This window comes from Anabrus simplex, chromosome 1 (assembly GCF_040414725.1).
Source record: "Anabrus simplex isolate iqAnaSimp1 chromosome 1, ASM4041472v1, whole genome shotgun sequence".
Lineage (NCBI taxonomy): Eukaryota > Metazoa > Arthropoda > Insecta > Orthoptera > Tettigoniidae > Anabrus > Anabrus simplex.
The window spans coordinates 1,721,564,246-1,721,852,603 of NC_090265.1; positions in this window are offsets into that span (position 1 = coordinate 1,721,564,246).

Below are 288,358 nucleotides of genomic sequence, written 5' to 3' on the forward strand. Positions count from 1 at the left end.
CAGGACACTGCCCTTGAGGCGGTAGAGGTGGGATCCCTCGCTGAGTCCGAGGGAAAAGCCGTGCCTGGAGGGTAACCAGATGATGATGGATGTACACATCATACGCTAATAATAATAATTACTAAACGTTTTCATTTCTCCCCCGAGGCGGGCCTCTTAGACGGTGACGCCGTCTCTCAGGCCAGGAGATTTGTAACGGCGAATGAGATGTGCGGATAAGGTGAGGGGGTGGGCGGCCGTGGCCTATACTACGAACTGCCCCGGCATTCGCCTTAGTGCAGGAGAATGGAAAATCACGGAAAACCAGTCTCAGGACAGCCGACAGATGGGGACAGGCGTGTAGTCCGGCACTGTGCCCCAGGCCCGTCTCCCGAATGCAGAGGCGTAGAGCCACGGTAGAGCCGTGGCCAACTTTCCTATGCTCGGTTGGCCGGTCAGAGTACAGAGCTGTTGGACCACGGACACGCCGTTGCCTCTTAAGGGACGAAACCAACTCAGCATCTACGGACGCGTCACTTTTAGAAAAGAAAATAGATTGTATGAATTGTAAGCGCACTGCGTTAGCTTTAGATAGTGATGTGCTTGAGCCCGGCTCGAGCTGCTCGAACAGATATCAGAGTTCGAGCAAGTTCGAGCTTTGCTCGAGCTTTTGTACGCGCCGCACTCTAGCGCCTTGCTGTTACTAAAGCCCAGCAAACTTGAGAAGGATATGCAAGAGTATTATGCTGGACAATACTGGTTCGTCCTCTTTACTGTTACTGCCGTGTCTTTTGTCATCATCATCATCATCATCTGTTTACCCTCCAGGTTCGGCTTTTCCCTCGGACTGAGCGAGGGATCCCACCTCTACCGCCTCAAGGGCAGTGTCCTGGAGCTTCAGACTCTTGGTCGGGGGATACAACTGGGGAGAATGACCAGTACCTCGCCCAGGCGGCCTCACCTGCTATGCTGAACAGGGGCCTTGTGGAGGGATGGGAAGATTGGAAGGGATAGACAAGGAAGAGGGAAGGAAGCGGCCGTGGCCTTAAGTTAGGTACCATCCCGGCATTCGCCTGGAGGAGAAGTGGGAAACCACGGAAAACCACTTCCAGGATGGCTGAGGTGGGAATCGAACCCACCTCTACTCAGTTGACCTCCCGAGGCTGAGTGGACCCCGTTCCAGCCCTCGTACCACTTTTCAAATTTCGTGGCAGAGCCGGGAATCGAACCCGGGCCTCCGGGGGTGGCAGGTAATCACGCTAACCACTACACCACAGAGGCGGACCGTGTCTTTTGTACATAATATAATTTCAACCCATACCATTATATTGGAGACAATAAAAATTTGTGTTTGTGCAATGATTCGTTACAAATGCCTCCATCCGAATAAACCAACTGTCTACTAAAATGTGTTGTTTGGGCCGTATACAGTAAATACAGAAAAAGGAAACCATTACACGTGTCATAATATTTACATATTTGAATGGTTATAAAACTAAAAATGTATGATATTTTATCTTCAGTTGTTGACACATTTTTCGCTCGGCTGAATGGCTGAATGGCTCAATGGTTAACGTGTTGGCCTTTGGTCACAGGGGTCCCGGGGTCGATTCCCGGCAGGGTCAGGATTTTTAACACCATAAGATGTTACCTTGTTGTATTTGTCCCAGATGGGCTCGAAAACTGCTGGACCGATTGACCTGGATTGTGGTAAAGGATAAAGCTTGAAATCTCGAGTCCCTTTTGATTTTCATATATATTTCACGCAATCAGACAGTAACATTGTTGCATAATAATATACATGCGTTGGTGTTCGCGAATGATGAGATGTCAATCCTTTCTTACTCACATTCTTCTATACGAGCAAAAAAAGTAATTCTACCCCCAAGGAGTGGATTCAAACCCCCCAACATTGAGGGCAGAAGGAGAACCTCGCCTGCCGCGTTGCACAGCAGTCTTAGCCGCCCAAAGCATGACATTGTACGAATAATATTATCGTTTTCATAACTTTGCACGGCCTAGAAAGCCAAGAATAACAGACGAGAAGATCTGTCGTGCTGACCACACGACACCTCGTAATCTGCAGAACTTCGGGCTGAGCAGCGGTCTCTTGGTAAGCCATGGCCCTTCGAGGCTGTTGCGCCATGGGGTTTGGTTTGGTTTTTTATTCATAATGTTGCGTCAAACGTATAGTTGTTACAAGGCACACAAGTACTGCCTTGGGAGGAAATACTTATGTTAATACGTGGGGAATATTACGGATATATGCTTTGTCCTTTTCATTGCATATTATCATAATCTAAGCCTTCCAATTTGATGGGCAATCTTTATTCCCCATAAGATATACGTCAATGACTGAATGTAGTAATATGTGAAAGTACGCACCTTCGTTATCAGTAGTGATGGGCAAACGATACCCGTGTTCGAGTGGGATCGAGCCGACCCGATATGCGCCGAGTTTCGAGCCTGTTCGAAGAAAGCTCGAGCAGTCACGTGATCGAAGGCGGAGTCTGGCTCGGGCTACAGCTAGTGATGGGCAAACGATACCCGTGTTCGAGTGGGATCGAGCCTACCCGATACGCGCCGAGGTTCGAGCCTGTTCGAAGCAGCTCGAGCACTCACGTGACCGAAGGCGGAGTCAGGCTCGAACCTCGGCGCGTATCGCGTCGGCTCTATCCCACTCGAACACGGGTATCGTTTGCCCATCACTAGCTGAAATACGTCAGCGTCTTGGCGGTAGATTTAATGGCATGCGAAAGAACTCCTGCGGGAGTAACTACCGGCACCTTGGCGTCTCCGAAAACCGTAAAAGTTGTTAGTGGGATGTAAAGCCAAAGAAATTATTTTTTCTTGGCCCTAATGTTTTTCCAGCCCGATATTCCCAGCGCTTTAAAGCGGAGATGTAAGGGTTGTTTATTTCCTGTTTGGAGCCATGACCATAGAAGTAAAGAACTCCATTGTTCGTTATTTACGACCTTTACGACCCACTAACTACTTTTTCTGTTTGCGGCATCGTTTTCTTTAATTGCCCTTCGTCTTAATCTGTTTACCCTCCAGGGTCGGTTTTTCCCTCGGACTCAGTGTGGGATCCCACCTCCACCGCCTCAAGGGCAGTGTCCTGGAGCTTCGGACTCTGGGTCGAGGGATACAACTGGGGAGGATGACCAGTACCTTGCGCAGGTGGCCTCTCCGGCTATGCTGAACAGGCGCCCTGCGGGAGGGGAAGATTGAAAGGGATAGACAAGGAAGAGGGAAGGAAGCGGCCGTGCCCGTACGTTAGGTACCATCCAGGCAATGACCTGGAGGAGAAGTGGGAAACCACGGAAAACCACTTCGAGGATGACTGAGGTGGGAATCGAACCGACCCCTACTCAGTTGACCTCCAGAGGCTCAGTGGACCCCGTTCCAGCCCTCGTACCACTTTCTAAATTTCATGGCAGAGCCGGGAATCGAACCCGGGCCTCCGGGGAGTGGCAGCTAATCACACTAACCACTACACCACAGAGGCGGACTAATTGCCAATCAATGAATAAATTGATGGCATCACAACGTAATGCTTACGCACTTAAAATCGGTATAAACTGTATACCTCAACAGTAAAGTAACTTTCCAGGCGGACATTCTGAGCCTTTCACAAGTCTAATGCAAGCGGCCGTCCACTGTGCTATTCATGAAAAACAAAACGGAGCCTTTTAATAATATTTTACCTGCATATGTCGACGTCGTTTTATGTGGAGGTGTCTCCCCCTTATTTGCAATGGTGTCATTCGACGAAGGACGAAGATTATGAATTTTTAAGTGTCTTATCATCGTCGATGTATTTTCACTATCGTTTTTTAATATTTTATCACATCGTATGCATTTTACTCGTTTGTCTGTAAGCTCTTCGAAGTAGTCCCAAGTCCATGACCTTTCTCTGCCAGCCATTGTCTGCTCTGTCTGAAGTAATAACAAATTCGTCTATTATAATAATATATTACTAATTATTAATGAGAAAGTAATAACTCGTAGCAAACGAAAAACATGTTAACTATCGGTACTTGAAAGTAATGATTAACAACATTAAGCCTGCAAAACACGACAAAGTTATACAGACTGATGTGAAAGAACATGTAATCACCTTTTATAAGGTTTTATTAAACTTAAGACTACCAACTGGTGCATGAACAAATTCAGTGGCAACAGTAACATCTGACTAGAAAGTGTCAGAGAAAATATACAAATAAGGCAACTTTAAAGCTGGATTAAGACATGTCAAAGAGATCACACAAATAAATTATATCATTCACCCCCACCTATATAATAGTCCTTAAGGTGGGCGGGAGAGCGACGGATTCTTGGGCTCCGTCTCGGTAGCTGGTCAGGAGTGGGAGACGCGGTTGGACCCCTTTCTTCTAACCTTAATGATTCAGGAGATTCCGTCTCGCATGGAGCTAGATCTGAGGATCCGGGTGAGGAGACAGGGTTCTGGTAATGTTCTGGGCTTCCATGGGAACGTTGTCCATCTATTACTCCTCCGGCATCTTCTTCTCCCCTTTCTTCAGAAATGCCTATTGAAGTAGGCAATGGTGCCAGGTCTTTAGTCGAAACAGTAGTTTCCCTTCCATCTTGGTGTTGTATATGAGCATACTCGGGATTTGCTTCAAGAAGAGTAACTTCTTCCACGAGTGGTCCGTACTTAGATTGCCTGACATGCTTCCTTAGGAGTATTGGACCTGGAGTCAGAAGCCACGAGGGGATTGAGTGTCCATAACTGGATTTTCTCTGGTGCTTAAACATCCGCTCGTGGGGAGTTTCATTGGTAGTAGTACACAGCAGTGATCTGACGGCATGGAGGGCATCATGTACAACTTCTTCCCACTGTTGGATATGCATTCCCCTTGATTTCAAAGCTAGTTCTATAGTTTTCCACACAACTCCAACATATTTTTCTGCTTGGCCATTACCTCTCGGATTGTATGGAGTCGTTCTGCTTGTCGCCACACCAACAGCCGTGAAGAATGTCTTCAATTCCTGGGACATGAATGGTGAGCCTCGATCGGAATGAACATATGAAGGCAATCCAAATATGGAGAAAAGTTGCTTAAGTTTAGAAATGACCGTGGACGAGGTGACATCTGGGCAAGGAAAGGCGAAGGGGAATCTGGAATATTCATCAACTAATATGAGGAGAATACGGTTTCTAGATTTGGATGGTAGAGGTCCCTTAAAGTCCATGTTGATGCGCTCAAAGGGACGGGTAGCTTTGACGAGATTACCTTCATGCCTGATGAATGTAGGTTTCAATTCAGCACAAATTTTAAAAGCTGATATGACCTTCTTTACATCTTCTAGCGAATAAGGCAAATTCTTCGACTTAATAAAGTGATTAAGCCGTGTTATACCAGGGTGACATAAATCTTCATGGAGGATTTTCAGTTTAGGTCCGCAACACTCAATAGCCAAACAAACTCTGGAGAAGGCATCTGCAGCTTCGTTATGTTGTCCTGGTCTGTAAACTATTTCATAATCAAAACACGAGAGTTCAAGTCTCCAGCGCAATATCTTCTCATTCTTCACCTTACCAAGATGTCTAGTATCAAACATAAAGGCTACTGACTTCTGGTCAGTGATGAGTCGAAAATGTCTTCCTAGCAGGAAATGTCTCCATTTTTCACGGATTCAATGATAGCCTGCGCTTCTTTCTCCACGGATGAATGTCGTTGTTCAGATCGGTTTAGTGTGCGAGAGAAGAACGCAGTGGGGCGTCCATTTTGTGTTAGTGTTGCTCCAATGGTGTGTTCTGAAGCATCAGTCTCTACAGTGAACATAGCTTTATCATCTATAGCTGATACTAGTGCATTTTTCACATCATCTTTCAGCGCTTTGAATGCTTCAATAGCTTTGCCATTTAATGGAAAACTACCACTTGAAAGGTTATGTATTTTCTGGGAGAATCTTGGGATGAAGTTGGCGAAATGAGCGAACATGCCCATCGCTCTTCGAAGAGAAGCAGTGTCAGTTGGTAATGGGAGCTCTTGTAAAGGTGTCAATCGGTCGGGATCTGGGCGAATTTCATGATTCGAGATGATATAACCCAGTAGCTTTATTGTTTTGACCGAATAAACGCTCTTCTTCTCGTTGATCGTGAATTCATATTTTTGCACGGCTTTCAGAAACTTCTTCAAATTGAAGTCGTGTTCTTCCTTGGTCTTGCCACCCACAATGATATCGTCTAGGTAAGCAGTAACCCCATTAAGTCTTTCATTTTTGATAATCGTATCTATTGTTCTTTGGAAACAAGGTACCCCATTTGTGGGGCCAAATGGAATCCGTTTGTACTGCCAAAGTTTACCGCATGCCTCGAATGCTGTGTAAGGGCGATCCTCCTCACAGATGGGGATCTGGTGATAGGCGTTTTTCAAATCAACTGAACTGAACACTTCATAATTTGCTACCTTGTTGACTATATCCTCGATACGTGGGAGTGGGTAAGCATCTAGCTCGGTATACTGATTTATTGTTCGTGAATAGTCAACTACCATACGGCGTTTGTGCTTTTCTGATTGGGTAACAAGAACCTGAGCACGCCATGGAGAAAAGCTTTCTTCTATAACATCCTCATTCAAAAGTCGCTGAACTTCTTGTTCAATGAATTTGGTATCAGTTGCTGTTTGGCGTCGGGACTTTATGGCGATTGGCTTGCAACCTGGAGGTATATTTCGGAAAAGTCGAACAGGTTCGACCTTCGCGACTGTTAATCCGCAGATACTCAGAGGTTCTCTGTGACCCCCAAACTTAATCTATACAGATGAATGACGGCCAAGTATATCATGTCCTAAAATGACGTCAGAGCAAAGGTCTGCCAAAATGTTAAGTTCAACATCTTTGTAAATGTGGTCTCAATTTTTATATCTACAGAACAGGCTCCTTTCACTAGAGAGCTAAGCGACGTTGAAGCCATAGTAACAGTGAGGCTGCTAGCAGAAATAGGTACTTTGAGCTTTTGGACCAGCTTCTCGGAAATAAAACTTGTTGAACTGCCCGTATCAACTAGAGCGTTGGTCTTCATTCCATTCAAACGGATGGGTATTATAGCTTTAGATAAACAACCCAGTGGAGAAATAGAAGCTAAAAGTATGGTATGGCAATGGCAAGATTTGTTGGAGCTTGAAGATTTTGAGCTCTTACACACCTTTGCGTAGTGGCCGATTTTTGAGCAGGCACGGCAAATGGCCTCCCTTGCTGGACAAGATTTTCTATTGTGATAATTAAGTCCACAGAAGTAGCATTTCTTTGTTGTTGCGGCGACAACCTCACCTGATATTTCACTATCCGCCGAGCTACATTCATGTCTGTCGCCGATTGAGTGAGATGAACTAGAGAAACGATGCTCCTGGACAGTATTGACTAAAGCAGGTCCTTGGTACTGAATAGATTGTTCCAATGCCGACTCTAAAGCCTTTGCTTTCATCGAAGCCTCCTCGAGAGTAAGATTAGGATTCTCCAATAACCTCTGACGAATGCTTGAGTCGAGAAGGCCGGCAATGAAAGCATCGCGAATACAATCGTCTCCGTTCACTTCTGCCGTCACAGCTTTAAAATTACAATCCTTGCTCAGAAGCTTTAAAGACTGTATATATATCGATACAGTTTCGCCAGATAGCTGCTTCCTAGTTGCCAATTTGTGTCGGGCAAATATCTCGTTCACGGGCTTGGAAAAAATACTAACCAGGATACTAATGGCGTCATTATAAGTTTTGGCTTCATTGATATATTCGTAAACGGTAGGTGAAACATGGTTGATCAATATGCGTAATTTGTCAGCGTCACTTACTTGATACGCCAAAATGAAGTTCTTGAACGTGCTGTACCAATGTTTCCATTGCTGTTGAGCGTTACTGGATTCTGGGTCAATGCTTAAACGTTCCGGACGAAGTAATTTTTCATTTATCTTGCTTTCTTCTTAAGTTTAATAAATTGATGTGAAAGAACATGTAATCACCTTTTATAAGGTTTTATTAAACTTAAGACTACCAACTGGTGCATAAACAAATTCAGTGGCAACAGTAACATCTGACTAGAAAGTGACAGAGAAAATATACAAATAAGGCAACTTTAAAGCTGGATTAAGACATGTCAAAGAGATCACACAAATAAATTATATCACAGACACGCATTTCTGAAGAGCGGACAAAATGTAAAATGCAAAGGTACGTATTAAGGAAATAAATAGCTCCCCATAAAATTGCTTTTACCAATCTGTTGTTCGCACTGCCAGAAAGACTTAAACAAATGCTCCAAATGCTCTTTCTGTTCACTGAGAACGTTGTGTTCACCCCCCCCCCCCCCACACACACACACAAATATTCTGAGTGTACCTAGTAGTAATCTAATACGACGAATGATCCGTCCGCGCTCCGCTCAGTCGATGTGTGGTGTAGCCTGACAGTTCGAACAGGTTCGATACGGCATCGGACCTACGTAGCGTATCGGGCCGATTCGAGCCTGCTCGAACTTTCGTATCATTCGCCCATCACTACTGAAAATGCTTAACATTCAACTGTGAAAATTCTCCGGTCCAGGAGCCGTGTCCCTGCACAGCATGAGTGCACTCCACAATTCCCCCTCCATGAAAGGCATGCTATAGGACTGCGAAGTTCTAGAGGTGAAGGGGAGATGAAGTTATCAGCCAAAGAAAGAGTGGTGGTGGTGATTATTGTTTTAAGAGGAAATAAAACTAGGCAACCATCCTCTATATAACACTAATCAGAGGGGAAAAATGGAAGGGATCCGACCTTCAAAAAAATGAATATATCGGCCAAAGAAAGACAAGGGCCACAAAGGGCGTGAAAACGAAAGAGTCCCTTGGCCTCAAGTGCTCTAATACCGTGGGTGTCGGAAAAGAACAAGTGTTGACCAAGGGAGGTCGGATATGATGGATGAAAGTGAGGAGCCTGGCACAAGTAGGTAGAAACAATGCCAGGACTCAGCTAAGTGCCCCGTGGTTACCACCCTACGCTCCCAAGTTCAGAGCTCCTGGGGCCCCTTTTAGTGGCATCTTTCGACAGCCAGGGGATACCGTGAGTGTTATTCTACCACCCCCTCCCACTAGGGGGTTACTACCTAAAGACACTGGATAGCCCTTAAAAGATACCAAACTATGACATAAAAATGTGGGAATGTCACACAAAAGAAAATTAATAGTCAAAAACTGCTCTGAAGACTCTGTTTTAATAATATTTATCTACAAAAAAATTGGGTGTTGGATATGCCAGATCATTTACACGATTAGAAAAATAGAATAAATTGACTTAATTTTTCTTCCAAAAAAATACAGTATTAACTGAATTCATACTGCACTGTAGAGGAGAGGAAACTATTCCGAGAAGAATGGCCATGTCCTGTCCTCCGCACAGAGTCACTGACTGCTCAGAATTACCAACCTCTGCACAGAGAATGTTAACACTGTTTTGTCTTTTAATTTTTGACAACTTGCTACTTGTTATCTGTAAGCCTCATTTGTTGTTGAGTCATCAGTCCGTAGACTGGTTTGATGCAGCCCTCCATGCCACCCTATCCTGTGCTAACCTTTTCATTTCTACGTAACTATTGCATCCTACATCTGCTCTAATCTGTTTGTCATATTCATACCTTGGTCTACCCCTACCGTTCTTGCCACCTACACTTCCTTCAAAAACCAACTGAACAAGTCCTGGGTGTCTTAAGATGTGTCCTATCATTCTATCTCTTCTTCCCGTCAAATGTAGCCAAATCGATCTTCTCTCACCAATTCGATTGAGTATCTCTTCATTCGTGATTCGATCTATCCATCTCACCTTCAGCATTCTTCTGTAACACCACATTTCAAAAGCTTCTATTCTCTTTCTTTCTGAGCTAGTTATCGTCCATGTTTCACTTCCATACAATGCCACGCTCCACACAAAAGTCTTCAAAAACATCTTTCTAATTCCGATATCAATGTTTGAATTGAGCAAATTTCTTTTCTTAAGAAAGCTCTTCCTTGCTTGTGCTAGTCTGCATTTTATGTCCTCCTTACTTCTGCCATCGTTAGTTATTTTACTACCCAAGTAACAATATTCATCTACTTCCTTTAAGACTTCGTTTCCTAATCTAATATTTCCTACATCACCTGCCTTCGTTCGACTGCACTCCATTACTTTTGTTTTGGACTTATTTATTTTCATCTTGTACTCCTTACCTAAGACTTCATCCATACCATTCAGCAACTTCTCGAGATCTTCTGCTGTCTCAGATAAAATAACAATATCATCGGCAAATCTCAAGGTTTTGATTTCCTCTCCTTGGACTGTGATTCCCTTTCCAAATTTCTCTTTGATTTCCTTTACTGCCTGTTCTATGTAAACATTGAAAAGGAGAGGGGACAAACTGCAGCCTTGCCTCACTCCTTTCTGGATTGCTGCTTCTTTTTCAAAGCCCTCGATTCTTATCACTGCAGACTGATTTTTGTACAGGTTGTAGATAATTCTTCGTTCTCGGTATCTGATCCCTATCATCTTCAGAATCATAAATAGCCTGGTCCAATCAACATTATCGAATGCTTTTTCTAGATCTACGAATGCCATGTACGTGGGCTTGTCCTTCATGATTCGTTCCTCTAAGATCAGACGTAAAGTCAGGATTGCTTCACGTGTTCCTACATTTCTTCTGAAGCCAAATTGATCTTCCCCCAACTCAGCTTCAACTTGTTTTTCCATTCTTCTGTAAATAATACGTGTTAAAATTTTGCAGGCATGAGATACTAAACTAATAGTGCGGTAGTTTTCACACCTGTCAGCACCGGCTTTCTTGGGAATAGGTATAACAACATTCTGCCGAAAATCGGATGGGACTTCTCCTGTCTCATACATCTTGCACACTAAATGAAATAACCTTACCATGCTGGTTTCTCCTAAGGCAGTCAGTAATTCAGAGGGAATATCATCAATTCCAGGTGCCTTGTTCCTATTTAGGTCACTCACAGCTCTGTCAAACTCTGACCTCAAAATTGGGTCTCCCATTTCATCAGCATCAACAGCCTCTTCATGTTCCAGAACGAAATTATCTACATCGTTACCTTGATACAACTGTTGGATATGCTCCTGCCATCTTTCTGCTTTGTCTTCTTTCCCTAGAAGTGGATTTCCATCTGAGCTCTTAATATTCATGCACCTAGATTTCCTTTCTCCAAAGGTTTCCTTGATTTTCCTGTATGCAGCATCTACCTTTCCCAGGACCATACAGCCTTCGACATCCTTGCACTTCTCCTTCAGCCATTCTTCCTTAGCTACCTTGCACTTTCTATCCACTTCATTCTTTAATCGCCTGTATTCTTTTCTGCCCTCTTCATTTCTAGCATTCTTGTATTTTCGTCGTTCATCAATCAGGTCTAGTATCTCCTGAGTTATCCACTGATTTTCTTAGTTGATCTTTTCTTCCTTCCTAACATTTCTTCAGCAGCCCTACTGACTTCATTTTTCATGACTCTCCACTCTTCCTCTACTGTGTTTCCTTCGGCCTTTTCATTTCGTCTTTGTGCAACATGTTCCTTGAAACAATCCATCACACTCTTTTCTTTCAACTTGTCTAGATCCCATCTTTTTGCATTCTTTCCTTTCTTCAATTTCTTCAACTTCAGATGGCATTTCATGACCAACAAGTTGTGGTCAGAGTCCACGTCTGCTCCTGGGAAAGTTTTGCAATCCAACACCTGGTTTCTGAATCTCTGCCTAATCATAATGAAGTCTATTTGATACCTTCCAGTGTCTCCAGGTCTCGTCCACGTATACAGCCGTCGTTTGTGGTGTTTGAACCAAGTATTGGCGAGGACTAAATTATGGTCAGTGCAGAATTCAACCAGCCGACTTCCTCTTTCGTTCCTTTGTCCCAATCCAAATTCTCCTACTGTGCTACCTTCTCTTCCTTGGCCTACCACTGCGTTCCAGTCTCCCATCACAATTAGATTCTCGTCACCTTTGACATATTGTATTAAATCTTCTATCTCCTCATATATTCTTTCAATTTCTTCATTTAACCTCATTTAACCACAAAATATTTTGAAGTCGAAAATGCAAATAAAATCGGTTGGATGACTAACAGTAGTGGTAAAATATGACCAGTACAGGAGTGTTTAGCTTGACATGTCATACTAATTATCCTCTTTCTGTCATGTTTCAGGTTTGTGCTGATTGGACGCAGTGCGTATAAGAAGGACTACAACAGGACAGTGCGGTTGGTCCAGCAGAGCAGCTTCCTACAAGATTGATCTCCTAGAGCAGGGATGGCGAACCTATGCCACGCGTGTCATTAGGTGACACGCGAACACGATTTCGGTGGCACACCTCATGCACATATTAAAATGTTTATGTACATTTGGTACTATAGACTATACATATCTCGTGCATTGTACAGTCATAGTGTTTCAGGTTTAAAAATAAATACCGAAAATCTAAATTCTAGTTCCATTTGGACGTGTATTATGGCAACACTGCAACACTGATAGGTCCGGAAGTCAAGTGGTATAAATGTCAGATGCGACCGACGAGCCATTCGTTCACCCTCATTAGTGAATTAGTGAAGTTTGGCTTGTGTGTTGTTGCCAGCATCTCGTAATTATTCTCTGTGAGTAATTGTTTATTGTTTTGAATTTTGTAAGAAAAATAGTTGCCAATAAATTATCCCAATTTCGAGATTTGGAGACAAGACCGTGCTTTATTTCAAAACCTCATATTCCACAAATTAATCTCTTTTTTTGAGTTGTTAAATATTCACAGTTTAGGAATGGAGTTGACTGAATTTTAAGAAAGCATATATGGGTGAAAAATTTCGTACAACTTGATGAAGCATAAGTGAAAATTGAGTGTGCTGTAGATGGTGAATACTCTCTCCAGAAGCCGGAGAACTTAATACTTGAACAGTGGAACAACCTCGCACAAAAGTTTTCGGCCATGAAAAAATTTGCTACAGCGCTACTTACTTTGTTTGGGTCATCATACACCTACAAGCAACTACTTTGTACAATGAACGTTGTGAAGACAAGTTATAAACCTAACATAAATGGCATAGCTACTAAGTATTTTTGCGGTATTAGCAAAATACGGCCACGACACATGCAATCACATGTATGATTTTTTTTGAGAGCGAGTACATGAGAGTCTTGGGACGAAAACTATGCCCCTCTACGCATCTGTTTCCGCGACAGAGCCGATGCGTAGGAAAATCTCCATCACGTGCACTGGCGGGGGAAAAAAGATCTGTCGTGTAGAAGAAAATGTTTCTCCACGTCAGAAAGAAACTCCCTCTTCGCTATTATGTTAAAAATTCTAATAAGCGGATCGGAGTAAAATTTAGAAAGAGGAAGAAAAGAAGAAGTATTTTAAATATATTTATGTAATAACATATTATGAAACATAATTTGGAATTAGGGATGGAATTCGGTGGTGCCGGTGGTGAGTGGGGGTGGCGGTTGTAGCCATTAAAAACGAAAATAACAAGTGGCACAGTAGACAGTTGAGAATAATAATCCAGACCTAAAATGGCACACTAGTTCGGAAAGGTTCGCCATCCCTGTCCTAGAGTATCCTCTCCACGAGTGAGTCCAGCGGCAAAGAGCGTTTACCAGCGTTATGTAGACTGCGGGACATAAGGAGGCTCAGAACCAAGTGCAAGTGACCTCATCAAGTACCAGAAGTTTGTCAGCAACATCTTCTCCAAGTCCTCTGATTGGGACTCGTCTCTGTAATCGTCATGATGACCTACAGGACGTGTCATGATCTTTGTCTCCCTCTTGTTTACATAATACTGTACGAAGGTTATGCAGAAAGTAATAAGCAACATTATTTAAACATCAGAATTCATAACTAAGAACATAATCACATTCTGTGTTAATAATAACAACAACAATTGTATGGCCTCAGCTACTCTATGCCGGCATGTTAATTTGACACCATTTATGCTGTCTGTGTGTCAGTTTGAGTTCCATTTTACTCTATTGAATGGCTGTAGTGGTGGTGGTGGTGGTGATGATGGTGGTGGTGATTACTGTTTTGAGGGGAAGTACAACTAGGCAACCATCCTCTATAACACACTAATAAGAGAGAAAAAAATGGAACGGATCTGACACTTCGAAAAATGAAGATATCAGCCAAGGAAATACAAGGGCATGAAAATGAAAGACTCCCTAGGCCTCGAGTGCTCTAATACCGTTGGGTTCGGAAAAGAACAAGAGTTGACCAAGGAAGGTCAGATACGATAGATGAAAGTGAGGAGCCTGGAACATGTAAGTGGAAGAAATGTCAGGACACAGCTAAGGGCCCTGTGTTCTTCAACCCACGTTCCAAAGATCAGAGCCCCTGAGGGCCCTTTCAGTTGCCTCTTACGGCAGACAAGGGATACTGTTTGTGTTATTCTACCACTCTCACCCACATGGGACTGGATGGCTGAATTTTAATTAATTTTGTTGTCATGTTTACACTATGAGTGTTTGGCTGTTGTTATGGTGATCTTTGAAAAAAAAAAGAAATAAACAAGTATGGCGGACACTGTAATGTGTGAAATTGTGTTTTCGTAATATAGTGTTTATTTTATAGCTGTTGTGAGTGTTTATTATGTGATCAACTGGTTATACCTATACCGGGTAGGCATGGGTCCCTAACAAATTGTGGCGACCCTGCCAGGATACGTATTAATTTACACAACTTGTAGATTGTGTTGAAATGGAGAAGTTAACGAAAGCTCGGAGGCCGGTTAGAGCGACTTTTACGAAAACGTACAATTTGCTCTTGCAAAATTTAAGTCAAGAAATACAAGACGGCATTCATGAAGACACGTTGCAATCCTTGATAAATAAATTGGAAAGGTTAGGAAAGGAACTGGCACCGTTGGACGAAAAAGTGTTAGATTTGTTGCTAGAAAGAGAAGGAGACGACGAGTATGACCGTGAGTACGAATCTATAGACAGTTTTAGAGACAAATTAGATGATGCAAGACAAAAATATGCCCTGTGGTTACAAGCTAATAATGTCAATGTGTTGGAAGTAGTGTCAGGTAGATCAACTGTATCAGCTGAGAGTAAAAACAAAAGGCAATTGAAATTACCAAAGATAGAACTCGTGAAATTCGATGGGGAGGTTAGGAATTGGTTGGAATTTTGGGGACAATTTCGGCGCATCCATGAGGACTCTGAAATTGAGGATGAAGATAAATTTCAATACCTAATCCAGTCCACGAAGGTTGATAGCCGAGCTAGAGATTTAGTTACCAGTTTCCCCCCCACTGCTGAAAATTACTCTAAGGCTGTAGAATCCCTTAAGGGTAGGTTTGGAAGAGAAGATTTATTGACAGAATTCTATGTCAGGGAGCTCATAAGTCTTGTAGTAAAAAATGTTTCTCAGACAAGGGAGAAGCCTATGCTTGCTAGCTTATACGACAAGTTAGAAGCACAGCTGAGAGCTTTAGAATCAATAGGCGTTACTCGAGATAAGTACGGCTCGATGCTCTTTCCGTTAGTAGAATCTTGCTTGCCTGAGGAGGTATTACGTGTCTGGATGAGGAGTTCATCAACGACTAAAACGGATCAGGATAATGGACATGCTGATAAACTGACCGCGTTACTTGGTTTTCTGAAGGGTGAAGTAGAGAGTGAAGAGAGAATTACATTCGCTCAAGCTGGTTTTGGACTATCTAATAAATCGAGGAGTGCTAAGATTAAAGAACGGGAGCGGGGGGAGCAAGGTTTAGCTACTGCTAGTGTACTTTTCGCTGGAAAAGGAAACAGTCTGGAGTGTGTCTTCTGTAATAAATCACATGTCAGCAAAGGGTGTCATCTGGCTCAAGAATTGAACTTAAGGGATAAACATAAAAGGTTGTCAGAGAATAAAGCTTGTTTTTCATGTCTAAAGGTGGGACATAGGGCTGCTAATTGCATTACGAAACTAAAATGTCTCGTGTGCAGTGATAAACATGAGGCTATTATGTGTCCCAAATTAGATGTAAATAAAGGGGGTTATAAGGGTGATGAGAAGAACCAAGAATGGGGTTCAAAGTTGTCAGGTGGCCCAACTGTAACCCTTAACACCCAAACCAGTGGTTTCGGAAGTACTGTTACAAACTCTTGCAGTTAGGTTAAATCATCAAGGGAAAGAAAGAACTGTACGGGCATTGCTGGATACAGGCTCGCAGAGATCCTATCTATTGGAGAAAACTGCCGTGGAAATGGGGTATATTCCATCAAAGACTGAAAAAATTGAACACAAGCTTTTTGGGGGTGCTTCAATCGGTGCAAATGATCATAACCTGTATGAGATAGCTATTGTCAACCTACGTCATTCAATTTCTCAAGACATTAAGGTGCTGGGACAAAAGGTAATTTGTGGTACAATCCCACGTTTAAAAGGGGGTCCTTGGATGGATGAGATCAGAGAAAAGAAAATTTGGCTCTCTGATTATGGTCCAGAGCCATCGGAGATTGAGTTACTCATTGGTGCAGACATCGTGGGAAGTTTATTGACCGGGGAAACAATCAAGTTGAGGTCTGGTTTGGTTGCTGTTAGGACCACATTTGGTTGGACAGTGATGGGACAGCTCTGGAAGACAACTGAGAACTCTAACACAGTGTCTATGGTGAACTCTCTGTTTGTGAGAACGGCTTCTTTGGGTGAACTATGGAACTTGGAAAGCATAGGAATTTGTGATCCGACCGAGACGTTGTCGAAGAAGGAGATTGAAATGGCAACATTGAAACATTTCCAAGAAAATGTTAAGATAGATGAGGAAGGACGATATGAAGTCGCGCTTCCATGGAAAGAGGATCAGCAGCTATTGTCAGACAACAAGGATGTTGCATTAAAAAGACTGGTTTCTGCAACACACCGTTTAATCAAGGAAGAAAATTTTGAGAAGTACCAGCAGGTGCTCCATGACTGGCAAGATGAAGGGATAATTGAAGAAGTTGGCCAAGAAAGCTCTCAGGATGCTGGGTACTTTTTACCGCACCGAGGAGTTTTTAAGGAAGGATCGACTACCGCAGTGAGGTCGGTGTTTGATGCTTCATGTAAATCGAAAGGAGGACTTTCACTCAACGACTGTCTGGAGAAGGGACCTAATCTATTAGAAGTAATTCCATCTATTTTGAACCGGTTCCGTTTAAACAGGATTGGCGTGATCTCAGACAGAAAGAAGGCCTTTCTTCAAATCGCAGTCGCTGAAAGGGATCGAAACTTTTTGAAATTCCTGTGGTGGGAGAATTTTTCTGAGGGAACTCTTAAAATATACCGCCACAAACGGGTTGTTTTTGGAGTTAACTGCAGTCCGTTTCTACTTGGAGCGGTATTGGATCTTCATTTAAAGAACAATTCGTGCTTCCGTGAAACCGCAGATAAACTGAGAACATCTCTGTATGTGGACAACTGCGTCACTTCCGTGAACACAGAAGAAGAACTTAAACAATTTGTGGATGAGTCGAGGGAGCTACTGTTGCAAGGAAAATTTGACCTAAGAGGGTGGGAGTACACCAGGTTGACTCTGGAGGATGAAGTACCTAAAGTGACACCTGTTTTGGGTTTGTTGTGGGACCCCGTAGCTGATGTTTTGTCATGTAAAATGGTGAAGTTGAATGACTCTGATGTTCTCACAAGGAGGACAGTTTTGTCAATGACTCAAAGTATTTTTGACCCAATTGGTTTTACGTGTCCGGTTTCCATTGTATCTAAGGTTTTACTACAGGAAAGTTGGAGAGAGAAAGTAAGTTGGGATAGTCCGTTAAGTGAAGACACCCAAATCAAATTCAATAAGTGGTTGAAGGAGTTGTCCTCTGTTGCTGAAATTAAAGTGCCTAGAAGATTTTCTAGTTGTGAGGACAAATCGTCATGGAGTATGCATGTATTTTGTGATGCCAGTCAAGTGGCTTATGCAGCCGTTATTTTTTTAAGATCTTTCAATGGAAAAGAGTTTGAAGTGCGACTGGTCGCAGCAAAATCAAGGGTAGCCCCCTTAAAGAAAATAACGATACCGAGACTGGAGTTATTAGCCTGCACTATAGGCTCACGTCTCGCTTTTTCTGTGAAAGAAAGTCTGAATCTGACGGATATCCCAGAGTACTATTGGAGTGACTCTTCTTCTGTGCTATGTTGGATAAGAAGAGAGGAAGCTTGGGGAGTGTTCGTCACTAACAGAGTGAAAGAAATTAGATTATTATCTAATCCTAAGTGTTGGTTTCATCTACCAGGCACAGACAACCCAGCAGACCTACCTTCGAGAGGTTGCTCTACTTCGCAGCTGATTTCTTCTCGTTGGTGGGAGGGACCCGCTTGGTTAAAGTTGGAAGAGAACAGTTGGCCATCGCGCGTTGTAGAAATTAATGAAGAGGAGGTCAATGCAGAAAGAAAAAAGGGCCTTGTTACGACTACTATGCTTGTCTCCCAAGGAAAGCAGTGGTATTTAAGATTCTTTTCTCAGTATTCAAGAATCGTCAGAATGGTGGCCTGGATGCTGCGGTTCATCAACAATGCGAGAAAGGGCATACACCAGAATGTTGCTTCTGAATTGGATTATTTGGAAATTTCAATGGCGGAGAGACGACTGTTGAAAATTGTTCAAGAAGAGAACTTTACTGAAAGGGACAACCAACAAACATTGTGCCTTTTCAAAGACCAGCTGGGCCTCGTCAGGGTTAAGACAAGAATCACCAACAGGAAGGATGAATACGATTTCCGTACACCTGTTTTATTGCCATCAAATCACCCTCTGACTGAGGTGATAATCAGAGAACACCATTTGAGAGCTTCTCATGCTGGTGTTCAGATTCTACTCGCCATACTGCGGGAGCACTACTGGATACCAAAGGGAAGAAGAACAATTCGCAAAGTCATGAGGAAATGTATACAATGTAGAAGATTCGAAATGAAAAAATCAGTTCCTGAAACGCCAGCCCTTCCAGAAGATCGTGTGAGAGATGCAGGTGTATTTGAAGTGGTAGGAGTCGATCTTGCTGGACCACTATTTCTAAAATCCAAAGACAAGGCTTGGATTGTGATATTTACATGTGCAGTTGTTAGAGCAGTCCATTTTGAACTAGTAATGACTTTGTCGACTGCAGGGTTTTTACTAGCCCTTAGGCGCTTCATAGCCCGACGAGGCAGGCCTCGTGTGATTTATAGTGACAATGGGACAAACTTTGCTGGGGCTAACAAATTGTTCGGCAACATTGATTGAAAAAAAAATAGGTGCGGAAACATCGGTTACTAGAATAGAGTGGAAGTTTAGTCCTCCTTCAGCTCCATGGTGGGGTGGATTCTGGGGGCGCATTGTGCAAATGGTCAAGAAACTATTAAGGCGTGTTTTAGGCAAGGCTATCTTGACATATGAGGAACTGTTGACTGTTATTGCTGATTGTGAATCCGTAATTAACTCCAGACCCCTCACCTACATTTCAGAAAGTCGTGATGAATTGGTACCTCTAACTCCGTCAATGTTTCTTCAGGACATTCCCATGGTTGGTACTCCAGATTTAGACAAACTAGATCAGGTCAGTCTCTCAAGAAGATTTCAGTACCTTCAACAGCTGAGGAATGAACTGAGGAGAAGATTCCGACTGGAATATCTGGGTAGCCTTCTGTGCTGTCCATCGGGCAAGGAGCCTGATCGGCATTGGAAGGTAGGAGATGTGGTCATCATTGGTAGTGATGACAAGAGAAGAATTGACTGGCCCCTGGGGAGAGTGACAGCTATATTTCCAGGTAAAGACAAAGTGATCAGGGTAGTTCGGGTGAAGACATCCACAGGAGAACTCATCCGTCCTACGAGGCACCTTTATCCATTGGAGGTTGAAGGTGGGAGTGAGGAGATGGCCTTACCCAGTGATACGGTTCCTGAGACATTAAGTCTCGGCAGCCGCAACTTCACCAGGAGTGGAAGAAGAGTTAAAATACCTTCTCGCCTCTGTCTGTAAACATTGTGTTTTGATTGGTATCAAAAGGTGGGAGTATGTCATGTTTACACTATGAGTGTTTGGATGTTGTTATGGTGATCTTCGGAAAAAAAAAAAAAAAAAAAAAAGAAAGAAACAAGTATGGCGGACACTGTAATGTGTGAAATTGTGTTTTCGTAATATAGTGTTTATTTTATAGCTGTTGTGAGTGTTTATTATGTGATCAACTGGTTATACCTATACCGGGTAGGCATAGGTCCCTAACATTTGTCGTATGAGCACCAAACGTGTCACCAGAGTCCATCATATGACAAGGAGGGTGTGACTCCATCTGCCGGGTTTGAATATGCGAGCTTATGATCCACATGGTATGTGCTGGTGGTGGTGATTATTGTTTCAAGAGGAAGTACAACTAGGCAACCATCCTGTATTATCACAGGAGGAAAAATAGAAAAGGTCCAACACTTCGAAATATAAATGCACAGACAAAGCAGTCACAATCCCCAATTCAAGTATTGTGCTGATATTGGCTTTGATTGCATAAGCACAGGCAGTTATAGGAAATGATGTGGTTTTGTTTCAGCAATGTATTGTCATTGAATTCCTGGGTGTTGAAATATAGTTGAATGTGTGTGCATAGGTAAAAGCAGTGATAGGAGATGATAACCCTCTATTGTAAATCGTTGCCGTTAGGCAACAAATTTTTCACCTGTATAAACGGATAAATATTGTAGATAGAGGTAGTTTTACGGCACACTTTCAACTGTACAGTCAACATCCACGCGTACCAACCACCGTTTATTTTACGTGGGCCCTCCTCATCACATTACCACAGGCTTCAGGAGTACCTCCTCTGGCTCAACCTCAAAGACATTACCGATCTACAGTCGTGCAAGCTGTACTTGCGTCTTGCAGTACGTACCCACGGCCAGTAGGTAGTAATGTTCGGTCTTTGAATGTTAAAGGCTTAGCCTAAAAACGTGAAAAATCGTATATATATTCCGCTATGGCAATCCACATCACATACGAGTGTTAAGCTATTAGCCCCAGTTAAGAATTGCTGGTACATCTAAAACACTGAACGTATGTTGAGCATTAAAGCTTGAAATTTTCTTCACCAAACGGAAACGAAAAATACTGTACCTAATTCATGCAGTAGAGGGTTAAGAGGAGGTACAACTGGGACACCATGCTCTCTTAGCAGAAATAAGAAAGAAAATTTGAAGGGGTGTTACACTTCGAAAGAAGTAGGTATTGACCACAGAAAGACACGGGCCATGAAGGGCATGAAAATGAAAGACTCCCTAGGCCTGAGATGATCTAATACCTTCAGTCAGATAAGAGCAAGTGTTGAGCAAGGGAGGTCAGATAGGATAGATGAAACTGAGGAGCCTGGCAAAAGTAAAAAAAAAATGGAAACAACACCAAGTCTATGTAGCTGCCAACCCACGCTCCCAAATTGCAAGCTCCTTGGGCCCGTTTTAAGTTGCCTCTTACGACAAGCGAAGGAATCAGCGGATGTTATTCTAGCGCATCGTCCAACAGCGCGATGCCTCATAGACAAGGAATTCCTGGTATCCTTTTCTACGTATTTATTAACGGAAGGTTTGATTCTTGTGCATCAGTCATTTCATCATCATCATCATCATCTGTTTACCCTCCAGGTTCGGTTTTTCCCTCGGACTTAGCAAGGGATCCCACCTCTACCGCCTCAAGGGCAGTGTCCTGGAGCTTCAGACTCTTGGTCGGGGGATACAACTGGGAAGTATGACCAGTACCTCGCCCAGGCGGCCTCACCTGCTATGCTGAACAGGGGCCTTGTGGAGGGATGGGAAGATTGGAAGGGATAGACAAGGAAGAGGGAAGGAAGCGGCCGTGGCCTTAAGTTAGGTACCATCCCGGCATTCGCCTGGAGGAGAAGTGGGAAACCACGGAAAACCACTTCCAGGATGGCTGAGGTGGGAATCGAACCCACCTCTACTCAGTTGACCTCCCGAGGCTGAGTGGACCCCGTTCCAGCCCTCGTACCACTTTTCAAATTTCGTGGCAGAGCCAGGAATCGAACCCGGGCCTCCGGGGGTGGCAACTAATCACACTAACCACTACACCACAGAGGCGGACATCAGTCATTTCAAATGTACATATACTTTCATGTTTTTATGTCCTCTTGTATGCATTTTGTAAATATGTATATAATGTATATTATTGTTAATAGTAGTAATAGTAGCATTCTTATTAGCTGTATTTATTACTTCGTCTTTACTTGGAGACTTATTGACACTGTTGATAAGTAAACAAATCAAATCGCATCAAATAAAATCCATACAGTAACAAAACTTGTGTTTTAATCTCATGCGTATGCCAAATGGCCTTTAAGATTTGGTCATCAAGGTGACGTTCCTGTTCATTTTTATATCAAAATAACATTGTTCCTAATTCACCTCTCTTTCACTGTATCTGATGAAGAGAAAAAGGAATGAACAGCCATGTTTGTTGAGAATGAGGTGCTTGTGAATATTTCAAGAGAAAATAAAACTAGGCAACCCTCCCTATATAACACTATTCAGAGAGAGAAAAAGGGAATGGATCCAGCATTTTGAAAAATGAAAGTATTGGTCAAACAAAGACAAAGGCCATGAAGGACACGGAAATGAAAGACTCCCTAGGCCTTAAGTGCTTGAATCCCATCGGGTCTGAAAAGAACAAGTGAGGAGCGTGGCACAAGTAAATGAAAGCAATGCCAGGACTCAGCTAAAGGTCCTGTGGTTGCCAACCCACGATCCAAAGTACAGAGCCCCTGAGGCACCTTTTAGTCACCTCTTGCGACAAGCAGGGTATACCAGATGTTCGGTGGCAGACCGATGAGAGCGAAAACCACACTGGTAGTTAGACAAGAGACCATCCTTTTCCATAGCCCACCCAAGCACCGGTTAACCATCCTTTCAAATGGCCATTAGTAAGGCACATTGGCCTATAACTATCCAGAAGTTATGGATTTTTCCCTGGCTTGGAAATTGGTATCACAACTCCGTCACGCCATTGAAATGGAAACAATCTCCCACTCCATATTCTGTTGAATAAGTTGAAGATATCCTTGAGACATCAGTCACTCAAACGCTTAAGCATTTGATTGTAGATTTTGTCCTGTCCAGGAGACATATCTTTGCATAACGCGAGTGCACTCCACAATTCCCACTCTGTGAAAGGCTCGTTATAGGAATGCGAAACAATAGAGGCGAAGGAGAGATGGTGTGCCTCTGCCTCCCGCTTAATTTGTAGAAATGCAGAGTTGTATCTTCCAGAGCTGGACATATCTGTGAAATGTGACGTGATGTGGTCTGCAATGACTGAAGGAATCCCAACTATATCTCCGTTAATGGAGATTCCGGGGACTGGGGGCGATTTATAAACTCTGACAATACGGCAGCATTTTGTCCACACTTGTGATCACATAGTATGTGCCGTCATGGAAGACGCATGCATTTCCCACGTAGGTTTCTTACGTTCTCGAATTTAAAAAAATAAAAAACGGGCCTTCGCGCGCAGTCGCTTAAATGTAATATGATTGGGCATCGTAGGATTCCGACGATAATGCTTAAAATCCCATCAGCGATCACGTGTAGCTGTTGCAATTTCATCCGTAAACCCTGGGACTTGTTTCCGGCGAGGTTTACTGGATGAGGAAGGAATTGTTTCCTGTTCAGCAGCTAGAATTCCAGTAGTAATGGGAGATATGTGGTCGTCAACAAACTCCAGCATATCAAGGTCGGCCATCACTGCACGTTTGGAAAATTCTGGCCAATTTGCCTGCCGAAGTAACCAGCGCTTGGGTACTTCGGACCGTTTTTTATTTAAGAGAGTAAGAATTATCGGGGAAATGGTCACTATCACAAAGTTCATCGTGTACTTGCCACCGTAAAAGGGGAACTAGCGCATGGCTGCACACAGATCCAGGTGTGAGAAGGTGCCATATGGGCTGCTGAAATGAGTCGGTTCCCCTCTGTTAAGCACACAAATATCGAAGTGGTTGATCAATTGCTCGAGCATCCTCCCCCCCCCCCCCACAAGGAAGACGGAGAACCCCAGAGTGTGTTACGAGAGGTCACGTCTCCCAGCAAGAGAAAAGGAGGAGGTAACTGAGCTATCAAATTTTGTAGTGCATGCATTTGAAGATCGTTGTACGGTAGAATGTACACGTTGCACACCGTTGTCATTACTGACAACGGAGTGCGAACTGCATCTAGCTGAGTACGGAGTTGTAATTCATCGTTGAAGATGTCGGAACGAACTAGGGTAGAAACGCCCCCCAGTCACCGCGCCATCTACATCTACTCTGTCTTTAGAGTCATGTCATGTCCATGTCTCAAACGATTCCTGTAGACAGACTATAGAGGACGTAGAGACGGATATCAATTGACGTATCTCAGCTAGGCGACAGGTATTGCAGTTTCGCTGCAAAACTGGATAGGCAGCACTTCGAATTTAGAGCAATTTCTTGCCCTTTGTTCGGTCCACTACCTGCCAGGTTCCGCCGTCCTTCTCGGTGTCTTTTATGTCGTCATCACCTTCCAAGACAATGAGTGGCTCAGTCTCCATGGTCTCCTCAGAAGAGGCAGATGTGGTGACTGGCACTCTGCGGACGGGGATCTCACTGATCAGGAAGAGTGGACCTTCTTCCTGGGAGGACAAGTTTCCCCCGAAAGTGATCAAGTAAGAGGGCATCTGTCTTTCCGTTTCTGTCTTTTTTTGGGGGAGAACCGGCAAATGGCTTACCAGTCTTCTTCCGCGATCCTGTGACCACCGATTGAGTTGGAGGAGGATTCTTCTCCAACATCTTAGGGGAGTTGTGGGGCTTCCACTTCTCCTCTTTTTTGTTCTGGGCATTGGAAGGAGGGCTGAAGTTTCCAGCCCTATTTGGAGAAGTCTTTCCTGCGTCTGGATTAGAAATCTTATCCAGAGTTTTTATTTCCTAGATCTTCTTCTCCTGCTTGAATGTGGGACACTCCTTGGAGATAGGAGCATGCAGACCTGGGCAGTTGACACACACAGGTGGTGGTGTGCAGTCAACCCCAGCATGCTCGCACTTCCCACACATTTTGCAGGTCGTTGAACCTTGGCATCTCAATGAGGTGTGGCTAAACTTTCGGCAATTATAGCACCTCATTGGTGGTGGAATATACGGACGAACAGTCAGTGGGTACATAGCTCCTTTTATTCTATCAGGTAAGGTCTCGGCGTCAAAGGTAAGGGTGAAAGCGCCCGTATCGAGCAACTTGTCACCCACATGCCTCTTCAACTTCTTTACATCGGTTACACCCCGACGCGCTAGGTAACTGATCATGGTATCATCGGAAGACTTAACTATAAATTCCTTGAAGAAGTTCAGGGTTTGGTACTTCTCAGTTTTGACTTCTGCCTTTCCAAATAATTTGGCTTTAAGTAGCCTTCTTGATCTTTTATGTCTTCATCACCACCCACGACAATGAGTGGCTCAGTCTCCATGGTTTCCTCAGAAGAGGAAGATGCGGTGACTGGGCACTCCACGGACGGTGATCTCGCTGATCGGGAAGAGTGGGCCTTCTTCCTGGGAGAATAAGGTTCCCCAGAAAGTGATCGGCCGATGCTGTCTTGATTAATACGGATCCATTGCGAAACTTGCGCATCCCATCGAATTCGCCACCAGCTATTTCTTATCGAATTACTAGTCATGAATGGACATTCGTATAAAAAGCTTTTACCATCGACCCTGGAAGCAACCATGAACCGAGGTAGACGTTCGTCACTTAGGTAGTGACCAGCTCCATGGCTCAGTAGTAAGCGTGCTGGCCTTTGGTCACAGGGATCCCGGGTTCGAGTCCCAGCAGGTTAGGGAACTTTAACCATCATTGGTTAACTTCACTGGCATGGGGGCTGGGTGTATATATCGTCTTCATCATCATTTTCATCCTCACCACGACGTGCAGTTCGCCTACGAGCGTCAACTCAGAAGACCTGCACCTGGCGAGCCAAACATGTCCTCGGACACTCCGGCACTAAAAGCCATATGCCATTTCATTTACTTAGATGTCTAGAAGTACTGGAGTATATCACTTTTTTTTTGTTCTCTTTAGGAACGCCATTTATCGAAGAGTTCCGTTTTTGGTCCCACAAGTACTCAGGAAAGTGAGATAATTGACCGCCTACCACGTGGTGCAGATAACTTGTGCACATGCAGGTCTTTTAGTATGCTTTCCCCTTTATGTTCCTTTCAGCACGGACAATGACAAGGTGGTCTCAGTTGCTTGCTCTCAGACCACGGTAGATATGAAGGGAAGAAGAGCTGGGTTACCTGATCAAAAACTTTTTATGTGGGTTTCAGATCCTCTGTACCGGGCGAGTTGGCCGTGCGCGTAGAGGCGCGCGGCTGTGAGCTTGCATCCGGGAGATAGTAGGTTCGAATCCCACTATCGGCAGCCCTGAAGATGGTTTTAAGTGGTTTCCCATTTTCACACCAGGCAAATGCTGGGTTGTACCTTAATTAAGGCCACCGCCGCTTCCTTCCAACTCCTAGGCCTTTCCTTTCCCATCGTCGCCATAAGACCTATCTGTGTCGGTGCGACGTAAAGCCCCTAGCAGATCGTCTGTGAAGGAGTGTTTGTCGGTATTTCTACAGATATCAGTTTCATCATCTTTCCAATCAAAGTTTTAAATACCTATGTATATTATTTTAATTTTCTGTTCTAGTCCCCCCTTTGCTTCTAGTTACTCTTTTTTTTCTCTAATTCCATCATACTTCATTCTAGAGAACTCATATTTTGTACTTACATAGTATACTTAGAGGTGTTTGATATCGTAACAAAGCTAAACTTTTACCTCTAGCACAATTTCTCCTCTCCTCTCCTGTGCATTCCTATGGACGTTTGCTGCTTTTTTTCTGTCACTGTCTTGGGAGTGCCTTCTAGAATACTTCATCCTTGATACCTGCTCACGTTCCCAGCCTTGGCACAAAGCACTTATGCATTTTATTTAGCTGTGCAAGAGTTCAATTGACAGCAATTGTGCAATCCTAAACTAATTGTTGCTATTATCCAGTATTCGGGAGATAGTGGATTCGAATCTCACTTTTGGCAGCCATGAAGATGGTTTTCCGTGGTTTCCTATTTTCAAACCAGGCAAATGTTGGGGCTGTACCTTAATTAAGGCCACGGCTGCTTCCTTCCACTCCTAGCCCTTTCCTATCCCATCGTCGCCATAAGACCGTACGATGTGAAACAACTTGTAAAAAAAATAAAAATAATAAGTGATGGTGTTATTGTCGGTCTCCTTTCACCCATATATTTTCACCTTTTAAATTCTCTGAGTTAATTATCATCTTACTTGATACTAGAAGTGACACTGCCTCTAATTTAATTGGTCCATTCCTTCTTATTACCCACACTTTATACATTATCAATGTGTAGTACTATGCAGATTACACATTTCCATCCTTTGTCACCTCTAACATTTACATATTCATTCACATCATGTTAGAAATTCTTCTCCTTGCTTCCTTGTTGTCCATATTCCCCTGCCAGTCTTCATCCAATTTCTTCATTTTTTTTTTTTTACTATTCTCACTTTTATGCTTTTGTACAGATCATTATGTTCCCTTTTTTTCATAAGCGGTTCTTTTTTTTTTTTTTTTCATAAGCGGGATGAAGATGAACCACTAGCTGGGTCAGCGAGGAAAGGTGGTTATATATTTTAAGCATTTCAAGCAGTCAGGATACTAGAGAGAATTCAGTGCAACTAAATACCATTATTCATAATCAGACAAGTGATGAACTTGTAAGGTGGTGATTGAATTTGTCAGAGGAAGTACAATCTTGTAATCATCATCCCTGAACAAATTAAGTGGAAAATTAACTTCAAAATGAAATAAAACTATGTATTCAATGAAGATATTTCAAAACGAAGTACCGTACAAAAAAGTATTGAAATAAATTAAAAGATCACTAATGAATCGAAAGGGAACATGGGTTTCTGGAGTAACGGAACACTTGAAATTTACATAACCTTGATTAACCCACTGTCACAAATAAAGCGGCTGACGAGATCAGAAGAAATCGCGTTATCGGATAATATGCATTCGAGTGTTTCCTGCAGCCCAAGCCTCCATCTTAGGCTAGAGAGATCGGCGCAATCTGTGAGGCTGTGGGCCACGGTGAAATCATTACCACAAGAACACACTTGAAGGGTCTTCCCTTTTAGGTAGATAAGAATGCCTAGATCGTCCATGACCTATCCTCAGCGTACACAGTACTATGGCCTCTCTCCATGAAGGTCGGAAAGAGGAGTGCCACATGGTGGTGGTGATTATTGTTTTAAAAGGAAGTACAACTAGGCAACCATCCTCTATATAACACTAATAAGAGAGAGAAAATGGAAGGGGTCCTACATTTCGAAAAATGAAGGTATCGGCCAAAGGAAGACAAGGGCCACGAAGGGCATGAAAATGAAAGACTCTCTAGGCCTCCATACGTAACACCGTCGGGTTCTGAAAAGAACAAGAGTTGACCAAGGGAGGTCAGAGAGTATAGATGAAAGTGAGAATCCTGATGATGACGCATTAAGCGTCGAAACCGGTACTAATAAATAATATGTTGTGAACACCCTGTACAACACATTTTGTAGTGGAAAAGGTTGAAACTTCCTTTAATTCTAATTGTTAATCCTTTCCACTTCCTCAAGCATAATTTCACCAACATCATTTTCCTCCTCCCCATTAGCTTGGCTGTTCACAACACCACCAGGATGATTTCCTTTTACATTGAGAAGATGTTCAAAATATTCCCTCCACCTCTCCACTTATTCCCTGGGATCTATTATGAGTTCACCTGAATTACTCAAAACACTGTTCATTTCCTCTTTCCTTCCCTTCCTAAGATTCTTTATTACTGTCCAGAAAGGTTTCCCTGTTGCTTGACCTAGCCTTTCCAGGTTGTTACCAAAATCTTCCCATGACTTCTTTTTGGATTCAACAACTATTTATTTCGCTCTGTTTCTTTCATCTACGTTCAAATCCCTGTCTGCCTCGGCCCTTGTTTGGAGCCATTTCTGATAAGCCTTCTTTTTACGTTTACAAGCTGCATTCACTTCATCATTCCACCATGATGTTCACCTTTTCCCATCTTTACACACAGTTGTTCCTAGGCATTCCCTTGCTGTTTCTACTACAGCATCCCCGTATGCCACCCATTCACTTTCTGTATCCTGAACCTGCTTACTCTCTACTGTTTGAAACTTCTCACTAATCATATCTATGTACTACTGTCTAATTTCCCAATCTTGGAGATTTTCAATCCTTATTCGTTTGCAGACAGATTTCACTTTCTCTATCGTAGGCCTAGAGATACATAGTTCACTACAGATCAGATAGTGGTCTGTATCATCGGAAAATCCCCGAAAACCTGTACATTCCTGACAGATTTCTTGAATTTGAAGTCGGTTAAGATATAGTCTATTATGGATCTGGTACCCCTAGCCTCCCATGTGTAGCGGTGAGTAGCCTTTTGCTTGAAGAATGTATTCGTAAATGCTAATCCCAAAATAGCACAGAAGTCCAGCAAACGTTTCCCATTCCCACTAGCTTCCATATCTTCCCCACATTTACCAATCACCCTTTCGTATCCTTCAGTTCTATTCCCAACTCTCGCATTGAAATCGCCCATTAGCACTATTCTATCCTTGCTGTTAACCCTGACCACGATGTCACTCAATGCTTTATAAAACTTGTCAACTTCATCCTCATCTGCACCCTCACATGGTGAATACACGGACACAATTCTAGTCCTAATTCCTCCAACTGACAAATCTACCTACATCATTCGCTCATTTACGTGCCTAACAGAGACGATGTTGCGTGCAATGGTATTCCTGATAAAGAGCCCTACCACAGACTCTGCCCTTCCCTTTCTAACACTCGTCAAGTACACATTATAATCTCCTATCTCTTCCTCCTTATCTCCCCTTACCCGAATATCACTTACTCCTAGCACATCCAGATGCATCCTCTTTGCTGACTCAGCCAGTTCTACTTTCTTCCATAAGCCCCATTAATACTGATAGCTCCCATCGAATTCCATTTCGTTCGCCAAGTTGTTTCCAAGGAGTTCCTCGCCTGTCAAATGGGAGTGGGACTCCGTTACTCCCATAGGTCCGAGGCTTGCTTAAAATGTTCTGAGCTCGCTAAATTCATGAAGCAGGTGCTTGCACATGGTCCAAGTGAGAATCTCTCCTCTAGCGGGTTAGGGACCAACGGTGAATTGTATAGTCCTAGCCGCCTGAGCACAAGGAGGGCCATGACTCAGAGTATGTCCGAGATGCCCACTCCCATTCCATAGCAACTGGTATCCCGACTCTCAGGACCACTTACTAGGCCACTCAGCCGTTGCCCATGGTTCACGAACTAGGACGTGACTACAGTAACCCACAAACATGAACCAGGGGTTAGCCGTAAGTTAATTTTCCGCAATCCCAACGTGGCTTGGAATCCACGCAAAAATGATTCAGGTGCCAGCGTCACTTAACCTGGTTAGATGGTCATGAATCTGCTGTACCAGTAGGTGTTGCGAGAAACATGTTTCAATAGACTGCAGAGAACTTAACGACTCGGTACACATACGAAGGTGGTTTCTTTCGTCGCCCAGTGCAAACTGCAGAGTTTCTACGAATACATAAAGCTCCGCAGTATATACGCTCCATACACTAGGAAGGGAGATATTCGTGCTCAAAATCATCGGTGACGAAAGAGCAACCGATATTTTCTCCGATTTTATAACCATCTGCGAAGGTATGGCTCGCGGCCGGATACTGGTGAACGAAGTCCCGGGAATACCTCCGATGAACGGATGAGTCCGTGTTCACCTTGGGTCCATGGAGTAGATCTAGACGTATATCCGGTCACAGAACTAACCACGGAGGTACTTCGCTAGAAGTCTGTTCAAGACAACCACCGATATCCGTATTTAAATCACGACACAAGTTATCAGTTCGAAACCCGGCCAGCCGTGTGGCATTAGGCCGGTCTTGGCACTTCTGGCGGTATTGGGTACTAAAGATGCATTGATAACTTGGACGTTGGGGCATTTCGCGAATTTTGGCTGAAGAGGAGTAACTTCTGCCTCCTTATTCGTAAAGATGGAACTCCCACATCAGCGAGTAGCATCGGAATGGGCTAGTACGGAAAGCTCCCGTTATCAGCCTAACTCCATTATGGTGAGCACTGTTTAAAAGGCTCAGCGTAGTATCGATGCTCAGACATAAGCCGCACTACCATAGTCCATTCGGAATGCACCGTTGCTGTGTAGAAACGTAGCAGCACCGCACGGTCATCCCCCACGAAGTACCGCTGAGAAACTCAAGTACGTATATTAAGTCTCTCGAGTGCTCTAATACAGTCGGATCAGAAAAGAACAAGAGTTGACCAAGAGAGGTCGGATAGGATAGATGAAAATGGATGCAATGCCAGGAATCAGCTAAGGGCCTCGTGGTTGCCTACCCACGCGCCCAAGTTCAAAGCCCCTGGGGCAACTTTTAGTCGCCTCTTACGACAGGCAGGGGATAGAGTAGGTGTCACACTGCCGCCCCCACCCACAGGGGGAAAGAGTGTGTAGACCGTTCGTAACCTATCCTCAGTCTACACAATGCTATGGCCTCTCTACGCAACGGCTCAAAAGAGGACCGCCAGACGCTGGGTTCAGCTTGTTGGAGTTCGGATAGCTAGCCACTCCGATTTCCAGGACGCCAAGATGGTTCGACGTAGCTGAGAACAAATATCTCTAGCTGGTACATTTATAGATCTTCGAAGTGAAAGTACCGCTACTTGTGGAGCTTCACCCACAAGTTCATTTCCGCAATCCCAACATGGCTTTGTGGCGGTGGTGATTATTGTTTTAAGAGGAAGTATACAACTAGGCAACTATCCTCTACATAACACTATCAGAGAGAAATATGGAAGGGATCCGACGCTTCGAAAAATGAAAGTATTGGCCAAAGAAGGACAAGGGCTACGAAAGGCGTGAAAATGAAAGACTCCCTATGCCTCGAGTGCTCTAATACTGTCGGGGTTAGAAGGAAACAAGAGTTGACAAAGGGATGTCGAATACGATAGATAAAAGCGAGGAGCCAGGCACAAGTAAGTGGAAGCAATATCAGCACTTAGTTAAGGGCCCCGTGGTCGTCATCCTACGCTCCTAAGTTGAAAGCCTTGAGGCTCCTTTTATTGCCTCTTACGACAGGCAGGGGATACGGTGAGTGTTATTCTACCGCCCACACTCACAGTGGGATAAAAATGAAAGACTCCCTAGGCCTCGAGTGCTCTAATACCCTCGCGGTCGGAAAAGAACAGGAGTTAACCGAGGGAGGTCGGAAGGGATAGATGAAAGTGAGGAGCCTGGTCAAAGTAAGTGGAAGCAATGCCAGGACTCAGCTAAGGGCCCCGTAGTTGCCAACCCACGCTCAGAAGTTCAGAGCACTTGGGGCACTTTTTAGTCGCCTCTTAATACAGGCAGGGGATACCGTAGATGTTATTCTACAGCTCCTACCCTCTGTGGGATTTTGTCCTGTCCAAGACGCGTGTCTCTGCATAGCGAGAATGCACTCCGCAACTCCCACTGCGCGAAAGGCACGTTATAGGTATCTGAAGCACTGGAGGCGAAGGAGGAACGTTTGCTTTAATAGTTGTTCCTCATGTCAATCAATCAATCAATCAATCAATCAATCAATCAATCAATCAATCAATCAATCAATCAATCAATCAATCAATCAATCAATCAATCAATCAATCAATCAATCAATCAATCAATCAATCAATCAATCAATCAATCAATCAATCACTACTGATCTGCATTTAGGGTAGTCGCCCAGATGGCAGATTGCCTATCTGTTGTTTTCCTAGCCTTTTCTTAAATGATTGCAAAGAATTTGGAAATTTATTGAACATCTCTCTTGGTAAGTTATTCCAATCCCTTACTCCCCTTCCTATAAACGAATATTTGCCCCAATTTGTCCTCTTGAATTCCAACTTCATATTGTGATCTTTCCTGCTTTTAAAGACACCATCCAAACTTATTCGTCTACTGATGTCCTCGCACTCCATCTCTCCACTGACAGCTCGGAACATACCACTCAGTCGAGCAGCTCGTCTCCTTTCTCCCAAGTCTTCCCAGCCCAAGCTTTGCAACATTTTTGTAACGCTACTCTTTTGTCGGAAATCGCCCAGAACAAATCGAGCTGCTTTTCTTTGGATTTTTTCCAGTTCCTGAATCAAGTAATCCTGGTAAGGGTCCCATACACTGGAACCATACTCTAGTTGGGGTCTCACTAGAAACAAATATGCTCTCTCCTCAGTGGCGTATGTTGCTATCAAGACGTGGGCTACCACTAGACTTAGGCTACCCCTTTTCGATAGGTGGTTTAAGAAACATCAAGCCTTAAGCATTTTGTGCTGCAGCCAACAGCCAACGGAGTTGCTCGCTGTGTTGCCAAACGTGCTTCACAATCTACTGCCCTGGCCTCTGCCACCGTCAATACTCAACACCTGATTAATCGAGTTGGTAGCCTAAGGTTTAGCAAATTGAAGTCCAGCTTTGAGGCTAAATGGATAGAATGCTTGTCTTTGGTCCGACGGCCCCGTTTCAATTTTCAGAATCAACCCCTCATAGTGTTAATTCCTCTGACTTGGGAACTGGGTATTTATGACGTCTTCGCCATTCATTTTATCCTTATTAGGTTACCACCAAGCCTAGGTAGATGCCATGTACCATTATTATTATTATTATTATTATTATTATTATTATTATTATTATTATTATTATTATTATTATTGTTATTAACATCATCATCATAATCGTTAAATAACAATGTTGAATTTTACAGCGGTCGTACCCATCGTTCAATGGTTAATTATCTTCCTCGGAAGATGAATGGTGGTGTCCGACCCATGATCACGGGTTCGATTCCAACCAACAAAAGAGAACACTAAACCTGAAAGATTGCGTTTCATTTTAGTAGATCTACCAATAAAAAAGAAAACTATATTACTCATATAACAGCAGCCCTGCAGTGTCTTCCTACAAGGATGTAGAAGTAAACGGGAGTGAAATGCCAGCACTCCGTGAGGTGAGGAAGTATATACGATGAGTAACGCATGATGATAGCAGTGGCGATCTGACGGACCGAAGCCTAGCACAGCTATCCTCCGCAGGTCCCCGCGCCTGTAGGCAGACAGCAACAAGCCGCGTGAGGCGAGTCGATGGGAAGGGACGAGAGTCTGGGCTGCAATATCAGTCTCCGAAGCCTTGTTCTCAGAAATACGTGCGACGTGTTTTCTCATTGCTTTCAAGTTTTGCAAATGGAACAATGTGCCAGATACTTACAATATAATGTGCTTTAGATTTCCATCATTCGCATTTGAGGTTTGGGCTTCACTGATAGCCTTGGTAGCCCTCAGTATACGCCACTGTCTCTCCTTTACATCCTTAGTACAACCCCTAAATACTCTCATAACCATGTCTAAGATCTGTACCCTTTATTTACAATCATATTTATGTGATTACCCCAACGAAGATCTTTCCTTATATTAATATCTAGGTATTTACAGTTATCTCCAAAGGGAACTTTCACCCCATCACCGCAGTAATTAAAACTGAAAGGACTTTTCCTATTTATGAAACTCACAACCTGACTTTTATCCCCGTTTATCATCATACCATTGCCTACTGTCCATCTCACAACATTATCGAGGTCATTTCGCAGTTGCTCACAATCTTGTAACTTATTGGTGAGTAGAAATTAAGAGTCTAATCTCCCAGAGCTGGACGTATCTGCAAATGTGACGCGATGTGGTCGGCAATGACTGAAGGAATCGTAACCATATCTCAATTAATAGACATTCCTTGGCTGCGGGGGCAGTTCTGTACTCCGACAATACGGCGGAGTATTGTCCACAAATATGATGAAGTATGTGCGGTCATGAAAGACACCTACTTTTCCCACGTACCTTTCTTACTTTTTCGAATCAAATAACGAGCCTTCGCGCAGTCGCTTAAATGTAATATGATTGCCATCGTAGGATACCGACGATAATGCTTAAGAGCTCATTTGCGATCACGTATGGCTGCTGCAATTTCGTTGGTACCACGGGACCTGTTTCTGGCGAGGGATACCGAACAAGGAAGGAGTTGATTCCTCCGCAACTGCCAATATTCCAGTAGTAATGGAAGAAACGTGGTCGTCAACAAAGTCCAGCATAACGCCGGCCATCACGGCGCGTTTCGGAAATGGTGGCAAATTTGCTCGCCGAAGTAAATAGCGCTTGTGTACTTCGGACTGTCTTTGATTCAAGAGAGATAGAATTATCGGGAAGTGGTCACTATCAAAGAGGTACTTGCACCATAGCAGGGGAACTAGCTCACGGCTGCACACGGCGACATCCAGGTGTGAGAATGTGCCATGTGCGATGCTGAAATATGTCGGTTCCCCTGTGTTAAGCACGAAAAGTTCGAAGTGGTTGATCAATCGCTTGATAATCCTCCCCCTAGAACAGGAATACGCAGAACCCCAGTGTGTGTTAAAAGCATTCACGTCTCGCAGGGTATGAGGAAAGGAGGTGGTGGTGGTTATTGTTTTAAGAGGAAGTACAACTAAGCAACCATCCTCTACATAACACCAATCAGAGAGAAAAATTGGAAGGGATCCAACACTTCGAAAAATGATGATATCGGCCAAAGGAAGACAAGGGCCACGAAGGGCGTAAAAATGAAATACTCCCTAGCCCTCGCAAACTTAATCGCGTCAGATTCGGAAAAGAACAAGAGTTGACCAAGAAAGGTCGGATAGGATATATGAAAGTGAGGAGCCTGGCACAAGTATGTGGAAGCAATGCCAGGACTAAGGAAAGGGCCCCATGATCACCACCCACGCTCCAAAGTTCAGAACCCTTGATGCCCCTTCTAGTCGCCTCTTACGACAGGCAGGGTATACCGTGGGTGTTATTCTACCGCCTCCACCCACAGGGGGAGACCAAGGAAGGTAGGATAGCATAGATGAAAGTGAGAAGCCTGGCACAAGTAAGTGGAAGCAATGTCAGGACTCAGCTAAGTGTCCCGTGGTCGCCAACCCACGCTCCCAAGTTGAGAGCCCCTAGGGCCCCTTTTAGTCGCTTCGTACGCCAAGTTGGGATTACCGTAGGTGTTATTCTACCGCCCCCACACACAATGGGATGGAGTCCGCAGAGCCGGATATCAACTGACGTAACTCAGCTAGGCGACAGTGATTGCAGATTCATTGCAATAGTGCCAGTGTGTGGATAGGTAGCTTAACGCAATTAGGACAATTGCTTGCCCTTATTGCCAAGTACTACCGTGCATATTCCTCCGTCCTTGTCGGTGTGGGTGTCATCACCATCCACGTAAAATGAAATGGCGTATGGCTTTTAGTACCGGGAGTGTCCGAGGACATGTTCGGCTCGCCAGATGCAGGACTTTCGATTTGACACCCGTAGGCGACCTGCGCGTCGTGATGAGGATGAAATAATGATGAAGACACACATACACCCAGCCCCCGTGCCAGCGAAATTAACCAATTATGGAAAATTCCTGACCCTGCCGGGAATCGAACCCGGGACCCCTGTGACCAAAGGCCGGCACGCTAACCATTAGCCATACCTTCCACGTTAATAAGTGCTTCAGTCGCATTGTCTGCGACTGAACACCTTGCACACGGTGATCTCATTGATCGGGAACGGTGGACCTTCTTCCTGGGAGTACTACGCTCCCCAGAATGTGAACGAGCAAGGCTACGACGACACACACATCCTTATCCATCGTTTTCTCAACTTCAGGAGGAGCTTTGGTAGATGATTTGTCAGGCTTTATCGAGGATGAGGTGATTCACGATTGAGTTGGAGAAGGCTTCTTCTCCGACTTCTTAGGGGAACGCTCGGCCTTTCTTCCCAGCCGAACGTTCCTGGGATGGGGCCTTCACAGACTATATCGGCAATAATGCCCTTTATGTTCTAGGGCTTGGGGACAAGTTTTTGGGATCTCCAATTTCCATGACTAATATTCTTGTTGGTAGCTACTATGACTCCGATCCTTGTGCTGTACTGCTAACTGGTACAAAATTCTGTGGTGAGTGGTAGTGTTGGTGGTGATTATTGTTTTAAGAGAGAAGTGCAACTAGGCAGCCATCCTCTATGTAATACTAATCAGAGGGAAGAAACAGAAGCGATCCGACACTTCAATAAATAAAGCTATCTGCCGAAGAAAGACAAGGGCCACGAAGGGCGGAAAAATAAAATACTTCCTACGCCTCGAGTGCTCTAATACCGTCGGGGTCAGAAAACAACAAGGGTTGACTAAGGGAGGTCTGATAGGATTGATGAAGGTGAGGATCCTGGCACAAGGAAGTAGAAGCAATGTCAGGACTCAGATTAAGGCCCCGTGGTCGTCAATCCACGCTCCAAGGTTCAGAGCCCCTGAGGCCCCTTTTAGTCGCCTCTTACGATAGGTAGGGAATACCGTGGGTGTCATTCTACCGCCCCACCTACAGGGAGAGTAAACAAGACAGCTGAACTTGATTGTAATGAGTGCAAGGGATATCAACGAAAATTCTTAGCCTTGCTAGACGCCTATTATGATGTGAGGAAGGAACGTGAGGAATTGTTGAGGCAAGCTACGGAAACCCCAGATGATGTACCTGAAGGAATTAACATCGCTGTACAGGTGTTAAAATTCAGATGTAAAGAAAAATACAAAAAAGATTTTTCGTATTTTTCTTTAGTGGGTGGGTAGGCAAATGAATCGTACTGTTTATGACTTGGTAAGTGATATTTAACGCAATTGTAATATTGCGCAACATGACGCCAAGTATATGGGCACGAAGCTGTATAGAACGCGCGAGCTTGGAGGTGGTTCCCTAGGAAGGGTGTGACCATATATGAGTGAAATAGGAGATGTTAGGAGAAGGAAATAGATATAAGAATTTTGTTTTGGGAAGCACCATGCCATCTTAACAGCATTTAAAGCGGGAAGAGACAGGTTTACCACGTCACGGGAATCGAGTGATATCTCATCTCCTTGAGAGTTTTCCGGGAAAATAAAACGATGAAAATAATCCCCAGAATTTTGTAAACATGATGGTATGTCTAACCCTATTAATACATGACAAAGTCGAGAATTCCGCATTAATGCGACCACTGTGGGAAGCAGTCGAGTAGCAGCATACCAAACTCAAGTACCTTTACCGGAAGTTTCCCCGGCGTGGCTTCACATTTTGCTCCCTATAAGAGCTGGAAGATTTGGAAGGAGGCATCTCATTCGACTGCAAGATTGCTGCCGGTGCGTGTCGCGTGTATCTTTGTCTGAATTGATTATTGTGCCATAAACCTTCGTCTGAACAAAGGCTATGATTACTTTTGAGCGTTCGCCCTAACTTCATTCAGAGCTGTTGAAATGTGAATTACAGTTTTATCGCGAGATCAGATTTGATTTTGTCATAGTGCGGTTATAGACTTACAATTGATCGACCATAAACTTTGCCATTTGCATAGACTTCTTCACAGAAGTGGCATGAGTCGGCTCATAGTACGATGTTGATCGGTAGTAGGATTTAGCCTACGAACTGAAATTATCTCTGTGTTTCAGAAGGACGCACATGTTTAGTTGAGTTAAAAGATCAGTTTAGCTCGACAAAAATAGGCTACGAACTCATGTACAGTAATGTAAGCCTGCACACATCATTGTGCGTGTTTTTAACGACAACAGAAATTATGCCTGTAACTTTAGTACGCTTCTAACCTGTCTGGTATCCGCAAGAGACGGCGTTTGTATGACGGTAGTGCTGTGCGGTTGAATAACTGAATATTTAATTCCAGTAATTCGGGAACCGTGTTTCAAGACTGTGTGGACGTGAACTTCAAGCGGAGCCTCAAGATGATGTCTGTGCTGGACCTACTTGGAGACACCAGTGTGAGAGGATCAGCTCTGGACAACGTCTTCATCATTCTTGGCTAAATGGCATAGCCGAGTCTTGATGGAGAGAGAAGAGGGTCGCCAAAAATGAGCTAAGTGAACCAAATTTGTTAGCATGTGGTAGGATTAGTGACAGTTACGCAGCAAGTTAGCAATTAGTTATGTATATACTAGTTAGTTAAGCCCTTTGGTAATTAGGGAAGATTAAGATATTGATGTATGTGCTCATCAGTCCATTTGTTAAGATGATTTTGAAGTCGTTGACGTTCTTAAAATATATAACTTATCATGTAGGAATTTGTACCGTGTGTCATACTATTTTATGGGTGATATGGGAGCTAGCAGTAACTTAAAGTTGTTTTCTTTTTTTTGGTGTCAGTTCCTTGTGTAATGTGACATGGATTTTTGCTGTAAATAGAATCATCTAAAGAAAGATGGTCGTTCTCAGTTATCGAGAAGAATAGAAAGATTAAAGTAGCGTAGTATCTGCATGCTGCACGCGCATGATTTATCTGAATGTTTTCACTTTGATTAAAGTCTGTTGAGGAGATTAGTACCTCGTTGTAAGTGATGTTGCCAAAATTTCTGATCGAGTTTCACACTGCCAAAAAAAAAGACTCGAACCTGGGTCTTGAGGGCATATGGCTGCGCCATATGTGTGTGGAGCGCTGTGTTTTTATGAGAAAATAGTACGTGATAGTACCGTGGATTAAATGAATTAGACCCAAGAAGCGGTCTGGTAACTGAGCCTGATATTTAGAAAGAGAATTGGTTCCTTGCTTGTTATATGAAGTTGTGTAAAGACTCAAATGTTCGTCGAGATAAGGCGGAAGTAAAAGCCCTTGTTTGGTTTCGAGTGCAGAAAGGCGGCTGAGACTAGCTCAGTGTCGTGGTTTGTTTACGATTTTTGGTGAGTCTGGGAGTCCCTCACCCTCCCGTCGGCTAAGTCATTGATATATTGTCCTCAATTCACCCCAGGGGGTGAACGGCCATTTTTAAAAGCCGCATGCAGTATTCCGTTCCTTTTCCTTCCAGATGAGATTTATCTATATGACTGAGATTTTTCTTTCCTATTGCTTGTCTGTGTTTGCGTGTACAGAACGGGTGATATATTTGTGTATTATTTTTGATCGTTAGATTGTCTGGTATCCGTGAAGATTACCCAGGGAACGTGAGTTAACACTCATCCAATTTTTGTGGAATCGTGCCACAAGTAACTTCTGTGGGGTTTTTTGGTTGGGATTTAACTGTGTTTATTTTTTATGATTATGTGGTAAATATGTTCCGGATTTTAGTGATAAATTTATTTCTGCGGAACGTCGCTAATCCTAACATGACATTTCCAATCAATCAATACCGATCTGCATTTAGGGCAGTCGCCCAGGTGGCAGATTCCCTATCAGTTGTTTTCCTAGTCTTTTCTTGAATGATTTCAATGATTGGAAATTTATTGAACATCTCCCTTGGTAAGTTATTCCAATCCCTAACTCCCCTTCCTATAAATGAATATTTGCCCCAATTTGTCCTCTTGTATTCCAACGTTATCTTCATATTGTGATCTTTCCTACTTTTAAAGACGTCACTCAAACCTATTCGTCTACTAATGTCATTCCACGCCATTTCTCCGCTCTCCTGTTTTCGGTTTAAGAGTGTTGTACACTGAAGGACCAGTTCACTAGTTCATCCGTCAGCACATCGCCATCGTCACTCAAATTTCTAATGTACGCCGTCTTTGGCACTTTTTCTCGCACCATGAGTGCATCCGATTGTAAATTACATTGTATTTTATAGTGATTGAAGAATTGACAATGCTTTCGTCAATTAAATAGTTCGAATTTGACTACGTTCCTCATTTATAAGAATAACATACTAGTATACCTGTCCTATCAACACTCTCGTCGCAAGGACCCGATACGAGTTCTCTCCCGCTGCTGGTTCGGTGTCATTTTCTTCCTGCCGACAGGTAAGCAGGTAAGTTATGAACCCAGCATTTTTCTGTGATTTATCCATTTACTCATGCCCTAAAGGATATAATACGTAATACCGTCGGGGTCTGAAATGAACAACGAGTTGACCAAGGGAGGTCTGATAGGATAGATGAAAGTGAGGAACCTGGTAGAAGTACAAGCAATGCCAGGACTCAGCTGAGGTGGTCGAGGTGGTGGTGATTATTGTTCTAAGAGGAAGTACAACTAGGCAACAGTCCTCTATGTAACACTAATCAGAGAGAAAAATGGAAGAGATCCAACACTTCGAAAAATGAAGGTATCGGCCAAAGAAAGAAAGAAAGGGCCAGAAGGGCGTGAAAATGAAAGACTTCCTAGGCCTCCATACGTAATACTGTCGGGGTCAGTAAAGAACAAGAGTTGACCAAGGCAGATCGGATAGGATAGATGAAAGTGAGGAGCCTGGCACAAGTAAGTGGAAGCAATGCTAGGACTCAGCTAAGAACCCCGTGGCCACCAACTCGGAGTTCAGAGCCCCTGGGGACCCTTTTAATCGCCTCTTACGACAGGCAGGGGTACCGTGGGTGTTATTCTGCCACCCCCACCCACAGGGGGAGTTCTCACCTTAGGGCCCCGTGGTCGCCAACCCACCCTCCAAAGTTCAGAGCCACTGAGGCGCCTTTTAGTCGCCTCTTACGACAGGCAGGGGATACCGTGGATGTTATTCTACCGCCCCTACCCACAGGGGGTTGGAAGATTGGAGCATGCACACCTATGCAGTTAATGCACACAGATGGTGGTTTGCAATGGACACCGGCATGCTCGCATTTCGCACTTATTTTGCTGGCCGTGAGACTTGACATCGCAATGAAGTGTGGCCAAACGTTTCTTTTGGCAGTGCTGGAGTGTACGGATGAACAGGCAGACGATATATTGCGACCTTTATCCTTTCGGGTAGGAACTGGGTTTCATATATCAAGATGAAAGCGCCCGTATCGAGTAGCTTATCGCCGACACGCTTCTTTAACCTCTTCATGTCGGTTACGCCCCGACGTGCTAAGAATCTGATCATAGTATCTTCGGAAGCCTTAATCAAATCTCTGTGGAAAATAACTCCTTACCGGGCGAGTTGGCTGTGCGGTTAAGAGCGCGCAGCTATGAGCTCGCATCCGGGAGATAGGGGGTTCGAACCCCACTGTCGGCAGCCCTGAAGATGGTTTTCCAATGGTTTCCCATTTTCACACCTGGCAAATGCTGGGGCTGTACCTTTATTAAGGCCACGGCCGCTTCCTTCCCATTCCCAGGCCTTTCCTCTCCCATCGTCGCCATAAGACCTATCTGTATCAGTGCGACGTAAAGCAAAATAGCAACAAAAAAAACTCCTTTTCAGGAGTTCAGAGACTGGTGCTTCTCGTGGACATTTCAACGTTCCCAAAAATTTTGGCTTTAAGTAGTCCCCTTGACGCTCTTTATAAGGACGGATCCATCGCGGAACTTTCGCTTCTCGTCGACTTCACCACCAGCAATTTCTTCGACTGAGTTATTGATAAAGAGTCCGGCTCCATGGCTAAATGGTTAGCGTGCTGCGCTTTGGCCTCAGGGGTCCCGATTCCCGGCAGGGTTAATTTTACTGGCACGGGGGATGGGTGTCTGTGTCCTCTTCATCATAATTTCATCTTCATCACGACGCGCAGGTCACCTACGGGAGCCAAATCAAAAGACCTGCATCTGGCGAGCCGAACTTGTCCACGGACACTCCCGGCACTAAAAGCCATACGCCATTTCACTGATAAAGAACGGGCATTCATCTAAAAAGCTCTTTCCGTCGATCCTGGAAACAAGCAGGAATCGAGGTAAATGCTCATCATATCACTTACCGTACATAGTCAATTGGTACTGGAGTATACCCGAGGCCAACTAGATAGACAGGCCATAAGGCTCTCTATCCAGCTTGGGCGTTACGTCACACAGGTGGCCCGGCCGCTTCACGTCACGCCAGTCAGTGACTTGTAGGCTGAGCTGAACCTCGCAGCAGTAAGGCTGTGGTGTGGATTTATTTATACGAGTGTGAACATGGTGCATTATGCCCACGTCGTGTTGTGTACGTGGTTGTAGATGAAATTATAGTTTAAAACAACTGAATTTCTCAGTGTCTAAATTTCCTACTGACCTGCTTCAGAAACAAAAATGCCCTTAGCCATCCATAGAACCGAATTTGTCCTGCAGCAAACTCAGTAGTGTGCATAAAGCATTTTGACGAACGTTTCATAATTAGAGATGGTTCTGTTTAAAGGCCTGATGGATCTATTTTACTGTAAACGCGACCATTTAAAACTCACAAACGAAGCTATTCTTACTATGATTGAAAATGTGCCAGCCTGTCTGCCAAAAAAATCTTCCAAGACCGATGAAAAGTCCTATTCAAAGACAAGAAGAAATTGAAAAACGGGAGGAAGAAAGAAAGCTGAGGAAGAAGATTATAAGATCAAAGACTTCGACGACATTTACGGTAATTTCACTGTTACATGTAAATTAGATAGATATTGACGAAGTTTTGTCAATTCTGACACAGTCTCTATATTTTCAAAATCTATATGACAGGAAATTATTCCGAAATGTTGTACTTCTTTAACATTAAACGGGGTTCTTGATTTTAAAGCCATAAAGCATTATATTTTGATCAATGATGGCCCTGATTAGGTGGCGGGGACAAAATGTTAAAATGGTCAAATAAAGTATCTGGATCCTTCTGTTTAGTGCTGCTTGTAACTCTAAAGCAGGGCCATCCAAACAGCGCTCCCCGAGCGCTAGCGCTCTGGCCGCGCTCCAAGCCAGTGCTCCGTGCGCTTTGAGGGAAGGTAGTTTCAGTAGTGGTGGGAGGAGCTTGGCTAGCTGAGCGAGCGGTCTGCCCGCCAGGCCAAAGAGAGCAGCCGATTTTTTGGTGTGCCACTGAGATTTTATGTGTTTAAAAAACACAATTTGTAACGGCACTACAGTGCCAACCACAGGGATGATTACGGTGATTTGACAGACGCCAGTCGCCGATCGAAGTTGGAAGGAGCACTGTTCTGTATTATTGGTTTAATTTTTAAATGCTTGTTTACAAACGGTGTGACTTCCCCTCTCGGAGAACAATCATCGAACGAGAAATGCAACCATTCAAGCTAAGGGCGCCAATCTTTAAGTTGAGGACTTAAAGATAAAAATTTATAATCAAGCTTGGACGGACTCTTATCACAGGGGTGGGGTGATAGTACACTAATCATTAAGCAGGAGAATTAGAAATCAAAAGGCTAATTAAGGCAGATTGATTAAAGTGAACTAGAAAAATACTATTTATTATATTTAATATAAATGACGACGGTTTAACGAAGACTGAATTTAAAATAGAAAATGAATTTAATAAAAAATTGAATAACTCTACTTCGCGAAAACTTGCAATATCTTTAACTCGCTTGCTCACCATGTTGTCTTGTTCTGCTGGTCCTTGGAAAGCTTCCTTCCTTGTAGCGGGAACATCACCGGTCGTCTTTGAGATCTCTTCATCTGCAGCTAAGTACCATTCCTGCCTTGCAAATTGCACCCACCACTAATTGGAAGATGACTTCAAAACTAACACTCCCTATTATGCTTTATCCCATATATTGGAGATAAGCCCTAAGTCATAGTTAGAAGAACCACCTTGGGTTATATGGAGAGGATACTCAATTAAGAATCCTTCCAACTTTACTGAAAATGTGCTCTGAAGTTTCATTTCTATCTGGTTTAATACTACCTATTGACTTAGACTGGTTCAAACCGGTCTCGTAGCCGAGCTGTACGTACTTCCTGATGAGAGTGGCTATACACCCCTCATTCAGAATTTCTAAGTATCGAGACGAAGAATCAAGTAGAAGATCAAGTAGAATAATGTAGAATAATATCGATCAGAATCACGTAGAAGTCTCGTAGAAGCTCAATAAGAATCACGTAGAAGAATGTATAAGAATATCGCTCCGAATGACGCCAAGAGCTACAACACGCCCTTTTATAACCTTCTCTCGCGCTAATTACAGGTCGCTACACGTGGTCCAATCAGATGACACGTCTCTCCCCACTCTAGATATTAGAGTTGACGGGTCTTAACCATGATATTAACTGTTCTTCTATTAGTCCTTTCACTCAGTATCCATGGCAACATGACGCTCCTTTGAAAATATAGGCGTTGATCAGTTTGAATAATTCTGGTCGAAATACGGTAGCTTACGTTAGAACGCTTGAACACGTGCTCGCTTTTCCCAGAACTTGATGTCTAAATTTGTCCTTCCTTCTTCCTCGGTGATGTGGCAAGATAGAGGAAATCTACTGCAAGTTAATTTTAAACTAATGTCGCAAGAATCTAAGTGAATATTAGGATATTCAGCCCTCGTTTACAAGTCGTAGTTACAAAGTAATGAAATGATAGTGAGCAAATGATTAAACATTAATTATAATACAATTATATACCAAAATAAATATCATGACGTTAAATTCCTGAATTAATTACACATAATAAAATTAACATAATTACACTGTAACGTCTGGAACGTTACAACGGGAATGAATATATGATTGAATTATCTTAAGAACACAAAAGTTGTGACTTACCGTATTTTTGTCTGAAAGGAGATTGAGGAGAGTGAGGTTGGTGGACCCACTTTACGAACAAGCTACAAATGTTCGTCGCAAACTGCTAAAGCTGGGAAACCCTTCGCGGAAGGGAATGTAATCAAGGAGTGTCTAATGGACGCGGCGGCATGTATTTGTCCTATGGAGCTATTTGAGAAATTTCACAAAATATCTCTTTCTCCTCACACTGTGGCTCGCAGAATAGACAATATGGCCGTTGATATGGAACAACAATTAATGGAGAAGGCGGCAAATTTTGTATCCTTTTCCATCGCCCTCGATGAATCAACCGACATTGCGGACACAGCTCATCTCGTTATTTTCATTCGAGGGTGGATGACGATATTCGGCTCACCGAGGATTTCCTAGACTTGGTAGCTCTCAAAGACACCACTACCGGTTTCGATATTTTCAAAGCAGTGGGGGGTGTTTTTGAGTCAATGGGATTAAAATGGGAGCGGTTCACGAGTGTAACGACGGACTGAGCATCTGCATTACGTAGTCTACGAACGGGGTCCCTCAGCTGTGTAAAATTAAAGATGACTGAGAGCGGTACTACCCTAATGGCGGCGATCCAGTGCTTGATACACCAGGAGGCAATCTGTGAAAAAGTCGCCAAGCTTAAAGACGTAATCCGAAGAGTTGTGCGAGTGGTAAATTTTCTTCGATCCTATGGACTCACGCACCGTCAATTCGAAGAGTACCGGGCGAGTTGGCCGTGCAGTTAGGGGCGCGCAACTGTGAGCTGGCATTCGGGAGATAGTGGGTTCGAACCCCACTGTTGGCAGCCCTGAAGATGGTTTTCTGTGGTTTCCCATTTTCACACCGGGCAAATGCTGTGGCTGAACCTTAATTAGTACTTTAATTAAGGCCACGGCCGCTTCCTTCCCATTCCTGGGCCTTTCTTGTCTCACCGTCGCCATAAGACCTACCTGTGTCTGTGCGATGTAAAGCAAATAGCAAAAAAAAAAAAAAAAAAAAAAAAAAATCAAAAAATCAAAGAGTTCTTGGATGACTTCGAAGTGGAGTATCCGGATATCTCGTGCCATGCAGAAGTAAGACGGCTGAACAAGACGAAGGTGCTTCATCGAGTTTTTTGCTTGCGGAATGCAATAGATACCTTTTATGACACAAAAGGGCGGTCCGAAATTATTTTGCGTAATCCTAAGTGGGTGGTGGACTGGGTCTTTTTAAGTGACTTTACTGCCCATCTTGAACACTTCGCTTACCGAGCTCGATAGCTGCAATATCTTAAGTGCGACCAGTATCCAGTATTCGGGAGATAGTAGGTTCGAACCCCTCTGTTGGCAGCCCTGAAGATGGTTTTCCGTGGTTTCCTATTTTCACACCTTAATTAAGGCCACGGCCGCTTTCCTTCCCAGTCCTAGCCCTTTCCTGCCTGATCGTCGCCATGAGACATATCTGTGTCGGTGCGACGTAAAGCCAATAGCAGAAAGAAAAAACTTCGCTTCAGGGCGAAAAGCACAATATCAGCGATTTGGTGGAAGAAATTCAAGCGTTCAAAAGAAAATTGATTTTGTGGGAAAACCAGTTGCGTGCAAGGAACACAGGACATTTTCCATTGATTGAAGCAGTGAAATAAGGTATCGACTTTGATGAGTACTTGCAGTCAATTCACCAATTACAAGAAGAGTTTGAAAAGAGATTTTCAGAATTATCAGAACCCCAAGCTGTGTTAGATGTAATTGTTCGAACATTATCTCTTAGTGCAAACAGTGCTCCACAGCTATTTCAATTTGAGTAGCTTGAACTGCAGTGCAATGTTCGTCTTAAAGACCGCTTTCTAATGTCACCAAGTTTGGAAGAATTTTATAGTGGCTTTCCGCAAGAAGGATACCCCCTTTTATATAAACATGCATGTAAAGTTCAGTCAATGTTCGGCTCAACGCACATTTGTGAGCGTTTCTTTTCGGTTCTTAAGCTTACCAAAAGTAAACATCGAACAACGATGAGCGATAGGAACTCGCGTAATTGTTTAAGAATATTGGTATAATATTGGTAAAATTTTGTTGAATTTTCCTCTCAGATATGTTCAAATTTCAGTTTTGAATAAATCGCATTACTGCATTCTTTACTTAACACTTGATTTCGTTTCTTGCATATTCCATACATCGGAGTACCTTTCGATTTGTATATGCGGTATATTGGTTATGGCAAAACAGCCTTATCAATATGATGTCAACAAACCCACAAAAGCCGACGGACGCACGACTATACGTACGTATCTAGTCAGCGCGGTCCGAACATAGTCCGTCTCAGGTCTCCTCGCTGCCACACTGTAGTGGTGGTAGGGGAAGGAGCGCTAGTCTGACTGCCCAGTGCTCCCCGAGCGCGGGTGCGCTCTCGGAGCGCAATAGCTGGATGGCCCTGCTGTAAAGTGACTGTCCACGTCAAAATATAAACTGTGAAAAACTAATAGATGAAATTGATAGTGATATTAATGACTGTATCATTACCGATACATTAGAATTTTGCAAGGAACAGTTAAACTTAGCCTTTGCAAAGAAAGTGTCTTAATCCTGTATCCTAATAACATGGGTCCATTCAATATTTTTCGCATTCCCTGCAGCATATAACAACATAAGACTATTGACGTTCCTTACAATGCTTCACCCTATGTATTTACAGTCATTTGCTGCAAAACTAGGCATGGGATATCGGGTATAGACGATTCACATTGGAATTACTTGAGAAAGAAACTAAAACTGTTAAATTATCATGAAAGATTCTGTAACTTCTTGTTGAAGTTTGAATCGATGTTTCTACAAGGCGATTCTCAGAGAAACATTCTAATTTAGCTTGTGAACATGTTCCGGAAAATGAAAACGTCGTATTTCAAACATGCAGTGATCGCGGAAATAGTTTTAAAAATTTAGTTGACAAATGTATATAACTCTTTTGTAATATATTGCGTAATAAGTAGAGGAAATTTATCATAGGCAAACGCATGGCTAAGAGGAAGAAATACTCACGTCGGAACACCCATAAATCGCCAAAGAAAAGAAAAAAAATGATCAATTGAAACCTTAGGAACTGTTAGGTAAGTTTTAAGCTGAAGTCTATTTTTAAGAAATGTTTCAACCTCTTATTGTGAACTGTTATTTTGTATTTGCCTAGTAACATTAAAACTATGTTTAACTTATTATGGGTTTTAATCTTTTACATGAAACCAATGAAACAGATGTCAGCTTAATTTTACGTAAAGAAATTACTACTGAGATAATATTATTACATAAACTGCCCTGCCACTTTTCCCCCAGCATAAAACTCGTGTTGTACACAAGCCTGAATAAATCCACAAATGAAGACGTGTTCAATTACATCGATAAGGTACATTAAATGAACAATAGCATGGTGACAGTGACAGCCGTACACTGCCATGCTGAGCGTGGTGGTGGTGGTGGTGGTGGTGGTGGGTGGTGATTATTGTTTTAAGAGGAAGTACAACTAGGCAACCATCCTCTGCTCTATACAATATTATTCAGAGAGAGGAAAATGGAAGCGATCTGCCACTTCGAAAAATGAAGGTATCGGCCAAAGAATGTGGTGGTGGTGATTATTGTTTTAAGAGGAAGTACAACTAGGCAACCAGGTAGTGGTGGTGGTGGTGGTGGTGGTGGTGGTGGTGGTGGTGGTGGTGATTACTGTTTTAAGAGGAAGTACAACTAGGCAACCATCCTCTATATAACACTAATCAGAGAGAAAAATGGAGGGGGTCCGACACTTCGAAAAATGAATTCTTTTCCATCGTTAATTTCTTCCAGATAGATTAATGATATGAATAAATAAACCACATCACCGTATGGTCTAATTTTTTATAGCCATAATTCCCAAGTTTCAAGAAGATCCGTTAAAATGTACGAAAGATATTAGCAATTACAGTTCCCAAGGGATACTGAATAAATAGGCAAGCATTTCGCTTGTCAAATCAGTCTACCTTGTGCCACAGTCGAGGACGATCGGTCAGCTGTTGGTCTTGCTGTCGCCGTGATGTTAAACGCCGGTTCGACTCTCCGATGGAAGTCCAAGTTCGTGTACTATTGAACTCTGATTCTACAAACGCATCTACAAGACTTAGAAATATTACAGTATCGTTTACGTGTGGTAATAGAAGTTGTGTATGAGTTGAGACGTGAACAGTTAAGGTGTTTAACTATTTACAGGAACAGTGTGATTCGCACGAGTACGATACTACGTTACCAAGTACTCAAACATAATTTGATGTTTAAATTACAAGAGATGATAGAATTTGAATGACAGTGTTTAAACTTCACAAAGTGATTTAACATTGAATGCTAAAAGTGAGAAAACCTTGTCGTTCGTGAAACTTCAAAACTGTACATCATTTCGTATTTAACTCTAACAAGTGATAAACCTGTGCTAATAGTGAGACGTAATTCAGTATTTCAAACTGTACAGGTGATTGGATTTTGTGACAGTGTTACTCCATCAAGGTGTTAGAACATTTTGACAAACTATGCGTTTACGTCACAAGTAGTTGAATTTAACAGTGTTAGTGAACTTAGGATTTATTTTCCTAGTGACCATATTCACGATAGAACATAGCCTTAGAACTGTGGTTAAATAAACTGGTACAGTTAACATTTCTTGTGTTGAACCCAGGACGGTTCTTGAAAGGACAGTGTTTTCTTTATTTAATCATGAACGAGACTAAATTCATCCCAGAACAAATTCTTTGGTTTCATTTATTTCTAGAATTTATTTTCGAACTTGAACTGTGTAAAGTTTGGAGGTGAAATATTTTATTTTACGTCACTATTCAGCCGAAGTTCTCCTATTTAACTTTGATAAAGTGACTTATTTACTTTCCGTGGCTGATACTTCACAGATATAATTTTGAGTTCAATTCAAGCCCTCAGCAATAACTGTGTTCATTAGTTGAATCCCACCATGAAGTCAATTGAGCGCAGACCACTACTAACTATTATCTCATTTGTGCAGACCAGTTACTTAGGATCTATTTCATGCCCAGTGCCACGTTACAACCAAGACTACGGTTACTCCTAGACCATCCAGACCTCTGAGATATTCGAGACCTTCCAGATATTCAAGATCGGCCCGGAAAATGGTGGCGCCATTGTAACCTGGGCCGAGTCGTACGTTCAGCTAGCCATCAAAACAAACTTTTACGGTTACAATATATAGATGATCAGGAGAGAGGAAAGCCAGCAACCCTATCTTACTCGTGTGTTTATTGTTTTCCACTCTGAAATTTTATCGTTGGCCTTTACGGAAATCAGGTTAGGCCTATGTTTGTAAAGGTTACTTACGTTCTGCCCCATCTGTTGTGGGGTGTGGTTTAAGTAAGGTATTGCGGTTTACTTTCACAAAAGCTCTTTTGAAGTCCACAAAGGCAATATGTGTTTCTACATTAAATTCCCTGTGTTTTTCTAGAAGGTTTTTCATTGTGAAATAGCCATCGCAGCAAGATCTTCCCTTTCTGAAGCCCAATTGTTCCTCTCCCAGAATGTTCTCATAGTGTTTGTACAGTTTATTTTTAAGGATTTTGGCGTATATTTTATAACCAGAATTAAATAAGCATATGCCTCTGTAGTTTTCACAATCATTTTTGTCACCTTTCTTGAAAATGGGTATAACTATTGCTAAATAAACAATTAAATAAAACCTATAATTACGACAATCGATGAGTTCATTATTAGCTAGGAAACATTAAAAGTAATAAAAGGATCCAACAATAATAATTGTGATTTTGGGTCATTCTAAGTAAATAGTACGACTGCAAAGCTGACAAATTAATGAAACTAATTACGTGCAACATACCGGTAACATACTCATATAATTGAAGAAATAGATCAACAGTCATGCTTTAATATTATTTGAATAACATATTCCCCAGAAAAAATGTCTAAATGTTCTGAAGGAGGCCATAGTCCCCACTTGAGCAATTTTTAAAGATGAAAAAGTCAACAGTTTTTTAAATAATTTCTGATTTAGCAAAATTTTTGGTAAGCAAAATTCCACCGTGCAACTACAAAGCATCAGCGATTTATCAGTCGTAGTGCGTGTAGTACGCTGAAGAGTACTCATTCCACGTCAAACCAAAATACCTGCACCTGGCGAGCCGAACATGTCCTCGGACACTCCTGGCACTAAAAGCCATACGCCATTTCATTACAGGTTCAAGGGATGTACGTTCGGCCGACCTCTGGGGAAGTAAGCAATCTGCGCTACAAGCGACATGGCTGTGTTAAGCGTAACGACATCCTCAATCATGAACGGTTCCGCTGCCTCTCGTAATGGTTAGTCCACACCAAAGTTAATAAACAATGTTAACGAAAACATTTCTCAATATGTTAATAAACTTTTGTTAACAAACTTCTTTAACATTGTGTCCACACCAAGTAAACCTTTGTTAACAAACTTCTTTAACATTGTGTCCAAACCAATATCTGTTTGCGAGGTTACAATGAATAGGATCAGGAGGAAATACAGATGGAACTTCCATTATTTTAATGAGTGCAATTAGAGAAAAGCGCAGACGCAAAGTGTGGCAAAGAAAAATATTGGTAAAGCATTTAGAATTAAGTTTGGAGAGGACAGTCATGTCAGAACTTTTAATTACTGGGCGAGTTGGCCGTGCAGTTAGGGGCGCGCAGCTGTGAGCTCGCATCCGGGAGATAGTGGATTCGAACCCCACTGTCAGCAGCCCAGAAGATGGTTTTCCGTGGTTTCCCATTTTCACACCAGACAAATGCTGGGGCTGTACCTTAATTAAGGCCACGGCCGCTTTCTTTCCATTCCTAAGCCTTTCCTGTCCCATCGTCGCCATAAGACCTATCTGTGGCGGTGCAACGTAAAGCAAATAGCAAAAAAGGAAAAAGAAAAAACTTTTAATTCCTGATGCAGCAGGCTTCCAAAACTTTCTGAGAATGTCCCCATATGACGTTCAGTTCTTGTTGACAGTAATTGGGCCTGAAATTGCAAGAAATGATACCAATTATCGGAATGCCATCTCTGTTATGTTATGTTAGGTTAGGTTAGGTTAGGTATTCGTTTAAGATTCCTAGCAACTGCTGACTCCTAGACTTCACTTATGTATTTGTATGGAGTATCCAGAGTCGGCCTTGGGTGTATACGAGTTCCTTGCGATTTGATTTTGAGAATTCAGCGCTACGAATTTAGGTGTTGTAATTCTGTCTTTGCGCATGTGCGAACCGAAATGTTAACGAAAACACGAAATGTTAATGAAAAGTTTCATTCACAAAAGTTAAAGAAATTTTGTTTATCAACATGCTCGAAAAGTTAATGAACACGCTATTTTGTTTATTAACAGACAGAAATGTTCATGGACATTGTTCATTAACAATGTTTATTAACAAAGTTAACGAAAACATCTTGGTGTGGACCCACCATAACAAATAGCCAACAGCCATTCCAGCCCTCAGTCCGGTATTACTGGCTGAGAATTGAACCCCTGGTCACAGGGTACCCTACCCCTACACTGTAAGAAATTCCACTGTCATTAGGTCTTTCATCCTTAGGGAGTAATTTTATCACTGATGATGTTTTAGCTGAACTAATTTTTGTAAAAAGGAAGCCATTAAACATCAGGACATTATGCGGTTCGGTTCACTGTGCGGTCCGCTCTCAAGCTATATAAGTACGCTAGAACAATGTTAGATTGATGAGATTGTTGACAGCTTGCTGTTGTAAGTACAAACTTGCTATGTCTAAACTAAGTCCTCGGAATGCATTTTGAGATCCATTACAGAAATAAAAAAGTGAGGGGCACATAAAAAGGCGGGTGAGAGAGCGTACTGCGTAGAGTGAGATAGATGTCACTAAACTGCTTTAATTAACTCTCCGTCTCAGGCTATTCAATTAGCCATGAGTGAATGTGAGGTAAACAAGCTTGTAGTTTACAAATTTTCTCTCCGTCTCTGTTTAACACGAAACAACAAATAATCCAAGAGTGAACTCAAGAAAAACCGCACGCGGCACGAACTGCATTCATGGAAGAGAAAGGCTCAACCGGCGATCGCGTTAAGCGGCGCAGCTAGTGCTCACCCGCCTTCTTACAGGCTGCTCACTAACTCTCGCCGTAAGTCGCCTCTAACGTATTAAATTCTGACTTAACCTAAATGACTTTATAACAAACATCTTTCTGAAATCATGTCGTGTGTCTGTATCGACTTTCAACCACATCATTACTTCTAGCAAATGTCCATTAGAAAACTGAGACACGTAATGATCATTCGAAATATGTCGTCACTTTTATAAAATAAAATAGATTGTATGAACTGTAAGCTCAGTGCGTTAACTTTAGTGCACATGGATCGGTCATTGTGGAAGAAACTGCAACTATGTGGTTCAGTCTGCATGTCCTATGAAAAACCGCAAGAGCCCCAACAGCAGGGATTTTAATAAAGGAAGGTAACAATATCAATAACCAAGGTTACCGTAGATATTTAAAGTACATAGAAGGTACTGAAGTTGCAATTTAATGAGACTATTTCATAACACTGAATGTATATAGAACTGTACTATAGGATACAGAGTCACGGTAGCTGTCCACGTTAAACAGTGAGATGACATCCGTATGAAGGCTGCTTTCCCACCGCAGGCGGAGCGAAGCGGCTCCCAATCGGGCGAGACCGAGCCTAGCGAGTGAGCAGTGGCGGCTACTCTTTAAGGGCACGGGGACACATGCCCACCCCCTATCATCTTTTAAGATATGAGCCTTCTTGCTTTTTCAGGTAGAATTAAAATCAGGAAATAATCGAGATTAAGGTATTTACGTCATCTAGACCATCATACATACGACCATTACATGTATCATATGCTCTATTCTGCTAATGCCAGTGCTACTGTAAATGCTGCAGCCGGGTACAACCCCTCTGTGACTGAAGGAGCAATGTATAAGGAAACCTTCCCGCTACTTTGCCGCTGGACATGTAGACGAGGAAGAACACTGCAAACCTTAAGCTACAGGAACCTCGGTAACAAACTCGATGTGTCCGGAGCTCACTGCTGGCACTGTGGGGCGACGGCGGATGGGTGTTTTCTAACGGTACCGTACTAACTTTTCACCCCGGAGTGCTGGTCAAAGTCTGAAAACTTGCTGTTGTAGTCAATGTGTTAGTAATTGCGAAAGCAAGTGCGAGTGCGGTCTGTATTATTTATTGAATCCAAAATTTAATCGTTATATTTAGTAGTTTCTTGGTAAGGATGAAAACAGCCCGAATGATGTTGGTCTCTTTAACTCAATGTTTATTATTTTCCATACAATATACTTAGTGTATTCAGTTGACTGTTTACTCTACATCGTACTCTGTTCTATGCATTGTCGTTCACTTTTCTGTGTATTCATAACACTGTTGTAAAGTTAAATGATCCAGAAGATGACGATTATAATAATAATGGTAATGTCAGGCTGAGTACCTACTTAAGACAGTAGAACGCTGGTCTTCTGAGTTCAAGATGGCAGGTTCGAACCTATCTCAGTCCGGTAATACTCGAATTACGTATTTACTTTTTTATTTTAGTTTAGTTCTGCTCTCGCCTGTGTGACCCCCTCAATTCATTCCTCACGAACCGCTGTTGCGATTGAGTATTCACACATCGGTCGGTCAAAACAATTCATGTCCAAGAACTGGTGCATCGGCATGTCTCAACCTCTAGCCGCTGCTTAGTGTGAATGGAAAGGACTGTGAGATCACGGGCTGTAGGATTACGGTCCGGTCATGTCACTGCTAAGTTTAAATAGTCCACGGCGGGAAACTGGTAGAAAAAGGAGACGTTCATGACTTGTAGTACGGTGAATTACATACGTTATACAAGAATATTCGGAATAATCGTTTCTTGGGTACCAAGACAACATACTTGAGGCTATACATAGCCAGCAACACGTATGACGACTTGCAGCTCAAGATTCTGCAATCGAACCTCGCTCACAGAAGGGGAATCGGCCGCCCGAAATGCCCTCAAAACAAACAAATTTGTTAATTTCGCTCGACTTTGTCAGGCTCTTGTCGGTCCGAACTCGCTCGGCTTTCACTTTGAATAGCCCTGCACTGGTTGGTTCAGTGGCGGAATCGGTTCGGCTCGGACACGCTACGCTCCGCCTGCAATGGGAAAGCCGCCTAATGCTCAAAGTAGCTTTACTCATGAGACTGGGTATCTATCGCGGCTGAAGTGTCCTTGTTTTGTTACAAGCTTTTACTTTACCTTAGTGGATACCATGATTGTTGTACTACATAGATACAGATCAGGTAGGTTATTGCGGAACAAGTTACCTCCATTGCCTGCCGCGTTTCGTCAATGAAAGCTCAACACTTTTAGGTTTCGAGCAAATGAGTTAGTCATTTAAGACACGAGATAAGTTGAGAAAACTTCCGGGTGTCTCTCAGTTTCATTTTTAAAAAAATACAAAACACACTTTATACCTCTTCCTCAGGGGCGTATTTTCCTTGCATGCAAGGCATTCATTGCATGCGCTACGATAGCGCGAAGAGCTGTCTGAAGTACGATTTTAGGTTGTTTCAAGTCAAGTGTTATTAATTTCATCTCTCAGAAGTTTAAAAGTTCCGCACAACTGCACTAGTTCCGTTGCTTGACTACGTGTGGCACTGCTGTAGTCTCGCCATCTAATCCACTGTAGAAAGAAAGAGAGAGCAAATGGAGAAGTTACGGACGTAACGCATTCAATCTTAAAATTGCATTCGGTGGTAGACGTAGTTCTGCAACCCTCCGCATGCTGTCACTGCACTTGAATCTTTGTCACCATCCACGTGCTACCCTCTGCCAACTGTTAACAGTTTTGAATAAAGGCGGAGTGTTCAAGGTAAAGTCGAGCGGGAAACACGGATTACCCCCTGGCGAGACGAGATCTCTTCGGGACGGATCCCATACGGCTGCTCCATTTTCCAGGACTAAACTTACCGACAATAGCCAGCCCAAAGCTGTGTAGAGGTTTTTTGGATTTAGATGCTGTTGCTATTAATTCATTAAAAGGTAGAAGGTTCTTTTAGTCTGCTTGACTTGGTGAAAATAGAGGTGCGTAACAGACACCAAAAACGCTCTTAAAAGTGTTAGGAAGACCTGTTATACATGATTATGCATTCCTTGAAAATGCCTTGCCTAAGACAGGAACCTCAGCTGCATATTCTTCTCATTTTAATTAGGTAGTTATTCATCCATTTAATGCTTCAATATTCCTCCATGTAGAGCTAGTTCACAAAATTTTATGTAGTGACTTCGTGGTAGTTGGAAACACTAAATCTAGCAGCTGCCCAAGTTCAGTAAAGACTACCCAACATACAATTAAACTGAGCAAATAGGTCTATTCAATTTACAATATTATTGCCTTTCTTGCATAAAAAATAAGAAAACACAATTGTTAATATTTTTACTCTTTGTTAATGTGGAGAAAAAAATATTCCATTCGAGTGAACACAGAATCTAACAGAAACGCTAGGGCATGTAAGCTGGAATAAAAACGTTTATAACGCAGGATGTCATTTCATCAAATAAAAAGGGCATTTTTCATATTTCTTAAATCACGCCAAATAAAAATAAAGTATATTTGAAAATATATGCAAGTACCAGGCTATATCACCGTTGCGCCTGAAAATATCACTGACAAAATTGTCGAAGAAGTACTGACACGCGGCAGACACATCATTAAGAACGATAATTCTTTGATAGAAATTCACACAATACTGAACCTTAGATAAATGAAATTTACAAGCCAGAGTTCTAGCCTGAAATATTTCACACGATTTTTTTAAATTTTTTTTAATGGTCACCACACATTAATTGTAAGAAATTTTCATTTTCTTCTGGTGATTTTCCTAAAGAGCAATTCAGTCAATTGATGGAAGTCTATGGAAAATATTTTGATATAGTACGATTTAAATCCCAATTGAGGACAATGTTCACTTCTGAACACTTCAAAGATAAGACTGCGGCTTAAATCTGGCCCTATTGACCACTGGTTTCCATAGTGGTCTTCCTGAGCTTTATAAATTGTGCACATTGATTACAACTATTCCCGATACATCATATGTAGATCGCTTTTTCTCTGTCCTAAAGCGAATAAAATCCTTCGTCTACAATTCTCAAAATCAGAGTCATCTCTCTGCATTAAGAATGATGTCTATAGCGAAGGATAACCTTGTTGAGTTGGAAGCACGTGAGGAGTTCTACAGTGACGTCAACAAGGAATTCTGAAAAAAGAATCTACATGTAACTACATGTAATTAAGGCGAGTAGTATTAGAATTTACTAAATACATTGTGCCACTGCATGGTTACTAGTTGCATGCCTCCGTGGGGAATCTAGGATACGCCGCTGCTCTTCCTTTAGTACACTATGAATTAGAAAACAATTCAATGTTCTAATTAAGAGTGTTACCATGTTTCTGTGGTCTAAAGGGAAAGTGGTGGGCAAACGCACACCAAGGAAATTTAAATTTGGAATACGGCTTCTCACAATATCAAAGTTCAATAACAATCGGTAATTTCCAGTATGCAATTGGTAATTTCCAGTACCGGTATGCAGACTACGTCGGCGATTTTTAAGATGAAAATGAAAATCCACAGCCTGTTTTCAGTCATTTGACCGAGTCAGGAATGGAATGAATGAAGCCCCCTTCTTGCGACGAGGATGGGAATTGTGCCAAGTGCCGAAGATTGTCGCACTCCTCTGGGGCAATGATTAATGAAATAAAATGATATTGGAGAGTGTTGCTGGAATGCAAGATGACAGGGAAAACTGGAATATCTGGAGAAAAACCTGTCCCGCCTCCAGCACAAATCTCAGATGGAGTGACCGGGATTTGAACCATGGAACCTAGTGGTGAGGGGCCGGCATGCTGCCGCCTGAGCCACGGAGGCTCTCATTTTAAGATGTTACTGTTTATTTTAATATTAAACACTTTACTCACAACGCTTGAAAAGAGAACACGAATTTAACTCACTATGAAACGGATCGTTGGCAACTATCAGCTCAGATTTAATGAACGGTCTGTCACAATGTCGTGCCTTCTTAAATAACTTATTAAAATGTGCTTGAAAACTTAAAGAGTATTACAAAGTCAATTTGAGTGATCAGGTTGTTCATTTTAAAGAATATATTGCTTGAAAACCAGATTCAAGAACTGTTTCCTAATTTAGAGAGTGCATTACAAAATGTTTGTTAACTGGTGCAACCAATTGTTCTGTAGAGCATTCTATCTCACTCCTCAAAAGAATCAAGAATTGTCCTGACATACCACTGTAACTTGGCTACAGTATGAAGATGTGATCGACGAACTTTCAACAGACAAAGCCTAACTTGCACATAATTATTTATTTATTATTCGCTAATCAACCCCGTAGGGACCAAAGAAACCTTCATTGTTCACAGTACAAAAAATTAGGGGAATATGTTTTTGAATGTATGCCATGCTCCTCAAAACAATACCTCACACCCAGGTATATTACCAACTGAACTTTTATTCTTTACCATTGAAGTATACAAAAGAAATCGTTGGGTTCACATTCATTTTCAGAACACAAACAGAAATGTCCAAATAGGGGCAAAAACAAAGTGTTAACAGTCCTCCAGGGTGGAAGTTTATCATAGTTGGAGAGCTTCAGTATGATTTATGTCCTCCATGAGCATTTATCATAGCTTGGCACCTATGTGGCATGCTCCGTATAAGTCAATGGAGGTCATGTTGCGGTATTAGGTCCCATTCTTCAATTTTCAGATAATTAGCCCAGGACAAAAACCTGTGATTACTTTTCAGAAAGGTAATCCAAAACCAGAACATTAATAATAATCTTAAAGCAAGGAAAGCTATTTTAAATTATATTGCTATCTATTGCTATTGTAGCTAAATATGATAATGACCACAACTGGAGACCTTGTCCTCATGTCCACTACAGTGTTTCATTAACTAATGCATCTTCTTCCTTGTTTCAGAAGGAGAAAGCGATTAATATGTAAGTACCACATCAAACTATTTCCAGTAAATTTAATGAATGACATAAACTATTGAGGGTTCTAGAAGTACATTTCACAGGATATTTTACTTATTTGTGCTGTACAGTACCATTGTTCCAGCGGCGATAATAAAATAGTTGCTTATATATTTTATTGTGAATATGTTACATCAAACTCTATCGATCCAAAAGACTAGTAACCAGGCAGGCATGTTTGGTCTATGTTGCCCCACATTTATGTCATCAGCGTAAGCCTGCCATATCTCTAGCCTCTGTGTCATTCATTAAGAGAGAGCTAAAATATAATCCAGAGGGTTTCTTAAGTAACCCGTTATCGACTGACATTGAAAAGTCCCTCTTAGACGTTTAACACTTTTAACACTGTAGCCTGCCTTGTGGCCATAATCATTAAGGTGCCCAGTCTATATGGTCTGTCACCATGGTTAGCCCATCCAAGTCCCATTGGATGAAAATATGTCCTTCATTAGATTGCTTGCCAAAGAATCTGTAAAATATTTCCTTCATTAGATTGCTACCAAAAGCCTGGATTCTGTAAAATATGTCGTAAGATATGTCCTTCATTAGATTGCCCGCAAAAGCCTGGATTCTGTAAAATATTTCCTTCATTAGATTACCTGCCAAAAGTTTGGAATCTGTAAAATATTTCCTTCATTAGATTGCCTACTAAAATCCTGGATTCTGTAAAATATTTCCTTCATTAAATTACCTACCAAAAGCCTGGAATCTGTAAAATATTTCCTTCATTAGATTGCCTGCCAAAAGCCTGGAATCTGTAAAATATTTCCTTCCTTAGATTGCCTGCCAAAAGCCTGGATTCTGTAAATCATCCACATTCACAATTTAAAATACCAAACTAACTCCAAACCTAACCAAACGTTGCACATTCTAGGAGCCTTGAATCAAGCTGGTTTATCATATTAATCAGTCTTAACACCAACATTTTCAAATGCTGTCACGGATCAAGTGATAGCAGCGGAGCTGAGTGGATCAGACGGTTGAGGTGTTGGCCTTCTGACCCCAACTTGGCAGCTTTGATCCTGGCTCAATCCAGTGGTATTTGAAGGTGCTCAAATATGTCAGCCTCGTGTTGGTAGATTTAGTGGCATGAGTGGTGGTGATTATTATTTTAAGAGGAAGTACAACTAGGCAACCATCCTCTATATAACGCTAATCAGAGAGAAAAACCAAAAGGGATTCCGCACTTCGAAAAATGAAGGTAGAGACCAAAGTAAGACAAGGGCCATGAGGGGCGTGAAAATAAAAGACTCCGGTGGTGGTGGTGATTATTGTTTTAAGAGGAAGTACAACTAGGCAACCATCCTCTATATAACACTAATCAGAGGGAAAAAATGGAAGGGGTCCGACACTTCGAAAAATGAAAATATCGGCCAAAGGAAGACAAGGGCCACGAAGGGCATGAAAATGAAAGACTCCCTAGCCCTCGCAAACCTAATAGCGTCGGGGTTGGAAAAGAACAAGAGTTGACCAAGGGAGGTCGGATAGGATAGATGAAAGTGAGGAGCCTGGCACAAGTAAGTGGAAGCAATGCCAGGACTAAAAGACTCCCTAGGGCTCGCGTGCTCTAATACCGTTGGGGTCAGAAAAGAACAAGTGTTGATCAAGGGAGGTTGGATAGGATAGAGGAAAGTAAGGAGCCTGGCACAAGTAAGTGAAATTAATGCCAGGACTCAGCTGAGTTCCCCATGGTCGCCAATCCAAGAGCCCCTGGAGCCCCTTTCATAACTGGCTTGATGAGTTACAACTCTCAAAACTTATGCCACTGATTAACAGAAAAACAGTTATCATCAGTGTCATGTGGGACTCTTGTAGTAAAAAGGGTAGGTGTTATTCTACCACCCCATCCACAGGGGGATTAGTGGCATGACAGAAAACTCTTGTTGTATAAAATTCTGGTACCTCAGAATCTATGAAAACCATCAAAAGTGAGACGAAAAACAGTAACATTTTTATTATTTAAAAAGTGATAGCTGCAATAAAGTAAGGTTTAGGTCCTCAACCAGTCAAAGTTCTAGTGGCATGTATTGTGAAGACATGCTCATTTGTGGCTCTGCAGCAGATATACACATATTAGAAATTTGCCGCTGACGGCAATAGAGAAAAATCTGCTTCGGAACTGAAGAAAAGATTTATGATTTTGTTGTAGATGCATTTGCAGAAAAATATTGCCAAAGAGAAGTTATATAAACATATTTAGAAATTTTGTAAGTGATATATTGTTTTTATAAACTTTCATCATAATGCATAATTTCATAACTGGCTTGATGAGTTACAACTCTCAAAACTTACGCCACTGATTAAGTTATGACTTATTCAGAAAAACAGGTATCATCAGTGTCACGTGGGACTCTTGTAAAAAAAGGGTAGAACCTAAAATTTACTGCGAGTGTAGGCCTAATTGGATAATTTTACCATCTACGTTGGAAGTGATAAGTCTCTAGGGTAGCTTGGAGTATCTCATTAATTCCTTTCTACCTTTATAAATCTCTACTGACACCTTCAATTATCAATTTTAATGCAGATTGCATCAAACTGGGGTGTTATGTTAAAAATTAATCTGGATATCCAGGAACATGATTTTTGCAGGTCATCACTTCAGACTGAGCTCTTCTGCTTCCAAACTAGAATTCCAAACCCTCCATGGGAAGTTTTATTCATGGGTTATGTGTTTCTGGTAGCAAATTTAGAAACTCTAGTGTGCCTGAAAGTACCTTATTAAACAGTGCTTATCTCTTTGTAAAACATACTGTCTTGGAGTCTTTAATACTTGAATTGTGCAATAAGCATCCTCTTCTCTGTTCCAGGGAAGTGGAAAGAAGAATGTTGAAGCGGGTGAGTACTCAGTAAAAGAAATGGTTGTTCATAGTAGTGAAGTAAAATAGGAAGATATCTGAACCTATTTCATACCTGCCATTTTGATCAGCTCCTTTAGCGTTGCTGTGTCTTTGTCCTCTATCCAAGAACATTACGAATCTCAGCCTGATAATATGCAGCAGCTGCATACACCAGGCTGAAAACTCATCCCCACCATCCCCTATTCAGCCTACAGCCAGCCAGATGATGGTTTACTTCAAAGAAGAGCTTCCTTCCAATAACCAAAATCCAGAATGGGATACAGGAAGGAAACAGTCTCGTAGGATGAAGGTGCTACCTGGATCATCCCTTACTGAAAGCCAAGGAAGATTTGGCCTGGTCAAAAGCGCTTTTATCCAGTACGAAGAACTTTGATAGGACCAAGATTGGGTGCAAGGAGAACATTGGGAAACCTTCCTCCACAGATGATTTGATCCAAGCAAATGACAAGGCATCTGTTACCTTTCTTCATGTTATCTGTTCAAAAACGTTTGATGTAGCTTTCAGACCCTCTCAATGGTATTTATCTGAATTTCTACCATTAGCAGTTTCATCATCTTTCCAATCGAGTTTTAAAATGTGTCGAAATTATTTATAATATTTTCTATTCTAGTTACCGTTCAACTTCTAGTTACTCTTGTTTTTTCTAATTTCACCATACTTCACTGTAGAGAACTTGTAATTTCTTCCTACACATCGTACTTAGAGGGTTTTGCTTTCTTGACAAAGCTAAACTTTTAATTCTAGCACAATTTATCTTCTCTTCTGTCCATTCCCCTAGACCTATGATGCAGCTTGAATTAATATTCAGCCACTCACACATCCAGTACTTCATGTCGATTCCCAAACATATGTCACTGTGCTGACTACCATTTCTTGCCTCTTTTTTCACTGCCTTGGTAGTAACAATCTTCTAGATTACTTCATCCTTTGCATCTGATGACGTATCCAAAGTTAACACACAGCACTTATGCATTTTCTTTAGCTGTGCAGGAGTCCAGGAATTGTAAAATCCTAAACTAAATAACAGTGTCTTTACCCATTTCTCCAATACCTTTTTGTTATTTAAATTCTCTGAGCTAATCAGCATGTGACTTGCTATTAGAAGTGACACTGCCTCTAATTTAATTGGTCCATTCCTTCTTATTACCCACACTTCATACATTATCAAATGTGTAGTACTCTGCAGATTACTCATTTCCATTCTTTGTCACCTCTAACATTTACATATTCATCCTCATCATGTTAGAAATTCTTCTCCTTGCTTCCTTGTTGTCCATATCCCCTTGCTACCCTTCGCCCAGTTCCTTCAATTTTGACTATTCACAGTTATGTCATTTTTTACAGAACATTATGTTCTCTTCCTTTTCAGAAAAGAGAGGATGATGATGATGAGGCTGGGCCATCTTGGAAAGGTGGGTGTTTATTTTAGAGCAGTAAGGATACTACAGAAAATTCCACTAATCAAATACCATTCTATCACACTCAAACAGGAGATGAACTTGTAAAATCTTACACATTTTCAGATTTTAGCTATTTAACACTACTGATGACAGTGGTTATGCAAGTTAGTCCTGTATTTAGTCAGATATATGCTAACATATTTCAGAAATTAATGGGGCTATGAACATGATTTCTGTACTAGAACTTAGTATAATTCTCAGCAGTCTTTACAGAATGTTACACTGAGTAGAATAATCACTTCATCATTGAATTACAAAATCTCTGCAGTAGTAATCATTTTCTCTGTAAAACATAGAATGTATCATTCAGATCCAACCGAGTTCAAGAGAATACAGGTTTTCAATTAGCAAAGCCTGGGTCACATTTTGCAAGTGTTTTGAATGGTCTCTTTAACACATGAGCACCTTTAAGAGATTAGTAAAATTTCTGCTGCACTTGAACAAATATGGTGTGATAACCTACTAATTTCAGAGAAGAGCTGCTATGTACTTGGTACTGAGTGGCTTCAGTTCTTTTAGTTTCCAGGATCTTCAACACCGCAGCTGATATTTCTGTTAGTAAGTGTGATAACTGGTGTAGATTGCTTTTCACAGAGGAGATTTTAAACCAGGTGGTAAGAATGAAATCTCATCTAGACAGAGAGAAAACATTTACTCACAAATGTATGGCTAGACTTTCATCCAGTTTCCACAAGACACATTTTGATTCATATTTAATTTATATAGACATCATCAGAGGTTTGGATATTTGTTATCAAGATGATCACATCAAGTAAATCCTCTCGTCAGTTCTGTTCTACCTAAAGTGATGCTCGCATGTTCTATTGACGGGCAATACAACTCTTTTGTAGTGAAGTCCATTAATTTCAGTTCACTTCACTCACCACTTGTTATTTGGTGATTGAGTCAATTCCGTCAACTGGTTTAACTGGTATCAGCGTGTCTTTCAGAATCTAGATATTTACTATGAACTTACACAGTGTTTTATAGATTTTGTTGTTTATAGAACTTGTTTGTTTGTCCAGCCCTTGTCCCGTTTCCCTACGGGGTCGGGTATGAGGTGAGATGAATTTGTCGTGGCGGTTTTTTATGACCGGATGCCCTTCCTGACGTCAACCTCATCAGAGGAGTTAATGAGAGATGAAATGAATGACGTGATATATGATAGTAGGGAGAGGGTGAAACCCGGTGCCGGCACATAGCCTACTCCTGTCGAATAGCACCGAGGGGTCTGCTCAAGGCTTAACGTCCCCATCCGACGGACGAATCACCATCAACAGCGTCATATGCCCTCACTCCATATGAGCACTGCGGAGAGGTTTGGAATTTAATCCAGGCTTTTGGCACGCAATCTAGTGATTAGAAATTGTATACCACCACCTCCCCTACCCTGCCGGCCAACATTCTGATGGTGAAAATTTTTCGACCAACGGGACTCGAACCGGCTAACCTCCGTGTTAGACCGTTTTAGACTTCAGCGCCTTAACGATCATGGCCACCAGGCGGGCGTTGTTTATAGAACTTAATTCCTTTAAAATATTCTTTAAATCACATCACATCAAGGCTTAAAAGAAAAAAGCGATTATAAATTACAAAAATGGTAAAATGAAGTCTCAAAAAATTCGGCCTTCTTATTTTCCTTAAACATCCATAAAGGAAGCTTTCTATTATCATTTCTCTGCTATATCAGTATTTTATAAAGAACGCATAATATGTGAAAGAACCATTTCATTTCCCCTTTGAATATTTTAGTCGATGCACCTTGTCCAGAATTTGGACTTTGGTTTATTTCTCATAACGCACTTATCATTCTTGTTGTTCAATTTGGCAACAATTATGTGAAGTGTATCTCCCTAATTCTGGCACCTCAGTGTTTCCGTAAACCTTAGAAGTAGTTAGTGGTATGTAACATTACCGGTATTATAAATAGCATTAATCAGGAGCACAAAGAGACTTGCTAAATTCCACCGAAGAAAAATTGTAACAGGGAGATTGGTGACAGGGAGCTAAGTTGCATGTTCATCATAGACTTCTGGCAGTTGAAAAGAAAGCCTGAAAACCTATCTTCCTAACAAAGTAACATCTCTTGTGAGAACATAGGCATCAGTATTGCACAAGAGTTGAATGAATATGTAATCCGAGCAAAAAATAGGCAACAACTCCAGCATATTTGCAACAGACTGTATAACACCCCATGAAGAAAATGGTTTGGGTGTATATCACGCATGAAGGACCAGCTAGGGGGTTGATGATACCTGACCAGTATATCCAAATGCTGGAAATGAGAGTTGCTGGTGACAGAATTTTTCAGCAAACCATTGTTCAGGAAAGTTATGAAATTCTTCTGTGAGAACAATATTCCTTAAAACAGAAAGTACTTGTTAGCTATTAGCAAACTGGGCGAGTTGGCCATGCGGTTAGAGTTGCACGGCTGTGAACTTGCATCCAGGAGATAGTGGGTTCGAATCCCACTGTCGGCAGCCCTGATGATGGTTTTCCATGGTTTCCCATACTCACACCAGGCAAATGCTGGGGCTGTACCTTAACACCACAGCTGCTTCCTTCCAACTCCTAGGCCTTTCCTACCCCCATCATCGCCATAAGACCTATCTGTGTCGGTGCAACATAAAGCCACTAGCAAAAAAAAAAGCTATTAGCAAAGATTGAAGATATGTATTAGGTGAATAAGTGCAAAAAGTAAAAATGTGTAGGCCTATGTTCTGATTAATTTGCACAGACTGTAATTCAGTAAAATCTTTTGCATTACCAGTATCTCACTTTCATGCTGGTCAAGATAACTAACAACCAGATTGAAGGTCAAATGATGAAGTAACTGTAGAATGTTTAATTTTAATTTTGTTTGTTGCAGCGGACTTTATAGAAAGGTGGCTTCAACAGACACTACAACGGTACGTACCACAGCAATAGAAGGAACTTGTTTATCTAAGGATCTAGAGCTAAGAGAGGCTATTGTACTTTGAAATACACTTTTTATTTTTTTATTTAATTTTGGTTGGTAATTTCCTTAACTCCATAAATGCTGACATCAGTGTCTGTTTTATACCTTCCTGTTTTCATTTTTCTGATTTACAGACTTATTAAGAGTTTATAGAGTGTACAATGTTCCGTTGTGAAACATGATCAAATATCTTGGAAAACAGGAAAGTAAATGGGAAATAGCTGTAATTAAATATTTGAACAGATTTTAATTTAGACAAACATTAATTACATTCCTAGGAGTATGTATGAGAACAAGCTGCCCTATAATTTCCTCCACTCCATAGACATCAAACGTTTGTCGTGGATGATTGACAAGCTGTGTACTAACTGATTATAAGAGGACTTCAGAGACAATATCAACAGCAGAACACATTCTCCTTTGGAGAGATTGACAAGTTTAATAAAATTCCTCTAAAACTGTAGGGAGTTTACCCTGATTGGCCACCCGAAGTGAACAGCAGCACTAATCAACACAAGCATTGCACCATACAGAATTCTAGGCTTAAAATCAATTTGAGGAAAAAAACACATTGGAGATTGTGACTGCTGCAATAATTGTGAAAAGTCTGATTAGACTGCCTTATTCCTTTTGGAGCTACAGTAGTAACTTTCATGGTATTTGGAATGCGGTTCATGCAGAATAGGTCAAAAGCAACCATAAACTCCTGGTCAAGTGGTAATTCATTTTTGAGTTTTTCATTTACTTGGTTTCAGAAAATAACATACATTTCTGCTTTCTAATCTTGGGTTATGACAGAATGCTTAAGAGTTGGCATATGTCTTGAAGGAGTACCTAATTTCAGTTGTAAACTTCTCTGATAATAATTTGGCTCAGGGCTACTTCAGTCATTTGGATCAGCCAGGTCCCTTTGGATCTCCAACTTAGCAAGAAATGCATCACAGAACTTACTCTGTGGTGATGTTTTGTATTCCAAAGTACAACAGGATGTAAGTTTCAACCAGAGGGAGGTTGTAATAAATCTCGAAGTCAGCCTATGCATTAATTCAAATGGGGATAGAAAACTCACAGCAGGTGGTTACATTCCTCCTCCTACACATCCTGTGTACTGATGGTTAGCCTCTTCCTCTCTGTCCTACTGAGATAGGTTATATTGCTAAATACGTCCTTCCCAATCTGCAAGGTCCATTTTCTCGAAGTCTATCAAGCAAATTTTTGGTCTTCCTACCAACCATTCCCCTCCCTTGTTGGCACCGTCCTCATGACATGCCCAAACCACATCAAGCTGGTTATGTTGACCTGATCTTACAACATTGTCTCAACCCAGCTTCCTTTCTTACTACGTCATTCCTGAACTTGTCCAGTTTTGGTTTTAGAATTGTGGACTTCAGGAACTTCATCTCAGATGCCTGTAACCTTGATGACTACTTCTTAGTTAGGATGCATATTTTGATATCACAGGTTAAGATCAGTATGAGGATTGATTGAACATCACCATCTTTGTTTTTACTGGTACTTCGGGGTCCTAGAGGAGTATTATTAGTTGCTAGTAAAATTGAGAGCTCTTTTACACTTTATTTGCCACCTCCTTTTTGGCTAGTATGTCTCAAGGAAAGGCAAACAAGTTTCTGAAAGACCTAGAAGAGAGTATCAGTGAAGGGAGGAACCTCAACATACACCTTGGGACAGAAAGAAACTGTTGAGTATTAAGAAACAGCTGTTTCAACAAAAGAGTAACCTGGTCATTGGCTATGTCATTAGAGATGTAGATGTTGTCAAGGTGATTCCAAGTGAGAACCTCAATAGTGAGCACATAGTAGCACATCCGAGTGACATTAGTACGCCCAAGATAACGATTAGCAAATATCCTACGATTAAAGTGTGGGACGAAAATGGATTGGAAAGATGGCTAACTATCAAGATTGTATAAGAGAACTATTGCCAACTGAGAAAGTGGAGAGTGCTGAGGTAGAGTGGAGCAAATTTATAAACACGGTCATAAGGAAATAATTGAAGATAATTGTAAGACTAAGGGGAAAACAGCCACACTGGTAGAATGAAAGATTGCAATCTATATATATAAAATAACTTGTCCTGACTGACTGACTGACTGACTGACTGATTCATCATCGCAGAGCCAAAACTACTGGACGTAACGAAATGAAATTTTGGGGATATATTCATATTAAGATGTAGGTGCTCGCTAAGAAAGGATTTTTGGATATTCCTTCGCTAAGGGGGTGAAAAGAGGGGTGAAATTTTAAAATGAGTGTGTCTATATCTCGAAAGTTTAAAAGTTTACAGATGTAAAAATTGGTATTTAGAATCTTCTTTAAAAATAAGGAAACACGTATTTTTTTGTTTTCAGAAAATCCCAATAGGAGGGGTGAAAAGGGGTGAAAATGGGGAAAATGGGTTGAATGCCCTTAATCAGTATACCAGTACTTATATCTCAGAAACTGAAGATATTACAGACCTGAAAATTGGTACTTTTGATCTCTTTTAAAAATAAAGAAACACGTATTTTTTTGTTTTTGAAAAATCCAATTAATGGGAGGGTGAAAATGGGGTGAATTTTTAAAATGAGTGAATCTATATCTCCAAACTTTTAAAGTTTGCAGATGTAAAAATTGGTATTTAGAATCTTCATTAAACATAAAGAAACACGTATTTTTTTGTTTTCGGAAAATCCCAATAGGAAGGGTGTAAAAGGGTGAATAATGGGTTGAATGCCTTTAATGAGGCTACTTATATTTCAGAACCAGAAGATATTACAGACCTGAAAATTGGTATTTGGGATCTACTTTAAATGTAAAGAAACACGTATTTTTTCGTTTTTGGAAAATCCAAATATTGAGGGGTGAAAAGGGGGGTGAATTTTTTAAAATGAATGTGTCTACATCTTAAAACTTTAAAATTTACAGATGTAAAAATTGGTAGTTAGAATCTCCTCTAAAAATAAAGGAATACGTATTTTTTTGTTTCCTGTAAATCCCAATAGGAGGGGTGTAAAAGGGTAAAAAATGGGTTGAATTCCTTTAATGAGGATACATATATCTCAGAAACGGAAGATATTACAGAACTGAAAATTTGTATATGGGATCTCCTTTAAAAATAAAGAAACACGTATTTTTTTGTTTTTGGAAAATCCTATTAATGGCGGTTAAACAGAAGTGACAAATTGGGGTGAATTTTTTGAAAGATTATCTTGGGAACGTAAAATGTTACAGACGTAAAAAGTGGGTGTTTGGAATCTCCTGTAAATGTAAAGAAACATAGGTGATTTGTTTTTGGAAACTCCACTTAAGGGGAACCCAAAAGGGGTGAAATTTTAAAATGAGAATTTTTACAGTTTATCTAAAAAGCTGAACATGTTACAGAAGTGAAAAATGGTATTTTTATCTCTATTAAACATAAAGAAACGTGTATTTTTAATTTTCGGAAATACCACTTGGGTGGAGGGGGGGGGGTGAAAGTGACTGAAAATGGTGTTGAATTCTTTTAATTAGGCTACTGATATCTTAAAAATGAAGATGTTACAGACGTGAAATTTGATATTTGCAATCTGCTTTAAAAGTAAAGAAACACGTATTCTCGGAAAATCCAATGAAGCGGGGGGAGGGGGGTGAAAGAATTGAAAAATTAATTGACTTTAATTGTATGAGAATATATACATCTAATAAAAACTAAAGTTGTTACAGACGTGAAAATTCGTATTTGGATCTCCTTTAAAAACAAAGAAAAACGCGTTTTGGGGCGGAAGGCATCTTGGGGGGCGGGAGTGTAAAGGAGTTGAATTCCTTTCATGAGGACACATAAATCAAAAACTGAAGAAGTTAGAGTCGTGATAATTGACATTTAGAAGATCCTTCACTATTAAAGAAACAAGTATTTTTTGCGGGAAAATTCACTTAGGGGGGGGGAGTAGTTTGAAATGAAGTGACAAAAGTAAATTATATTTATGGGGATACTTATATCTCAAAACTGAAGGTAATAGACGTGAACATTGGTGTTTGGTGGTGGTGATTATTGTTTTAAGAGGAAGTACAACTAGGCAACCATCCTCTATATAACACTAATCAGAGGGAAAAAATGGAAGGGATCCGATACTTCGAAAAATGAAGATACCGACCAAAGTAAGAGAAGGGCCACGAAGGGCGTGAAAATGAAAGACTCCCTAGCCCTCGCAAACCTAATAGCGTCGGGGTCGGAAAAGAGCAAGAGTTGACCAAGAGAGGTCGGATAGGATAGATGAAAGTGAGGAGCCTGGCACAAGTAAGTGGAAGAAATGCCAGGACTCAGCTGAGGGCCCCGTGGTCGCCAACCCACGCTCCAAAGTTCAGAGCCCCTGGGGCACATTGGTGTTTGTAATCTCCCTTAAACATAAAGAAACACGCCTTATTTTAATTTTTTTTTTGGAGGGGGGGCGTGGCAGTAAAAACTAACGGCGGTGGGGTGTAAAAGGAGGTGAGGCCAATTGATTTTACTGTTCTTAATGTACTTATAAGGATCCTCCGTTGCTCAGGCGGCAGCGCACCGGCCTCTCACAGCTGGGTTCCGTGGTTCAAATCCCGGTCACTCCATGTGACATTCGTGCTGACAAAACGGAGGCGGAACAGGTTTTTCTCCGGATACTCCGGTTTTCCCTGTCATCATTCAGTGGTGGTGATTATTGTTTTAAGAGGAAGTACAACTAGGCAACCATCCTCTATATAACACTAATCAGAGGGAAAAAATGGAAGGGGTCCGATACTTCGAAAAATGAAGATATCGACCAAAATAAGAGAAGGGCCACGAAGGGCGTGAAAATGAAAGACTCCCTAGCCCTCGCAAACCTAATAGCGTCGGGGTCGGAAAAGAACAAGAGTTGACCAAGAGAGGTCGGATAGGATAGATGAAGGTGAGGAGCCTGGCACAAGTAAGTGGAAGCAATGCCAGGACTCAGCTTAGGGCCTCGTGGACGCCAACCCACGCTCCAAAGTTCAGAGCCCCTGGGGCCCTTTTAGTTGCCTCTTACGACAGGCAGGGGATACCGTGGGTGTTATTCTACCGCCCCCACCCACAGGGGGATGTCATCATTCATCCCAGCAACACATAATAGTAATAATAATAAGAAGAAGAATAAGAATAACATTAATAATAATAATAATAATAATAATAATAATAATAATAATAATTGTACCGGGCGGTACACCTCTACACCGTTTATTTAAAAGTTGCGCCAGTTGAAACTCCTCTTCTGGAGGAAGGTTGAACTTTATCTATTCTATTAATTCTCTACTTTCTCAGAAGATGTCACCACGTGGAAAATTTTGAGTTTTTGAACTGTGTCACTTTTGATGTGTTTTTGTCTCGCTTGAAGTAAGAAGTGTGAACTTTCTCTTCTAGAGGACACTACTGAAGAGTTACAATAGTGCAACCTAGTGCGAAATCAAAGAACTATTTTGTTGAAGAAATTTTTATTTCAAATGTTTGTTCCTTGCTAAATTTCTTTCTGTTGTTGTTTAAGTTGGCTGTATACCCCTCTTTTTCCCCTTAGTTTGGATCTAGCCAATCCCGAATTTCTTTAATTAATTTTCCACCAATAATGTGTTTCTTTTTCCTCTATGTAGGGGTTTCTTTTCCCTAGCCAATAAAATTTTTTGTGGGAGGGTGTTTTATTTCCCCTAACGCCTAGAATCTTCCGCGAGAGGATATAAACTGCTGATTTTAGGGTCACCAGGCCACTTCTGTTCCATCTTTCAGTGTATTAAGTACATAGCAGGAGGCGGAAAGCGCCTCTTTCTTCGGCGGCATCTACAACAAGGTAATGGCCAAGTAATAACTTCTTTCTTTGCTTGCTCAGCAGTTTAATCTTCGGGGCGGGTTCTAGGCCTTCCACCATGTAACCTTCCTTTAAAATGTAAAGACTACTGGTACCTATCCTATCTTCTAAACCACATATTGGGATAGAGAGTGCTAACCCTCTCAAGTTCCCACTCATATTGTTTTGAGGTGGACTTATTTTCTCAAACCAATTCTTCCGTGATGTAATGTAAATTGTTATTTTCTGAAGTCACCTCCGTAGTATGGGATTAGCCCTTGTATTAACGGCCTAGTGCCAAGTAGGTCTTAAACAAAGTGTATCAGGAGTGCGGTTAGCCTCCTCTCAAATTGTTATTTTAGAGGTCATGTAATCAACTTTCTTTTTCATTCAATAGACCTCAGTAGGTTGGGTATTTTACCCCTGTGAATACGTCCTTAGAGGACAGCTTGAAGGTAGAGTTTGGTGTGGCCTTTGAGAGGCTTAAATTTTGAGAGCGGATCGCTCTTTTGAAATGGAGTGTCATATGCCTCGTGGAGGCTTTTCTGTGTAATTCGGAGCCAGGGGCTCCTAGGGATGAATGGGGTTTTCTGCCCCTCTGTTAAAACTTGTGTTTGTGGTAAAACTGAGCTGATCGCTGAAGTCAGGGCGTGAAGCCCAAAACCTGTAAATATTGTAACTCCCCTTGTTTTGCTACATTGTACCTGCCATGTCTGTTATTGCTTTGTTTTTGAAAAGGAAATATAACCTTGTTAAATTTTAAATTAATTTTACATGCACTATAATTTCGTAGCTTGAAACCCATTCACACCCGCACCTTCTTTTACGCATAACTACCGCTAAAACACGGTAACAAGTGGTAGCAGAGCGTGGTTGAATGGGTCTCAATTTAGCCCCTTTTGACGGCTAAACATTGCTTTGATTCGAACTCTAACAATTTTCTCAGTTGCTGGAATTTTTTGAGTTTTTCAAAATTGTTCCGTCATCATGCCCGGCCCTCGCAATGTTCTCCTCCTTAACTACTTGCGCAAAGAGGAGTTGATATACGAGTTAACTATCAGAAATGTGCAATCTGGAGGCACGGTTGCAATCGACACCAACAAGCTTAGAGAGTCCCTTGATTTGCCCATTTCCATCCCCAATTTGGGAGAGAAAGAAATTGATGACTCTCTTTCCACGATCGTCGAGTATGTTACTGGGCTAGCTTCTGTAGTTAGTTTTTTTGATGAAAATGATCCGTCTCCGAATCAAATTAAGCGTGTGCAAGGCAGGCTATATCATTTTTCGAATAGGGTTAACGATCTGTTGTCTCTAAAACTGAATGACGTTCAGAGGAAGGAAGCTAGTACGCTCCTGGAAAATATTTCCGAATTATCTAGTAAGGTCACTCAATTGTTAACTGGGGAAGTTCCTCCCAAATCTGATCAACCCACCATAGTGAATACTGGTAGTGAGGAAGCGCCTCCCAAGGGAGAAGTTAATCGAATAACCGTTGCTGCTCAAACTATCCCTGCCCCATTGGACAACGAGTCTGAACGCCGTGCATCGCTGAGTAACATCCGTTCTGAATTAACTTCTTTGCCATTGAAACCTTTACCTACTATGTAACCCGGGTTTAGTAGCTTGCCTCATCCATTGGCAATGTTGCTCAGAGGTATTTCTAAGTTTTCCGTTAATACCACCAGTGACGTAATTTCATTTTTAAGATTTCTAGTGGAATTTCAGGATCATGCCCTTTTTTTTTCTCTTTCTCCATGCCAAATCTTGCAAATTATCTATCCGTATGCTATTGGTATTCTCTCTGATAAAATCGTAAGAGCCATTGCCGAGCAATCATCTATTGAGGATTTCCATGCCCACTTGCTAGCTAACTTCATCCCTGCTAGGGCCAGGTCCTCCCTTATTCAGAAGTACTATTATCGGGTACAGCGCTTGGATGAAAACTTGGCTGATTTCATACAGGACATTAAGTTTTATACTAGGGTGTTTGCCCTTCATTTTCCTGAAGATCAGATTGTACAGGCTATTGTAGAGGGAATTTCACCCCCCTATAGGTCATATTTGTGTTTCGCGGCGTGCCCGCAAACCTTCTCTGAACTTGAAGCATTGGCCGTCTCAGCGGAAGGAGTTAGATACGCCGATTCTTTGCGTGTCGCGAAAGAACCCCCGCCTTCCTTTAGCAACACTCGGCCTCCACCTCGCTGACCAGTCAATCCCCGTAAATGTTATGCTTGCGGGTCGCCTGACCATCTGCGCAACAAGTGTCCGCTGATCAAGTCAAGTGGGACAAGGAATGGAGCCGGGTCATCACAAGGCTGTTTTAAATGTGGGGCTTTCTCACATATTGCCAAGAATTGTCCCAACTCAAATAGCACCCCCTCCTGCTCAACTTCTGGTGCAAATTCCACCTATGCCAATAATAAAAAGTGACTAGTGGCTCCGGCTGAGTCGACTAATCCATCTTCCCGAGACTCAGCCCCTAGTAAACAGGTTGTAAATGCAGAGAACGATCAGCCTTCAAATTCATCTTTTGAATGCCCTAAAGAATGTCTTAGGATTGCGGCGGATACCCCCGCACCTGTTCCTTTTCTTAAGATTGAGTTAAATAACGAGCCTATAACAGCTCTCTTAGATTCAGGCAGTGTTTGTTCGATTATTTCGGCTGAATGGTATTCTAAATTGAAATCTGTTTGCAAACTACCTGACCATGTCTCAGCTCTTATTCAATATGTTTCGGCTAATTCATCGCCATTAGAAATTCTAGGTTCCGTACTGGTCAAAATTCGTATTTTTAAATTTACATGGAAAATCAAACTGTTTGTGGCTAAGCACTTGTCTTGCCCCATCATATTGGGAGCGGACTTCATTTCTCACACTGGTCTTGTGCTCGATCTCCAGAGTAGGTCGTGCACATTCAAATTTGCGTCCAATTGTAGAATTCCCTTGTTAAAGTGTAATTCTGTATCATGTTCATCTATTTCGCCTACCCAGGATGAGATGTTGTTAGACCTTAGACATCTACCTGAGGAGCAGGCTGATAGTATTCGGAAACTGTGTCAGTCGTTTCCCGAGGTGTTCTCTGATACTCTTGGTGTTACTGACCTTATTGAATACAAAATTGAGGTCACGGATTCGATTCCTGTCCGTTTTCCACCGTATAGGCTATCTCCACCTAAAATGAAGGCTCTGAAAGAAATCATCGATCAGATGTTGAAGGATGGTATTATTAGGCCCTCTAAGTCAGCGTATTCTTCGCCTATTTTTCTAGTCCCGAAACCCCAAGGAGGCTTCAGGCCTGTCATTGATTACAGGGCTCTCAATCGGAAGGTGGTGTTGCAATCTGTGCCCCTTCCCGACCTTCATTCTTGTTTTTCATGGTTTCGTAAGGCCAAGTTCTTCACCATCTTGGACTTAAATCAGGCCTATAATCAAATTCCCCTAGCCGAAGAGTCTAAACATCTTACAGCGTTTGCCACGGACTGGAATTTATATGAATACAACCGCGTGCCTTTCGGGCTCCCTACGGGAGCAGCTGTACTCACTAGGCTGCTAGATAGGGTCTTCTCCGACATCAAATTCGAGTACTTATATCACTACTTAGATGATGTCGTCGTATTTTCCGAAACCTTTGAAGAACATCTAGATCATCTGCGAGAAGTTCTCAATCGCCTTCGTAAGGCTGGGTTAACTGTTAAGTTGTCCAAGGTTGCCTTTGCTAAGCCCTCTATGTCATTCCTAGGGCATATTGTGTCACCTGATGGTGTAGCAGTCGATCATTCTAGAACACAGGCCATCCGTGATTTTAAACCTCCCAAGGACATTAAAGGTATCGCCAGGTTCATTGGCATGGTGAATTTCTTCAGGAAGTTCATTCCTAACTTCGCTAATAGAGCGGCGCCCTTAAACCTTCTTCGTAGGAAAGGCATCAAATTCGAGTGGGGACCTTCTCAACAAGCCGCTTTCGAAGATCTTAAATTAGCTCTCTGTAATGCCCCTGTACTTGCTATGCCGGATTTCTCGAAGAAATTCATCGTCCAAACCGACGCGTCGTCGTCGGCGGTAGCTGCAGTCCTTCTTCAAGAGACTGAACTAGGGAGGCGCCCCATCGCCTATGCGTCTAGGACATTGTCAGCTCAAGAAGCAAAGTACTCCATATATGAGCTTGAAGGTTTGGCAGTCTTATTCGCCTTAGAAAAGTTCCGTCTCTATCTGGAACACGTCAAATTCGACTTGGAGACAGATAATCAAGCCTTAAGCTGGGTCTTAGGTAGGCCGCGTCGTACTGGTCGTATAGCCCGTTGGGCCATCCGTATTTCTGCCTTCCAATTCGATGTACGACATATCAGAGGTACTGAAAATGTTGTTGCTGATGGACTCAGCCGTATGTTTTCTAACGACGTCGAGACCCATGAACCTGTCGACAGTTCATCACCTTCCGAGTCCATACTATCTGAGGTTAATGCCATCCTAACAGATGCTCCCATGCTCTTTAGAGATATTGAGAAGTACCAACGTGAAGATCCGACGCTGGCTCCGATAATGGAAACCCTTTCTTCTGGGGAACATGTCGTCCCTTATGTTCTGAGGAATGGTGTTTTATGTTGCCCTTCGAGGCATGATAAGTTGATGAAGGTTGTCGTTCCAGCTGTTCTTGTGCCTATGATCTTCAAGTATTATCATGAGACCCCATTAGGAGGGCATCTTGGAATCTTTAAAACCCGTGAAAAAATTCGTGAAATGTTCATTTGGAAAGGTATGGACGGTGAAATCCGTGAACTTGTAAAAGCTTGTAAATCTTGTTTGCTTAGTAAACCCACCATGTCCACCAAGGTAGGCCTTTTGTCTTCGCATCAAGCGTCGCGCCCCATGGAACGCCTGTATATCGATTATGTAGGACCCTTCCCCCAGTCAAAGGGTAATGCTAACAAGTTCATCTTTGTGTGCGTAGATGGCTTTACTAGATTTTCTTGGTTATTTCCGACTAAGCTGGCTACCGCTCAGTCCACCATTACTTGCCTAAATTCTATTTTTGCTTCTTTTGGTCCGTGCCAATATATTGTATCTGATAATGCTAAGGCGTTCACATCAAATTTATTTCGTAAATTCTGTTTTGACTTGTCCATCTCTCATGTAACTACTTCCGCTTATTACCCTCAACCATCTCTGGCTGAACGGGTTAACCGTAATCTCAGGTCCGCACTTATTGCCTATCATCATGAAGATCATTCTAGGTGGGACACGTCCCTGCATTGGTTAGCTTTTGCTTTGAATTCGGCGGTTCATGAATCACACAAATTTACTCCAGCTTCTTTGATGTTTAAGTTCGTTCCCAACACGCCGCTCTCTAACCTCTGGTCTCTGAATGACATTCTGCCCGAGACAATAGATCTGGACAACATTAAAGATCTTTGGAAGAAGGCTAAAGCCAATCTTAAAGTGTCTCATGAAAAGGTTAGGGAAAAGTATGATCGTGGACGGAGACCCACCACTTTGAAGGTAGGTGACCAGGTGATGGTCAAGAATTTTGTTCCCGCGGGCAAGCTTGCCCCCAGATTTCATGGGCCTTGTATAATTCTCGATTTTCTTACGCCAGTTACGTTGTTAGTAAGCAATCCAGCCACCGAGAGGATATTTAGGGTTCACCTGTCACAGGTGAAACCAGTGTAAATTTTGTGTCAACTTGCTTCATATAATTTGAAAGGAATATGAGGGTTATATTTTTTTTTTGAGTTCAACTTTTAGGCTTTCTGCCCCTTCTGTAATATTTTGGTTTTAGATGTAAGCCTTTTGTAAAACCTGCCCCGATCCATTAAACTGCCATCCTGTACTTGCCACGGCCATTACCACGCTCCCGTCTCCTGCTCCACCTTACACAGTGGCTTAACTTATGCCATGGATATTTGCACGCCGCTGGCCCCTCAACCTCTCCACAAGCCTGTACCCTCAAAGAAGATGATAGTCCAACACAATTCTGCCGCCTAGCTTTAATGTTTCAGCGCCCCCGCAGCCGCGCAGCGCCGTGCAGCGACTGGGGAGGGGGATGGGCCCCCTCCTCTCCAGCGAGGACGACATGTGCACGGCGAGCCGGAACTCTCCTCCCGGCCAAGGCTGATGTGCGGCGCACGACCTGCTACATGCCCGCAGCCTGTATCTGTTCACCGCGGGCGCGGCGTACTTCAACTCCTCTGCTCCCCTCATAGTGCGGGCGAGCGGTATCTCAGGGTACTTGAGGGGTCCGAGCGGCCTCCGTTGGACGCAAGCTGCAACGGCCGGTCTGGCCATCCGACTCAATCTACATCAACTACATGGACAGTCACCATAAGCAATAACTACACTTGGGAATTCAACAACAATAATTGGTGGACATTGCCAAATTTTTCATCACTTTCAAGTATTAAAAGTTTATCTTCAGAAATTCAAATTCTACAAACATAAAGACTTTCATTCACCTGCAACAACAATATTTTGAAACTGAATTAAGAAATCTTGTAAATGCTTCTGCTATCTATCTTCGTATCAACATCATTACTTGGACTTTGTTTCAAACTGATTTCATGTGTCACCCCTGGAGGAACTTTTGGGGGGGGAGGTCTGTACCGGGCGGTACACCTCTACACCGTTTATTTAAAAGTTGCGCCAGTTGAAACTCCTCTTCTGGAGGAAGGTTGAACTTTATCTATTCTATTAATTCTCTACTTTCTCAGAAGATGTCACCACGTGGAAAATTTTGAGTTTTTGAACTGTCACTTTTGATGTGTTTTTGTCTCGCTTGAAGTAAGAAGTGTGAACTTTCTCTTCTAGAGGACACTACTGAAGAGTTACAATAGTGCAACCTAGTGCGAAATCAAAGAACTATTTTGTTGAAGAAATTTTTATTTCAAATGTTTGTTCCTTGCTAAATTTCTTTCTGTTGTTGTTTAAGTTGGCTGTATACCCCTCTTTTTCCCCTTAGTTTGGATCTAGCCAATCCCGAATTTCTTTAATTAATTTTCCACCAATAATGTGTTTCTTTTTCCTCTATGTAGGGGTTTCTTTTCCCTAGCCAATAAAATTTTTTGTGGGAGGGTGTTTTATTTCCCCTAACGCCTAGAATCTTCCGCGAGAGGATATAAACTGCTGATTTTAGGGTCACCAGGCCACTTCTGTTCCATCTTTCAGTGTATTAAGTACATAGCAGGAGGCGGGAAGCGCCTCTTTCTTCGGCGGCGTCTGCTTGCTCAGCAGTTTAATCTTCGGGGCGGGTTCTAGGCCTTCCACCATGTAACCTTCCTTTAAAATGTAAAGACTACTGGTACCTATCCTATCTTCTAAACCACATATTGGGATAGAGAGTGCTAACCCTCTCAAGTTCCCACTCATATTGTTTTGAGGTGGACTTATTTTCTCAAACCAATTCTTCCGTGATGTAATGTAAATTGTTATTTTCTGAAGTCACCTCCGTAGTATGGGATTAGCCCTTGTATTAACGGCCTAGTGCCAAGTAGGTCTTAAACAAAGTGTATCAGGAGTGCGGTTAGCCTCCTCTCAAATTGTTATTTTAGAGGTCATGTAATCAACTTTCTTTTTCATTCAATAGACCTCAGTAGGTTGGGTATTTTACCCCTGTGAATACGTCCTTAGAGGACAGCTTGAAGGTAGAGTTTGGTGTGGCCTTTGAGAGGCTTAAATTTTGAGAGCGGATCGCTCTTTTGAAATGGAGTGTCATATGCCTCGTGGAGGCTTTTCTGTGTAATTCGGAGCCAGGGGCTCCTAGGGATGAATGGGGTTTTCTGCCCCTCTGTTAAAACTTGTGTTTGTGGTAAAACTGAGCTGATCGCTGAAGTCAGGGCGTGAAGCCCAAAACCTGTAAATATTGTAACTCCCCTTGTTTTGCTACATTGTACCTGCCATGTCTGTTATTGCTTTGTTTTTGAAAAGGAAATATAACCTTGTTAAATTTTAAATTAATTTTACATGCACTATAATTTCGTAGCTTGAAACCCATTCACACCCGCACCTTCTTTTACGCATAACTACCGCTAAAACACGGTAACAATAATAATAATAATAATAATGTTCCGGACCGTCGTCAAATGTGCGGACCGCGCTGGAAACGGCTCCTGGACGGGTAATGACTAAGAATGCAGCCGGCCGCGGGTTCAGTGCAGCCAAGGCTCCCAATAAGACACCACGCCGGATCTCCTGAAGGATTTTATCCAGATTAAAAATGATTATAGGAATATACGGTATGTCAAAGATTTACGGACCCAACTGACCGGGAAGAATACCTGAGCCTAGCCCGGGAAGTACGAAATCGATTGCTGGAAAGGAAAATTGAAAAATGGGAGGAAACGTGCCGTAATCTAATAGAAAACGAGTCAGATCGGGAATTTTGGTGGATTCTCGCTGAAAACGTGTCAGATCGCGAATTTCGGCGGATTATATATCTAAAACAATAAGCATTCAATTATAAATTTCAGTATAATACCGTAGCGAAGCACGGGTACCATGCTAGTCCTCAATAAAGGAAAGGAATGCTGCACAATAGGAATGAGATAGAAAGAAATCCAAGGCCGAAACAGTTTACCAGGACAAGCAACAGAGAGTTAAAAGAGTAGTGAAAGAGAAGAAAATAGTAGTGGTGGTGGTGGTGGTGGTGATTATTGTTTTAAGAGGAAGTAGAACTATGGGCAACCATCATCTTTATTACACTAATTAGAGAGAAATATGGAAGGGGTCAAACACTTTGAAAATGAAGGTATCGGCCAAAGAAAGACAAAGGCCGTGAAGGGCATGAAAATACACCTAGCCTCAAGTGCTCTAAGACCATCGGGGTCATAAAAGAACAAGAGATAACCAAGGGAAGTTGGACAGATTAGATGAAAGTCAGGAGCCTGGAACAAGTAAGTGGCAGCAATGCCAGGACTCACCTAAGGGCTCCGTAGTCACCAACCCACGCTCCAAAGTTCAGAGCCCCTGGGAACTCTCTTAGTCACCACTTACAACAGTAAGCGGATACTGTATGTGTTATTCTACTGCCTCCACCTACAGTGGGGGAGGAGAAAATAAAGCACTGGGATAACTGCACTCAAAAACTGGAGGAAGAAAATAGAGGTACCGTATTATGAAACTAATGTTTAGAGTGATCAAAAAGGAAAGGAATGCAGTTGAAACCGGCCAGTAAAGCAGAGGAGAGATTGGGAGGAATCATATGGTATATGTGAGAGGAGCTTTATTCCAAGATACAGTCTTTGGTGCATTTTTGGTGATTTCATTTCTTAAACAGGGGATTAATCACGGCCTTGCTGCAATCAGCAGGTGTCTTTTCATCTATCCATACACACTGCATTGAGCACTCTGTGTAGCACTCCTGCACCAGTGTCAGCTGCTTCTCTTTTCCTGGGTGATATTATCTTCTCATTGATGTACATTGCTCGGTTTATTCTTTTTCTTCTTCTATTTTCATTTAGTTTCACTCTGTCCTAGGATTGATATCTTCCTTCTCTCCACTCCTCACGATCAAACTCGGTACACTGATTGTGAGTGTGTTGTCTTCTTCTTGTATCACCAAACTATCACTATTGCTCTGCATTTAGGGCAGTCGCCCAGGTGGCAGATGCCCTATCTATTGTTTTCCTAGCCTTTTCTTAAATGATTGCAAAGAATTGGAAATTTATTGAACATCTCCCTTGGTAAGTTATTCCAATCCCAAATTCCCCTTCCTATAAATGAATATTTGCCCTGTTTTGTTCTCTTGAATTCCAACTTTATCATCATATTGTGATCTTTCCTACTTTTAAAGACACCACTGAAACTTATTCATCTACTGATGTCATTCCACACTATCTATCCACTGACAGCTCAGAACATACCACTTACATGTTATAATTTTTTTTTTTTTTTGCTATTTTGTTTTACGTCGCACCGACACAAATAGGTCTTATGACGACGACGGGACAGGAAAGGCCTAGGAATGGGAAGGAAGTGGCCGTGGCCTTAATTAAGGTACAGCCTGGTGTGAATATGGGAAACCACAGAAAACCATCTTCAGGGCTGCCGACAGTGGGATTCGAACCCACTATCTCCTGGATGCGAGCTCATAGCTGCGCACCCCTAACCGCACGGCCAACTCGCCCGGTATTCTCATATTTTGGTCCATATTGAATTGTACAATAACGTCAAAGAAATATTAATGTTTATTTATTCCACCTATCCAATATTGAATTTCCTGTTGAATTTATGTGTTATTCCCTATACAAAGGCTTCAACAAGCACCCTAATGCACCCATAGCTGCAGTAGTTTGTCAGGTTTGATAACAGCCAGCAAGTGTACCTGACTTGATTGTTATACTGACAAATCTGAAGGATACAAAAATGAGCAAATTACTTACTTTGAATGCATTGTCTACAATATCCACCCTTGTTATCGTAAAAAGAAACAAATAAAACAGAGCTACCAGCATTTATTGCAGTTTGAGATTTCTAGATGGCAGCACTATCTCTATAGAGAGGGAGACAAACAGAAAGAGGAGACAAGGACAACCATGCCATCATACGAGTACCTTCTCAGCCCTCGACCAGCTCATTTCTGCTTCACCAGGAAGACAGGTCTCAAAACTCTTCTCCGTCTTGAGGAGGGATGTTTAGGATAACAAGAAAGCCAGACAAACACAAGAAAAGGGAAGAAACTTAAAGTTTACAAACCTCTTTTCCTTTTGTGTTTGTCCTGTGTTTGTAATTTTTAACCACCCATATTAGTGCCTTCCCTCTTCCTCACAAATATCTGACCATCATACTGAGTATAATTAAATGTTAATTTTTCTCTTTCAGAGTCCAGGACATCCCTGTTATCACACTTGATGTAAGTAAGAGCTTTTACGGACCATTACAACCCAGATCTCTTACTGATTACACTGTACACTGTACTCCATTTAAACGGTCACAATTTTCCTTTATTATTAGCTTTCGTTAAAGGTATTTATTTAGGCTTAAATAAAAGAAGGAAAATTATTAACTTACCATAGAAATTATATCCATAGAGAATGATTGAAGTCAGCAATCATTTATAAGGACGAAGGAATAACAGACAGTGCCAGAGAGAAGGAAGGTTTTTACAATTTGGGAAGTACTACAGCAGTAGTGCAAATGCCTGTTGCTGACACAACAAGTAACAGAAACTAATTCTAATTTTCACATGATTTCACATTCATCATCCACAAAATCCAGTTACCTGAGTGTGACAAATGAAGTTCCTCTACTCTTAAGACATTATTTTGGATCGTGCCCTCATTTTTTTCATTTGTTCAGTCTACCTCTTCACTGAGTATTGTTCTTGGAAGTTCATTCTTGAACCACTCCTTGTCCAGCTTCTTGACATGACCCCATATCTCTACCAAGTTCAGTAGTTTCAGCCTCTTTCAACAGTGTCTAACCACTTCATTTTTTATTCTAATATTATAGTTTTCTGGACCATAAACTTCAGACAATTCATCTCCGTGGCTTATTTCTTTACATCATTATCTATGTAATGAGCAGAAATACCTGTTCTACGATCCAACAACCCCAGGTATTATGAGATGGAACATTAAGTTCAAGGCTGTTTCCTATATTGAAAATCATCTGTGTATAATGCAATTCAGATTTCCATGAATAATATTGTCATCGAATTTTATGAAATTGCTGACAGATGTACAAACAAGAGACACTCTGAATCACATGGAAACATGCTTAGAATGTAGGTCATTCACCAAAATAAGTGGTCTCGATAATTCCCATTCTACTTTAAGAGACATCTGAATAATCATCTATTCATGAAACACAAGGAAACACAATCTATTTTAATGTGTAATGCAAAATTATGAGAACACAGTGATACTGACCCCTTTATGCTATACATTAACAAAAAGTATCCATCTTATATTCATTTCAATAAGTGCTTCATATGGCTAAAATACTCATTTATTCATATAATATGATGCTGTGGTTGTTGCATTTAACTAAATTCTCTGATCTATGGCTCTGTGCATCTGTGAATTTTTGTCCACGTGGTCCATTGATCTTTCATAGTCTACTGAGGAGTATGTTTTTCTGCAGGTCAGTGCATGTCTATGCACACTGTTGTCTCTTTCATCACACAGATACACAGTGCCATTGCACCAGTAACTGGGCATTCTCCCAGGTGGTGATTTTGTTTGTGGTAATTTCATACAGAATATCATGGATATGTTTTCTTGTTTTGCTGCAGGATGACGCTGATGAACAAAGACCCTCTCCAGGGCCTTCCCGGGAAGGTGGGTATGCAGTTTAAATATTTCATGCAGTAAGGATATTACAGAGAATCAGAATAATCAAATACCATTACATCATAATCAACCAGATAGTAAACTTATAAATTTTGGTAACATTATATTTTTACGTATTTTAGCTATTTAACTCTGTTCATGTCAGTGATTAAGCAAGTTGTTCCTGTATTTAGTAGTCATACTTAACATTCTCCTTCTTAACATAAAGATGCAAAGCGTTGGGTAAGTTCTAAACTCAAGTGCATGCTAACATTTCTCAGAAATTAATGGAGGTGTTCTCCTTAAGAGATATGAACATGATCACTGTACTGAGGGAGAAAACCTCTAGAGCTTTGGTGAAAGTCTCCATATGCTTTACAGTCTGTTACACACAATAAAACAAATACACAGCCATTGAATTAGTAAATCGTTTTATTAGTAATCAGATCCATTGTAAAACAGGAGAAGTACTGTGAGAGGCTTTGGTGTTAAGACAGAAACAACAAAATTTAATTATTTCCAGTGCAACTTGAATGGTGATTTGTAGAAAATATTTGAACCATGGTTAACTGTTCAGAATCATACAAATATTCATTAGTAGGGCAAGATAGTTTGGAAGATACTTTGATTATCACTTCAGTTTTAGACCTGAGAAGTGTATGCTTGGCAGGGCAGACCCAGCATATGATGTATTGCCTAAATTCTTGTAGATAACAGCAAATGGCTCAAATTTCAGACTTATGGTGCCAGAATACTGAATGTTGCATTTGGACTCAAACGTAATTTTGAGTGGTCCTTCAAGCACCATTTTGACCTCTTAAACTGATGTCAAAAACAAAAGCCTGGTTGATAACAACACCTCATTTAATGTTTTTGGATATGTTACAACCATTAATGATGCCAAAGCTGTGAGTTCAATCCATATTCATGCAGGTTTTCTGAAAATCTTCAGAAATTACCTGTACTGTCGACTCCTCTCATTACATGATGACGTCCAGCACTATAACAACAACTTCCAGTGGCCTTCCAGTTTAGACCCTTATAAACTGAGCATCTCAAAATAAGAATTTCACTTTATGTTAAACAATATAACTCAACCCTCAAAATTTCAATGGGCCGGCCCCTACACATGGAGACCAAATCTATAAGACAATGGCACGTCTTCAAGATTGCCACCCATTTCTATGTGTAAATCGTGTTAACCTCATCCTTCAAGACAAGACATACTATCAAATTCCATTAGCAGAGTTAGCCAATTCGGCTTATATGAACTCAACTTCATGTCATTTGGATTAAGGAATGCACCAAGTACATTTCAGACATGATAAGGTTACACTAGACAAGAAAACAACAACGCATACACAAGGGGAAAGAAGAAAGTCTCAAGGTTTCATGTGTCATGTAATACAAACAAATGTCAAGCAATGGCAGAGTTAGACTGTTTTGGAACAAGTGACACTCTCGGCAAGACCGTCACGTGCATCGGCCCAAAGCTATGACTACCACATGCAATACACTCACATGCTCCCAGCTTGAGTGGTTAATATTTATGGAAACCCCATGAAGTTAAGAAACCCATATAAATTATGCTTATTTTCTATTGTTTGAGTATTTGATGTGTTTTAGTTAATGCCAGTGAACTGTGGAGTCTACCCACTATGTCCAGGAATTGGACACTTGGTTTAATACTCATATAGTTTAACTTTCATTATGGTACACTGTCATCACTTCATTTTTTAACAGACTAATTCAAATTCACAGAAGAACAAGGGAAACTAAGGCAGGAAAACAAAATGACACCTACTGATGAATGTTTTTTCATCAGAAGTGAATCAAACCCCAGGCTCACTACTGTAGTTTTGACTCAACAACTGGAAGTGAACTTACACATTCTAATGTTCATCAAAGACTTCTGGCAGCTGGAAGGAAAGCCTGCAAACATCTTTATGCAGGAGAAATGTGTAGTAAACATCTCTGGTGAGTACATAATCTTCAGGATTGTTCATTGGAACTCTGGAAGAAAGCAATTTCTTCTGATGAGAGTCACTTTGAAGTGCAGGCACCAGATGGTTGAATATGTAAGCCAAGTGAAAACATACTGTACAACACCCCATGAAGAAGATGGTTTGGGGGTGTTTCACGCATGAAGGACTGGATGAGGTGTTGATGATATGTAAGCAGTATATCCAAATATTGGAAATGAGAGTTGCTGGTGGGCAGCAGAAGAGGTTTTCGGATGGTGACAGAATTATTCAGCAATACCTGGCTTCCTGCCATACTTCAAAAAATGTGAAGATGTTCTTCATTGAGAACAAAGGCCTGGGAACTCCCCCATCAAAACTTGACTATTCCACAAAAGTACGTATGACAGAGTCTCTACACAATGAAGTTTCATGGCATTCATACATACATCATTATAGACTGTTATGTCTTTCAGTGTTCAGTCTGCAAGCCTCTGTGAATTTACTAAATGTCACCACAGTCCTCTGTTTACAACTAGAGCTGTGGCCTCATTTAGTCCTATACCTCTTATCTTTAAATCATTAGCAACTGAGTCTAACCATTGTCGTCTTGGCCTCCCTCTACTTCTCTTACCCTCCATAACAGAGTCCATTATTCTCCTAGGTAACCTATCTTCCTCCATTCGCCTTGCATGACCCCACCACCAAAGCTGGTTTATGCATACATTTCTAACTTGGCCTTTATCCCCTCATTACTAGTACCCTCCTGCCATTGTTCCCACCAGTTTGTTCCGGCAATCATTCTCTCTACTTTCATGTCTGTTACTCCTAACTTACAAATAAGATATCCTGAGTCCATCCAGCTTTCGCTCCCATAAAGGAAAGTTAGACTGAAAACAGACCGATGTACAGATAGTTTCTTCTGGGAGCTAACTTCCTTCTTACAAAATACTGTTGATCGCAAGTGCGAGCTCACTGCATTAGCTTTGCTGCATCTTGATTCAATCTCACTTACTATACTACCATCCTGGGAGAACACACATCTTAATTACTTGAAATTATCAACCTGTTCCAGCTTTGTATCACCAATCTCACATTCAATTCTGTTGAATTTCTTACCTACTGACATCAATTTAGTCTTCGAAAGTCTAATTTTCATACCATACTCATTGCACCTATTTTCAAGTTCCATGATATTAGAATGCAGGCTTTCAGCACAATCTGCCATTAAGACCAAGTCGTCAGCATAGGGCAGACTGTTTACTACAATTCCACCTTACTGAATCACTCCCTGCCACTTTAAACCTTTCAGCAGATGATCCAAGTAAACTACAAACAGCAATGGTGAAAGATTACAGCCTTGTCTAACCCCTGTAAGTACCCTGAACCAAGAACTCATGATACCATCAATTCTCACCACAGCCCAATTGTCAACATAAATGTTTTTGACTGATTTTAGTAATCTACCCTTAATCCCATAGCCCCCAGTATGGTGAACATCTTTTCCCTTGGTACCCTGTCATATGCTTTCTCCATGACTAAATGGTTAATGTGCTGGCCTTTGGTCACAGGGGTCCCGGATTCAATTCCCGGTAGGGTGAGGAATTTTAACCATCATTGGTTAATTTTGCTGGCGCGGGGGCTTGGTGTATGTGTTGTCCTCATCATCATTTCATCCTCATCATGACGCGCAGGTCGCCTACGGGCATCGATTCAAAAGACCTGCACCTGGCGAGCCGAACATGTCTTCGGACACTCCAGGCACTAAAAGCCATACGCCATTTCATTTCTAGATATATGAAACATAAACAACACTCCATGCTAATCTTACTACTCTATGAAGCCATTTCTTCCCTGACTTCTCACTGTACTTCACCATTTCAGGTCTAATCTCATCTATTCCTGCTGTTTTATGACAATGGGGTTTATATACCATCCTTTACACTTCCTCAAGCGTCTATTCCTCTCATAGCATTTAGCAATTACCTGGCGTATACTGAAAATCTGATCCAGACAGCCCCTCTGTGGTCTGAAAACACACTGGTTTTCATCCAACTTCCTCTCAACCACTGATCGCACCCTCCCTTCCAACATACCAGTAAATACTTTGCCTGTTAAACTAATCAATGAGATACGTCAATAGTTGTTGCAATCCTTCCTGTTCCCTTGCTTATAGATAGGTGCAATTACTGCTTTTGTTCAATATGAAGGTACCTTACCAACACTCCATGCTAATCTTACTACTCTATGAAGTTATTTCTTCCCTGACTTCCCACTATACTTCACCATTTCAGGTCTAATCTCATCTGTTCCTGCTGTTTTATGACAATGGGGTTTATATACCATCCTTTCCACTTCCTCAAGCGTAATTTCACCAACATCATTTTACTCCTCCCCATGAGCTCGGTTGTTCAGGACACCACCATGAAGATTTCCTTTTACGTTGAGAAGATTTTCAAAATATAACCTCCACCTGTCCAGTGATTCCCTGGGATCTATTATGAGTTCACCTGAACTACACAAAACACTGTTCATTTCCTTTTTCCTTCCCTTCCTAAGCTTCTTTATTACTGTCCAGAAAGGTTACCCTCCTGCTTGACCTAGCCTTTCCAGATTATTACCAAAATATTTCCACAACTTCTTTTTGGATTCAACAAATATTTGTTTCTTTCATCTACGTACAATTCCCTGTCTGCATCAGCCTTTGTTTGGAGCCATTTACTGCTAAGCCTTTTTATTTTACGTTTACAAGCTGCTCTCACTTCATTGTTCCACCATGATGTTCACTTTTTTTCCTTCTTTACACACAGTTGTTCCTAGGCATTCCCTTGCTGTTTCCAATACAGCATCTCTGTATGCCACCCATTCTCTTTCTATATCCTGAACTTGCTTACTGTTCACTGTTGAGAACTTCTCACTAATCATATACATGTACTTCTGTCTAATTCCCTCACCTTAGAGATTTTCTATCCTTATTCGTTTGCAGACAGATTTCACTTTCTCTATCGTAGGCCTAGAGATACATAGTTCACTACAGATCAGATAGTGGTCTGTATCATTGAAAAATCCCCAAAAACCTGTACATTCCTGACAGATTTCTTGAATTCGAAGTCGGTTAAGATATAGTCTATTATGGATCTGGTACCCCTAGCCTCCCATGTGTAGCGGTGAGTAGCCTTTTGCTTGAAGAATGTATTCGTAAATGCTAATCCCATACTAACAAACGCTTACCATTCCAATTAGCTTCCATATCTTCCCCACATTTACCAATCACTCTTTTGTATTCTTCAATTCTATTTCCAATTCTCGCATTGAAATTGCTCATTAGAACCATCCTATCCTTGTTGTTGACCCTGACTGCGATGTCACTCAATGCTTCTTAAAACTTGTCAACTTTCTCATCTGCACCCTCACATGGTGAATACACTGCGACAATTCTCATCCTAATTACTGCAACTGCGAAATCTACCCACATCATTCACTCATTTACATGCCTAACAGAAACTATGTTGCAATAGTATTACTGATGAACAGTCTTATCCCTTACTCTGGGCTTCCCTTTTTAAAACCCCTTAAGTACACTTTATAATCTCCTATCTCTGCCTCGTTATCTCCCCTTACCCGAATATCACTTACACCTAGCACATCCACATTCACTCTCTTTGCTGACTCAGCCAGTTCATCTTCCTTTCTCCCATGTTTTTGTTTGAGTCATCAGTCCATAGACTGGATTGATGCAGCCCTCCATGCCACCCTCTGCTGTGCTAACCTTTTCATTTCTATGTAACTACTGCATCCTACATCTGCTCTAATCTGCTTGTCATATTCATACCTTGGTCTACCTCTACCATTCTTACCTCCTACACTTCCTTCAAAAACCAACTGAACAAGTCCTGGGTGTCTTAAGATGTGTCCTATCATTCTATCTCTTCTTCTCGTCAAATTTAGCCAATTTGTACTCCTCTCGCCAATTCAATTCAGTATCTCTTCATTTGTGATTTGATCTATCCATCTCACCTTCAGCATTCTTCTGTAACACCACATTTCAAAAGCTTCTATTCTCTTTCTTTCTGAGCTAGTTATCGTCCATGTTTCACTTCCATACAATGCCACGCTTCATATGAAAGTCTTCAAAAACATCTTTCTAATTCCTATATCAATGTTTGAAGTGAGCAAATTTCTTTTCTTAAGATAGCTTTTCCTTGCTGGTGCTAATCTGCATTTTATGTCCTCCTTACTTCTGCCATCATTAGTTATTTTACTACCCAGGTAACAAGATTCATCTACTTCCATTTTCATTTCCTAATTTAGTATTTCCTGCATCACTTCATTTGACTGCACTCCATTACTTTTGTTTTGGACTTATTTATTTTCATCTTTTACTCCTTACCCAAGACTTCGTCCATATCTCGAGATCTTCTGCAATCTCAGATAAAATAACTATATCATCAGCAAATCTCAAGGTTTTGATTTCTCTCCTTGGATTGTGATTCCTTCTCCAAATTCCTCCTTTGATTTCCTTTACTGCCTGTTCTATGTAAACACTGAAAAGGAGGGAGACAAGCTACAGCCTTGCTTCACTCCTTTCTGGATTGCTGCTTCTTTTCCAAAGCCCACGATTCTTATCACTGCAGACTGATTTTTACTCAGATTGTAGATAAATCTTCGTTCTTGGTATCTGATCCCAATCACCTTCAGAATCTTAAATAGCTTAGTCCAATCAACATTATTGAATGCCTTTTCTAGATCTATGAATGCCATGTATGTGAGCTTGTCCTTCTTGATTCGATCCTCTAAGATCAGATGTAAAGTCAGGACTGATTCACATGTTCCTACATTTCTTCTGAAGCCAATGAACTCCTCCCAACTCAGCTTCAACATTTTTTTTTTCCATTCTTCTGTAAATAATATGTGTTAAAATTTTGCAGGCATGAGATATTAAACTAATGGTGCGGTAGTTTCCACACCTGTCAGCACCGGATTTCTTGGGAATAGGTATAACAACATTCTGCCAAAAATTGGATGGGACTTCTCCTGTCTCATACATCTTACACACTAAATAGAATAACCTTGCCATGCTGGTTTCTCCTAAGGCAGTCAGTAATTCAGAGAGAATGTCATCAATTCCAGGTGCCTTGTTCCTATTTAGGTCGCTTACAGCTCTGTCAAACTCTGACCTCAAAATTGGGTCTCCCATTTCATCAGCATCAACAGCCTCTCCTTGTTCCAGAACCAAATTATCTACATCTTCACCTTGATACAACAGTTGGATATGTTCCTGCCACTTTTCTGCTTTGTCTTCTTTCCCTAGAAGTGGCTTTCCATCTGAGCTCTTAATATTCATACACCTAGATTTCCTTTCTCCAAAGGTTTCCTTGATTTTCCTGTATGCAGCATCTAGCTTTCCTAGGACCATACAACCTTCGACATCCTTGCTCTTCTCCTTCAGCCATTCTTCTTTAGCTACCTTGCACTTTCTATCCACTTCATTCTTTAATCGCCTATATCCTTTTCTGCCCTCTTCATCTCTAGCATTTTTGTATTTTCATCGTTCATCAATCAGGTCTAGTATCTCCTGAGTTATCCACTGATTCTTAGTTGATCTTTTCTTCCTTCCTAACATTTCTTCAGCAGCCCTACTGACTTCATTTTTCATGACTATCCACTCTTCCTCTATAGTGTTTCCTTCAGCCTTTTCATTTAGTCCTTTTGCAACATGTTCCTTGAAATAATCCCTCACACTCTTTTCTTTCAACTTGTCTAGATCCCATCTTTTTGCATTCTTTCCTTTCTTCAATTTCTTCAACTTCAGATGGCATTTCATGACCTACAAGTTGTGATCAGAGTCCACATCTGCTCCTGGGAAAGTTTTGCAATCCAACACCTGGTTTCTGAATCACTGCCAAATCATAATGAAGTCTATTTGATACCTTCCAGTGTCTCCAGGTCTCGTCCATGTATACAGCCATCGTTATGGTGTTTAACGAAGTATTGGCAAGGACTAAATTATGATCAGTGTAGAACTGAACCAGCTGACTTCCTCTTTTGTTCCTATGTCCCAGTCCGAATTCTCCTACTGTATTACCTTCTCTTCCTTGGCCTACCACTGCATTCCATTCTCCCATCACAATTAGATTATCATCATCTTCATATGTTCTTTCGATTTCCTCATCATCCGCTGAGCTAGTAGGCATACAGACCTGCACTATTGTGGTGGGCATTGGTTTGGCGTCTATCTTGATGACAGTAATTCTTTCACTATGCTGGTCGTAGTAGGTTACCTGCTGCCCTATTTTCTTATTCATTATTAAACCAACTCCTGCATTTCCCGTTTGATTTTTTGTTGATAATTTGGTAGTCGGCCGACCAAAAATCCTGTTCTTCCTGCCAATGTACTTCACTTATACCAACTACATCTAATTTTAGTCTATCCATCTCCCTTTTCAGATTCTCTAATCTACCACAACGATTCAAACTTCTAACAATCCTCGCTCCGACTCGCAGAATGTCAGTATCCATCTTCCTGGTGATTTCTCCCTCTCGTGTAGTCCCCACCCGGAGAACCGAATGGGGGACTAGTTTACCTCCGGAATATTTTACCCTGGAGGAAGCCATCATCAGTACATCATTCATACCGAGAGAGCTGCATGACCTCGGGAGTTAGTTAACGCTGTAGTTTCCCATTGCTTTCAGCCATGTAGCAGTATCAACACAGCTAAGCCATTTTGAGTATTATTACAAGGCCATATTAGTCAATCATCCAGACTGCCGTCCTTGCAAATTATGAAAGTCTGCCACCCCCCTTTCGATTAACCATTCCTTAGTCTGGTCTCTCAACAGATACCCATCCGATGTGTTTGCACCTGCGGCTCGGCTATCTGCTTCATTGGGACACGAAGCCTCCCCACCGCTGCAAGGTCACGTAGTTCGCAGGGGAGGCTTCTCCCACAAGCCCCATATTTATTGATAGCTCCCTATTGAATTCCATTTTGTTCGCCAAGTTGTTTCCGAGGACTCCCTCGCCTGTCAAATGGGAGTGGGATTCCATTACCCCCATAGGTCTGAGGCTTCCTTAAAATGTTCTGAATCGTCGCCATAAGACCTATCTGTGTCGGTGCGACGTAAAACCCTTAGCAAAAAAAATAAAAAATGTTCTGAACTCAGTAAATTTGTGAAGCAGGATGCTACCCTACTTACACATAGTCCAAGTGAGGATCTCTCCTCTAACGGTTTAGGGACCACAGTGGATTGTATAGCCGAAGTCACTTGAGCACAAGGAGGGCCATGACTCAGAATATGTCTGAGATGCCACTCCCATTCCGTAGCAATTGGTGTCCCGAATATCAGGACCACTTACAAGGCCACTCAGCCGTTGCCCCTGGTTCACAAACTACGACGTGACTACAGTCACCCACACCATGAACCACACAGTTTGGATGAACTTAAAAATATTTTTAAAATATATTTCTTATATATTTTTAAAACTGCAATTCGCTTTATGTCACAGTGACACAGATACGTCTTATGGCGACAATATGATAGGAAAGTGCTTGGAGTGTGAAGGAAGTGGTTGTGGCCTTAATTAAGGTACAGCCCCTGCATTTGTCTAGTGTAAAAATGGGAAACTACGGAAAACTATCTGCAGGGCTGCTGACTGTTGGGTTCAAACCCACTATCTCCTGATTGCAAGTTCACCGCTGCATGACCCAAACCGCATGGCCACTTGCTTGGTATTGTACAGAAAGGAGGATCTTTTAGCTATTAGCAAAGATTGAAGGTATGTATTAGGTGAGTAAGTGCAGAAAATATGTATACTGTATATATTAAATGATATGACCATGTTCCAATTAATTTGCACAGGATTGTAATTTAGTAAGATCTTCTCCAGTTTCTCAGTTATGTCTTGATCAAGATAACTGAAAACTAGTGTCAAGTTCAAATGATGAAGTAACTGTAGAATCATTGTTTGATTAATTTTATATGTTTGTTGCAGCTCACGTTATGGAAGTTATGGCAAGGTTACAGTAAGTATTACAGCTATTTCTTGTTGATTACATAACTGAAGATAAATCTTTTCACTGGTACAGAACCCTAATACCATTTTTCTGGTCAAACAGTAATTCATTTTTGCGTTAGTTTTCATGTACTTGAACAATCAACTTCCTCCAGTCTCAGAAAATATTACATCATTCTGATATCTACCTTGGGTTATAATGGACAGTTTGTGTCTTGATGGCATGGCTAACTTCACAGCTTGCTTGCATCTCTGAGAAAAATTGTTGCTACAAGCGGAGCCAGCACTGCTTCAACTGCTTTGTACGACCCACTCGGATGAACTCCAGTTAGCACCAGAGAACATGTTCCATGGTTTACGATGTTTTGTGTTCCAAGTTACAACTGGATGCAGGTTTCAACCAGAGGGAGGTCAGCCTATATACTTACTCACTTGGTGATAAGAAACTCACAAACAATTATACCAATTATAGCATACAAATATAGGCAAAACATTTTCTTTGTATGCAAAAAATGTTTGTGTTGTGTAAACTATTCACCATGCTAACTACTGGCTGTTATCACGTTTTAGTTAAGTTTGAAGCAGCACAGTGGTTTAAGTGTGTGAGAGAGAGAGGGAAGAGGGATGAGCATCGCTCTGAGAAAACATGTAAGTAAGGAGACAAGCTGCTCAACTAAGCAGGATTCCGAGCTGTCAGTGGAGAGATGGCATGGATTGTTATTAACAGATGAATAAGGATGAGTTTAAAGATCATAATATGAAGATAAAATTGGAATTGAAGAGGATAAATTAGGGCAAATAGTCATTTATAGGAGGGTGAATAATGGATCAGAATAATTATCAAAGGAAATGTTTGATATATTCTCCAAGAAAATCCAAACCTAAGTAAAAATTGATAGGGAATCTGCCTTCTAAATGCACATCAATGATGATTGAATGAATAAGGGGAAATATCAACCAGCCAATCAGGAAAGAAGATGTCCCACCCTCTGAACAACAAAGGGCATGAAAGTGAAAGACTCGTATCTAATACCGGTGTGACTGGGAAGGAACAAGATTTAACCAGGGCAGGTCAGATGAGAGTGGGGACTCAGCTTGGGGCCCTGTTTTCACCAAATTACACTCCCAATTCAGAACTCCTGGATTGCCATTTGAGTTACCTCATACAACTTGTAGCAGTTATTGTGTGTGTTCTCTACTGCCCTCATCTCTAGGCAACCAGATAGTCAAGGTTTGATTCAATGTCAATCCTAGGGTGAAAATTTCACCTGAAAAATCATGCTGTGACAGGTGGAGCATCCGGCCTTAAGCCCCCAGCCAAAATGACCCTAGAAATATCTTACCATGGTGCTATGTATAATTAAATGTTATTTTTCTCTTTCAGAACAGAGTATCCCCCTGGCATCACCATTCATGTAAGTAACAGCTATTAATAGTATGATTGGTAGAGGTGTTAGAAAACATTTCTATTCTTTTGAAGATTTATTGATTTAAAATCCTAAACTTACCTGATGTGATGAATCCAGCATTCATAAAAAATTTGAGTACTTATTGTGATGTCATTAGGGCGCAGTCTTACTTTTTATTATTTTAACTCATGTTCTTCACATTATCACCATAATCATTCAATAAGTGCACTATTAATTTTTAAGATATGACAATATCATTGATTCATGAATACAATGAGTTTAACATTTGTCACTTTTAATTAAAAGTGGATAAGGATGACCCTGAATATGGTAAAAACTAGTTCCTTAACATGATGTATATATAGGCCTAATGACAAATTCAAATATATTACCTATTGTAATATTATAAATAGTTCATTAATATGAACCAAACATGAAGATTACTTCATATGACATAGTTATCCATCAATACAATAATTTTGACCGTCATATTTTAAGTCTCCATGTAACGAGCTATCAACGTGCTCTTTTAAGGTTTGTAGCAGAGAACTGTGCTCCCCTCGTCATTTACAGGTCACGTGATTTAAAATTAACTTGCATTTGGATTTACGAGAACCTCCTTAGGTTTACGCCACGGTTGTAATATTGTCATCAGTAACTGAGCCTTGATTCCAAGGGTGGAGAGACAGTGAAACTTCTCAATAACAGGCAGGCTTTGGGCAAAAATGAATGTCTGTTATTAACCCAGCACAGGGTGTGAGGTTACTAGGAACAGAAGTGGGCCCTCACCCATGAAATAAATTAAGAAAGTAATTTTTATAGTACAGTTTGATTTAATATGTTAATTAATATGTTAATTAATTTTTCTGTATTTATTTTCATAAGAATTATTGTAGATTTACAATATTTTAGTTACAAATATAGGACATTCTACCTTGATTAATCAGTATCACAAGCATCTCATTCACGCGTGACTCTTTTACACATTTCTGCCAATTTGAGATTGGTATAATGCACAGTTTGTTTTATATTGTCTTCAGAGAAAAATATATGCCATGCTTCCATTGCCAAATTTAAATTTCATGTTTATCTCCTGGCACCTGGTAGATGTCCCACAGGAATCCTATGCCTAGTTTTATGAGTTGTGCTTCTGCATGTACATCCTGCATGGTAAATGCATCTTTCACTGTTTATATGGATCTATTTCGCACCACATGATCAGAATTCGCAACAACAGGTTCTGTTTCAATTCCCAAAAACTCAATTTTGCTACTTTGTTCAATTTGTTTACCATTATCACTGAAACTATCAATTATATCATCTTAGTCTTCAAGTGCTTCTTCCTTCATCTATCCATTGTAACATTTTCTGTGGAGTCACAACACCCATAGTTCAATATATTTACAGTATTCAATGATGCAGAAATATTAATGTAACAAGGTACAAAGTGAGGGAAAATCTCAATGAACTGCAAGGATTACAACAACAGCAACAGTTCCCCAACAAGTAACAGTTGCAGACTGACACATAAAACAATGAAAGTTGAACAGATAGAAGGATAGGCACGTGCACTGTGGGACATGACAAAAGCACCACATGCCCAGTGCCGGGTTAAGAAGTGACCGCTGTTCAGAAAAAAATGCAGGATGTTACACAATAAGATAAGCATAATACACTACTTTGTGAACATTCAAAGAACAAAATACACATGGTGAATTTAAATTTACTAAAGAAAATACTGTAGGGCCTACACATAGTGCAATCTATTGCAAATTTACTGCATTGCCCATTATCTTTCATTTAGAACAGCCTCTAACTTCTGGCCAGACCCACATTGTCCAAAATCTTTTCCTGAATCTTTACAATTACAATTGTCTTTCCAATATAAGTTTCAAGTTGAGATGCTAAATATGTTTGCATTTCTCCAACACTTCTCATTATAACCATACAGAATACCACCTGCATTTAAAAGAAAGAAATATGTTTGGTAGTATCATGAAACAGTTTGCTACTGTCCGTTGTGTCAGATTCCAGGAATTGCAACCATTTTCTTTCAGGGTCCATTATTAAGATGTTTTATTGCATTGGGTAGAAAATTTTCAGTGTCCCCATCTGTTATTAACTATGTCCCTTATTGAGAAGTAATACTGCCATTAAACCCCATGTATTTCTGCTGGAGAACTTTTTTTTTTTGCTATTTGCTTTATGTCGCACCAACACAGATAGGTCTTATGGCGACGATGGGGTAGGAAATGCCTAGGAATGGGAAGGAATCTGCCATGGCCGTCATTAAGGTACAGCCCCAGCATTTGCCTGGTGTGAAAATGGGAAACCAAACCATCTTCAGGGCTGCCAACAGTGGGGTTCGAACCCACTATCTCCTGGATGCAAGAAGGAGAACTTTAAAATGTCCATAATTTAGAGGTGCCCACTATTCAAAGGTAAAGTTTAACTTTGACTTGACTGTTGCTGTTGATCTGGATATGAATCATCACCTTCAAAATCAGTAATATCTGCGGCATTCCCATTAATGACGCCAATGTAAACAGAGCAACAAACTCTCCAAGATGCACTTTTATGCCACTGTCTAATGATGTAGCCACAACTGCTGCGTGGGAAAGTCACGATTAATTATATCCATTCTAAGCAAGTATTTGTAGCTGAGGTCAAGGCTGTCCCTTGCAAGTGTAATTTCATAAGAGACAACAATTGTGGAACATCTTGTGGAATACATGACTGAACTAGAAGGTCCACAAAGTCTAAAACTTCATACGGAAATCAGGAGGAAGATAATGACAATTGTGAAAAAGCTAAAGAAAGGAATGTAAATTGGATGAGAAATGCAGAACCTAAAGCCACAAGATAACTGTTAGTGGTGTCTGAAGATCTCTGTCCAGTCCAGGATTCTTCATTAGCAGTTGTCGTTGAAATGTGAAGTCTATTCCATGCTTTGTAAATGAGAGTGCTCTACAGTGAACAAAAAAGATTACTGTCAACTTCAAGATCAAAGCAGTACAATTCTATTGCAAGACAGAAGGTGAATAATATGAAGTTCCAACTAGCTTGCTTCACAGTCATCGTGCGTTTTGTACAGAGCTCTTTAGTTAGTTTGGTATAAATGTGCCAATGTTTCTTCTTCCTACTGAGGAGTTCTGAACAACTTGCATTGCATTGTGAAAGAATATAACGTAATCACTATGACAATGTTCTCCTTTGACAATTGGTAAAAAACAAAATATGTATTTTACTCTGTTTCATGAGTAATCATAATCAACTGGTTCACCAAACTTCATAGGGAGATGGCTTCTAAGAAGAAGACATTCAGTGATAGAAATGCTTTACTTCAGCAAAAATATTAATATTGCCCTTCAACAATAGAGTTAAATGTAAGTTACCTTCAATTTTAAACGTATTACCAAAAACTTATCTGAATCCCCTTCAGATTACACCAAAAATAAAACAAAATACACAAAATTCTTTTAAAAAATGCTTTTAAAATAACACCAGTTTCCTTTTGTAATTATGAACTAGTATTTATCTCCAGCTATCAAAATGTATGTATTTTGTGGAAGGAGGAGTTTTATCTCTTCCTAAATAACATTCATTCTTCTTCTCTTTTAGCCAAAGCCTACAATACAACAAGGCCGCCTTGAAGATGAAGGAGGTTAGTATGTGATCTTTACAAGTCTCCACAACATAGTGTCATTGTAAGTGAATGGAGAGTACCAGTATCTGATAAACTCCCATTGTTTCCAACATTGTTTGCTCCAGTCATTTCGGTGGACAAAATACGATTTGAAATGATAGTCACTTTTCAAGCCTCATTTATGTTAGGAAAACTGGGAAATTAAACCTCAAAGTTCGGAGGAGAACAGCCAGTGGTGTAGTTAGGTCACCTTCTGGCCCTCTACATTGCTTCCTGTTGTACCAGAACGAGGATCCTCTTCCATATTCCCTACTCGTGCATATTCCAGAAGCTAGATCATATCCCTCCTTGTGTCACAAGATTTCTTATATAAATGAATGCTTTTTCCTTCTAGTTCTTTCCTATATTCTGTCTCTTCTCTTGTACTTCATTTCCAGTCTCTTTGTTTGTGGTGGTATTTATGTACAGTTTATTTTAATTAATTTAATTAATTAATTTTAATAAATAAATAAATAAATAAATAAATAAATAAATAAATAAATAAATAAATAAATAAATAAATAAATAAATAAATAAATAAAATAAATAAATAAATAAATAAATAAATGAATAAATGAATAAATAAATAAATATATAAATAAATAAATAAATAAATAAATAAAAAAATAAAAAAATAAATAAATAAATAAAAATGATATTTTTTTACAATTTTCTTTACGTTGCACCAACACAGATAGGTGTTATGGAAACATTGGGGTAGGAAAGGGCTAGGAGTGGGAAGAAAGCAACCATGTGGGCTTAATTAATTAAGCCTGGTGTGAAAATGTGAAACCACAGAATACCATCCTAGGGCTGCCAACATCGGGGTTCAAACCCACTATCTCATGAACACAAGCTGATAGTTATGTGACCAAAACCATTCAGCCACTTGCTCGGTACAAATTGATTTTCGAGTATGAAAGTGCACATTAAAACTGCACAAAACCGCATCATACAATACTCACTACAATATAATAGAATATTTGTTGATTTAGGCTCTTTTCTTATGACAGTGTTTATAAGGTAAAATAATCAACAATTGGTGGAGCTGTAATTCAACTCTTTGATTACTGCTTATTGTTTGTTTCAGTTGGCAGAGTAGCAATCAATTGGCCGTAAGTACCTACAGAATATCAACAGGCTGGTAGAGTTTCTTGCCTTGGGAACCAGCGTCGTCTTTTGTCTGTGTTACTCCCATGTCGCTGCAGTTCCAGAGATCTAGGATGTAAATGATACAGGCCTTAAAGAGAGTAAAACCCTGGGTAGTTCTAGGATATACAGCAGGTAATGGACTACGTGGTAATGGAAAATACATGTTATTTCATAAAATGCAGCAATGAGAAATTTTAGATACTGGTCCATTTTGATAGTTAAGCACAGAGTTATGAGTGGAACCAGCTTAATGCTATCTCGTAAAGTGCGAGAATGAGAAGTTGTAGATTATATCATATTTCATTACAAAAAGGACGGAGCTACGAGTGGAACCAGTTTTACATGTGGTGTGGCAATGATTAAGTTGTGGATCATGATGAGGTGTATGGAAGTGAGAGTAAGGCTAGTGTTGGCACCAAGTACAAATCAAATTACCCTAATATTAACAAAACGTTACCCTAAATTACCCTAGATTTAAAAAGTGCATGAAGGCTTATAGTAGTTAGTGCCCATTAGACTCATACTAAAGATTAAGACTAAGTATCATTTTCTGTAAGCCAGACAAAAGTCTATATTTCTATGAGTTAGCAGTGACAATATTTATATACCTATTCTATTACATTTTACTGTGTTTAAACTAGCTGATGATCAAAATCTGTCTATTGAATCAGAATAATAATGTTATTGGTTTTTATGTCTTATTAAATACCTCTGTGATTTCCAAGGAAATTTGTTTGGAAGGGTAATAGGGAGGTACATTCAGGGAAACAGGGTGGCCTAGGGAGCGGTGATAAGGAAACAGGGAACTGAAAATCAAGTGGGGATGACATAAAATTGTTAGTGTTGAACTGTAGAAGTATTGTAAAGAAAGGAATAGAATTAAGTAATTTAAGAGATATATATTTACCAGATATTGTAATAGAAGTTGAATCATGGCTGAGAAATGATATAACGGATGCAGAAATTTTCTCACGACACTGCAGTGTGTATCGTAGAGATAGGATAGGAATGGTGGGAGGGAGAGTATTCATTCTGGTGAAAGAAGAATTTGTAAGCTACGAAAATGTTAAAGATGAGACACATGAAATTCTAGGTGTAAGGCTCATTTCTAAAGATAACAGGCAACTTGATATATTTGGAGTGTACAGACCAGGAAAGGGTAGCACTGACATGGATTCAGAATTATTTGATAGGATAGTCAGCTATGTGGGGAACGACATGGAAAGAAATGTGATTGCAGCGGGAGATCTGAATTTGCCAGATGTCAATTGGGAACGAAATGCGAACGACAGGAAGCATGACCAACAAATGGCAAATAAGTTAATATGGGAAGGACAGCTGATTCAGAAAGTGATGGAACCAACCAGAGGGAAAAATAACCTGGATGTGGTGCTGATAAAACCAGATGAGCTCTATAGGAAAACTGAAGTAATAGATGGTATTAGTGATCATGAAGCTGTTTTTGTGGTAGTTAAAAATAAATGTGATAGAAAGGAAGGACTTAAAAGTAAGAATATTAGGCAGTACCATATGGCTGATAAAGCAGGCATGAAGCAGTTTCTAAAAAGTAGCTATGATCGGTGGAAAACGGTACATAAAAATGTAAACAGACTCTGGGATGGGTTTATAGAAATTGTTGAGGAATGCGAAAACTGGTTTGTACCATTAAGGGTGGTAAGGAATGGTAAAGACCCACCTTATTATAATTGAGAAATAAAGAGACTAAGGAGGAGGTGCAGGCTGGAAAGAAATAGAGTTAGAAATGGCTGTGGAAGTAAGGAGAAATTGAAGGAACTTACTAGAAAATTGAATCTAGCAAAGAAGGCAGCTAAGGATAACATGATGGTAAGCATAATTGGTAGTCATACGAATTTTAGTGAAAAATGGAAGGGTATGTATAGGTATTTTAAGGCAGAAACAGGTTCCAAGGAGGACATTCCAGGAATAATAAATGAACAAGGGGAGTGTGTATGTGATGATCTTCAAAAGGCAGAAGTATTCAGTCAGCAGTATGTATTGTTGGTTACAAGGATAATGTCGAGATGGAGGAGGAGACTAAGGCCAATGAAGTAATAAAATTTATGTATGATAACAATGACATTTACAATAAGATACAAAAGTTGAAAACTAGAAAAGTGGCTGGAATTGATCAGATTTCTGGGGATATACTAAAGATAATGGATTGGGATATAGGACCATATCTGAGGTACTTATTTGATTATTGTTTGGTCGGAGGAGCTATACCAGATAAATGGAGAGTTGCTATTGTAGCCCCTGTGTATAAAGGAAAGGGTGATAGACATAAAGCTAAAATTACAGGCCAGTAAGTTTGACATGCGTTGTATGTAAGCTTTGGGAAGGCATTCTTTCTGATTATATTAGACATGTTTGTGAAATTAATAACTGGTTCGATAGAAGGCAGTTCGGTTTTAGGAAAGGTTATTCCACTGAAGCTCAACTTGTAGGATTCCAGCAAGACATAGCAGATATCACGGATTCAGGAGGTCAAATGGACTGTATCGCGATTGACATGTCTAAAGCATTTGATAGGGTGGATCATGGGAGACTACTGGCAAAAATGAGTGCAATTGTACTAGACAAAAGAGTGACTGAATGGGTTGCTGTATTTCTGGAAAATAGATCTCAGAGAATTAGAGTAGGTGAAGCTTTATCTGACCCTGTAATAATTAAGAGGGGAATTCCTCAAGGCAGTATTATTAGACCTTTATGTTTTCTTATATATATAAATGATATGAGTAAAGGAGTGGAATCGGAAGTAAGGCTTTTTGCGGATGATGTTATTCTGTATAGAGTAATAGATAATTTACAAGATTCTGAGCAACTGCAACGTGACCTCGATAATGTTGTGAGATGGACAGCAGGCAATGGTATGTTGATAAACAGGGTTAAAAATCAGGTTGTGAGTTTCACAAATAGAAAAAGTCCTCTCAGTTTTAATTACTGCATTGATGGGGTGAAAATTCTGTTGGGGATCATTGTAAGTATCTAGGTGTTAATATAAGGAAAGACCTTCATTGGGGTAATCATATAAATGGGATTGTAAATAAAGGGTACAGATCTCTGCACATGGTTATGAGGGTGTTTAGGGTTTGTAGTAAGGATGTAAAGGAGAGGGCATATAAGTCTCTGGTAAGACCCCAACTAGAGTATGTTTCCAGTGTATGGGACCCTCACCAGGATTACCTGATTCAAAAATTGGATAAAATCCAAAGAAAAGCAGCTTGATTTATTCTGTGTGATTTCCGACAAAAGAGTAGTGTTACAAAAATGTTGCAAAGTTTGGGTTGGGAAGAATTGAGAGAAAGAAGAAGAGCTGCTCAACTAAGTGGTATGTAGGATGCTAAATGGTTTTTCCTAAATGTAAAATTTTCATGTATTGAATAGGTGACAAAATAAACCATTTAGCATCCTACATTCAGTATCTTCAATACGGATAACAATGACTTTTATCACTTGTAAGTGGTAAGTTCCGAGCTGTCAGCGGAAGATGGCGTGGAATGACATTAGTAGATGAATAAGTTTGAGTGGCGTTTATAAAAGTAGGAAAGATCACAATATGAAGACAAAGTTGGAATTCAAGAGGACAAACTGGGGCAAATATTCATTTGTAGGAAAGGGAGTTAGGGATTGGAATAACTTACCAAGGAAGACGTTCAATACATTTCCAATTTCTTTGAAATCATTTAGGAAAAGGCTAGGAAAACAACAGATAGGGAATCTGCCACCTGGGCGACTGCCCTAAATGCAGATCAGTATTCATTGATTGAAGACACCAAAAATGTGTCCTGTAGTAGGTCTTTTACATGTCAGTAAATCTACTAACGTATTTGAACTCCACAGGCCTGAGCTGGAATCGAACCCACCAACTTAGGCTCTTGGCCTTTGAGCCTGGCCTAAGGTAACATTTGATCTATTTTTATGAAGTCAAATTATAAAATGCTGATTGATCATTATTATTTAGGTTTAAAACCTGATCTTTTTAAATGATTGGAAATAGGCTCCTTACTCTGAATAGAACTGAAGGTGTTCTCTCTCTGTCAAATTCATCAGTGGAAATAATTTTGTATTATAAAAAGCTGCCACAGAAGTCAGATAAATACAGGCAGGACCCTCAACAAGACTGAATCCATTTAATTTTGTATTCAAAACTTGTAACTTTTCATTATTAACCTAAATTTACCCTATGTAGATTTGTTACCAACACCTTTGTTTATAAGGAAAGGAGCAAACAAGTGTCAGAGAGAGACATGAACATGGGATTTCAAGAAGAATGAGACAGTGATGCTATATAAGCTGGTGTAGAAGGCAGGTCGGGGTCAGTTGGTCGTGAGAGAGGTCAGCAACTAAACCTCTGCGGTATCAGTCCCTCGGGTACGTCACCCCTGATACCAAGCCGGGTCATCGGAGTATGCCTCAGACTAGATTGGACTCGACATACCAGATCTGGTCGTCAGATAAATTAACATGCAATTTCAAGAGGAAGTGTCTTCATGTAAACGTCTAAGTAGGATCTGGTTGTCAGATAATTTAACTTACAATTTCAGCCCAAAGCTTTTACAGTGAAAAGAACAGTTAACCCCTAGCATTTGAATTTGTTTAGCTGGTCACATACCCCATTTATTTTTCTGGAAATGTACGGCTATACTGTTATTTTTTCTTAAGGCTAAAACAATTTATTTTGCAAAACTCAATCTGAAATAAATCTGTTGACATGCTTTGAGCAAATGTCCCTATATACACTGACTGAGCAAATTTCATAGGATAGCGGAGCACTGATTTGCAGGTGTGTTGTCTGCGCACCACACGCCCCCTGTGCCAGCAGCAGTTGTATAGAAAACCATGTGAGCAGTGGCTGTGCATGTGACAGGTGTAACATGGAACGACGTCGTGAGCTGACACCGTTCGAACGAGATATGGTGGTCAGAGCCCCATGGATGGGAAGTGCGATTTTGGAAGTGGTGCGGGAATTCGGCTTCACACAATCAACCGTGTCCGGGGTGTATTGTGAATGGTTGAATGCAGGTGTCACCGTCCACAACAGAAGAACGACCGGCCGTCCAGGCACCCTTGATGACCGTGACCGGCAACATCTGAGACGGATTGTCAGTAGTGACAGACGGGCAACCATGCAACAAATCATGGCTCAATTCAATACAAGCTGTGCTAGACATGTCTCCCAGTGGACAATCCGTAAGAACATGGGTTCTATGGGGTATGGGAGCCGGCGCTGCACACAGGTGCCACTGTTAACCCAACGTCATCAGGCACAACGGTGCGCATTTGTCGCCAGTCACCAGGGATAGACACTGGAACCATGCCGTAACATGATATGGTCGGACGAATCACCATTTCAACTGCACCATGCCGATGGGAGGCACCGTGTGTAGTGCAGACCACATGAAGCGACGGATCCCACCTGCCTCGAAGGTGTGGTCCAAGGCGCTGGTGTCTCTGTTATGGCCTGGGGTGCATTTTCCTGGTATGGAATGGGCCCCCTAGTTGTTCTGGAAGAGACTTTAAATGGTACGCGGTATGTTGAGCTGATTGGAGACCATCTCCACCCATTTTTGGCCTTCCAGCGCCCAGACGGTTCTGCGGTGTTTCAAGATGATAACGTGTCGCCACATCGCTCCGACGTCACCCGGAAATGGTTCCAGGAACATGCAGCGGAGGTCCAACGACTGCCATGGCCACCCAGGAGCTCCAATATAAACCCTATCGAGCATATCTGGGATGTTCCGGAACGCAGGCTCTGTACCACGGATCCTGCACCCACAAACAGACCAGCATTGGCGGCTGCTCTACAAACGATTTGGTGTCAGCTGCATCCAGAAGACTACCAGGGACTTGCCAAATCACTTCCACGGCATCTCACTGCAGTTCGCAGGGCCAGAGGAGCCCCACACGCTATTAGGTGACTATCCCATGACATTTGCTAAGTCAGTGTATATTCACTTGTCTAATTAGCGTGGGTAGGTGGTAGCATGGTAGTGCAACTTCAGATTCACTGAATATTTCTCAAACACTAACTTTCACAAAGACTTGAGTTCAAATCATTCACAATCGCAGATTGCCTGCCTAGATCATACCAAGAATTATATTTTCGGAAGTCTAGGTATTGCCCAAGAACTGGCTACTTAAAACATGTTTTTCTTGGAGTAAACATTATGTCAGAACATCTCCAACATACGAACTTTAAGGGTTGATTTGAAGTTGATGTCTTCTTCTTGTCCCCAGCATTTATCCCACATAATTCCAGAGCTCACTTTTCTGTACTTCACTTTCCATCGCTTCCAGTCCTCAGACATGTCTCTCACATTTTGTCAGTAATTGAAGCCACTCCAAGTGCAGCTCTGACATCCTGATTTCTTATGTTGGCCAATTTACGGAGTCCCAGAAGCCATCAAGATGGTGTTCATATCTTTTTGTCATGGCCAGCATTCTGAACCATGTAGTGAGTGCTACAGGACAATGACTGTTTTGTAAATCTTCTATTTTATATAAAACCGAACTTCCAGCTAAAAAGTACTCGCATATCTTAGCACCACTTCATCAAGGCTGCATTTACTCTATTCCTTGTGTCTGACAGTTTATCACAATCTGAAACAAAGACTGATCCCAAATATTTAAACCAACTTGTTTTAGGAAGATCAACACCATCAATGTTGATGGACTCATTTTGTTGCACTCCTTACGTTAACCGTATTTACTCAAGTATTTACCAAGAGTTGCAGAAAATCATCATTATTATTATCATCAGCAGATTCCAAGGATGTGGTGACTGAAATCTGCAATGATGGTGTCAGACACAGGATGAAGAAAAGTGGAGATAAAGTCGAACCCTGGGGCACACCAACTTGGATATTAAATAGTGCAAAGATTCCTGCAGCATATCACACAGAGCTGGTGACATTCCTATATAGGAGATGGATCCATTGAACGTAAACTTCTAGGATACGGAGCAATCTGAGTGCGTACTAAATAAGATCATGCAGTACTTTGTCAAATGACTTTTCAAGATCCAGGAATGCCATGTGGAGTGGTTTCCATTTCTCTTGGTGGCATTCTATTAGGAGGCATGCAGCATGTATGACATCGACTCTTCCTCTATTTTCTGGTTCATAGTGACATCAACAGTATTGCGAAGATGCACGTCCAGGACATATTCACAAATCTTCCTAGTTTGGCAAAGCAGGTGGAATGGTCTACAACTGGAGCATTCACTGACATCACCTTTACCCTTTCCATATTGGAACTGTAATGCTGGTAACCCAGATAGGAGGGACTTCATATTCATCAGCGAGTTTATTGAAAAGATCTGCCAGACTCTGAGCTGCTTCAGGCACAAGCAGCTTCTGTACTTCAGCTGGAAGGTCATTTGATCCGGTTGCCTTCCCATTTTGCATTTTGTTGATAGCCGTGGCATCTTCTTCAGCAGTGATGAATGAAACTGATAATATTTCATAAAAGTTTCATGAATTTGAGAACGAGTATTCCTGAGACAATAAGCATCTACTTAATTCAGAGTGTTTTACTACACCATGGTGCAAATAGATTACAGACTTATTCTGTCATGACACGGACAGACAAACGGACAGACAGACAGACAGACAGACAGACAGACAGACAGACAGACAGACAGACAGACAGACAGACAGACAGACAGACAGACAGATGAAATCAAAATATCACAGTAAAACTGTCTCATCTCCACTTTACCAGGAATTAGTTAATATACAGTTAAAAAACATTACCTGGAATTCCATGATGAAAAATTAAAATATAATTCGATCGACTGAGGGTATGGAAACCCACTAATCTGTATTTCACTAAACACTTCTTTTTCCTCTTTCAGGATAATACGAACATCATACGTTACGGTAAGTACCACCTAACAGCATTGTTTGAGAAACCATCAGCCTACTTCTCAGTTATCACATTTAACTGTTTTAACTAATAGTAGTCAAAATAAGTTCCTCTTGCTGGTATATATAGGTGTGTTGTTATCCATTAATATAACTTCCAAGTTCTTCCAGTTTTTCAAAACAAACTTTGAACATTAAATCATTTTTCATAATCAGTATATATAAGTGAAAAGCTGTCTTACAAAATATTCAGGAAACCCACTGCACTTCACATGTAATAGCAAACAACATGCACAAATTAGCAGGACTGATTACAATGATCCATACCATTGCGCACAACAGCTTTCAAAAATAAAATACACACAATAAAACAAATTGAAATAGAAAACAACCACAAACTTGACATTATTAAGAACACAAAAATAAAACATCAGAAAAACACCATCTGAAAAAACACAAGCCCTCAATTACATGTACAAGAACACATCTAAAAATAGCCTTCAGAACAAACAACATGCTGCAAAGATACATCACAAATGCAACCTAAAGACCTTCTGTCTAAATGTGATATTTATGAACTCAGATGGCAAGAACCTAACTGCAACATCAAATATATATTCAAAACAAAATACAGTTTTAACACCAGGAACAAGGGACACAAAAATGCCATTGGATACGCGCGGTACGGCATGTATATTCCATAATATAGATGTTGATTCCCATAGGGAATCTGAAATATTTGTCCCAAATGAGTAAATTTATAATACCAATATAAATGGCCTGTTATTGGACATTATAAATTTTCCAGCTAACTCGATCCTGGTTGCCAGCATTTTGCTCTCGTGTGCTAGGTTGGGCTCATCAGCTGGTACCTACCAATACGCTGGCTAGTGCATACCGTGGAGGCTTGCTTGCTCAAATATTTTCATTCCCCACCCTGAAGGGGCCAAGGGATGCGGGCAGGTCAGTAAAGGATGTGAATAAGTTGGAGATGGGAGAGGATGTCTGTCTATACCTAAGTATGGGACAATTGCTTTATTTATTTCATAGGTTAAGTTACAGTCTTGTATAAGAGAGAAGATATAAACTAGGGTATGATGGGCAATGTGGAGTGTCAGGATGTGAAAGAAAACAGTTTAACACACATTAAAATACCATAAAATAAATCACACTAATATAGGAAACTATGAGCATTTCAGAAATTAATATGCCTTGGACGTACTGCAAGGCGCAAGTACAAATGCATGACCGTAGGTCGGTAATGTCTTTGAGGTTGAGTCGGAGGTACTCCTGAAGCCTGTGGTAATGTGATGGGGAGGGCCCACATAAAATAAACGGTGGTTGGTACGCGTGGATGTTGACGGGGTGGAAGGAGGTCTGTTTTGTCTAATGTTATGTAAATAAAAACAAGGCATCATTGAGATATGTGTTTAATTGACTGTACAGTTGAAGGTGTGCCATAAAACTACCTCTGCCTACAATATTTATCCATTTATACAGGTGAAAAGTTATTTGTTGCCTAACAGCAACAGTATGCAGTAGAGGGTTAAGGTAGAGCTCCTGTATTTGTCTAGTGTGAAAATGGGAAACCACAGAAAACCATCTTCAGGGCTCCGACAGTGCAATTTGAACCCACTATCTTCTGGATGCAAGCTCACAGCTGAGTGCCCCTAACCACATGGCTAACTCACCTGGTGAACCAATTCTTGTCTTTTTCTTCTTCTTGCTATTGGCTTTACGTCGCACCGACACAGATATGTCTTATGGCGACGATGGGACAGGAAAGGCCTAGGACTGGGAAGGAAGCGGCCATGGCCTTAATTAAGGTACAGCCCCAGCATTTGCCTGGTGTGAAAATGGGAAACCATGGAAAACCATCTTCAGGGTTGCCAACAGTGGGGTTTGAACCCACTGTCTCCCGAATACTGGATACTGGCCGCACTTAAGCGACTGCAGCTATCGAGCTCGGTATGTGAACCAATTCAACATAACGTACCGGCTCTTTCCAGATCATAGAAAAATAAATACAGAGGCTGCTGTTGCTCTCTGCATTTTTCCTGGAGTTGTATAGCACAGAAGATCATATCTGTTGTGCCTCTGGAGGTTCAGAAACCACATTGAGACTCAGGCAAAATCCTCTCTGTGATAACTCGGAGCTAGTTTAATAGAATTCTTGCAAGAATTTTACCTGCAATTGCCAAAAGCAATATAGCATGGTAGTTCCCACATACCCTATGATTGCCTTTCTTGAAGATAGTGATGGTAGCATTCTTCAAGTCATCAAGTACTTCTCAAGTTTCCCAAATCAAGAGGATGAGTGTGAAAAGTATAGTCTTTAAGGGACCAGGAGCCTTTCTTGGTTTTCGTTAACTGAGTGCTTTGGTGAAGTCTCTCTATGTGGGTGGAACGGCCATGGTTGTTGGGGCTGCTGACGGACATTACAAAGTAAGTCCTCGGCGACACTGGAGACATGATTTAGAAGTGCACAGAAATGTTCCTTCCAATGCTCTAAAATTTCTCCATTACATTACAAGTAATGGAATTAAAATGTTCAATGTTTCAAATTGTGTTACTGTATATTGTGCTAATTTTATGAACATAGCTGTTTCTTGCAGGATAAACCTCTGTCACAGAAAACATTCTCACACAATTTTATTATTTGTCCTTGAATGTTCTCTTAATGATATTGTGATGGATGGCAATATATTTTAGATGATGTAACATTTCAATGTGATCATGTTTACACAGCAGAGAAGATTGTTTCTGATTCCAAATATAATTAATTCAGTTCAAGCCCTTGACACTCTGATCACATTTGAAATTAGATATAGTGGCTGCATACAAGCTGCTTGCTACCCCCTGTCAGTCAGGTGATGGTGGTGATTATTGTTTTCAGAGGAAGTACAACTAGGCAACCATCCTCTATCTAACACTAATCAGAGGGAAAAATGGAAGGGATCCGACACTTCGAAAAATGAAGATATCGGTCAAAGAAAGACAAGGGCCACGAAGGGAGTGAAAATGAAAGACTCCCTAGCCCTCGCAAAAATAATAGCGTCGGGGTCGGAAAAGAACAAGTGTTGACCAAGGTAGATCAGATAGGATAGATGAAAGTGAGGAGCCTGGCACAAGTAAGTGGAAGCAATGCCAGGACTCAGCTGAGGGCCCCGTGGTCGCCAACCCACACGCCAAAGTTCAGAGCCCCTGGAGCCCCTTTTAGTCGCCTCTTACGACAGGCAGGGGATACCGTGGGTGTTATTCTACCGCCCCCACCCACAGGGGAACCCTGTCAGTCAGTACACCATGGCTCTCTTTCAGCTGGGGATTTGTCTGGTATTAGCATCATCAATTTCCTAGTACCATTGTAACCATGGCGACCAGTAGCGCCATCTTCTCATTGTGCGTTTTCTTCCTCTAACTAAGAGCTTGAAAAAAATCTCATTTCAGATGCTCCTCAGTCCAGAATTAAAATCCTTCTTGCCAGAAAATAAACCCAGAACCTTGGAATAAGGGACAGGCATGCTACCTCTACACCACAGGACTGGCTAATAATAAAAAAAATAATAATAATAGTATCTTATTTACAATATGTAGAAAGTCTTCATTCTCTCACAATTCATGAGCCTTACCATTCTTTTGCAAAGACACTCATTTTTCTCTCAGTTTATTGGAACGCTTTTTCTCCCCTGTGGTGGAATCTCCGTACTCCCTGCTACTCTCTCTCTCGACTTCTCAGCCCAAAAATAAATCCATTATTCTATGTTTTCCACGTAGCAGAGTAAATGAATGAGGGAGGTGTCATTAATATTTCTATACTAGGTGATTGGGTATTTACCTCCAAGTTCTGTTTGTGATAATATTACTTTTTGGATGCTTAACTTTTCATTATGTAACAACCATCTGTTATCTCATTTCAGCCAACTCCTGTTGCCACAGGAAATAACCGAGGTATGTATGTAAACGTGCAGCTTAAACATCTACAAAGAATAGAGCAGTCATTAGGCTAGAAATGAGATGATTAATCAGAACTGGATAGACTTGAAATTTATTTTCCTTTCCAACTCATTGTATCAGTACACAACACACAGAGCTGACTACTAATTAACATTTATTACAACCATTATGTTTCAATACCAGGTATTAAACTTCCATGAATGCAGATGGCATTGATTAGGAAATTCCCAGATGTCAGTGTATTCATAGTTTAATGAATTTGTCAAGTTCTAGATTTAACAATCCTGTAGTCTGTTTAGACATGGTGGTAACCGTAAATATTAGAATAATTTAATTTTTCTGCTGCTAATTCACTTGAGAAAAAACAGGAATTTTTCATGGGTTAGCCAAAGATACTTGTTCAGTTGTTAAAGTAAAGTGAACTCGTGAGTTTGTGCTGCACAATGGAGATGAGTTGCAATTACCATTTTGAACACATACCAGCCCTCTGTCATTCTTAAAATCCCGGTACAGGAATTGAGGATGGTAGTTGATAGTGCTATGGAGGCAGACCTCTTACATACCTCAAAAGACCAGGTGGAATGAGTAACCTGAGAAGTCACAGTGTACAACTAGGCAACCATCCTCTATATAACACTAATCAGAGAGAAAAAATGGAAGGGGTCCGACACTTCAGAAAATGAAGGTATTGGCCAAAGGAAGAGAAGGGCCATGAAGGGCATGAAAATGAAAGACTCCCTAGGCCTCCATACATAATACCGTTGGGGTCTGAAAAGAAAAAGAGTTGACCAACGGAGGACAGATAGGGTAGGTGAAAGTAAGGAGCCTGGCACAAGTAAGCGGAAGAAATGCCAGGACTCAGCTGAGGGCCCCATTGTCACAGACCCATGCTACAAAGTTCAGAGCCCCTGAGGCCCATTTTACTTGCTTCTTATGACAAGCAGGGGTTACTGTGGGTGTTATTCTACCTCCCCCACCCACAGGGGGAACACGTTTGACTTGTAAAATGATGTCACGCAGAGAATTTAAAATTGTCACACTAATAATTTCAATTAAAAATTATTATCACTTAATTTCCAGCTGATGACTACCTATTAATTTCAGCATTGGTGAACATTGGCTTCTGTGACTATTTCTCATTATATGCTCTAGTGTGGCCAGTATGTTTGTAGCCCTGTTCACTGACCCATCGTACCAGTGAATAACGGTCTGCTCATTATTATCAATCCTAAAGTACAATGGACTGCTCTCTTCTGCTCCCCTCTCAGAGCACAAATGTATTATTCCATCTCCCTTTCAGTTGATAGCAGCTGTGACCATCATCTCCCCAACCCAATGATTCCGGCCAAGTACGGGCAAGTAAGTTTGAGGAGGTCGAAGAAGGAGGAGTAGGAAGAGATTGTGTTCTTGATGGAGTAGCTTTATTCATTATTTCTTCAAAAGGGATGTTAGGATTTCTGTTATTAATAAGTTACCATTAGGATTGGTTCTTTGACCTATATTGGTAAAAATGTTTTCGTATATAATTAGCAGAGTACCTTTACTAGCTGTTTGAATAGTGTAGACAATGAATGACATAGAGAACTCATTGCTGAAAATCTGTTTTTCTATTACCTTTTAACATTTGTGAGGATGAAGATGTCCCCAAGAGGGACAAGACATGTTCCTCAAATTTTATTTTAAAGAATAAACTTTTAAGTATTGTAAAGGTGGACCTTTTTCTTTATAAGAATCAAAAACTATTCAGAGTTAACAATACAGGCAAAAAATGACTTTGTTGTTTTAAAAATGTTTGGAAATGAATCTTCAAGAAAAGTCTCAAGGCAGTGTTGTTCTATTTTGCTGATTTTATTTTCACATTGTTTTCAAAAATATGTCTTTATTTTAAAAATTGAAATTGCCATATTGTACTAATGTGAATACTTATGGAGTTCTCAGAATACCAAAGAAAATGTGTATGACAAATGATTAACATTTTATCAAAAAATAATTGAGAGTTCTGACAGAACCCTCCATAGTAGTTGAGAATTTAGAGCAGCCACCATGTGGTAAAAATAAATAGACCTGGTGAACACGAGACCTGTTGGTGTCTTTTGAAATGAAACTCCTTCACCACGCAACTTAAATGTCGACAGGTTAAGGTCATAACAAAGTCATTACAGTCCCAACTAAGTCCATACAGTATCATGTCTATAAGTCTGTTACTATTTCTTACAATGTGTAGTCGAGTGAACTGTTGGTTCTGGTCAGGTTAAATGTAGAGTAATTGGAAGTGAAAACTTGTGTGTTTGACATTTGTATTTTTGTTCTTTTGTTCACAGGTCACACATCACGCACCCGCCTTTCGTAAGTACCATTATTAGATATGTTTGTTAAGAAATGGGGATATCTAGATTATCATATTTTCTTGAGTTGTAGTGTGTATTTCAATGGATACCCTGGGGTGAATAATGAATCAGTTACTATTTCACAGAAACGAGCTCAAAATTAATTAATGGAGCTACAGCAACACTATTATAATTCTCCATCCTTCTTGTATCAAATCTTGCTCACCCATAAACAACTGAAATGTTATTTCACAAGTGGGGGTTGTCACATCCTAGTAAAGGTCCCGAGAGTCATTACTAGACCATATCCTCTTTGAGCTCAGGTGGTCAGGACTGTAATGGTCCCTAAACTGGAGTGATGACACTCACCATCTTTTAAGAGTCTTAGACCTAATAGTTGCACTTCCAGAAGACAGGCCAGGGCTCCTTAGAAATACCCTGGTGTGGCTTATAAAGTAAGCTGTGTCAGGATGTTTCAGTAAGGATGAAGAGGTGGCATATTATAAGGTGTTAAAAGAGAATATTAAAGTGCAATGTGGGAAATGATATCATACAATATAATGTTTGGCACTGTTGCAAAAACTGGTCAAACTTTAGGTAAAAGTAAGGACAAATTGTCCCCACTATTACACCTTGGATGTACAAAATTCCCTGTTCTTGTGGCAAACATGTCACCCATTGGTACACATATCATAGAAAAACAATGAAATATTTGCCTCAACCAACCACAACCAGCTGAGCAGTAAATCCGTAACAATGAAGATGTATGTCACGCACAGTGCACGAGAGGGACAGTCTAAACTCGTTTCTACTATGGTTCCTACAAAACCAGGCGAGTTGGCTGTGCGGTTAGGGACACGCGGCTGTGAGCTTTCATCCAGGAGGTAGTGGGTTCAAATCCCACTGTCTGCAGCCCTGAAGTTGGTTTTCTGTAGTTTCCCATAAAGTTACTACAAACATTGCTATGTAGCATTTTACATACAAGTGAAGAAACCACAGGCACCAGCACTTCACCTGCACATTATCACAAACTAGAATTGAGACTGATATAGTGATACAGTTTCATTCAGAGCAGGCAACTTCACATCTTTAAATTCACAACAGTTTCATTCATCCATTTGCTATTATTCTTCATTCATCTGACTCTCTAATTCAAGAACATTTCTACTAAGTCACCGTAGATAATTCAATGTTGTACTCTCTGTTTCAGGGTGAGGAGAATGCCATCTTTCTCCATATCTGTAAGTATGATTTTGTACCCCACTAGATATCATAGTTTTCAGTTATTTGGTCTTAAATATAAATATAAGTATGAAACCAATTTAGGTTTTGATGTCTTAAATGTAAATATGGGATCTGATCGATGTTTGGATGTCTTAAATGTTGTCCAGTCCTTATCCTATTTCTCCACGCTGCCGTGTACCATATTTTACAACCACTTTCCCTTCCTGATGTCAAGCTCATCTGGGGAGTTAACAAGATGAAGTGAATGACATGACATATAACAGTACGAAGGAGAGGTTGAAACCCAGTGCCAACACATAACCTACTGCTGTTGTATAGGACCAAGATTTGAAGTCCTGATCTGATGGACAAATCACCATCAGGAGCATCATAAGCCCTCACTCTATATGAACACTGAGGTGAGGTTTGGCACACAGTCAAGTGATTAGAAATTGTGTCCCAGCACCTCTTGTACCCTGCCACCCCACAGTCTGGTGGTGAACTAAAGCCGGCTAACCACGGTGTCCGACCATCTACGCTTTATGCATTAACAATCATGGCCACCAGGCAGGCTAGTTTTGATGTCTTAAATAGAAATGATTCCTCCTTCTTGCCATCGATATCTGGTAATCATTATTGTCTGTTATTCCTTCCTCTGTAAACAACTGGTGAAAGTCTCCTCATTCATTCTTACTCTTAGGTACCAGTAAGTCTCAGTGTCATTATCATTATTTCATGATTTTGTACTCCTTTTGCTGCATGTTCTGCTTCTTCTCCTGACTTCCAGTCATTGAGACTTATATTTGAAATGATTGCCCTGATTTCTCAGGTGGTGGTGGTGATTATTGTTTAAAGAGGAAGTACAACTAGGCAACCATCCTCTATATAACACTAATCAGAGGGAAGAAATGGAAGGGATTCGACACTTCGAAAAATGAAGATATCGGCCATAGGAAGACAAGGGCCACAAAGGGCGTGAAAATGAAAGATGTGGTGGTGGTGATTATTGTTTTAAGAGGAAGTACAACTAGGCAACCATCCTCTATATAACACTAATCAGACGGAAAAATGGAAGGGATCCGACACCTCGAAAAATGAAGATATCGGCCAAAGGAAGACAAGGGCCATGAAGGGCGTGAAAATGAAAGACTCCCTAGCCCTCGCAAACCTAATAGCGTCGGGGTCGGAAAAGAACAAGAGTTGACCAAGGGAGGTCGGATAGGATAGAAGAAAGTGAGGAGCCTGGCACAAGTAAGTGGAAGCAATGCTAGGACTCAGCTGAGGGCCTCGTGGTCGCCAACCCATGCTCCAAAGTTCAGAGCCCCTGAGGCCCCTGATTTCTCATCATCATAAACATCATAGATGTACTTTACTTCAACCTCATACCTTACTAGCAGTTACCCGCAGCTTCGCTTGCGTGGATTTCATAAAATTATAAAAGTAATCGTTCCTTGGTACTGTAATAAGACATTATCTGAAAATCCCTAAAATATAAACACTCACCAACAAAGTGAGTTTCATTTACCCCGGAAACTCTTTATAACCACGTTTGTGTTATTGCCCTTTGGGGTTAAAATGACCATGCAACGTAGAACTGTACATGTGAGAAAGTCTTCTCTCAAATCGAAAAAAAAAAAAATTTATTGCCATCTATTTCCACGTCTGTAACATCTTCAGTTTTTGAGATAAGCTATAAGTATCTCCATCAAAAGAATTCAATCCCTTTATCAGTCCTTCCCATTTTCCAAAAACAAAAAATACATGTTTCTTTACTTTTAAAGGAGATTCCAAATAAAATTTTTGCGTCTATAACATCTTCAGTTTTTGAGATAGAAGCATCTTTATTAAAAATTCTTTTTTCACTTCTTTTCACCCTCTGTTAAATGCCTTTCCCAAAATAAAAAAAATACGTGTTCCTGTATTTTTAAAGGACTTCCCAAATACCAAATTTCATGTCTGTAACATGTTAAGTTTTTTATGTATACTCTAGATATACCGATATTCATTTTAAAAACTCACCCACTTTTCCACTTCTTTTCAGCCCCTTAAGTGGATTTTCTAAAAACAAAAAAAATATGTGTTTATTTTTAAAGGAGATTCAAAATACAAACTATCACATCTGTAACATCTTCAGTTTGTGATACATAAGTTTCCTCATAAAAAGAATTCAACTTCTTCTTCTCTTCCTTCCACCCCCTCTCCCTTTAAGTCCACTTTCCGAAAACAAAACATCTGTGTTTATTTTTAAAGGAATTTCAAAATACCAAGTTTCATGTCTGGAAGATCTATAGCTTTTAGAGAGATAAGAATCCTCATACAAATAATTCAACAAATTTTTCAAGGCTTTCCCTCCCCCTTATGTGGATTTCCGAAAACAAAAGAAGACGTGTTCCTTTATTTTTAAAGGAGATTCCAAATACCAATTTTCACACCTGTAACTGTCAATTTTTGACATATGTATCCTCATAAAATGAATTCAACTCCTTTACACCCCCCCCCCCCATAGTTTATTTCCCTCCGAAATGCGCGTTTATTTCTTTTAAAGGAGATTCCAAATACCAATTTTCACATCTGTATCAACTTTAGTTTTCATAAGGTACATGTTTCCTCATACAAATAATTCAAATAATTTTTCAATTCTTTCACCTCCCCCCCCCCCCCCTTAATTGGATTTTCCAAAATCAAAGGAATATGTGTTACTTAACTTTTAAATGGGATTCCAAATACCAATTTTCACATCTGCAACATCTTTAGTTTTTCAGATTTAAGTAGTCTCATACAAATAACTCACCTAATCTTTCAATTTTTTCACCCCCGTCTAAGTGGATTCAACCCTCTTTTCACCTTTTTCAACCCCCCTTAATGGGATTTTCCAAAAACAAAATCATACATGTTTCTAGGTATTTAAAGAAGATGGCAAATACCAATTTTTACGTCAGTAAACTTTAAAGTTTTGAGATATAGATATACACTGCCTTAGCAAATGTCATGGGATAGTCACCTAATAGCGTGTGGGGCCTCCTCTGGCCCTGCAAACTGCAGTGAGACACCGTAGAAGTGAGTCAATAAGTCCCTCGTAGTCCTCTGGATGCAGCTGACACCAAATCGTTTGCAGAGTGGGTGCAGGATATATGGCACGGAGCCTGCGTTCCGGGACATCCCAGATATGCTCGATAGGGTTCATATCGGGGCTCCTGGGTGGACATGGCAGTCGTTGGACCTCCGCTGCATGTTCCTGGAACCATTTCCGGGCGACGTGGGAGCGATGTGGCGGCGCGTTATCATCTTGAAACACCGCAGAACCGTTTGGGCGCTGGAAGGCCAAAAATGGGTGGAGATGGTCTCCGAGCAGCTCAACATACCGTGTACCATTCAAAGTCTCTTCCAGAACAACAAGGGGGCCCATTCCACACCAGGAAAATGCACCCCAAACCATAACATAGACACCAGCACCCTGGACCACACCTTCGAGGCAGGCGGGATCCATCGCTTCATGTGGTCTGCGCCATACACGGTGCGTCCCATCGACATGTACAGCTGAAATCGTGATTCGTCCGACCATATCACGTTACGCTATGGTTCCAGTGTCCATCCCTGGTGACTGGCGACAAATGCACGTCGTTGTGCCCGATGACGTTGGGTTAACAGTGGCACCCGTGTGCGGCGCCGGCTCCCATACCCCATAGAACCCTTGTTCCTACGGATTGTCCAATGGTGGTGATTGGTGATTATTGTTTTAAGAGGAAGTACAACTAGGCAACCATCCTCTATATAACACTAATCAGAGGGAAAATATGGAAGGGGTCCGACACTTCGAAGAATGAAGGTATCGGCCAAAGGAAGACAAGGGCCACGAAGGGCGTGAAAATGAAAGACTCCCTAGCCCTCGCAAACCTAATAGCATCGGGGTCGGAAAAGAACAAGAGTTGACCAAGAGAGGTCGGATAGGATAGATGTAAGTGAGGAGTCTGGCACAAGTAAGTGGAAGCAATGCCAGGACTCGGCTGAGGGCCCCGTGGTCGCCAACCCACGCTCTAAAGTTCAGAGCCCCTGGGGCGATTGTCCAATGGCAGACGTGTCCAGCATGGCCTGTGTTAAATTGAGCTGTGATTTGTTGCACGGTTGCCCGTCTGTCACTATTGACAATCCGTCTCAGATGTCGCTGGTCATGGTCATCAAGGGTGGCTGGACGGCCAGTCGTTCATCTGTTGTGGACGGTGACACCCGCATTCAACCATTTACGATACACCCTGGACACAGTTGATCGTGTGAAGCCGAATTCCCGCACCACTTCCGAAATCGCACTTCCCATCCGTCGGGCACCGACCACCATGCCCCGTTCGAATGGTATCAGCTCACGACGGCGTTCCATGTTACACCTGTCACATGCACAGCCACTGTTCACAAGGTATCTTATACAACTGCCGCTGGCACAGGGGGCGTGTGGTGCGTATACAACACACCTGCGCATCAGTGCTCCACTACCCGATGATATTTGCTCAGTCAGTGTACTCATTTTAAAATTTCACCCCCTCTTCACCCCCTTAGGGATGGAATATCCAAAAACCCTCCCTTAATGAGCAATTACACTCTAGTATAAATGTATCCCCAAAATTTCATTACATTATCTCCAATAGTTTTGGCTCGGCGATGATGAGTCAGTCAGTCAGTCAGGACATGTTATTATATATACAGTATATAGACATCTTTTCTCAAGTACCATATGCAGCAAAAGAAGTTTTTATTAGACCCTTAGTTTTCCTTGCCTATGTCCTTGGTGACCTGTCCTTTTATCTTACTTGTGATGTAATTTGTTGTGCATTGCTTGCAGGATGTGTAGGTCTCTGTCACTCCTCAAGGTATAACTACCAACATGTGCTCTTTGGAGAACACACACTGTATTTCAATGCATAGATGGGCTTTAATTTCACTAAGTTTCAGCTTAGGGTTAATAATATTTCACCCTCTTCATTCCTGGTCATATTAATCCATTTCAGAGCTTTCTGTAATATTGCTTTTATGTATTATTATTAAATGGCTGTCCAGATTAAATAAAGTCTGAATTAATAGGGTCCAGATTAATGAAGTTATACTGTACTATGGAAGTTAACACCAGCTGTGGTCAAGAACTATTCGAAGGATGTTAAAAGAATAATATTAAATCCAGTTTTTTTGGATACTCTAGTGCTATAACCAAATCATTGTTGTTCATTAACATAATCTATTTTTAATCACTTATGTACCACAAACATCAGATCTAATTTTGATTTCTTCTCTTCCTTAGGCTCGACCATCAGAGCTGGAGGTACCAGATGAGGTAGCTCCTGGGTGCTATTGGGGTAAGTAACAAATGACATGTGAATAAGAGTGAAGTTAAGTGATAGTGGCAGTAATTATCTGATACACAGAAGCAATTTACTCTTGATGAGGAGAATACCTCAAAGAGATAGTATGCCACCTAAGGAATGTGGACATTATAAACCTATTAATAAACTAGATTTGAACAAGGTAAAAGAGATGGAAGAGAGGTGGTGGTGGTGGTGGTGGTGGTGGTGGTGATGATGGTGATGATTATTGTTTTAAGAGGAAGTACAACTCTATATAACACTAATCAGAGAGAAAAATTGGAGGGGATCCGACAATTTGAAAAATGAAGGTATCGGCCAAAGGAAGGCAAGGGCCACGAAGGATGTGAAAATGAAAGACTATCTAGGCCTCGAGTGCTCTAATAGCGTTAGAGTTGGAAAAGAACAAGAGTTGAACAACGAAGGTTGGATAGAATAGATATAAGTGAGGAGCCTGGCACAAGTAAGTGGAAGCAATGCCAGGACTCAGCTAAGGCCCCATGGTCGCCAATCCATGCTCCAAAGTTCAGAGCCACTGGGGCATTTATAATTGTCACTATAGGTAGAACTGAGGCCTCTGAAACTTAATCAGCAGATGTTCATGAAGAGAAATGCGATGCCTATAAAGCCACAATTCCATGCTACAAAGCAAAATACAGTAGAAGTCTGTTACAGCAAGAATCCAAAATAGCAAAAAATTTAATCGTTATAATGGATCATTTGTGAAATTCAGAAAAACCCACACATTAAAATAGGTATAAAATGACAATCAGTCTGTTTAAAACTTGCATTTTTACAGATAATTTCCATACTATGGCTTACTCATTATTTTTCTAATTCTGTTACTATATAAACATGTTTGTTCAATTTCATCCGTAAAACTGTAATAGTACCCCTCCAGAGGCTCCTATGGCAAATGTTTCTATTTTCTTTTTCAGACAGCTTCACCTAACCTAACTTAATCATATATTATGAAAACATTTTCATTATAAATTTAGATAGAAACAGACTTTACCGGGCGAGTTGGCCATGCGGTTAGGAGCACACAGCTGTGAGCTCACATCTGTGAGATAGTGGGTTCAAACCCCACTGTCGGCAGCCCTGAAGATGGTTTTCCATGGTTTCCTATTTTCACACCAGGCAAATGCTGGGGCTGTACCTTAATTAAGGAGAATAAGCAATCGTTTACTTCAGCCCTTATTTCTAATGAGTTAACAACTGCTATTGGCCACATTATTTATGCATCTGTTGTAAAAACATAGTCTCCTCTTTCATTTCAAATTTAGTTTACAGTGCACAAGTCGACTGGCCTTACTAATCAATTGTCAATGATGAGTTAGTGCATGTAGCAAGAAAAAAGATACTGAAGATGGTCTATCACATTTGAAATAATCGCTTGAGTACATACATTTCGATAACAGAAAAATTAATGTGCTTAATTACTCATAATATCAGATAAATCAATGAGAGGATTCTTGCTGAAACTGAAGGATATTACACAGTTTAATATAGATTTTTTCTTTCTGCTTTACATCGCACCGACTCAGATAGGTCTTATTGCGACGATGGGACAGGAAGGGCAGGAAGTGGAAGGAAGCGGCCGTGGCCTTAATTAAGGTACAGCCCCAGCATTTGCCTGGTGTGAAAATGGGAAACCACGGAAAACCATCTTCAGGGCTGCCGACAGTGGGGTTCGAACCCACTATCTCCTGATTACTGGATACTGGCCGCACTTAAGCAACTGCAGGTGGTGGTGGTGATTATTGTTTTAAGAGGAAGTACAACTAGGCAACCATCCTCTATATAACACTAATCAGAGGGAAAATATGGAAGGGGTCCGACACTTCGAAAAATGAAGATATCGGCCAAAGGAAGACAAGGGCCATGAAGGGCGTGAAAATGAAAGACTCCCTAGCCCTCGCAAACCTAATAGCGTCGGGGTCGGAAAAGAACAAGAGTTGACCAAGGGAGGTCGGATAGGATAGATGACAGTGAGGAGCCTGGCACTAGTAAGTGGAAGCAATGCCAGGACTCAGCTAAGGGCCCCGTGGTCGCCAAACCACGCTCCAAAGTTCGGAGCCCCTGGGGCCCCTTTTAGTCGCCTCTTACGACAGGCAGGGGATACCGTGGGTGTTATTCTACCGCCAGGGGGGGGATCCTTTAGCTATTAGCAAAGATTGAAGGTATGTATTAGGGGAAGCTGAAGAGCATTTGTTTAATAGACTAACCATGTGCATGTATATTTTAATTAAAAGGGAATTACATTAATTAGTGATTCCCAGCCATTCCATTAAGGAAGGTGAAAGGCTGATAGCACATGCATTGCGTTCACCAACAACATCTGACAGAAATTATAGTCAATTCAATCATGAAGTTTTGCAATAATTTTTATAGTGATGCAGTTCTATAACTACTATACCTTATTGGGAAGCACTTCCCTCTTATCACGGATAGCAAACCGTTGTCACATATATCCCACCATCACAAGATAGTTCCTCAAACAACAACAGCTTGCTTGTTGTGATATGCATCACTTCTTCCCAGTTCAAGAAGTGTCATGAACAACAAACTGTTATCACAGATATTCCACCATCAGAAGGCATGTCCTTGAATGACAACAGCTTGCTTATTGTGATATGCATCACTCCTTCCTGGTTTTACAGATTCTATACAGTTCAAGAAGTATCATGAACAACGAACTGTTATCACAGATATTCCACCATCGAAAGGTATGTCCTTGAATGACAACAACTTGCTTGTTGCGATATGCATCACTCCTTCCTGGTTTTACGGATTCTGTACAGTTCAAGAAGTGTCACAGGCAACGAACTGTTATCACAGATATTCCATCCATCGATATGCATCACTCCTTCCTGGTTTTACGGATTCTATACAGTTCAAGAAGTGTCACAGACAACAAACTCTAGGAAGAGATATTCCACAATCACAACGCATGTCCTCAAATGACAACAGCTTGCTTGCTGCAGTATGCATCACTCCTTTCTGGTTTTAACTATTCTGTACAATTCAAGAAGTGGAAGAAGCCCCACTCCTGTACCCCAATCCACCCAGTGATGAGCTACCTCAGTTCTACACTGATATATTATACCAGATAACTGGTAATATAGAAGATCTCTACTCAGCTACACCTGAAGCAGTGGGACTAATCGCGTTCACCTGTAACTCAGCTTGCATCGGACATACACGTCAAGCAGATAAGATAAATTTGATTCATTCTACTTGTGTGTAAATTTTGTTGTTTGTATTTTTCTTGTGTTGATCAATTTCAAATCAGTTGTTTAATAAGTCTGTAAGATACATCATATGCTAAATAAATAAATAAATAAATAAATAAACAACTGCACAGACCATAAAAAATATCCAGTGCTCAACATATTTCTCCACAACCTGAAAAATAGCAACAGTTATTTCCAGTACACTTTAAAGAATGAAATTTTCTCTTCAGGAACAATCCAATGTTAATTCCTGGCAGTTTCCATTCTAGATTTCTCAGAGAGTTGCACGAGACTCACCTGGAAATGACATAAAAGAAGCGATTCGCTGGCCAAACATTAATTGGGATATTAGAAGTTGTGAAAGCTGCTCTTTCACATGATCAGACCCTTCAAAAGCATCTGTTCACCTTGGGATACTCCAGTGGAAAGCTGGGAATGAATAAATATCAATTATGCTGGTCGTTTTGAAAAATTGGTTTGTCATCACCATCGTCATTTCCTGTTTCCAGCTTCCCAGTTTGGGTTGTGAATCAAGGACATCCATCACTGTCTGTCTCTCCACCACTCTTCTTCTTTTCCAACTACATCGTCGGGTTTTCCTCCCCTCTTCTCTATGCACTCACACACCGAATCTGTCCACCTCTTTCGGGGTCTTCCTTGTGGTCTCTTTCCTGTTAACTTCTCTGGCACTCTCTCTTCTTCCATCTCATCATATGCCCATACCACCTTAGCTTTGTTGTTTCTATCTTGTCTTCAAGTTTCAAGATTCCTGTCCTTTCCCTTATCTCTTCATTTCTAATTCTATCCTTTCTGGTCTTGCCCTTGATACCTCTTAGAAATTTCATCTCCGCTGCCTGTATCCTACTCTCCTGTCATTTTATTGTAGTCCTTCTTTTGCCAATTTCCTTGGTAATCTTTCCATCTTCTGTGATCACACTTCCGAAGTACTTGAAACTTTTAACCACTTCCAGAATTTTACCATTCAGTTTTATCTTTCCTCTTCCTTCCTTCCCATTGTAATCACTATTGAATTACTTTTCTCTGTGCTAACTTTCATCCCAAATATAATAATAATAATAATAATAATAATAATAATAATAATAATAATAATAATAATAATAATAATAATAATAATAATAATAATAATAATAATAATAATTTCATTATTATTAGTATTAAAGCTCTAAGTGGTGGTGGTGGTGATTATTGTTTTAAGAGGAAGTACAACTGGGCAACCATCCTCTATATAACACTAATCAGAGAGAAAAATGGAAGGGACCCGACACTTCGAAAAATGAAGATATCGGCCAAAGGAAGACAAGGGCCACGAAGGGCGTGAAAATGAAAGACTCCCTAGCCCTCGCAAACCTAATAGCGTCGGGGTCAGAAAAGAACAAGAGTTGACCAAGAGAGGTCGGATAGGATAGATGAAAGTGAGGAGCCAGGCACAAGTAAGCGGAAGCAATGCCAGGACTTAGCTGAGGACCCCGTGGTCGCCAACCCACGCTCCAAAGTTCAGAGTCCCTGGGGCCCCTCTTAGTCGCCTCTTATGACAGGCAGGGGATACCGTGGGTGTTATTCTACCGCCCCCACCCACAGGGGGGTAAAGCTCTAAATTGTATGGAAGAAGATGAAAATGAGATGCCAGTTAGGAGCAACAGGAATGTTGAAATTCTGAACTCTCTTGAAATGACATTTATGGTTGCAGTGCTGAGAGCTAACATGGAAAGATTCAAAGCTGTCTGAGGAAATTCATTGTGGTGAATAATATTTTAATTACATTATTATTATTATTATTATTATTATTATTATTTTACCTTGGAGGTATTTTACTTTATAATTACATTCATAATATAGAAAAAATAGTAATTACAATATTGGCTTATCCAGATTGTGGATTTGGGCTGAGAAGAGTTGTAGGTAGTTGTGACATTCAGACCTGCCAATGAATAAACACATCTTTTGGTTCTTTACGACTGACAGGAGATGTTGTAGTTGTATTCTACTGCTCTCACCCACAGAAGGAAGCCTGATGCAAACATATCAAACTCAGCTGTGCAGCTACAGTTGCCTGTGTGTACCATGGGAGATACTGTACTGCTTTTTGCTGCTCATGAACTTTCATCTCTTTACTGCTTCTCGGCAACAGCAGACTTCCTCTTATTATGACATACATTTCATCCTGCTGTTGACAAAATCATCATCATCTGTTTACCTCCTAATTTTGCTACAAATTGCAATGACTATTAATATTAGGCTACCCTCACAGCTTGGAATGTAAAATGTTCAACCTTGATAGTGACATAGATTTATGAACTTGTAAATCATTTCTTCTATCAGAGAATTTCCTCTGCAAATTTAACAGTTTTTGTTAAATACAGTAGTTTATTCTAATATCACCATTGCTGACATGTTATTAATTCTATTTTGGAAGACCTGTTGATTGGTTGAAATGTAACAAGAGAACATGCAGAACTTCTCATAAAGCCTGCACATGGAGTCTGAGATATGGCAATGAGAAAACAAGCTTTCTGAGCAGGCAGCATCATAGATGCCTGGACTAACAGTAGCCAGTGTGATAGGGAATTGAACATTTTGCTATTGTTCTTAAAGCACAAAATATATGTACAAAAGAAATCATACTGAAAACAAAAATCTGCACAGAGGGGTGATCTTCTCTTCTTCAGACTAGCTCTGCCCTATCCCTGGTGATACTTTGTACAGGCTTGAGGACCTGACTCTGTATGTGGGACACTGTAGCTATTTTATTATTTGCATGAATGAAACAGATGACTTTCAATAACATTAACACAGCCTGAATTCATTGAAACTCATATATATAATACTCATCTGTTGGAGAGGCGAAGAGTACTCTGAAGGATGAAAACTAATAATTAATATTTTTCATTTTCTGCAGTGCTGAGGAATAGGAAGCGGGCTGTAAAGCGCCCGTGGTGTTTCGCCTGTGAGGAGCCTTACAGCCTGCCAGTGAAGCACCCAAGAAGGTGGTAAGTCTTATATTTAATATATACTAGCTGCTTCGCTATGGAATTCTACGTTGTATATGGAATTCTAGTGTACACATTGTGAGCAAGATTGTATTAAATTGCATAGCTCTTAACGTTACCGTAGAAATGCAACGGGGAAAGTCACCAAACATCTTTTCTCACATGAAGACTGAGTTAGGGAATTTTCACTGTAATGGTAGACCCGCTTGCATGCCATCAGTCACAATCAGGTTGGGGAGTTTTCATTATAATGGTGGACACTCACTCTCCACCAGCCTTTTTACATCCTCAGAAAGACTGTCTTAGTGAAATGAACATACATTACAATGTAAGTAGAAATGGCGCGATTTAAAGCAATGCTTTCACATGAAATACTCGATCAAATGAAACACCACACATTTTCTCACTTTTGATGAACAGGACTACACTGCCAATCTAACAGTATATAGTTCCAGAGCTGGAATGACCAAGCCGCAGACAGCCGTAATTCGTGAACACTCTGTGGCTTTTATGGAGGTGAGAGGGTCGAATAGTGGAGAGGTGGTGGTGGTGGTGATTGTTGTTTTAAGAGGAAGTACAACTAGGCAACCATCCTCTATATAACACTAATCAGACGGATAATATAGAAGGGGTCCGACACTTCGAAAAATGAAGAGATCGGCCAAAGGAAGACAAGGGCCACGAAGGTGGTGGTGGTGATTATTGTTTTAAGAGGAAGTACAACTAGGCAACCATCCTCTATATAACACTAATCAGAGAGAAAAAATGGAAGGGGTCCGACACTTCGAAAAATGAAGGTATCGGCCAAAGAAAGACAAGGGCCACGAAGGGCGTGAAAATGAAAGACTCCCTAGCCCTCGCAAACCTAATAGCGTCGGGGTCGGAAAAAAACAAGAGTTGACCAAGGGAAGTCGGATAGGATAGATGAAAGTGAGGAGCCTGGCACAAGTAAGTGGAAGCAATGCCAGGACTCAGCTGAGGGCCCCGTGGTCGCCAACCCACGCTCCAAATTTCAGAGCCCCTGGGGTCAAATAGTGGAGACACCCAGGGCAAAAACTATGCCCTTTTACTAATCTGTTTCATATGAGTACCCGAGGAGTCGGAAAATATCAATTCACTACACTGGCGGCGGAAAAAAAATCTATCTGACTTGGAGGCAAATGTTTCCTCCAAGGCAGATGAGAAATCCCCGCTTCACTGATAATTTGGAATAAAATGAATGTAGAATTTAATAAAAGTGAAGAGGAAGAAGCTTTTCTTACAAAACGCCTCTTTTTCCAGGTTGAATTTGGAGTTGTTTCATAAATTGTGTTGCTATAATTTGGAATAGGCCTAAATTGTTATTCTAGACCAGGCCATACTACTACTACTAACAAGTTAGCCTCTGCCTTAAGTATGCACACTGCTCATTCAAAACAGTGCATCAGAGTAGGGATCAAATAACTGGAATACTATGTTTTCTTTCTTTTTTTTTGCTTTACGCGCACCGACGATGAGGCAGGAAAGGGCTAGGATGGGGAAGGAAGTGGCCGTGGCCTTATTTAAGGTACACCCCCAGCATTTGCCTGGTGTGAAAATGGAAAACCACGGAAAACCATTTTCAGGGCTGCCGACAGTGGGGTTCGAACCCATGATCTCCCGAATACCGGATACTGGCCGCACTTAAGCGACTGCAGCTATCAAGCTCGGTGGAATACTATGAAGAACCAGTGTGTTACATTCCATCTGTATCAGAAAATGTATGAACCAGAGGAATGGCATGCTAAAGAAGAAAGTTTTCTAACTCAACGGCTATTTCCCGCCAATATTCAGTCAGGCTATTATACTCGGTACGCAGCAGTAATCCCATGTATCGGAGTTGAGAGGCAGCATAAGAGACAAATAACATCAATACAAACAATGGTCAATATAATGTTATTGTTGATAAATGTTATGCGCTTTCGATATTGTAGGCCTTCACATTTAGTTTTCTTCTGACTCTGAAATACCACTCATCATAGTTGGTACGATAAAACTGAATAAAACATAAATGATCAGAAAATGTATTCTCTGTAACTTTTGTTATGTAATACTTTTCGTTTCGGACCAAAAACAAACATATTTAAGAATTAACTTTTAGGTGCCTTCCCCTAAACTACAATTTCATTAAGGGTGAATAAAATTGTTTATAGCTTAGAGTATAGTTTCTAATTCCCCGACTCTATATACCAATTCTTATTAAATTCTGTTAACCCATTTTCTCGTGGCTCGGCGTCGACCTGGACTTGGCAACAAACATACAAATTCATGAATATCTGTGTTATCATAGCCCCCGTAAAAATGTATAAGACATAAATGGTCAAAATTTAATTCTATATAACTTTGGTTATGTAGTATGTATCGATACGACCACTAATAATGTAGGTAAATATTTGAGAATTAAATTTTAGTCCTTCCCCTAAACTACCATTTCATTCAGCGTGAATAAAATTATTTATAGCCTAGATTATAGTGGCTCATTCTCAGACTTTGTATACTAGTTTTCAATGAGATAGGACCACTAATGACGTAAATATTTAAGAATTTAATTTTAGGCCATCCCCTAAACTACCATTTTACCTCAATGTGAATGAAGTTATTTATAGCCTAGATTGTAGTGATTTAATACCCGTTTTGCATACCAATTTTTATTAAGATAGGACCACTAATAACATAACTATTTGAAAATTAAATTTTAGGCCTTCCCCTAAACTACCATTTCTATCAGCATGAATACAATTATTTGTGGCTTAGATTGTAGCGACTTATTCCCCGACTTTTGCATACTGATTTTTATTAAATTCTCTTTAGCTGTTTTCTAGTGATGCGTGTACAGACAGACAGACAGACAGACAGACAGACAGACAGACAGACAGACAGACAGACAGACAGACAGACAGACAGACAGACAGACAGACAGACAGACAGACAGACAGACAGACAGACAGACAGACAGACAGAAATTATGGAAGAGTAAAAAGTGCATTTCCTTGTTACTATGGACATGACCAATACAGAAATACAATTCTTTTCAAATTCAGAGCAATGCGCAAACAAAACTCTTACTTTATATATATAGACTAGCTGACCCGACAGACGTCGTTCTGTCAAAAATAAGTGACAGTGGAACGAACTCAAATTCAGTCTGTACTGCACGCAAAAATCAAAATACCTAATGCAAATGACGAATTATCAACATTGAGTTAATTTTCTACTGCTACAAAAAGTTAGTAACAAACTACTGGGAAAACGTGTTTTCATTACCTGCAATATTAATATCTTGATTGTGAATAAGGAAATGCTCAAATAGGTCACAACATATCACTACCTAGAAATAACCCTGATTGGCTGTAACGTAGATAGGAACTGTTCAGCAGGTCTTCAAATCCCTCATAGAGCCATAATTATTCCCCATTGCAAATCAAGTAATTTGATAAGTTGATGGCGTGAAGATAATGTGGAAAAGCTTACTTCTCTTTCTTTGTAGGAAATAACTATCATAGAAAACACTGATTCCAATCAACACTATGAAGATATTTTTCATTGTAAAGCTTTAAGGTGCACGATATTTTTTGTTTGATTACCTGGTGCGTAAACAAAGAAAGTTGATGGTTTTCCAACACAGGAACAGGCAACATACAATTGGCCATGCGAGAAACATGGGTTTTCAAGATTAATGCCGCAAACACTCAATGACTGCCCCGGGGATTTATTTATGGTCATAGCAAAAGCGAGCCGCACTGGAAACTGCAATCGTTTAAATTCAAATGGTATGTCAGTCGCAATCATAGGGATGTGTGGTATCAAAACGTGTTCTCCTTTATTCTTCCCCCTTAGAATGGTTGCTTTGATCACGTTGTTCAGTAATGTTTTCACCGCTAGCCATGTGCCATTACAAAGACGCAGTTGGTTGATATTTCGCAACATTATGAACACTGATCTGACATATAATTAAAGAATGTGAGGCGGCAATCCTGGCAAATATAGCGAGTTCAAAAATTCGGGTGAATACTTGATGACATCATCTTGGTTAGTAGCGGAATCAACTGATTTGTGTGTCCTCAATTCACCGAATTTTGAAATTTAATTCATATACATCCATGTTTTTGGCAGCCAATATAGCTCGTTCACTCAACCAAATTTGATCTGTGTAATTTTGAGCAATGTTTGGGAAAACCTCTTGAATGAGTTCGGTTTTGGATTCAGTAAACTGACAAAAATTGTCAGGAAAAGTGATGCAGCCAGTCAGAACGTCTGAAGGGAATTTGCCATTACCAATGTCAATGAAAATAAATAAATGAAATGGCGTATGGCTTTTAGTGTCGAGAGTGTCCGAGGGCATGTTTGGCTCGCCAGGTACAGGTCTTTCGATTTGACTCCCGTAGGCGACCTGCACGTCGTGATGAGGATGAAATGATGATGAAGACGACACATACACCCAGCCCCCATGCCAGCGAAATTAACCAATGATGGTTAAAATTCCCGACCCTGCCGGGAATCGAACCCGGGACCCCTGTGACCAAAGGCCAGCACGCTAACCACTTAGCCATGTAACCGGACACGGCGATGTCAATTAACTTAGTTGTTTTGAAAAAATCTCTCCAGATAGATCATTTTGCAACTCGACAAGCATATTCTGGCTTAAATTTAGTATCTTGGCGTGTTTCCACAAAACTGATGACTTTAAACATGCATTAAGTTCATCAGCTGGCATTGATCATGGAATCACTGGCAATGTTTGACGAAAATCTCCTGCTAACAAAATCATCGCTCCACTAAATCGGTTTTGATTGTTCCACAGATCTTGCATGGTTGGGTCTAACACCTCCAAAGACTTTTTATGTGCCATGGTGCATTCATCCCACACTATCATTTACATTGCTGCAAAACCTTTGCCATTGCTGAGTTCTTCGATATGTTGCAGGTTGGAGTTTCGTTGCTTTGCATATTCAATGGCAATTTTAGTACTGAATAGGCTGTTCGACCACCTTCCAACAATGTAGCTGCAATGCCTGATGAAGCAAGTCTGTGTGCAATTTCATTGTGTGAGTGAATTGTTGCTAAGATCAGTGAATTTAAGGAAGTTTTTCCTGTACCCCTGGGAGCATCCAAGAAGTAAATCCCTCCAATTCCATCATTTATGACTTTCATTAGAGTATCAAATACATACTTTTGTTGTTGGTTCAACAGCGGAAGATTTATTCGAACTCATGCTCTTAAAGCACCGAGATCATACAGTTTTCGCGTTGCAACTCTTGATTAAAAGCGTTGTGCATCGGGCGATTGGGCGCAGCCATGCCTAATTGAGATTGTACTTTGTTTGACATCATCAGCACATGTTCTCAATTGATATCAATGCCTCATTGCACATTTCTTCACTGATTTGTAAATTTGTGCAGTCCGATTAGACTGAAAATTGGCTTGGCTTGCAGCATTTCGAGTTCTTCGCCCGAAGTTGCTCCGCCCGCGTCTTGAGTCTTGAAATGAGTATACTGTAAATGGAAGCACACACAAAATAAATCAATCAGCCAAAGAAATCAATGAACTTGTTTGTTGAGAAGCGAAGATTTAAAAACAATCAGGGTAGACAAAGGTCTCTAAACTACGACACTGCGTGCGATTGCCTGGAGAGCGTACATGCAAAACCAAAACCCAAGGAGACATTCTTCCTGTCACAAACTGAGAACTAAGCGTGAACTAAGCATGGGGTTTGTTCTAAAAATAACTTCCATATCTGAAGATCATTTGTCTTGCTTTGACCCCCCATGTAAATTCAATAGCAAAGAAGTTGGCCAGCGACTGACTTTTTCGTGCCTGCACATAAAAATCACTGAACATGACTGAAAAGAAACACAAATAGTGCATGTTCTTATCATTTAAATTTAAAAACAAACTTATTATAGAATAGGAGTTATGACATGATAAGTTCTATGTAATGAAGATTTTGCATTTGAGGTAACATTCCATTATATTCACATTTTCACACTCAATTATTTTGTAAACCTGCTTTTTGTTCACGGCATCAAATACGGCTTGAAATTTTGTACATAATCCAATATTCACCCATTTTAACCGATAACATTGAGATTTACGGACATTTGGCAAACGCGCTGGTTTAGAGGAGGGCAGTGTTAAGTTCAAACGTGGGAGGTGGTGGTGGTGGTGATTATTGTTTTAAGAGGAAGTACAACTAGGCAACCATCCTCTATATAACACTAATCAGAGAGAAAAATGGAAGGGATCCGACACTTCGAAAAACGAAGGTATCGGCCAAAGGAAGACAAGGGCCACGAAGGGCGTGAAAATGAAAGACTCCCTAGCCCTCGCAAACCTAATAGCGTCGGGGTCAGAAAAGAACAAGAGTTGACCAAGGGAGGTCGGATAGGATAGATGAAAGTGAGGAGCCTGGCACAAGTAAGTGGAAGCAACGCCAGGACTCAGCTAAGGGCCCCGTGGTCGCCAACCCACATTCCAAATTTCAGAGCCCCTGGGGCCAAACGTGGGAGAAGGAAAGAGAGAGGAACAGTTTGAATGGAAAAGGAGAAGTGAAGCTTTTACGGTTTTTCCTGGCATTTTTTCAGTTTTTCTTTTCGTAAAAACCTTACTCGGTCTTCGACGAATATTTGAAAAAAAAAAAAGAATTAGCCGAATTGGTCCAGCCGTTCCCGAGTTTTGCGCTTAGCAACACATTTAGCGATTCATTTTTATTTATATAGATGTATGGATATGATCATATTTATCTTGTCATCCTTATACCAGACTTGTATTGATACTAATGAACAGCAATTTTTTATGACCCATAATTCGATTTTAACTATAGCTGTTTTATAACTTTTCAGCATAATATCCTTTTCAACATAATATCCTTTTATTTCAAAACATTTTTCCCAAAGCTCTACAAATTTGAAAATGACCTCATGGTAAAAATCCTTTCCATCAGCTTGTAGACACTGGTGCAATTCTTACTGAATTTTTTAATGTTGCCTCATAGTATTGACCTCACATCTGTGTAAGGTAGTCAGGGATCCCATGGGCCCCTAGACAGAACATACTCCTTAAGTGAGGGCTCCTGTTATGGTGCAATGCTTGATGGAGCTGGCAAAGTGTTTGGACAAAACTGCAAGCAAACGTTCTAGTTCAATTTCTGATGACCTCACAATTTGTTCCTGGTTCATAATAAAGGAACCAATTTTCATCATCTTTTACACCATTACTTTCATTTCAGTGTCTACAGAAAACCCAGTAGTTATGAACTTCTCATCAGCCTAAGCTTGCACTGCACTGTATCCTGCTGAAGGTGATGTGCCCAACTCTTTCCATCTTGCATTCAGTGCAGGGGGACCACAATCCGCCATTGAATATATTATTCATTGTACAATTCCTCTGTATGAGCCTTTGGCTCGTTGGAATTAATTATTGAAATAAACATCATCATAATCATCATCTGTTTCAATTTCATTTCCTACCTTTGCTGGCTGCAATGCACACTTCCTCATGGCAACTCTGAAGTCTATGGCAAATTTCAGCAGGAATTTTTTCTTAACTCTTTTGGAGCCAGGAGCCGATCTGGTCAGCCGCTCACCATCAGCTGGAAGAGGCCAGAGCTCCACCTCCACTCTATTACTGTAAAGTGCCAGGCCGTTTTTAGCGGAAATACATGTATTTTAAAATTTGCGTATATCTACCAGTGTATAGCAAATACCGATATGAAATTTTCTACATATCGACTACGTAGAATAAACAACTGATTTAGAATGATATAAAGAATCAAAAGCATTTTATTGTTGATTTATAGTTGTCAATAATTTTCACTTTTACAAAGATGAAATCATTTTCGCACTTACACTCTCAATATCTACTTTTTTAAAGTTATTTACGATACATAAGAGTATACATAATGATGTATAATGCATTTCTAAATACAGTTATATATAATAATTAATCTGAACGAGAAAAATGAAATCATAAAAAGTAAACATTCAAACATGTCACTAGTAAAAACAAGACAATTTTTACTCACCGATAAAATGCACGTAAATGTATCGATGTATGGCAAATACTGACAAGAAACATTTTATGTGCGGACAACATAGTATAAAAAATAATTCTGAATTATTAAAATATTAAAAATCTAGTTGATATTATAGTTTTTGTGTTTCACAAAAACCTTTTCTCATTTTTGATTCTAGTATCTATTAAAAAGAATTTTACAATACAACAGAATATACACAATTACAAAATGTATGGTGCTAAAGCCCTGATTTGCTTTGGCCTACTAAACGACTTTTGCTTAGTTCGAAAACCTGCAGTTTACGAAGTGACACACTGACAGTGAGACAAATCCTCTCGGTCATTATCCTTGGTTTTCTATACCGAGATCGCCCTCCCACACTCAGATATCTTCTCAGTTGCAATCCTTAGAGTCACTTAGGTCAAGTGGACTTCGAACCAACCCTCAGGCTCAGGTAAATAATTCATGACCTGGCCAGGAATTGAACCTGTTACCTCTGGGTGAGAGGCAGGCACGCTACACTTGTCCCGCGGGGATTGGTGGTGGTGATTATTGTTTTAAGAGGAAGTACAACTGGACAACCATCCTCTATATAACACTAATCAGAGAGAAAAAAATGGAAGGGGTCGACACTTCGAAATATGAAGGTATCGGCCAAAGGAGGACAAGGGCCACAAAGGGCATGAAAATGGACGACTCCCTAGGCCTCCATACATAATACCGCCGGGGTCTGAAAAGAACAAGAGTTGACCAAGGGAGGTCAGATGGGATAGATGAAAGTGAGGAGCCTGGCACAAGCAAGTGGAAGCAATGCCAGGACTCAGCTAAGGGCCCTGTGGTCACCAACCCACGCTCCAAAGTTCAGAGCCCCTGGGGCCTTGCCCGCGGGGTGGTGGTGGTGGTGATTATTGTTTTAAGAGGAAGTACAACTAGGCAACCATCCTCTATATAACACTAATCAGAGGGAAAAATGGAAGGGGTCCGACACTTCGAAAAATGAAGATATCGGCCAAAGGAAGACAAGGGCCACGAAGGGCGTGAAAATGAAAGACTCCCTAGCCCTCGCAAACCTAATAGCGTTGGGGTCGGAAAAGAACAAGAGTGACCAAGGGAGGTCGGATAGGATAGATGAAAGTGAGGAGCCGGGCACAAGTAAGTGGAAGGAATGCCAGGACTCAGCTGAGGGCCCCGTGGTCGCCAACCCACGCTCCAAAGTTCAGAGCCCCTGGGGCTTGCCCGCGGGGACCGGCAGTTACATAATTATAGAGGACTATATGTGACTATAATGTTTAGGAGACGAAAAGTGAAAAGTAAATTGAAGTGTGATATGGGTGTAGAATCAGTTGGAGGGTCATGTTTAGTTCCAAGGAGTTCCATGAAGTAGACAGGAGGCTAAGGAATGTTGTCAGGTTAATTGGGAGAAATTTCCACAAAATGTTCTCCAGAGACATTATTATTATAATGATCTTCATTATCACTAGTTTCATCTACCACCATATTCACAGTAGCTTTAGTGCCGTTAGAAACAAATAAATGTCTCTTTTTTAGCTGCGATGATTCCGAGGGCGTTGCCGGTATGATTTCATCGCTACTCCCTGAACTAAATTCACTATTGATATCCGATAAATCATATGCGTTAACTTCGCATTGTTCCAAATACTGCATTAATTTGTCATCATAAATACGTGCTGAAAAGATATCACGTGAATCACTTGCTATTTTGCTGTCACAAATCCACTCACTGCAAGGAGCAATCTCTTACTGATCGGTTAGCGGTATTTGTAAATACAGCAAACGACTCTTGTGAAAGCTATAACACCCTCTTAGATCTGCCAAAGCAAGGTTAGGCACACAATAACGTGTAGCCCCTTTACTATAGGTTGTCACAAAAGTATGCATGACACTATAGATTGCCTCAAAATTACGTATATCACAGAATTTTAAGCCGGCCGGTGTAATCAGGTCTGTCAACTTACGACTGGCTTTTAAAAGCTGATCTGATCAGCTTTGGAAATTTAAAGTGCGGGTGCTCGCACTACCACCTGGCTCCACGAGGGTTAAACAAGGAATTCAATGAGAGAAGACAGCTGAAGAGAAATATCACTGCCAATAATTTCATAACAACTGTATATCCCAAAGTGATAAAAACTAATGATTACACAATGCCTAAAGTATGGAAAATAAGTTGATGAATTCCTTTTTTTGCACATTTATTTTATATAACCTTTGTATTGTGTTTGAATATCGTTTAGGTTGTCGTGCTGTACTCCTTCCTTTATCTACTGTGAACATAAGATTCTCATACCTTTGTACTTACTTTCATTCTGTCTCAACTTGCTGACGAGTTAATATGGGGCATAAAGTAGCCTGCGTTACAAAAGCCCGGATTCAATTCACAACCTCTCTGCACTGTTCATGTGAGTGAATATGATGCTGCTGCCAGCAATTTAGGGTTGTTAAGCCTGGAGAAAACCCCTTGGTGCTCCTTGTTACGAGTAGTTTATGAATGAACACAGGGCTTCACCCCCTCCCTACCTCATCACTATCCTACATTCAGATGCACAGGTCACCTATAGGCGTGAAATAGAAAGACCTGTATCAGGCAAGCTCAACATGTCCTGAGACATACCTGGCACAAAAAGCCATAAGAATTACAAAGACCACACAAGACTAGTAAGATGAGCTCTGAAATTACTGTGATTTTTATATTTTTTCATTTCTGGTAACAAGTTGGACAAATATAATGTAACATGTTTAGCAGTTGTTGCATTTCTTTCTGTTAATCTCTTTTCAGCCCTTGAGCTCGCTCATCTGGGACCTCCAACAAAGGGCAGGTAAGTGTTTTATACAGCTTCCTAGGAGGAAGCATAAATTGAACAATTCAAAATTAATTCTGATAAATCAACATTTTCAAGTGGATTAGTAATTTTATTGAAGAGTATACATTGTATACACAGAATAAATAACTATGAGTAGGTTAATATCTCAGAGACTGATGGTGTAAACTAACCTTTTAAACACTATAGGAAGCCTGTGTCATGAGAAGCAGGCGTTATGTTGTCGCATTATCCAACCCCCTCAATGAGCTGCGCTACATGGAAAATGTCACTACGTTATTATTACTCGTGCCACACCAAAAGTTTTTTACTTAAAAAAAATGACAGCAAAAGAAGCAGCTTCTCAATTGAAACAGACTAAATTACATGCGTACTTTTGTTGTATCTCTTCTGGCTCTTAAAACTCAAGCATCCCATCTTGATCCCTTTAGGGAATTTTTGGACACTTTCTTCTTCTAGGGATCTTGCAGTTACCAGGTTCTCTGACACAAATGTTTAAGCTTCTAGGCTGCTTTAATTTGCTATGCACACCTCTGTATACTTCAACTTCCATATATTGGTATAAAAACCCTCCCTTAGTATAATAATTCTATTTTCAAGTTTAGTCAGGCCACTTAAGGGGGGTATAATTTTACAATTTATCATTAGCATTGTCTATAAGGTAACAATTCAACTTTAAACCTGCTGGAATTAGCTACAACATCTGTTTTATTACAAGATAACTGTAGTATTTAATATTAAATTCTATAACTTAATTGGATTTCTTTTTATACCAGCCTCATCGGAAGGAGGGTGAACACCGTGAAGTGAAGGGGGACGACCATCTATCCCCCAAACGGGGCCCAATGGGCCCAACAGCCACCCCTTCAAGTGAAATATCCAACAATGACCCCTTCAGGATGAAATATCCAACAGGGCAATTGTTCTGGTGCAAGCGTCGTCAAAGGTAAGTCCTGTGGAGGTGAACGCCCCCACAAACATGCACGGTGGGTACGAACCCATCCTCCCTAGAGTTTTACCTATTCTAGTTGTCTCTTAACACTTGAGTACAACCATCACAAGAATACAAGTATCCTATAGATTTCATCTTAATAAGAACCCAATTGAGAATTTCAACCACCCGGCAAATTAAGCAATTCTGCCCTCGAATCCTAAAGGCAGAACTCAAGATAAAACTGCAAACAACAACAACAACAGGTATCTAGGTGATGGAAGGAAACCCCTGACAGCAGAAGTTTTCAAGAAAATTTTCTACAGTTGGGCAGTGTCATGGCATAAGACAAAGAAATGGTTTGCAGAGATCTGGAAAAGAAATACTGGGTGCCAAAACAGCACCCTAGCTTTAACAGACTCAACAGCACAACTTAATCCCTCCCCACCATCTACCTCCTCCAACGAATTTTCCCCAGGAAATGAACATCTTGAACAAACTGACCCTGACCCTGCAGCCAGCCATGACAATCTCATCCAGTGTTACTTCAGCAGACACCTCCCAAAGGATGATATCATTGTGATACTCCCCCCTCCTGTTTAACCCCTCAGCGCCGACCTCTATACGTGGTATAGACCCATACATGGTTCTGCATTTCCGGCTATAGCGCGAAGAGTTTTGGAGTTATGGATATGCAAGTTATTTTGTTTTCAAGATGACATTTTCGGGTTTATCAGTGTTGTAAATAGGAAATGAAAATCGTTAAAATGTAGTTGTTTTTGCAAGGATAATTATTTGTCAAGTAAGTCTGAGCACTAATCTCTGCTTTTTTAAAGTATGTTTGCTTCATTCTTTCCCACAGAATAAAATAAAGAAATGATGATCTGAGAAGTTTGTCTTTCCGCGCGATGTTCTTTGCTCTAATTTTACATTAATAGAGCAGTTTATTTATTATATTTGTCTTTATTTCTCAGCTTGTAATATTTTCGTAACTCTCCGCGAGCGCTTTATGTAGGCATCAGTTAGTGCTGCTTTCTGTCATACGATACGAGAACCAGTTGTTCGTGGTATGTATCTCGTTTGAAAGACGATGTCTCGACCTTTTATCTGAAATATGTATTGAGTTGGTTTGTTAATCCCCTCATTCAGTTTTGTCCTGCTGCTTTCGGTCTCGCTGCAGCTTCATCAGTCCGTGTGACGCGCCGCGCTCAATGGCTAGCTCCAGCCGTGGCTTGACTGACAGTAACGTGCTTGAAATATTGTATAATTCAGATGAAAGTTTAGTCGAAAGTAGTAGTGGCAGTATAAGCAGCAGTGATAATGAAATAGATGATGTGGCTGTGACGGATGCAGTGCTAAATGATGAGAGTGACGATGAGGAAGAACCAGTACTTGGAAATTTTGTCTAGGAGACTATAGATAATTATACAGGTCAAAGGGAAGTTTTCAAGAGTGGATTCTGATTCCTAAATTCTCTAATAATATTCAAACAAGTCACAAGGACAAACATTGAGCAGTTATCTTATCGGGTTCAGCTGATGGAAGGTTTGTTTACAAAATACGCTCGCTCAGGTGGGGAACGAAATATTCAAGGCGTGCGCGCATCAGATAATACAGTTCCAAGGTTGCAGGAAAGACTTTTTATCAGGAAATTATCACCCAAGTATGAGAAATACAAACCTCTGAGACGTTGTATTGTGTGTTCAAAACACGGCGAAAAGAATACGTCGGTGTACTGCTGCCAGGAGTGTGACTTGGGTCTCTGTCACGAAGAGTGCTTCGAACTCTACCACACGAAACTAAGTTACTAAGGAAATCTGAAACAATTATGTAATTATCTGCATGCATATAATTCTATCATAAGGAATTCCAAATTTCGTGAATATCGGGCTACTCTTATACATGTAGTAACGCTTTAAGTGAATCAATGTATTTCAGTCGCGCGAAGTGCAAACCTCATCCGGCTGCGGGGTAAGATGCTCTTTAAATGGCTGTGGCGCTGAGGGGTAAACTGCCAAAACCATGAAAGCCCACAGGATATCCCTCCAAGAAACACTCACCTACTTGACCAATAGCCTGTCAGTCATTGAAGAAACCTACAACCTTCTCATCCTAATAACTCCTGTCAAAAACAAAGTCATGAATCCCATAACAAAAGCCCTAGAAAAAAATGCAGTACTTCTGAATAACCTATCCCAACTGACATCTCAATAAATCCACAAGCAGAGACTGCACACTTCACAGAACCTCACAAAATTAATAGTACCCAAACCCCCGTAGAAACAGATACCAAACAAACACAGAAAAATGGGCTAGGCAAGGGATCAAAATCAAAGCCCCATACAATTAATATCAATCAATCAATACTGATCTGCATTTAGGGCAGTCGCCCAGGTGGCAGATTCCCTTTCTGTTGTTTTCCTAGCCTTTTCTTAAATGATTTCAAAGAAACTGGAAATTTATTGAACATCTCCCGTGGTAAGTTATTCCAATCCTTAACTCCCCTTCCTATAAATGAATATTTGCCCCAGTTTGTCCTCTTGAAATCCAACGCAGCCCAGAAGCCAGATCCGAGCCAAAACCGTGCCTCCTCTCAACCAATGATGGAGGTGGAGACTACCACTGCAGCCCCTGCCCCCACACCACCACCAAAGACTGCACCACCTACACAGCTGAAGAGAAATCGCCTGAACCATAGACCCAACGCAAAAGCTATAACACATCTCGACAGCTTGTAATACAATGTTTCAACTGTCAACACTTACACCACTCCGCCCACGGCTGTTCTCATCCTCAAGATGTAACAGGTGTGGGAGTAACCCCCACCATTCTGCATGTGAGGTACCCAAACAGAAGACAACATTCAATAATTGTAAGGTTGCCCATGCAGCCTCTTACCCTGGTTGCCCCTCAATGAGAGTGGTGGTGGTGGTGGTGATTATTGTTTTAAGAGGAAGTACAACTTGGCAACCATCCTCTATATAACACTAATCAGAAAGAAAAAATGGAAGGGGTCCGTTCCTTTGAAAAATGAAGGTATTGGCCAAAGTGGTGGTGGTGGTGATTATTGTTTTAAGAGGAAGTACAACTAGGCAACCATCCTCTATATAAAATTAATCTGTGTATTAAATTGAAGGGACACATCAAAAAATGAAGATATCGGCCAAAGAAAGACAAGGGCCACGAAGGGCGTGAAAATGAAAGACTCCCTAGCCCTCGCAAACCTAATAGCGTCAGGGTCGGAAAAGAACAAGAGTTTGCCAAGAGAGATCGGATAGGATAGCAGAAAGTGAGGAGCCTGGCAGAAGTAAGTGGAAGCAAAGCCAGGACTCAGCTTAGGGCCTCGTGGTCGCCAACCCACGCTCCAAATTTCAGAGCCCCTGAGGCCCCTTTTAGTCACCTTTTGCAACAGGCAGGGGATACCGTGGGTGTTATTCTACCGCCCCCACCCACAGGGGGGCCCTTCATGAGAGTGGCAATCAGACATAAACAAGCCACACTCAACAGAAAAACATAGCAGATACCCAAACTAGTGGACTTCAACATAATACCTCCAAACGTAAATCTACCTCCAGACACTATGAAACTGGCTCTACAGTTACTAACTACACTCATTACGACGGAGTGATACTAAGCAGGAACACCAAGGCAGATGCACTTTTAATACGTTATTGATAACTTCATACCAACAGGTAAAACTATTTATGGACTTACGTCTTACCATAGCACACAACACTGGTACACTGAGAAGGTACCAATAAAAGCATAAATCACGCACAAACAGTTAAGCAACATCAGGCGTGGTCACCCACTGGATGGATCCCCAAGTCTGCGCTCAGACCCAAACTAGGAAGCAGTGAGTTCTTTCCTAACACCTGACTATATAAACTTACTTGTCATAAGTCCACAAATCAAAATTTAATACTAAAGTAACTAGCTGCAACTTGAATGCGTGCTGTGTCATCATACGCCACGATAGCTGTCCGGTCGGAGAGGATTTCATACCATACTTCTTAACATTACCTAACATTTGCTCTGTAGTCTGCTTCATGCTTTGTTAGCTACAGAGCTAAATTACTTCCACTCCACAGTCGTAAGAGCAGCGCAGAGACGAACCGGAAATAACGAAAAGACAAAAAAAAAAAAAAAATACCTTGCCTCCCCCCTTGGGGTACGGGGCATTGGGGTGTACACACAGGTTACAGGAGTATAAGGCTGGAGCAGAAGCTAGAGAACAGATAACAAGATAGATCTGGAAGACATGTAGAAAGGTGGTGTTGGTGATTATAGTTTTAAGAAAAAGTACAACTAGGCAACCATCCTCTATATAAAATTAATCTGTGTATTAAATTGAAATGACACATCAAAAAATGAAGATATCGGCCAAAGGAAGGAAAGGGCAATGAAGGGCGTGAAAATGAAAGACTCCCTAGGCCTCGGGAACCTAATACCGTCGAGTTCGGAAAAGAACAAAAGTTGACCAAGAGAGGTCAGATAGGATAGACGAAAGTGAGGAGCATGGCACAAGTAAGTAGAAGCAATGCCAGGACTCAGCTAAGGGTCCCGTGGTCGCCAACCGACGCTCCAAAGTTCAGATCCCCTGGGGGCCCCTTTTAGTCGCATCTTATGACAGGCAGGGGATACGTGGGTGTTAGTCAACCACCCCCACCCACAGGGGGAGCCCCTTTTAGTCGCCTCTTATGACAGGCAGGGGATACCATGGCTGTTTTCTACCACCCCCACCCACAGGGGGAGGTGGTGGTGGTGATTACTGTTTTAAGAGGAAGTACAACTAGGCAACCATCCTCTATATAACACTAATCAGAGGGAAAAACGGAAGGGATCCGACATTTCGAAAAATGAAGATATCGGTCAAAGAAAGACAAGGGCCACGAAGGGCGTGAAAATGAAAGACTCCCTAGCCCTCGCAAACCTAATAGCGTCGGGGTCGGAAAAGAACAAGAGTTGACCAAGGGAGGTCGGATAGGACAGATGAAAGTGAGGAGCTTGGCACAAGTAAGTGGAAGCAATGCCAGAACTCAGCTGAGGGCCCCGTGGTCGCCAACCCACGCTCCAAAGTTCAGAGCCCCTGGGGCCCCTTTTAGTCACATCTTATGACAGGCAGTGGATACCGTGGGTGTTAGTCTACCACCCCCACCCACAGGGGAGCCCCTTTTAGTCGCCTCATACGACAGGCAGGGGATACCATGGGTGTTTTCTACCACCCCCACCCACAGGGGGAAGACATGTAGAAAAAGACTAAAAAAACCTCAATTGCAGTGAAGTAGAACATGCAAACAGTAACAGAAACCATGAACACTGCAAAGAAATGTGTATTTTATCTTCAAACCACCCAGATGGATTTCAGTTCTTAAAAAAAAGGATTATGGTAAACCTAAAAAATCAATAACCATTTTATTATTTATTAATACAAATTCATTCCCCCTATGACAAGGATGCTACAAACATGAAATATACTGATTACAATTTTTTTTATGTGTATGTCTTTTTACCAATTTTCTTTATGTCACATTGACACAGATAGGTCTTACGGTGACAATGGGATAAGAAAGGGCTAGGAGTGGAAGAAATTAACTGTAGCCTAAATTAAGGCTTAATTAAACCTTCTCTGAACATGGAAAATCATGCAAAATCATCTTCAGGGTTGCCAACTGTGGGTGGTGGTGGTGATTATGGTTTTAAGAGGAAGTACAACTAGGCAACCATTTTATACTTTATTAATACAAATTCACCCCCCCCCCCCAATATAACAAGCATGCTACAAACACAAAATATACTGATAACAATATTTTTATGTGTGTGTGTGTTTTTTTAAGTCACATTGACACAGATAGGTCTTATGGAGGGTTACCATAATATATTTTTAAGAACAGGCACTAATCAGAGAGAAAAAATGGAAGGGGTCCGACACTTCGAAAAAGGAAGATAACATCCAAAGGAAGACAAGGGCCACGAAGGGCATGAAAATGAAAGACTCACTATGCCTCCATACGTAATACCATCGGGGCTTGAAAAAAGAAACAAGAGTTGACCAAGGGAGATCAGGTGGTGGTGGTGATTATTGTTTTAAGAGGAAGTACAACTAGGCAACCATCCTCTATGTAACACTCATCAGAGGGAAAAATAGAAGGGATCCGACACTTCGAAAAATGAAGATGTCGGTCAAAGAAAGACAAGGGCCACGAAGGGCATGAAAATGAAAGACTCCCTAGCCCTCACAAACCTAACAGCGTCGGGGTCGGAAAAGAACAAGATTTGATCAAGGGAGGTCGGATAGGATAGATGAAAGTGATGGTGGTGATGGTGGTGATTATTGTTTTAAGAGGAAGTACAACTAGGCAATCATCCTCTATATAACACTAATCAGAGAGAAAAAATGGAAGGGGTCCGACACTTCGAAAAATGAAGGTACCGGCCAAAGGCAGACAAGGGCCATGAAGGGCGTGAAAATGAAAGACTCCCTAGCCCTCGCAAACCTAATAGCGTCGGGGTCGGAAAAGAACAAGAGTTGACCAAGAGAGGTCGGATAGGATAGACGAATGTGAGGAGCCTGGCACAAGTAAGTGGAAGCAATGCCAGGACTCAGCTAAGGGCCCCATGGTCACCAACCCACGCTCCAAAATTCAGAACCCCTGGGGCCCCTTTTAGTCACCTCTTACGACAGGCAGGGGATACCGTGGATGTTATTCTACCGCCCCCACCCACAGGGGGAAGGGAGGTCAGATAGGATAGATGAAATTGAGTAGCCTGGCACAAGTAAGTGGAAGCAATGCCAGGACTCAGCTGAGGGCCCTGTGGTCACCAACCCATGCTCTAAAGTTCAGTGCCCCTGAGGCCACTTTTAGTTGATTCATACAACAGGCAGCAGATACCGTGGGTGTTATTCTACTGCCCCCACCTACAGGGGGATGCTAACTGTGGGGTTTGAACCCACGATCTCCCCAACGCGAGCTCGCAGCTGCGCAACACTAACCGCACAGCCAACTCACTCAGTTATATTTTTGAAAGTCATTGGTGAATAATAGAATATCTGAGATGGAAAGGAACATAAGGTTCAGAAATAAATTATGATGTAAAATTTGTCGAATGCTAAACAAATTATTGAGGAGTATGGGTAGAGAACCTTGTATTTCGTGAAGTCATGTCCGATTGAGTCCATCAGAATTCGACAGCTGTAGGAAAAGTATAGGGAATGTGCCCTGAGCCATGATCATGTGTTCTTGAACGAAGATGTTGTGTAGGTGATATTTGCTCTTATAATAGTTTACGATAGACTGGTAAACCGACTTCTTCTTTTCAGGCTGGCCAACATGTGACTCCAGGCGCAACTATCGGCCAAAGGAAGACAAGGGCCATAAAGGGCGTGAAAATGAAAGACTCCCTAGGCCTCCATACATAATACCGTCAGGGTCTTGAAAGAACAAGAGTTGACCAAGGGAGGTCGGATACGATAGAGGAAGACATCATAAAACGCTGCAAATTGACATGCATGCAGGTTGCGGAGTTTTCACATACTTCACGGAAAGAATCAAAGTTTCACGTTTAGTCACTTAAAATAAGAAGGTATGCTTTACATCTTGTTTCTTCATTTACAGCCTCTGGGCTTTTTTTTTTCTTTTTTTTTTTTTCAGACCATGAATCATTTAACATTCGTTACTAACCTTGTCAGAAAATTCTGGCTCATTTCTCATTTCCTCTTGAAAAGTATGTCTTGTCAGTGGTGGTGGTGGTGGTGATTACTGTTTTAAGAGGAAGTAGAACTAAGCAACCATCCTCTATATAACACTAATCAGAGGGAAAAATAGAAGGGATCCGACACTTCGAAAAATGAAGATATCGGTCAAAGGAAGACAAAGGCCATGAAGGGTGTGAAAATGAAAGACTCCCTAGGGCTCCATTTGTAATACCGCCAGGGTCTGAAAAGAACAAGGGAGGTCTGATAGGATAGATGAAAGTGAGGAGCCTGGCACAAGTAATTTAAGTCAATGCCAGGACTCAGCTGAGGGCCCCGTGGTCACCAACCCACGCTCCAAAGTTCAGAGTCCCTGGGGCCCCTTAAAGTCACCTCTTACGACAGGCAGGGGACACCGTTGGTGTTATTCTACCACCCCCACCCACAGGGGGAACTGAATGGCAGTATATGTCTCTGGAAGTGCTGAAGTGGTAATCTCAACATTTCAGTTTCAGCACTTGGATCACTATTGCTTATTATAGTCTCATTAAGCCTGGTGTGTAAATGGCAAGCTGCCGAAAACCATCCTCATGTTGCCGACAGTAGAGTTCGAACCCACTATCTCCCGAATGAAAACTCATAGCTGCGTGACCCTAAATATAAGACCAACTCATTCGGTTATGTCTTTGAAAGTCATTGGTAAAAAATAGGATGTCTGAGATAGAAAAGAACAGAAGATTCAGAATTAAATTACGTCATATAGAAGTATGTAAATTTAATTTAATGTTAAACAAATGATTCCAGCATATGGGCAGTGAACCTTGTGAAGCAGTATCCGGTTGAGTCCGTGAGAATTCAACCTACCAAGATGCATGGCTAGTGCATACCGTGGAGGCCTAGGACCTAGAGGGATGTTTTCATTCCCCTTCCCGAAGGTAATGCCCTCTCTCTGGTCAGGAGAGTTGACGGGGTTGTGGAGATTTGCTGGTGTTAGGAGATAGAAAATGGGAGCTTTTATTATTAGGGAGATGTGGAGATGTGGCGTCCTGGCTAAGAGGTGCAGTCCATTCCATGCTTTTTATTAGAATTTTTACAAGTACATACTGGGTTACATATACAGGTGTGTTATACAATACATTACAGTTTCTGGATTTACATATACAGATGTGTTACATTCACAGTGCAGTTACAGATTCTGAGTTTACATGTATGTTGGTAGGAAGGGGAGATTTAGTCTGGGGTGATTTAGGTGTAGTGTGAGGAGATGGATAGTATATCTCAAATATTATTATTATATTTATAGATCCACCTGTTCAATACAATACAATATAATCCACTAATTCATGTCGTTAAAATTTATATATAATACATAAAAGTCATAGGTACATGTTTCACCCTTTTTTACGGGCATCATCAGCCTATATCAATCTTAAAAATTAATGGATATAGAATCATTCTAATCTTATAAACTATAGAGTAAAATGTTGGAAAATGATTTCATAAAATGTTATACTATAACATGTAAAATAAGGATATTGCACAGAAATTATGTTAAAAATACTGTGAATTAACGGTTTTTGAAGATTAAAACATGGTTAATCATGAATATTTGAGCGTTTAAAACCAAAATGGATCCTCTTCTTATACATCATTAAGACTGTGACGGCCTTGAGTGTAAGCACAATCATCCAAGGGGGATTTTTGTTCCTTTCCCATAGCATGAGTTCAAGATAGTAAAATCACTGTCAGTTATTTAAAACAGAAATTTGGACGTATCAAATATGTTGAAAGATATACGGTTGATTTATCTGAAAGTCGTAGAAAAGAAAATGGGACTTCTTGTGGAGACGTAACTAATGATAAAATGTTGTGTCAAAGCTAGCTGATGTCAGTGTTTAATTATGTTCTACGGTAATCAATTGGAGAAAAGACGGTCAAATGGGTGTTATTAACCCTGTTGAAACTTTTGTTGGAAGAAATGATCGAGTTTTTTCCTCGTATGGTGAGTGTTATGTATGGAAAATTCTAAATTCCCATAGAGGGAATTAGATATTTTTCACTAATTGAGCATGTCAAAAACATATCAGATGTAAGGCTTTTCAGGCGTTTGCTCTATTAACCAGCGTTTCATCTTAGGTCTGACACTAGACTCGTCAGAGTGGGATGTGTCAGAGCCTACCCACTGACGCTGGGTGTATGCTGGTGAGCATTTATTTATTTATTTGAAGGTTATTTCATTCCTACCCTATGGGTACTATACAAAGTAGTTCTTAGGCCGTGTACAATATATATATATGTAAAAGAAAATCGAATGTTTAGTGGTATGTATAGACATACGTAGGGGAAAAGTAGGAGGATAATGAATTAGGATACACAGTTATACAGATAGGTACAAAATAGGATAACAAAATTATGAATATACAATGAAGATAAACATGTTTGCATCGTAGCGTATTGGAGCAAGAGTTCATATAGTCCATTGGGCGTCAATGCACTGACAACATAAGCACTGCACTAGTCAAGTTTACAACATACCGAGTAGGAAATGAATATAACGTGCACTGACAAATTGTTACAAATAACAGATGAAATTGCAGAAAGAAAGGAAAGACAACACTGAATATAAAGAATATGGAAGTAAAGTCGGTTGAATAATGTTCAAGAACACCAATTGCTAGCTTAAGCAAGTCCACATAACGTAAATAAAGAACGTGCCGCAGGTAGAATGTCAATCGGCACGAATAAAGGCAATGAGAAAAACAAACAGAAATTAGAAGCACACGCATTACCTTGTGGCACTGCAGGAAAATGAAACGGATAATAATAATAATAATAATAATAATGAACACAAGATAAGAACTAATGGGACGGAAAGTCCGTTTGCTTGTGCCAGAGTAGAAACAGAGAAAATATTGTGATGATAAAAATAATAATAATAATAATAATAATAATAATAATAATAATAATAATAATAATAATAATAATAATAATAATAATAATAATAATAATAATAATAATAATAACAAATAAAATAAGAAATAATAAAATAATAAAACAATGGACGGACACTGGTCGTGCTGCAGAAATATAGGCTGCACCACTGTGCGCAGGAGCATCATAGAATTGAAAAATACAGTTTTAGCTTGTAACAGGACAGTGGTGGAGAAAGAGTGGGTGGGGGGGAAGCTATGTGATGGGGGGAGGAAAGAGATGAGAAGTCTGGAGTGTGCGACGGTCGTTAAGAATGGTATCAGCTAAAGGGGATAAGGACAGGGCTTCGGTGATGATAGGATTGTGATTACTGGTACCTTTGGTGAGATAGTTGAAGCGTAGAGAGTGAATGTGACCAAGGATAGTGGGGAAAGAATAAAGTGTTTGAAAGTTAGCAGAGGGAGTGTCAAAGGGGAGGCGATGTGCGATTCGTAGAGCATGTCTGTCAAGTTTCAAGAGCTGAATATACTGTCGAACATGAGCAGTCAACCAAGTCAGGGAGGCATAGGTGACGACAGGGCGGATAAAGGATGTGTATATATGGATAATATGGGAGGGTCGAAGACCCCAGGTATGCCCAGTGAGCGAACGAAGGGCACGGAAGCGAGAAAATGTCTTTTTATAGATATTATCAAGATGATGGTTCTATTGGAGGTTATTTTGAAAGGTAATGCCTAAATATTTTAATAGATTAGTCTCCACAAGGGATGTATTGTACATAGTTAGTAGAACTCGATGCCGGGGGCGGCAAAGACGGGATTTTTTTACAGAAAACTATAAATTGAGTTTTAACAGGATTAACGGACAAATGCCAGGATTGAAGTCAGGTTTCGAGAGTAGTGAGGTAGGCTTGGAGTTGAGTAGTTAATGTGTTAGTCGTGGTGGAAAGGGCAAGAATAGCTAGATCATCTGCATATTGATACAGGCGGAGGGGAGGATCAGGATGGGGAATATCATGAGTGAAAAGGATATACAGCAAAGGTGAAAGTGGAGAACCTTGTTGAACTCCGGAAGTCATAGGGAAAATATAAGAGGAGGTGCCATGAATTAAGATACGAGCTGTACGGGAGCGAAGATAGTGATAAATAAAACGAATAAGAGTAAGAGGAAGGGGTAAATGGCGCAATTTAAACAGTAAGCCGGAGTGCCACACAGTATCAAAAGCTCTATGGACATCAAGACACACCAGTGCAGCAGTTTTCCGGGGGCGTAGAAATGAATTTAGGGATGACATAATATGAAATAAATGATCCTGGGTTGAGAAATTTGATCGGAATCCGGCTTGGGAGATAGGAAGGAGGTTGAGGGAAGTAAGATAACGAGATATGCGATGTGATAAGAGAGCTTCTAAAATCTTAGATAAGACGGGTAAAAGACTAATAGGCCTATAGGAAGAAACATCGGAAGGAGGTTTGCCAGGCTTGAGGAAGAGAAGTACGTTAGCTCGACCCCAATGAGAAGGATAAATACCTGTATAGAGCATAGTAGTATAGACTGAACTAAGGAGATCGAAGAGAATGGGTGGAGCTTCACGGATGTGACGGTAGGTTATGGAATCAGATCCGGGGGCAGTATTTTTCCGATGTTTAAGGAAAGTGCGGATTTCATGAGGCATAATAGGGGAATTGAGTGGGTGAGTATAATCAATATTAGGATAATGATGAAAGGAGGGTTGAAGTTCAGGACGATCTGGATGACTATAATGTTTAATTATGGGCTCATCAGGATGGTAGAGTGTAGGGAAGAAGGAGGGAGAGAATACTTTGGAAAAGTGGTCAGCAAACAAATCAACTTTTTCCTTATCAATAGTAGGGGGGTGCAGAAGATGATGAATGGGGTAGGTGGGGTGAGATTTTGTGTGCTGTGTCAAACGTTTGAATGTTTGCCAAAAACGTCGAGAGTTCTGTTCGTCGGAGAGTTCAGTACAAGCTGTAGTCCATTGCTTTCGCTTAATAGCTTTGATATAGGAACGGGCATGTCGTAAGGTTCGGCGATGTTGAGTCAAAGTGGTAGGGTCACGAGTTCGAAGGTAGTGATGATACAGGTCATGTGCAAAATGCAATAACTGTAGTCCTTTTTGAGGAATAGGGGGCTTGTTAGGATGATAAGAACGGCGAGGAATGTGCAAGTGATCAGCTGTAGTTAGTGCATGTTCTAGGACCGTTATGAGAGAGAGAAGATTCTGGGAGGAAGTAGGGGAGGGGGAGTTCTGAAGCAGGTCTGTAATAGTCTGTCGATATGCTGTCCAGTTAGTCTGATTGTAGCGTCTAGTAGGAGGGGGGCAGGGTGGGGGAGAATGAGGGTAGGGGAGGACACCGGGAATGGTAATGAGGGCAGGTGTATGATCACTACCGATTTCTAAACATTTATCAATAACCGGAGATAGAGAAAAAGAAGGAGATAGGATAAGAACGTCTGGTGTGGTGTTTGATCGTGGTAGGGTAGGGAAGGGGAAAGGAATGCGATTACCCCGGATATTCGCGCAAAGGTGGTGGTGATTATTGTTTTAAGAGGAAGTACAACTAGGCAACCATCCTCTATATAACACTAATCAGAGAGAAAAAATGGAAGGGGTCCGACACTTCGAAAAATGAAGGTATCGGCCAAAGAAAGGCAAGGGCCACGAAGTGCATGAAAATGAAAGACTCCCTAGCCCTCGCAAACCTAATAGCGTCGGGGTCGGAAAAGAACAAGAGTTGACCAAGGGAGGTCGGATAGGATGGACGAAATTGAGGAGCCTGGCACAAGTAAGTGGAAGCAATGCCAGGATTCAGCTGAGGGCCCCGTGGTCGCCAACCCACGCTCCAAAGTTCAGAGCCCCTGGGGGCCCTTTTAGTCGCCTCTTACGACAGGCAGGGGATACCGTGGGTGTTATTCTACCGCCCCCACCCACAGGGGGAGATTCGCACAAAGAGTATGAAAGTTAGTAAGAGCCGTAAGGGTATATGAGGTGATATTAATATCACAGACTATAATATAATCGCTGAAATGATTATCAATATACCAAATAAAATCAGGAGGAGGAGGGTTGCCGGCAGTTAAATAAGTTGTAGCGACAACAAAAGTGCGAGTAGACAAAAAAATTTCAATAATCAGATATTCATGGAGAGTAATAGAGGGAGGAAGAAAGTGACGTTTAGTAGTGAGATCCTGCCTGACACCAATAGCTACGCCTCCACGAGCTTTACGTGGCCGGTCAGCGCGATACAAAGTGTAAGTAGAAAAGTTAGGTCGTTGGCGCTGTGTCAGGAAGGTCTCGTTAAGCACAAAAATATCCGGGGTATAAATGGAAAGGGAAGTGGTGAACAGGGCACGGTTAGACTGAAGTGATCTTATGTTATCATAATAAACCTTCAAAGAACTATGTAATGGGGACGGTATTTAGGGGAAGAAATGCAAAATGCATTTTATTCCCCGTATAACCAACATCGACATGCGTATTCAGAACTAACCGTGCCGCTAATTGGATCTGGGTTAGGATGTGGGGACGCAGGAAAGGAAGGGTGTTTTGGAGTACCATCGTCATAAAGCGGACGATGTTCTCCACACTAGGGGAGGGGAGGGAAGAGGAAGAGGCGGGGGTTGGTAGATCCTGGGAAATGACGGGTATAACAGACTCGGGGTGAGAAGGTTCAGGAGCGGGTTTAACTTTACATTTATAACTATAGGCAGGGTGAGGTTCGGTACAATTAATGCACTTCGGATTCTGATGATTAGGGCAAGAAAATGTAGGATGATCCTGTGCACATGTGGCACATACCTGATGTTGTTTGCAGGGTTCACTTGGCAGGTGGTCGTACCGCTGACAGCGGTCACAGCGAATCCTCCTCGGGGGTGATGACCGGGATGGCTCGACGCGGTGGCGGTGGGCGTAGATCATGGCACCATCGCGGAGCAGGCAGTCAAGGGTGTTAACATCCCAGGAGAGAATGCGTACCAGAGTAGTTGGTCCCTCGGCGTTCCTGATGCGGAGGACGCGATATATTTGGTGGCCGTCTTGTTGGAGCTGGGCCACCACTTCATCCTCCGTGTAGTCCCATTCGACCCCATAAGCAACGACAGATAAGACAGGGGCGGGACGAGAGGGAGCCTCAGGTAGACGGGCTGGTTGCTGCTGAGTAAGATTACTAGCCCGGGCGTGTTTTCCCAGTTGGTGGGCTCCAATCGCCGAAGTGAAATGCGAGTAGAAGGGCTTAGATGTTTTCAGGTTGAAGCCTTCTCTTGTACGTTGAATCTCCAGATCGTATTGAGAGATGTTGGGGGTAAACATGGAGATAAGCTGGTAGAGAGAGCGGGTATTGGCCAGATGTGGTTCAATATTAATCAGTTTGATGACGTAAAAAGTAGGTGGAAGCTGTGGTGTGGGAGAAATGATACTGCGCTGTCGGATATTAAAAGGAAGAGCCAGATTTTTCGCAACCGTAGCATAGCTACGAATATTAGGAGGCATATACAGAAGAGGTAAGGGAGCTTGATACTGAGGTGGCGAAGATGGTAATTGTTGGATGCCCAGAACCGAGGACGGCGTGCCTGCTCGCTCGGACTGGGAAGTGGCTGGTGTATATGTAGAACAAGTGGAACTAGAAGCTAGACTGGCTTCATCACGGCGTTTCTTAACTTCACGTTCAGGGCTAGAGTGGTGACCATCGTCGCTATCCAATGGCGGGCTGATTTAATAGATTCGTCATCCATAACGCGGGGTCCAGGATGTTCGTGATCCATCTCCTGGAGCTCCGACATGACACCGGGCGAAGTGTTGAAAAAACGCTGGACTTCCTGGAGACTTGACTTCAGAAGAACGAAGAGTATGTAGGAGTGGCTGAGGAGGATTTTAGCCTGGATAAGAAGAATGAAGAGCTGTACTGTGCTATTAGAGGAATATGCAAGTCTAGGGGTGAAACCCCACGAAACCACTCGGTCCACCTGTCCAATACACTTATTTAAGCGTCGATAAGACGTCGTGCTGGATTACGGTGTACGGGCTCGTCAGACTTGACACGTACAACGTGATTTGCAGGTGAGCTTATCAGAAGCCTATTTATGAGGCACAGTCTGATAACTGCATACAGGAGATAAATCTCCACAATGGAATTATTGCCCACCTAGCAATTCCAAATGGAAAATTATAAATTCCCATAGAGGGAATTAGATATTTTTCACCAATAGAGCCTGTCAAAAACATATCAGATGTAAGGCTTTTCAGGTGTTTGCTCTATTAAACAGCGTTTCATCTTAGGTCTGACACTAGACTCGTCAGAGTGGGATGTGTCAGACCCTACCCACTGACGCTGGGTGTATGCAGGTGAGCATAGCATAGCATAGGATAGCGTGAGTTATTTCATTCCCACTCTTCATACGAGGAGGGGTGGGCCATCAGCTCAACAAAGGAGCTCTTCGGCCTTTGAGATTAAAAGGTCAGCGATGAAAGTAAAACGCAGAAGGGCATGTGTTGTACATACCATATAGAGAGGATGGTAAATGAGTTTGGTGCAGGGAGACCGTGACAACAAGCCGGGACCCAGGGAGGACCCGCAAAGCCCCCGCACAAGCAGACCCCTACAAACACCAGAGGAAAAGGGAAGAGAAATTTATTTACATAGCAAAGCATCTTGGGCGCGCATTCCGGAAGAAGAAAAGTGGTACAGAATAAAACATTAATGTTGAGAAAGACAAGAAGAACAAAGACTTACGAGCTAGAGTTTTACTAGTAATGCATAGGGACAGGTAACGGGTTCGGCGGGAAGGTGGTGTAAGGAGGACAAGGGAAGTGTTGCAGTATGAATTAATAAAGGGTGGTTGTGATATTGGTAATCGAGGTAGCGAGTAGGCAAAGGAGATCTAAAATTGGGAGGGACGACGAAAAAGAAGTGTGCTGGGGAGCTGGGAGATAGATGGGCTGCGGGGATGGGGTGGATGGCAGGTCCGGTGGTGATCGATGAGGAGAAGTGAGAGGAGAGGAGCGAACAGTATGGGGCGGGGAGCGAGAGTGTTCCACTCGGTGGTGTCGACGATGGAGGCGGACGCCGGAAGTAACCAGATGAAGGACGTCGTCATTGCAGGGAAGTTGGAGACGGACCATGAACGTTGGACCATGATTGTTGTAGATACAAAAAACTCTATGGGCGGGGATGCCTGCCGCGTGGAGTTCGTTCATGATGTCCTCCTCCGTTATAGCTGGGTCAGCACCGCGGACAACACAGCTCGGTGGCGGAAGGAGACGATGACCTGCGGTAACTGCAGCTGCTTGTTCTGCTCATCACTACTACTACCCCTACCACTACCATCACCACTTCTGCCCATACTACCCCATCTACTTCTCTTCTTCATACAACAACTAGCCACCTCACTCCTATCATGTCCACTCCCACCCCGTCCCTCTCTACCACACTATCCAGTCCACACACGCCTCCTGTCACATACACGGATGCTGTCCTTAAAGCTCAGAACATCTCCCACGCCGAAGCAACCACAGCAACGCCACCTCACCAGCAGTCTCCATCTCCGAGCTGTGTCATCCGTGGCATTGACCCTGCCATCGCCAACCGGGACATCCTGGAAGAACTACAACTGGCAGGCGTCCCCGCCCGTCGGGCGTTTCGTATCTTCAACGTCAACGGCCCGACCTTCATGGTGCGCATACAACTCTCCTCTGCAGCCGACGTAGACCATCTACTCACCAACGGTGTCCGTTTTTGCGGGCGGACTTATCGAGTGGAGCCCTCTCGCTCCCCACCTCGCCCTGACCGATCCCCTCCTTTTACCCCTTCTCGCAGCCCACCGCCTGCCGCGCCATCCACCCCAATCCCACAAGCTGTCCCCCTACCCGCTCCACCACCGAACTTCCTCATATCGCCCTTCCAGACTCTAGACCTCCTTCGCCTACTAGCCACTTCCATTACCAACATAACCACGACCCTTTCCTACCTTCTATCACAATCCTACCCTCCTCCTTTCTCCACCTTTCTCCCAGCTCAATTTATGTAATTTATGCAATTCATGTACTTATCTGTAAATACTGTCACTTTCTGTAATGCGCCCCCGAGATACATTGGTATTAAATAAATAAATCACTTGTCCCCTCTTCCCCCGGTGTTTGCGGGGGTTTGCCTATGTGGGGTGCTTTGTGGGTCTTCCCTGGAGTCCCGGCTTCTTGTGATGGTGCCTTTACGCCAGATTCATTAACTATTTTCCCCCTTTGGTGTGTACAACACACACCCCCTACATTTTCTCTATTTCAGTAAAATCTTTCCTTCACATGGTCGAAGAGCTCCTTAGTTGAGCTGATGGCCCGCCCCTCCTTGTTTGAGGAGAGGAAGTGAAATAACTTGTTTTCGCTTCGCTCACCTGCATACACCCAGCGTCAGTGGGTAGGGTCTGACACATCCCACTCTGACGAGTCTAGTGTCAGACCTAAGATGAAACGCTGGTTAATAGAGCAAACGCCTGAAAAGCCTTACATCTGATATGAGTGTTAAGTATGTTGGGCTGTTTCAGCAACGCTAGCTTGACTGAGCTTGTGAAGTTGTAAAGGGAGGTGGCGGTGGTGATTATTGTTTTAAGAGGAAGTACAACTAGGCAACCATCCCCTATATAACACTAATCAGAGAGAAAAATGGAAGGGGTCCGACACTTCGAAAAATGAAGGTATCGGCCAAAGGAAGACAAGGGCCACGAAGGGCGTGAAAATGAAAGACTCCCTAGCCCTCGCAAACCTAATAGCGTCGGGGTCGGAAAAGAACAAGAGTTGACCAAGGGAGGTCGGATAGGATAGATGAAAGTGAGGAGCCTGGTACAAGTAAGTGGAAGAAATGCCAGGACTCAGCTGAGGGCCCCGTGGTCGCCAACCCACGCTCCATAGTTCAGAGCCCCTGGGGCCCCTTTTAGTTGCCTCTTACGACATGCAGGGGATACTGTGGGTGTTATTCTACCGCCCCCACCCACAGAGGGAGTAAAGGGAGGTGATGAGGAGGTGGTGGTGGTGGTGATTATTGTTTTAAGAGGAAGTACAACTTGGCAATCAACCTCTTTATAACACTAATCAGAGGAGAAAATGGAAGGGAACCGACACTTCGAAAAATGAAGATATCGGACAAAGAAAGACAAGGGCCACGAAGGGCGTGAAAATGAAAGACTCCCTAGCCCTCTTAAACCTAATAGCGTCGGGGTCGGAAAAGAGCAAGAGTTGACCAAGGAAGGTCGGATAGGATAGATGAAAGTGAGGAGCCCGGCACAAGTAAGTGGAAGCAATGCCAGGACTCAGCTGAGGGCCCCGTGGTCGCCAACCCACGCTCCAAAGTTCAGAGCCCCTGGGGCGTGATGAGGAGGTGATATGGATCATAGGTTGGTTGGAATGGGAGGTTGAAACCTGTTTGAGAATGGGGTGGGTATTCTTGTGGGTATGGTGTGATTGGAGTGGGGGGTGGGCAGGGGCAGCGATGTGCAGTGACTGGGGCTTGGCGGCTGGGTAGGGGTGGAGAGTGCGAGGATTCTACTCTGCAGTGATGGCCATGTATTTGAACTCTGGTGCTTATTAGTTGCTTGACGTTGTTTTCAGTTGGAAGTTGCAGATGCACCATGTATATAGGGCTGTGGGCGCAGAGTATTCTGGTGACTCTTTGTATGCACCTTACTTCATATAAGTGACTCACCCTCTATTTCTTCTAGATTTTATGATTTAAAATTGCACAGTGCCAATCCCCAATCCTATTCAACTGTTTTTCTGAAGGACTCACTATTTAATTTCTTATTTACCTATGCATTGTTTTTGCATTTTATTCGGCTGATGATGACCCAGATTGGGGACAAAAATGGTACCGCTTCTGCTTATAATTAAATAGAAATGTAATGCTACATTTCTTATTTATTTGTAATGAATATGGAAGGATAACGAAATACCTGAAGATTGGACAAAAGGGGTGATAGTTCCTATCTTTAAGAAAGGGAGTAGAAGGAAAAGTGAAAATTATATAGGCATTACCCTCTTATCACACGGCTTTAAAATTATGGAGAAGATCATGGAAGCCAGAGTAAGGGATATACTAGAGCCTATCTTAGAAAAGGAACAACATGGCTTTAGGACTGGAAGAAGCACAACAGATCTGATATTTGCTTTGAGGATGTTGGCAGAGAAACACTGGGAAAGAGGAAAAGACCTAATTATTGTATTTATGGTCCTTGAAAAGGCGTATGATAATGTTCCTAGATCAACACTTTGGAAAAGTCTTAGAAAACTTGGTGTACCGGAGTACCTTATTAGGAAGATCCAAATGCTATGTACTAATAGTAAAAGCTGTGTCAGAATTGGAGATGGTCACTCTGAATGGTTCAATACAACCAAAGGAGTACAACAGGGAAGTTCCTTATCACCTCTTCTATTCATAGCTGTTATGGATACCATTTCAAAGGAACTAAAAGGAAAAGGTAATAAAGATCTTCAGGCTCTGGTGTTTGCAGATGATGTGGCAATATGGGATGAAACAGAGAAGGGGGTGAAAAATAATCTGAATGCATGGTGTCAGAAGTTTGATGATTATGGAATGAAATTGAACCCATCAAAAACAGTAGCATTGAAAATCAGCAGACATAATACAGAATGCAACATAAAAATACAGGACCACCAAGTTGAAGGAGTACACCAATTCAGTTATTTAGGAAGCGTAATGGCTAGTAATGACAGAGCTGAGATAGAAATAACAAACAGAGATACCAAAGGCTCTAACTTTTACAGTATCATTAGACACCTACTATGGGATGAGAAGGTCCCACAAAGAACAAAAATGACCCTGTACAAGTCATATTTCATTCCCATCCTTACATATTCTCTGGAAACCTGCACACTAACATCAAAGGATTGTAGTAGGATTCAAGCCTGTGAAATGAAATTTCTTAGAACTGCCCTCCAAAAGACCCGACTTGAACATGTGAAATATGTTGACATCCGATCTAACCTAGGTCTAAATGAATTGATGGAGGAAAGACTTAGGTCATCTAGACTTAAATGGTTTGGGCATGTTAAATGAATGAATAGCACAAGGTTACCATGTGCTTATTTGGAAAAGAGAATAACAGGTAGAAGACCAGCTGGAAGACCAAGAAGAAGATGGGTGGACCAACCGAGGGAAGACGTGGAGAGAAGAGGATGGAATTGGAAATCTGTCTTGGACAACAAAATGTTTTTGAATAGGCAACTTTGGAAGACGCTCGTTTTCAAACACCCTACCCGGCTCGCCGGAAGGGCAAACCGATGATGATGATGGTGATGATGATGATGATGAGGTTGAACTACGTTATTTGTTATTTCAATTTAATTGTGATACAGTTCAATACGGAACATCATGAAATTTTTATCTTTAAATGTCAGGAGCTATCAGGTCCTCATAGATGTCATCTTCCGGTATGGCGAGGTCCACGCCTCGAACTATGCAGCAGGACATGTTTAGGGGAGGCGACTGCCTACTTGGCGTCTGCCTGTTTATGTTTTATTGGGCCGACTGAGTTAGCGTTTATAGGCGAGGGCCACCAGCCGAAAAAATTTAGGCATGTATTGGTACATTTTCCGAGTTTTTTGATCTTAGTAGTTCACTGTACTTTTAAAATTCTCCATGTCTTTTTCTTCGTTTACATCATCTAGGCATTTTTTTGCACATTTGCAGACAAAGAATTGTTTAACATTCATTGCTAACCTTGTCACTGAAAATGGCTTTGAAAGAGAATGCATTGCATTTGTAGAACATGTTGTTGGTTTTTATGAAATGTGCATCCAATACCTGTTAAAGTGGTGTAACCCTATGATGGAAGAATTTAAGTGTTTCCAATGGATGAAGATTCATAGTATGAAAGACATTCAGTTTGAAGATGTTCTTCCTTGTCTTGACTGTTTGCAATCTAAAAGTGTAGAGATAGATGACTCTAAACTTTTTTTTTAAACCACTTTTGCAATGTTCAGAATTACACTAGGAGTTCTGAAATTGATAAACATACAACATGAGATAAGCAGTGGTGTGAGTTTTTCAAATATAGCCCTGACATTGAAACATTTAGTGAGCTGCTTAACATTTGTCAGTTTTATTTCGCTATTCCAGGTTGCAATGCAACCGTTGAAAGAGTAATACACAGTGGTCGGAAGAAAGAAACCGTCTGCTGACCGATTCGGTCACATGTCATGTGGAGAGTTTTACAATTACTTATTACAAGAAAATAATTCATCTTTGCTGTTGGTGCAGTTGATAAGTATCAGCATGAAATAGCTACAACTTCAGCATCTTCATCAACATAACAGTTATAAGGTATGTAATACTAAATTTTGAATGTAAATATTAAAATTCCATTTGTCCTCCATTTTTAGAACATTTTTATAAAATGTCCTCATTTTATTAAGAGTCCGTTCTCCATTTGAAAATTTAGAGTTGGTCACCCTATTATCATGGTCCAATTAAGCCTGGTGTGAAAATGGGAAACGATGGAAAACCTTCTTCAGGGCTGCTGACAGTGGGGTTTGAACCTACTATTTCTCAAATGCAAGCTCACAGCTGGACCACCCTAACCGCAAAGCGAACAAACTCGGTTATGTCTTTGGACGAGGGCCACGAAGGGTGTGAAAATTAAAGACTTCCTAGCCCTCGCAAACCTAATAGCGTCGGGGTCAGAAAAGAACAAGAGTTGACCAAGAAAGGTCGGATAGGATAGATGAAATTGAGCAGCCTGGCACAAGTAAGTGGAAACAATGCCAGGACTCAGCTAAGGGCCCCCTGGTCTCCAACCCACGCTCCATAGTTCAGAGCCCCTGGGGCCCCTATTAGTTGCCTCTTACGACAGGCAGGGGATACTGTGTGTGTTATTCTACCGCCCACACCCACAGGGGTATGAAGTTAATAGAACGTCTGAGATAGAAAAGAATAGAAGGTTCAGAAATAAATTACATCATATCTATATATATAAAATAAGAGTTTTGTCTGTAAATTGCTCAGAGTGGTGGTGGTGGTGATTATTGTTTTAAGAGGAATCCTCTATATAACACTAATCAGAGAGAAAATATGGAAGGGACCGACCCTTCGAAAAATGAAGATATCGGCCAAAGGGCGTGAAAATGAAAGACTCCCTAGCCCTCGCAAACCTAATACCGTCGGGGTCGGAAAAGAACAAGAGTTGACCAAGGGAGGTCGGATAGGATAGATGAAAGTGAGGAGCCTGGCACAAGTAAGCGGAAGCAATGCCAGGACTCAGCTGAGGGCCCCGTGGTCGCCAACCCACGCTCCAAATTTCAGAGCCTCTGAGGCCCCTTTTAGTCGCCTCTTACGACAGGCAGGGGATACCGTGGGTGTTATTCTACCGCCCCCACCCACAGGGGGATATATTGCTCAGAATTTGAAAAGAATGGTATTTCTGTATCGGTTATGTCCACAGTAACCAGAAAGTGCAATTTTTACTTTTCCGTAATTTCTGTCTGTCTGTCTGTCTGTCTGTCTGTCTGTCTGTCTGTCTGTCTGTCTGTCTGTCTGTCTGTCTGTACACGCATCACTAGAAAACGGTCAAAGAGAATTTAATGAAAATTGGTATGCAAAGTCGGGGAATAAGTCGCTACAATCTAGGCCAGAAATAATTTTATTCACGCTGATAGAAATGGTAGTTTAGGGGAAGGCCTGAAATTTAATTTTCAAATATTGATGTTTTAGTAGTCCAATCTTCATAAAAATTGGTATGCAAAGTCGAAGAATACATCACTACAGTATAGCTTATGAATAATTTTATTCACGCTGAGTGAAATGATAGTTTAGGGGATGGCCTAAAATTTATTTTTTAAATATTTACATTATTAGTGGTACTATTTCATTGAAAATTGGTATGCAAAGTCGGAGAATGAGCCACTACAATTTAAGATATAAGTAATTCTATTTACGCTGAGTAAAATGGTAGTTTAGGGGAAGGCCTAAATGTAATTCTCAAATATTTATATTATTAGTTGTCGTATCGATAAATACTACATAACCAAAGTTATAGAGAATTAAATTGCTGACCATTTATATCTTATACATTTTTACCATACCAGCTATGATAACAAAGATATTCATGAATTTGTACTTCGTTGCTAAGTCCATATCAACGCCGAGCCATGAGAAAATGGGTTAACAGAATTTAATGAAAATCGGTATATAGAGTCGGGGAATAAGAAACTACAGTCTAAGCTATAAACAATTTTATTCATCCTGGATGAAATTGTAGTTTAGGTGAAGGTGCCTAAAGTGCAATTTTTAAATACCAATGTTATTGGTCCTATCCAAAAGCACCATATAAAAAAGTTATAGAGAATAACATTTCCGATCATTTATCTTTCATTCAGTTTTACCGTACCGACTATGATAAGAGTGGTATTTCAGAGTCGGAAGAAAACGAAATGTGAATGCGTATAATATCGAAAGTGCATAACATTGATCAACAATAACATTACATTGACCATTGTTTATTGTAATGTTCTTTGTCTCTTATGCTGCCTCTCAACTCCGAGTATAACAGCCTGACTGAATATTGGCGGGAAATAGCCAGGGAGTTAGAAAATTTTCTTTTTTAGCATGCCATTCATCTGGTCCATACATTTTCTGATACAGCTGGCACATAATACACTGGATCATCATAGTATTTCAGCTATTCGATCCCTACTCTGGCGCGCTGTTTCTTTGAGCTGTGTGCATACTTAAGGCAGAGCCACACTAGTGGTGGTAGTAGTAGTAGTAGTAGTAGTAGTAGTAGTAGTAGTAGTAGTAGTAGTAGTAGTAGTAGTAGTAGTAGTAGTAGTAGTAGTAGTAGTAGTAGTAGTAGTAGTAGTATGGCCTGGTCTAGAATAACAATTTAGGCATTTTCCGAATTATAGCACCACAATATTCACTAAATAACTCAAAATTCAACTCTGAAAAGAGCCGTTTCTTAAGAAAAGCTTCTTTCTCTTCACTTTTATTAAATCCTACATTCAATTCATTCCAAACTAGCAGTGAAGAGGGGGTTTCTCTTATGGCTTGGAGGAAAAATTTGCCTTCAAGTCAGATAGATTTTTCCGCCGCCAGTGTAATGAATTGATATTTTCTGACTCATCAGGTACTCCTAGAAAACAGAATAGAAATTGGGCATAGTTTTTGCCCTGGGAGTCTCCACTATTCGACCCTCTCCCCGCCGAAGAAAGCCGAAGAATGTGCACAGATCACGGCTGTCTGTGGTTTGGTCATTCCAGGTCTGGAACTTTGGACTGTTAGATAGGCAGCGTAGTCCTGTTCGTTAAAAGTGAGAAAATGTGTGGTGTTTCATTTGAACAAGTATTTTGTAATATGAAAGCATTGCTTTTAATCGCGTCATTCCTATAGACGTCATTGTATGTTCATTTCAGTTGGGAAAACCACCAAGTCAGTCTTTCTGAAGATGTAAAAAGGCATTATAATGAAAACTTCATAACCTAATTGTGACTGATGGTATGAAATTGGGTCTACCATTACAGTGAAAATTCTCTCAGTCTTCATATGAGAAAAGATGTTTGGTGACCTCCCGTCGCGCTTCTAGGGTAACGTTAAGAGCTATACAATTTAAGACAATCTTGCTCACAACGTGTACACTACGTAACCTAGAATTCTGTATACAACGTAGAATTCCGTAGCGAAGCACGGGTACATCAGCTAGTAGTATATAGTATTATGAAAAGTTCATCAGATGCTAAATAAATAATTGTGGAGTATAGGTGGTAAGCATTCTATGTCGTGAAGTCATATCCGGTTGAGTCCATGAGAATTCAACAGTTGTAGGAGAAATTTGGGGAGTGTGTCCCAAGCAGAGATCATGAGCCCATGGATGGAGATGTTGTGTAGGTGATATTTGCTATTATAATAGTTTACAGTTGGCTGGTAAACCAACTTCTTCATTTCAGGCTGGCCAACGAGTGACTCGAAGCTGTACTGTAGGATCTACATTGCTGGTGAAGACATCATAGAACGCTGCAAACTGACGTGCACACAGGTTGCGGAGTGTTCATACACTTCACAGAGAGGATCAAATTTTCATGTGTAGTCACTTAAAACAGGAAGGTATGCTTGTCACATTTAATATTTCTTGTTATCAATATATAATTCTTCAGTAGATTATATCTATAGGTTGAGAAGAATGCCTGCCTTCAATTTTCTGAGTGACTATTTTTGGACCTGTGGAAATTCCTTCCACAAATCAATTCCACAAGAAAAATTCAAATCAACAAAGAATTATTATATGAAATACAACACTGAAATTGCCCAGCTGTTTTAGCAGATTCTAAAGGAGATTGGGATCAGGCACTGAGTAAAAAGAATTATCTACATCAGTCTGTAGTGATAAGAGTCAAAGGCTTTGAAAAAAGAGGATAAATGTAATCAATGAGGAATTTTGAAAGGGAATCACAAAACATGGTGAGGCAATCAAAACCCTGAGATTTGCCAATTATATTGTTTTTGTTATTTTATATGAGTCTGCAGAAGTTCTGGAGAAATTGTTGGATGGTATGGACAAAGTCATGGGGATGGAGTACAAGATGAAAATAAGTAAGCACAAAACAAGTGTAATGGAGTGTAGAGGAACGAGTCAGGTGATGCAGGAAATACTTCACAAATACAGTATGGGGAAAGGTAAAAGGAAACATATAAAGTGTCCTGCTTTGCACACTATTCAGAATTTGTGCTAAGTATTTTCATCTTCTTCAATATCCACTACACCGTTAAGTCCTTCAGTGTCAGCGACAACTTCTTCATCTGCAATAAGAGACTAATAAGCAGGCTTTGGCATCACAGGAAATCAAACGCAACATAGATTTCAGACCTTTAAGTTTCGGTCTATATATGGCTTTCCCTTTACACACCAGTAGTTCAAAGAGTGTATAAAAGAAGCATAAAGTTTCAATTTAAATTTGTGTGGCTATTTCTAGGTGGGTGACATCTGCCATATGTAGGTAACTGCGTGTTATTGTGGTGGAGGATAGTGTTATGTGAGGTGTGTGAGTTGCTGACTTGTTGGGGACAGCAAAAACACCCAGGCCTAAGCCATTGGAGTTAACCAATGAAGGTTAAAATACCCAACCCAGATGGGAATCGAACCCGGGACCCTCTGAACCGAAGTTCAGTACGCTGACCATTCAGCCAATGAGTCAGACAGCATAAAGTATAAAGAAGTATAAAAGAAGGCCTTCCACGATGTTTCTTCTGTAGGTCCACAGTTACATAGGCATCATCATTATGGTCTGTGTTTAGGTACAGATTGAATTGATCTTCCTTTTTCAAGATTATTTTGTGATTTTTCTTCCAATTAATCATGTTACTTGAGGTGTCAAACTTAATGTTTATAAATCACTGGTGTTCTTTAAAATTACAACAATAAGACTTTTTCCCTACAGGTACAAGCAATGCTCAATTTTAAAAGCCTGCTCAACATCATTGCAATTGGCATCATTTGGAAGAAATATATATACCTTGGAATCAGGAGCCTTAAAGAAAATGAGGTAAGATTTGGATGATTTTCCATAACAGCCTTCAGCATCAAGGTTAGTTTGATGTTTAAGTTTCGGCCTCTGCATAAAAGTCTGCCCACAAAACTAGATCAGTAATGTTGTCTTTTACATTGTTTTTAATATACTTCTTCCAACACAAACCTACTTCTTTGGCATCACAACTTGTGGTGTCTTCAACCCAAGAAAGCAAAACCCTTTTCCGGTTGCACCACAGAGAATTCCACACTTATACATCCACACCTGCTGCATTTTACCAAATGCAATGTTGGTTGAGATTTTCAGCAACAGAGTGTCTTCTCAAGATCAAATGTTATCATTTCCAATTCCTCAACTTCTTTTTCCCTTTTCATATCTTGCTTCATCTTTGTTTGAGCATTACATGTTACCTTTAAGTGATCTTGATGCTCTAAATGCAATACTTCTTTGCAAGATGGATCATTCACTGATTTCATTTTTGCATGGACATAATCGCAACAATTACAACTGTCCTTTTTTCAAGGCTTTCCTTTTGATGTTGAAACTTGTAGAAAATGGCTTTATACTTCAACACACTCACTGGATTGTTCACTTCCAAATTTATTTTTCGTACATAATGGGTATAGTTATGTGACTGTCAACAAATTCCTTGTTACATACATTTCGACAGCAGTTGGATTTGAATCTTGGAATTTCAATTATTTAATTTACCACTTCCAGGACTCTCTCATGATCAATCTTATTGTGACCACATTTCCATCCTCATTTATCAGATATATTATCAGAGGTCACCATTTGTAGTGATGTGTTTACATTTTGAGGAGAAATCCAGCAATTGAGCATATTCTCGAGATGTTCATCCTTTCATAAAAAGCATTTCATTTCTGTTTAATTGGCACCTGTTTCACCATAGATGTAATAAAAAAACTTGAGCATCACTTTGTAGATAATTGTACTTTTAAAAATTTACATCTTGGTTCATTTTCAGCCTCTGGGTTATTGTTGCACATTTCCAGACAAAGAATTGATTAACGTTCATTACTAACCTTGTCAGGAAAGGTGTTGGCGGTGGTGATTTTTGTTTTAAGAGGAAGTACAATGAGGTAATCATCCTCCCTGAACAAATCAGTAGAAAAGAAATTTAAAATAAAAATAAAAACAAAATTATTTATTCAATAAAGGAATTTGGAAACAAAGTACAAAATAAAACAAAAAATTTATTGAATTAGGCCGAAAAATTACTAATGAATTAAAAGGGAACCTGCATTCCCTGAGTAACAGTACTCTTGTAATTTATATACCCTTGATTAGTCCACTGTCGCACATAAAGCAGATGACGAGATCAGCAGGAGTCGCGTCATCGTCTAGTGTGCGTTCGAGTTTTTCCTGCAGGTCGAGGCTCCGTCTTAGACCAGAGAGATCAGCGCACTCTGTGAGGATGTGGGCCACAGTGAAGTCGGCACCACAAGAACACACTGGGGTGGTCTTCCTTCTTTAGGAGATAAGAGTGCGTAGATCGTAAATGACCTATCCTCAGCCTACATTGTACTATAGCCTCTCTCTGTGAGGGTCGGAAAGAGGACCGCCACACGGCAATTGTTTTCTTAATTGTTCTCAGCTGGTTGGAAGCCACGCGAAAGGGATTCTGGTGTCAGCATCACTTAACCTGGCTAGAAGGTCATGAATCTGCTGTACCAGTGGGTGTTGCAGGAACAGATTTCAATAGACTGCAGAGAGCTTAACGAATCGGTACACATAAGAAAGTGGCTTCTTTCGTCATGCAGTGCAAACTGCAGAGCGTGTAAATTGGCGTAAAGCTCTGCAGTATACATGCTACATGCTCTAGGAAGTGAGATCTTCATGCTTATATCATCAATGATGAAAAAGCAACCAACATTATCTCCGATTTTAGAACCATCCGTGAAGATATGTCTGGATGTCTGGATATGTCCTGGAAATACCTCTGATAAATGGAGCAATCTGTGTTCACCTTGGGTCCACAGAGCAGATCTAGACATATATCCGGTCGCGGAACAAACCACGGAGGTACCTCGCTAAGAGTTTGTTCAAGACAGCCACCGATATCGATATTCAAATCATGACACAAGCGATCAAATCGAGACCCAACCGGTATTCGGCCAGTCTTTGCACCTCTGGTGGATGTAGCGGCATTTCACGAATTTTGGCAGTGTATGTGCGGAGTAACTGCTGCCTCCTTATTCGTAAAGATGGAACTCCCGCTTCAGTGAGTAGGCTGGGAATGGGGCTAGTACAGAAAGCTCCCATTGCCAGGCTAACTCCACTATGGTGAATACTGTCGAAAAGGCTCAGCGTACAAATTCTGGTTCATTTCTTCTTTCCTCTTCAAAAGCATGACTTGTCACATCCATGTGAAATAGTCTTGAAATTAGTACAATTACATGTGGACAACAAAACTGATTAAAGTCAATAATATCATTTGGTTCATTATTGCAAAACAGATGGCATTTGGAACACCTTTGCGAAAAGAGAGAAAGAAATTCATAGTTCTAACTTTTCGAAATAAGCACTCTTATCAACTGGCTAAAATTTTCAGGAAAAAGAACATCAATGTCACATACAAAACAGATAATAATACTAATAAGATAGTTTTCAATTCAGATAAAATCTATATATATAAAATAACTTGTCCTGACTGACTGACTGACTGACTGAGTGATTCATCATCGCAGAGCCAAAACTACTGGATGTAACGAAATGAAATTTTGGGGATATATTCATATTAAGATGTAGGTGCTCGCTAAGAGAGGATTTTTGGATATTCCTTCGCTAAGGGGGTGAAAAGAGGGGTGAAATTTTAAAATGAGTGTGTCTATATCTCGAACGTTTAAAAGTTTACAGATGTAAAAATTGGTATTTAGAATCTTCTTTAAAAATAAGGAAACACGTATTTTTTTGTTTTCAGAAAATCCCAATAGGAGGGGTGAAAAGGGGTGAAAATGGGGAAAATGGGTTGAATGCCCTTAATCAGTATACCAGTACTTATATCTCAGAAACTGAAGATATTACAGACCTGAAAATTGGTACTTTTGATCTCTTTTAAAAATAAAGAAACACGTATTTTTTTGTTTTTGAAAAATCCAATTAATGGGAGGGTGAAAATGGGGTGAATTTTTAAAATGAGTGAATCTAGATGTAAAAATTGGTATTTAGAATCTTCATTAAACATAAAGAAACACGTATTTTTTTGTTTTCGGAAAATCCCAATAGGAAGGGTGTAAAAGGGTGAATAATGGGTTGAATGCCTTTAATGAGGCTACTTATATTTCAGAACCAGAAGATATTACAGACCTGAAAATTGGTATTTGGGATCTACTTTAAATGTAAAGAAACACGTATTTTTTCGTTTTTGGAAAATCCAAATATTGAGGGGTGAAAAGGGGGGTGAATTTTTTAAAATGAATGTGTCTACATCTTAAAACTTTAAAATTTACAGATGTAAAAATTGGTAGTTAGAATCTCCTCTAAAAATAAAGGAACACGTATTTTTTTGTTTCCTGTAAATCCCAATAGGAGGGGTGTAAAAGGGTAAAAAATGGGTTGAATTCCTTTATGAGGATACATATATCTCAGAAACGGAAGATATTACAGAACTGAAAATTTGTATATGGGATCTCCTTTAAAAATAAAGAAACACGTATTTTTTTGTTTTTGGAAAATCCTATTAATGGCGGTTAAACAGAAGTGACAAATTGGGGTGAATTTTTTGAAAGATTATCTTGGGAACGTAAAATGTTACAGACGTAAAAAGTGGGTGTTTGGAATCTCCTGTAAATGTAAAGAAACATAGGTGATTTGTTTTTGGAAACTCCACTTAAGGGGAATCCAAAAGGGGTGAAATTTTAAAATGAGAATTTTTACAGTATATCTAAAAAACTGAACATGTTACAGAAGTGAAAAATGGTATTTTTATCTCTATTAAACATAAAGAAACGTGTATTTTTAATTTTCGGAAATACCACTTGGGTGGAGGGGGGGGGTGAAAGTGACTGAAAATGGTGTTGAATTCTTTTAATTAGGCTACTGATATCTTAAAAATGAAGATGTTACAGACGTGAAATTTGATATTTGCAATCTGCTTTAAAAGTAAAGATACACGTATTCTCGGAAAATCCAATGAAGCGGGGGGAGGGGGGTGAAAGAATTGAAAAATTAATTGACTTTAATTGTATGAGAATATATACATCTAATAAAAACTAAAGTTGTTACAGACGTGAAAATTCGTATTTGGATCTCCTTTAAAAACAAAGAAAAACGCGTTTTGGGGCGGAAGGCATCTTGGGGGGCGGGAGTGTAAAGGAGTTGAATTCCTTTCATGAGGACACATAAATCAAAAACTGAAGAAGTTAGAGTCGTGATAATTGGCATTTAGAAGATCCTTCACTATTAAAGAAACAAGTATTTTTTGCGGGAAAATTCACTTGGGGGGGGGGAGTAGTTTGAAATGAAGTGACAAAAGTAAATTATATTTATGGGGATACTTATATCTCAAAACTGAAGGTAATAGACGTGAACATTGGTGTTTGGTGGTGGTGATTATTGTTTTAAGAGGAAGTACAACTAGGCAACCATCCTCTATATAACACTAATCAGAGGGAAAAAATGGAAGGGATCCGATACTTCGAAAAATGAAGATACCGACCAAAGTAAGAGAAGGGCCACGAAGGGCGTGAAAATGAAAGACTCCCTAGTCCTCGCAAACCTAATAGCGTCGGGGTCGGAAAAGAGCAAGAGTTGACCAAGAGAGGTCGGATAGGATAGATGAAAGTGAGGAGCCTGGCACAAGTAAGTGGAAGAAATGCCAGGACTCAGCTGAGGGCCCCGTGGTCGCCAACCCACGCTCCAAAGTTCAGAGCCCCTGGGGCACATTGGTGTTTGTAATCTCCCTTAAACATAAAGAAACACGCCTTCTTTTAATTTTTTTTTTGGAGGGGGGGCGTGGCAGTAAAAACTAACGGCGGTGGGGTGTAAAAGGAGGTGAGGCCAATTGATTTTACTGTTCTTAATGTACTTATAAGGATCCTCCATTGCTCAGGCGGCAGCGCGCCGGCCTCTCACAGCTGGGTTCCGTGGTTCAAATCCCGGTCACTCCATGTGACATTCTTGCTGACAAAACGGAGGCGGAACAGGTTTTTCTCCGGATACTCCGGTTTTCCCTGTCATCATTCAGTGGTGGTGATTATTGTTTTAAGAGGAAGTACAACTAGGCAACCATCCTCTATATAACACTAATCAGAGGGAAAAAATGGAAGCCGATACTTCGAAAAATGAAGATATCGACCAAAATAAGAGAAGGGCCACGAAGGGCGTGAAAATGAAAGACTCCCTAGCCCTCGCAAACCTAATAGCGTCGGGGTCGGAAAAGAACAAGAGTTGACCAAGAGAGGTCGGATAGGATAGATGAAGGTGAGGAGCCTGGCACAAGTAAGTGGAAGCAATGCCAGGACTCAGCTTAGGGCCTCGTGGACGCCAACCCACGCTCCAAAGTTCAGAGCCCCTGGGGCCCCTTTTAGTTGCCTCTTACGACAGGCAGGGGATACCGTGGGTGTTATTCTACCGCCCCCACCCACAGGGGGATGTCATCATTCATCCCAGCAACACATAATAGTAATAATAAGAAGAAGAAGAATAAGAATAACATTAATAATAATAATAATAATAATAATAATAATAATAATAATAATAATAATAATAATAATAATAATAATAATAATAATAATGTTCCGGACCGTCGTCAAATGTGCGGACCGCGCTGGAAACGGCTCCTGGACGGGTAATGACTAAGAATGCAGCCGGCCGCGGGTTCAGTGCAGCCAAGGCTCCCAATAAGACACCACGCCGGATCTCCTGAAGGATTTTATCCAGATTAAAAATGATTATAGGAATATACGGTATGTCAAAGATTTACGGACCCAACTGACCGGGAAGAATACCTGAGCCTAGCCCGGGAAGTACGAAATCGATTGCTGGAAAGGAAAATTGAAAAATGGGAGGAAACGTGCCGTAATCTAATAGAAAACGAGTCAGATCGGGAATTTTGGTGGATTCTCGCTGAAAACGTGTCAGATCGCGAATTTCGGCGGATTATATATCTAAAACAATAAGCATTCAATTATAAATTTCAGTATAATACCGTAGCGAAGCACGGGTACCATGCTAGTAGAGAATAAATGTATATTTAATAAATCAGGAATTTACATATTAACATGCCAAACATGTAAACAACGATACATAGGACAGTCCGGAAGAAATTTGGCTATAAGGTACAAAGAACACGTAATGCGGTCAAACATAAAAGATATTCGGCAAAGGGAGAACATATTGTTGAAATGCATCATAAGTTTACAGACATTTCCAATGACATGAAATTATTACATTCGACCAAAAAGGAAAAACTGATGAATGTTTTGGAAAATTTAGAAATTTACCTTACACAAAAATGTAATTCTGAATCAAGTTTAAATGAGAAAAGTACAGAAGATAACCCACTGTTTAGGCTAGCATACAATCATTTAAGGAACAAAAAGAAGAAAAGAAGAAAAACTTGAAGATACTAAATTTGTGTAGTGTTCTCATTCAGTTCAACCAAAATTGTATGTATTGATCATTTTTGTAATATTTCACAAGTTCTCTTTACTCTTTGATATGATGTATTGGGACACAATACTCCTTCAAATTGTAAAACAAAAGATTGTGTCATATTGTGTTATTCTTTGATCTAACCACTGATGAAGGGAAGGGTTGAGATTTCCCGAAACATGTATGGTTTAACTAATAATGTTTCTTTCATTTAATGAGTGTATTGATCAAGGCAGATTTAAATAAACTATTATAAATAGTTATATTATACAAACTGGAAATATGAAATGGCAAGATGGATCTTGATTTAACTGCCGTAAGATGGAAGCACCTTGCAGCTGCTGCTTGGGTAATTTTTGCTGACCAACAAAGTATGTCTCTGAAAGTTCTGAAGTGATAATCTCAATATTTTGGTCTTGGCATTTGGAATGCTATTGCTTACCATGTTCCAAATATATTGTACTTCTTAAAACAATGGTCACTAAAACAACACAACCACCAATGTCTTATTTGAATTTTTTAGAACAATTACAATTTTACTATTTTAATATTTCTTAATAAGAATACCTTATATATGTTATTATTGTGGTGGTGGTGGTGGTGATTATTGTTTTAAGAGGAAGAACAACTAGGCAACCATCCTCTATATAACACTAATCAGAGGGAAAAAAAGAAGGGACCCGACACTTCGAAAAATGAAGATATCGGTCAAAGAAAGACAAGGGCCACGAAGGGCGTGAAAATGAAAGACTCCCTAGCCCTCGCAAACCTAATAGCGTCGGGGTCGGAAAAGAACAAGAGTTGACCAAGGTAGGTCAGATAGGATAGATTAAAGTGAGGAGCCTGGCACAAGTAAGTGGAAGCAATGCCAGGACTCAGCTGAGGGCCCCGTGGTCGCCAACCCACGCTCCAAAGTTCAGAGCCCCTGGGGCTCCTTTTAGTCACCTCTTACGACAGGCAGGGGATTCCGTGGGTGTTATTCTACTGTCCCCACCCACAGGGGGATATTATTGTGGCAATTGTAAATCTTGGACCATGGACACAATGTAGGCCTAAATGTTAAGTTGCTTTATTGCTCAGAATTTTGACACAGCTGTTTATTATCTAAGGTGCCACAGTGTTCTTGGTTCATGCTAAATAAATTGTGTTAGATGAACAACACTTCATAACATCCCATGATGTGACTGCTGCTGTCTATTATACAATGAAGAGGAACAATAATTTATTATCTAGAAAAAAATGGTAATAATAATCCTCTGTTATTTTCTTTGCAGTGTAAGATAGGCAGTGCAGGAGTTTCAATTGCTCCAAGTACTGTGCAGTAAGCGAAGAATATACCCAGACTTGCAGCCAGCAAGAATTGTGCAATTTATTCATGAGCCCAGAAGAAAATTTTGGATAATATGGATGTTCATTGACATTGTTGTAGTGGAGAAAACAGCCTAAACTTGATAATTTGAATTTCATTATGGTTAGATATGTCAAGACAAATGACAATAAAAAATACATGTCAAGCAGTAACTATAATATGAAGTCCATTCACCATGAATTTGTAAATCCGTGCAGTTTAAGCGTGCGGCTGTGAGCTTGCATCCAGGAGATAATTGGTTCGAATCTCACTGTTGGCAGCCCTGAAGATGGTTTTCTGTGGTTTCCCATTTTCACACCAGGAAAATGCTGGGGCTGTACCTTAATTAAGGCCACAGCTGATTCCTTCCAACTCCTAGGCCTTTCCTCTCCCATCGTCACTGTAAGACCTACCTGTGTTAGTGCGACGTAGAAGCCACTGGCGAAAAAAAAAAAATAGAGCAAAAATTTGAAAATAATGATTCGTATGATTAATTAACTATGTTGAATTTTTAATACATACTTAGTTTCTTTGGTTTTGTGATTTGAATAATATCTTCAAATTTGTTACCTCGTGGTGTTAAAGATTAGGGGCTTGTCATAAGTTACATATTTTGTCTTTGGTAAGAGAAGACTTACCAAAATAAAATAATTATGACAATTTAATAGCCATGCATCAGATAGAATCTTCGTAAGATTATTCCTTTAAATAGTGCTAGATTTATGTGATTTATACTTTGCGTCATATTGTTGGGTTGTGCACTTGAGAAATGTTGTGTTGTGTTATCAAAGAACACTTTAGTGTTTTTGATGATGAAAAATTGCAGAAATTAAAAGTGCATTATTTGCGTACAGATCGTCAAACAGTCAATCACTACTGATACGCATGTAGGGCAGTGGCCCAGGTGGCAGATTCCCTGTTTGTTGTTTTCATAGCATTTTCTTAAACGATTGCAAAGAAATTGGAAATTTATTGAACATCTCTCTTGGTAATTTATTCCAATACCTAACTCTGAATCTGAATTTAGGACAGTCGCGCAGGTGGCAGATTCCCTACCTGTTGGGTCACCAGCCTTTTCTTAAATGATTTCAAAGAAAATGGATTTTTATTGAACATCTCCCTTGTTTAGTTATTCCAATCCCTAATTCTCCTATCCCATAAACGAATATTTCCCCCAATTTGTCCCCTTGAATTCCAGATTTATCTTCATCTTTCCTACTTTTAAAGATACCACTCAAACTTGTTCACCTACTGATGTCATTCCACACCATCTCTCCACTGACAGCTAGGAACATACCACTTATAATACCTCCAATAACGGACCATTTATATGGTATTACAAATTTACACATTCGGGACAAATATTTAAGGTTCCCTATGGCAATCAACATCTATATCAACATACCACATACTTGAGCAGCTCGTCTCCTTTCTCCCAAATCTTCCCAGCCCAAATTTTGCACATTTTTGTAACGCTAATCTTTTGCCAGAAATCACCCAGAACAAATCGGGCTGCTTTTCTTTGTATTTTTTCCAGTTCTTTTATATTGTAATCCTAGTGAGGTGGTGGTGATTATTGTACAAGAGGAAGTACAACTAGGCAACCATCCTCTATATAACACTAATCAGAGGGAAAAGTTGAAGGGAACCGACACTTCGAAAAATGAAGATATCGGTCAAAGAAAGACAAGGGCCACGAAGGGCGTGAAAATGAAAGTCTCCCTAGCCCTCGCAAACCTAATAGTGTCAGAGTTGGAAAAGAACAAGAGTTGACCTACAGAGGTCGGATAGGATAGTTGAAAGTGAGGAGCCTGGCACAAGTAAGTTGAAGCAATGCCAAGACCCAGCTGAGGACCCGTGGTCGCCAACCCACGCTCCAAAGTTCACAGTCTCTGGGGACCCTTCTAGTCGCCTCTTACGACAGGCAGGGGTTACCGTGGGTGTTATTCTACCGCCCCCACCCACAGGGCATGTATACACCTGACAGCGTCCTGTGTGTGTTTCTTTGTAGTTACGACAGTACACGCCTCAAGCAACACAGAATCCAGCACATCAGGCCCATGTCTGCCATCGTCAAGCCATCTGCATCCCATGTCACTACTTCTTTGTGGCTATGATAGTACACGCCTCAGGCAGCACAGAATCCAGCACATCTGGCCCATGTCTGCCATCGTCAAGCCATCTGCATCACGCGTCACTATTTCTTTCGGAATCAACCTGGGACCCAGGAAAAGGATCCTTATCATTCAATGCAGCTTCAAGATAAAATACATCAACAAATGCAGCTCCATCTGAGGATCAGTAGTGGTGTCGGCCTCCGGATCCCAAGGGTTTAGACTCGGCATAAATAGTCAGATTTTTGAAGTGTGGAAACAAATTCAATTCGGCATTCCATGTTAAAGCAAGCTAAAGATATCAGTAGTGGTGTCGGCCTCCAGATCCCAAGGGTTTAGACTCGGCATAGATAGTCAGATTTTTGAAGTGTGGAAACAAATTCCATTCGACGCTCCATGTTAAAGCAAGCTAAAGATAAATATATCTCGTGACACATTTGATAACACGACAAGATTCCTTAAAAGCCAGCCATAGATGCAGTTTACTCTGCCATCTATTTGGCCCAGAATAAAGGGGAACATCAAAATTCACAAGCAACCAGCCAGACGGCATCAAATTACAATGTTTGTACACTGTAGCTGAGGCCAAAAGTGGTTATATGCCTACTGGGGATTCCACTATAAAAAAAAACGCACCCTACCTGCTACCTCCGGGGTGGTGTGGAAATGCAGGTCCACAAACAACTGCCCTTCTGCTCATTGGCGATGGACATAATATGTAAACTACTTTATCCTCTCTTCCTCATCTTCACGAATGAGCCAGCAACAACATCCCCTACATCTACACCTCGTGAAATTGGAGCACTACTCTACTACTAATGAGGTGCTGTTTTTCAAAAAATCTGAGACCTGTCACACTCATATAATTTGTTCTCAAAACTCTTGAGAAAATGCTTGATCGGCATGTTAAGGATAATGATCTGGCTAACACACCGCCAACAGAGACTGGATATAGAAGGTGCTTTTGATAACACACCCTTTCATACTATGTCCACTGCAGTCAGGAGCACAGAATGGATGAAACTCATGTAGGATAATGGAATCGATGCTCCATAGCCACAGGCGTAATTCAGGGGTGGCAAGGGGTGGCAGATGCCCCACCAAAATTTTGAAGGAAACCAAATTTCATAATATTACAAACTTAGAAATACATATTTTTCATGTATGTTTTTGTTGTCTGGCCCCGCGGTGTAGGGGGCAATGCATCTGCCTGTCACCCGGCAGCCCCGGGTTCGATTCCTGGCTGGGCCAGGGGTTTTTAATTGTAAATTATTAATATCCCTGACCTAGGGACTGGGTGTTTGTGTCGTCCTTAATGTTCCTTTCCTCACATTCAACACTTTACACTTCCGACATTTCCAAATACACGCAGGTTCACAACATGTGGTGCAAAGTAGGGGCAAAAGATTTTCTTAGGTCGACGTCCTGAATAAAAGGCATCTTTTAAAAAATGTTTTTGTTACTCTGTTTAATTTAGCTCAATGAAACAAAATTATCATTGGAAAATTGTATAAGCTACCTTATAATATTTATATTGGAATTATGAATTTACTCATTTAGGACAAATTATTCAGGTTCCCTATGAGAATCAAAATCTGTATCATATGATGGCCTAACAGGCATCAATTTTCGTAAAAGAGACTCGAGTCTCTCATAGTGCATTAACACTGCCTGTGATTCCAAGTAGCCTATGCCATGGCATTTTGGTAGGTGTGCTAGTTACCAACTGATGAGCCCAAATTTGCACACTGGGACAAAAAGCTGACAACCAAGAATGGGTTAGCTGGAAAAAAATTTTGGTTTCCAATAACAGACGATTTATATTGGAATTAAATACATAATGTTGATAGAAGTGATTTGTTGTTCAATTTTACCTTCTCCCCTCAATTCTAATTAAAATGTCTCTAAAAGTTCTGAATAAAAGCTGAAGGGTGGGAGCTAAATGTCTCAATCTGTGGACTGTGGTGGTGGTGGTGGTGGTGGTGAATATTGTTTTAAGAGGAAGTACAACTAGGCAACCATCCTCTATATAACACTAATCAGAGAGCAAAATGGAAGGGGTCCGACACTTCGAAAAATGAAGGTATCGGCCAAAGGAAGACAAGGGCCACGAAGGGCGTGAAAATGAAAGACTCCCTAGCCCTCGCAAACCTAATAGCGTCGGGGTCGGAAAAGAACAAGAGTTGACCAAGAGAGGTCGGATAGTATAGATGAAAGTGAGGAGCCTGGCACAAATAAGTGGAAGCAATGCCAGGACTCAGCTTAGGGCCTCGTGGTCGCCAACCCACGCTCCAAAGTTCAGAGCCCCTGAGGCCCCTTTTAGTCGCCTCTTACGACAGGCAGGGGATACCGTGGGTGTTATTCTACCGCCCCCACCCACAGGGGGTTGCCTGCCAAAGGCCTGGAATCTGTAAAATATGTCCTTCATTAGATTGCCTGCCAAAAGCCTGGAATCTGTAAAATATTTTCTTCGTTAGATTCCCTACTAAAAGCCTGGATTCTGTAAAATATTTGCTTCATTAAATTACCTACCAAAAGCCTGGAATCTGTGAAATATTTCCTTCATTAGATTGCCTGACAAAAGCCTGGAATCTGTAAAATATTTCCTTTCTTAGATTGCCTGCCAAAAGCCTGGATTCTGTAAATCATCCACATTCACAATTTAAAATACCAAACTAACTCCATACCTAACTAAAAGTTGCATCTAGGAGCCTTGAACCAAGTTGGTTTATCAGATTAACCAGTCTTAACACCAACATTTTCCAACGCTGTCACGGATCAAGTGATAGCAGCGGGGCTGAGTGGATTAGATGGTTCAGGTGCTGGCCTTCTGACCCCAACTTGGCAGCTTCGATTCTGGCTCAATCCTGTGGTATTTGAAGGTGCTCAAATATGTCAGCCTTGTGTTGGTAGATTTAGTGGCATGAGTGGTGGTGATTATTATTTTAAGAGGAAGCACAACTAGGCAACCATCCTCTATATTACACTAATCAGAGAGAAAAACCGAAACGGATCTGACACTTCGAAAAATGAAGGTAGAGGCCAAAGGAAGACAAGGGCCATGAGGGGCGTGAAAATAAATGACTCCCTAGGGCTTGAGTGCTCTAATACTGTTGGGGTCAGAAAAGAACAAGTGTTGATCAAGGGAGGTTGGATAGGATAGAGGAAAGTGAGGAGCCTGGCACAAGTAAGTGGAAGCAATGCCAGGACTCAGCTGAATGCTCCATGGTCGCCAATCCAAGAGCCCCTCGAGCCCCTTTCATAACTGGCTTGATGAGTTACAACTCTCAAAACTTATGCCACTGATTCAGTAGTCATGTGGGACTCTTGTAGTAAAAAAGGTAGGTGTTATTCTACCACCCCATCCACAGGGGGATTAGTGGCATGACAGAAAACTCTTGTTGTATAAAATTCTGGTACCTCAGAATCTATGAAAACCGTCAAAAGTGAGACGTAAAAACAGTAACATTTTTATTATTTAAAAAGTGATAGCTGCAATAAAGTAAGGTTTAGGTCCTCAACCAGTCAAAGTTCTCGTGGCATGTATTCTGGAGATATGCTCATTTGTGGCTCTGCAGCAGATATACACATATTAGGAATTTGCCGCTGACGGCAATAGAGAAAAATCTGCTTCGGAACTGAAGAAAAGATTTATGATTTTGTTATAGATGCATTTGTAGAAAAATATTGCCAAAGTGAAGTTATATAAAAATATTTAGAAATTTTGTAAGTTTTTATTTTGTTTTTATAAACTTTCAGCATAATGCATAATTTCATAACTGGCTTGATGAGTTACAACTCTCAAAACTTATGCCACTGATAAAGTTATGACTTATTCAGAGAAACAGTTATCATCAGTTTCACGTGGGACTCTTGTAGTAAAAAGGGTACAACCTAAAATTTACTGGGAGTGTAGGCCTAATTGGATAATTTTACCATCTACATTGGAAGTTATAAGTCTCTAGGGTAGCTTGGAGTACCTCATTAATTCCTTTCTACCTTTATAAATCTCTACTGACACCTTCAATTATCAATTTTAATGCAGATTGCATCAAACTGGGGTGTGATGTTAAAAATTAATCTGGATATCCAGGAACATGATTTTTGCAGGTCATCACTTCAGACTCGCCTACTGAGCTCTTCTGCTTCCAAACTAGAATTCCGAACCCTCCATGGGAAGTTTTATTCACGGGTTACGTGTTTCTGGTAGCAAATTTAGAAACTCTAGTGTGCCAGAAAGTACCTTGTTAAACAGTGCTTATCTCTTTGTAAAACATACTGTCTTGGAGTGTTTAATATACTTGCATTGTGCAATAAGCATCCTTTTCTCTGTTCCAGGGAAGTAGAAAGAAGAATATTAAAGCGGGTGAGGTGGTGGTGGTGGTGATTATTGTTTTAAGAGGAAGTACAACTAGGCAACCATCCTCTATATAACACTAATCAGAGAGAAAAATGGAAGGGGTCCGACACTTCGAAAAATGAAGATATCGGCCAAATATTGAAGCGGGTGAGTACTCAGTAAAAAAATGGTTTTTCATAGTAGTGAAGTACAATAGGAAGATATCTGAACTTATTTCATACCTGCCATTTTGATCAGCTCATTTAGCGTTGCTGTGTCTTTGTCCTCTATCCAAGAACATTACGAATCTCAGCCTGATAATATGCAGCAGCTGCACACACCGGGCAGAAAACTCATATCCACCATCCCCTATTCGGTCTACAGCCAGCCAGATGACGGTTTACTTCAAAGAAGAGCTTCCTCCCAAATAACCAAAATCCAGAATGGGATACAGGAAGGAAACTGTCTCGTAGGATGAAGGTGCTACCTGGATCATCCCTTACTGAAAGCCAAGGAAGATTTGGCCTGGTCAAAAGCTCTTTCATCCACTACGAAGAACTTTGATAGGACCAAGATTGGGTGCAAGGAGAACATTGGGAAACCTTCCTCCACAGAAGATTTGATCCAAGCAAATGACAAGGCGGTCTCAGTTGCTTGTTATCTCTGTTACTTTCTTCATGTTATCTGATCAAAAACTTTTGATGTAGGTTTCAGACCCTCTCAATGGTATTTATCTGAATTTCTACCATTAGCAGTTTCATCTTCTTTCCAATCAAGTTTTAAAATGTGTCAAAATTATTTATAATATTTTCTATTCTAGTTACCATATAACTTCTAGTTACTCTTGTTTTTTCTAATTTCACCATACTTCACTGTAGAGAACTTGTAATTTCTTTCTACACATAGTACTTAGAGGGTTTTGCTTTCTTGACAAAGCTAAACTTTTAATTCTAGCACAATTTATCTTCTCTTCTGTGCATTCCCCTAGACTTAAGATGCAGCTTGAATTAATATTCAGCCACTTACACATCCAGTACTTCATGTCGATTCCCAAACATATGTCACTGTGCTGACTACCATTTCTTGCCTCATTTTTCACTGCCTTGGTAGTAAGAATCTTCTAGATTACTTCATCCTTCGCATCTGATAACGTACCCAAAGTTAACACACAGCACTTATGCATTTTCTTTAGCTGTGCAGGAGTGGTGGTGACTATTGTTTTAAGAGGAAGTACAACTGGGCAACCATCCTCTATATAACACTAATCAGAGGGAAAAATGGAAGGGATCCGACACTTCGAAAAAAGAAGATATCGGCCAAAGGAAGACAAGGGCCACGAAGGGCGTGAAAATTAAGGACTCCCTAGCCCTCGCAAACCTAATAGCGTCGGGGTCGGAAAAGAACAAGAGTTGACCAAGAGAGGTCGGAGAGGATAGATGAAAGTGAGGAGCCTGGCACAAGTGGTGGTGGTGGTGGTGATTATTGTTTTAAGAGGAAGTACAACTAGGCAACCATCCTCTATATAACACTAATCAGACGGAAAAATGGAAGGGATCCGACACTTCGAAAAATGAAGATATCGGCCAAAGCAAGACAAGGGCCACGAAGGGCGTGAAAATGAAAGACTCCCTAGCCCTCGCAAACCTAATAGCGTCGGGGTCTGAAAAGAACAAGAGTTGACCAAGAGAGGTCAGATAGGATAGATGAAAGTGAGGAGCCTGGCACAAGTAAGTGGAAGCAATGCCGGGACTCAGCTGAGGGCCCCGTGGTCACCAGCCCACGCTCCAAAGTTCAGAGCCCCTGGGGCCCCTTTTAGTCGCCTCTTACGACAGGCAGGGGATACCGTGTGTGTTATTCTACCGCCCCCACCCACAGGGGGGTGTGCAGGAGTCCAGGAATTGTACAATCATAAACTAAATAACAGTGTCTTTACCCATTTCTCCAATACCTTTTTCTTATTTATATTCTCTGAGCTAATCAGCATGTTACTAGAAATGACACTGCTTCTAATTTAATTGGTCCATTCCTTCTTATTACCCACACTTCATACGTTATCAAATGTGTAGTACTCTGCAGATTACTCATTTCCATTCTTTGTCACCTCTAACATTTACATATTCATTCTCATCATGTTAGAAATTCTTCTCCTTGCTTCCTTGTTGTCCATATCCCCTTGCTACCCTTCACCCAGTTCCTTCAATTTTGACTGTTCACAGTTAAGTCATTTTTTACAGAACATTATGTTCACTTCTTTTTCAGAAACGAGACGATGATGATGATGAGGCTGGGCCCTCTTGGAAAGGTGGGTGTTTATTTTAGAGCAGTAAGGATACTACAGAGAATTCCACTAATCAAATACCATTATATCACACTCAAACTGGAGATGAACTTGTAAAATCTTACACATTTTCAGATCTTAGCTCTTTAACACTACTGATGACAGTGGTTATGCAAGTTAGTCCTGTATTTAGTCAGATATATGCTAACATATTTCAGAAATTAATGGGGCTATGAACATGATTTCTGTACTAGAGCTTAATATAAGTCTCAGCAGTCTTTACAGAATGTTACACTGAGTAGAATAATCACTTCATCATTGAATTACAAAATCTCTGAAGGAGTAATCAGATTCTCTGTAAAATATAGAATGTATCATTCAGATCCAACCGAGTTCAAGAGAATACAGGTTTTCAATTAGCAAAGCCTGGGCCACATTTTGCAAGTGCTTTGAATGGTCTCCTTAACACCTGAGCACCTTTAAGAGATTAGTAAAATTTCTGCTGTGCTAGGACTAATATGGTGTGATAACCTACTAATTTCAGGGAAGAGCTGCTATGTACTTGGTACTGACTGGCTTCAGTTCTTTTAGTTTCCAGGATCTTCAACACCACAGCTGATATTTCTGTTAGTAAGTGTGATAACTGGTGTAGATTGCTTCTCACAGAGGAGATTTTAAACCAGGTGGTAAGAATGAAATCTCATCTAGACAGAGAGAAAACATTTACTCACAAATGTATGGCTAGACTTTCATCCAGTTTCCACAAGACACATTGTGATTCATATTTAATTTATATAGATATCATCAGAGGTTTGAATATTTGTTATTGAGATGAACACATCAAGTAAATCCTCAAGTCAGTTCTGTTCTACCTAAAGTGATGCTCGCATGTTCTATTGACGGGCAATACAACTCTTTTGTATTGAAGTCCATTAATTTCAATTCACTTCACTCACAACTTGTTATTTGGTGATTGAGTCAATTCCATCAACTGGTTTAACTGGTATCAGCGTGTCTTTCAGAATCTAGATATTTACTATGAACTTACACAGTGTTTTATAGATTTTGTTGTTTATAGAACTTAATTCCTTTAACATATTCTTTAAATCACATCACATCAAGGCTTAAAAGAAAAAAGCAATAATAAATTACAAAAATGGTAAAATGAAGTCACCAAAAATTGGGCCTTCTTATTTTTCTTAAACATCCATAAAGGAAGCTTTCTATTATCATTTCTCTGCTATATCAGTATTTTATAAAGAATGCATAATATGTGAAAGAACCATTTCATTTCCCCTTTGAATATTTTAGTCGATGCACCATGTCCAGAATTTGGAGCTTGGTTTATTTCTCATAACGCACTTATCACTTCATGTTTTTCAATTTGGCAACAATTATGTAAAGTATATCTCCCTAATTCTGGCACCTCAGTGTTTCCGTAAACTTTAGAAGTAGTTAGTGGTATGTAACATTACCGGTATTATAAATAGCATTAATCAAGAGCACAAGGAGACTTGCTAAATTCCACCAAACAAAAATTGTAACTGTAAAGGAAAAAGAAAATGATACCAACTGACGAACATTTTCCCCTCAGAAGAAGCAAATTATGCTCACTGTTCTGGAATTGGCCGACAAACTGGGGGAAAAGAGAGCAAAGTTGCATGTTCATCATAGACTTCTGGCAGCTGGAAGGAAAGCCTGAAAACCTATCTTCCATCAAAGTAACATCTCTTGTGAGAACATAGGCATCAGGATTGCACAATGTATACACTGGAAGGAAGTTATTTCCTCTTATGAGAGTCACTTTGACATGCAGGGCCAAAGAGACGAATATGTAATCCGAGCAAAAAATAGGCAACAACTCCAGCATATTTGCAACAGACTGTACAACACCCCATGAAGAAAATGGTTTAAGTGGGTATCACGCATGAAGGACCAGCTAGGGTGTTAATGATACCTGACCAGTATATCCAAATGCTGGAAATGAGAGTTGCTGGTGACAGAATTATTCAGCAAACCATTGTTCAAGAAAGTAATGAAATTCTTCAATGAGAACAATATTCCTTAAAACAGAAAGTACATGTTAGCTATTAGCAAACCGGGTGAGTTGGTCGTGCAGTTAACACAGAAAGTACATGTTAGCTATTAGCAAACCGGGCGAGTTGGTCGTGCAGTTAGAGGTGCGCAGCTGTGAGCTTGCATCCAGAAGATAGTGGGTTCGAATCCCACTGTCGGCAGCCCTGAAGATGGTTTTCCATGGTTTCCCATTCTCACACCAGGCAAATGCTGGGGCTGTACCTTAACACCACAGCCGCTTCCTTCCAACTCCTAGGCCTTTCCTACCCATTCATCGCCATAAGACCTATCTGTGTCGGTGCAACGTAAAGCCACTAGCAAAAAAAAAAAAGCTATTAGCAAAGATTCAAGATATGTATTATGTGAATAAGTGAAAAAAATAAAAATGTGTAGGCCTACGTTCTGATTAATTTGCACAGACTGTAATTCAGTAAAATCTTTTGCATTACCAGTATCTCACTTTCATGCTGGTCAAGATAACTGACAACCAGATTGAAGGTCAAATGATGAAGTAACTATAGAATGTTTAATTTTATTTTCGTTTGTTGCAGCGGACTTTATAGAAAGGTGGCTTCAACAGACACTACAACGGTAAGTACCACAGCAATAGAAGGAACTTGTTTATCTAAGGATCTAGAGCTAAGAGGTGGTGGTGATTATTGTTTTAAGAGGAAGTACAACTAGGCAACCATCCTCTATATAACACTAATCAGAGGGGAAAAAAATGGAAGGGATCCGACACTTCGAAAAATGAAGATATCGGCCAAAGGAAGACAAGGGCCACGAAGGGCGTGAAAATGAAAGACTCCCTAGCCCTCGCAAACCTAATAGCGTCGGGGTCGGAAAAGAACAAGAGATGACCATGGGAGGTCGGACAGGATAGATTAAAGTGAGGAGCCTGGCACAAGTAAGTGGAAGCAATGTCAGGACTCAGCTGAGGGCCCCGTGGTCGCCAACCCACGCTCCAAAGTTCAGAGCCCCTGAGGCCCCTTTTAGTCGCCTTTTACGACAGGCAGGGGATACCGTGGGTGTTATTCTACCCCCACCCACAGGGGGAATGGCACCTCTGATGGTATTGTACTTTGAAATACACTTTTTATTTTTTATTTAATTTTGATTGGTAATTTCCTTTAACTCCATAAATGATGACATCAGTGTCTGTTTTATACCTTCCTGTTTTCATTTTTCTGATTTACAGACTTATTAAGAGTTTATAGAGTGTACAATGTTCCGTTGTGAAACATGATCAAATATCTTGGAAAACAGGAAAGTAAATGGGAAATAGCTGTAAATAAATATTTGAACAAATTTTCATTTAGACAAACATTAATTACATTCCTAGGAGTATGTATGATAACAAGCTGCCCTATAATTTCCTCCATTTCATAGATATCAAACGTTTGTCATGGATGATTGACAAGCTGTGTACTAACTGATTATAACAGGACTTCAGAGACAATATCAACAGCAGAACACATTTTCCTTTGGAGAGATTGACAAGTTTAATAAAATTCCTCGAAAACTGTAGGGAGGTTACCCTGATTGGCCACCCGAAGTGAACAGCAGCACTAATCAACACAAGCATTGCACCGTACAGAATTCTAGGCTTAAAATCAATTTGAGGAAATAAACACATTGGAGATTGTGATTGCTGCAATAATTGTGAAAAGTCTGATTGTCTGTCTGTTAGGTCATCAGCCCAGAGGCTGGTTGGATCCTCAAATAGCACCACCAAAGGTTATGCGGTTATAAGGAAACCGCAAAAACCAATGACAGCACCAAAATGAGGCGTACTAGGCAAGCCGAGGAGCGAGGTAGTTTGCCATTGCTTTCCTCACTGGGTCAGAAAGTGCTATTGCAGCACGACTGACCCTATGAGCAACACCTTTCATAACACTCAGATGCACTAGCCGTGCTCTGAATGTCATTACTTAGCACCACCCATACCCCAGCAGCTTCCATATTGTCACAGCCATGGATGAGACTGGGACTTTGGTGAAAGCTACACTTTATTCTGGCCTGTGCCAAGAGATGGATACAAAAGTACTGTATCCATCAAGAAATGGCAGCAGGCAAAAAGTCTGATTAGAATGCCTTATTCCTTTTTGAGCTACAGTAGTAACTTTCATGGTATTTGGAATGCGGTTCATGCAGAATAGGTCAAAAGCAACCATAAACTCCTGGTCAAGCGGTAATTCATTTTTGAGTTTTTCATTTACTTGGTTTCAGAAAATAATATACATTTCTGCTTTCTACTCTTGGGTTACGACAGAATGTTTAAGATTTGGTATATGTCTTGAAGGAGTAAGTAATTTCAGTTGCAAACTTCTCTGATAATAATTTGGCTCAGGACTACTTCAGTCATTTGGATCAGCCAGGTCCGGTGATTATGGTGGTGATTATTGTTTTAAGAGGAAGTACAACTAGGCAACCATCCTCTATTTAACACTAATCAGAGAGAAGGAATGGAAGGGGTCCGACACTTCAAAAAAATGAACATATCGGCCAAAGGAAGACAAGAGCCATGAAGGGCGTGAAAAAGAAAAACTCCCTAGCCCTCGCAAACCTAATAGCCGCGGGGTCGGAAATGAACAAGAGTTGACCAAGGGAGGTCGGATAGGATAGATGAAAGTGAGGAGCCTGGCACAAGTAAGTGGAAGCAATGCCAGGACTCAGCTGAGGGCCCCGTGCTCGCCAACCCACGCTCCAAAGTGAGGAGCCCTTGGAGCCCCTTTTAGTCGCCTCTTACGACAGGCAGGGGATACCGTGGGTGTTATTCTACCGCCCCCACCCACAGGGGGAAACAGCCAGGTCCCTTTGGATCTCCAACTTAGCAAGAAATGCATCACAGAACTTACTCTGTGGTGATGTTTTGTATTCCAAAGTACAACAGGATGTAAGTTTCAACCAGAGGTAGGTTGTAATAAATCTCTGAAGTCAGCCTATGCATTAACTCAATTGGGGATAGGAAACTCACAGCAGGTGCTTACATTCCTCCTCCTACACATCCTGTTAACTGATGGTTAGCCTCTTCCTCTCTGTCCTACTGAGATAGGTTATATTGTTAAATACGTCCTTCCCAATCTGCAAGGTCCATTTTCTAGAAGTCTATCAAGCAAATTTTTGGTCTTTCTACCAACCATTCCCCTCCGTTGTTGGCACCGTCCTCATGACATGCCCAAACCACATCAAGCTGGATATCCTGACCTGATCTTACAATATTGTCTCAACCCAGCTTCCTTTCTTACCACATCATTCCTTAACTTGTCCAGTTTTGGTGGTGGTGGTGGTTATTTTTGTTTTAAGAGGAAGTACAACAAGGTAATCATCCTCTCTGAACAATTAAGTGGAAAAGAAATTTAAAATATAAAACAAAATTATTTATTCAACAAAGGAATTTGGAAACGCAGTACAAAATAAAACAAAAAATAATTATAAAACTAGGCCGAAAGGATTACTAACGTATCAAAAGGGAACGTACGTTCCCTGAGTAACAGTACACTTGTAATTTACATACCCTTGATAAGTCCACTGTCGCACATAAAGCGGATGACGAGATCAGCAGTAGTCGCGTCATCGGCTAGTATGCGTTCGAGTGTTTCCTGCAGGCCGAGGCTCCGTCTTAGGCCAGAGAGATCGGCGCACTCTGTGAGGATGTGGGCCACGGTGAATTCGGCACCACAAGAACACACTGGGGGGTCTTCCCTCTTTAGGAGATAAGAGTGCGTGTATCGTAAATGACCTATCCTCAGCCTGCACAGTACTATGGCCTCTCTCCGTGAAGGTCAGAAAGAGGACCGCCACAAGGTAGTTGTCCTCTTAATTGCTCTCAGCTTGTTGGGAGTTCGGATATCTAGCCACTCCGATTCCCAGAACGCCAAGATGGTTCGACGTAGCTGAGAACAAATATCCTTAGCAGGTACATTGACGGGTCTTGGAGGTAAAAGTGCAGCTTCCTTTGCTGCTTCATCCGCAAGTTCGTTTCCCGCAATCCCAATGTGGCTTGGAAGCCACGCGAAAGTAATTCTGGTGCTAGCATCGCTTAACCTGGCTAGAAGGTCATGTATCTGCTGCACCAGTGTGTGTTGCGAGAAACAGGTTTCAATAGACTGCAGAGAGCTTAACGAATAGGTACACAACAGAAAGTGGCTTCTTCCGTCAAGCAGTGCAAACTGCAGAGCCTCTAACATGGCGTAAAGCTCTGCAGTATACACGCTACATACTTTAGGGAGCGAGATCTTCATACTCATATCATCAATGACAAAAGAGCAACCAACATTATCTCCGATTTTAGAACCATCCGTGAAGATAAGTCTCGCTGCCGGATATTGGTGAACAAAGTCCTGGAAATACCTCCGATGAACGGAGGAATCCGTGTTCACCTTGGGTCCACGGAGCAGATCTAGACGTATATCCGGTCGCGGAACCAACTATGGAGGTACCTCGCTATGAGTTCATTCAAGACAACCACCGATATCAATATTCAAATCATGACACAAGCTATCAATCCGAAACCCAACCGGCCGTGTGGCATTCGGCCGGTCTTGGCACCGCTGGTGGTATTGGGTGCGATAGATGCATTGATAGCTTGGATGTAGCGGCATTTCACGAATTTTGGCAGCATACGTTAGGAGTAACTGCTGCCTCCTTATCCATAAAGGTGGAACTCCCGCTTCAGCGAGCAGGCTGGGAATGGGGCTAGTACGGAAAGCACCCGTTGCCAGCCTTACTCCACTATGGTGAATACTGTCTAAAAGGCTCAGCGTAGATTTTGATGCTGAGCCATAAGCCGCACTTCCAGAGTCAATTCGGGAGAGGACCGTCGCCGTGTAAAATCGTAGCAGTACCGCACGGTCAGCCCCCCATGAAGTGCCGCTGAGAAACTTAAGCATGTTAAGTCTCTTCATGCAGGCAACCTTTAACTGACGGATGTGGGGCTGCCACGTAAGTCTCTTATCAAAATGGAGACCCAGGAATTTGCAGGTGTCAACCACTGGTAAGACACTGTTTTGCAAGCGGAGCTCTGGTTCGGGATGCACAGGCCGACGTCGACAGAAGTGTACAACTGAGGTTTTCGCTGCTGAAAATCGAAAACCATGTTGCAGGGCCCATCTGTCGACTCGGTTAATAGCTTGCTGTAGCTGTCTCTCTGCAAACGCCACCCTTCTGGAGCTGTAATGTAGAGCTAAGTCGTCTACATACAGCGATGGAACGACTGCGGGCCCAGCAGCGGCAACTATGCCGTTGTTGGCGATTGCGAACAGCGTGACACTCAGTACCGATCCTTGAGGTACTCCATTTTCCTGAACGTAATATTGAGAAAATGCATTCCCTACTAGGACTCGAAAGAGATGGAGGGACATGAAGTTCTCAATAAACGTTGGCAAATTTCCCCGAAATCCCCACTGGTGTAGAGTGGAGAGAATCCCATATCGCCAGGTAGTATCGTAAGCTTTTTCCAGGTCAAAAAACTCGGCAACTAGGTGTTCCTTCCGGAGAAAGGCCTCCTGAATGGCGCTCTCCAGTCTGACCAGATGATCAGTGGCAGACCGATGAGAGCGGAAACCACACTGGTAGTTAGACAAGAGGCCCTCCCTTTCCATGGCCCACACAAAACGCCGGTTAACCATACTTTCAAATAGCTTACAGAGGCCATTTGTAAGGAATATTGGCCTATAACTATCCAGAAGTTTTGGATCTTTACCTGGCTTGGGAATTGGTATTACAATTCCCTCACGCCATTGAGATGGAAACACTCCCTCACTCCATATTCTGTTGAATAGGGTGAGGATATCCTTGAGACATCTGTCACTCAAATGCTTAAGCATTTGATTATGGATTTTGTCCGGTCCAGGAGCCGTATCTCTGCATAGCGCAAGTGCACTTCGCAACTCCCATTCCGTGAAGGCCACGTTGTAGGGATGCGAAGCACTAGAGGCAAAATAGAGATGGTGGGCCTCTGCTTCGCGCTTAATTGGAAGAAATGCAGGGTTGTATCTCCTAGAGCTGGACGTATCTGCGATATGTGACGCGATGTGGTCTGCAATGACTGAAGGAATCGTAACTATATCTCCATTAATGGAGATTCCGGGTACTGAGGGCACATTCTGTACTCCGACAATACGGCGGAGTTTTGTCCACACTTGTGATGACGGAGTATGTGCCGTGATGGATGACACATACTTTTCCCACGTAGCTTTCTTACTTTCTCGAATCAAAAAACGGGCCTTCGCGCGCAGACGCTTAATTGCGATATGATTGGCCATTGTAGGATTCCGACGATAATGCTTAAAAGGCCGTCGGCGATCACGTATGGCTGCTGCAATTTTGTCCGTCCACCATGGGACCTGTTTCCGGCGACGAATACCGGACGAGGAAGGAATTGTTTCCTCTGCAGCAGCCAAAATTCCAGTAGTAATGGAAGAGGCATGGTCGTCAACAGACTCCAGCATATCATCAGCCATCACTGCGCGTTTTGTAAATTCTGGCCAATTTGCCCGCCGAAGTAACCAGCGCTTCGGTACTTCCGACTGTCTTTGATTCAAGAGAGACAGAATTATCGGGAAGTGGTCACTATCACAGAGGTCGTCGTGAACTTGCCACCGCAGCAGGGGAACTAGCGCACGGCTACACAAAGTGACATCCAGGTGTGAGAATGTGCCATGCGCGCTACTGAAATGTGTCGGTTCCCCTGTATTGAGCACACAAAGATCAAATAGGTTGATCATTCGCTCGAGCTTCCTCCCCCTAGAACAGGAAGATGGAGAACCCCATAGTGTGTTACGGGCGTTCACATCCCCCAGCATGAGGAAAGGAGGAGGCAACTGAGCGATCAAATCTTGTAGTGCACTCATATCAAGGTTATAATCCGGTGGAAAGTACACGTTGCTAACCGTTGTCATTACTGGCAACGGAGTGCGAACTGCAACTGCATCTAGCTGAGTACGGAGCGGTACTTCTTCGCTGAAGATGTCAGAGCGAACTAGGGTACAAACGCCCCCAGTTGCCGCGCCATCCACAGCTACTCTGTCTTTGGAATAAAGACGATATCCTCTCATAGTCGTGTCGTGTCCAGGTCTCAAACGAGATTCCTGTAGACAGACTATGGAGGCCGCATAGACGGATATCAGTTGACGTAACTCAGCTATGCGACAGTGGTAACTACTGCAGTTCCAATGCAATAGTGCCATTGTGTGGATTGGTAGTGTTGCGAAATTAGGACAATTGCTTGCCCTTCTTGTTGTCAACTACCTGCCATTTTCCGCCGTTGTTGTCGGTATTGTCGTCACCATCCACGACAATGAGTGGTTCAGTCTCCATTGTCTCCTCAGAAGAAGGAGGCGCAGTGACTGGACCCTCCGCGGACGGTGATCTCATTGGTCCAGTGGGCCTTCTTCCTGGGAGAACTAGGTTCTCCAGAAAGTGATCGATCAAGAGGGCATCGGGGCCTCTCGCTCTTGCCCACCGTTTCTCTCTTTTTGGGAGGAGAGCCAGCAGATGGCTTGCCGGATTTCTTCGGTGATCCTGTGGACCCCGACTGAGTTGGAGAAGGCTTCTTCTCCAATGTTTTAAGGGAGATCTGTGGCTTCACCTTCTCCTCCTTTATGATCTGGGCATTGGAAGGAGGGCTGAACTTTCCAGCCCTATTTGGGGAAGTCTTTCCCCCCGCCCTGTTGGGGGAGGACTTCCCAGCCGAACGTTCCTGGGAAGGGCCCTTCCCAGGCAACGTCGACAGTAACGCTCTTTTCGGTGATTCACATGCTGAAACTCCAGTTTCTTTAGTTACTGAATTTTGTTGCTGGCTTTGACTTTTCAATGCATTTTCAGTACCGGTGTTCTGTACAAAACTCTGTGGAGTGATCCGTACATTTACGACCTTTTCCACGAATGAGATGGAGAACTCCAGAGCAGCCATGGATTTGAACTTCCTCCGGGCGTCTGGATAAGATAGCTTATCCAGCGTTTTTATCTCCTGGATCTTCTTCTCCCGCTTGAATGTGGGGCACTCCTTGGAGATTGGAGCATGCGTTCCCGGGCAGTTGACGCACACAGGTGGTGGTGTGCATTCAACCCCAGCATGCTCGCACTTCCCACACATTTTGCAGGTCGTCAAACCTGTACATTGCAATGAGGTGTGGCCAAACTTTTCACAGTTATAACACCTCATTGGTGCCGGAATGTACGGACGAACAGTCAGGCGATACATTGCTACCTTTATTCGTTCAGGTATGGTCTCAGCGTTGAAGGTAAGGATGAAAGCACCCGTATCGAGTAGCTTATCACCCACACGCCTCTTCAACCTCTTTACGTCGGTTACACCCCGACGTGCTAGGTACCGGATCATTAAATCATCGGAAGACTTAACCAAATTCCTGTGGAATATAACTCCCTTGCAGGAGTTAAGGGTTTGGTGCTTCTCGATTTTCACCTCTACCTTACCGAATAACTTGGCTTTAAGTAGCCGTCTGGACTGTTCAGCCGTAGATGTCTTGATAAGTACGGATCCATCTCGGAGCTTGCGCATCTCGTCGACTTCACCAGCAACAATTTCTTCAATTGAATTACTTATCATAAAAGGACATTCGTCAAGGAAACTTTTACCATCGACCCTGGAAGCAACCAGGAATCGAGGAAGACGTTCGCCACTCATGTAGTCTACAGGAACTGGAGTATACCGCTTATGTTTTTTTTACCAATATTTGACGCTGTTTTTTGAAGGGTGCCACCCTTTGTAAAAGAAGGAAGAGAAAGAGGTTCCGTCTTTTGTCCCACGAGTACTCACGGAAATATGAGGTCGACCTCCGGCAGAGCCAAGGAGATTTACCAGAGGCAAGGCTATATACTGCAGAGGGCGCCCGGTATCTGGAGGTGGTGGTGGTGGTGATTATTGTTTTAAGAGGAAGTACAACTAGGCAACCATCCTCTATATAACACTAATCAGAGGGAAAAATGGAAGGGGTCAGACACTTCGAAAAATGAAGGTATCGGCCAAAGGGAGTCAAGGGCCGCGAAGGGCATGAAAATGAAAGACTCCCTAGCCCTCGCGAACCTAATAGCGTCGGGGTCAGAAAAGAACAAGAGTTGACCAAGGGAGGTCGGATAGGATAGATGAATGTGAGGAGCCTGGCACAAGTAAGTGGAAACAATGCCAGGACTCAGCTGAGGGCCCCGTGGTCGCCAACCCACGCTCCATAGTTCAGAGCCCCTGGGGCTGTATCTGGAGGTGGTGGTGGTGATTAATGTTTTAAGAGGAAGTACAACTAGGCAACCATCCTCTACATAACACTAATTAGAGGGAAAAAAGGAAGGGATCCGACACTTCGAAAAATGAAGATATCGGTCAAAGAAAGACAAGGGTCACGAAGGGCGTGAAAATGAAAGACTCCCTAGCCCTCGCAAACTTAATAGCATCGGGGTCGGAAAAGAACAAGAGTTGACCAAGGGAGGTCGGATAGGATAGGTGAAAGTGAGGAGCCTGGCACAAGTTATTGGAAGCAATGCCAGGACTCAGCTAAGGGCCCCGTGGTCGCCAACCCACGCTCCAAAGTCCAGAGCCCCTGGGGGGTATCTGGAGGGGGTCGCTTGGAACTACTCTCCCAATAGCCATGCATCACCTCGCCACGACCCGAAACTTGTGATTGTGGGAGGATAAAACCTCCGTTCTAACCTATTTATTTTTATAATTTAATTTTTTAATTTATTTTTTAATTTTTTTATTTTATTTTTTTTATTTTTCTGTAATGTCTAAATTAATCTACCCGAGGCAGAGAGGGTGGCCAGACAGGAAGAGGAATGAAATTAAAGATGGTGAGAATAGAAGGGTAGAAATAGTGATGAAGAATAAAGAGCACAGACACCTCTCAAGCAACTCGGGGGACACCTTGTTAGTCTGGCCCTACACTGAGGCCTATCCAGCATGGGTAACCCTGAGCTGGCACAGCCCTCGGGATCAACAAGCACACAAGCCCCCACACCGACTTCAAGGTCATGGTGTCCCAAGAGGTGGGTCCACTTTTGGTTTTAGAATTGTGGACTTCAGGAACTTCATCTCAGATGCCTGTAATCTTGATGACTACTTCTTAGTTAGGGTGCATATTTCGATTCTAAATTAAGATCAGTATGAGGAATTGATTGAACATCACCATCTTTGTTTTTACTGGTACTTCGGAGTCCTAGAGGAGTATTATTAGTTGCTAGTAAAATTGAGAGCTATTTGCACTTTATTTGCCACCTCCTTTTTGGCTAGTATGTCTCAAGGAAAGGCAAACAAGTTTCTGAAAGACCTAGAAGAGAGTATCAGTGAAGGGAGGAACCTCAACATACACCTTGGGACAGAAAGAAACTGTTGAGTATTAAGAAACAGCTGATTCAACAAAAGAGTAACCTGGTCATTGGCTATGTCATTAGAGATGTAGATGTTGTCAAAGTGATTCCAAGTGAGAACCTCAATAGTGAGCACATAGTAGCACATCTGAGTGACATTAGTACGCCCAAGATAACGATTAGCAAATATCCTATGATTAAAGTGTGGGACGATTGGAAAGATGGCTAACTATCAAGATTGTATAAGAGAACTATTGCCAACTGAAAAAGTGGAGAGCACTGAGGTAGAGTGGAGCAAATTTATAAGCACTGTCATAAGGAAATAATTGAAGATAATTGTAACACCAAGGGGAAAACAGCCACACTGGTAGAATGAAAGATTGCAATCCTCAATAAAGGAAAGGAATGCTGCACAATAAGAATGAGATAGAAAGAAATCCAAGGCCGAACAAGGTTACCAGGACAAACAAGAGAGAGTTAAAAGAGTAGTGAAAGAGAAGAAAATAGTAGTGGTGGTGGTGGTGGTGGTGGTGATTATTGTTTTAAGGGGAAGTAGAACTTGGCAACCATCATCTTTATTACATATGGAAGGGGTCAAACACTTTGAAAATGAAGGTATCAGCCAAAGAAAGACAAATTCCATGAAGGGCATGAAAATACACCTAGCCTCAAGTGTTCCAAGACCATCGGGGTCATAAAAGAACAAGAAATAACCAAGGGAAGTTGGACAGATTAAATGAAAGTCAGGAGCCTGGAACAAGTAAGTGGCAGCAATGCCAGGACTCACCTAAGGGCTCCGTAGTCACCAACCCACGCTCCAAAGTTCAGAGCCCCTGGGAACTCTCTTAGTCACCACTTACAACAGTCAGCGGATACCGTATGTGTTATTCTGCTGCCTCCACCCACAGTGGCGGAGGAGAAAATAAAGCACTAGGATAACTGCACTCAAAAACTGGAGGAAGACAATAAAGGTACCGTATTATGAAACTAATGTTTAGAGTGATCAAAAAGGAAAGGAATGCAGTTGAAACCATCAAGGCAATTGAGGTTCCCATTGGAAACCTGGCCAGTAAAGCAGAGGAGAAATTGGGAGGAATCATATGGTCCATGTGAGAGGATACAGATACAGTCTTTGGTGCATTTTTGGTGATTTCATTTCTTAAACAGGGGATTAATCACAGCTTTGCTGCAATCAGCAGGTGTCTTTTCATCTATCCATACACACTGCATTGAGCACCATGTGCAGCACTCCAGCACCAGTGTCAGGTGTTTCTCTTTTCCCGGGTGATATTATCTTCTCATTGATGTACTGGATCTTATCGCTTGGTTGTATTCTTCTTCTTCTACTTTCATTTAGTTTCACTCTGTCCTAGGATTGATATCTTCCTTCTCTCCACTCCTCATGATCAAACTCGGTACACTGATTGTGAGTGTGTTGTCTTCTTCTTGCATCATCAAACTATCACTATTGCTCTGCATTTAGGGCAGTCACCCAGGTGGCAGATGCCCTATCTATTGTTTTCGTAGCCTTTTCTTAAATGATTGCAAAGAAATTGGAAATTTATTGAACATCTCCCTTGGTAAGTTATTCCAATCCCAAACTCCCCTTCCTATAAATGAATATTTGCCCCAATTTGTTCTCTTGAATTCCAACTTTATCTTCATATTGTGATCTTTCCTACTTTTAAAGACACCACTGAAACTTATTCATCTACTGATGTCACTCCACACTATCTATCCACTGACAGCTCGGAACATACCACTTACATGTTATAATTCTCTTTTTTTTTTTTTTTTTTTTTGCTATTTTGCTTTACGTTGAACCAACACAGATAGGTCTTATGGCGACGATAGGACAGGAAAGGCCTAGGAATGGGAAGGAAGCGGCCGTGGCCTTAATTAAGGTACAGCCCCAGCATTTGCCTGGTGTGAAAATGGGAAACCACGGAAAAACATCTTCAGGGCTGCCGACAGTGGGATTCGAAGCCACTATCTCCCGGATGCGAGCTCATAGCTGCGCGATCCTAACCACATGGCCAACTCACCCGGTATTCTCATATTTTGGTCCATATTGAATTGTACAATAAAAGTCAAAGAAATATTAATGTTTATTTATTCCACCTATCCAATATTGAATTTCCTGTTGAATTTATGTGTTATTCCCTATACAAATGCTTCAACAAGCACCCTAATGCACCCATAGCTGCAGTAGTTTGTCAGGTTTGATAACAGCCAGCAAGTGTACCTGACTTGATTGTTATACTGACAAATCTGAAGGATACAAAAATGAGCAAATTACTTACTTTGAATGCATTGTCTACAATATCCACCCTTGTTATCGTAAAAAGAAACAAAAAAAAAAAAAAAAAAAAAAACAGAGCTTCCAGCATTTATTGCAGTTTGAGATTGCTAGATGGCAGCACTATCCCTACAGAGAGGGAGACGAACAGAAAAAGGAGACGAGCATAACCTCGCCATCATACCTTCTCAGCCCTCGACCAGCTCATTTCTGCTTCACCAGGAAGGCAGGTCTCAACACTCTTCTCCGTCTTGAGGAGGGATGTTTAGGATAACAAGAAAGCCAGGCAAACACAAGAAAAGGGAAGAAACTTAAAGTTTACAAACCTCTTTTCCTTTTGTGTTTGTCCTGTGTTTGTAATTTTTAACCACCCATATTAGTGCCTTCCCTCTTCCTCACAAATATCTGACCATCATACTGAGTATAATTAAATGTTAATTTTTCTCTTTCAGAGTCCAGGACATCCCTGTTATCACACTTGATGTAAGTAAGAGCTTTTACGGACCATTACAACCCAGATCTCTTACTGATATAGAAACAAGATTACACTGTACTCTTCTTCTTCTTCTTCTTCTTCTTTTATGACCACATAGGATCACTTTAGTCAGTCCGTCGTTCAGGTCTCTTTGAAGGGATTGTTCGGGCTTTGCGGTCCTCCCAGTACTTCTTCAGACGCTCCGATCTTCGTGCCCTTTCCTCATTTGAAAATGTGCGTGTTGTTGGTTTGTTTTGTGTAAGGGTAAAGCGGAGGTTTGTATTCTTGAGTTTTGTATTCAATTTTATCTTATTTTTGGTGTCTTCTGTTATAAGGCCTATTTCCTTCAGATCCTCTCTTACTTCTCTGATCCATTTACATCCTGTTGTGGTATTTTTTGAGACGAGATTGTGTTGTACTAGTTGTTTCAGAAGTCTCGAGTCCTGCATCCTCATGATATGTCCAAAGAATCCCAGTCTCCTCTTACGCATAGTATCTGTAATGGGTTCTAGCTCTTTGTACACGACTTTGTTAGGTATTAACCGCCACTGTCCATCTTTCTGATATTTTTTGTTGATACAGGTTCTTCCAATCCTCCTTTCAATTTTCTGAAGTCTGTCAGTCTTTGATTGTTTATTCAGGTAAAAGAGTGTTTCTGCTGCATATGTAGCTTCCGGTTTTATAACTGTGTTGTAGTGTTTTATTTTTGTATTTATTGATAGACATTTCTTTTTGTAGATATCCCATGTTAATTTTTGTGCTTTAGCTAATCTATTTGTTCTTACTTGGATTGAGATTTTTTTCATTTAAGTTATGTGTTATTACTTCTCCAAGATATTTAAACTGAGTTACTATTTTGATTTTATTACCATTTATGGTAACTTCTTTTAGCTGTGTTGGTTTTTGGGGCATAATTTCTGTTTTTTCAAATGATATTTTGAGACCAATTTTATTTGCAATGTTTTGAAGTTCTGATATCTGGGTTTTTGCTTCTTTTATGTCCACTGCTAGTAATGCTAAATCGTCAGCAAAACCCAGGCAATTTGTTTTGATTTTTCGGCCAATCTTTATTTTGGGGGGACATTTTCTAAACCATTCCCTCATTACCATTTCTAGAGCACAGTTAAATAATAGTGGTGAGAGCCCATCTCCCTGCCATAGTCCAGTTTTAATTTCAAATGTCTCTGATGTTTCACCCCTAAACTTCACTTTTGACTTGGTATTGGTGAGATTCAATTTTATCATGTTTATTAATTTGGGGTGTAGTCCAAGGTGTCTTAAAATTTTAAACAAAGATTCTCTATGGATGCAATCATAAGCTTTCTTGAAATCTACAAATGTTATCACCATATCTCTGTTTCTTCTCCTGTTATAGTCCATTATCAACTTAAGACTCATGATCTGATCAGGACAGCTCCTCCAGGGTCTGAAACCTCCTTGATATTCTCCTAGTTCTTTCTCAAGTTGTAAACTTATCCTATTAAGGATGATTATTGAAAATATTTTGTATGTTATGTCTAGGAGCGAGATTCCCCTGTAGTTATTAGGGTCGGTTTTGTCCCCTTTTTTGTGCAGAGGATGAATGAGGGCTGTTGTCCAGTGTTCTGGTAGTTCTTCTTTAATCCAGATAGAGACAAGTTGTTGATGGAGGGCAACTTTTGCTGAGGTTCCTGCATATTTCCAGATTTCCGCAAAGGTCTGATCTTCTCCTGGCGCTTTGTAGTTTTTTAATTTATTCAGAGCTTCGTAGACTTCCTTTATTGTGGGGGGATTGATGTTTTCTGGTGATGTTTTTATCGGGGTGTTGGTGTCCAAATGAAGGAGTTCTGTAGGTTCCTCACAATTTAAAAGCTTGTTGAAATGTTTAGCCAGAATTTCTGCATTGTCTTTATTGTTATGAGCCAGCTTACCATCTTCATCCTTCATCAGTAGGGTCGGGGGTTCATATTTTTGGAGCTGCTTTCTGAAGGTTTTGTAGTAGTCCCTTGATTTAGTTTTACTGAACTGTTCTTCAATTAACTGCAGGGTGTCCTTATAATGTTGTCTTTTTATTCTTCTTAAGACTTGGGTAGTTTCTTTTCTCTGTTTTACTAGCTTTTGATAGGATATTTCTGTCTTTTGGGACTGATGTAATAGCCATGCCTGATGTCTTTTCTCCACTGTTTCATCACATTCACTGTTCCACCATTGGTGTTTTTTACATGGTTTAATTGGAGTTAGGTCTTCTGCAATTTGTTTAAGGTTGTGTACTAAGTCTTCAAGTTTGTCTGTGATTTTTATTTTTTCAGTTGCTTTCTGGTAATTTTTGTTGTTGATTAGCTGGGTAGGATCTATTTTTCTTTTAGTTTTAAGGGCTTGCTTTTGTTGTCTCCCCTGGGGAGTGAGTTTAATTTTAATTTTAACTACGTAGTGATCTGAACCTGTGTCTATTCCTCGGAGGACTTTGACATTATAGATCTCTTTGTGGTGGTATTTGTCCATGCAGACGTGGTCCAGTTGCCATTCTCCTTTAGTGTAGTCAGGGTGTTTCCATGTTTTGAGTTTTTGAGGTTTCCTCTTAAAACATGTAGATTTTGAGATTAAATTATGGTTTCTACACAGGTCAACTAGTCTCTCTCCATTTTTATTTGTTTTCTTGTGTGCTGGCCATTTTCCGATGATGTCACGGTATTTTCTTTCTCTGCCTAGTTGAGCGTTGAAGTCGCCTATTAATAATTTTATATGGTGTTTGGGGATGTTATCTATGGTCTGGTCCAATAGGTCCCAAAATTCTCCTGTTTCCTCCTGGTCTTTTGAGGAGTTGTTTTTATCATTAGTGGGAGCATGGGCATTTATTATAGTATAGATTTTATTAGATGCCTTTAAGGTGAGCGTTGAGAGTCGTGGAGACTGTGATCTGAATTCTTGAACTGAGTTTATTATTTTAAGGCTGACCAAAAATCCTGTTCCAAATTGTGGGACATTCTTCGTCACTCTCTTCCCGGGTATACCGTTATAAAGTCTGTACCCTGTACTCTATTTAAAAAGTCACAATTTTCCTTTATTACTAGCTTTCATTAAAGGTCTCTATTTAGGCTTAAATAAAAGAAGGAAAATTATTAACTTACCATAGAAATTTTATCCATAGAGAAGGATTGAAGTCAGCAATCATCTATAAAGACCAAGGAATAACAGACAGTGCCAGAGAGAAGGAAAGTTTTTACAATTTTGGAAGTACTACAGCATTAGTGCAATGCCTGTTGCTGACACAACAAGTAACAGAAAATAATTCTAATTTTCACATGATTTCACATTCATCATCCACAAACTCCAGTTACCTGAGTGTGACAAATGAAGTTCCTCTACTCTTAAGACATTCTTTTGGATCGAGTCCTCATTTTTTTCACATGTTCAGTCTACCTCTTCACTGAGTATTGTTCTTGGAAGTTCATTCTTGAACCACGCCTTGTCCAGCTTCTTGACATGACCCCATATCTCTACCAAGCTTAGTAGTTTCAGCCTCTTTCAACAGTGTCTAACCACTTCATTTTTTATTCTAATATTATAGTTTTCTGGACCATAAATTTCAGACAATTCATCTCCGTGGCTTATTTCTTTACATCATTATCTATGTGATGAGCAGGAATACCTGTTCTACAATCCAACAACTGATGCTAGGACTAAACATGGTGACACTGTCAATCTACAAGGTCTTTTGTTATAATGATTTTCCTAAAAGTCCTTAAGAATTATTTATAGCTCCCCTCATTATACCATTGAAAAAGTACGTATGCATTACTGGGAAGTAAACTCATCACGCAGCTTTTATATATACATTGAAGTGAGTACATTATTAAATTGTCACTTTCCATTAATCAGAGTGAATATAATTGGTAGCAATACAGTATGTATTTCACAAAATTGAGATAAAAATAACTTTAAAACAGTAACATCACAAGATACTTAGGAAACAGCTTGTATGCATTATATTTGTTAATAATTCGACATTTAGATGTTTTAAACATAAATGTATGAATGTAATTAATAGCATGAAAATAACACTTAGAAAGTTCTTCTACCACTATAATTCAACACTTAACATTTCTGATGAAGAACTCTTCCTCACTTCTACGCTGTGGTACACGTCATTCTGAATTTCTGAGATGAAATACATCGGTATAATAGCAGCATTAAGTAAGAGGTGGGTGGTGGTGATTATTGTTTTAAGAGGAAGTACAACTAGGCAACCATCCTCTATATAACACTAATCAGAGAGAAAAAAATGGAAGGGGTCCGACACTTCGAAAAGTGAAGGTATCGGCCAAAGGAAGACAAGGGCCACGAAGGGCGTGAAAATGAAAGACTCCCTAGCCCTCGCAAACCTAATAACGTCGGGGTCGGAAAAGAACAAGAGTTGACCAAGAGAGGTCGGATAGGATAGATGAAAGTGAGGAGCCTAGCGCAAGTAAGTAGAAGCAATGCCAGGACTCGACTGAGGGCCCCGTGGTCGCCAACCCACGCTCCAAAGTTCAGAGCACCTGAGGTCCCTTTTAGTCGCCTCTTACGACAGGCAGGGGATACCGTGGGTGTTATTCTACCGCCCCCACCCACAGGGGGACATTAAGTAAGAACTAGTATTAGGTTTAATGGTCCACCCAATCAATACACTTCAGTACATTGAAGCTACCAGTACCGTATGACAATTCTCAAGAAATATTTAGAATCAAAATTTCAACATGTGAAGAATATTTGTAAGAAAGTGATGGACAGTTTTATGGGGAAATATTGTGTATTGCTTTTAGTGTATTTTCAAACATTTCAGAATGGAAATGGGTTCATCCATTTTACATTATTAGACTGTAATAATTATGTATTTTAATTAGATATGAGACGGTATGGCTGAAGAAGTCTTAAATTAGACGAAACTTGTACCAAAAATGTATAACATATTATAACACTGGATGTGTTCTCACTTGTAAAGTGAAGTGTACTGATTGGGTGGACCATGAAGTTAAATCTAATACTAGTTCTTTAAGAAGAAACTGAAATTTACTGATTGGGTGGAACATTAAACCTCATACTAGTTCTTCATTAAGCTGTATCAATACGAACCTATATGATGAAGTTTGTAAATTGCAACAATAACAGCAGTCGGTAAGCAGACGTTTAGTGTAGTGTTTGGCTAAAGTCAGTATGGTATAGTAGTTATGCCAAAGGTGGGATTAAACAGGAAGACAGAAAGAATGGAATAAAAATTAATGGTTTAGATGGCCAGATTCATCCTGTTACAGAATGGTGCAGATCACACAGCCAGAAACTCAAGACTATGTGTCAGGCTGTGTATGAAGACCAATGGCTTAGGTTGGATGATGCTTCCGCAGTAGAGGAAATGCTGCCAGAAACTCCTTGCTAGTAGTATGTAGCATCTACAAATAGGTATCTGTTGCTCCATGACAGTAGCAAGCTAACTTACCCCATGTCATGCAAGGCTGTAGAATACTGCTACGGTACTCACTGCGAGTCGTAAGAGGTGATGGAAATCAGAGGGTCAAATTCAGATTACATCAGTATCACACTCGAGACAGGAAAAAATCCTGAAAGCCTCGCGCAAGTTAGTGCGTATGTAGCGGTTTACCACGCCTGGAACCCATTTGTGGTGCCAAATGTAAGGTCAAAACTAAAGCATCCATACATGAGTGCTATACAGCATCATTGTCAAAGACTGTCATCCTTGCACCCTTAACTTCATGGTAATGGAAGCCAATAGAAAAGGAACTACCTAGCTGGGCACTCATTTCCGACTGCAAGTTAGTGATCCTGGAGTGGGTTGCCCAGTTCTACTCCCTCTTAAAATAATAATTACCACCACCAACACCAAATAATATCTGTGTCACTGGGCCCTGGCAATGAGAAGTACACAACCAAAACAATCAGAATTGCCTTGCTAGTTAACTCAGGTGAACCTTTTGAGGAAATTGAGAAAGCAGTGTGCGAAATGAAGGCTGGAAAAGCAATACGCCCTCACAGAATTCAACCAGAGATGTGGTAATATTGGAATAAAGTTTCTTCAGGTTTTGTTTAATAAGATCAAGGACAGTCACCTAGTGCTAACTGTGTTATGAAAAGTATCTTGTTGTCATTCTACAAGAACAAGGGTGACTTGAGAGACTGTGAAAACTACAGAGGTATTAAACTCGAGCAACATCCAACCAATCATGTGAGACATTTCGTCTAGACAAGACCCATGCTGACCAGTGTGGATTTGTACCAAGAAAGGCCACAGCAGATGCAATTCAAGCCATGACAATTCTAGCGGAAGAACACGGAGATGCCAAAAAAGGGATCTGTACATAGCTTTCATTGAGCCTGAGAAGGCATGCAAAAGAATGCCAAGGTATCTGCTTTGGGTAGCATTACGAGCTCATGGAATTCCGGAATCTTATGTGAATTTGTGTCGGGATACGTACGAGGATGTGAGATGCAATGCAGGTATATCAAAAGCTTCTCCAGTCCATGTTAGAGTCCATCAGGGAAGTGTTCTTAGCCTGCTCCTTTAAATCACTGTCTGAATTTCCTTGATATTGGAAATCACATACGGCCTCCTTGAGACAAGACTCTTTGCTTTGATATATGACAGGAGTTATTTGAAAAATGGCAAAAATTGATAGTACAGGGTGGACTGAAAGTGAGCTGCTCACAGACCGAACATCTTCACTGCAATTTCCCAGATCCCATAGCTTCAATTCCAAATATTTTCCTGGACTCCATTTCACTGACAATATTTGGCAGTTTTAAATACCCTGACTCCGCAAAGAAGAATCTGAGCAGATATGATGAGGATGTAAATCTCAGTATCATTGAACTCTGTGATAAGAGGATACCACAGAAGCTTAAAGGAAAGTTCTACAAGACAGTGGTGAGAACTGCACTGGTGTATGCTTCAAAATGCTGGGCATTCTATGAGCATCAAAAGCATTGTCTAAATACCACAGAGAAGAAATGCTTAGAATGTTAGGAGGAGTTTTGGAGAAAGGTTACGTTGAGAATCTGCACATCTGAAGCATGTTACATGTGAAGGATACAGTCGATGAGAAGGTTTAACATGTGTGGGAGTCCGGCCCCACTGTGTAGTGGGCAGTGCCTCCACCTGTCACCTGGCAGCCTCGGGTCCTATTCCCGGCCGGGTCAGGGATTTTTAATTATAAAATGATTAATATCACTGGCCTGGGGATTGGGTGGTTGTGTCATCCATAACATTGCTTGCCTCACATTCAACACTCAACCCTGCCGCAGTTCCACTTACATGCAGGTTCTTATCATATGGTGAAAGTAGTGACAAAAGATCTACAGAGGTCGACACCACAAACAAACAAAAATAAAAAAAACAGAAAACCATGTGTGGAAAACATGCTTGGAGAAGGTGAAGGAAGAGGATGAAAGCTATGTAGCCAAAAGAGCCCTTGATCTTCAATTAAGCGGGATAAGAATAAGTAGCAGCCCTGAGAGCAACTGGGCTCAGCAGATGAGGCAACAACAATAACTTTACAGGTGGTGGTGATTATTGTTTTAAGAGGAAGTACAACTAGGCAACTATCCTCTATATAACACTAATCAGAGGGAAAAATGGAAGGGATCCGACACTTCGACAAATGAAGATATCGGCCAAAGGAAGACAAGGGCCACGAAGGGCGTGAAAATGAAAGACTCCCTAGCCCTCGGAAACCTAATAGCGTCGGGGTTGGAAAAGAACAAGAGTTGACCAAGTGAGGTCGGATAGGATAGATGAAAGGGAGGAGCCTGGCACAAGTAAGTGGAAGCAATGCTAGGACTCAGCTAAGGGCCCCGTGGTCGCCAACCCACGCTCCAAAATTCAGAGCCCCTGGGGCCCCTTTTAGTCGCCTCTTACGACAGGCAGGGGATACCGTGGGTGTTATTCTACCGCCCCCACCCACAGGGGGACAATAACTTTACAGCTCAACTGATGTTGAAACACAAGCAGCTGCTAACAACAAAGGGCAACTGTGTTCCACTAGCTCTGGAGGATCTGCAGCAGGACATCGTCAATGAAGTAAATTGATGACTAAGTGAGAAAGAAGAGGAGGAAGGAGAAGAACAAGATGAATAGGATTTGAAAACTGTTATGTGCCCATGCTGCAAGTGTATGACATGTGTACCTGGAGTGTGCAAAGTGTGTCCTTTTCTTTAGAGACAACAGAGTGCAATCAAGTGGTAAATAATACACAAGTATCTGTGTGTGGAGCTAGAGCCAAAACTTAAGCAAGATTTGAATGGTACTGGTGCTCATGAAAATGTTCAGGATGTGCTTCAGTTTACTGAAGGTGCTCCACATTCGGTTTTGGACACATTGGCTACATTTGGTGTGATGTGTATTCAAGTAACAATCATCAGTGGCTGACATTAAAGCTGAGTTAAGCCAGAAATATCCATATCTATCTGAGACCCCTAAATTGTTTCCAACCCCAGGGATTATGAGATGGAACATTAAGTTCAAGGCTGTTTCCTATATTGAAAACCATCTGTGTATAATGCAATTACAAGATCAGATTTCCATGAATAATACTGTCATCGAATTTTATGAAATCGCTGACAGATGTACAAACAAGAGACACTCTGAATCACATGGAAACATGCTTAGAATGTAGGTCATTCACCAAAATAACAGTGGTCTCAATAATTCCCATTCTACTTTAAGAGACATCTGAATAATCATCTATTCAAGAAAGGCAAGGAAACACAATCTATTTTAATGTGTAATGCAAAATTATGAGAACACAGTGATACTCAACCATCTTATATCTTATATTCATTTCAATAAGTGCTTCATATGGCTAAAATAGTCATTTATTCATATAATATGATGCTGTGGTTGTTGCATTTAACTAAATTCTCTGATCTATGGCTCTGTGCATCTGTGAATTTTTGTCCATGTGGTCCATTGATCTTTCATAGTCTACCGAGGAATACGTTTTTCTGCAGGTCAGTGCATGTCTATGCACACTGTTGTCTCTTTCATCACACAGATACACAGTGCCATTGCACCAGTAACTGGGCATTCTCCCAGCTGGTGATTTTGTTTGTGGTAATTTCATACAGAATATCATGGATATGTTTTCTTGTTTTGCTACAGGATGACGCTGATGAAGAAAGGCTTGCTCCAGGGCCTTCCCGGGAAGGTGGGTATGCAGTTTAAACATTTCGTGCAGTAAGGATACTACAGAGAATCAGAATAATCAAATACCATTACATCATAATCAACCAGGTAGTAAACTTATAAAATTGGGTAACATTATATTTTTATGTATTTTAGCTATTTAACTCTGTTCATGTCAGTGATTAAGCAAGTTATTCCTGTATTTAGTAGTCATACTTAACATTCTCCTTCTTAACATAAAGATGCAAAGCGTTGGGTAAGTTCTAAACTCAAGTGCATGCTACCGTAACATTTCTCAGAAATTAATGGATGTGTTCTCCTTAAGAGATATGAACATGATCACTGTACTGAGGTAGAAAACCTCTAGAGCTTTGGTAAAAGTCTCCATATGCTTTACAGTCTGTTACACTGAATAAAACAAATACACAGCCATTGAATTAGCAAATCTTTTTATTAGTAATCAGATCCATTGTAAAACAGGAGAAGTACTGTGAGAGGTGAAAAGACAGAAACAACAAAATTTAATTATTTCCAGTGCAACTTGAACGGTGATTTGTAGAAAATATTTGAACTATGGTTAACTGTTCAGAATCATACAAATATTCATTAGCAAAGAAAGGACTCTTGATAACTTTCAAAGAAAGTAAAGATTGAACTTAGTATGGCAATAGTTTGTCCGTAAAATGAAAGGTTATGCAGGGACAAATGTTTCAGGAGAATTACTGAAAACTTGGTGGCTTTGCAAACTATCCAGGAACATCCATTTCAGATCAGCACTTGGACAAGATTGTGCTAATGTGATCGGTCAATGAACTTCATGCTACTTCCACCTAATGTCCTGTGAACTGAGGAATTAGAGAAGGAGTTACGAAGACAGATGGCAAGCATGAAGAAGGACTCGTAGTAGGGAAAGATAGTTTGGAAGATACTTTGATAATCACTTCAGTTTTAGACCTGAGAAGTGTGTGCTTGGCAGGGCAGAACCAGCACATGTTGTATTGCCTAAATTCTTGTAGATAACAGCAAATGGCTCAAAAATTCAAACTTATGGTGCCAGAATACTGAATGTTGCTTTTGGACTGAAACGTAATTTTGAGTGGTCCTTCAAGCACCATTTTGACATCTTAAACTGATGTCAAAAACAAAAGCCTGGTTGATAACAACACCTCATTTAATGTTTTTGGATATGTTACAACCATTAATGATGCAAAAGCTGTGAGTTAAATCCATATTTCATGCAGGTTTTCTGAAAATCTTAAGAAATTACCTGTAGTGTCGACTCCTATCATTGCATCATGACGTCCAGCACTATAACAACAACTTCCAGTGGCCCTCCAATTTAGACCCTTATAAACTGAGCATCTCAAAATAAGAATTTCACTTTATGTTAAATAATATAACTCAACCCTCAAAATTTCAATGGGCTGGCCCCTACACATGGAGACCAAATCTAGTGGCCAATGGCATGTCTTCAAGACTGCCACCCATTTCTATGTGTAGATCATGTTAACCTCATCATTCAAGACAAGACATACTCTCAAATTCCATTAGCGGAATTAGCCATCAGAACTCAACCTGTACATTCCAGAGAGATTTCTTGAATTCGAAGTCATTTAAGATATATTCTATTACGGATCTGGTACCCCTAGCCTCCCATGTGTAGCGGTGAGTAGCCTTTTGCTTAAAGAATGTATTTGTAAATGCTAATCCCATACTAGCAAACGATTCCCATTCCAATTAGCTTCCATATCTTCCCCACATTTACCAATCACCCTTTCGTATCCTTCAGTTCTATTTCCAATTCTCGCATTGAAATTGCTCATTAGAACCATCCTATCCTTGCTGTTGACCCTGATTGCGATGTCACTCAATGCTTCTTAAAACTTGTCAACTTTCTCATCTGCACCCTCACATGGTGAATATACTGCGACAATTCTCATCCTAATTACTGTAACTGCCAAATCTACCCACATCATTCGCTCATTTACATGCCTAACAGAAACTATGTTGCAATAGTATTACTGATGAACAGTCTTATTCCTTACTCTGGGCTTCCCTTTTTAAAACCCGTCAAGTACACTTTATAATCTACTATCTCTGCCTCGTTATCTCCCCTTACCCGAATATCACTTACTCCTAGCACATCCATATTCACTCTCTTTGCTGACTCAGCCAGTTCATCTTCCTTTCTCCCATGTTGTTGTTTGAGTCATCAGTCCATATACTGGTTTGATGCAGTCCTCCATGCCACCCTATCCTGTGCTAACCTTTTCATTTCTATGTAACTACTGCATCCTACATCTGCTCTAATCTGCTTGTCATATTCATTCCTTGGTCTACCTCCACCATTCTTACCTCCTACACTTCCTTCAAAAACCAACTGAACAAGTCCTGGTTGTCTTAAGATGTGTCCTATCATTCCCTTCTACTCATCAAATTTAGCCAAATTGATCTCCTCTCACCAATTCAATTCAATTCAATTCAGTATCTCTTCATTTAGCTTCAGCATTCTTCTGTAACACCACATTTCAAAAGCTTCTATTCTCTTTCTTTCTGAGCTAATTATCGTCCATGTTTCACTTCCATACAATGCTACGCTCCATATGAAAGTCTTTAAAAACATCTTTCTAATTCCTATATCAATGTTTGAAGTGAGCAAATTTCTTTTCTTAAGATAGCTCTTCCTTGCTGGTGCTAATCTGCATTTTATGTCCTCCTTACTTCTGCCATCATTAGTTATTTTACTACCCAGGTAAAAATATTCATCTACTTCCACTTTCATTTCCTAATTTTTTTATTTCCTGCATCACCTGCTTTCGTTTGATTGCACTCCATTACTTTTGTTTAGGACTTATTTATTTTCATCTTGTACTCCTTACCCAAGACTTCGTCCATACCATTCAGCAGCTTCTTGAGATCTTCTGCAATCTCAGATAAAATAACTATATCATTGGCAAATCTCAAGGTTTTGATTTCCTCTCCTTCGATTGTGATTCCCTTTCCAAATTCCTCTTTGATTTCCTTTACTGCCTGTTCTATGTTAACATTGAAAAGGAGGAGGGACAAGCTATAGCCTTGCTTCACTCCTTTCTGGATTGCTGCTTCTCTTCCAAAGCCCACGATTCTTATCACTGCAGACTGATTTTTACACAGATTGTAGATAAATCTTTGTTCTTGGTATCTGATCCCAATCACCTTCAGAATCTTAAATAGCTTAGTCCAATCAACATTATTGAATGTCTTTTCTAGATCTACGAATGCCATGTACGTGGGCTTGTCCTTCTTGATTAGATCGCCTAAGATCAGATGTAAAGTCAGAACTGCTTCATATGTTCCTACATTTCTTCTGAAGCCAATGAACTCCTCCCAACTCAGCTTCAACATTTTTTTTTTCATTCTTCTATAAATAATATGTGTTAAAATTTTGCAGGCATGAGATAATAAACTAATGATGTGATAGTATTCACACCTGTCAGCACCGGCTTTCTTGGGAATAGGTATAACATCATTCTGCCAAAAATTGGATGGGACTTCTCCTGTCTCATACATCTTACACACTAAATGGAATAACCTTGCCAAGCTGGTTTCTCCTAAGGCAGTCAGTAATTCAGAGAGAATGTCATCAATTCCAGGTGCCTTGTTCCTATTTAGGTCACTCACAGCTCTGTCAAACTCTGAACTCAAAATTGGGTGGTGGTGGTGATTATTGTTTTAAGAGGAAGTACAACTAGGCAACCATCCTCTATATAACACTAATCAGAGGGAAAATATGGAAGGGTCCGACACTTCGAAAAATGAAGATGTCGGCCAAAGAAAGACAAGGGCCACGAAGGGCGTGAAAATGAAAGACTCCCTAGCCCTCGCAAACCTAATAGCGTCGGAGTCGTAAAAGAACAAGAGTTGACCAAGGGAGGTCGGATAGGATAGATGAAAGTGAGGAGCCTGGCACAAGTAAGTGGAAGCAATGCCAGGACTCAGCTGAGGGCCCCGTGGTCGCCAACCCACGCTCCAAAGTTCAGAGCCCATGGGGCCCCTTTTAGTCGCCTCTTACGACAGGCAGGGGATACCGTGGGTGTTATTCTACCGCCCCCACCCACAGGGGGAAGGCAGGGGATACCGTGGGTGTTATTCTACCGCCCCCACCCACAGGGGGATGCCATTCTCAAGCCATCGTATCTCTTGTAGGGCTAGTATATCTATATTTTATTCTTGTATATAACTCACAAGAGTTTGGAGGGCGCCAGTTCTGTACAATGATCGTACATTCCATGTTCCAAATCGCAGCCAATTATCCTTGCAGGGTCTTCTATATTCAATTTGTTGATGGACCCATTTTGTTGCACTCCTTATGTTAAACGTATTTACCCAAGTAACTTTTCCAGTGTTAGACCTGCTGTTGTAGTTCTTGCCGAGATATTCAGAAGATCATCATTATTATTATCATCAGCAGAGTCCAAGGATGTGGTGACTGAAATCTGCAATGATGGTGTCAGATACAGGATGAAGAAAAGTGGAGATAAAGCTGATCCCTGGGGTGGTGGTGGTGGTGGTGATTATTGTTTTAAGAGGAAGTACAACTAGGCAACCATCCTCTCTATAACACTAATCAGAGGGAAGAATGGAAGGGGTCTGACACTTCGAAAAATGAAGATATCGGCCAAAGGAAGGCAAGGGCCACGAAGGGCGTGAAAATGAAAGACTCCCTAGCCCTCGCAAACCTAATAGCGTCGGAGTCATAAAAGAACAAGAGTTGAAGAAAGGGAGGTCGGATAGGATAGATGAAAGTGAGGAGCCTGGCACAAGTAAGTGGAAGCAATGCCAGGACTCAGCTGAGGGCCCCGTGGTCGCCAACCCACGCTCCAAAGTTCAGAGCCCCTGGGGACCCTTTTAGTCGCCTCTTACGACAGACAGGGGATACCGTGGGTGTTATTCTACCGCCCCCACCCACAGGGGGGTGATCCCTGGGGCAGGTGGTTTGAATGACATTTATAAAAGTAGGAATGATCACAATATGAAGATAAAGTTGGAATTCAAGAGGACAAACTGGGGCAAATATTCATTTATAGAAAGGGGAGTTAGGTATTGGAATAACTTACCAAGGGAGATGTTCAATAAATTTCCAATTTCTTTGAAATCATTTAGGAAAAGGCTAGGAAAGCAACAGATAGGGAATCTGCCACCTGGGCGACTGCCCTAAATGCAGATCAGTATTGATTGATTGATTGATTGATTGATTGATTGAAAAGTGGTGGTGATTATTGTTTTAACTCATTGGGCCCGAGCCACGGAACCGTTCCGTGCTTCATCTCGGTGGACCAAATGCCGGACCACGGAACTGTTCCGTTGTCTCATTTTACTACGTAATTCAACTTTTCCTCAAGAGATGGCAGAGTGGGTTGCAGTTGTGATTTGTGTAGGGATTCTTTCTTTGCAATGTTATATGCTCTTTGCTAATAATATAAGTATATCGATAGTGTGCTTGGTAATATTAGTTTGAAGTGGGCTATCTCTCGACTTTGAGATTCGCTTGTAAACAAGATGGCTGCCAGTATAGAACTAATATTTACCGATATATAACCCCTTTTAGGAAGTAATGATGATTAGGAATGTATTTTTTCACTGAAATTAGTAGTAATATTAGTACTAGTGTGAGCAATGCTCCTGAAGAACAAATAGATGTGGAAATCGAAGAGGAAATGCAAAAGGAAGGCCGTGTTACAGCTCAGCAGGCGGACTGAGTATGGACCCGTGATGCTAATAAAATAAAATGTTTTACTGTATTCCTTGTTCCGCAGTTTGTGGTATGAAAGCCTTTTGTTTTCATGTATATTTAAATCTTTGATGGTTTTATAAGTAAGAAATTCCTCACGACATGAATCGAAACTATATTTCTTCCAAAATAATCCCAGCGCCAATGCAGTTTCAATCCAACAAATATGCAGGGCTCAATGGGTTAAGAGGAGGTACAACTAGGCAACCATCCTCTATATAACATTAATCAGAGGAAAAATATGGAAGGAATCCGACACTTCGAAAAATGAAGGTATCGGCCAAAGAAAGACAAGGGCCACGAAGGGCGTGAAAGTGAAGGACTCCCTAGCCCTCGCAAACCTAATAGCGTCGGGGTCGGAAAAGAACAAGTGTTGACCAAGGGAGGTCGGATAGGATAGATGAAAGTGAGGTACCTGGCACAAGTAAGTGGAACCAATGTCAGGACTCAGCTGAGGGCCCCATGGTCGCCAACCCACGCTCCGAAGTCCAGAGCCCTTGGGGCCCCTACTAGTCACCTCCTACCACAGGCAGGGGATACCGTGGGTATTATTCTACCGCCCCCACCCACATCGGGATGAAAGAGAGGAGCCCGGCACAAGTAAGTGGATGTAATGCCAGGACTCAGCTGAGGTGGTGGTGGTGATTATTGTTTTAAGAGGAAGTACAACTAGGCAATAATCCTGTTTATAACACTAATCAGAGGGAAAAATGGAAGGGATCCAACACTTCGAAAAATGAAGATATCCGTCAAAGAAAGACAAGGGCCACGAAGGGCATGAAAATTATAGACTCCCTAACCCTCGCAAACCTAATAGCGTCGGGGTTGGAAAAGAACAAGAGTCGACCAAGAGAGGTCGGATAGGATAGATGAAAGAGAGGAGCCTGGCACAAGTAAGTGGAAGCAATTCCAGGACTCAACTAAGGGACCCGTGGTCGCCAACCCACGCTCCAAAGTTCAGAGACCCTGTGGCCCCTTTTTGTCTCCTCTTACTGTAGGCAGGGGATACCGTGCGTGTTATTCTACCGCCCCCATCCACAGGTGGTGGTGGTGATTATTGTTTTAAGAGGAAGTACAACTAGGCAATCATCCTCTATATAACACTAATCAGAGGGAAAAAATGGAAGGGATCTGACACTTCGAAAAATGAATGTATCAGCCAAAGGAAGACAAGGGCCACGAAGGGCGTGAAAATAAAGGACTCCCAAGCCCTCGCAAACCTAATAGCGTCGGGGTCGGAAAAGAACAAGAGTTGACCAAGGGAAGTCGGATAGGATAGATGAAAGTGAGGAGCCTGTCACAAGTAAGTGGAAGCAATGCCAGGACTCAGCTAAGGTCCCCGTGGTCGCCAACCCACACTCCAAAGTTCAGAGACCCTGCGACCCCTTTTAGTCGCCTCTTACGACAGGCAGGGGATACCGTGGGTGTTATTCTACCGCCCCCACCCACAGGGGGACCGTTCATGAGGATATCCTCCACCTACACATAGACAGACTTAAGTCAAGACATCCACCCATCTGCACGGCGGAGAACCTTATAGCCAGTAATTTCAACCTGACTGAGAGATGGTCCAATGAATGAAGACAATTTGCTCCAGCAGAATCCTAAGAAATGCCATGCATTACACAAAAGGTACCTGGCTTTGAACAACCTCAGAAAATATGGTCCAAGATAAACCAGATCCAGACTAACCGTGGTGTGTGTGCAGATCTGCTGTATAAATGGAGGAAAAATTCATCCCTGCTGTGACTGTTGTGCTGAGAGGCAAACTGTGAAGCACATCACACAAGATGGTGGTGGTGATTATTGTTTTAAGAGGAAGTACAACTAGGCAACCATCCTCTATATAACACTAATCAGGGAGAAAAATGGAAGGGGTCCGACACTTCGAAAAATGAAGATATCGGCCAAAGGAAGACAAGGGCCACGAAGGGCGTGAAAATGAAAGACTCCCTAGCCCTCGCAAACCTAATAGCGTCGGGGTCTGAAAAGAACAAGAGTTGACCAAGGGTGGCCGGATAGGATAGATTAAAGTGAGGAGCCTGGTGGTGGTGGTGGTGATTATTGTTTTAAGAGGAAGTACAACTAGGCAACCATCCTCTATATAACGCTAATCAGAGAGGAAAAAATGGAAGGGGTCCGACACTTCGAAAAATGAAGGTATCGGCCAAAGAAAGACAAGGGCCACGAAGGGCGTGAAAATTAAAGACTCCCTAGCCCTCGCAAACCTAATAGCGTCGGGGTCGGAAAAGAACAAGGGTAGACCAAGGGAGGTCGGATAGGATAGATGAAAGTGAGGAGCCTGGCACAAGTAAGTGGAAGCAATGCCAGGACTCAGCTAAGGGCCCCGTGGTCGCCAACCCACGCTCCAAAGTTCAGAGCCCCTGGGGCTGAGGAGCCTGGCACAAGTAAGTGGAAGCAATGCCAGGTCTCAGCTGAGGTGGTGGTGGTGATTATTGTTTTAAGAGGAAGTACAACTGGGCAACCATCCTCTATATAACACTAATCAGAAGGAAAAATGGAAGGGATCCGACACTTCGAAAAATGAAGATATCAGCCAAAGGAAGACAAGGGCCACGAAGGGCGTGAAAATGAAAGACTCCCTAGCCCTTGCAAACCTAATAGCGTCGGGGTCGGAAAAGAACAAGAGTTGACCAAGGGAGGTCGGATAGGATAGATGAAAGTGAGGAGCCTGGCACAAGTAAGTGGAAGCAATGCCAGGACTCAGCTAAGGGCCCCGTGGTCGCCAACCCACACTCCAAAGTTCAGAGCCCCTGGGGCACCTTTTAGTCGCCTCTTACGACAGGCAGGCGATACCATGGGTGTTATTCTACCGCCCCCACCCACAGGGGGATCTCAGCTGAGGGCCCCGTGGTCGCCAACCCACGCTCCAAAGTTCAGAGCCCCTGAGGCCCCTTTTTAGTCGCCTCTTACGACAGGCAGGAGATACCGTGGGTGTTATTCTACCGCCCCCACCCACAGGGGGATCAACCTGAGGTGGTGGTGGTGATTATTGTTTTAAGAGGAAGTACAACTAGGCAACCATCCTCTATCTAACACTAATCAGAGGGAAAAAAGGGGAAGGGGTCCGACACTTCGAAAAATGAAGATATCGGCCAACAGAAGACAAGGGCCACGAAGGGCTTGAAAATGAAAGACTCGCTAGCCCTCGCAAACCTAATAGCGTCGGGGTCGGAAAAGAACAAGAGTTGACCAAGGGAGGTCGGATAGGATAGATGAAAGTGAGGAGCCTGGCACAAGTAAGTGGAAGGAATGCCAGGACTCAGCTAAGGGCCCCGTGGTCGCCAACCCACGCTCCTAAATTCAGAGCCCCCGGGGCCCCTTTTAGTCGCCTCTTACGACAGGCAGGGGATACCGTGGGTGTTATTCTACCGCCCCCACCCACAGGGGGAGAGCAGCCATGGACTCGAACTTCCTCCGGGCGTCTGGATAAGATAGCTTATCCAGCGTTTTTATCTCCTGGATCTTCTTCTCCCTCTTGAATGTGGGGCACTCCTTGGAGATCGGAGCATGCATACCTGGGCAGTTGACGCACACAGGTGGTGGTGTGCATTCAATCCCAGCATGCTCGCACTTCCCACACATTTTGCAGGTCGTCGAACCTGTACATCGCAATGTGGTGTGGCCAAACTTTTCACAGTTATAACACCTCATTGGTGCCGGAATGTACGGACGAACAGTCAGACGATACATTGCTACCTTTATGCGTTCAGGTATGATCTCAGCGTCGAAGGTAAGGATGAAAGCACCCGTATCGAGTAGCTTATCACCCACACGCCTCTTCAACCTCTTCACGTCGGTTACGCCCCGACGTGCTAGGTACCGGATCATTGTATCATCGGAAGACTTAACCAAATCCCTGTGGTATATTACTCCTTTGCAGGAGTTAAGGGTTTGGTGCTTCTCGAATTTCACGTCTACCTTTCCGAATAACTTGGCTTTAAGTAGCCGTCTGGACTGTTCAGCCATAGATGTCTTAATAAGTACGGATCCATCGCGGAGCTTGCGCATCTCGTCGACTTCACCAGCAACAATTTCTTCGATGGAATTGCTGATCATGAAAGGACATTCATCAAGAAAACTCTTACCATCGACCCTGGAAGCAACCAGGAATCGAGGAAGACGTTCGTCACTTACATAATCCACTGGAACTGGAGTATACCGCTTGCGTTTCTTGGCAATCTTGGACGCAGTTTTTTGAAGGGTGCCACCCTTTGAATTAGTAGAAAGTGAATCGTCGCCATAATACCTATCTGTGTCGGTGCGACGTAAAGCCCCTAGCAAAAAAAAAAAAAAAGTAGAAAGTGAAGAGAGAGGTTCCGTTTCTTGGTCCCACGAGTACTCACGGAAATATGAGTGGTGGTGGTGGTGGTGATTATTGTTTAAAGAGGAAGTACAACTAGGCAACCATCCTCTATTTAACACTAATCAGAGGGAAAAAAGGAAGGGATCCGACACTTCGAAGAATGAAGATATCGGCCAAAGAAAGACAAGGGCCACGAAGGGCGTGAAAATGAAAGACTCCCTAGCCCTCGCAAACCTAATAGCGTCGGGGTCGGAAAAGAACAAGAGTTGACCAAGGGAGGCCGGATAGAATAGATGAAAAAGGAGCCTGGCACAAGTAAGTGGAAGCAATGCCAGGACTCAGCTGAGGGCCCCGTGGTCGCCAACCCAAATATGAGTGGTGGTGGTGGTGATTATTGTTTTAAGAGGAAGTACAACTAGGCAACCATCCTCTATTTAACACTAATCAGAGAGAAGAAATGGAAGGGGTCCGACACTTCGAAAAATGAGGATATCGGCCAAAGAAAGACAAGGGCCACGAAGGGCGTGAAAGTGAAAGACTCCCTAGCCCTCGCAAACCTAATAGCGTCGGGGTCTGAAAAGAACAAGAGTTGACCAAGGGAGGTCGGATAGGATAGATGAAAGTGAGGAGCCTGGCACAAGTAAGTGGAAGCAATGCCAGGACTCAGCTGAGGGCCCCGTGGTCGCCAACCCACGCTCCAAAGTTCAGAGCCCCTGGGGCCACGGAAATATGACGTCGACCTCCGGCAGAGCCAAGGAGATTTACCGGAGGCAAGGCTATATACTCCAGAGGGCGCCCGGTATCTGGAGGGGGTCGCTTGGAACTACTCACCCAGTAGCCATGCATCACCTCGCCACGACCCGAAACTTGTGATTGGGGGAGGATAAAACCTCCGTGCTAACCTAATTTTTTTTAATTTAATTTTTTAAATTTTTTAAAAAATTTTTAATTTTTATATATTTTTCTGTAATGTCTAAATTAATCTACCCGAGGCGGAGAGGGTGGCCAGACAGGAAGAGGAATGAAATTAAAGATGGTGAGAATCGAAGGGTAGAAATAGTGATTAAGAATAAAGAGCACAGACACCTCTCAAGCAACTCGAGGGACACCTTGTTAGTCTGGCCCTACACCGAGGCCTATCCAGCATGGGTAACCCTGAGCTGGCACAGCCCTCGGGATCAACAAGCACACAAGCCCCATCACCGACTTCAAGGTCATGGTGTCCCTAGAGGGGGAATGTATGGTAAAATAAATAGTTTTCTTTCATTATAAGGTGTACTGAAAGGCAGACTCAAATGAAACTATTTTAAATAGTTTTGTATTAGATTACTGTTTATGGATTGACTGCAAAAATCAGTTAACTCTCTTTCCAAGTAGGCACAAAATGAGGGATTTAAAATGTGTAGTCTTAAAACTGCATCCCTTTCCTTCACCCGGTACCTCTATTCTTGAAAGGTGACGTATTATACTTTTTTTTTTTTGTCTTTTTATTTGCTTTATATCACCCCGACACAGAGAGGTCTTATAGAGATGATGGAATAAGAAAGGAAGCAGCCATGGCCTTAATTAAGGTACAGTCCCAGCATTAGCCTGGTGTGAAAAGAGGAAACAAATGGAAAACCATCTTTAGGGCTGCAGACAGTGGGGTTTAAACCAACTATCTCCCGGATGCAAGCTCACAGCTGCACCCCCCTAACCGTATGGCCAACTCACCCGGTTGTTAAAATGTTGGGCAAGATTCAGCACTTCATCAGGAATTGCCATATCCTCAGTAGATGTTTGAAGTCAATCTGGTCGAGGCATCCCTACTAACAGCTGCTCTAAATTTTCCTTGAAGTATGTGTTGTTGCAGGTTGTATTTCCCATTACACATAATGCTGTCTTCCATTCTTTCATCATCATCATAATTCTACAGTTCCAGTCTCCTGGGTACTGTTAATGAGCCCCTTCCACTTCTTCCTGTCCATATTTAACTTGTCATGGAAAACATCATTCACTGTCCAATCCTCTGGTAATTAGATCAACCTTGATCACGACCATCCATCGGGTTTTAGGTCTTCCTGCAGGACTTTTCCCCTCCACTTGTCTTTCCAAATTTATTCTGGCTCTTCTTGTAGGCTCCATCCTCATCATATGCCAGTACGACCGTAGTTTGGATGTGATGATTTGGTCTAATAGGGTTGTCTTTATTCCAGCTTCTTTCCTCACCTCTTCATTTCTTAACTTGTCCATCTTGGTCTTCTGGTCGGTGGATCTAAGAAATTTCATCTCCGATGCTTGCACTTTTGATGAATCTCTTTTTGGAACCTCTGAGGTGGTGATGGTGGTGATTATTGTTTTAAGAGGAAGTACAACTAGGCAACCATCCTCTATATAACACTAATCAGAGTGAAAAACTGAAGGGATCTGACACTTCAAAAAATGAAGATATCGGTCAAAGAAAGACAAGGGCCACGAAGGGCGTGAAAATGAAAGACTCCCTAGCCCTCGCAAACCTAATAGCGTTGGGGTCGGAAAAGAACAAGAGTTGAGTGGTGGTGGTGGTGATTATTGTTTTAAGAGGAAGTACAACTAGGCAACCATACTCTATATAACACTAATCAGAGGGAAAAAGAGAAGGGATCCGACACTTCGAAAAATGAAGATATCGGTCAAACAAAAACAAGGGCCACGAAGGGCGTGAAAATGAAAGACTCCCTAGCCCTCGCAAACCTAATAGCGTCGGGGCCGGAAAAGAACAAGAGTTGACCAAGGGAGGTCAGATAGGATAGATGAAAGTGAGGAGCCTGGCACAAGTAAGTGGAAGAAGTGCCAGGACTCAGCTGAGGGCCCCGTGGTCGAGAACCCATGCTCCAAAGTTCAGAGCCCCTGAGGCCCCTTTTAGTCGCCTCTTACGACAGGCAGGGGATACCGTGGGTGTTATTCTACCGCCCCCACCCACAGGGGGAATTGCACCTCTGATGGTATTGGGTACGTTAGATGCATTGATAGCTTGGATGTAGCGGCATTTCATGAATTTTGGCAGCGTAGGTGAGGAGTAACTGCTGCCTCCTTATCCGTAAAGTTGGAACTCCCGCTTCAGCGAGTAGCCTGGGAATGGGCCTAGTATGGAAAGCTCCCGTTTCCAGCCTAACTCCACCATGGTGAATACTGTCTAAAAGGCTCAGCGTGGATTTTGTTGCTGCCATAAGCCGCACTTCCATAGTCAATTCGGGAGAGGATGGTCGCCATGTAAAATCGTAGCAGTACCGCACGGGAAGCCTCCCACGAAGTGCCGCTGAGAAACTTAAGCATGTTAAGACTCTTAATGCAGGCAACCTTCAACTGATGGATGTATGGCTGCCACGTAAGTCTCTTATCAAAATAGAGAACCAGAAATCTGCAGGTGTCAACCACTGGTAAGACAATGTTTCACAAACGGATCTCTGATTCGGGATGCGCAGGCCAACGTCGACAGAAGTGTACAACTGAGGTTTTCGCTGCTGAAAATCGAAAACCATATTGCAGGGTCCACCTGTCAACTCAGTTAATAACTTTCTGTATCTGTCTCTCGCAAACGCCACCCTTCCGGAGCTGTAATCTAGAGCTAAATCATCTAATTACAGAGATGGAATGACTGCTGGCCCACCAGCTGCAACTATGTCGTTGATGGCGATTGCGAACAGCGTGACACTCAGTACCAATCACTGAGGTACTCCATTTTCCTGAACATAATATTGAAAAAATACATTCCCTACTCAAGCTCGAAAGAACCGGAGGGACATGAAGTTCTGAATAAACGTTGGCAAAAATCCCCGAAATCCCCACTGGTGTAGTGGTGGTGGTGGTGATTATTGTTTTAAGAGGAAATACAACTAGGCAACCATCCTCTATATAACACTAATCAGAGGGAAAAAATTGAAGGGATCCAATAATTCAAAAAATGAAGTTATCGGCCAAAAGAAGACAAGGGCCACGAAGGGCGTGAAAATGAAAGACACCCTAGCCCTCGCAAACCTAATAGCGTCGGGGTCGGAAAAGAACAAGAGTTGACCAAGTGAGGTCAGATAGGATAGATGAAAGTGAGGAGCCTGGCACGAGTAAGTGGAAGCAATGCCAGGACTCAGCTGAAAGCCCCGTGGTCGCCAATTCACGCTCCAAAGTTCAGAGCCGTTTGCGCGCCTTCCAGTCGCCTCTTATGGCAGGCAGGGGATACAATGGGTGTTATTCTACTGCCCCCACCCACAGGGGGAGAGGTGGTGGTAGTGATTATTGTTTTAAGAGGAAGTACAACTGGGCAACCATCCTCTATGTAACACTAATCAGAGCGAAAATATGGAAGGGGTCTGACAATTCAAAAAATGAAGATATCGGCCAAAGGAGGACAAGGGCCACGAAGGGCATGAAAATGAAAGACTTCCTAGCCATCGCAAACCTAATAGCGTCGGGGTCGGAAAGAGTTGACCAAATGAGGTCGGACAGGATAGATGAAAGTGAGGAGCCTGGCACAAGTAAGTGGAAGCAGTGCCAGGACTCAGCTGAAAGCCCCGTGGTCACCAACTCACACTCCAAAGTTCAGAGCCCTTGGGTGGTGGTGGTGGTGATTATTGTTTTAAGAGGAAGTACAACTAGGCAACCATCCTCTATTTAACACTAATCAGAGAGAAGAAATGGAAGGGGACCGACACTTCGAAAAATGAAGATATCGGCCAAAGGAAGAAAAGGGCCACGAAGGGCGTGAAAATGAAAGACTCCCTAGCCCTCGCAAACCTAATAGCGTCGGGGTCGGAAAAGAACAAGAGTTGACCAAGGGAGGTCGGATAGGATAGATGAAAGTGAGGAGCCGGGCACAAGTAAGTGGAAGCAATGCCAGGACTCAGCTGAGGGCCCCGTGGTCGCCAACCCACGCTCCAAAGTTCAGAGCCCTTGGGGCCCCTTTTAGTTGCCTATTACGACAGCCAGGGGAGTAGTGGTGGTGGTGATTATTGTTTTAAGAGGAAGTACAACTAGCCAACCGTCCTCTATATAACACTAATCAGAGAGAAAAAATGGAAGGACCGACCCTTTGAAAAATGAAGATAACTGCCAAAGGAAGACAAGGGCCACGAAGGGCGTGAAAATGAAAGACTCCCTAGCTGTCACAAACCTAATAGCTTCGGGGTCGGAAAAGAACAAGAGTTGACCAAGAGTGGTCGGATAGGATAGATGAAAGTGAGGAGTCTGGCACAAGTAAGTGGAAGCAATGCCAGGACTCAGCTGAGGGCCCCGTGGTCGCCAACCCACGCTCCAAGGTTCACAGCCCCTGAGGTGGTGGTGGTGGTGATTATTGTTTTAAGAGGAAGTACAACTAGGCAACCATCCTCTATGTAACACTAATCAGAGGGAAAAAGGGAAGGGATCCGACACTTCGAGAAATGAAGGTGTCGGCCAAAGAAAGACAAGGGCCACGAAGGGCGTGAAAATGAAAGACTCCCTAGCCCTCGCAAACCTAATAGCGTCGGGGTCGGAAAAGAACAAGAGTTGACCAAGATGGGTCGGATAGGATAGATGAAAGTGAGGAGCCTGGCACAAGTAAGTGGAAGCAATGCCAGGACTCAGCTGAGGGCCCCGTGGTCGCCAACCCGCGCTCCAAAGTTCAGATCCCCTGGGGCCCCGTTTAGTCGCCTCTTACGACAGGCAGGGGATACCGTGGGTGTTATTCTACCGCCCCCACCCACAGGGGGAACAGCCCCTGAGGCCCCTTTTAGTCACCTCTTACGGCAGGCAGGGGATACCGTGGGTGTTATTCTACCGCCCCCACCCACAGGGGGAGATCATTTCGTGTTGTCATGGGGGATGAAATCAGTAAACCCAGCAAACTAAACAATGGACTCTCAATGGGTTCAGTGCTTGCCCCACTCTTGTTCAGTTTATATATTTCAGATATACCCTCCACAAGATCCAGGAAATTTGTGTATGCGGATGACAGGGCTCTTGCCACTAAAGACCTATGCTTTGAGCAGACAGAAGAAACATTGACAAAAGATCTCCCTGTTTTAGGAAAATACTTTTGAAAATGGAGACTCCAACCAAGTATGAGTAAAACAGAAGTTTCTTGTTTTCATCTGAACAACCTAATAGCTTCAAGGGACCTCAAAGTTTACTCCAGTAACACTCTCCTCTGCTATAATAGACACCACAGATATCTAGGTGTTACACTCGACAGAACACTGTTATTCCAAGAACATCTGAGAAAGAGCGCTGCGAAGATTCAGACACGTAACAACATAATTCGAAAACTGTGTGGTTCTTCTTGGGGTGCAAGTGCAGCTATTCTATGCTGCTCAGCTCTAAGTCTGGTTTACTCTACTGCAGAGTATTGTACCCCTGTCTGGATGAACAGTCCTCATGTGAAGAGCATAGATGTTGAGTTAAATGACACAATGAGAATGATCACGGGTACGATCAGATCAACTCCAATTCAATGGTTGCCTGTACTAAGCCATATTCCTCGACCACACCTCCATAGATGCATTGCTCTGATGAATGAATGCTGCAAGATCCAGAATAATCAATGATTGCCCATTCATGAGGATATCCTCCACCTACAGGTGGTGGTGATTATTGTTTTAAGAGGAAGTACAACTAGGCAACCATCCTCTATATAACACTAATCAAAGGGAAAAATGGAAGGTGGTGGTGGTGATTATTGTTTTAAGAGGAAGTACAACTAGGCAACCATCCTCTATATAACACTAATCAGAGGGAAAATATGCAAGGGATCCGACACTTCGAAAAATGAAGGTATCGGCCAAAGGAAGACAAGGGCCACGAAGGGCATGAAAATGAAAGACTCCCTAGCCCTCGTAAACCTAATAGCGTCGGGGTCAGAAAAGAACAAGGGTGGTGGTGGTGATTATTGTTTTAAGAGGAAGTACAACTAGGCAACCATCCTCTATTTAACACTAATCAGAGGGAAACACGGAAGGGGTCCAACACTTCAAAAAATGAAGTTATCGGCCAAAGAAAGGCAAGGGCCACGAAGGGCGTGAAAATGAAAGACTCCCTAGCCCTCGCAAACCTAATAGCGTCGGGGTCGGGAAAGAACAAGAGTTGACCAAGGGAGGTCGGATAGGATAGATGAAAGTGAGGAGCCTGGCACAAGTAAGTGGAAGTAATGCCAGGACTCGGCTAAAGGCCCCGTGGTCGCCAATCCACGCTCCAAAGTTCAGAGCCCCTGGGGCCCCTTTTAGTCGCCTCTTACGACAGGCAGGGGTTACCGTGGGTGTTATTCTACCACCCCCACCCACAGGGGGATCAGAAAAGAACAAGAGTTGACCAAGAGAGGTCAGATAGGATAGACGAAAGTGAGGAGCCTAGCACAAGTAAGTGGAAGCAATGCCAGGACTCAGCTGAGGGCCCCGTGGTCGCCAACCCACACTCCAAAGTTCAGAGCCCCTGAGGTGGTGGTGGTGATTATTGTTTTAAGAGGAAGTACAACTAGGCAACCATCCTCTATATAACACTAATCAGAGAGAAAATATGGAAGGGACCGACCCTTCGAAAAATGAAGATATCGGCCAAAGGAAGACAAGGGCCACGAAGGGCGTGAAAATGAAAGACTCCCTAGCCCTCGCAAACCTAATAGCGTCGGGGTCGGAAAAGAACAAGAGTTGACCAAGGGAGGTCGGATAGGATAGATGAAAGTGAGGAGCCTGGCACAAGTAAGTGGAAGCAATGCCAGGACTCAGCTGAGGGCCCCGTGGTCGCCAACCCACGCTCCAAATTTCAGAGCCTCTGAGGCCCCTTTTAGTCGCCTCTTACGACAGGCAGGAGATACCGTGGATGTTATTCTACCGCCCCCACCCACAGGGGAAAGAGCCCCTGAGGCCCCTTTTAGTCGCCTCTTACGACAGGCAGGGGATACCGTGTGTATTATTCTACAGCCCCCACCCACAGGGGGACCTCCACCTACATATAGACAGACTTAAGTCAAGACATCAACCCATCTGCACGGCGGAGAACCTTATAGCCAGTAATTTCAACCTGACTGAGAGATGGTCTAATGAATGGAGACAATTTGCTCCAGCAGAATCCTTAGAAATGCCATGCATTACACAGAAGGTACCTGGCTTTGAACAACCTCAGAAAATATGGTCCAAGATAAACCGGATCCGGACTAACCGTGGTGTGTGTGCGGATCTGCTGTATAAATGGAGGAAAAAGTCATCCCTGCCGTGACTGTGGTGCTGAGAGGCAAACTGTGAAGCACATCACACAAGAATGCCCACTGAGATGTTTCTATGGAGTAACAAATGAATTTTTCCTGGCGACGCCACAGGCGATTACCTACGTAAATAATGTAGATATAAATCTGTAATTTATTGTATTGATCATGTATATGCCATACGATAAATAAATAAATAAATAATAAGGGAAGGTAGGGAATTTTAGCATTAATTTTGTGGTCGAAGTAGACATGCCAGTGTAAAATATGTTTGGTTAATTTTAATCTGTCTGAGCTGCAGTTTTTTTTTTTACACAATTGAAGAATAAAAAACAAATATATCCATGGAAAAGCAACCATTTTTGTAGAGAAGTATTTGAAAAGTGTGTTCACTCTCATTTTTGAATTTTCCCATTTGTTTTTTCACAGTTTCCATGAATTTAGCAACCTGTAAGAGGAATTGTTTATGCTTGTAGCATTTAACAACATACTGCAGAGATAGTGGTGGTGGTGATTATTGTTTTAAGAGAAAGTACAATTAGGCAACCATCTTCTATATAACACTAATCAGAGGGAAAAAATGGAAGGGATCCGACACTTCGAAAAATGAAGGTATCAGCCAAAGGAAGACAAGGGCCATGACGGGTGTGAAAATGAAAGACACCCTAGCCCTCGCAAACCTAATAGCGTCGGGGTCGGAAAAGAACAAGAGTTGACCAAGAGAATTCGGATAGGATAGATGAAAGTGAGGAGCCTGGCACAAGTAAGTGGAAGCTATGCCGTGACTCAGCTAAGAGCACCGTGGTCGCCAACCCACGCTCCAAAGTTCAGAACCCCTGGGGCCCCTTTTAGTCGCCTCTTACGACAGGCAAGGGATACCGTGGGTGTTATTCTACCGCCCCCACAACCACCCAGCAGAGGAGTACTAATGGTGCCATTTCGAATGTAATTAATGACCATAATTCGAATCGAAAGAGAAGACTTGATTCTGTGTACAAATATAAAGAAAATTTTGCTTTTTGTCTATGTTGGCTGAAACATTTTTACTTTTACAGATAAAATCATGTTAAGTAACAAATACATTTGAATTTGATTATTAAATTAAAGTGTTTAATATATAATATTTAATCAAAAATTACACCCATGTCCATAACAGAAAGGTTGATACACATACAGCAGTGTAGCGGCCAGAGTTACTGACAGCTGTCTGAAGGGAGAGAGGTTTCTTCCGCTGCTGTCGAATCTTGTGGTAGGCAGATGGCTGAATGTTTTAGCAGTTTATACTACATCTTTGATTATGTTGACGATATTGTCCTTCTCAGGAGAGTATGAGTCATAAATATTGTTTATGGTTGATAACCTTAACCATGATAGGTTAATATGGTTGTTTGAGCCATATTGACTTGTCTGACTCTATTACAGAACTATTTCAAATAGTTTTACTTGAGTCCGCCTTGTCACTAAACCTTATAATGAAAGAACACAAAGTTTGGCTATAAGATACAAAGAACATGTTAATGCAGTCAAACCTGGGAGAACTTATGGTTGTAAAAAATCATAAATTTACAGACATTTCTAAGGACATGGAATTAATACATTCAGCCAAAAACGGAAAATCAATGACTGTTTTGGAAAGTTTAGAAATTAATCTTGCACAAAAAAAAGAAGATGAATCAAGTTTAAATGAGAGTTCAGAAGATAACCCACTGTATAGACTAGCATATGATCATTTAAGGAACATCAAGAAAAAAAGGAAGAAAAACTTGAAGATCTTAAATTTATATAAGTATTCTAATTCAGTTCAACAAAATTTTATGTATTGATCATTTTCCTATTATTTCATTAGTTTTCTTTATTCATTTATATGGTGAATTAGGACACATTAGTACTTCTTATTGTAAAAAAAAAAAAAAGTTATACTGTTTTATTCTTTGAACTGACCACTGATGAATTGAATGGATGGCTTCCCGAAACATGTATGTTAAAATAAATAGTTTTTTTTCATTATAAGGTGTACTGAAAGGCAGACTCAAATAAAACTATTTTAAATAGTTTTGTATTAGATTACTGTTTATGGATCGACTGCAAAAATCAGTAAATAATATATAAATTCTTTCAAGGTCACCTATTCAATACAATGACGTTTTATTGTGATTTAATCACATGTCACACGTCATTGTATTGAATAGGTGGACCTTGAAAGAATTTATATATTATTTACTGTAATCCCACTTCAATATGGAACCAATGAAATTCATAACTATAAGTGCAAAAATCAGTTAACTCTCATTCCATGTAGGCACAAAATGAGGGATTTAAAATGTGTAGTCATAAAACTGCATCCCTTTCCTTCACCCGGAAAAGAAAAGGAAGTAGTACCTCTATTCTTGAAAGATGACATACATTTTTTGTTTTTTATTTGCTTTACATCTCACCGACACAGAGAGGTCTTATTGTGATGATGGAATAATAAAGGAAGCAGCCATGGCCTTAATAAAGGTACAGTCCCAGCAATATCCTGGTGTGAAAAGAGGAAACCATGGAAAACCATCTTCAGAGCTGCAGAGAGTGGGGTTTAAACCCACTATCTCCTGGATGCAAGCTCACAGCTGCACGACCCTAACCGTATGGCCAACTCGCCCGGTTGTTAAAATGTTGGGCAAGATTCAGCACTTCATCAGGAATTGCCATATCCTCAGTAGATGTTGGAAGTCAGTCTGGTCGAGGCCTCCCTACTAACAGCTGCTCTAAATTTTCCTTGAAGTATGGGTTGTTGCAGGTGGTATTTCCCATTACACATAATGCTGTCTTCCATTCTTTCATCATCATCATCATCATCATTCTACAGTTCCAGTCTCCTGGGTACTGTTAATGAGCCTCTTCCACTTCTTCCTGTCCATATTTAACTTGTCATGGAAAACATCATCCACTGTCCAATCCTCTGGTAATTAGATCAAACTTGATCACGTCCATCCATCGGGTTTTAGGTCTTCCTGCAGGTCTTTTCCCCTCCACCTGTCTTTCCAAATTTATTCTGGCTCTTCTTGTAGGCTCCATCTTCATCATATACCCGTACGACCGTAGTTTGGATGTGACGATTTGGTCTAATAGGTTTGTCTTTATTCCAGCTTCTTTCCTCACCTCTTCATTTCTTAACTTGTCCATCTTGGTCTTCTAGACGGTGGATCTAAGAAATTTCATCTCCGATGATTGCACTCTTCATGAATCTCTTTTTGTGAGGGTGCACGCTTCAATTACATAGGTCAATAGTGGTATGAAATAGCTGTTAAACATCATCAGTTTGGCTGGTTTTGGAATCATGTCATCCCATAAAAGTGTACTTACTTGTTGGTAGAATTCTGATCACTTTTGCACTCTTGTGTGTAATTTCCTTTCTGACCAAATTATCACCGGAGATTACACTTCCAAGGTAACGAAAACTATTAACACATTCTAGCTGGTGGTCTCCTAGTTTTACACTTGCTGGATGCCGTTATCTTGACTCCCATCACCACTGTCCTGGTCTCACTGATGTTGAGGTTATATCCTGGAATTGGGATTTCTACATATTGAGTCTGGTCTGTACTTCTTCTTCTGTTTCACCCGAAATTATGAAATCATCAGCAAACGCCACTGCATTGGTGGTGGTGATGGTGGTGGTGGTGGTGATTACTGTTTTAAGACGAAGTACAACTAGGCACCCATCCTCTATATAACACTAATCAGAGAGAAAGAAGGGAAGGGACCCAACAATTCAAAAATTGAAGTTATCGGCCAAAGGTGGTGGTGGTGGTGATTATTGTTTTAAGAGGAAGTACAACTAGGCAACCATCCTCTATATAACACTAATCAGAGGGAAAAATGTAAGGGATCCGACACTTCGAAAAATGAAGATATCGGTCAAAGAAAGACAAGGGCCGCGAAGGGCGTGAAAATGAAAGACTCCCTAGCCCTCGCAAACCTAATAGCGTCGGGGTCGGAAAAGAACAAGAATTGACCAAGGGAGGTCGGACAGGATAGATGAAAGTGAAGGTGGTGGTGGTGATTATTGTTTAAAGAGGAAGTACAACTAGGCAAACATCCTCTATATAACACTAATCAGAGAGAAAAAATGGAAGGGGTCCGACACTTCGAAAAATGAAGATATCAGCCAAAGGAAGACAAGGGCCACGAAGGGCGTGAAAATGAATGACTCCCTAGCCCTCGCAAACCTAATAGCATCGGGGTCGGAAAAGAACAAGAGTTGACCAAGGGAGGTCGGATAGGATAGATGAAAGTGAGGAGCCTGGCACAAGTAAGTGGAAGCAATGCCAGGACTCAGCTGAGGGCCCCGTGGTCGCCAACCCACGCTCCAAAGTTTAGAGCCCCTGGGGCGATGAAAGTGAAGAGCCTGGCACTAGTAAGTGGAAGCAATGCCAGGACTCAGCTAAGGGCCCCGTGGTCGCCAACCCACGCTCCAAATTTCAGAGCCCCTGGGGCCCCTTTTAGTCGCCTCTTACGACAGGCAGGGGATACCGTGGGTGTTATTCTACCGCCCGCACCCACAGGGGGATATCGGCCAAAGACACACAAGGGTGGTGGTGGTGGTGGTGGTGGTGGTGGTGGTGGTGGTGGTGATTATAGTTTTAAGAGGAAGTGCAACTAGGCAAAATTCCTTTACATAACACTAATCAGAGAGAAAAAATGAAAGGGATCCAACACTTCGAAAAATGAAGATATTGGTCAAAGAAAAACAAGGGCCACAAGGGGCATGAAAATAAAAGACGCACTAGCCCTCGCAAACCTAATAGCGTCGGGGTCGGAAAAGAACAAGAGTTGACCAAGGGAGGTCAGATAGGATAGATGACAGTGAGGAGTCTGGCACAAGTAAGTGGAAACAATGCCAGAACTCAGCTAAGAGCCCCAAGGTCGCCAACCCACGCAGCAAAGTTCAGATCCCCTGGGGACCCGTTTAGTCACCTCTAACAAAGGAAGGGGTTGCCGTGTGTGTTATTCTACCGCCCCCAACCACAGGGGGAAGAACGGAGGTCAGATGGGATAGATGAAAATGAGGAGACTGGCACAAGAAAGTAGAAAAAATGTCAGGACTCAGCTAAGGGCCCCGTAGTCGCCAACCTACGCTCCCAAGTTGGGAGCCCTTAGGGCCCCTTTTAATCACCACTTACGACAGGCAGCGATACCGTGGGTGTTATACTGTTGCCCCCACCCATAGGGGGAAAAATGCCCTGTGTTCATCAACCCATGCTCCAAAGTACAGAGCCCCTCGGGCACCGTTTAGTCGCCTCTTACCACAGGCAGGGTATACCATGAAGGTGGTACTGATTATTGTTTTAAGAGGAAGTACAACTAGGCAACCATCCTCTCTATAATCCCCCTGTAGGTGGGGGCGGTAGAATAACACCCATGGTATCCCCTGCCTGTCGTAAGAGGCGACTAAAAAGGGCCTCAGGGGCTCTGAAACATGGAGCTTGGGTTGGCAGCCACGGGGCCCTCAGCTGAGTCCTGGCATTGCTTCCACTTACTTGTGCCAGACTCCTAACTGTCATCTATCCTATCTGACCTCCCTTGGTCAACTCTTGTTCTTTTCCGACCCCGACGCTATTAGGTTTGCGAGGGCTAGGGAGTCTTTCATTTTCATGCCCTTCGCGGCCCTTGACTTCCTTTGGCCTATACCTTCATTTTTCGAAGTGTCGGACCCCTTCCTTTTTTCCCTCTGATTAGTGTTATATAGAGAATGGTTGCCTAGTTGTACTTCCTCTTAAAACATTAATCACCACCACCACCTCTCTATAACACTAATCAGAGTGAAAAATGGAAGCAATCCGACACTTCAAAAAATGAAAATATCGGTCAAAGAAAGACAAGGGCCACGATGGGCGTGAACGTGAAAGACTCCCTAGCCCTCGCAAACCTAATAGCGTCGGGGTCAGAAAAGAACAAGAGTTGACGAAGGGATGGTGGTGGTGGTGATTACTGTTTTAAGAGGAAGTACAACTAGGCAACCATTCTCTATATAACACTAAGGTGGTGGTGGTGATTATTGTTTTAAGAGGAAGTACAACTAGGCAACCATCCACTATATAACACTAATCAGAGGGAAAAATGGAAGGGATCCGACACTTCGAAAAATGAAGATATCGGTCAACGAAAGACAAGGGCCACGAAGGGCGTGAAAATGAAAGACTCCCTAGCCCTCGCAAACCTAATAGCGTCGGGGTCGGAAAAGAACAAGAGTTGACCAAGGTAGGTCGGATAGGATAGATGAAAGTGAGGAGACTGGCACAAGTAAGTGGAAGCAATGCCAGCACTCAGCTGAGGGCCCCGTGGTCGCCAACCCACGCTCCAAAGTTCAGAGCCCCTGGGGCTCCTTTTAGTCGCCTCTTACGACAGGCAGGGGATACTGTGGGTGTTATTCTACCGCCCCCACCCACAGGGGGATATATAACACTAATCAGAGAGAAAAATGGAAGGGGTCCGACATTCGAGAAATGAAGATATCGGCCAAAGGAAGACAAGGGCCACGAAGGGCGTGAAAATGAAAGACACCCTAGCCCTCGCAAACCTAATAGCGTCGGGGTAGGAAAAGAACAAGAGTTGACCAAGGGAGGCCGGATAGGATAGATGGAAGTGAGGAGCCTAGCACAAGTAAGTGGAAGCAATGCCAGGACTCAGCTAAGGGTGTCGTGGTCGCCAACCCACGCTCCAAAATTCAGAGCCCCTGGGGTTTCTGAGTGTTACTTTTGAAATCTACCAATGAAAAAAAATTCTCTGAGTGTCTTGATTAATCATGAATGATCTCGAACCTTCCCTGAGGGTTTATAAACTGCGGCTTTAAACGTCAATTGGCCACTTGATTGTCATCATACTAAGTGTGTGTGTCAAAGCAGGAGGCGGCCCGCCTCTTTCATCAGGCAGCAGTACAACTACCAGGTAATGACCACATAACATCTTTCTTTCTTGCTAGCTCCGCAGTCCCTGATGCCCCTTTTAGTCGCCTCTTACAACAGGCAGGGGATACCGTGGGTATTGTTCAACCACCCCCACCCACAGGAGGAGATGAAAGTGAGGATACTGGCACAAGTAAGTGGAAGCAATGCCAGGGCTCAGCTGAGGTGGTGGTGGTGGTGATTACTGTTTTAAGAGGAAGTACAACTAGACAACCATCCTCTATATAACACTAATCAGAGAGAAAATATGGAAGGGATCCGACACTTCGAAAATGAAGATATCGGCCAAAAGAAGACAAGGGCCACGAAGGGCGTGAAAATGAAAGACTCCCTAGCCCTCGCAAACCTAATAGCGTTGGGGTCGGAAAAGAACAAGAGTTGACCAAGGGAGGTCGGATAGGGTAGATGAAAGTGAGGAGCCTGGCACAAGTAAGTGGAAGCAATACCAGGACTCAGCTGAGGGCCCCGTGGTCGCCAACCCACGCTCCAAAGTTCTGGGCCCCTGGGGCCCCTTTTAGTCGCCTCTTACGACGGGCAGGGGATACCGTGGGTGTTATTCTACTGCCCCCACCCACAGGGGGTCCACGGAGGGCGTGAAATTGAAAGACTCCCTAGCCCTCGCAACTTAATAGCGTCCGGGTCGGAAAAGAACAAGAGTTGACAACAGAGATCGGATAGGATAGATGAAAGTGAGGACCCTGGCACAAGTAAATGGAAGCAATGTCAGAACTCAGCTAAGGGCCCCGTGGTGGCCAACCCATGCTCCAAATTTCAGTCCCTGAGGTGGTGGTGGTGGTGGTGGTGGTGGTGATTACTGTTTTAAGAGGAAGTACAACTAGGCAACCATCCTCTATATAACACTAACCAGAGGAAAAAGATGGAAGGGGCCAGACACTTCGAAAAATGAAGGTATCGGCCAAAGAAAGACAAGGGCCACGAAGCGCGTGAAAATGAAAGACTCCCTAACCCTCGCAACCTAATAGCTTCCGGGTTGGAAAAGAACAAGAGTTGACCAAGGGAGGTCGGATAGGATAGGTGAAAGTGAGGAGCCTGGCACAAGTAAGTGGAAGCAATGCTAGGACTTACATTAGCTAATGGTGGTGATTATTGTTTTAAGAGGAAGTACAACTAGGCAACCATCCTCTATATAACACTAATCAGAGAGAAAAGATGGAACAGGTCCGAAACTTCGAAAATTGAAGGTATCGGCCAAAGGAAGACAAGGGCCACGAAGGGCGTGAAAATGAAAGACTCCCTAGCCCTCGCAAACCTAATAGCGTCGGGGTCGGAAAAGAACAAGTGTAGGCCAAGAGAGATCGGATAGGATAGGTGAAAGTGAGGAGCCTGGCACAAGTAAGTGGAATCAGTGTCAGGACTCAGCTAAGGGCCCCGTGGTCGCCAACCCACGCTCCAAAGTTCAGAGCCCCTGGGGCCCCTTTCGACAGGCAGGGGATACCGCGCGTGTTATTCTACCACCCCCGCCCACGGGGGGAACTCAGCTGAGGACTTCGTGGTCACCAACTGACGCTCCAAAGTTCAGAGCCCCTGGATCCCCTGTGGGTGGGGGCCTTAGAATAACACCCACGGTATCCCCTGCCTGTCGTAAGAGGCGACTAAAATGGGCCCCAGGGGCTTTGAACTTTGGAGCGTGGGTTGGCGACCACGGGGCCCATAGCTGAGTCCTGGCATTGCTTCCACTTACTTCTGCCAGGCTCCTCACTTTGCTCTATCCTATCCGACCTCTCTTGGTCAACTCTTGTTCTTTTCCGACCCCGACGCTATTAGGTTTGCGAGGGCTAGGGAGTCTTTCACGTTCACGTCCTTCGTGGCCCTTGTCTTCCTTTGGTCGATATCTTCATTTTTCGAAGTTTCGGATCTCTTCCATTTTTGCCCTCTGATAAGTGTTATATAGAGGATGGTTGCCTAGTTGTACTTCCTCTTAAAACAATAATCATCACCACCACCACTCAGAGCCCCTGGGACCCCTTGTAGTCGCCTCTTACGACAGGCATAGGACACCGTGGATATTATTCTACCGCCCCCACCCACTTGGGGAGAAGTACAACTCTATATAACACTAATCAGAGAGGAAAAAGGAACTTATCCGACACTTCGAAAAATGAAGGTATCGCCCAAAGGAAGACAAGGGCCACGGAGGGCGTGAAAAAGAAAGACTCCCTAGGCCTCCATACATAATACCGTCGGGCTCGGAAAAGAACAAGAGTTGACCAAGCGAGGTCGGATAGGACAGATGAAAGTGAGGAACCTGGCACAAGTAACTGGAAGCAATGCCAGGACTCAGCTTGGGGCCCTGTGGTCGCCAACCTACGCTCCAAAATTCAGAGCTCATGGGGCTGAAAGTGAGGAGCCTGGCACAAGTAAGTGGAAGCAATGCTAGCACTTACTTTAGCTAATGGTGGTGATTATTGTTTTAAGAGGAAGTACAACTTGGCATCCATCCTCTATATAACACTAATCAGAGAGAAAAGATGGAAGGGGTCCGAAACTTCGAAAAATGAAGGTATCGGCCAAAGGAAGACAAGTGCCACGAAGGGCGTGAAAATGAAAGACTCCCTAGCCCTCGCAAACCTGATAGCGTCGGGGTCGGAAAAGAACAAGAGTTGACCAAGAGAGGTCGGATGGGATAGATGAAAGTGAGGAGCCTGGCACAAGTAAGTGGAAGCAATGCCAGGACTCAGCTAAGGTCCCTTTGGTCGTCAACCTACGTTCCAAAATTCAGAGCCCATGGGGCTGAAAGTGAGGAGCCTGGCACAAGTAAGTGGAAGCAATGCTAGGACTTACATTAGCTAAGGGCCCCGTGGTCGTCAACCTACGTTCCAAAATTCAGAGCCCATGGGGCTGAAAGTGAGGAGCCTGGCGTACCGGTAAGTAGGCCTAAGTGGTAGCAATGACAGGACTCAGCTGAGGGCCCCATGGTCGCCAACCCGCACTCCAAAAGTTCAGAGCCAGTGGGGCCCGTAAGAAGTCACCTCTTACGACAGCCAAGCTCATTGCAAACAGAAACTAGTTCTCTTCTCAAAGCATGAATCCGGTCTCGAGTGGGAACGAAGCTCGCCCTTCATGGAAGTCGACGAGTAGTATGAAGCGATTTTTACACCGTGAATTTAAGAACGATCTTATGGCCCCGCTCAGGGCATTAAATCGAAGTTGTCCAGGCATCTAACGCAGAATACTAGAGACGGCAATTTACCAGCCTTTCTCCGTCCAAGACGTTCAAAGCGTTTCATGTAGTACCGTAAATGATCTCCCCATTGACTTTACTCAAATTCACTGATCTTATGAGGTAGACTTACGTGACCTCTAAATAACATTGGAATACTTCATTTTAGGTTTATAAGATTGTGTAATGCTTATAATATACTGACGCGTTTCTCACTTGCGACCAGGATCAAGAGAGATTTTATTTGCAACAGTCACTCCATAGTAACCAGACTCAAGATAGGCAGAGTCTGTTAGAAATATAGTTCACGCCAGGGCCTCCAGAGTCAAGGAGAATGATGATGACGAGTTAACTATGGAGGGTAGCCATGATCTACTCAGTATGAAGCCGTCACCTTTGTTAAAATTATTCGGGTGTTTTTCCATTTATATCGCCACACGAATGATTCTAGGTATAAATTTAAAAAACTGCTTTAAAAATGATTCGATGGTGATTGTGTATGGCAGACTTTGCTGGCTGGCAGAGACGTAAGTGCCTGCTATGTTCCTTGACCCTCGTTGCTACCTTACAACACGTTTGGCCATCAAACACCAATCCAGTGGAGCTAGGAATCAATATATTCCTGCACAGTTTAAACCAAAAGGATCCTTAACAGATCGCAAGCAATTGCTTATTATGGAATTAGGCTTAAAAATGGTCTTGATATTGTGCCTACTGAGAATATTGCCAACTGTATCCGTGAGAGATTGTACGAATGGCAAGAAGGCCAGACTCCAAGGACGAGAATCACGTGACAATCTGTCTTTTGGGAGGGTAGGTGCGCTCTTGCGATTTTTGGTCGCTGCGACAGCAAAATCGATGTCGCAGTATTTTATCTTTTAGGCTAGGCGCGCACATGCGATTGAAAATCGCGCGACTGTTTAGCCGCAAAAACGAAGCTCAATGCTACAAATACAAATGCACATTACATGCGACCGTAAAATCGCAGCGATTAAAAAGATGCCACCGGACCTATTTTCTCGGTGACGCGACTGTCTCGCTCTCGGAATGAGCCTCATAGAAAGCAATGGATCTGTGCGCACAAGGGTTCAAGCAATTGTCTTCACTATCTGACTGGATGAATTTTAGAATAGAGCCAGAAATATCTGACAACGAATCAAACGTTGATGTCGGCCTTATCAATAGTAAGTCCGATACCGAAAGATTAATATTAGAGTCTGGAAAACACGAGCTATTTAAAACAAAGAACTCTAAGAATGTAGCGATTCTAACATAAAATAAAAACTTAGGTCAGAAGTATGTGTATATGTTTCTCGAAATTGGAACGAATATTCCGGAGTAGACGAGAAAAAAAAAACTGTGTTTGATACCCCATTTAAGTTCAGTTTAATTAATTTACCTTGTCTACGGTGGTGGCAATTGTATCATGCTAGATTCTTGTAGTATTTCAAAGATGATGGGCGTAATAACATTCCCGGGCAAATTATATTAGGATCAAGTTCTTTTATTTGTTATAAGTACCAGGTCGCACATACACTCTTTGGATACAACTAAATAAAACCTACAATTAGAGCAATCGATGAGTTCATCTTTAGCTAGTGAATATTAAAAGTAATAAAAGGATCCAACAATAATATTTGTGATTTTGGGGCATTCCAAGTAATTAGTACGACTGCAAAACTGATTAATGAAACTAATTATGTGCTACATACCGTTAACATACTAAAATAATTGAAGTAAGAGATCAACAGTCATGCTTTAATATTATTTGAAAAGCATATTTTCCTGAAAAACATTCTAAATGTTCTGAAGGAGGCCATAAATTGAGCAAAATTTAAAGATGAAAAAGTCAACAGTTATTTAATTTTTTTTTTTTTTTGCTAGGGGCTTTACGTCGCACCGACACAGATAGGTCTTATGGCGACGATCGGATAGGAAAGGTCTAGGAGTTGGAAGGAAGCGGCCGTGGCCTTAATTAAGGTACAGCCCCAGCATTTGCCTGGTGTGAAAATGGGAAACCACGGAAAACCATTTTCAGGGCTGCCGATAGTGGGATTCGAACCTACTATCTCCCGGATGCAAGCTCACAGCCGCGCGCCTCTACGCGCACGGCCAACTCGCCCGGTAGTTATTTAATTAATTTCTGATTTAGCAAAATTATCGGTAAGCAAATTTCGAGAAATTAGTACATTATTCATCGTGCAACTGCAAAGCATGAACGATTTAAAAGTTGTAGTGCGCGTAGTACGCTGAAGAGTGCTCATTCCACGTCAAACCAAAAGACATGCACCTGGCGAGCCGAACTTGTCCTCGGACACTCCCGGCACAAAAAGCCATACGCCATTTCATTACAGGTTCAAGGGATGTACGTTCGGCCGGCCTCTGGGGAAGTAAGCAATCTGTTCTGCAAGCGACATGACTATGTTAAGCGTGACGACATCCTCAACCATGACCGGTTCCGCAGCCTCTCGTAACAAATAGCCTACAGGCATTCCAGCCCTCAGTCCGGTATTACTGGCTGAGAATTGAACCCCTGGGCACAGGGTACCTTACCCCCACACTGGAAGAAATTCAGCTGTCATTAGAGCTTTCACCCCCAGGGAGTAATATTACTAACACTGATGATGTTTTAGCTGAACTAATTTCTTTAAAAAGGAAGTCATTCAACATCAGGATATTATGTGGTTCCGTTCACTGTGCGGTCCGCTCTCAAGCTATGTAAGTACGCTAGAACAATGTTAGATTGATGAGATTGTTGACAGCTTGCTGTTGTAAGTATAAACTTGCTATGTCTAAACTAAGTTCTCGGAATACATTTCGAGATCTAACTCGTTAGTTGTTTTACGTCGCACCGACACAGATAGGTCTTATGGCGACAATGGAACAGGAAAGGGCTAGGATTGGGAAGGAAGCGGCCGTGGCCTTAATTCAGGTACAGCCGCAGCATTTGCCTGTTGTGAAAATGGCAAACCACGGAAAACCATTTTCAGGGCTGCCGACAGTGGGGTTCGAACCTACTATCTCCCGAATACTGGCCGCACTTAAGCGACTGCAGCTATCGAGCTCGGTATATTTCGAGATCCATTTGAGGAAAAAAAAGTTAGGGGTACATAAGAAGGCGGGTGAGAGAGCGTTCTGCGTAGAGTGAGATGGATGTCACCAGATTGCTTTAATTAACTCTTCGTCTCAGGCTATTCAATTAGCCATGAGTGAATGTTAGCTAAACAAGCATGTAGTTTACAGGTTTTCTCTCTGTCTCCCGTATTTAACACGAATACAACAAGTAATCCAAATACTTAGAGTGAACTCAAGAAAAACCGCACGCGCCACGTACTGCATTCATGGAAGAGAAAGGATCAACTGGCGTTCGCGTTAAACGGCGCAGCTAGTGCTCACCCGCCTTCTTACATGCTGCTCACAGACTCTCGCCGTAAGTGGCCTATAACGTATTCATTTCTGACTTAACCTAAACGTCTTTTTAACAAACATCTTCCTGAAATTATGTCGTCTGTCTGTACCGACCATCAACCACATCATTTCATCTAGCTAATGTCCATTATAAAACTGAGCCACGTAATGATCATTCGAAATATGACGTCACTTTTACTACTACTGCTACTAATAAACTAATGGAAAGGTTAATTCTGAACAGGATAGCTCCTGCAATTGAACACCTGATCCCAATAGAGCAAGCTGGGTTCCCCCCCAAGCGAGACTTTAGTGACCATGTCCTTGCCTTAACATTATATCTGGAGATTGGTTTTGTGAAGAAATTTAAAAACATTTCTGTCTTCCTTGATCTGTCAGCGGCCTATGATACTGTCTGGAGAGAGGGTCTCCTCCTGAAGCTCATCAAGATTGTACCTTGTCTTAAGGTGATTACTCTCATTGATAATGTATTGAGTAATCGATTATTCCAGGTATTCTCTGAAAATTCCTGGAGTAGATTTCACAAATTGAATAACGGCTTACCGCAGGGTTCAGTTTGTACATCCATGATATCCCAGAAACTACAGCTCGGAAATTCATTTATGCCTACTATATAAACCTAACAGTACAGAGATCTACTTCCAAGGATGCTGAGGATATACTGTCTGAAGATCTACGGGGAATTGATGAATACTTTAGAAAATGGAGACCGGGCGAGTTGGCCGTGCGCGTAGAGGCGCGCGGCTGTGAGCTTGCATCCGGGAGATAGTAGGTTCGAATCCCACTATCGGCAGCCCTGAAGATGGTTTTCCGTGGTTTCCCATTTTCACACCAGGCAAATGCTGGGGCTGTACCTTAATTAAGGCCACGGCCGCTCCCTTCCAACTCCTAGGCCTTTCCTATCCCATCGTCGCCATAAGACCTATCTGTGTCGGTGCGACGTAAAGCCAATAGCAAAAAAAAAAAAAAAATGGAGACTTCAGCCAAGTCCTTCGAAGACGGAAGTAGCCGCATTCCATCTCAACAACTTACCCGGAATACTTATCAACCTAGGATAGGTTCAGGTATCAACTTTTGAAATACAATAGTACACCAAAATACCTGGGTGTAACATTAGACAGATCACTGACATATCAAAGTCACATAGAAAAAACAGCCGCCAAACTTAAGACCCGGAATAACCTGCTGAGCAAGTTAGCTGGAGATTCATGGAGAGCCGACGCCAATACTTTGCGAACTACCGCCTTGGCCATGGTGTATTCTACAGCTGAGTATTGTGCTGGAATATGGTTAAATAGCTCTCACTGCAATCTAATTGATATCCAACTTCGCCAGGCTATGCGTAGGTATTGTATCCGGCACGCTGTACTCAACTCCAGTGCAATGGTTACCTGTCCTTTGCAACATCTCTTCCCCACATATAAGGAGACAACAAGCACTTAATAGCTTATGGTGCAGAATAGTGAAGAATGAGGCCCTTCCTATACATCAGGATATAAAGCAGCACACTATAACTAGGCTGAAATCAAGAAAGCTGCCTTCCAAGCTGGTTTTGGACCTGTCATGTCTTCGGTTCAATCCCAGGAATGCCTGGAAAGAAGAGTGGAGGATGTCATCTCCCAGTGGCTTATGTGATATCTCCGACCCCAGCATGAAACTGCCTGGCTTTAGTCTGCCCCGTGCTGTTTGGTTAACCTTGAACAGGATCCGATGTTGTGTCGGTAGGACTGGCGCGGCCTTACATCTGTGGGGATGGGTAGATTCTCCCTGCTGTGACTGTGGTGCTCAAGTGCAGTCTATAATATATAATTTCGTGTGCTCTTTCTAGCTGGGTGCAGCCCTTGTAAGGCAGACCCTCCGATGAGGGTGGGCGGCATCTGCCATATGTAGGTAATTGCGTGTTATTGTGGTGGAGGATAGTGCTATATGTGGTGTGTGAATTGCAGGGATGTTGGGGACAGCACAGACACCCAGCCCCCGTGCCATTGGAATTAACCAATGGAGGTTAAAATCCCCGACCCGGCCGGGAATCGAACCCGGGACCCTCTGAACAGAAGGCCAGTACGCTGACCATTCAGCCAACGAGTCGGACAAGTGCAGTCTATGAAGCACGTAGTTCAAGAGTGCCCCCTACGTGCATTTCCTGGCTCAGTGGAGGCATTTTTTGAAGTAACACCAGAAGTGATTACATGGATAAAAAATATGGACATTAAAATATAAAAGTGAAGTCCTGATGCTGTCACCAACTTGTATATTTTGTATTATGTTTGTATACTTGGATTGTCATGTACACATCATACGCTAATAATAATAATTACGGTACTAAACGTTTTCATTCCTCCCCCGAGGCGGGCCTCTTAGAAGGTGACGCCGTCTCTCAGGCCAGGAGATTTGTAGCGGTGAATGAGATGTGCGGAGAAGATGAGGGGGTGGGCGGCCGTGGCCTATACTACGAACTGTCCCGGCATTCGCCTTAGTGCAGGAGAATGGAAAATCACGGAAAACCATTCTCAGGACAGCCGACAGGTGGGGTCAGGCGTGTAGTCCGGCATTGTGCCCCAGGCCCGTCTCCCGAATGCAGAGGCGTAGAGCCACGGTAGAGCCGTGGCCAACTTTCCTATGCTCGGTTGGCCGGTCAGAGTACAGAGCTGTTGGACCACGGACAAGCCGTGTCCTCTTAAGGGACGAAACCCACTCTGCATCTACCGACGCGTCACTTTTAGAAAATAAAATAGATTGTATGAACTGTAAGCGCACTGCGTTAGCTTTAGATAGTGATGTGCTTGAGCCCGGCTCGAGCTGCTCGAACAGATGACATCAGAGTTCGAGCAAGTTCGAGCTTTGCTGGAACGGGGTCCACTCAACCTCGGGAGGTCAACTGAGTAGACGTGGGTTCGATTCCCACCTCAGCCATCCTGGAAGTGGTTTTCCGTGGTTTCCCACTTCTCCTCCAGGCGAATGCCGGGATGGTACCTAACTTAAGGCCACGGCCGCTTCCTTCCCTCTTCCTTGCCTATCCCTTCCAATCTTCCCATCCCTTCACAAGGCCCCTGTTCGGCATAGCAGGTGAGGCAGCCTGGGCGAGGTACTGGTCATACTCCCCAGTTGTATCCCCCGACCAAGTGTCTGAAGCTCCGGGACACTGCCCTTGAGGCGGTAGAGATGGGATCCCTCACTAAGTCCGAGGGAAAAACCGAACCTGGAGGGTACACAGATGATGATGATGATGATGACCTATATATTGGAGACAATCAAAATTTGTTTTTTGTGCAATGATTCGTTACAAATGCATCGATCCGAATAAACCAACTGTCTACTAAAATGTGTTGTTTGGGCCGTATACAGTAAATACAGAAAAAGGAAACCATTACACGTGTCATAATATTTACATATTTGAATGGTTATAAAACTAAAAATGTATGATATTTTATCTTCAGTTGTTGACACATTTTTCGCTCGGCTGCATGGCTCAATAGTTAACGTGTTGGCCTTTGGTCCCGGGGTCGATACACGGCAGGGTCAGGATTTTTAACACCATAAGATGTTACCTTGTTATATTTGTTCCAGATGGGCTCGAAAACTACTGGACCGATTGACCTGAATTGTGGTAAAGGATACAGCTTGAAATCTCGAGTCACTTTTGATTTTCATATATATTTCACGCAATCAGACAGTAACATTGTTGCATAATAATATTTAGACCTATACATGCATTGGTGTACACGAATGATGAGATGTCAATCCTTTCTTACTCACATTCTTCTATACGAGCAAACAGAGCAATTCTACCCCAAGGAGTGGATTCAAACCCCCCCCAACATTGAGGACAGAAGGAGAACCTCGCCTGCCGCGCTTATCGGGTCGGCTCGATCCCGCTCAAACACGGGTATTATTTGCCCATCACTAGCTGAAATACGTCAGCGTCTTGGCGGTAGATTGAATGGCATGCAAAAGAACTACCGGCACCTTGGCGTCTCCGAAAACAGTAAAAGTTGTTAATGGGACGTAAAGCCAAAGAAATTATTATTTTTTCTTGGCCCTAATATTTTTCCAGCCCGATATCCCCAGCGCTTTATTTCCTGCTTGGGGCCATGACCATAGAAGTAAAGAACTCCATTGTTCGTTATTGCCTTTACGACCCACTAACTACTTTTTCGGTCTGCGGCATCGTTTTCTTTAATTGCCCTTCGTCTTCTTCTTCTTCTTCGTTTTAATCTGTTTACCCTCCAGGGTCGGTTTTTCCCTCGGACTCAGCGAGGGATCCCACCTCCACCGCCTCAAGGGCAGTGTCCTGGAGCTTCAGACTCTGGGTCAAGGGATACAACTGGGGAGGATGACCAGTATCTTGCCCAGGTGGCCTCTCCTGCTATGCTGAACAGGCGCCCTATGGGAGGATGGGAAGATTAGAAGGGATAGACAAAGAAGAGGGAAGGAAGCGGACGTGCCCGTATGTTAGGTACCATACAGGCAATGACCTGGAGGAGAAGTGGGAAACCACGGAAAACCACTTCGAGGATGACTGAAGTGGGAATCGAACCGACCCCTACTCAGTTGACCTCCAGAGGCTCAGTGGACCCCGTTCCAGCCCTCGTACCACTTTCCAAATTTCATGGCAGAGCCGGGAATCGAACCCGGGCCTCCGGGGATGGCAGCTAATCACACTAACCACTACACCACAGAGGTGGACTAATTGCCAATCAATAAATAAATTGATGGCATCATAGCGTAATGCTTACGCACGTAAAATTGGTATAAACTGTATACCTCAACAGTAAAGTAACTTTCCAGGCGGACATTCTGAGCCTTTCACAAGTCTAATGCGAGCGGCCGTCCACTGTGCTATTCACGAAAAACAAAACGGAGCCTATTAATAATATTTTACCTGCATATGTCGACGTCGTTTTATTTGGAGGTGTCTCCCCCTCATTTGCAATGGTGTTATTCGACGAAGGACGAAGATTATGAATTTTTAAATGTCTTATTATCGTCGATGTATTTTCACTATCGTTTTTTTAATATTTTATCACATCGTATGCATTTTACTCATTTGTCTGTAAGCTGTTCAAAGTAGTCCCAGTCCATGACCTTTCTCTGCCAGCCATTGTCTGCTCTGTCTGAAGTAATAACAAATTTGTCTATTATAATAATGTATTACTAATTATTAATGAGAAAGTAATAACTCGTAGCAAACGAAAAACATGTTAACTATCGGTACATGAAAGTAATGATTAACAACATTAAGCCTGCAAAACACGACAAAGTTATATAGAATTAAAAATAGGAGAGGATTTCCACCAATCAATACTTATTTATTGCATATATTAAACTACAGGACCGGTAGCGACCTCATATACAGGTCATCTTCAGCTGAACCATACATACATACTTACATAATGAAGCTTTGATTAAGATTGTGTTGTTAAAGGAATGCTATACGATGATGATGTACATTTAGTCACATACAAATGGGGCACGTCTTAGCATGAACTGGCGTATATGTCATTCTGTACAATACTGCAACTGTATGTCTAAAATATTATGTTGAAAGTCTTAAAATTAGTGTATAAAATATGTCTTTACTTAAACTAATATATGTACAAGATAAATACAGTATATAAAAACACTTCATGCATATGAACATTCGTTCTTGCTTGTTGGTCAATACATCGACTACCAAGCTTCCGTATTTGAGTCTTATTTACAGTTGTACACTTCAGCTGCTATTCTTGGAGTTTGTAAAATTGCATGGGTAAAAAGTTTTGTCTTCCTGTGTATATGTGGGATAAAACACTTTCAATTTTAAAAAGGTGCCAAATGTATGGATGAAATTCAACTAAAATATGTTCAGCTCTGCTGTGTGTGTTGCCCTTTTATTGGAACCAATTCGTGTTGTCCTGTGGCGTCCGTAAATTTGGATGACATTGGGTTCGAAGTAGTGGCTCCTTTCCCATTTGTAGCTGTGCAATGATGTTATGTTTATCTGTGGAAGATAAGATTGAGTTATAAGTGATATCGTGTTGGAGGAATGTCTAAGGGTTATGTGTGTGAATTGGAATGTGTACTTACTGTTGTTGGTGTAGCTGAGTTGTGTTTGACGTGCGAGCCTGTAATGTACTACTTCGTGTTCTTCTTGGGCTCATACTAGCTGCTGTGAGGGGAAGGGAAGGAGGGGGTAGGGAGAGTTGTTGTTATGGGGGTAGGGGTGGAGCTGGGTGTGTTGTTTGGTGTTTTTCTGTTGCGTGTCGCGTTCTGTTTATCGATTAACTTAAGGTAAGGGTTTTTAGGGCGGGGTTAACTGTATTGAAGATGATGTTAATTTTTTCTGTGATTTCATTTATGTTGTAATTTGGATTGGTGTACTGATCTAGAGTGATGTAAAATTCTTCTGTTATGTTGAGCAGGGGGCCTTTGGGGTTTATGTTTAGGATTTGCATATCGTTATCGATGTTTGTAAAACTGTGTTTATAGTCTGCGACATGTTGTCCTATTGAGGAAAAATGATTGTGTTTCACCGCGTTTATGTGTTCGTTATATCAATATAATGAACACATAAACGCTCAACATAACAGAAGGAATTCCTGGTATCCTTTTCTACGTATTTATTAACTGAAGGTTTGATTCTTGTGTATCAGTCATTTCAAATGTACATATACTTTCATGTTTTTATGTCCTCTTGTATGCATTTTTAAATATGTATATAATGTATATTATTGTTAATAGCCTAGCTGTATTTATTACTTTGTCTTTACTTGGAGACTTATTGACACTGGTGATAAGTAAACAAATCAAATCGCATCAAATAAAATCTATCTAGTAACAAAACTTGTTGATGGAGGACGAGTTCGACAGCCGTAGCGGACGGACGTGTTCCTCTCGCTCGCTCTCTCTCTCCTCGCCAGGCGCTCTGTACTTTCCCAGTACTAGTCAGGCAGTTGTACTTGTTAGTACATCTTCGAAAGAGCATTTGTCAGAGCTGAGCACTTTTCAGTGCTCGCTATTTCTCTTTCAGGAGCTTTATTTTCAGGAGGACCAGGATGGAGAAGCCGACCCTCCCAGTGAGACTGGTCGACCACGATTACGAGACAGCCTTCGAGAAACTACAAGACGCGCTCTACACGATGGAAGCCCCCCACTATGAACGCCCGGAGCTGGTGGTGTTCAACCGGTGGGGGGAGGACAACCACCAGGGGACGCTGAGAGTATTCGACCACCTCAACGCGGTCGCGGAGTCCATCGGGGAGCCAATCCTGCAGATCATAGGCGATATGGTCCCTGCCTGGGCGATCATCATTCGCCCTAATGACGCAGCAAGCTTCAAGGTCTACGAGGAGCGCGCGTCCCAGGAGTTCCAGGTTGCCCGGCTACCAGGACTCAGGGAGCATCTGGACGTCTCAGGCTACCAGGAGGCAGCCTCGCAGACGGAGCCGAGGACCGAGTACGATGGCGGCGCTCCCGAGCGCCACGACGGCGCGACCCCAGTTGGAAGGCTGTACTCTACGAAGTATACGCAGACCAACAAGGCCGCCAACCAGGATCGTCGACCACCTACCAAGGCGAAGTGGTCGCAGACGCAGGCCTACCAGGAAGGGCCTGTTACCCGGGCGCAAGCCAGGAACGCGCCCGTGATGGTGGACAGCAGTGGAGAAGGACGCCCCCTGGCGTTCTGAGACTGCTGCCCAGGCCCAGCCTGCCTGCATGTCTGTCGAGCTACAGACCTCGATATGCGCCCCTCAGGACAGGGAACGCAGTCGAGTGTTAGCACCGACCGACGCCGCCGCCGCCAACCAGGAGATGGAAGATGACGGCGACGCAGCGGAGCCACCAGCTACCCCGGGGTCACCACGCCGGGAGGAGTGCCACAAGGACGAGGCCTTTTCCCCTGCCGAGAAGCAACCCCTGAGAAGAAGAAGAAGAAGAAGAAGAAGACGCCGGACCAGGAAGCAGAAGGCGACGCCGGCCCACCAGGTGAGGGCCGCCCAGCCGCAACCCAGGACTGCTCCCAGGACAGCAGTCTGCCGAGGAACAAATCAGGAGAGGACCTCAGCGGGTAGTGGCAGCCAGGTGAGATGGAAACGTCCCCCTCAGCAGCTCTTGCAGTGTTTCCGCTGTCTGAGGTGGGGCCACCGGCAGGAGAGCTGTGGGCTCCAAGTGAAGTGCAACCGTTGTGGGGGTGATCACCACTACACGGCCTGCGCGACACTTAAGGAGGCGGCGGTTTGCGCCAACTGCGCGGGGGGCCACCCGGCCTCCCATCGCAGATGCCCAGTCTACCGGGCCATGGCGCGGGCAGAGAGGAAGGAGGCCCGGCGTCATGACCCACCCCCTTCCAGGAGGCCCCCGCCGGGATCGGAGACTGGGTACGAGGGACCCCAAGGAGGTGGTGCGGTGCGGCCAGCCCTAGTGGTACTCGACGCATGGCTCCGCAGCCGGCAAGGCCCGCGCTAGTCACGGCAGTGCCCAGACGGACTGATCCCCTGGCAGATGGAACGGCGAGACTATGGTTCATGGCTAGCTGGTGCATGATTCATCTTCTCAACTAACACTACCACTGGACCTTTCCCAGTCCACATCCTTGCATGTGCTATCACAAAATGTCAGGTTTTACATGTAGGCCCTTTCTCTTTCTGCCTATGTGGTTTTTCCCTGACCCTTCAATACCACACCTCAACACTACCTTACCAATACAAACTCTTGCCGTGGTAGCGAGTCTAACTCGGAAACCGGCAGATACTCCTTGTATCACTTTCCCACTCTTCCCTGCTATCTCTTTCTTCTTAGAAATTAATAGCATGTCGGAGGCCATGTAGATTGAGTCGATGGTCACGGCGGGGGAGCGGGCTACGGGGGCCCCCCGTATAAAAAAAACTTGTGTTTTTATCTTATGCGTATGTCAAATGGGCTTTAAGACTTGGTCATCAAGGTGTCGATCCTGTTCATTTTTATATCAAAATAGCATTGTTCCTAATTCACCTCTCTTTCACTGTATCTGATGAAGAGAAAAAGGAATGAACAGCCATGTTTTTTTAGAATGAGGTGGTGGTGAATGTTTTAAGAGAAAATAAAACTAGGCAACCCTCTCTATATAACACTATTCAGGGAGAGAAAAAGGGAATGGATCCAGCATTTTGAAAAATGAAAGAATTGGTCAAAGAAAGACAAAGGCCATGAAGGGCACGGAAATGAAAGACTCCCTAGGCCTTAAGTGCTCGAATCCCATCGGGTCTGAAAAGAACAATTGAGGAGCTTGGCACAAGTAAATGAAAGCAATGCCAGGACTCAGCTAACGGTCCCGTGGTTGCCAACCCACGCTCCAAAGTTCAGAGCCCCTGGGGCATCTTTTAGTTGCCTTTTACGACAAGCAGGGTATACCAGATGATCGGTGACAGACCGATGAGAGCGAAAACCACACTGGTAGTTAGACAAGAGACCTTCGTTTTCCATAGCACACACAAACACCGGTTAACCATCCTTTCAAATAGCTTACAAAGGCCATTAGTAAGGCATGGCCTATAACTATCCAGAAGTTTTGGATCTTTCCCTGGCTTGGTGATTGGTATCACAACTCCGTCACGCCATTGAGATGGAAACAATCCCTCACTCCATATTCTGTTGAATAACTTGTGGATATCCTTGAGACATCGTTTAATCAAACGATTAAGCATTTGATTATGGATTTTGTCTGGTTCAGGAGGCATATCTCTGCATAGCGCGAGTGCACTCCAAAATTCCCACTCCGTGAAAGGCTCGTTACAGGAATGCGAAACAATATAGGCAAAGGAGAGATGGTGTGCCTCTCCCTCGTGCTTAATTGGTAGAAATGCAGAGTTGTATCTCCCAGAGGTGGACATATCTGCGAAATGTGACGTGATGTGGTCTGCAATGACTGAAGGATTCCTAACTATATCTCCATTAATTGAGATTCCAGGGACTGAGGGCAAGTTATAAACTCTGACAATAAGGTAGAGTTCTGTCCACACTTGTGATGACAGAGTATGTGCCGTCATGGAAGATGCACACTTTTCCCACGTAGCTTTCTAATGTTCTCAAATAAAAAAATGGGCCTTCGCATGCAGTCGCTTAAATGTAATATGATTGGCCATCATAGGATTCCGACGATAATGCTTAAAATCCTGTCGGTGATCATGTACAGCTGCTGAAATTTTGTCCGTCCACCATGGGACCTGTTTCCGGCGAGGAATACCGGACGAGGAAGGAATTGTTTCCTATGCAGCAGGTAGAATTCCAGTAATAATGGAAGAAAAGTGGTCGTCAACAGACTCCAGCATATCAAGGTCCGCCATCACTGCACATTTGGAAAATTCTGGCCAATTTGCCCGCCGAAGTAACCAGCATTTGGGTACTTTGGACCTTTTATTATTTAAGAGAGTTAGAATTATCAGGAAATGGTCACTATCACTGAGGTCATCATGTACTTGCCACTGGAAAAGGGGAATGAGATCCAGGTATGAGAATGTGCCATATGGACTGTTGAAATGAGTCAGTTTCCCACTGTTAAGCACACAAGGATTGAACTGGTTGATCAATTGCTTGAGCATCCTCCCCAGCACAGGAAGACGGAGAACCCCAGAGTGTGTTACGAGCGTTCACATCTCCCAGCAAGAGAAAAGGAGGAGGTAACTGAGCGATCAAATTTTGTGGTGCATGCATTTGAAGATCGTTGTACTGTGGAATTTACACGTTGCACACCGTTGTCATTACTGGCAATGCAGTGCGAACTTCATCTAGCTGAGTACGGAGCGATAATTCATCGCTGAAGATGTCGGAATGAACTAGGGTAGAAACTCCCCCAGTCGCCACGCCATCTTCAGCTACTCTGTCCGAGTCATGTCATGTCCATGTCTGAAACGAGATTCCTGTAGACACACTATGGAGGCCGTTGGGACGAATATCAATTGACGTATCTCAGCTAGGCGACAGTTATAACTATTGCAGTTCCACTGCAAAACTGGATAGGTAGCGCTTCGAAATTAGAGCAATTTCTTGCCCTTTGTTCGGTCCACTACCTGCCAGGCCACCGTCCTTCTCGGTGTTCTTATGTCGTCATCATCCGCGACAATGAGTGGCACAGTCTCCATGGTCTCCTCAGAAGAGGAAGATGTGGTGACTGGTCACTCCGCGGACGGTGATCTCACTGATCAGGAAGAGTGGGCCTTCTTCCTGGGAGAACAAGGTTCCTCAGAAAGTGATCGAGCAAGAGGGCACCTGTCTTTCAATTTCTGTCTTTTTTTTTTGAGGAGAACCGGCAGATGGCTTGCCGGTCTTCTTCGAGGATTCTGTGACCACCGATTGAGTTGGAGGAGGATTCTTCTCCAACTTCTAAGGGGAGCTGTGGGGCTTCCCTTCTCTTCTTTTTTTGTTCTGGGCATTAAAAGGAGGGCTGGACTTTCCAGCCCTATTTGGGGAAATCTTTCTTGCATCTGGATCTAATCCAAAGTTTTTATTTCTTAAATCTTCTCCTGCTTGAATGTGGGACAATCCTTGGAAATAGGAGCATGCAAACCTGGGCAGTTAACACACACAGGTGGTGGTGTGCAGTCAACCCCAGCATGCTCGCACTTTCCACACATTTTGCAGGTCGTTGAACCTTGACATCTCAATGAAGTGTGGTCAGACTTTCGGCAGTTATAGCAACTCATTGGTGCTGGGATATACGTACGAACAGTCAGTCAGTACATGGCTCCGTTTATTCTATCAGGTACGGTCTTTTTTCAAAGGTAAGGGTGAAAGCGCCCGTATCGAGCAACTTGTCACCCACACGCCTCTTCAACCTCTTTACGTCAGTTACACTCCGACGTGCTAGGTAACTGATCATGGTATCATCGGAAGACTTAACTATAACTTTCTTGCAGGAATTTATGGTTTGGTACGTCTCAATTTTGACGCCTACCTTTCCAAATAATTTGGCTTTAAGTAGCGTTCTCAATGTCTTTTATGCCGTCATCGCCATCCACGACAATGAGTGGTTCAGTCTCCATGTTCTTCTCAGAAGAGGAAGATGCGGTGATTGGGCACCCCACGAACGGTGATCTCACTGATTGGGAAGAGTGGCCCTTCTTCCTGGGAGAACAAGGTTCCCTGGAAAGTGATTGGCCAATGCTGTCTTGATTAATACGGATCCACCGTGAAACTTGCGCATCCCATCGACCTCACCACCAGCAATTTCTTATCGAATTACTAATCGTGAATGGACATTCGTCTAAAAAGCTTTTACCATCGATCCTGGAAGCAACCATGAATTGAGGTAGACATTCATCACTTAGATAGTGACCGGCTCCAAGGCTAAGTGGTTAGCGTGCTGGCCTTTGGTCACAGGGGTCCCTGGTTCAATTCGCGGCAGGGTAGGGAACTTTAACCATCATTGGTTAGTTTTGCTGGCATTGGTTAATTAGATAATTTCGCTGACAAGGGGGCTGGATGTATATGTCGCTTCATCTTCATCACGATGTGCAGGTCGCGTACGAGCATCAACACAAAAAGACCTGCACCTGGCGAGCCGAACAAGTCCTCAGACACTCCGGCACTAAAAGCCATACGCCATTTCATTTACTAAGATGTCTACAAGTACTGGAGTATATCGCTTTCTTTTTGTTCTCTATAAGAACGCATTTATCGAAGAGTTCCATTCTTGGTCCCACAGGTACTCAGGAAAGTAATACCAAAGGCAAGGCTAGATACTCCAGAGGGCACCCAGTATCTGGACGCTAGGAACTACTCTCCCAGTAGCCATGCATCACCTCGCCACGACCTGAAACTTATGACTGGGGCGATAAAACCTCCGTACTTACCTATTCTACCCGAGACAGAGGGGTACAGGAGGTGACCAAGTGAGGTCGGAAAGGAACAAGTGTTGGTCATGGTGGTGTTGGTGATTACTGTTTTAAGAGAAAGTACAACTGGGCAACCATCCTCTATATAACACTAATTAGACAGAAAAAATGGAATGGATGGTGGTGGTGGTGATTATAGTTTTAAGAGGAAATACAACCATCCTCTATATAATGCCAATCAGAGGGAAAAAATGGAAGGGATCCGACACTTCAAGAAATGAATGTACTGTATCGGCAAAATGAAGCCAAGGGACATGAAGAGTGAGATTAAGAAAGCCTCCCTAGGCTTCAAAAACCTAATACTGTCAGGGTCGGAAAAGAGCAAGAGCTGACCAAGGAAGGTCGGATAGGATAGATGAAAGTGAGGAGCCTGGCATAAGTAAGTGGAACCAAAGCCAGGACTCAGGTAAGGACCCTATTGTCGCCAACCCATGCTCTATAGGTCAGAGCCGCTAGGGCCCCTTTCAGTCGCCCCTTACGACAGGCAGAAGATACCGTGACTTATTTTACCACCCGTACCCACGGGGAAGAGGTTGTTGGTGATTATTGTTTTTAAAGTACAACTAAGCACCCTTCCTCTATATAATTCTAATCACAGGGACAAAAAGATGGAAGGGATTCAGCACTTCGAAAAATGAAGGTATCGGCCAAACGAAGACAAAGGCCACAAAGGTTGTGAAAATGAAAGACTCCCTAGGACTCGCAACCTAATACCCTTGGGATCAGAAAAGAACAAGAGCTGACCAAGAAAGGTAGGATAGGTCAAAGCGAGGAATTTGGCACAAGGAAGTGGAAGCATTGCAAGGAAGGACACTGCTGAGGGACCCATAATCGCCAATCTATGCTCCCAAGTTAAGAGGGCCCGTTGTCTTTTAGTCGCCTCTTACAACACGCAGGGGATACTGTGAATGTTATTCTACCACCCCCACCCACAGGTTTGTCCGAGACTGGGTGAAAGGCAAACGTGAGATAATTGGCCTCCTACCACATGCTGCAGATAACTTGTGCACATGCGGGTCTTTTAGTATGCTTTCCCCTGTATGTTTCTTTCACCACAGTCAATGACAAGGCTGTCTCAGTTGCTTGCCCTCAGACTATGGTAGATATGAAGGGAAGAAGAGCTGGGTTATCTGATCAAAAACTTTTTATTGGGTTTCAGACCCTCTCAGTAGGAGTATTTTTTGGCATTTCTACAGATATCAGTTTCATCATCTTTCCAATCAAAGTTTTAAATACCTATGTATATTATTTTAATATTTTCTGTTCCAGTTCCCCTTTGCTTCTAGCTACTCTTGTTTTCACTAATTCTACCATACTTCATTCTAGAGAACTCATAATTTCTACCTACATAGTGTACTTAGAGGTGTTTGATATATATTGACAAAGCTAAACTTTTACCTCTAACACAATTTCTCCTCTCCTCTCTTGTGCATTCGTTTGGACGTAGGATGCACATTAAATTAGTATTCATTTGTTGCTTCTTTCTATCACTGTCTTCGGAGTGCCTTCTAGAATACTTCATCCTTGGTACCTGCTACCGTTCCCAGACTTGGCACAAAGCACTTATGCATTTTATTTAGCTGTCCAAGAGTTCAATTGACAGCAATCGTGCAGTCCTAAACTAATTTATGCTAGTATCCAGTATTCGGGAGATAGTGTGTTCGAATCCCACTGTCGGCAGCCCTGAAGATGGTTTTCCATTGTTTCCCATTTTCAGACCAGGCAAATGCTGGGGCTGTACCTTAATTAAGGCCATGGCTGATTCCTTCCACTCCTAGCCCTTTCCTATCCCATCGTCGCCATAAGACCTAGATGTGTCGGTACAATGTGAAACAACTTGTAATAAAATAAGTGATGGTGTCATTGTCTATGTCTCCTTTCACCCATATCTTTTCACCTTTTAAATCCTCTGAGTTAATTATCATCTTACTTGATGCTAGAAGTGACACTGCCTCTAATTTAATTGGTCCATTCCTTCTTATTACCCCCACTTTATACATTATCAATGTATAGTACTCTGCAGATTACTCATTTCCATTCTTTGTCACCTCTAACATTTCCATATTCATTCACATCATGTTAGAAATTCTTCTCCTTGCTTCCTTGTTGTCCATATTCCCCTGCCAGTCTTCAACCAATTTCTTCATTTTTTTACTATGTTTTTGTACAGGTCATTATGTTCTCTTTTTCCTTTCATAAGCGGGAGGAAGATGAACCACTAGCTGGGCCAGCGAGGAAAGGTGGTTATTTATTTTAAGCACTTCAAGCAGTCAGGGTACTACAGAGAATTCAGTACAACTAAATCCCATTATTCATAATCAAACAAGTGATGAACTTGTAAGGTGGTGACTGATGTTGTAAGAGTAAGTACAACCTTGTAATCATCATCTCTGAACAAATTATGTGGAAAAGGAATTTAAAATAAAATAAAACCATGAATTCAACGAAGACATTTCAAAATGAAGTACAAAAAAGTATTGAGTTAAATTAAAATTGTCACTAATGAATGAAAAGGGAACATGGGTTTACTGAGTAACAGAACACTTGAAATTTACATACCCTTGATTAACCCACTGTCACACATAAAGTGGCTGATGAGATCAGGAGAAATCGCGTTATCGGGTAATATGCATTCAAGTGTTTCCTGCAGCCCAAGGCTTCATCTTAGGCTAGAGAGATCGGCGCACTCTGTGAGGCTGTTAGCCCTGGTGAATGCGCCATCACAAGAACACACTTGAGGGGTCTTCCCTCCTTAGTAGATAAGAATGCCTAGCTCGTCCAGGACCTATCGTCAGTGGAAAAAACAGTGGGTTTCTCGGGAAATGAGAAAGGAAATCAGCAGTTACAATTTTTATTAAATAAATAATGTAGAAATAACAACATGAATTAGGAAAATTTTAACAATGATTAACTTACATTATATTTCAGCACTTGGCCTTGAGCTAAAAAGTTGCCACAGGCTGTGCGAATAAGGACAAATAAGTAAGACTGTGTCTTACAACAGCTGCGAAATGAGATTACAATCTCTTAATAATTAAATTAACTTGAAGGCTGGTAAAAAAAACCAGACCAAATTAAGTGGAATAATTATGAACAATTAATAAGATTAAAGCTTAACAAAATAACAAGGTTAAAGTTAGGAAATTTGGAGCAAATTTACGCTGTAGCCCAACAGATCTGGAACTGAATTTTAACACACAATTCTCTGCCGGAGAGTAATAAGTTCAAGAAAAAGGGACCTTTTGTCCAGTAACTTCATTATTCATTTAAGAGCTGCAGATAATAAGTTTGTAGACGATCCAGCCGACATCTGGATAAAACGTGTCTATTGTCACAATTAGCTAAAACAGTCATTAAGAATAATTCAATAGATCCTGGTGCAAGGACCAAACCCTAAGCTGGTGTTGCTTTCATGTCCAAATGTAAAGTACGAGGCCGACAGGGCCACGTCAGTGCAGCTAGCTGGTTGGCAGTCATGCTTGGAGCGAACCAGACCTGAGCGAAGAAGGCAAGGTAAATGACCTCAAATTGACTTCAGCAAAGAAGATACGTTGAAGAAAAGTAGCTAGTCCATATGCGTGAAGTAAATATGTTTCTAATAGAAGTACAGCATAGTAGCTGCTGCAGAACACCAGCGGCGATTCCGGCCAAATCCGGAATGATAAGACGAAGGCGAAGCACTCCAGTGGGCATGTCCCTTAAATAGCACTAAAGAAGATTCCAGATGCGACGCAACATAGTACTGCAAAACTAACATAAGTAATTTACAAACTGTGCATGGAAATCTTAGCAAAAAAATAACAAAATAGTAAGAAAAAGGGAGCCCAGAAAGAATAACTTTAAAAATTTACAATTAATAAATATAACAAGTACTAAATACAAATAATGAAAAGAACCAATGAAAGGACAAGAAAGCACGGAAGGATACACTTTCGGTACCAATCAAGAGAAAAGTTGCCAGTGACGTAAGCAGTCATGTTAAAGTGCTGCAACCAATCAAAAACCTAGAAAAAATGACGTAAAGCAGCGCAAAAGTGAAGGAAAATATACGAACAGAGTTCGTTTAACTTGTTACATGAGTGCACGTTGAAGGAAACTTGTAATCAATTAATGAATAGCCAGATCGAAAAAAGTAATTAAGGTAAGAACAACATGTAACATAGATTTAGAAAAATAGGAAATGTACCGAAACAGCAAAAATTAGAAACAAATGGTACATTAATGAACGCATGAACCACTCAGCGTACACAATACTATGGCCTCTCTCCGTGAAGGTCAGAAAGAGGAGTGCCGCATGGTGGTGGTGGTGGTCATTATTGTTTTAAAAGGAAGTACAACTAGGCAACCGTCCTCTATATAACACTAATAAGAGAGAATAAATGAAAGGGGTCCGACACTTCGAAAATGAAGTTCAAGGCCTCTGGGGCCACTTTTAGTCGCCTCTTACGACTGGCAGGGGATATAGTAGGTGTCATTCTGCCCCCTCCCCCACCCACAGGGGGAAAGAGTGTGTATATCGTCCGTGACCTATCCTCAGCCTACACCTCTCTCCGCGAAGGCCGGAAAGAGGACCGCCAGACGGTGGGTGCCTTCTTAATTGCTCTCAGCTTGTTGGAGTTCGGATAACTAGCCACTCTGATTCCCAGGATGCCAAGATGGTTCGACATACTTGAGAACAAATATCTTTACCTGGTACATTTATAGATCTTCGAAGTAAAAGTACCGCTTTTTATGCAGATTCACCCGCAAGTTCATTTCCCGCAATCCTAACGTGGCTTAGTGGTGGTGGTAATTATTATTTTAAGAGGAAGTACAACTATCCTCCATATAACACTATCAGAGTGCTGTAGTACTGTCGGGGTCAGAAAAGAACAAGAGTTGACCAAGGGAGGTCGAATACGATAATAAAAGAGAGGAGCCAGGCACAAGTAAGTGGAAGCAATGCCAGCACTCAGTTAATGGACCCGTGGTCATCATCCTACCCTCCTAAGAGCCTTGAGGCTCCTTTAATCGCCACTTACGACAGGCAGGGGATACCGTAGGTGTTATTCTACTGCTCCCACCCACAGGGTGGGAGGGTGGGGGATTTGGTCCTGTCCAAGAGGCGTGTCTCTGCATAGCGAGAATGCACTCTGCAACTCCCACTCCTTGAAAGGCACATTATAGGAATGCGAAGCACTGGAGGCGAAGGAGAGATGGTGTACCTCTGCTTCGCACGTAATTGGTAGAAATGCAGAGTCATATCTCCCAGAGTTGGACATATCTGAGAAATGCGATGCGAAGAGGTCTGCAATGACTGAACGAATCGTAACCATATCTCCATTAATAGACATTCCGTGGCTGGGAGGGGTCAAGTTCTGTACCCCGACAATACGGTGGAGTTTTGTCCACACATATGATGACGGAATATGCGCCGTCATAAAAGATACCTACTTTTACCACGTACCTTTCTTATTTTTTAAAATCAAATAACGGGCCTACACCCAGTTGCTTAAATGTGATATGATTGCCATCGTAGGATACCGACGATAATGGTCAAAAGCTCATCTGCGATCACATATGGCTGGTGCGATTTCGTTGGCTTTCGTAGGAGGGCTGGACAACTTTCTAGCCCTGTTTGGGGAAGTTTTCCCCTCTGCCCTGTTGGGGGAGGACTTCCCAGCCAAACGTTCCTGGGATGGACCCTTCACAATCTTCATCGGCAATAACGCACTTGATATTCTAGGTGTTGGAGATAACTTTTTGGGATCTCCAATTTCCATGACTAATGCTTCTTGTTGTTGGCTACTATGCGTTCGACCCTTGTGCTGTACTGCTAACTGGTACAAAACTCTGTGGGGAGTGGTGGTGGTGGTGATTATTGGTTTAAGAGAGAAGTAGAACTAGGCAGCCATCCTCTTTATAATACTAATCCGAGGGAAAAAACAGAAGGGATACGACACTTCAAAAAAAAAAAAACAAAAAAAACAAGGGCCACGAAGGACATGAAAATAAAATACTCCCGAGGACTCAAGTGCTCAAATGCCTTCGGGGTCAGAAAACAACAAGAGTTGACTAAGGGAGGTCTGATAGGATTGATGAAGGTGAGGATCCTGGCACAAGGAAGTGGAGGCAATGTCAGGATTCGGCTTAGGGCCCTGTGGTCGCCAATCCACACTCCAAAGTTCAGAGCCCCTGGAAGTCGTGGTAGCGATTGTTGTTTTAAGAGGAAGTACAACTAGAAGGAATTTCGAGTTTAGCAAAGGTTATTCCACTGAAGCTCAACTTGTAGGATTCCAGCAAGATATAGAAGATATATTCAGGAGGTCAAATGGACTGTATCGCAACTGGCAGAAATGAGCGCAATTGGACTAGACAAAAGAGTAACTGAATGGGTTGCTATATTCCTATAAAATAGATCTCAGATAATTAGAGTAGGGAAATCTTTATCTGACCCTGTAATAATTAAGAGGGAAATTCCTCAAGGCAGTAATATTGGACCTTTATGTTTTCTTAAAAATGTCATTAGTAAAGTAGTGGAATCAGATATGAGGCTTTTTGCAGATGATGTTATTCAGTATAGAGTAATAAATAAGTTACGAGGTTATGAGCAAGTGCAAAATGACCTTGATAATGTTGTGAGATGGACAGCAGGCAATGGTGTGATGATGTATGTGCTGGGTATTCAGAACAAAGGCTGGTTTGATCCTCTACAGCTCCACCAACAGCTGTCATAGACAGCTTACTTGTCACTGAAGAGGCATACTAGGAAAATGAGGAGTGAGGTAGTTTCATGTTGCTTTCCTCACTGAGCCAGAAGTTGCCATTACATATCAGTCTGCCAAGCCCACTGAAATGTATACACCAACCGACCCTATGAGCGATATTTTCACACCATTCATAACAGGGACTGGCTGCATAATGAATGGTACTACTAGAATTGCTCATACCTCAGTCACTTTCATATTGTCAAAGCCAAGTAGCAGACTGAGACAGGTCAATGAAAGTAACAAATTTATTCTAGACCATACCAGAAGACATAGTGCACTGTAAATACTACATCTCTCCAAAAAAAAAAAAAAAAAAAAAAATCCAAACCCAAACCCCATGGCACTACAGCCCTTGAAGGGCTTTGGCCTACTAAGCGACAGCTGCTCAGCCCGAAGGCCTGCAAATTACGAGGTGTCACGTGGTCAGCACGAAGAATCCTCTCGGCCGTTATTCTTGGCTTCCTAGACTAGACTGGGTCTCTCCAACAAAGGCATGATGATAAATGGGGTCAAAAATCAGGTTGTTGTGCCGATGACCTTCAATGTTAGGCCCCTTTAAACAACAAGCATCAAATCAGGTTGTGAATTTCACAAATAGCAAAAGCACCGGGCGAGTTGGCCATGCGGTCTGAGGCGCGCGGCCGTGAGCTTGCATCCGGGAGATAGTGGGTTCGAATCATACTGTGGGCAGCCCTGAAGATGGTTTTCCGTGGTTTCCCATTTTCACACCAGGCAAATGCTGGGGCTGTACCTTAATTAAGGCCACGGCCGCTTCCTTCCCCTTTCCTATCCCATCGTCGCCATAAGACCTATCTGTGTTGGCGCGATGTAAAGCCACTAGCAAATAGCAAAAGTCCTCTCAATTTTAATTTTGTGTTGATGGGGGGAAGGTTCCATTTGGGGATCACTGTAAGTACCGAGGTGTTAATATAAGGAAAGACCTTCATTGGGGAAATCACATAAATGGGATTGTAAATAAAGGGTACAGATGGCCGCTCATGGTTATGAGGGTGTTTAGTGGTTGTAGTAAGGATGTAAAGGAGAGGGCATATAAGTCTCTGGTAAGACCCCAACTAGAGTATCATTCCAGAGTATGGGAGTAGATGTAAAACAAGAATTCTGGACCAGCGCTGCGAGAGAAGAATTCTGGACCAGCGGCAGCCACTGCGCATGCCCGTGCGCTTCCTCTCCCCCTGAAGGGGCCTCTCACTTGCCAAGGCGTGTGTGGAATGTTAACTACACATACTGCAAGGTCTTTATGTGAGAGGTAATTAATTCTTGAAAGGTGTGGGGCAAGGTGCTGTGACTGGATTTGCTGGAGTAGCTTTCACTGGCTAAGGGGGTCAACCACATGTTGAATGAGGACAACACACTCAGAGGTCTTTATGTAAGAGGTAATTAATTTTCTTGAAAGGTTACTCTTGTGGCTAAGGTACAGTAACTATGTGGCAACTGGATTTGCTTTAATAGGTCACTTGCTGGTGAAAGCTGAACTGGATGTTAGTTTATGTAAAAAAAAAAATGATCCCTCACTCCTCTCTTACTGTGGGTGAGGGGGAAACACTAAGGAGTGCTACAGTGCAGCTGTTACTAGGCAAGATCCGCTTTCTAACTTGATGAAGGTTATCTCTGTCACGAACAGGATGTTTATTGTAGGTTGTAATTTTGAGTGAAGGTGAACTAGTGACAAGTCCAGCCTACTGGTGAGGAGTGAAGGTGGTGGCAGGGAGTATTTAAGGAGCAGAGCACAACATGAAAACTATCATCTAGTTGGAAGAGTTCTCTACTACTACTACTACTACTTTTCTTTCCTCTTCAGTAAGTGTAAGTTTATTTAGTTTGTTAATTTTAAAAAGATATAGCAGTTTCAACAGAATGGATATGTTAATGAAATTAAACAAAATTGCAAAGGCACCACAATTTCATAATAGAAAGTTAAGTGAGTTGCAACTTAACCATCCATTTAAGGTTAAAGCGCTGAGAGCGGTAGAAACAAGATTTGGGAGGAAAATAATCGTTGTTATAGAAGGGGAAGATGAGGAGACTGTGAGTGTTTTCCTGCCGGCGCAATTCTCAAAACTTACAGCAGAAGAAATAGAAGAAATAAATTCTTTAAAAAAAACTTGAAAATGATGTACAGAGGCATGGAGAGGGGTTACCATCAAGTGTGCTTCCTACAGTAGAATATCAACAGTTACGACATCTATTTTAACTAAGTAAGTATGCAGAGAGTATTTTCGTTCTTAATGTAACTTTTTTTCGCCGTATTTGCATAATTGTTTTGTTAATAGTATGTGGTGTTTCTTTTCAGGTCCGAGGTGGTAATATGATGAAGTGGAAGAAAGTTGAGATTAAACCAGGAACTGAACATCAAGCATATCCAAGCATACAGAGTCGTCGTCTGCAAGTACATCGAGAGGAGGATGTGGTCGCTACTTCACAGCCTGTTGAAGATGAAGCGGGACAACTGAGCGCACAACAAGAACAAGAAGTGAGTGCTAATTGTATTGAACTATGGAACAGAGGGGGTTCCCTTTTTAATTATACAGTATATGTGACGAACCTGAGTAAAGCTTACGAAAGCCAGCAGGAAGTGACAGCTGCTGTAGTGCGATTTCTTTTGAGTGAACTTTCAAGAAATGAACATTTTTTACTATTTCTTGGGTATAATACATTCGAAGAAATTTATAAAATTGAATTTTCCTTTTCTTCACAAGAATCGAATAAAATTTCCTATTACCGGAATACATTGTTAGGGAAGCTTCAGGACGAGTTTCCAAGCGAAGCTGTACACTGTTCACGCGATGCAGAAGGTAGTGACCTAGCTCGATGGTTATACTGTGTAATGACGGATTGTACATTCTTGATAAGTCGTTGCTACAGCAACTGCTGGACTTGTCTTGAGATGGCTGAAAAATTTAGCACCAAATCGTAATTTTTTTTGTAGTCATGGAGTATCCTTCGAGCAAACGTAGAAAACTAGACATTAATTTACAGACAGATGAAGATGCGGGAAGAATGCAAACTCATTTTGATAGAGCGTTTGAACGCATTCGCGAGTTTATGAGGGAGGTAAATGGATCAATACTAATTTCATATCGGTTCGAACCTAGCGACGAGCGAGAAGAAGCTCAGTTCAATCTTAACGAGCTAGAGGAAATGCGTAATCAGATGTTAGAAATTTATTTTCACGCTCGCGCTGTTAATGGACTAACTTTTCAGATAGATGATTTGTCTGCTTTCCAGTGTAAACAAATCGAGGAAGCTTTTCGGCGCAGAGTGTACACACTAGCGGTGGTAAATGTTAACAATGATTTCTTACTCCCCGAAGAGTTCCTAGATAAATCTTACGTGTGGTTTAATAAATACGTGAAGGAAGCACTCAAGACACAAGCATTAAAAGTAAATACCGTTCTCTGCACACAACATGTCCTTCACGATAAAATCGATAACAATTATTTTCATTCAAGGAACGCTGAAATTACTGAAGGTACTAATTTAAGAGAATGGTACAACGAACATGTAACGAAACCGATTCTGAAAAAATTATCGGAGTTCGAGGCTCGTGATTCGGGATGGTCTCTGCTACGAATTCGCGAATTGCGGATAAACATTAATAAAAATGTAGGTTTTCACGTGGGCAAGTTGCCAACTAGTCTAACGTTGCCTACAGCAATTCGAAACAAGAAAGCAGTTATTAATCTGCGGAACACGAGATGCTTGCTTTGAGTGGAGTGTAGTTGCTGGCTTAGTTCCAGCTATACATCATGTAGATCGCATTTCTTCTTATCCACATTATAATGCAATTTTAAATTTAAAAGACATACCAATCCCGATGGAAATGAGATACATGAGAAAATTTGAAGATCAAAACGAAATCTCCGTGAATGTATTCGGAGCGCAGTATGACGAGAACAACTGGGTGTGCATAGGACGGAATGATGACAAAAAAGAGTTTACTCTTGTACCTTTGTACATTTCACATAAAACGTGTGAAAAGATCGTAGATCTTCTAATGCTTCAGATTGGCGACAGTGAGAAGTATCACTTTTGTTTGATTAAGAATCTTCCACGTCTTGTGCGCTCATCTCTTACGAAGAACCATAATAGAATTTATATTTGCAGACGGTGTTTGTCTTACTTTTCTAATAAGGAAAAATTAGTTTTGCATACTAATAACTCTATACAATTTCCGGTGGGCAAAAGTATAATGCCTTCGGATAGGGAACGGCTAGTGTACTTTACCGAGTATAAGGTTAAAGAGACAGTGCCTTTTATTGTGTATGCTGACACTGAATGCATACTGAAACCTGTGTCTACTTGTTTTCCAAGTGATAACACCTCACATTCAACTCCAATTCACGAACATGTGCCATACAGCGTAGCATATTATTTACACTGTAGTTTTGACAGAGATTTGTGCTCTTTCAAACTCTATCGAGGTAGTGATTGTGTAAAATGGTTCGTAGATGAGATGTATAACTTGGTGGACACGCTTGCGCCCTATTATTTTGAAACGAAACCAATGTTAGCATTAACTGTTGAGCAAGAAAATGAATTTCTTTCGTCTACATTATGTCACATATGTGAGAAGGAAATTGCAGATAATGAAATTAAAGTTCGCGATCATTGTCATTTAACGGGTGTTTACAGGGGATCAGCACATCAATTGTGTAACTTACAGTATCGTAAAATTTCTATCTTGCCGGTAGCATTCCATAATTTGACAGCCTATGATGGACATTTCATAATTAGAGAACTGCATAGGAAGGGAGGGGATGTTGTGACAAATCTCAGAACGAACATTAAACTATTAGCAGTGAACATGGAACGATACAAAGGATTTTCAAACTTTATACGTTATAACCAAAGACAGTGTGTTGAACTAAGATTTATAGACATTTACAACTTTATTCCTTTTTCGCTGGACAAAATGTCCCTATTACTTAGTGACGAGTCAAAGCTTGTAACGAGACGGTATTTCACCGATGATTTACAGTTTAAACTCGCTTCTCGGAAAGGGATATTTCCATACGAATATGTTACTAGTATGGAGGTGTTAGACGACACTAGTTTACCGTCAAGGAGTTCATTCTTTAGCTCTTTAAAGGGTGAAACTGTTTCGGAAGAAAACTACGCGTTTGCTCAGCTTATTTGGAATAAGTTTAACTGTAAATCGTTGGGTGAATATTCTGATCTTTACTTGAAAATCGATACTTTACTCTTGGCCGATGTATTTGAAAACTTTAGATTGAGTGGAAAAGAGACATATGGTATTGATGCCGCTCATTTCTACACGGTACCGTCTATGGCATGGAGTGCTATGAAGAAAATAACAGCTGTCCAGCTAGAATTACTTCAGGATATCGACATGCTGCAGTTTTTCGAACGCTCCATACGCGGTGGTAATGTGCAATGCGTTACGCGGCATGCAGCAGCAAATAACAAGTACATGTTAACATACGATGAGTCCAAACCGGAATCATACATAATGTACTTTGACGTGAACAATTTGTATGGATTCGCTATGCAACAGTTTCTTCCAATGGGCGGCTTTCAATGAGTTGAAAACGTTGAGAATTTAGACATTATGAATGTAGGAGATGAAGCAGATGTTGGGTTTATGGTAGAAGTTGATTTAATCTACCCACTAGAACTTCATGATAAACATGCCGATTATCCATTGTGTCCTGAAAAATCTACGAAACTAATGAGCACTCTTTACAACAAGGAACGGTATGTTCTTCATTATAGGCTATTAAAACAGTGTGTAGAATTAGGTATGAAAGTAGCTCACATTTACAGAGCGATTCAGTTTAATCAGAGCGCATGGTTAAAATGCGACATTGATTTGAACACAGAGAAACGAAAGTTAGCAAAAAATGAGTTCGAGAAAAGTTTCTATAAATTAATGAATAACGCAATTTTTGGTCGTTCATTAATGAACGTAAGGAAGCTGCACGACGTCAGATGGGTCACACAGTGGGAGGGTCGTTCTGGTGCAGGTAAGTTGATCTCAAGAGCAAACTTCAAACGTCGTATTATAGTAGACGAACAGTGTATGGTTATCGAAATGAAGAAACTTCAAATTCATCACAAACAACCGGTTTACCTCGGTGCTACAATTTTAGATTTGTCAAAAATGAAAATGAAAGATTTTCACTACAACGTTATTTGAGAAACACAGAATCAAACTCACAACTGCTCTACACTGACACCGACAGTTTGATATACAATTTTTCATTTGATATATATGAGTTTATGAAGGAAAATTCAGTTTTGTTTGATACAGGAAATTATGATGAAAATAATCCTTTCCAAATTGAAAGAAAAAATTCAGGTGAAATAGGTTTGATGAAGGATGAAAACGGTGGAAGTATTGTTGAAGAATTTGTAGGTTTGCGACCATAGATGTATGCTATTAAGTTGTGTGAAAAAGAGAAAACTACATGTAAAGCTAAGGGTGTCAAAAAATGTTGTCGATCACCTTACAATTGATCAGTATAGACGTTGTCTGTATGAAGGTGAACAAGTGACCAAACTACAAGTGTGCATTACTTCCAATTCTCATTCTGTGTTCACGGTTCGTCAATACAAACTAGCACTCACAGCTAATGATGACAAAAGGTACATCACAGATAACAAAATTAATACATTACCATTTGGACATTACAGTCTTGCAGAGAAAAGAAGTATAACTAATGTATAGCTATCTTGCAAAGTAGGTTTGCTTTTTTTGTGAACACCTCCTCCACTTTGTCATCAGTTTATCCTTCTGTATGTAAAATAATGTAATTTTCTCTGAAGGTGAATATTAAGTAATAAGAGGAGAAGCTCCTGTGATTGCTTTAATCATTTTATTTTAGAGAAACTTTTGTTTCATTCTGTAATTAATTAAAGAAAAAAGTAATCTTATAGAATTTCAAACTAGATAAACATTTCATTCGCTGTTTCTTTTATTCAATGTATTGTACTGTATTTATACTTTTAAAGTACATTGCATACTATTATATTTATTTAATTATAAAAAAAGGAATCTTATAGAATTTCACTCGCTGTTTAAGTACATTGTATACTATTGTACTAACTAGTATTGTACTGTAAGTTAATTTTCTATCATTTATATATTAAAGTGCATTGTAAACCTTTATTTAATCTTTTTTCTTTTTCGAAAAAATGAAAACTCTACACTAGATGATCAAAAAGTTGATTTTCTTTCAAACTATCCTGCGCAGCCTCTCCTTTTATTCCTTGTACTCTAACTAAAGTAGGAGTAGGAGAATGAAAAAAAAGAGAGAACATATTTCCTTTTACAATCAAGTTTATTGAATAGGAAACTATAGAGGTTTTTCAAAATATAAACTTTTGATTGAATTTGTAACTGCAAGGAGAGATCTGCAGATACTGAATCTTCGACCGCCACCAGAGGAGAGTCCTGCAGAGGGGGGGGGGGGGGGGAAAGAAAGTTTTTTCTTTACCTTAATAATTGATGAAATAGTAACCAATATCAAGCTCGGACGTTGTTGTTGGCACTTAATATCAAGCTCCGACGTTGTTGTTGGCACTATGAGGAGAGACCTGCAGGGGAGAAAAAATAAATAAATTAGTTAGAAGCTGAATAAAACCGAAAAAACAAGCAAGGAAAAAAGGATGGTATTATATCTATTTTTTTCACCTTAATAATTGATGTATTAGTAGCTGATATCAAGCTCGGACGATGTCGTTGTTGTTAGCTCCTGAATCCTGACAAGCCTGGTGTAAGTTCGCCTTCAGATGATCTGGTAGATACTGCCAGAGCGCACTTAACTGATGTTGTTCGTAAATAGATAATATGTTTTCAGGGAAGAAAGCCCACTCAAATTTATTGAATCTGCTCACACCTTCTTTCTTAAATTTGTTTATCACTGAACACACTATTCTCATCACACCATCTGACGATTTTAGCCAACTATGAACTGCGTGAACGTTGAACATAGCACAGCTGCCTGAATGTCTTGCAACATGTGGTAAATGGCGCGGACAGTCAACAGGGAAACACTCGTTACGCATTGTTCTTAAATCAGGTACACCTTCTATAGTGTTCAAGTCAATTATGCATGTACGACGATACTCTCGCAGTGCTAATAGACGTAACTCATTAACACAGTTGCACACAACCAGATATTGGTATTGTTGTTCACTGAGAAGATTGAAAAACGACGTAAGCGTGAAATCTAAATTAGGTACACTCATACCTAATAGAGCAGTAGATAACACATTTGTAGACGAATCTATATTACAACAGGCTATCTCGTAACCTCCAGTAGGTAACCTCTGAATGTCAACTATCATTCCTCTGGGTTTTGCACTCATGGTGTGCTTGATATCGAAGAACTGAAGCAGAGAATCTTCACTCTCTCGTTTATATACACTATTAGAAAGAAAAAAAGGAAGAAAAACTCGCGCAAGATTATTGGAAGAAAAATACTTCATTCGTTAGTGGTTTATAATTTATTATGCGATCATGAATAATAATGCAATGCAGAGTAGTGTTGGCTGGAATAGGTTCGTTTGTTTCAATTTCAACGCGAACATCTACAGAGGAAGATTTTATCGATTCAACCTGTTCCATGCAATTAACAACAACAATAGGACAATGCGAGTGAAATTCACTTCGTGATATGTTCGGTTCGGAACGAATATCATCAAGCTGATAGTACGCATTACGAAACTTGATGAACATATCATACAATTCACTGTAGTCGCCATTGTTAAAATTAGCTACAGCCTTTTCATAGGGATAAAAGTTTGAATTTAAGAATACGCCAACGGATCGAATATTACAGTGATCGAACAGAGAAGAAGAAACATTAATTTTCTTACGATCGGTTTGGAAAGCATAAAAACTCTCGGTTTTTCTATTTGTGACGTAGTCATAACAGTCCAATTAATTTTCGTTGAATTTGGAATTGTAGGTAACTCGTGATAATTCCACGAGCGAAATGCTACAGGAATAGAAGGATTTTTTTGGAATAACTTTATGCGTTTAACTTTTTCCTCGTCGGACAGTATTAGAGTTGGTAGCTTTATATACATTTTTCGTACTTTAACCTTAGCTGTATCTTCCGCGTTGGCTGAAAACAGTGCACATTTGTCATCTCTAGAACGAATAAAGATAAATTCGAGTTTACAGTTTATGAATGGTTTCCTGTAGTCTTCAAATAATCCGCAAAGAAGACTCAGAGGGATAATTGCATGGAACAGCTTTGTAATTGCGTGGGCAATAGTAGCTTCGTTTGGTGGTGTAGAAATTGATGCAGCGCTAACATTTCATTTTCAGAATAAGAGGCGAAAGTTTTTATAGCACTAGTCGTGCCTACACGTCGTGTTCTTTCAATCTCTTTCCCATTCAATTCAATACGCATTTCATCGAAGAGATTTGCTGCAAAGTTTTGATCGGGAGCGGCTGTAGCTGAAGGTGTATTATCTGCGCTTGATCTAACTATTTCAGCTTCGATGTGAACATCAGCTTCAGAGGGTAAAAAGATATGTTCTTGGTTGTGTACAGGAACTCGAATTTCATCGTTGTTTTCATATTTCGTGCCAGCATATGGATGATAGCTCCTTACTTCCCGCCTGGCAACTCTGTTGTCAAATATATCTTTGTCCGTTACGTTGAACATATTTCTCCTTGATGTTAGCGTGATTGTACACAAAAAGAGACTAAAGTAGTTTTTGGTAGAGAATTAGAATTTATATGCTTTATCCTGGGGGGCAGTCGGTAGCATTGTAAAGTGATTTCACACGAAAAGAGAGTAATGTTACCGTGATTACGCACACGAAAAGAGAGTAAAGTAGTTTCTGTAGGAGAAATAGAACTTATAGTAGTCGGTAGCCTAGCGATTGTAAAAAGTTTTTATTGTTTGTGGTTAATTTTTTCTTGTCGCGTACACGATGAGATTGTTTTTTTAGCTTTACTCTATATTTTACTACGCTAGCTGCTTCCTCTTTTAATCCTCGGTTTTTTGACTGGTTGTTGTAAATTACTACCATGATGTTGTTGTTCAACTGTTCCTTACTCGAATGATAGTACATAAGTGTACGCTTTATGTTATATATGATTACTGTACTTTACTGGACGAATAATTAACTCTACTGTTACATCCTCATTTTGTAAGTCGATTGGGTTTTCGAACTGATCTTCGAGTACGACGGATATATGTTGAATAACACTAGTGTTTACCGGTAAGAAGCTTATAGTTGACGGTTGAACTACGATAGGATAGCCTGCTGGAACAAGCGGTTTAAAATTGTATAACGAATGTGTTTGTTTACCGTTGAGGTAGGTGGTGATTATTGTTTTAAGAGGAAGTACAACTAGGCAACCATCCTCTATATAACACTAATCAGAGGGAAAAATGGAAGGGATCCGACACTTCGAAAAATGAAGGTGTCGGTCAAAGAAAGACAAGAGTAGTATAATAAGCGGGTTCTGCGGCCGCCGCCGCCCGCCTCCTCCTCCGCCGCCTCCGCCGCCGCCCGCGGGAAATTTGAATTTTGGCGGGAAATTTGAATTTTGGCGAGAGATTTGAATTTGTAAACAAAGCCACGTGCTTTTTGACAGCTGTCATCGACAACAACGCAACGCTAACCTCACTGTTGCCACCTTGACGGGCCTAAACCTCACTAGTACCAACTTAACCTAACTAGCATGAGGTAAACAAAGCCACGTGTTTTTTGACAGCCACGTGCTTTACGACAGACAACAACGCATCGCTAACCTCAGTACTGCCATCTTGACGGTCCTAAACCTCAGTAGTGCCAACTTAACCTCACTAGCATGAGGTAAACAAAGCCACGTGCTTTTTGACAGCCACGTGCTTTTTGACAGATTTGTAAACAAAGCCACGTGCTTTTTGACAGACAACAACGCATCGCAAACCTCAGTACTGCCATCTTAACGGGAATAAACCTCGGTGGTACCAACTTAACCTACCTAGCATGAGGTAAACAAAGCCACGTGCTTTTTGACAGACAACAACGCATCGCTAACCTCAGTACTGCCATCTTGACGGGAATAAACCTCGGTGATACCAACTTAACCTAACTAGCTCGAGGTAAACAAAGCCACGTGCTTTTTGACAGCCACGTGCTTTTTTGACAGCTGTCATCCGCCATCTTTGAGCACTGTGCTGCCCTCTTTCGTCACCTGTCATCGGCAGTGCTGCCATCTTGACGGGTCTAAACCTTAGTGCTACCAACTTAACCTAACTAGCGCGAGGTAAACAAAGCCACGTGTTTTTTGACAGCTGTCATCCGCCATCTTTGAGCACAGTGCTGCCCTCTTTAGCTACTTACCTTTGAAATGTGGTGGCGGATAATCTGAAAAATGCTTTTTGACAGCAGCCATCTTTAATCAAGAGAGCACCGTGCTGCCCTCTATGTGGTGGCGGCAAATTAAAAAATTCCACGTGCTCTTGTTTGGAAACAAACTCACGTGCTCTTTGACAGCTGTCACCCGCAAGAGAGCACGGTGCTGCCCTCTTTAGCTAGATACCTGTGGTGGCGGCAAATTCCACGTGCTCTTGTTTGGAAACAAAGCCATGTGCTTTTTTGACAGCTGTCATCCGCCATCTTTAATCAACAGAGCACCGTGCTGCTATCATGCGGGCAATTTCATCACCTGTCATCCGCCATCTTTAATCCACAGAACACCGTGCTGCCCTCTTTATGGCTACTACCTTAAGCACGTAGTAGCGGGCAATTTGAAAAGTTCTGCTAGCTATCATCCACCATCTTTAATCAAGAGAGCACCGTGCTGCCATCTTTAGCTAGATACCTTTGAAATGTGGTGGCGGCAAATTCCCACGTGCTCTTGTTTGGAAACAAACTCACGTGCTTTTTTGACAGCTACCATCCGCCATCTTTAATCAACAGAGCATAGTGCTGCCCTCTTTAGTTTGAAATGTGGTGGTGGCAAATTCTACGTGCTCTTGTTTGGTAAACATAGCCACGTGCTTTTTTGACAGCTGTCATCCACCATCTTTAATCCAGAGAGCACCGTGCTGCCCTCTTTATCGTAGTAGATGTAAATTCGTCACCTGTCATCCGCAGTGCTGCCATCTTTAGCTAGATACCTTTGAAATGTGGTGGTGGATAATTTAAAAAGAGAAATTCTATAGCGGCCCTCTCTCGACGCTAATTGCATAAGATGGCGGCTATACATGACTCCTTAAGGGTGCTTACGCAAGATGGCTGCTATACACAGGTTCTTATGAGACGCCCTTGGGATGCTTGCTCAAGATGGTAGTTATACATGGCTCCTTATGAGATGCCCTAGGGATGCTTGCTCAAGATAGCGACTGCTCTTATGGGACGGCTTAAGTGTCCTTGCACAAGATGGCTTGAGACGCCCTAAGGATGCTTGCGCAAGATGGCGGACACAAGATGGCGGCTATACATAACTCCTTATGAGACGCTTTAAGGGTGCTTGCGCAAGATGGTTGCTACTCTTATGAAGAATGCTAGCTTAGAGGCTAACGTGTCGTGATAGTTCGATTCATTAAATTTAGGGCTTAAATGCAAAATGTTAAATATATCGAAAACGGTGCACCGTAGAGCAAAACGGACAAAATTTTTCTGCCTAATACCTAGGTTCGCAGTATGAGGAACAAGAAAATCATAGTCTAATGATGGGATCATCGGTTCGGTTCCTACTTAGGCCCTTTGGCATTTGCTCTGTTTTAGCTTGTATTGAAGCGAGTCTTCGTAACATGATCAGGTCTAGCTATGGTAGAGAGTATAACGTACCGTGCAGGTTCGATTCATTAAATTTGGAGGCTTAAATGCAAAATGTTAAATATCTCGAAAACGATGCATCGTAGAGCAAAACGGACAAAAATTTTCCACCTAATACGTAGGTTCGTAGTATCAGGAACAAGAAAAAACATAGTCTAATGATGAGATCAACGGTTCGATTCCTACTTAAGCCCTTTGGCATTCGCAGCTATCTATTTCTACAAGATGGTGGCTGCTCTTATGAGAAACAAGATGCCTTGAGACGTCCTAGGGATGCTTACGCAAGATGGCAGACACAAAATGGTGACTATACATAGCTCCTTATGAGACGGCCTAGGGGTGCTCGCACAAGATGGCGGCTACTCTTATGAAGAAAGCTAGCTTAGAGGCTACTGCGCAAGATAACAGCTGCTGTTATGCATGTGGTGGAGGGCAATTTGAAATTCTATGTGCTTAATCAACAGAGCACCCTGCTGCCCTCTTTAGCTGAAATGTGGTGGTGGTTTTTTGACAGCTATCATCTTTAAAAACAATGGCGACTATACATAGGCTGTTAAGGCCTTATCATTCTCCTCCTCCTCCTCCTCCTCCTCCTCCTCCTCCCCCTCCTCCTCCTCCTTCTCTACCTCCTCCTCCGCCTCTTATGTCAAGGCATAGCTTTATATCGAACAAGTTTAAACCTGCATCGCGAAGGCAAGCGTGTGCAGCGATAACATTATTGTGCATGTTTAGACTTTCGAAACATAAGAAGAGTAGAATCAAACGCTGTACTCGATACGACATGTGATCAGAACATTGATTGATGCGTTCAGAAAACAAAATAAGTGATCAAGACTAGAATCGAACAATGTACTCAATACATCATGTGTTTAGAATATGTCAGGGGATACGCTTGTTCTAAGAAGATCAGATTGAAACATAACAAGACTAGAATAGAACACTGTAATCGATGTTGTTAACTTCAACATGTGATCAGAACATTGATTGATGTGTTCAGAACACAAAATAAGTGATCATGACTAGAATCGAACACTGTACTCGATACAACATGTGATCAGAACATTGATCGATGTGTTCAGAACACGAAATAAGTGATCAAGACTAGAATCGAACACTGTACTCAATACAACATGTGTTTAGAACATAACAAGACTAGAATCGAACACTGTAATCGATGTTGTTAACCTCAACATATGATCAGAACATTGTTTGATGTGTTCAGAGCAAAAGTACAATTTTGATGATTTGCTTAGTGTAAAATCAAAAACTATGGAACACACTGTGCACATATCGCGTAGCTAACTCGCTCAGTAAGCAATATTGCAAAACTACAACTTCAATGATTTGCATAGTGTAAAAATCAAAAACACACTGTACCCATACTGCGCAGCTAACTCGCTCGGTAAACGATATAGCCAAAGTATAACTTCAAATTATTTACCTTCCATCATTCGTCTTGTGTGTAAAAATCAGTCGAACAAGTTATCGCATAAACATGGCTGAAAAAATCGTGATAGGGTATGGAACCCAGGGGTTACATCTTATCAGAAGGGCAAAAAGGATGAAAGGACTCTTCCTCCTCCTTACCGCACATTCCTTGTAGGGCTAATTGGCTGAAGGGCTAATGGGCAAAAGGGCTAAAGGGCTAAAGGGCTAATGGGCTAAAGGGCTAATGGGCTAAAGGGCTAAAGGAGCAACAACCTCGTCAATCGCTATCAGCAAGAACGCTTGTACTTTGTTAAGTGTAGAAAATTAATCTTTATTTGTAAATGGTTTCATGTTCAGAACAAGGAATGGAACCTAGGGGTTACGTCTTACGTAATAAAATCCCCGAGGTGCGATGAGTTACGTTTTTCGAACTAGTGTTTGGAACACTGAACTTTTCAAGATGATAGCAGAGAGTTTAGCAATGTTCTGTTGTTGGATTTTAAATTCCGCGCTACAACATGCATAAGGTGGTATCCTTGAGGTTTACCGCCGTAAAGATGGCAAGAGTGAGGTTAACAATGTTCTGTTGTTGGATTTTAAATTCCGCGCTATAACATGCATAAGGTGGCAGCCTTGAGGTTTACCGCCGTAAAGATTGCAGCAGTGAGGTTAGCGACGCTCTATTGTCCTTCAAAGTGAGGTTAGGGTTCGTCAAGAAGACAGCTGTCAAAAACGCACGTGGCTATGTTTACCAAACAAGAGCACGTGGTCGTGACGTCACGGTCACGTAATCAATCCTTAGCTCGACGTCGTTAAGAGCAGTATTAGGGTTAGCTATGCTTAAAAGTCTTGGGAACAGAGCAGCAGTATAAATTGCTATGTTTCAAAGCGTGTACACATGACCTATCGATTTTACATGCATCGACCATCGAACTAAACTTCACCCGCTAGATCGTGCTGCTATCTTAGCATAACCTATACCCATAAAATTAAAGTACAATGAATAGCCATGTTTCAAAGCGTGTACACATCACCTATCGATTTTGCACACATCGACTCTGGTACTAAACTTCTTCCGCTAGATTGTGCTGCTATCTTAGCATAACGTATACGCGTGACCTTAAGGTACAAAGAATAGCCATGTTTCAAAGCGTGTACACATTACCTATCGACTTTGCATGCAACAAATATCGTACTAAACTTCTTCCGCTAGGTTGTGCTGCTATCTTAGCATAACTTATACACATGAACTTAAAGTACAAAGAATAGCCATGTTTCAAAGCTGGTACACATTACTTATTGATTTTGCATGCATCAAATATCGTACTAAATTTCTTCCGCTAGATTGTGCTGCTATCTTAGCATAACCTATACCCATGAACTTAAAGTACAATGAATAGTCATGTTTCAAAGCGTGTACACATCAACTATCGAATTTGCATGTATCGTCTCTCGTACTAAACTTCTGCAGGTAGATTGTGCTGCTATCTCAGCATAACTAAGACGTATGAACTTAAAGAACAAAGAATAGCTATGTCTCAAAACGTGTACACATTACCTATCGATTTTGCAAGCATCGACTCTCGTACTAAACTTCTTCCGCTAGATTGTGCTGCAATCTTTGCGTAACCTATACGCATGACCTTAAGGTACAAAGAATAGCCATGTTTCAAAGCGTGTACACATTACCTATCGACTTTGCATGCAACAAATATCGTACTAAACTTCTTCCGCTAGGTTGTGCTGCTATCTTAGCATAACTTATACACATGAACTTGAAGTATGAAGAATAGCCATGTTTCAAAGCGTGTACACATTACTTATTGATTTTAGATTCATCGAATCTCGTACTAAATTTCTTCCGCTAGATTGTGCTGCTATCTTAGCATAACCTATACCCATGAACTTAAAGTACAATGAATAGTCATGTTTCAAAGCGTGTACGCATCAACTATCGATTTTGCATGAATCGACTCTCGTGCAAAACATTTTCAGGTAGATTGTGCTGCTATCTTAGCATAACTAAGACGCATGAACTTAAAGTACAAAGAATAGCCTTGTTTCAAAGCGTGTACACATTACCTAATGATTTTGCAAGCATCGACTCTCGTACTAAACTTCTTCCACTAGATTGTGCTAAAATCGTGTAAGTGTGCTGCTATCTTAGCATAACCTATCGATTTTACATGCATCGACTATCGCAAGCATAACTAAGACGCATGAACTTAAAGTACAAAGAATAGCCTTGTTTCAAAGCGTGTACACATTGCCTATCGATAATGCATGTATCGAATATCGTATTAAACTTCTTCCGCTAGATTGTGCTGCTATCTTAGCATAACCTATACGCATGACTTTAAGGTACAAAGAATAGCCATGTTTCAAAGCGTGTACACATTACCTATCGACTTTGCATGTATCGACTCTCGTACAAAACTTCTTCCGCTAGGTTGTGCTGCTATCTTAGCATAACTCATACACATGAACTTAAAGTACAAAGAATAGCTATGTTTCAAAGTGTGTACACATCACCTATCGATTTTGCATGCATCGAATCTCGTACTAAACTTCTTCCGCTAGATTGTGCTGGTATCTTAGCATAACTTATACCCATGAACTTAAAGTACAAAGAAGAGCCATGCTTCAAAGCGTGTACACGTCACCTATCGATTTTGCATGTCTCGTACTAAACTTCTTGCGCTAGATTGTGCTGCTATCTTAGCATAACCTGTACGCATGAACTTAAAGTACAAAGAATAGCCTTGTTTCAAAGCGTTTACACATTACCTAATGATTTTGCACGAAACGACTATCATACTAAACTTTTTCCATTAGATTGTGCTAAAATCATGTAAGTGTGCTGCTATCTTAGCATAACCTATCGATTTTACATGCATCGACTATCGTACTAGACTTCTTCCGCTAGAGCATGTAGCAATCGCTTTTGTGTATCCCAAACCCATGTGCACGAACTTAAAGCATAAAGATGAGCTATGTTCTAAAGCGTGTACACATCACCTATCGATAATGTATGTATCGAATATCGTACCAAACTTCTCCTGCTAGAGCGTACGAGTATCGCTTGTGCGTGCACGAACTTAAAGCATAAAGAATAGCAATGTATAAAAATCTTGTAAACAAAGCAGCAGCATTACGTATAGTCAAGATTAAATGCGTGCACACATCATGTATCCATGATGCACACAGTACTAAACTTATTCCATTAGAATGTACAAAGTTCGCATGTGTTTGTACTGCTATCTTAGCATAGCCTATGTGCATGAACTTAAAGCATAAAGAATAGTTATGTGTAAAAATTCTTGTGAACATAGCAGAGTGTTAACTACGTAGGTGTAGACATTGAACTTTACATGCTGAGGCAACATACTACGTGACCGTGACGTCACGACCACGTGCTCTTGTTTGGTAAACATAGCCACGTGCGTTTTTGACAGCTGTCTTCTTGACGAACCCTAACCTCACTTTGAAGGACAATAGAGCGTCGCTAACCTCACTGCTGCCATCTTTACGGCGGTAAACCTCAAGGCTGCCACCTTATGCATGTTATAGCGCGGAATTTAAAATCCAACAACAGAACATTGTTAACCTCACTCTTGCCATCTTTACGGCGGTAAACCTCAAGGCTACCACCTTATGCATGTTGTAGCGCGGAATTTAAAATCCAACAACAGAACATTGCTAAACTCTCTGCTATCATCTTGAAAAGTTCAGTGTTCCAAACACTAGTTCGAAAAACGTAACTCATCGCACCTCGGGGATTTTATTACGTAAGACGTAACCCCTAGGTTCCATTCCTTGTTCTGAACATGAAACCATTTACAAATAAAGATTAATTTTCTACACTTAACAAAGTACAAGCGTTCTTGCTGATAGCGATTGACGAGGTTGTTGCTCCTTTAGCCCTTTAGCCCATTAGCCCTTTAGCCCATTAGCCCTTTAGCCCTTTAGCCCTTTTGCCCATTAGCCCTTCAGCCAATTAGCCCTACAAGGAATGTGCGGTAAGGAGGAGGAAGAGTCCTTTCATCCTTTTTGCCCTTCTGATAAGATGTAACCCCTGGGTTCCATACCCTATCACGATTTTTTCAGCCATGTTTATGCGATAACTTGTTCGACTGATTTTTACACACAAGACGAATGATGGAAGGTAAATAATTTGAAGTTATACTTTGGCTATATCGTTTACCGAGCGAGTTAGCTGCGCAGTATGGGTACAGTGTGTTTTTGATTTTTACACTATGCAAATCATTGAAGTTGTAGTTTTGCAATATTGCTTACTGAGCGAGTTAGCTACGCGATATGTGCACAGTGTGTTTCCATAGTTTTTGATTTTACACTAAGCAAATCATCAAAATTGTACTTTTGCTCTGAACACATCAAACAATGTTCTGATCATATGTTGAGGTTAACAACATCGATTACAGTGTTCGATTCTAGTCTTGTTATGTTCTAAACACATGTTGTATTGAGTACAGTGTTCGATTCTAGTCTTGATCACTTATTTCGTGTTCTGAACACATCGATCAATGTTCTGATCACATGTTGTATCGAGTACAGTGTTCGATTCTAGTCATGATCACTTATTTTGTGTTCTGAACACATCAATCAATGTTCTGATCACATGTTGAAGTTAACAACATCGATTACAGTGTTCTATTCTAGTCTTGTTATGTTTCAATCTGATCTTCTTAGAACAAGCGTATCCCCTGACATATTCTAAACACATGATGTATTGAGTACATTGTTCGATTCTAGTCTTGATCACTTATTTTGTTTTCTGAACGCATCAATCAATGTTCTGATCACATGTCGTATCGAGTACAGCGTTTGATTCTACTCTTCTTATGTTTCGAAAGTCTAAACATGCACAATAATGTTATCGCTGCACACGCTTGCCTTCGCGATGCAGGTTTAAACTTGTTCGATATAAAGCTATGCCTTGACATAAGAGGCGGAGGAGGAGGTAGAGAAGGAGGAGGAGGAGGGGGAGGAGGAGGAGGAGGAGGAGGAGGAGGAGGAGAATGATAAGGCCTTAACAGCCTATGTATAGTCGCCATTGTTTTTAAAGATGATAGCTGTCAAAAAACCACCACCACATTTCAGCTAAAGAGGGCAGCAGGGTGCTCTGTTGATTAAGCACATAGAATTTCAAATTGCCCTCCACCACATGCATAACAGCAGCTGTTATCTTGCGCAGTAGCCTCTAAGCTAGCTTTCTTCATAAGAGTAGCCGCCATCTTGTGCGAGCACCCCTAGGCCGTCTCATAAGGAGCTATGTATAGTCACCATTTTGTGTCTGCCATCTTGCGTAAGCATCCCTAGGACGTCTCAAGGCATCTTGTTTCTCATAAGAGCAGCCACCATCTTGTAGAAATAGATAGCTGCGAATGCCAAAGGGCTTAAGTAGGAATCGAACCGTTGATCTCATCATTAGACTATGTTTTTTCTTGTTCCTGATACTACGAACCTACGTATTAGGTGGAAAATTTTTGTCCGTTTTGCTCTACGATGCATCGTTTTCGAGATATTTAACATTTTGCATTTAAGCCTCCAAATTTAATGAATCGAACCTGCACGGTACGTTATACTCTCTACCATAGCTAGACCTGATCATGTTACGAAGACTCGCTTCAATACAAGCTAAAACAGAGCAAATGCCAAAGGGCCTAAGTAGGAACCGAACCGATGATCCCATCATTAGACTATGATTTTCTTGTTCCTCATACTGCGAACCTAGGTATTAGGCAGAAAAATTTTGTCCGTTTTGCTCTACGGTGCACCGTTTTCGATATATTTAACATTTTGCATTTAAGCCCTAAATTTAATGAATCGAACTATCACGACACGTTAGCCTCTAAGCTAGCATTCTTCATAAGAGTAGCAACCATCTTGCGCAAGCACCCTTAAAGCGTCTCATAAGGAGTTATGTATAGCCGCCATCTTGTGTCCGCCATCTTGCGCAAGCATCCTTAGGGCGTCTCAAGCCATCTTGTGCAAGGACACTTAAGCCGTCCCATAAGAGCAGTCGCTATCTTGAGCAAGCATCCCTAGGGCATCTCATAAGGAGCCATGTATAACTACCATCTTGAGCAAGCATCCCAAGGGCGTCTCATAAGAACCTGTGTATAGCAGCCATCTTGCGTAAGCACCCTTAAGGAGTCATGTATAGCCGCCATCTTATGCAATTAGCGTCGAGAGAGGGCCGCTATAGAATTTCTCTTTTTAAATTATCCACCACCACATTTCAAAGGTATCTAGCTAAAGATGGCAGCACTGCGGATGACAGGTGACGAATTTACATCTACTACGATAAAGAGGGCAGCACGGTGCTCTCTGGATTAAAGATGGTGGATGACAGCTGTCAAAAAAGCACGTGGCTATGTTTACCAAACAAGAGCACGTAGAATTTGCCACCACCACATTTCAAACTAAAGAGGGCAGCACTATGCTCTGTTGATTAAAGATGGCGGATGGTAGCTGTCAAAAAAGCACGTGAGTTTGTTTCCAAACAAGAGCACGTGGGAATTTGCCGCCACCACATTTCAAAGGTATCTAGCTAAAGATGGCAGCACGGTGCTCTCTTGATTAAAGATGGTGGATGATAGCTAGCAGAACTTTTCAAATTGCCCGCTACTACGTGCTTAAGGTAGTAGCCATAAAGAGGGCAGCACGGTGTTCTGTGGATTAAAGATGGCGGATGACAGGTGATGAAATTGCCCGCATGATAGCAGCACGGTGCTCTGTTGATTAAAGATGGCGGATGACAGCTGTCAAAAAAGCACATGGCTTTGTTTCCAAACAAGAGCACGTGGAATTTGCCGCCACCACAGGTATCTAGCTAAAGAGGGCAGCACCGTGCTCTCTTGCGGGTGACAGCTGTCAAAGAGCACGTGAGTTTGTTTCCAAACAAGAGCACGTGGAATTTTTTAATTTGCCGCCACCACATAGAGGGCAGCACGGTGCTCTCTTGATTAAAGATGGCTGCTGTCAAAAAGCATTTTTCAGATTATCCGCCACCACATTTCAAAGGTAAGTAGCTAAAGAGGGCAGCACTGTGCTCAAAGATGGCGGATGACAGCTGTCAAAAAACACGTGGCTTTGTTTACCTCGCGCTAGTTAGGTTAAGTTGGTAGCACTAAGGTTTAGACCCGTCAAGATGGCAGCACTGCCGATGACAGGTGACGAAAGAGGGCAGCACAGTGCTCAAAGATGGCGAATGACAGCTGTCAAAAAAGCACGTGGCTGTCAAAAAGCACGTGGCTTTGTTTACCTCGAGCTAGTTAGGTTAAGTTGGTATCACCGAGGTTTATTCCCGTCAAGATGGCAGTACTGAGGTTTGCGATGCGTTGTTGTCTGTCAAAAAGCACGTGGCTTTGTTCACAAATCTGTCAAAAAGCACGTGGCTGTCAAAAAGCACGTGGCTTTGTTTACCTCATGCTAGTGAGGTTAAGTTGGCACTACTGAGGTTTAGGACCGTCAAGATGGCAGTACTGAGGTTAGCGATGCGTTGTTGTCTGTCAGAAAGCACGTGGCTGTCAAAAAACACGTGGCTTTGTTTACCTCATGCTAGTTGGGTTAAGTTGGTACTAGTGAGGTTTAGGCCCGTCAAGATGGCAACAGTGAGGTTAGCGTTGCGTTGTTGTCGATGACAGCTGTCAAAAAGCACGTGGCTTTCTTTACAAATTCAAATATCCCGCCAAAATTCAAATTTCCCGCCTAAATTCAAAGTTTCCGCGGGCGGCGGCGGAGGCGGCGGAGGAGGAGGCGGGCGGCGGCGGCGGCGGCCGCAGAACCCGCTTATTATACTACTGACAAGGGCCACGAAGGGCATGAAAATGAAAGACTCCCTAGCCCTCGCAAACCGAATAGCATCGGGGTCGGAAAAGAACAAGAGGTGACCAAGGGAGGTCGGATAGGATAGATGAAAGTGAGGTAGGAACCGGAACCTAACACGAGATTACAACATACACGAATCGATTTCACGTTTTTAATTTTAATAATTTCCCCTGAAATATGTAATTTATTAGCATCATATTTTCGACGTGAAAAACCTAACAAATCAGCAATTGAATCGGAAACATCAAAGTCTACGTCTAGGTTGGAGGACATTTTACAGCGAAGATAGGTCTTTTCGTAAGTAATAGTAATAAGTTTACTATCTCCATCTAGAGGGTCATTCTCCTCTTCGAGAATAGGAAAGTTGTTAATTATTGCTTCTTGAACTAGAGCTCCTATTTCCGAAAAAGTGTAACTACCTTCCGGTAATGTGAGTACAGTTGTTTTGTCTCCCTTCATTTTAATACCAATCTGGTTATTTGTGCTATTAACGATTACGTTACCTATTTCATTCAGCTGTGATTCATGGTTAGCATATTTCTCATATACATTTAACAGATAACCTAAGCTAGTACCAACACTGTTCGGTACATTGAAATCAATGTCAAACGGAGAATGCATAGTAGGTTTGTTGTTAATAGTCGAGATAAAAAAAACTAAGTTTTGGAGTGTACTCCCGCAGAAATAGTTTCACATTTTTAATAGTTAGCAAACTTTCTATTTTTGCAACAAGATCTTCGAATTCATAAATGCCTTCTGCTACACTCAAAAGAATTTTTTTACCATTCAAATATATAGCAAACTTATTATTTTTACTAGTGACATTTCGAATACTATTAGATGTAAATAGTGCGGCAAGACCTATTTCATAGAAAGAAGCTCTATTCAAATAAATCGGAGTTTCTAATACTACATCAATCTTCGAGCCTCTACCCTCGAGTGTAATCCGTCTTTCATACGGCATCGTGCACACTGAACACAAATACTAAGGTCTTGCTTTATTTATACAGTATAAAAATAGTAAACACAGATGACCACAAATTGATGAATTAAAAGTTTGATAAGAATGAAAATTATATCGAATGTAACAGTTTCTTAAATATTCTAATACCTCTTTAGGGGGACGTAAATTACCAAAACTATCGAAGTAGTAGACATACGCACCTCGTTTACTGAACGCAACCCAGTGCGAACCAGATTTACTTATCGGATCTAAATTCAAAATACAACTCTCATTTTTACGAGAAATTTTCGGTAACGTATCTCGCATAAACACACCTCTGAAGTAGGGAATTTTTAAACGATATGCGTAACGATATAGATCTATGTTAGTTAATGCTCTATTCGACAGACCTTCCATTATCTTTTGTATGCTGGAGGATTTAAGTAAATGCCCTTTCCTTTGTTTCGAGTAGAAAGCCCTTTCCCACGCATCGCTTCTAGCATTCGATTGTGGCGCTTCATTTCTTTTAATTCTTCCTGTGCGGCTTTCGCCTTGTTTACAGCCGATGCTATGCCCGCAGCTCCACTTGCTAGACCGCCCAAGCCCGACAAGGCTGCAAATATCGGAAGGAGTGGAAGAAAACCACCTTTCTTTTTTTACAGCATGTTGTCTTTTTTCGGTTTTACTCGTTCTCCTCGATGTTTTGATTTTCTTCTTCGTCTACCGCCACCTACTTTAGTTTTCGCTTTCATAATACCCGTAACTGCTAGTGCAGCTGCTCTTTCTCCTAATGATGCGTCCTGAGAGTTTACACGAGACCAAGCCTTAGAGGTTAAGATTTCATCTGCTTCTTTCCTTCTGTTCTGGTCTTTGTATGTAGCGTAAGCGATATCGTGTTCTTTACATGCCTTATCTAATAGATTTATTCCTTGATCACCACGCTTAAGTCGTTTTCTAACTTTGTCCCAGGTCTACAGAATTCATAACCTGGTATGTGCAATTCTACTGGTAAATTATCTATAGCTTTATTAAGAACTTTGCCTATTATTCCTCCTTTCCCTACTCGTTTACATGGAGCTGCTACAACGTTGCGTCTTCGACGCAGCATACTCAAATAAGAGCTCCTGCTATCAAGTGTGTTATTATATACGAATTACATTTTTACACGATGTGCAACTGTTGAGTACTAAAAATGTATGTAAGTTTATTTTTATTTCTTTTTTTTTTGAAAGGTAGAAAGATATATATATAAGAGAGATATTTTTCTGCTCTCCTCATTTTACAGCGACATGGCATACATTCCTCGTCCGTTAAATTTAAAATCTGAGGTAGATCGGATAAGGACTTTCGCTAGATGGCGTGTACCGTGGATAGACCCCGTAAGTTTAGCTAAAGCTGGATTTTACTTCACGGGATACCTAGACGCCGTTAAATGTATTTTTTGCGGAATCGAATTATTTTCGTGGGATAAAGATGATGATCCGTTAACAGAACATAGAAAATGGTCACGTTCTTGTCGGTATATGAGGGGTTGTGAAATTGGCAACATATTATTAGATCACTATAACAGGATAGCTCTTCCAGCACTTCTTAATACTACGTGTAGTTTGATGCACGAACCATTTTGGAACTAGGTAAGTAAAACAGAAGGTAAAAAAAGTTCGTGTTTATTTAGTAATCAACAATAACTTTGAGAAAAAAGAAATCCACTGTGCACTCGATCGTTGAAAATTATTATCATCAAAAGAAAGTGATGGTAAAGACAATAAAACAATCGATATCTTTACCTGTTGCAAATCTGAACGACACAAAACGTTCAGCAAGAAAGAAAAATAAACATAGTAAACTGTTGCCGGAAACAATACGCGGTCTCATATGCGGACCATCGAATGCAGGGAAGACTAATGTAATGATTAATTTGTTATTGCAACCGAACGGGTTACGTTTTGAGAATGTGTATGTTTACTCAAAATCATTGTCGCAGAAGAAATATATTGAGCTAGAGAAGCTTTTAAAATCTATTAAAGAAATAAAATGTGAGTTTTACTCTGATCGTGAGCAAGTAATACCGCCAGAAAAAGCTCAAAGAAATTCCGTTTTTATTTTTGACGATGTAGCAAGCGACAAACAGCAGCACATGAAAGACTACTTTAGTAGAGGTCGACACCATATCGTGGATGTTTTTTACTTATGTCAGACCTATTCCTGCATTCCCAAACAACTTATTAGAGACAACGCTAATTTCATTATTCTGTTTAAACAAGATGCAAGAAATCTTCGGCATGTCTACGACGATCACGTGAACACCGATGTGAGTTACAACCAGTTCACTGATTTATGTTATCGTTGTTGGTCGCAGTCGAAATTCAGCTTTCTCGTTATCGATAAGGATAGCGAAATAAGCAAAGGTCGATATCGAAATGGATTCGATATATTTTATGTGATATAAATACGACAGTGTATACATTAACGAACTCATTTTCGAATTGTTGAGTAGAGAAAGAACATCACGATGGCAACAACAACAGAAACAGTAACGTGTATGTAACGCGACCATCATCACGTCATGATATTGCTACTAAATCATATGTAGATGAAAAAATTATGGTTAATACAAATTACGTAACATCAAAATCTGACGGAAACTTAAGTATTCATGGTAAACGTTTAAAGAACGTCGGCAATCCTATAAACATGGAGGATGCTTGTAATAAAAATTATGTGTTAAAAACCGTTAAGGACAGTATTAATAAAGAAGAAATACAACGTGATATTTTAGATCTTAAAAATGAAATACATGACATATGTGAACTAGAAGAGGATGCAGTTGATTTTAAGAACAAAAGGCTGAAAGGAATAGCTCCAGCGATGAATGGAAAACGAAGCAGTTTCGCTTGACACAATGCGTACGCACACTAACCATGTGCAGAGAAATTTAGAGAAACGAGTTAACGACGTTTCTGCACGCATAGAATATGTTGATTCTCTTTTAGTGATATTGTGGATGATCACCTTCCTGTAACTGACAATAACCTCAACATGAACAACAAGAGAATATCGGGTGTGGCAGATCCTGAAGACGAACAAGATGCAATTTCGCTTTTATTTTTAGAAAAGCATACAAAAGGTAGACTACTACAACTGAATGACAATGGATCGATAGATATGCAAAATAAACGAGTAACAAACATCGGCAAACCTATTCATTCGACGGATGTGATTAATAAAGCATACCTAGAAAAACATTCAGCAGCGCGTGAAGAACTCGAAAAACTGAAGAATGAAATAAGCAATCAACAGAAACTAAACGTTGATGTGGGTGGTACTTTGAGTATGGAAAATAAGCGAATTACTAACGTACATAATCCGTTAAATGAGAAAGATGTTGCAAATAAAATCTTTGTAGAACAGTATGCAGCTGCGCGGAGAGAAGTTGACGAGTTAAAACTTGTCATATCTAAACTTCAGAAAAATTCTCTACCAGTAGAATCTAACGGAGAATTAAATATGAAGAACAAACGAATTACAAATGTTGATTCACCTATCAACGAGCAAGATGTTGTTACCAAACAGTATTTAGAAACGTTTGCTACTGCAAAAGAAGAGTTTGAAGTGATGAAAAAGGAACTGCACAAAAAACCAAGAAAAGCTCTTTTTCAAATTAACAGTCTACCGTCAAATCAGTCACCAATATATATGCTACAAAACTGTCGACTTATGTATAAGCTTCCCTACACGGGTACACTTACACCGTTAACAGTTTCACGTGGTTCTCTGGTGTATGCGATGATTAATCACGTGAACAATCCAATCGAATTAGAAGTAGGTACACCAATTGCTGTAAAGGAAGGTGATGAAATTCAATTCCGCCTAAAAGATCCAGAACAATGGAATATTAACGATCTTCCGCTCCATATACTCTTTGAATATACTATATATGAGTAAAACAATAGACGTTACACTTCAGTTTAAAAAATGCAGGCGAACATAGTGTTAAAAAGTCGTGTAAAGGATAAACTAGCAAAATTAAGAAAAGATGTAAAAAAAAATATAACTCTCTTAAAGCAGATATGGCTTTAAACCAACTAAAGTTAGAAGAAACATTTAAACCAATAACTGCACCATTAAATAAACTACAGCAGCTTACAGTTAACTCGAATGGATTAAATGCAAAGAAAAATCGAAAATTAAATAGTTATATACGTGAAAAAGAAGAAGAAGAAGAATCAGAAGAAGAAGAAACTCTGGACAGAATGGTTACAACTCTCCTGCAAAATTATCTTAACCCACAATTGAGACACAAAGTTGATAGAATATTCGGGGTTCGAGTAGTTCATGGAGAACACTATTTAGGGAGTAAAAAAGTACTGTTTCGCGATAACAATCTTATAATTGACAATTTTAACTATCCTTTAACTGAAGGTCTCCTTGAATTAATATTTCAGAAAGATCCGGACGCACAGTTGTATGATGATAAGGATCTGTCAGCTTACAGTCATATATTAAATTACACTAACGTGCACAGGAAACAGTATGACGCAGGCAAGCCAATGAGAGGCACGAAATCGCTCAAATTTCAAAAAATTATCAAGCCATTAGTAGAAGATGCAAAAGTGAAAAAAGGAAGGAGCACACCAAAATTTGTAAGTGTACACAAATACAAACGTACAGGAAGAGGATCAAAAGTAGCCAAGTGGAAAAATGAACAAAGAAAGAAGATCGAATTAGTTCATTGGAATGATCCAAACAGTCTAGTGGAGAGACTGAAAAAGTTAATAGCATCTAGAAGTGCTGGTCATTCGTCACACGAAAACGAAATCTTGTCAATCGAAGAAGAACTTCGAAAGTCGAGGTACATCGAATAAATGAACACTGCGCGGTGGGACGAACTTCCGTTCGCAAATATATTTAAAGCGGTTAGATTCTCAAAGGATATTTCAGTAATCTATGAAATTAGATGTGAAGACAGAAGAAGCAACTGGCAACAACTGGCTATAGATCGACTGCGATTCAAGAAACGAATAGACGACACAGAACGAATTCTTTTACCTATACTTTATAAACAATATCAGAGAAGAAATAGCGAAAGAACTCCACGCTCCAGTGCGAAAGAATTTTGAAAGACGGAGCGTTATTAGCCTCGGAAGAGATGATTCACAACAAGCGGATCTTGTTGATATGTCTCTGTTTTCGAAAGTTAATAGTGGATATAAATACATGTTAACTGTTATTGATGTTTATTCAAAGTATGCCTGGGCAGTTCCACTTAAAACAAAAACAGGAAACGAAGTAGTGGAGAATATGGAACGCATCTATTCAAAATGTAAACGCTATCCAAAACATCTGCAAACTGACAGGGGAAAAGAATTTTATAATACGATTTTTCAACAGTGGATTACAATAAGAAAAATTAAGCACTATTCGACAGGGAGCAGCTTGAAGGCAAGCGTAGTTGAACGCTTCAATCGAACACTGAAGCAGTGGATGTGGAGGAAATTCTCGGCGAGTGGATCATACCACTGGCTTTGCATGCTACCAAAACTATTAGATGAATATAATAATCGAAAACATCGTACGATTGGTATGAAACCTATAGACGTCACAAATAATCTACAACAACTTGCTACTGTGTACAAATTACGGGAAATGAAGAAAAAGAAGTCACCTTATCCACCAAAATTTAAAGTAGGTGACACAGTACGAATAAGTAAAATTAAGCGATATTTTACAAAGGGCTATACTCCTAATTGGAGTAATGAATTATTTACTGTAAGAAAAGTAAAAGAAACATCACCGAGAACTTACTTGCTTCACGACTATCAAAATAAACCAATATTTGGTGCGTTCTATGAACAAGAACTGCAGAAGACAAAACATCCTA